The sequence below is a fragment of the Lepidochelys kempii genome, chromosome 15 (assembly GCF_965140285.1).
Source record: "Lepidochelys kempii isolate rLepKem1 chromosome 15, rLepKem1.hap1, whole genome shotgun sequence".
Taxonomy (NCBI): Eukaryota; Metazoa; Chordata; order Testudines; family Cheloniidae; genus Lepidochelys; species Lepidochelys kempii.
In genome coordinates this window covers 12,225,670-12,486,108 of record NC_136394.1, presented here as the reverse complement: position 1 = coordinate 12,486,108, position 260,439 = coordinate 12,225,670, and the positions used below count along the sequence as shown (strand labels likewise).

Here is a 260,439-nt window from a genome sequence, read left to right as displayed (position 1 = left end):
CTCTGGCCGCGCACACTCCCAGGCCCCGCCGGGCACGGGCGGCAGGGCTGCGGCTTGTCCCTCGCCAGCTCCGTCGCTAGCCCATGGCTCCGGAGAGCCCGGCGCCCCTGCGAGTAGCCTCCCGGCGCCGCCGCCGCCGCTCCCGGCTGCCCATCTCGCCAGCCCAGGCTCTGGCGGCTGCTCTGTAAACCGCACTCGCAGCCGTTGCAGGAAGGGGAGGGGACGCTGCGATTGACAATCCAGGAGGGCCTCTTAAAGGGGAAGCGCTGTTTGACTGCGGGCGGAGGCTCAAACCTACCAGGGTCAGTCCCTGCGGGACAGGGGAAGGCTCCTAGGCCGGGAGAACCTTTCATTGTAGTAATACACCAGCAGCATTCCGCCTCGGGAGCTCAGCTGGGGCTGCCCCATGTGGCACATGCAAACAAACACACACACAACCTCATCCCCACAGATGCACACACCCGCAAACTTGCTCAGATATGGACACACACAGAGAAGCTGGTACTACTCACATCTACATTTGAGCACACACAAATATGTATACATTCATAGCTGTGTATCATGACCTACACATTCACCTGCGTGCTCAAACCTAGGAAGTATACATGCCCACACAGCTCCACATCCGCTCTTGTGCACACATATACACTCTTGTGCTCAGACCAGCACTCCAAATACCCACATATAACACACTCAGACCTGTAATAGACCTTCATAGGAACATGCTGACAGGCCAATATCCTTCACAAATTCAAAACATGATCTGTATAGGAATAAGGGCAAGGAGTTCCCAATACTCCACTAAATGATAAGCAGGACACTTGTGATGGATCTGCAAACTAGTGGCCAGAAACTAGCATGGTCTTCATGGATTAGTGGAATCCTGTTGCTAGACTCATGTTTTAGTTCTGCAAAATTACAAAAGCCAAAGCTCCCGGGTGGGATGCTCAATCCTCAACTCTGAAACAAGGATGGCCAGTAGCTAGAGTAGGAGTTTGGGAGCTGGATTCTATTCCTAGCTCTGCAACTGATTCATACATCCTTGGACAAGTCCCTTATCTTCTTGCTGTCTCAGTTTAACCATCTGTAATATGATGACAATATTTACTTGCATCACACCACTGAGTATTCTATTTTAACCAGGTACTTATGAATTCATCACTATCTAAGCATCTTACAAAATATACATAAATCCAACTGGACAGTCCTAGAATTCACTCTTCTCTCCCCTTTTTCATGAATAAGAGGGTTTTTTTAAAAAAATATATAATGTTAGATTTTGTTTAATGTTTGATACAAGGCTTGTTGCAGGACTGCTATATAGCTTTATATATGTGTGTATGTGTGTAAATACTTAAAAGATAAAGTAGCAGTAGAAGGGATCACGACTATGTAGAACAGTTCCTCCAGTTTGTAGGACCAACGAAACTTCTTATGACTTCTGCTGGTAGCTCTTTACATCAGCTTTTAATAAGGTTCCATAAAGTATCAGACAATTCATTATATTAAATTTGTTCACTAAATTAATTCAATTCATTAATATTTGTAAAGTGCTTTGAGGTCCTAGGAGAAAAAAACACTGCTGTCCACAAAGTTAGCTAAGATTAGCCTTTTATACTTCTGATGTTGTTCAATAGCCCACAAAACCTTTTCACGCATCAAAAATGCATTCTGCAACTGGCTAATAGTGCCTTCAGCTTTGCATTGTTCTTTCTTTTGCTGTTTATTGCAGAGCTTTTACTTTCCCCCTTCCTTCATAAAAATGCCTACCTCAACTAGTACCCAGGCTTCTAACACATATGGGACAGAGATTGATCAAGGGTTACGGATTCATTGACATTACATTTGAAAAAAAAATCCATATAATGACATTTATGTAAACAGCAGTTTTTATAAGGCCATATGCATAACATTATAAATTACTAATCAATAATTTATATGTTTAAATATACAGTTTGGATCTAACTTGTCATTTGAATTCACATGCTGATTTAAGATTACTCAAGTCTCAGTTTCCCTTGCTCTTTATTTCTCACAAAGATGTTGTGTGATAGCCTAAAGTGCATGGGAATCAGGCAGGTAAGGTTTCCATGCCCTTTCTCCCCTCTCCTGTGTATCCAACAGAGTGAGAAAACACAAGAATTCTGATGAGTATTGAAGCCAGAGGCTGAATTTCTGTATGACTCATTCAATTTTAATTAGTATTGGAATTAAACAACTCAGTCTCCATACCTATTGCGGTCTCTGTGTCTGCATCAGGAATTTGGAGGAGCATGAGAAGTAGCTGCTGGACTTCTGAGCAACCCCCAAACACTTTATTTACTCAGAATAGTACCATTCTAAAGACACACAAAACTTTGTAAAGGCAAAGTTATGATGGCAGGCATATAGCAGTGGTCTGAGTGCACATTACTTTTCAAGTACAAAACTGTTATGATTTTGTGGCTATGACTAGCAGTTAGAGCAGCCAGCATGCCCCCTCTAGTGGCACAGAAAATAAACTACAACATGGCTTCTCTACTTCAAGCAAGAACAACCATAACTGACCCTGAGGCACCCTCTTGTGGGCAAAAGCCAGTCACTTTTCCTAACAAACTGTAGCCCTCCCACAGCCGCAGCACTCTCTTCTCACCAAGGGCCTGATCCTGAAACAAAAATCAATGTGCGTTTAATATAAGTGAGACTGGGACCCTAACAGCAGAGTCCTTTTCAAGGAGTTTTTAAACGCAGTCTATCATTTGCCTGTGATCGATGAAAAATGTTTTCTAACAGTGTGTGACTTCTGCACAAGAGCTGGAAAGAGAGAGGACTCCCACTCAGGATCCTGCCAATGAATATTTCTGTATTTCCTGGAATGAGTCAAAGCCTGAGAGGAGACAGAATGGGAATAGACTTATTCACCTATCTCGAATGAACGTGTAGCACAGAAAGGAGAATAGCCTGCACTGGGTTGTGGTGCACATCTGAAATGGACTCTGATCTCAACCCACTAAAGGAATGAGCAGGGTGACTGAGATATTATTTTTCCCTCTTCTCTCATCCATCTATCCTCATGGTTTCTGTTCTGCCCAGGATGTTATTACACTCAGCTTTCCCTTATCTTTCCCATATCTGGCATGGGAGTAGTTGGGCAGACAGAATGGTGACCAGAACAATGTATTCTAACAGATGCATGTCAGTTATTAGTAATAAAGCACTGAATGGATATACAGCACATTACAAGAGGAAAACTGCACTCAAGTCAGTCCTCAAACAATTTATAATCTAAGAGCACAAATTAGCAGAAATCTGACACACAGCAGTAGCACCTCTCTCATGTGACTCACCAAGTGATCCATGTCACACTCACTCAAAGATTAAAGCCTCTTTCCTAACTTCCTACCCCAGAAAAGAGAAAGACATGAAGGCAAAGGACTATAATGTGGTTGTAGCCCCTCTGGGAAACTTGAAGTAAGTCCCATATTTGTTCCCTAGCTCCCAGACCTGCAGAGACTGGGAGTGTCATGAGGGCAGCACACTCAGCCCCTGCTTGAGGGAATGCCTCCAACAACTGCTCCTGATGAACTACCAGGAGGAGAGGTTAGTGTAGCAAGGACCCTGGGATGCAGGGGAGTAAGAACTGAAGGGATCCAGGGTTCTGAGAGGGACATGAAGAACCCTCCTGTTTGTAGGGCTAAAGAGAAATGAAGGAGAAAACTGATAAGACCTGGGATGAAGAAGATGAGGGGAGAAACAGGTGATGAAGAAGGTAAACAAAGAGCTAGAAAAAGTAGGAAGCACTGCCTGCAGAAAAGCCAGTGAGATTCTGACCCTGCAGTTCTCATGCAAGAGACAACTGATGATTATACTGGGAACAATGCACCTGTAGGGACAGCAGGCTTGAATCTTGTAGGTGCTGAGAAATAACAGGAGAGATGTGAATCACATGACCTACTGGCAATAAGAAAACTGACCTTCATATATTCACTCACATGGCAAAACTGATACTAAAAAATAAAATCAATTGCTCTTCTAACAGCTCCTGGCCTTAACCTGAAAGCCCACAACAATATCACTTGCCACAGGGCTGTTTGCTAAATGGCCTGTGATCAACTATCTACTGCTTTGACTAAAAGACATACATACTCATTGTTTAAAACAGGCAATCAGCGCGTTAAGTTCAATTTATTGAGAAAAAAAGAAGCATCACATTTGTATTTGTTCTGAGAAAAATTACTACACCAGCACCTTAGCTTTGTCTTCAGATGGCCCCCAATCACCACCCTTCTCCACACTCTCTGCAACAAAAATCCCCAAAGGAGACAGGCATTGTTGCCAAATGTACTGTGGGGGATTCACCAGCTAGTTCCAGAGTTAATATATCTAGGAATGCTACAGACAGCCACATTCAGAACTGATACAGTTGTCCTCTTTCCTGACATATTACTCACTATATAAAAGCCTTCTTCAAAGCAACTAGGCTTTTTGTTAGAATTAAACACACACAACTAAAATCTAGGCCAGAGACATGAACATCTGCCCAAGAAATTACAAATGAACAGTGGTGTTTACTTTTCAGAGAGTTGGAACCCTTTCCTTGTGTTCCCCTGTCTAAGTAATTCATCAATAGTAACATGATCAGAGTTTCATTTTTACAGAATCAATTATTAATAGTGGGCTCTGTGCTCTGGAAATCTCAATGGGGTTTTCAAGGCAGGCCTTGCAGCATCCATCAATGACTAGGATGGATTAGGCTCTTTCCGAAGGCTATTTATTGTCCTGCTGTTATAAGTGTGATTCTTGGAGGTAGAAGAGACATAAAATGGTAGTGACAACAAGTTACTGTGTCATTTCTGTTACTAGAAAACAAAAGGCAGTTTTCTTCCAAGTTCAGTATTTCCAATACATAGAAAAGGGAAGGGAGGAGCCCTCTGGAACCAAATCTCACTTTCCCTTGAGGCCAAGGTACTGTGTGGTTTTAAAGGACCCGTACTCTTCACAGACATAAGGTGGGAAAGCTGCCCATTTGATTTTCAGAGCAATATCATAGCATTGCTGAAGAGACTGTATCCACGAGTTTTTTGCACAAAAGTCTAACAATAATAAAAGCAACACTTGCAGGGCAATTTAAAAAATATTCTTCTTCCCAGCTTTGTCACTGACTCACTGTGTGACTGTGGGCAAGTCACTTAAGGCCTGATTTTAGAACCATTTTTAGAGGCGCAGTTTTCTGTCTATAACAAGTTATGCCCACACCTCAGCACCAACAGTGAATTGCCAGGACAAAGCATGACTGAACCCGGGATATAAAATTTTGGGGCCCAAATTATTTCAGGCACTATGCCCACAAAAATAGGGGCCTAGTTTGAAAATCAGGCCTGTTATCCTTGTGAGCTTCAGTTTACACCTCTGTAAAATGACGCTAATACTACTCACCTACAATATAGTACCTCAAAAGGGGGCTTACGTGACAATTCATTTATGCTTGCAAAGCATGTTGGTTGCTTCTGCTGAAAGACATCATATTATATACATATATGGTATCCTCCAGTACAGTAAGCCACCCCTTCTACTCACCCATCCAGTAGTGATTCAAACCCAGTAATCACAAAGAAGTTAGATATGCTGTCCACTGAATGGAATGAGCATGGTTTAAGGGAGCATCTATTCGTCATCCTCATGAAACAGTTTTGAGAGATAAACAACTACACAGAATATCATAAGGTCAAAACATTACATATTTGGATCGATAACTCTACACAGGCACACATATTCACCTCCTCCACCAAATGGTACACTCATTTTCTGTGCCAACAGGACTCGCATGGTTGCTAATGACAGCCTTGTCTGAAGAGGAAAGGAAGAGAGAAGTTGCTAAGAGAAGTTGCATACATACAATTCCATGAGACTGTTCTAATTTACGCTGTGAGCAAAACAGAAGATGGGAAATACAAAGGCAGCTTTAAGCCATATTTCTCCTCACTTTCCGCCCATCCCTATCTAAATGCAGGAATGGAATAACTGAGAATCAGGCCCATTGTGTCTGATTATTTTTTATATTATTAAGGTCTTTCTGTTATTTTCCTTGGTATGTTTTGAGGCATTGGGCTCCAATTAGATTGTTACATTCAGCACCCTGTTTACTGATGCATGTGTAGTGACTACATGATGGGGTTAATAATTAATAACTGTCCTAGGGTCTTCTGCTTTCTTTCCGTCCAAACCATTGTACTATGAGTATACTGTACATTATGGGAAACATTCTGCTCTCACTTATGCTGGTGTAAATTCAGAGTGATTCCATTGGCCCTAGGGCTTTGTGGACATCAAATTATTGGTGAACAAGATTTCTGGAATGGTGGACTGATGCCTTGGTTTGATTCTTGAGGGCGATTCGTTAATTGACTCAGAATGTTTATAGTAGTTTTTTATGGCTCTGAGTTTTCCTGGTTTCGTGTAGGTGAAAGTTTTACAATACATCTTTTATGTTTGGAGGAATACTGCCTATTAGGTACCTTAGGCTGAATGTTACAAATCAGTGAGAGATTGCCTTGTTTAAATTCCTTCTTCCTCTCTAAAATTTGTTCCAGTAAAGAAGAGTGTAAGAATAATGTAGTGTGTTCTATATGAAGTTTAAGTCCATTTCTTTATGTCAATGTATGACCATAGATATCAGCTAGTTCCTTTCAACATACTCTTGGGTGTTATTTCTTGATGTTTGCCTTGTACTTTTGCTGTATATGCTGAAGTTCAATAAGCAAAACCAATCTGATCAGAGATTTATAAACAATAATCATGCATGGTAAAAGCGGTCTCACAAATACTGATCCAGCAGGTATGTAATACAGTTATTTCTGACAATACTGTGCCATTTAAATCAGCAGGGACAACTAACAAGGTTTAAACAGGAGTCCCTACGGCACCAAGTCGGGGCTGCCCACACTGCAGAAAACTCTCCAGCACAGAGTTGCTTTACTCTATTTCCCAATGCCTCTGATTTTCATACAATCTGTTCCATGTTACATGGGTCTTGTTTTAACACATGATCATCCTAGCTCCTAAAGAATCAAACTTATAGGGGTAGGGCAGAAAGGTATTTAACTCTTGGAAAAACAGAGGAAACCAGGGAAAGTGCATGACCTGACAAGCTCACCAGGATGTGGCAATCATGTAGAGAGTGCTCGTTCTGCAACAGCCACTCAGTTAAGAGACCTGCACACAGCAAGCACGTTAGGGTTTCTGTATTGGAAAATTCTCACTCTCTCTTTCTATGTAGAAAGAGTGCAAGTACACATAAACACACACCATTTTGGTAAAAGTAATATGAAAATAAGGACAAAAATCCTTCCTTTTCAGTGTTGCTTCAATTCAGCTATGGAGCAAGCTGCTCCTAGCATCAAGGGACTGGAACACTTTTTCCAGCCAGGGTAGTCAAACCAATTATATGCCCAGCCACAATATAGCATCTAACCTTACCAGCTAACAGTTGTCTAGCATGGAGAGGGGTGACGAAGTTCATTACTTCGGCTGTAACATGCTTCAAAAAACCGTGTCCTATCTATATTATGAACAAAAAGAGACATTAGAATATGTCACTTATAATAGCTGTGACTGGTTAGACTTGTAGCGTAGACGGGATCTATGAAAAACAAGTGGAGGGGAAAGGGTATACCCACTTCCTCTTGCAATTACAGAATACATGGAATCGGATTCTCCTGTGCCTTGCACTTTCTGTTGCCATTCACACATGCACAAAGAGTGAAAAATTATAATATTCTGGTTATATATAAAGAGCTGGTACTATTTTACACAGATGCACATGCTTATATAAAGCATAAGGCCGAGAAGAATCAAGCCTTTGGAATGTTAAGCAGAGATGGAATTAAACTAGAAATTTCAGATCTGGACTTCCACAAAGTTTTGGAATATTTGGATCCTGGGTTCTGGTTTTGCCCACCTGAAATGTCAAAGGCAGAAACACAGTGACACTAGATCAATAAAAAAATCATTATCAGAATTTTGCTACAACCTCATAAACTTCCTTTCCTATCAGTGTTTATATGTTCTCCTTTACTATACCTATTACATAATTTCACAGCTTTCTCCATTCAATGGAATCTCCCTTTTTGATTTTTACCCTGAAGTTGTATCCATAGGACCAGATTCTGATGGCAGGAGGAAAGATCTGCCACCCATTCTACAGAGAAGTAAAGGGGAGCAGGATTAAGGTCTTCTTTCAGCAGACTTGATATGCTTTTAAAAAAATTATAAAAGCAAAATGTAAAAACTGTCTCAGACCCTAACTCATTAAACAGGAAAAGAACAATTACTTACTTGTAACTGTTGTTCTTAGAGATGTGGATGCAGAAATGTAGTCAATTCGGGGGTGAGGGTGGGTACGTGTGCGCGCTCAGCATGCTGGAGCCAGATATGTTTTCCGCAGCAATACCTGTTGAAGTGATGCACATTCCCTGCGCCTCCTTATGACCCCACCTGAGGCTATATAAGGGTGATGCTGTCCCCATCTACCTCAGCTCCTTTGTACCAGCCAGTGGCCTAAAATTCTGATACAGAGGAGATGACAGGTTGGTCATGGAATACACATCTGTACCCACATCTCTAAGAACAAACAGTTATAATACAGGTAAATAACTGTTCTTTCTTATTCGAGTGGATGCAGATGTGTATTCCCTTCAGGTGACTCACAAGCAGTATCATAGATGGCAGGGCTTGAACTCTATTTGAACAGTGACCTTGCCAAAGTTTGCATCTTCCCTTGAAGCTCTTGCGATCGCATAGTGACAAGTGAATGTATGTATGTATGTATGAATGTATGCATGCACATATATATGTAGGACCAGGCAGCAGCCTTCTGAGTGTCCAGAAAAGGTATATCATTGAGAGAAGCTACAGACATCACTTAAGCTTTGAGTTGGACAAAGAGACGTTAAGGAGGTGGAATACTAGCCATATCATAAACAGTGGTAATAGCAGTGATCCATCTACAGACTGTCTGGGTCAAGACCACTTGGCCCTTCATCCTATCCTCGTAAGAAACAAAATGTCAAGGAGAACATCTAAACAATTACCTCTGTCTATGAAAAAGGCCAATGGCCATCTTACATCCAAGGTATGTAAAACACCTTTCTTCCCAACTGACATGCAGGTTTGGAAAGAACACAGGACTTAGATATAGCGTCTTATTAAGGTGGAATGTTGACACTACTTTAGTTAAAAACTTTGGGTGAGCCATTTTGTCCTTAAAAAGTGAGTGTACGGAGGGCCTACCACTAATACTTGCAGCTTGCCAGCTCTCCTCACAGATGTGATGGCGATAAGGAAGGCCATCTTGCAGGACAAATGTGCCCAGGAGCAAATAGCCAAATTCTTCCCATGAGAGTGGCTAACATTGTGTTCAGGTGAACTGATGCTTTTACAGGTGGAAACAGACAAGTCATTTACTTGAGAAACTTTGTAGCCATAGGATTGGAAAACACTATTCTCCCCTGAGTGGCAGAAATAGCTGCCAGGTGAACCTTCACTGAACTTAAGAAAGGGCCAGAACATTTGTCCTGGACACTCATCCTTATTGACTGAATCCCTTGAGCAGAAGTCAAAAGTGAAGAACACTTCCACTTAGCTAAATAGGTGGATCTAGGTGATTGTTTCCTTCTGTTACGTAAACTCTCCTGGAACGTGATGAAGCCTCTCTTCCTGGGGGTATGTGCATATCCCTTGGGCCCCCATGAACCACCCAGGTGAGCATCCCAGCCTAATGTAGAAGTGTCAATTATAATTGTCCTAGTTGGAAGGGGACAAGAAAAGGGATTCCCCACACATACAATGTCCTGGTCCATTCACTACTCCACAGAGTGTAAGACTACAAGAGAAACTTGGACTAACTTTTCCAGATGCCTGCTTGGTTGGTAAATCAACTTTAGCCGTGTTTGTATGTAAAGGATGAAAATGCAGTCTGGAATGCATGGTCACGTACATACATGGAGCCATGTGACGTACCAATGTGTGACATGCTCTGGCCATACTGGACAGGTGAGACCTGAGGGACACACAAAGATTGTAAATGGTCAGAAACCTCTCAAGAAAAAAAGGCCCTCGCTACCATAGAGTCAAGCAAAGCCCCAATGAATGTCAGCCTCTTCCTGGGCACTAATGTGGACTTCTCTTTGTTCTGCATGAGCCCTAGCCAGTTAAAGAGATGGAGAATGAATTGGAGCTGACTGAGGACTTCACAAAGTGATATGCCCTGGATGAGGCAATCATCTAGTAAGGGAAGATATGTATCCCAATCCTTCTCAAGAATGCTGACACTTCTGCTATGCATTTCATAAACACATGAGGAGCTGACAATAGGCCAAAGGGAAGAACTGTGTATTGATAGTGTCTCCTCACTACCATAAATCTGAGAAACTTCCTATGACTTGGTATCACTGTGATGTGGAAGCAAGCACTGCAAAGATTGAGGGCAGCAAACAAATTGTTCCAATCCTGAGGGGGAGGATAGATGTCAGGGAAACGATGTAGAATCTCATGTATTTAGTGAACTTGTTGAGACTGTAAAAGTTCAAAATGGGCCTTAAACAACACTTGGACTTGGGAATTAGAAAATGGCCAAATAAAACTCCTTTCCTTGAAACTGTATAGGAATTTCTTCCACAGCCCTTACAGCAAGCAGTATCTGGACCTTTTGAAGGAGCAGAGGCTTGTGAGTTGGGTCCCTGAAAACGGATGGGGAAGGGGGAATGGAAAGGAATTGGATTGACTATCCCAGTCTCAAGGTACTTAGTACCCACTTGTCTGTCATTATCCAGAAAGCAAGATAGTTTGCTCCCAAATGGAGAGACAATAGTGTGTGGATTGTGAATAATTAGGTTGCTGTCCTCATTGGAAAAGTGAAAAGGCAGATTTTGCTTGCAGATGTCTGAGAATGGGCTTGCTGGTTGGAGTCTGAGCTAGTGGACCTTCTTCTCTGAGGTCTATGCGTACTTTTCAGCATGTCATCTTGCCTAGTAGAAAGGATTTCTATAGTACTGCTAGGAGTACTGGGTATGCTGGGAGTTGTGTACGTCTTTTCTTGGACACTGGGACATAAACTCTTAAGAAGCAGAGGGTTGCTTAGAAGTCTTTTAAAATGAGTGCAATATTTCACCAATTTTATCTGAAAATAGAAAATGCCCAAAGGGAAGGTCTTCTATACTGTTGTATGTTGCAGGCTATCCCAGAGTTATATAGTCACGAAACTCTTCACATTATCATCATTGCCGAGGCCACAGTCTTTGAGGAACCATCTGCAACATCCAAGGCAGACTGAAGAGATGTCTTTGTGACCAGATGGCCCTCTGCCAAAAAGGCTTTGAACTCTTCCTTGGAGTCCTCGGAGAGTTTATCTGTAAATTTTGATAAGGCTCCCAGGTACGAAAATCATACTTAAGTAACAGCACCTGCCGATTAGCTATTTGCATTTGGAGAGATAACTTAGAATAAATCTTTCTGCCCCAGGCCATCATTCTTTTCAGTTCTCTTTCTTTGGGTGCTGACTTGAACCTTTCTTGCCTTGACTTCTCATTGGCAGCCAAAACTACCAGGGAATTTGGAGACAGATGAGAGTAAAAGACACTTGAACCCCTGGGCAAGCACACCATCGCATCTGTGAGTGCATTTGGCTGTGGAAGCCAGCAAAGCAGGTGTATTCCATAACACTTTCGCTGGCTCTAAAAGTGCCTCATTTACTGGGAGGGCTACCCTTCTTGAGATTGCAGCTTGAAGAATGTCCAATAGCTTGTAGGTATTCTCCTGTAAATAACTTGGAATATATACCAAGTGCAGAGGCCATTCTTCTAAGCACATCCTGACAGGATTAAAAATGCTCTGGGACTGGCAAGAGTGAGCCTGGGGAGGGAGAGGATAAATTGACCAGAGCTGAAGTAGCCTCCTGAGACAGAGCTCGTTCCTCCAACATGGCTCATCTTATTGAGCTGGTTGTTCAGAGGGGAGAGCTTCTAGTTGCTCTTCCAGTGCACAAGGCCCTGATGTGGATGGTTCCAGGGACTTTCTCCTAAAACAGGCTGAAGATCAAGATCTGGAGGATCTAGGAGCCATCCAAGCATTCTATATTGTCACAAGTGGGATGTGTGCAGTCTGACCTAGTGGTTGGAGAGCGAGTTAAGGAGGCAGGCAGGGTCAGGTTACCAGGAGATCAGAGTCAGGCAGTAGGAGCAGGTAGCACAAGGGAAGCAGTCCTAAGCAGGGAAAACCCAACTGCATGGACAACTTCCTCTTCCTGTGTTTTGTTTAAACACAAGCAGAGAAAAAAATCAGGACTCCCATTGTTCCACCTATCAGATCCCAGGACTGGAGTTCTCTGTTGGAATTCAGCTTCTGGTTCTGGCAACTGTTAGCAGGTCACTGGGTGGCAGGTCAGAACTTCCTGGTTCCTAAGAGTCCTGTAGACCAGGGTTTGAGATGTGCGACCCCTGACACATATAAGCCAACAGGTCATTGGAGGTCAAAATGTCTCAGGCCACACTGGCCTCTCCTTGTTATTGGAATGGTACTGATTCCAGTTCCAAGGGTCCCCCTCTTAAGGTGACCTAGATGGTTTACTAGACTTTGCATGCCTTGGTGGGGATGGAGAGGAGCTAGACAAGTCTGACCTAGATAGGCCTTCTGAATAATCAGTCAGCATACCAGTGCCCAACCAAGTGGGGCTATTGGATGGCCCAATCTGTCCAACTCCCAGCAGGGGGAGGTAAGTTTGGTACCAGTGGTGATACTGCAGTCAGTACCATAAATTTATCTCGGGACATAGAAGGTCTTGTTTCTAAGTCCAGTACCAAAACAGGCTCCAGAGGAGGTGATGCGTAGCCTGATGTCTACACCCAAACCCAAAACTGAGGTTGCAGTCAGTGCCAACACTAAAGAACATCCAAGAGCTGATGTAGAGGACACCCAGGCACCAGATGGTGCAGATGAGACTGTCTTAGACTGTCCCCTTAACCAGTACCAGTGCTGATGCTGACAGCATTCTCTGCTCCAGTGCCAAAGAGGTTGATGGTCCAGAATAGCCAGAGGTAATACCAGCCCCACGGACTCCTGGATCAATGGCAAACCAGGGATAGATAGGCAGAGCAGGTCATTCACCACCCCAAGTGTCTGTGAAGTTGTAAGGATTGAAATAGGTGGCGCTGAGACAGCATCCACCAGTACCAGACTTGATGGCTGCTGAGAGGACAGATCCAGAGTCGATGGTATGGTACCAGGAGTTGCTCGCCTAGCTACTGGGGAAACATGGGCTTACAGCCCTGCCCTACTCTAGGTGCCCTGTGAAACTCTGTGTTACACCAATCCCCTATTTGCGGTGGAAGAGGAGCCTCTCTTGGAGCTCGAGTGGCTCTTATTAGTCTTATGGGTCTGTGTGCAAGGAACCCAGAGAGAGAAAGACTGACCTCTCCTTCTCCTTGGAAAGGAGTCCAAGCCCAAGAGCCTGTCTGAAGTCTTTACCATAGTAGTGACTGACTGCATACAGCGCAATCTGGCAGGGCACAAATGCAGAGGCAGACCTCATGGCCTATGCTAGGAGATGCTGCATAAGGTGCAGATCCTGGAAATCTGAGTGTGTTTCTTGAAGGAGTGGCAAATGCTACACTTCTCCTTGATATGTCCTTCACCAAGACACAACACACATAGGGCTTGTCTTCACTAGGGGCTAAATTGGTGCTGCTGCGATTGATGCAGTGGCATCGATTTAGTGGGTCTGGTGAAGACACAATAAGTGGACGGGAGAGTGCTCTCCTGTCGACTTCAGTGCTCCACCTCAACGAGAGGCAGAAGCTCTGCTGAAAACTACATCGACTTAATATATGTAAGTTACATAACTTAAGATGCGTAACTTACGTCAACTTAACCCCCCCTAATGTAGACAAGGCCTATGTGTGTGTGTGTGGGGGTCATTATTAGGAAGAGATGCCCCACGTGAAGGGCAGTGCTTGAAGCCCAGAGAGTGCTCCATGCCATTCTAGAAATAAAAAATGTACAGAAAAACCTATCTAAAGGGTGCTAACTGATAACTTCATTAAATCTGTAAATAGCTAAGAGCTAACTATGTAGCAGAAAAAAAAGCATGAGGGGAGAACCACATGGGAAGTTGCGACTCAGGCCATGAGTGATAAGAAGGGACTGAGGGGGGTCAGGGTGGCATCAGCCTCATATAGCCTTGGGAGGAGCCATGAGGAGGCTCAGGGCATGTCTGTCGCTCTGATGAGTACTACTCCAGCACACTGATCACACACACACACCTGAGTGGAATTCTGGTCTGCATCCATTCGAAGAAGAATATGTATAGACTTAAAAATTACAAAGGATCGACAGATATCCTGAAACCAGATATCCTGACCCCAGATACAAGAGGAATATTTCTCTCACTACTATCATGGTAAACTAGGTATGCTTAAGTGCAAGTCAGCATAATTTTGTACAAGGATTTTGTGTTTAAAAGATAAAATAGATCAAATGCACCACAATAATCAGCACTGCCATGGGTTTTCTGCTCCCACAAGAATGGGGCCAGGACTTCACTGTCCAAGATTCTAGAGTTCTGGTAGCTACCAAGAACACAAAACAAGTACAGAACATTGTTTACAGGTCCTCCTGGTAGCAGGAGGAAAAGTTGGGTTGAGTCCATCCCCTTAAGTAAAGGCAGCTTGCCATCACACAAGCAGTCTCCCCCTTGCACAGGGAAGGTTTATGTACCATTGTGCTGCCTGCACAAGGTGAGCACAAAGCAAGGGGTAGAAGAGAGATCATCTGTCTGAAGGCAAGTTGCTTGAATCATTTTCAGCTCCTCCATTCTTTCCTGAGATAAACTGACTTTCAATCTCTCAACTGGAAGCTACTTGAGAGCTTTCCCTGCTGCAGGTGTACGCACATGCAGATGGAGGTGTGATGCTTGCAGAAATGACTGGCAGCTAGCAGCAGTTCAGGCTGGCTTGGCTGTTGCTTTCTGGAGTCTCAAGTGAATTTCCTTCTATTTCTGTAATGAGGAAACCAAAGGAAACCATAATTAATCCATGTAGAATCACCTTCCTGTAATAAAGATGACAGCGACCAGATTCAGCCTTCAGTAACACTTGTGCAACCACACATAAGAACCAAGAAAGACAAAAAATTAGGTCAGAGGTTGCGCTGGTATAAATGAGGCAGAATTTGGCCCTCAAGAAACATCCGCACTTCCCCAAACTTTTAAGTGATTGAAGTGTACAGGGAAAGTGAAGTTGAACGTACTGATGAGGTTTCCTGCCCCGATCTGGACCATGCGACCATTGCTCTTCTCCAGCTCCTTCAGCATAGACTGTTCAAAGGCCAAAGCAGCAACTCGAGAAAAAAACTCCTTTACATTTTCCCCTGGGAAACAGGAGAGAAACACCATGTTTTACAAACCCACAGCTAAGCAAGATCAAATATACAAATATGAACACAAACCACGGGTCAAACTGGAGAGAAAAGTGATAGTGTGCCACCCTAAAAGTGCTCCCCACAAAGTGAAAGTATACTCTGGATCCCCACCACCCCATGGTGACGCTTTCTCATTTCCCTCCTTCAACCACACATACAAATACATTTTTGATGAGCAGCAGTAGAGGAAAGTTGTGGTGCAATATAGCTTCCTATGGCCCCAATTTGAGCACTGATACACACACACTCAAGCACTTGTGCACCATCGTTTATGAATAAACCTAGACAATGCATAAAAATACAATGCACATTTCTGCAACCATGACTGTACAAATGCACATACATACAGCCATACAGAACCATTTCGAAACACACATCCTCAAACACATATATAGCCTCATGTGCACATGACCAACTGGTGTGCACATAATCAGGGGAACTTGATACCCTCTTTCCCAGCAAATGGCACTGGCCACACTCAACCAGTCTCCAATGCAGTGACTAACCTGTTTTTGCTGAGACAGACCAGTATTCAGCCTTCATCTCATTGGCAAAGCGAATGGCATCCAGTTCTGTCCGCTCACATGCGGCACCTGACTAAGAAAAACAGCAGGGAATCACTTTGTCTGTAACATAAAGCAGGCACAATACTCCCAGAATATATCTGGGGTAACAGTAACACAAAGATGCTACCAGTCCCTACATTGTGAGGCTTTCACAGGGGTCAGTCCTTTCTTTTCCTGGCCTTGCCTTAGAGCTTGTACACCAGGACGTCCCATATATCAAGACAGAACTAGTGAAAGAAAACAGCTAGATAGATATTTGACAGGGGAAATCACATAGGACTTCTTTTTAAATATAATTCTCCCCCTGTATTCCACAGCAGTGAAGCATCAGATAGCAGAAGTGAACCATTAACAATATGGTAGTCTAGAGAGCTATCAGATGCTACCTTCAGGTGGTTATTATTATTATCATAGCAATGAGGAGCCCTACTCAAGGACCAGGACCCCATTGTGTTAGATGCTATACAAACACAGAATAGAAAAGATAGTCTCTAAATAATTCTAAGCAGAAAATTACAGGAGCCACCAACAATAGGGCATTAATAATTGTGAAGGTCCTTTCTCCTTTCTCTTCCTCCTCCATCTGTCTCATGTTGCTCTCCTAATTTCACTCCTCTTTCTAACCCTTTTGTTTTTACTGTTTTCTCCCCCGCCCTGACTTTTTTTGCTCTCTTGCTAGTCTTTTTTCCCTCTTAATCTGCTTTTCTGTTATTGCCTTCTTTTTCTTTCCCTTCTATTTTTATTTTATTTATTTTTAATTTCTTGTACCTTTATTTTCATTTTAAAAGACTTTTTCCTCTCTTAATTTGCTCTCTATGGTCAACGGGCTACAGATAGAAATTGACTAGTATTGTATAATCCCAAAGCCCAGTCCTGCAAAGTGCTTAATTTAAACATGTGAGTAACCCCAATAAAGTCAATGGAACTACTCAAATGTCTAAAGTTAAGTATTTGCATAAGCAGCAGCGGGATCAAGACCCAAGTCAGTTTCCCATTGCCACTGGCTACATGTATTAAGAGCTTCTCACTGCTTCAGCCACTATTCACTGGCTGACAATTACCCAAAGTGCATCTGGGAGAGTGACAGATGATCAGCAAGCACCTCAAGAGTATTAATAGGTGGGGAGTCTAATAATCAGCCTATTGTACCTGCTGACAACTTTCCAGTTTTAATCCAATATTCTCCTGCCACACAAGACAAAGTCCTACATGCCTCCAAACAGAATTTCTTCTTACTTCCAGTTCCACCTGAGCCCAGCTCGTGTCCCCTGACCTCTCAAACCTGTTTAACTTTTTCTGCTACCTACCCTATCTGCCCTGATACACGCCAGAAGATTCTAAGAGCTTCTCATGTTGTAACTGACAGGAGCAAAGCCTTCTGCGGTGCATTAGCGCTCCTTCAGACAGCCAAGGAACTGATGGAAAATAAGTGGGCTAAGGAGCTTTAGGGATATGAATAGCATTGCAGGCAGCAACTGAAAGAAAATATAGCTAAACAGCAGGAAAAGGGTGTTTACTTTTGAATCTTTGAATTTTGACAGGGTGGTGGCTAATGAAGGAGATAAACTCAAGTCTGAAGAGGCCAACTGCTCCCTCCTCCTTTTGCAAATGACCCCCTCAAAGAAGCAGGGGGTGGGGACATAACTGAGCTTTTAAATCCGTTGTCTACAAAGCAGTCTTTAGGGGTGTTACCATGGCACTGAATCTTCTCAGGTCTTAAAACTTTGCTGTGTGTGATTTCAGGTGTGTTTGGTAAAGCTGTGCCTCCATCAGAACAGGGAGTGATTTGGGGACCTCCAGCACTCTAGACAATGTTTACTCTCTTCCATTCTGTGAGGCTTACTGCTCCAGGTCTACATGACCCCTCTTTGCTTTGGAGTTAATACAGTTTGTTTCTCAAGATCTTTGCAGCAGCTACCACAGATTGTGGGGACTCAGTACCTGGACTTAACTTCAAATGGAAATTCGCTGGAGTGGGTTAGGAGAGACATATTTTATGAACCGCTTTTGTACTACTTACCACTAAATCTTTCTTTGTTCCAACCAGAAAGATGAAGCTGGACCCTGGCTCATTCTCCCTCAATGCATCCTCTAGCCACTGCCTGAAACACAGAACGGAAGGAGTAAGATGTAATGAGAGAGGAAGAAAGAGGGCAAAGAGGAGTGAAAGAAATAGAGGTATATGGGGGAAAGGGAAAGAGACAAAGAAACCAACAACAAAGAGAATGAGAGAAGAGGAAGATGCCGATGTGTCATGTGCCTTTCCCACTAGAGAATAAATGGCTTGAAAGCTCCTCTGGATACACGCTTACCATCTTGTGAAAGTAGTTCTTGTTTCAGCCAACCTTGCCCACTTTAGAATGTAAGTCCAACAATGATCAGAGCCCCTAGAGAAGGAATGCAAAAGTGCCACAGTATTCACCCACAGCAAGGGATGTAGCCAAAGTAATGGTGACACTGCACAGAGATAAGGAATAAGATGCAAGAACAGGAAGAGAGAGTGAGAAGCAGAGATAGAATGAAAAAGATGAATGATGAAGTAGAGAAGAAGAAAGAGAGTGAAGGAAAGCGAGAGAAACTCCCACTGGGGCAAGAATCTAATGGAAGAGATCACTCTGAAGCTGTGCCTGATTCTTATCTCGCACCAGTTTTACACCTGTGAAATGCCATTGACTTAGGTGGAGTGATCTTTGAGTTATCAATGTAAGAGAAAGAAAAATTAGGCCCACAGACTTCAACCTTCTTCTACCAAGCAGAGACACTATTTAATAAAATGATATTTGTACACGCTGCAGACACTGCAGTACTTATGACTGATCTGTGCAAGGTAGTCTCTCCAGTATCCCATTCCCTCCTTTACAGCCCACATTCTGCTTTAAATCTAAGTACCAGAATCTTTTCTATCAGAATCATCACTACAGACAGTACTGGAGTAAGAAAAAGCTAGTTGGTAAGTAGAAAGCCTAGGAAATGAGTAACATTTGAGACACTAAATTATTCAGACACATTGGCTAAATCCACCCTTCATTTTTCTGGCTTAGTAAGATACCTACACATAAAATCAGGCCCAGTGAATTTTAATTCCCAGTTCAGTTTTATGCTGGAGACCTTTTACTAAAATCTCAAAGACTTGGCCAGGAACTTACTTCGTGTGATCCAAAGTCTGGATATCAGCCAGATCAAACACTGTTATAATAACTGCAATAAAAACAGCACAGAAAAAATGATTAAATGAGACAGTGGATTAGAAATCTTACGGATTCAATTCAGTTCCTGAAGCATACAGTGAGAGCACAGTTCATTTGATCCTGACTGTGAAGTGCTTTCTGACTTACTCACCCTCTGCTCCTCTGTAGTAAGCAGATGCAATGCACTTGAACTTTTCCTGACCTGCTGTGTCCCATCTGTGCAGAAGGAAAAGAGAAATTTCAGGTCAATCAAACCCAGTGCAACCTGAGCAAACACACTAATGAAGCAATAGACTGGTACAAGTTGGAGAAGAATGTGATACCAGAGAAGCTTACCATCTGGAATATGTTACCCATTAAGTACTGTTAGACATCCTGTAAAATGTAAAGCACCATTATTTTAATGAAGGCATTTTAACCCTGTATTTGCTATTCTCAGAACAGACATGATTTAGCCTTGGGGAAGCCATTTAGGCCCAGATCCACAAAGGGTCTTAGGTGTTGCAATGCTGAGCATCACAGCATCTAACTTTTAGGTGTGCAGAAAATCACAGTAACACCATTATGAGCCACAAAGCCTGAGTTAGACGCCTAGACTCCCTGTACTCTCTCTGACTCAGTGACTATTTAAGTCTATCTATCCATAGTGAAAAAGTCACTGGCGGAAGAGACAGAGAGATTGGTTCTGTAGCCCAGTGATTAAGGCAACAACTGAAGGAGGTGGGAGACTCAGGCTTCAATCCCCCTCCTCCAATTACTCTTTAATTATTTATCCAAACTAGAACAGCTTCAGCAGGAGAGACTGAAGTAGCCTCAAAGCTCAGTGGCTAGAGCACTCTCCTGAGAGGTGGGAGACCCCCCCCCCACGCACCATTCAAATCCTTTCTCGCACTCCAGCAGAGTCCCAGGCACGTGTACTAACCATTGGGCTAACAATTATAAGGTGGAAAGCACTACTTCCTCCTCCAGCAAAATTCTGAATGGGACCCAATACAGTAGATGGTCTCGGACCAAGCCTGGCGGATTGGGCCCTGCACATGATTTAGGCAGACAAACACCTATCTTCCCCGGTTTGTAGATTAATCTGGGGTTTAGACAGGAGATAGGCATCCAGATACTTAGAATGAGGTAGAAGTGTGCATGCCCAGAGGCAGAAACTTAGGTGCTGAGGGAGCTTTCACCCAGAAAACTTTAGAGCCAAGTGAATTTAGGCATCTACAGGATTTGGAAAGAGTTTTGTGGATCACAGTGGAACCAAAACTGGCATCTGAAGATGAAATTTAAGCACCTAAGTCTGCGGTTTGTGGATCTGGGCCTTAGTGCTTGATCCTACGCCACTGAGAGCTTTGCCACTGACTTCAATGGGTACAGGAGCAAAGCCTGAATCTCATAAAACCAAATTCTGTATTCATTTACATCCATGTACTCCCACTGAAGGCAACAGAGTGGAATAGATGTAGCCAAGGATATAATTTGCTGCTCAGGGCTTAATTCAATCTTACAGGAAGACTGAGTAAAAAGAAAGAACCCAACTAAAAAATCAGACGTGGTATCTAAGGAGAGTGTGGGTGGTACAATTATAAAGCTTTCAAAGACAAGGAACCCAACAGTTTGAGGTTTATACTAAAATCCTGAAATTCTTCAGTGCCCAAGGACAGCAGGTGTTTCTCACACTGCACAATGTTGTATGGAATATAAACCAGAGGTTTTGATACCATTAAAGCCTGTAGCAATTCAAGTTCTGTTCAAACTGTAGGCATGTAAGAAAGAAAACAGCTGGTACTATAAGGTTCCAACTTACATCTGGAGATTATATGGCACTCCAGCTATTTCAAACCGCTCAATTTCAAAATCTACTCCAATGGTTGCCTTGTAGTCTCGATCAAAAATATCTTTACAAAACCTGCAATGAAAAAGGTATTAGGAGAAAGCTAATAGCATGGTGTTTTTTAAATTTTATATCATGCCTCAGTATTGTGCAAGGTGTGTTATATAGGGAGGAGTTGAATAACTGTGGAGCAGAAGTTCAGTCACATTGTATTTCAAAAATATTTACCAAATCAATGAGAAACAAATTGATAATGAAGAGAGTAGTTACTCTGAGTAAGGATGAAGTAAATGAAACATAAAGGGAAAACTATAGTGGGCTTCTCTAAGGGACTGTCTACACTGAAGCGGAGAGCGAGCCTCCCAGCCCGGGTAGACACACTTGTACTAACAGGCCTTGAGCTAGCATGCTAAGAATAGTAGTGTGGATGTCGTGGTCCCAGCAGAGACTTGGGCTAGCTACCCAAGCTCAGATCCAGACGGTTAGGTGGACTTGAGAACCTGTGTTGCCTCCCAAGCCGCAATGTCCACACTGCTATTTTTAGCATGCTAGCTCAAGCCCCACTCTTAGGGAGTCTGTCTATCTGTGCTGGGATGCGTGCTCCCAATTGTAATGCAGACATACCCTAACAGACCCCCAGGACTGGAGAAAATCAGAATAAACTATTTCTTGACTATCAAAGAAATTAAAACCACAGAATACTTCATTTATAAGGGATATCTGATAGGTGGCAAATATAGATGAATATGGATCACATTAAGTAGAGAAAAATGAATTATCCAAAAGGATGAGAAACCATCCAGAATCTACTTCTTACCAATATTTAGGAACTGACTGAAATTGTGAGGATAGTAAGGAAGCTATCGTGATAACAAGCTATTTAAATTCCATATCCTGATACTGTCATCACACCATGAAGTATAGAACTGGCCTGAGGATTCTGGGAAGTATCAGTGAAATTAATGCTTCAGGGTCCTCATGCTTAACTGACTCAGTTTATACACAAAGGTGTGAGAGGAATCTCTGGGCTCCCAACAATCTCCTGCAGAAGTAGAAGTGGCCTGAGCTGCTTCTATTGGGGTCAGTGAATAGGCAAGATCTTTTAAAAATGTTTTAAGGAACAATTCTCCAAACAAGACTGAGAATCTGAGGGCCACTCCAGCCTTCCAAAGGAAATGTTGAAAGCCCCATATCTTGGGATCATTTAAAACGAGACTGGTCAAAATATCTGAGAATATACCATAGAGGGAATAATCCTGCACGGCCAAAAAGGACTGATCAAGGTGCTAACAGGGATTTTCTATGATGCTGTAGTGAATTTTAGTGCCTATAATTGTAGGTTTTCTGGTTTTCCTTCAGTTTAATGCCCAAAAACCATCTTTAGACAGACAATGTGGGGCACTGTGATCAGCAGAGGGGTGAATAGAAATACTTAATATTTTTATTACTGATTTAATAGAAAACTGAAAGTCCTTACTACAATGAGGCAATCATCCTGAAAACATAGATGGTAAAGGAAGAGAGTCCAGCATGCAGAGAAATTGGTATACATTTAAACAGAAAACCCAATCTGCTGAGATATACTGTACCTGTTGATGAGGCTGGTTTTCCCAACATAGAGGTCTCCAACCACAACCACTTTGGATATTTTCAGCCTGTAACAAATATTTTGTTATTGTTCAGTAATACTAGGGCAGGTCTACACTACAGCCTAAGTCAATATAACTTACGTCACTCAGGGGAGTGAAAAAGCACCCCTCCCCTGAGTGACGCAAGTTTGGTGCTGTTCACACCGGCACTATGTCAGTGGGAGATGCTCTCCTGCCAACATAGCTTCTGCTTCTTGCCGAGGTGGAGTAATTATGCCAACAGGAAAGCACTCCCTCATCGGCATAGCACGTCTTCACCAGACACGCTGCAGTTGTGCTAATGTAGCTCTGTAGTGTAGACTTGCCCTTAGTTTCAATATTCTTACCATGTAATGGTGACTTAGGCTCCTATCCAGTAAGTTGTAATGCACAGGCAGAGTAGTATGCTTTCGCAGAATGTGTGCAGCTGCAAGAGTCCGCCCTAGCTTAATCAACTGCAGTATCGGAGCCTGAATTTGCAATTACTAAAGGAGGAGAAGGGAGGACCCTGAATTTGCAATTGCAAAAAGAACTGGATACTGTGAGCGGAGATAAATACTGTGTTTCTTACACTGTACAGTTTTTCTTAAATTGTAAATTCTTTGGGGCAGAGACTCTCTCCTACTAAGAATGCTTGTACTGTATGTTTATGTGTGTGTCCAGGTGTGAGCATCTGCACTAGGGTGACCAGACATCCCAATAAAAGCAGGACTGTCCCGATTTTTAGTTATTTGTCCCGCGTCCCGACCGATGCACGGTCGGGACCCCATTTGTCCCGATATTACGGCTTTGGCTGCTCCGGCGGGTTTTTTGTTTTGCTTTGGCAACTCAGCTCCGGCCGCTTTTTTTTGTTTGTTTGTTTCTCCCATGTCTCCCAATATTTTGTCCGTTTCATCTGGTCACCCTAATTTGCACATAACGGCATATAAGAATCTGTGTATTTGTGAGCATTTGGAAATGTGCGGCCTCAATCCTGCTGCCACTAAAATCAACAGCAAGACTCATTGACTCAAATGGCACAGTATCGGGTCCTATGGACCTGAACAAGAAAATAGCTTATAATGACTAATCTACTGTGAGATTTATCTCTGGAGAAAACACATCATTTAGTGCCAAAAGATTTCCTGACTATTTGGAATAGTATTAATCTGAGGCTGGCTTCAAATAATCCTCTTTGCTCTGGATCCTCCCACAGGAAGCAGCGGATGGGCTTTAAGTTACTCAAGTTGTACTCTTAATACTGTAATTTTGTATGTCTTTAAGGAGCTGCAGGTGGGTGGGTAACTGTGACTGATTTCAATGAACTAACCTCTGAATGATAATTTAGTGTCTCCTGTGTGTATGCTACAGTAATAGCTTAGTAGATTTAATAGTTTTATACTGAATTTTTAAAAGAGAAACAAATCTTTTATTTAACAATCTATCAGGTTATATCACGGCTCCATGAAATTCTGATCCCTGATTATTAACTGCTGATGATATGATACTTGATGAAATCAGCTCCATTAAAGGCAAAAGGAATCAAAAGAAGAATATAACTGTTTGAATATGTGACTTCCATTAACTCCTAGTAGAACAAAATACTCTGGGGCTCACACACTGATGGAACATGAACAGAGACTTAATATATGGTCCACCGGTCACTGAATTGCTCACACTATTTTGCTGCATGCGAGGAGAAATATTCCACATAACTAAAAATAATAAGAAAGGAAAATAACAGCTGTTCATGACAAGTAATGCTCTTGTTTTGTATATATTGGGTCAAACCATCAGCTGTCTGCCAAGAAGCAGCATAAGAATGGTCCGATCTAGTGACCATTGAAAAGAGAGGGCTTTAATTTTATTAAGGAGCCAAAATAAAAATCCTTTTAGCCATTCACTGGGGCCAGATTAAATGAAAGGGGAGTTACTATAATTCTTGTAAAAGCAATAATGTCTGGGTTACAGATGAGAAGAATATTTCTGTTCAGTAAATAGTATTTTGCCAGCATGCTGAAGATTCAGAAAATGGCCCTGGGGTACCTGCAACAGATGTACAGCAAAGAAAAACTAGCAATACAGGGCCATAGTATGCCCTTATATCCTCCGTTTTTAAGCAAGACTTCCCAATAAGATGAATGAGGAGTTCTGCTTAAAGATGGATATAGCTCAATAAAATTAACAAGTTTTGTCTTTAAGAGTAGTAAACTACATTCTGAGTACTCAGAATACAGTTAGCTTCCCTTAGAGAGAGAGATTTTCACACTGGAGCAACCCCCCCCCAAAAGGGAATATTTATATCATTGACATACTTTGCCAGTAACCTTCTCAATTTTATTTTTAAACTATTTATTGTAGTTGAATAGGGATGATCTCCCTCACAGCTCAACTCTCTGCCTTGACTCAGCAATGAAATCATAAGGCTGAGTTTGTGAAATTTAACTTTACAATTTAACTGAAGGAACGAGTAAAAGGAAAGCCTGCTCTGGGAGAGATGACATTTCAAAAAAACAATTCAAGAAGCATTATGAAAGGCAAAAGAAGAAAATTGATTTGCATTTCTCAGCACAATATATTATTCTTCTCCAGAATAATGCTCCAGCTTTAAGGAGAAAGTATAAAATGTCTGTTTTCCTGAAAGAAATAGTTTTGAAGGGTTACGGCCAGATTCCTAGGTAACTCCATTGACTGAAAATGGAGCCACCCCACATTTACACCAGCGTAAATGAAAACAGAATTTGGCCCAAAGATTTGTATTAATTACTGGTTTTCTATACTCAATCAGTATTGGTGTCAACTGAGAGGAGGACAGCAAGGCTACATCTACCCTATTCCCTACTGCTAGTTTTGAACTTGGTTGTCCTGCTGGTGTAGACAGGACACTGCTGGTGTAGACAGGACAGACTTCCACACCCATTTAAAAATCACGGTTGACCCTTTGGACTTGGATGACCCTGACCGTGGTTGACCCAAGTTGTTGAACTTGGCTGACCCTGTCTACATCAGTAGGAAAAACAACTTCAGCACCAGTTTGTGGGAAGCAGAAGGAACTCCATTGGACAACTATTGTCAAATATGACTGAGAATTCTAGTACAGACACAGCTTAAAATACATGGGGGCAGGGGAGAAGTGAGGCTAACACACTAAGGAAAGTATACATAAGAACTTAAAATAATTTTTAAAATGTAAAGACCAGTTTATTACAGAGACTCACCCAACTGTCCCAGTATTGTGTTGCTGACAGGCACTCCTGACCAGTGCATGGAAGTGATCTTTGAACTGGAGACAGGCCTCTGGTGTGTACCACTGCAGATAATACAGAGCAGTCACTTGGATGTATTGTGGGATGATGTCTAACATATTAATTTGTTCCCATTTGGCTGGACTCCTTACAAGATGATGAATTTGAAGCCCTCATCAAGGACAGGTATGGGAGAAAGATTCCCTGGATTAACAGGCAGTGAGGCTACACAGTATGTGGGTCTGTCTACACATGAAAATTAATCTGGAATAAAACAGGGTATGAATTTAAAGTGGATTTACTATTCCAGATTAAAAGCACCCACACATGGAGTTAATCAGGAATAACTTCCCAAGTAGACCAGCAGCTTCCCCTTCAGACAACAAAAGTATCGTCTCCATCACTTATTTTATCACTTTTTTGAGTGTAAGCCTCCTTCATCATGTAAATCCCTAGATAAACTCCACAGTACACAAGATATCTCTGTGTTTTTTGTCTGGCGTTAAAGATTCAGGAACTTTAATTTCCTCCATAAAATGAAAAAAATTCACAGTTGTGGTCATGCTATCCATCAGGTCATTCTTACTACACTGTCTTTTATACCTCATCTTGTGCAGGGAGCTCTTTCTGTTATGACTGATTTCTAATAAAGCAGGCTTGATTTCCCTTCCCTTCCCACTCCCACAACCCTCCCAATAAGTCCCTGCTATTTCTTAAATTCAGTCATAGTATCACGAATTTAAATGTCCCTAGCCTCTGTTTCCCAGTAGCTGGGAATGGGCAACAGGGGATGGATCACTTATTACCTGTTCTGTTCATTCCCCCTGAAGTATCTGGCATTGGCCACTGTCGGAACACAGGATACAGGGCTAGATGGACCACTGGTCTGACCCAGTATGGCTGGTCTTTTATTCTTATGGTTATTGTACCCTGCTCTGACTGTTGCATGATTTAGGCAGTGGTTGTTACCCTTGTATCCTGCAAGATTTTACAGGTGTGCAGGCTAAGGCTAATAACACCTCTTTCGCTAGAGGGAATTATGCAAGTGCAAACATTTCAAATGGAATATTTTAAAAAGTGTATTTCCCTCCATGCTTGCATAATTTATTAAAACAATTGAGCTGACTCTGACCAAATTAAAAACAAAATCTTTGGGCTGAGATCAAGCATGAACTATTTCAGGCACAGCCCAAAAGGACTGTGTTTAAAGAACTTTTGAGCAACTGAAAAAAAGAACATGAGAAAGAAAACTCCATCAAATCCTATAACCCCCACTCGATCTATTTTCCTTTTTTGCCTATTAAATCCCAGCCACATTTTTCATCTTTCCCAAAATACTGTAACAACTCCTTAACTGTGGCAATTATCTGTGTCAGTTGAAAGAACAGGTGGGAATTACAGACAAGGCTTTTGTGTCAAGATGTATGTCCATTTTTGGTTGAAGGAAGGGATCAAGGTTGGTAATTGAGATACCAGCCTTGGAAGGGAACGGAGAAATGATGGTCCCTCTGAAATGCTGAGAAATTATTAAAATTTCTGCATTTAAAAAAAGCAAAAAATAATTGTATGTAAATGGGGGGAAAAAACTCCTCGGTGGGTGGGGAAGGCACTACTTAGCCTGCCAGGTGCCAAGCTGTATGGGCACAGGAAGGAGGAGCTGCTTACCTTGGGGAAGTGGGAGATTATTCTGTCCCTACTCACTGGAGGAATCAAATGCATTAGGCTGGACTTCATCCTCCAAATCCAGTCTGTCTCTGTTAGACATGAAACCTGTAAAGGAGATAAACAATCATCTCAGCAGACCCCAAACATGAATGAAAAAAGGAAATGACCATTCCTTATGGATACTGCATCTTTGTTTTCCTGGTACAAAACCAGGCAGTTGGCAGCCCACTGCTTGTAGATCTTTGATTTCACTTTGTAATAAATGCCCCATTTCTTAGCTAAAAGGAACTCTTTCACTATGTTGCTGTAACAGCAATGAGTGGCTTTCTGAGGTTACAATGCAGCCAAGTCTCATTTCAGTAAGATGGAAGAGACTCCCTCACTCAGGGATTAATTTTACAGACAAGTGTTTATAGTTTCTCCATCGGATAAATAATTTTGTAAGGTGTTGAAACACCACATTTAAAAATCTTTCTCATAATTATTTGAAATCTCCCTCATGCCCCTTCCCAATGCATGTTACATTATAAATCCTACATGACATCATTTCATCCAATTGGTTGGAGGCGGAAGGATCATGAAGTTGCCACTTTTCCTGATACTGAACAAAACTGTCATCCAAAAGCAGCTCAGACAGAATTAAGTCAATACACAACGTGACTTGGAAGAAGGGTAATGTTCATATGAATCATGCATATATTAAGAAATCCCAGTCACCCCAGCCACCTAGAGACGTATTCCAAACACATCCGTTTAGCTACACAATGTAGCTTTGGGGAATGCAGGGAAAAGTCCTTTATTAGAGTAATTATCTGCTACCAGAATTTACAATAAAGACATTTCCAATAAGAAAACTGATCATGTAGCAAAGTAGGACTCACCATGCAGCAGCTGATGCAGCAGGTTCTCAGCTACACGAGCAGCTCCGCCTGCTACTGCGTGACCATAGCAACTGGTTTGAAACATTCCACCCCGCCGCCCCCCCCATCTGACGGTGGAGCTGGAATAAAGAGTAACTAACTACATAGGGATACTGCAGATCTCTCTAACAAGGAGCAGTTTTAAAGGGCTGAACTGGTTACTTATGGATGTGGGTAGTCAGATGCTATTGGTTAGTAAGCACAATGGGCCTCTGATTCTGCATTAAGGAGATAGTGCCACTGAATTCAGTGGGTGGTGGGCCTGAGTAAAGACTTGCAGGATCAGCCCCTTAGATAAGGGCCTGGAGGGCTGGGAAACTAGCAATAAAGTAATATTAAGGATACTAACGATGGAACCCCTGAGAGAATGTGATGAAACCCATGAGGAATTTTCAGAATTTCAGCTAAATGGATTTCAGCTCAACTTCAGAATCAGGCTGCACAGTTCACCAGCAAACTGTTTTAAAGAGTCCTTTATACAAAGAATTGTTTGTTCTATCAAGCCGTTAATTGATCTCACCTCCTAACATCCTGGGAGCAAGAGACAGGCCCTGAGGAATCAAATGCAGATCTGCACGGTAGGAGCACTCTCCAACCTATTTATTAGTACACAATGCATACCGTCCTTCCCTCTATTCCAGGCTTATGGATTAATTCTAATCTTGTATAATGAAGGATTTTGCCATCTCTTTCAATGAGATTTAAAAATCGTGAATAAAAGAAATCTCTCACATTCTATTTCTCAGTCCTGGAGTCCAGCCTGGAAGTCCTGGAGCAAAGTCTTGAGGGGCAATCCCACTTGGATCAGTACCTTACAAAATGACACATGAATGTACAATGAAAGATTGAGAAACTACAATGATTTTTTCAGACTATACACAATGAATATTACACAGCTGAATTCCTAATCTGCTACCTAGAACCAGTGCTTTTGTTCTCTATTGTGTGCAGTTACTTTTAAATATTTTTAGTCATTCATGTGAACATAAGCATATTGCAAAAACAAACAAGACCCCAGGGTTTGCTGTCAATAGATCATCCAGAGAAGCTGGAATGTTATCAATTCTACAACCCCTGGACTAAATCCAGCTTGTTTTACTTATGTGAATAGTCCTAGGAAAGTAAATTAGCTTACCTGTGTGTGTACAAGGTGAGATCAATTTACCAAGGATCATGGGGGATTCTCCATCACTGGCAATTTTTAAATCAAGAATGGTTGTTTTTCCAAAAGATCTATTCTAGGAATTATTTGGGGGAAAGTTCTATGGCCTGTGTTATACAAGAGGGTCAGACTACATGATCACAATGGTCCCTTCTAGCCTTGGAATCTATAAAGGATTTAGCCCTTTACGTATAAAACCCCTTTGTGGCTAATGGGGATAGATTTTAGCTAGTTTTCACATTTTAAATTAATAATTTAAAATCACAACAAAAACCTTATTGCCTGGGTGACAGCCTCACCATGTAAGCTGCTTCCTTAACCTCCCCCTATTCTGTTCTAGAACATCCTAGGCATGTAAATAATTGCCCTGTGTACACAGGCTGAGTCACTGCTTGTCTCCTAGAGCCCTTTCACAAAAGGAACTATAAAAATCAATACCACTCTCAATGAATCCAAAGTGCAACAGAGACCAAGGTAACCAATTTAAATAAACAGGTTGTCTTTGTTGGTACCCAGTATATTTACTTTGCTCATGCTTCAGTCCCACTCCCCCAGCAAGTAAATCAATAAACTGTACTGTACAATGAGGGAGCATGGATAATGATATAAGAAATACAACTCTGTCAAAGAACACTGAGGAAAATAAGAAAACTTTAAAGCTGACTATGACCAGAGGTCTGTATTAAGGCCCAGATCATTTCCTCTGCCTACGGGGTTGCAGGGGACCTGGTCATAGAGAAAAAAAAGGGACACACTGCCTTCATGGCATCATCCCGCATTTCCATCAGTGCTAGAAACACCTTTATCAGTATTCTATGTAAAATAGACTCTATGGATAGAGAGGGAATTTGGGTCTGGCAGGCCAGCTACTCTCCATCTTTCTCTCCAACATCCTTCAGAAAACTAGAATAAATTAATGCTGCCCCTCTTACTCCTGAAGGAGTGTACAAAGCTAATGGCCTCTGGAGAAGCCCAGGACAGCAAGGTTCCTGCCAAAGGACCAAGGAAGTAGGAGAGAAGGCAGAGTGGAGGCACGGGTCCTTTGTAGGGATGGCCTGGTTTCCTGTGGATATTGGGAGGTCTGCAGGTTATTCAGGACACCCTCTTCCCATTCTGCAAAGGGAAGAGCCCACATCCCAATGGAAGTGTACACTCAATGAGTTTCTAACCCACAATATGGGACTAGCTGGTTTACTGGATAATTTGCTCCCAAATTCTGAGATTAAGAAAAGAAGTATGTTTTCTTGAAAACCATTTTAACAGTAACAAAGTTTGCCACTGTGGATTTCAATGACAAGCCAGCATCTATTCCTTTGTCTGATGTTAATTCTACTGATCTGACTGACCCATACTATTGTCTTTGTAAAATCCTGTCTAAGAACTCTGATTATTATAGCTGTTGCACAACCATAATGAAAATTAGTTCATGGGCATGAATATTTAACTGCTTTGTGAAGAGTGGGGAAGTAACCTTTTTTGTAGCACAAGCTGCACAAACAGTTGATTTTCCCTGATGCCAGAACATGTCACAGTCGCCTGCGTGAGAACCCAGAGCTCCCTGAGAGTGAGGTAATCAGCATTGCAGTGACATATGCTTCCTGCCTACCAAGCTATCAAATTTTAAACTTACACATAAAGCTATGTCATAAACATTAATGGGCTGATACTTAAAAACAGAGGCAAGTCTCAAGACCACTTACGTGGATGCGTAAGGGTCTACCAAGCGGAAACAATGTACAGAAGAAATAATCCTCATATAATCTAGATGTCACATCTGTGGTGGGTCTCCGGAAAGTAATGTGGAGGAAGAAATGTGGGCATGGTCCAGAAATGAGGGTATGACTAGTAGATCTATGCATAAGGTAAAGCCATATGGCCAAAACCCTGCATAGGTGGAGAACAGCAGCCAAAGCAGTGTATGTCTAATGGAAAGCATAATTTTATATTTACTTTCAATTGTTTTAAAATGTTTTTGTTTTTAAATCAATCTTATTCTAGAGTGATTAACTAGCATTCCCACATAATTGTGCCCTTTTCAGTCTCTAACTTATAGGCTCCAACTCTCAGCTATTTTAAAACAGTAGTTGGATCTTTTTCAAGCATTTGGCTGCACCAAAGTTTTTTTCTGAGCTACGTGTTTTATTTCTGTGACAAAAGTATCAGGAGGGATGCTGACAAACCAGTGCATCAAAATAATGATTACTACGTATCTTAGGTGTTTGCCCAGCATCACATGGCGTGGTTTTCATAAGGTCCCGAGGCCACTGATACAGCTATTTCACACCTTCAGGGATTCAAAGTCCCCTAGAAGCATAGGTTTGATGTGAAATATGGCTCCCGCCCCCCCCCTTTTTTAAATATGCCTGAAATTTCCTTCTCTCTTAAAAGGCTGCATGGTGAGAAACCATTTCACTAATTGTTTTAGGTGCAAAAGCTTTAACATAAATAAATTAAATATATACTTTTCAATTAAAAGGCAAGAGACCCTATTCTGCTCCAATTGAAGTCAATAACAAAGCTATAATTAATTTAAATGGGAGAAGAAGGAGCAGGTCATAAATCTTACTTACTATTCACAAGACGTGTCCCGTTGATTTCAGTAGAACTACCAGTATGAGGAAGGCAAACACAGGACTGTGCCAGTCTCTATGAAGCATGGGGATTTAGTATGATGTAAGCATTGTTAAATCAAATAATCTTACACAAGTTCTTTTGTTATGCATATTTGATCTGAGACAATATCCACTTTTACATCTTCACATACAGAGGGATTAAAATGTCTTCAACCATCTGCTGAGCCTTCTTTTTTATTGTTCTTTTTATTAGGAAATCACAGAATCTTGAGCTTGTTTGTGCCCTTGTGATACCAATTTTAATGCAGATCAGTCCTTTCACCCTGTAAGAGTAGAACTCTAAATCAAATAACATGAACCAGGCTAGATACTCTTATCTTGGCTTTCTTGAACCGAGAACACGAAGCTATTAGATTGTTGTTTTCATGTTCAAAGCACTTCACAAAAATATACCCATCTACTGTAATATTTACAGCAGTTCTGTGGGGTATGCAAATATTAATCCACTTTAAAAATGGAGAAACTGAGACAGCAGCTAAATGACTTTCCAAGGCTATAGAAAGAATTAGAGGCAGAGCTAAGATTAGGATTCAGGAGTGCCTGTCACCCAGTCCCACTATTAAATTACTAAACAATGCCTCTCTCTTGGTCAATATTAGTATAATTTGAAATATTTTGTTTTCTACAGAAATAATAGTCTGCAAATAGGTCCATTAAAAAGTGTTGCCTTATTATAAATCAAGATTTTTTTTATATATTTTGGTCTTTAACATTCCGGCATATTTTCCCCAAAATAACAACAATATTCTGCATTTATATATCACCTTTCATTTGAGGACCTCATAGCACTTTATAAAGTTGAATATTATTATCCTAATTTTGCAGACCAGGAAATTGAATCAAGAAGTTAATTGATTTGCCCAAAGTCATGCAGCAAGAGAGTGAGTGGCACCCAGAAATATAACCAACAGCTTATATAGTTCTTTAAGCCTGCAGGAGACACTTGGATAATAGTCATGCTGCATATATGGTCAGAAAACAGGGATCTGCATACCATACAGCTATTGAGAAATAATCTTACAGTAATTATGGAAACCCAAACTCCTCAGCTAGAGTGCAGAAAGAGGCATAAAAGAGCCATAAGCATACAGTTATAGGTCAGTCACTGTGCAATATCCCTGCATTCTGACTGTCTGAAATCATTCAAGTTCAATATTATTACCTACAAATAATAGGTACAGGTAAATAATGCACCTCCTTCTCTTTATTACCAGGCTAAATAAAATTATTTTGTATTGACTTCCCCAAACCTCCTTCTTTTTTCTCCTCTGTCTCTTCTCCCATCTTTGGGCCTGATTCTTGAATCTTTATACAGGCTACACTCCCATTTTCCTCAGAGTGAACCTTGGTGCTGGCCTTTCTCCACAAATGATTTAATTATATCCTCATATACATTGGGATACTGTGTACATCTGCCCCTGATTATATATGTATAATCACAGATAGGCCAAATTCTGGCCTCAGTGACACCCCATGCAGCCTCGGTGATGTCAGCGGGTTGCAGGGAGTCTAGCTGTGGGCAAGATTTGGCCCAGGGACCCTGGGCAGGGTGTATAAAAGGAGTGACCAGCAGGCCAACAATCCTAGTGGAGGGCCTCTCCATGGCTCTCATTTGAAGAAGGCAGATTTCAAACACTGATAAGGGAGGGTTCAAATGACCCACGCAAACGCATACAGGTGCGCCCTCCCCCCCATGGGGCAGGTTGGGGGCGTCTCCACTTTCCCCAGGGATTTATAAACACTCTCCTCACCGGGGATCACATACTCCCCCCGCATAGGAAGGCGAGATTATCAGCGGGCCCCCCATTATCCGGCCCTAAAGAGAGGGGGGCTCACCCCTCCTAAGAAGAGTCTCTCTCCCCGTCCCGCCCAGGAGGGACATCGCCTCCCCAGCTCGATAGTTCGGTCACTTCTCTCCTCAGTGCCCTCCCCAACGCTAATAACGGCCCCAGTTTCCTATTCACCAACTACGTCACTGGCGCTGGCCCAGCTTAGCAGCAAGCGGAGAATGCCTTAGCTGCGCTGTTTGCGCAGGCCGGTAGCCTGCAGTGGCAGGCCCCGCAGTTACCTATTCACAGAACCGGGCGCACACAGAGAGCGTCTCCGCTGCTTAGCAACCGGCGCCGGCCCGGGCCCCAGTGAGCTGGGCGAGGCGCGGCGCAGGGGGTCGAGGAGCGGGGCCCGGCGGGGTACCCACTTGGCTCCGTTCGGATTGGGATTTTTTTAAACAGGACAGACCCTTACGAGGTGTTGTTTTTAAACTTCAGACCAAACCAACGGCTTCGGGGAGTGCCCTGAAAACGACCCTGTTCCCGTAATTCGGTCAGAGGGGCGGTTTTTAACGTTTCTGGAGGGCGGGAAAAAGCCCCCTTACCCCAGCTACCCCACTGTAAACCTGCCCCGGGGGGAGGGGTTTCCTTTCGTTTTTTGGCTTTACACCAGTCAGACCCAAACTATCCAGCCGAGACAGCGCAGCAGAATTCGACAGAGACAGAAATAAACGAGGGGGGGGGCGCGTCCTCCCCCCGGCCCCCCATCATCCTCTGTCCTAGACTCGTCACCGTTTGACTCCTTCCCAGAGTAGCTCTGCTTGGGGCTGGGAGCTTAGTGCGACTTGAAAGCAGGAGCTCCTGCTTCCTCGGGTACTTTAGCCACCCCCTCTGGGAGAGTGATTTTTGGGGTGTCTTTAGCGAACAGAGGGAATCCATTCCTTCGTACCTAAGGATGGCACATGCTCGTATCTCAGCCAAACTGCCCCCCGACATTGACCCCACTAAAGCCCCTATTGCTTTTGGGGAGAGGGCCCTACCTAAACTGAATGAGGAGTTAAAGTCCCCTGAGCTGCTGACCCGGCAGAGGGCACTGATGGCCCTATGTGACCTGGTGCATGACCCAGAGAATGTTTACCAAGCAATAAAACTAGGTAAGTGATCTCTGATGCCACAGATTTCCAGAATACCTGGCCCTGGGAAAGGGGACAAGTGGTTTTGTTTCTTTCTTTGGGATGTACAAAAGCCCTGTAAAGGTTTTCATTTTATTCCTGCTTGTTTTTTACCTCAGAAATACAAGGAACATCATGCCTCACATGCCCTGGTTTAGCAAATGTTTTTAAAAAGTTGTAAATAGTCCAAGAGAAAAAGACTTTCCCTATCCGTTAATTAGATTTTATGTGCATGGGATTTCTGCTACTTAATGCTACCAGTTCTCCTGTAGTAAATAAGCCTTCCAGGAGACAAAAAGTAAGGGAGACCTGACTTTTAATATGTAAAAAATGTAAGCCACCCCCCCCCAATGGCTGGGGGAAGAAAAACCTTTCAGACTAGCATACAGGAAGAAAACAGGGCACAAACCCACTTTTTTTTAGTTGTAGGTTATCTTTAACTTTCTTCCTACATTGTGTCTGAGGGTGGAACTGTTGTTCTCGGAGTCCCCGAGCATTCAGGCTGTTCTGCGCAGTTGGACACTTACGCCCACGTGCAGATCTACTGACTTCATTGGGGCTTTGCACAGGGATAGAGTCCACTCATGGAAAACCACCCACGTAGATCAGATAGTGCTGACATTTACATCCATGTGGAGTCCTGTTGACCTCATTGGCATTCTGCACAGTTGTAACAGTCCAAACCATCAGTTCACATTGCAGGATCAGGGTCTACTCTGATGAACCTTTAAATAATATGGAATAAAATATTTGTCAGGCTTACAAAACTATGAATATTATAACAGTCATCTGCATTGTATCTTAGCACCTCTGTTTTCCCCAGATTTGGATCAATATTTTCCTTTAGTGTGGGCAGGTGGGGGGAGGGATAGCTCAGTGGTTTGAGCATTGGCCTGCTAAACCCAGGGTTGTGAGTTCAATCCTTGAGGGGGCCATTTAGGGATGTGGGGCAAAAATTGGGGATTGGCTAAATGACAGCAGGGGGTTGGACTAGATGACCTCCTGAGGTCCCTTCCAACCCTGATATTCTGTGATTCAGGTTAAATGAGCTTCTGCTGCAAATGGTCATATAAAAAAACCTCCACAAACAAACCCCAACTCAGCTCTGGCACAGCTCCATTGAATTCAGTCTCCTATGCATTTTTTTGGCACTTCGGGTGCTGCATACCTACAGCTAGTTTAACTTAAACTAAAGAAGGAATTTGCCTCAGCTCTGCCACCATTCTAATCTCCATGCCCCATTGCAATCCTTGAAGTCCTTCCTCTGCTGATATTTCCTCTAGCCAGGAATACTGGTCATCCCATTAGGAATCTGTCAGGTTATTTTTTAATCCGAACTACAGTAGCAAAGGTAATAATAAAAGGAGTACTCCTTTTCTTTTTGCGAATACAGACTAACACGACTGCTACTCTGAAAAAGGTAATAATGTGAGACTCATATTCTGCCCTTGCTACCAGGTGTACCACTTGTCTTCCACCCCCAGCCAATAATGGCTTAGTAAATGTATGGCCAAGTAAGGAAATCAAGTTCATTTCTTCTTCACATAACTTCTGCTTGGGGCTACCCTTGAAAAAAGTCCAAAAATTTTAGGCTCCAGTCCTACAAACATGTATGTTCTTAGTCACATGAGTAGCTCCATTGACTTTAGTGCAGTGCTGGTTGGGCACCCAGCTCGGAAGGCTGCGCCACCGCTAGCAACAGTGCAGAAGTAATGGTGGCATCATGGGCAGTGCGTGAACCACCGGCCCTGCCCCTTCTACACCCTCCCACCCCCCGGTGGCTGCCGGCTCTGGAGTGCGGGGCGATGTGGCCCCAGCCCCAGAGTGCCGGGAGGATGGGCAATGCAGCCCCAGCCCTGGGACCACTGCACAGGGGGAGCCGCGGAGCATGGGCCTGGCTGTTTGGAGACGCACGGCCTCCCCAGCCTATATGATACCTGCCGCCCATTGGTGGAATGGTATTGGAGAGGGGTGCGGGGAGGGCTCAGTCATCACAGCCTGAAATATTTTCAAAGGGGGTCCAGCAAAAAAGTTTGAGAATGCCTGCCTTAGTGGGTTTACTCTTAGCTTAAAAGCTTAGAGTTAAGCAAATGCATAAGTATTTGCAGGATTAGGGCCTTAGCTAGTGCAGAACACAGCAGCCTAATTACTTATGGCCCCACCAGTGCCCACTGAAGTTAACAAAAATCTTTCCATTGTCTTCACTGTGTTTTGAATCATGCCCTTAGTGATGCTAGCTGTGTTAAGCATATTACAGCTATAACTCATACACTACAGTTGTGAAATTTCAACACTGGGAGATTCGTGGCATGGCATTTTTGGTGGTAAATCTTCAACTCTGGAAGTCACTTTCTTTCTTGATGTGTTAGTGCCAGAGTTTGACCCAATCATTGCAATTTTAATAAACTAACCCTGAAGTAAAGAAATGTTAAAAAAAAAATCTATTCTGTTTTTTAGGATTCCTGGATAATCTGAAATATTTGCTTCTTGACGAAGATAGCACTGTTCGAGAAAAAACAACCGAAGTCCTTTATATAATGGCTACTCATAATGTTGGCAGGTAAGTATATTCCCCAGAGTTTACTGGATGGTATTGGAGAGTGGAGATGGTAGCTAAAGTTTAAGTGAAGAATACTCAGCAGCAGTTTCCAAGTTTCATCAAGATTGCTGGAATGATTTAGATTTAGAACAGAATGTCAGTGAGATTATTACACATTGGTAGGATTTATGAGTTTTGTTTTGCCTAATTAAATCTCCCATAAACCCAGCTTTCTGGTTTTAGGGATGGCTTTATAGAAAATGGAGTCATTCCTGCCCTGTCCCAGCTCTTGAATGATCCAGTGGATATCTGTCGGAGAAACATGCACCGGGCGTTTGAAATAATGGCAGAGTTACCGGCTGGTAGGATTTTTTTTTTTTTATTCAAAGTATTTCTTTCAGAAGGATACATAAAGTGCTCTGGCATCTTAATCTTTCCAGGTCTATTTAAGTATGCATTTCAAATGATTAAATACTTAAGGAGGCGAAAGCAGATAGTTGAATGTACCTTATTCCAAAATAATTTACAGCTTAAATTTTTTCAGTTTCCTTAAAATTCCATTAATGAGAAATAACTTTAAGTAAAGAAAATAAGATCAGCAAAAATAAGTAGTGTCTTATTTTTGTAATTTATCATTGAGTTACATCTGAAGACTTTAAAAGAATGTCTTGCTGCTTTTGAGTGAGGGACAATTATACTGCACGATGATCTGTTCTCACTTTTTAAATTGTTTGCAGGTTTTGTAATAGCAGTGTCAATTCTTACTTTTAAAAGATAAAAGGCTCACTCAGTTCACAGGTCATGTTGAAACAAGGTTCTATTGTAATGTGTCAGAAAAGCAATGTATGTTTTTTTCTTTTGGGTTTGATCTTGCAAACTCTTACTCACAAGGCATATTCCATTGACTTGAGTGAGACTGCTTGCATGTGTAAGGCTACTCTCTTGAATAAGAATTTGCAGGATTTCAGCCCTCAGATTTGGATTTCAGGAATTCCCATGAATGATATTGCATTAAAGAGGCTGCTTATTCTCTCTCTTAATTTTAGGGGGCTGACTTTGGCTACTATTCCAGCCCCCATACTCTACTCTGGCAGCTCATAGGGGCTACACAGGAGCTGCAAGAGGCTTGGGGCAAATTTCTCCAGTGCAAGGGTAATGCAGATCCTGTGTAAATATCCCTCACCTCACCCTACTCGCAAGCTCTGGTGTAGGGGGCATATCAGTGGCAGAAGGAGCACGCCAATAACATCAAGTGCTCCAGGGGTTCTGGGCTACTGTGCCTAGGCTATGGGCTGCTGTTTCAGCCCTCTAGCAGCCTAGAATTCATAGGGTGCAAAAATAACAAAACTGCATCTTTGCCCCCCACCAATCTTGTTGGGCTGCATCTCTCAGGAAGTGGAGTACAGCATTTAGCCCTAGGAGTTCAATCATAAGAATTTGTCTCTGACTTGAAATAATAGTGGGATAATTCATTATACTTTTTAAATGTTTTCTTTAGTCTAACTACATACATTTTTAGTTTTCTGTCTTCTTTTTGCCTTAAGGGTTTGGCCCTGATTTTTGATCCTTTTGTCCACATTTTTTAAAAATACTGATTTGTGTCAGAGTTCAGAAGTACAATAGTATCTACAGGAAATATCCATTTAAAATCCATTATATTAAGACAAAGGAAAACATACCAAATTTCAAGTGGAAGACTTCCATCATAGTAGTGGTGCTTAAAAGGCATTGAGAGAATGTTTAAAAAAAATTGCTGAGTGAGCATGCTTGAATTATAGAAGAGAACTTTTATGTGAATGCAGCCCGTTGTGAAGTTTGAAGTGAATAAATCAGTTAATAGCAGAGCAATCCAGTGGAAAACAAAACAACCAACAACTTTTATGTGATCACCATTAAGGTGTAGTAGATCACCTATCTATCAGATAAAAGGATTTTCTAGTAGAATTTAAAATTTTTTTTGCATTATTTTGTTCTATTAGTCATCCTGTAGACTTTCAAATCTAATGAGAAGGTGGCTTGCAACGTGACTCTTTAGTATGTCCTGATCTATCAGGGTACTTATTCATTCAGCTCTGTAGTCAAGATGATAAATAGCATTTTGTGGCACTTGTGAGAGAAGAAAATGTCGCAGGAAGAAAATATGCCAGTTGGTTCACAGCAGAATTATATGTTTAAAGAGTTGCTGTCAAGGCTAGCAGGCTTAAAATTAGACATATCACTGTGTATGTATTTTCAAGCATCTGTTTGAATATCACACTGTCCCTTTGCTTTTCCTTGACTGACTGTTCTTCAGTGTTGACAGTGTGTTGAAATGTTAAAGGCAAGCAGGATTCTTGGTATATCCTTTTCAGAGCAGAACAGTTTAACATACAAATAGTCGCAGATAGCAACGTAAACAGACCTTAACATGAAATAAATTACATTACACTCACATAACCCCCTTAACATTGCCAGAGTGATATAAAGGGGCTTTAGTGTATAAGAAAAAAAATCACACCTTTCATGTGTCATTTTTTTAACCATGCTGCCAGGAATTTCTTGCAGAACATAATGGCAGTATGCCATATATTATAAATCCAATGTATTCTCTGGCACGCCCGGAGCTACTAATACTGAATTTATTGCAGGATCATCCATTAGAGATGTTTGAATGTAAAAAGTACTGCAGCCTTAATTTTAGGGAACTATTCATGAATATTTTTGGCGAAGATTTCAGTGGCTACCAGAAGACATGTCTGACCCCTAACTGCTGTCAAAAACCTTATTGGAGCTCGTGGGCGTGAGTGCCAACTTTCATTCAGGATAAACATAAGCAGCACATAAGCTTCTTTTTGGAGTAAGATAGCTGAAACAATAGCTTCCACGGAAAACACAAACCACATACAACACCAGTCAGAAACTGAGCTGTGTGGGTGGAATAGTTTTATTGGGATCTGATTGCAAATGCATGGGGCTGTGGATCAGAAGAAGCTGTAGGGAGGCAGAAAGCAACAAGATAGGCACAGTAAACATGGTCCTGAGATAAAGTAAAGAAAGAGAGAGCCTTTTGGCAGAGTGATGGGTTGAAAGAGTCTTGGAGTATTGAGCTTGGAAACAGTCTCTTGTTTGCTTTCTGCTGTGTTCAGGGAAACAGGACCTTGTGTACGTTCTTTGTAAATAGAGGTATTTCTTTGATACAATCCTGTTTAACTAATTTCTCTTGCTAATGGAAACAACTCTCAAGACCACAAATATTGGCTAACAGCATGGGTCAAAGGGGGTAATACATAGTTCAAGTACCTTTTTGCAAAATAAAGTCAAGACATGGGACTTCTTACTCTGTGTATTTGTTTAGTATCAGGAAGTGTTTCTATCTGGATTTTGGTTTGTAGAGAAAATGTTCTATAAAGTAATTAATTTTGCAGGACAGGTGAATGCTGCTGTCTGACTTCAGGTAAAACACTTAGATCCTGATCCTGGAATGAGATCTTTTTGGATTCAAAGGTTCACCTACATGGAGCTCACTGCAGGGTTGAGACCTTAGTTTGTTCTGATCAGTAGTTAATGGAAATGGGTGACACTGTTGAAGAACAGTCTTATTTTACCAGCCTTAGATACCGATCCTGAATAGAAATACAAGTCCAAAGTTTTGTGATTTTGCATACCTCAAATTTTGGGAGCCAAACTGGAGAAATCTTAAAGGATCCTGATTTTCTCTAGAGTGAGTGCTGAGCACCTCTTTTGTGACTTAATTTTTTTTATAAAAGACAACGTGAAAAATACAAAAAGGTGGATGACTTGTAGTTTGTATATGTTTCCAAGAACCATACGCTTCATGGGATCCCCAAAAGACTTATGCAGTTTTACAACTCAAAGCTGCAAGACCAGACAGTACAAAACTAGACAATACTACAAATACATAGTTACAGTGGGGGGTTATAGTAATCAAATAGGCAAAAATGTATACAAATAGGAAAAACAGGGGACCAAAGAGGGATAGAAAAGGAGGTGGTGTTTGAAGGAATGGAAGTGTGTTCTTCTTTGAGCAGTCTAAATATTTTTAATCTAAATATATCTAGAAATGCAGTCAAAATTTCTTTGAATCCATATAACTGATCTTTACAGCGATAGGCTATTCTTTCTTTGGCTGTTAACTCAGATTGGTCTATCTATCACTGCTCTATTCTGGGCATAAGCCTACATTTCTGTAAAATCATGTACTTGGTGCTCAGCATTTTCTGAAAATCAGGGCCTTTCAAAGTGTCTCAAGCAGCACCCCGAAAAACGGATGCACCCAAAAATCATTAGTCACTTTTGAAAATCCATCTACGGCATATTCTCTGTGTATATTTTACCGTCAAACATTTGCACAACCTCTTGTTATCATTTTGCTATCAAACTGTGACACATAAAGCACATGCCAGGTAAAGTTATTTCATTAGTAAACCTGAGGGTTACCAACATTGTATTTAAAAAATAAGGGACAAATTTTGAAATCTGTATTTCAAAAATTAGCACCCCTGCCTCACCTCTCCTCCCCACCCCTCCAAATATTATCATCATCAATAATAAGCAGTACTCACCTACATTTGCCAGGGCTATTTCTTGCTGCTTTTTGCAGCACTTAGCAACTCCCAATCTTGTAATACAGAGATGAAAAAAAAAAAAGGGATGTCCCTTGTAATAGTGCACTGTTGGCAATCCTAGTAAACACTCATTGTGGCATACATGATCTAAGCCTTGTATACTTGGAGACCACCCTGACTTAAATTCTCCAGGAAAAGCTCCTGAATTCTGTAGCACTTCAGTATGACAGACTAGAGATTCTGTGGCATCTTCAGATGATTTTTTTTTAATGGAAGATTTTAGTGAATTAAATATGAAGGTGAACGAAGGCTGGAAATAAATAATACAATCAGGATAGTATCCCTTGATAATAAATTCAGTTTATGCTGTCTAAATTTTCAGTGTAATGCAGAACTTTGCATTGAAAATGTATAACTGCATTGTAGAAGTTGTTGGGGGAAGCAGGAATTTTGGCAGTTAATGAAGGAATAATTCTTTTGGCAGCAGCAAGGTGTGGGAGGCAGTTTGGGATTGTAGGATAAACACTTTAGGTGTATATTTGTGCTGAAATCAGTGATACAGCTAATAGTTGACATTTAAATTGTAATCATTAAGCTTTTGAATTAACACTCCATTGATATATGTGGGCCAGATCACAACTCCCATTCAAAGTCTATGGAGTTTGAGGGCACTCAGTACCCCAAAGGACCAGACCTAGCATGTAAAGTACTTCTCTTGTAGCCACTGTAGGCTTTTAACAGGGAAGATCACTGTTTACTTATGAGTATTTTAGTGAGAAAATGCTCTATTTCCTAATATTTTAAGGCCCAGTCTCAGGATGTGCAGAGTACCCTTAACTTTGATTAACTTCAGTGAGCAGTGAGGATGCTTCCTGTCTTTAAAGATCAAACCATTACTCTCACATTTCTGAAGCTGTGTGATTGCATGGATCTGTTGACTGGTGCTTCTTCAGGTTTTATATTTAGTTTATAATTCAAAGTTATTAATGAATTACCTGTATGATTTAGCTGTATCTGTCACACAGCTTTTTTTGTTCAGTGTTTAATCAGATGTGTGTGACAAAAACAGTTGATGAAATATCTCAAGCTGTAGTTTTCATTTTATTCTTCAAGTTTTACAAAGACAAATGATACAGCAGTAGCATCTACTTCCAAAATAATTATTTTTCCAGGAGCACTATCACTGCAAAACAAAACTATTTTTTCTTTCACATGAATTTCTAGAGACAGACTTTTTTGAGGGTTACAGAAAAAGCAGACAGCTTTGGATTTCATTAGAACATCTGAATCTATCTAGCAATGTAATGCAGTAGTAAGCAAAATTGGCTCTTGGTGGTGCCAAAGCCTAAAACATTACTACTCAAAAATTCCACATAAAACAAAATGTGCTGTTAGTGTGTGTCATAGTGATATCTAGACCATTATTGCTAGTGGCTAATAAGCAGATAACAAAAATCAAATATTCCATACATTTTTGACTAGTGTGACGGGGCAAGGCCAGATGGCTATAGAAAAGTAGAGGGAGATAGATATATTAGCTCAAGGCTAAACAAATCCCTGGTACCAGGTTAAGTGAAATGGAAGCTGCTCCAGGTCAATTAAGACACCTGGGGCCAATTAACTTTCCAGAAGGCAGGGAGAAGGCTGGGTTGATTGGGACACCTGAAGCCAATCAGGGGCTGGCTGAAACTAGTTAAAAGCCTCCCAGTCAGTCAGGTGGGTGTGCATGTCAGGAGCTGTGGGAGGAAGTTGTGCTGTTGGAGAGACTGAGTAGTACACACCATATCAGGCACAAGGAAGGAGGCCCTGAGGTAAGGGTGAAGTGGAGCTTGAGGAAGTGAGGGCTGCTGTGGGGGAAGTAGCCCAGGGAATTGTACATGTCATGTTTCTAAAAGGTCAGCTACCATAGCTGATACTATTAGGGTGCCTGGGCTAGAGCCTGGAGTAGAGGGTGGGCCCGGGCTCCCCTCCCCCCCCGCACCTTTGCCCCCTGATTAATCACTGAGACTGGGAGACAACAGAGACTGTGCAAGGAAGGATAACTTCTCCTCACCTCCCTTGCTGGCTTATGATGAAAATGGCTCAGTAGACTATGACCCTTGTCTCTAGAGAAAGAAGGGTTACGTGGAGGATCACAGTGAGCCTCTGAGGCTAGCGAAATCCGCCAGGAAACGCGGGACCCACGGAGGCAAGGACAGAGCTTTGTCACGACTGGTGTTAAAAGTGGGATTTCGTTCACAGCGTGGCAGAAGAAAGAGGTTTAAAAAAAAAAGCGCACTGGGGTTTTGGATTTTATTTATTTATTTATTTAGGTTCTTGTTTGTTTGCTTTGTACCACAATGGAGGAGGTGGTAAGAGCTCTGGTACAAGCCACTGCAGCCCAGCAGGAGGCCACCCGGGTTCAGGCAATGGCACAACAGGAGTCTATGCGGCTACAGCAGGAAACCAATCAATTATTGATGAGCCAGACGACGCAAGATCGTGCCCTGTTGAGGGAGGTGGTGAACCAGCTGAAGATCCTCACCACCCAGGCCCGTGGGTCTGACAGTATGCGAACCCTGAGGGCCACTGGTTGTCTGCCAAAGATGACGTCAGGAGATGACGTAGAGGCATATCTCCTCTCATTCGAAAGGACTGCTCAGCGTGAGGCGTCGCCCCAGGAGCACTGGGCCAGCATTCTCGCCCCTTTTTTGTGTGGAGAGGCCCAGAAGGCCTACTTTGACTTGCCTGCCACGGATGCCACTGACTATACCCATCTGAAGGCAGAGATCCTAGCACGATCAGGGGTAAAGGCAGCGGTAAGGGCCCAGAGGTTCCATGAGTGGAAATACTAGGAGAACAAACCCCCGAGGTCCCAGCTATTCAACCTCATACACCTCGCACAGAAGTGGTTACAGCCCGAGGTGTACAGGCCGGAGGAGATTTTTGAGATCCTGGTCATCGACCATTGCATGCGGGGACTGCCGCCAGATCTCCGCAAATGGGTAGGTCAGAACGATCTGTCCACGTACAATGAGATGATCACACTGGTAGAAAGATGGATGACAGCCAGGGAACTGACCCGACTACCCAAGGAAAGCCACTTTTGAAGCAAGCACCCGACCCCAACCCTGGAAGCTTGGGCAGCCAAACCCCTGGGGAGTCCTAGGTGGAAGAAGGGGGGTGAAAACCAGCAGGGACCCCAGAAGGAAGGGATTGGCCTGAGTGGGGGGAACCCCGGGACTAAACCCCCTAACACCCAGGATAGGGGAGTGATTAAAAGCAATTATAGATGTTATGCATGTGGGGAGTGGGGACACATAGCAGCACTGTCCCAGCACCGAGGAGCCTATGCAATGTAACTTGGGGGATTGGGAGGTCCCATGCTCCCTTATCCACCTCCTGGGGGTCGCATTAGCCCCGCATAATTACACCAGGCCAGTGAGGATAAATGGAACAGAGACTACAGTGCTTGTGGACTCTGGGAGTGCTATCACCCTCATATCGGGTAAGCTGGTAAAAAATAGTCAGCTACTACAAGCCAAACGCGTAGCAGTGATGTGCGTGCATGGGGCCATGAGCCATTACCCCACCATCCCAGTGGAGATAGAGGTTCAGGGAAACCCCACTGAGGTGGCCGTGGGCGTAGTTCCTAAACTTCCATATCCTGTAGTCATTGGCAGGGACTATCCAGGGTTTGATAATTTACTGCCCCTGGAGAGGCTGGAGGGAGGTGGGAACTCTGAGGACAGCGACTCGTCACCGGGTGAATGTCAACCCCCGATGTTCGCTGAGATTTCTCAGGATCTGTTCTCAGCCACCCGAAAGACCCGGAAGACAGAAAAAGAGAGGAAGGCTGCAAAGGCCCTGGGAACCTGGATCCTGACCCAGGGCCAGAAGACCTCCCTAATAGGCAGGTGGACGCGAGCAGCCAACAGAGAAACTTCCACCACAGAAGGTGAGCCAGAAGCTGCCCCCAGCCATAACGGTGGCGAGCCATTGGAAGAAGCAGAAGCCGGCCCCTGGGAGCTTGGGCAGGTTAGTCCCAGGAGAGAGACTTTTGGGCGGGACCAGGCGGAAGACCCCAGATATGATAACACCAGGAAAGAGGTGGCCGAGATCGATGGGATACCCGTGGATGGGAAGGTCCGGGGTTCCGGACCTTACTTTATAGTGAAGAAAGATCTCCTGTACCGCGTGGTGCAAATGCAGGAGCAAGAGATACAACAACTTCTGGTGCCACGAAAACATCAAAAAGCCATATTGAGTCTCGCCCACAGTCACCTGTTTGGAGGACACCTGGGGTAGAGAAAACCCAGGCACGGATCCTGTGGAGGTTCTTCTGGCCAGGAGTACATGAAGATGTCCGGCGATACTGCACCTCTTGTCCGGAGTGTCAGTTACATACCCCTTGCCCGTACTTGCGGGCTCCTTTGATACCTCTTCCAATAATAGAGGTTCCTTTCAAACGGATAGCCATGGATCTGGTAGGGCCCCAAGAGAAGACAGCTTGGGGCCACCAACATGTGCTTGTGGTACTGGACTATGCAACCCGGTACCCGGAAGCTGTTCACCTGCGCAACACAGCTTGCAAGACAATAGCTAAGGAGCTAGTACAGATCTTTGCCCGGGTTGGGCTACCCAAGGAGATATTGACTGATCAAGAGACACCTTTCATGTCCAAGTTGATGAAAGATCTCTGTTCATTGCTCCATGTACAAGCCCTACGGACCTCTGTATACCACCCGCAAACAGATGGCCTCGTGGAAAGGTTCAATAGGACCCTCAAGGCCATGATCAGGAAAGTGGTGAGCTGGGATGGGAAAGATTGGGATACCCTATTGCCTTACCTCATGTTCGCCATCCGGGAGGTTCCGCAAGCCTCCACGGGTTTCTCTCCATTCAAACTACTATATGGGCGCCACCCTCGGGGCATATTGGGTATAGCCAGAGAAGCCTGGGAAGAGGAGCCAAATCCCAGAAGGAACATAGTTGAGCATGTAATGCAGATGAGAGATCGGATAGCCCAAGTTACACCCATTGTACAGGAGCACTTGGAGAGAGCACAGGAGACCCAACGACCCCATTATAACCATCAAGCTTCAACGGTTCCAACCAGGGGATCGGGTGATGGTACTGGTGCCCACAGCAGAAAGTAAGCTGTTGGCCCAGCGGCAGGGACCCTACAAAATAATTGAAGCCATGGGACAGCTGAACTATAAGGTGCGGCAGCCAGGCCGCTGGAAATCAGAGCAAATTTACCACATCAATCTTCTAAAACCTTGGCACGATCGAGAGGCATGCTTAGTCATGCAGGAGACCGTTCCCCAGGAGGATAACTTACATGAGCAAGTGAGGATATCATCTGATTTGACGCCCAGCCAAAAGATCGAGGCAGCCGACATGATTAATCGCAACCAAGATGTGTTCTCTACAAAACCAGGGCGGATGACTGAGACCTATCACCATATCCGCACGATCCCTGGAGCCAAGATAACATTGAGACCCTACCGAATCCCAGCAGCCAAAAGAGAAGAAATCAAGGCCGAAGTAAAAAAAATGTTAGAATTAGGGGTTATTGAAGAATCTTACAGTCAGTGGTCCAGTCCAATTGTTCTAGTGCCTAAACCTGACGGTACCATGAGATTCTGTAATAACTTTCGCTGACTGAATGAAATATCCCAGTTTGATGCATACCCCATACCACGCATCGACGAACTGGTTGACCGACTGGGTAGTGCCCGATTCTTAACTACACTGGATCTTACAAAAGTGTACTGGCAGATTCCTCTGACCAAAGAAGCTAAAGAAAAGACAGCATTCTCCACCCCGGATGGGCTATTCCAGTACACTGTGCTCCCTTTTGGGCTACATGGGTCCCCAGCCACATTCCAGTGCCTCATGGATAAGCTGCTGCAGCTGCATACCTAGATGATCTCATCATTTATACGGCAGACTGGGGAACCCACTTGGACAAAGTTGAGGCAGTACTGCGCAACTTAAGGCGGGCTGACCTCACTGCTAATCCCGCTAAATGCGCCATAGGGCTAGCAGAGGCTAGGTACCTGGGATATATTGTGGGAAGGGGCATATTGAAGCCCCAAACGAATAAGCTAGAGGCAATTCAAAACCGGCCCCAGCCGACCAGAAAGAAGCAGGTCCGTGCGTTCCTAGGTGTGGTAGGCTACTACTGACTGTTTATTCCCCACTTCGCCACTAGGGCAAGTCCCCTAACAGACCTGGTGAAGGCCTGAGGTCCAGACATGGTAAAGTGGACCAATGCAGCAGAGGGGGCATTTACAGACCTCCGGACGGCCCTCTGTAATGACCCCGTACTCATAGCCCTGGACTTTAACAGGGAATTTATTTTACAAACAGACGCTTCCGAGGTGGGGTTGGGAGCAGTTCTGTCGCAAATGGTGGGAGAAGAGGAACACCCGATCCTCTACCTAAGCAGAAAGCTTCTCCCAAGAGAACAGAAATACACAGTAGTCAAGAGAGAATGCTTTGCTGTCAAATGGGCTATGGAGACACTGCATTATTACCTCTTAGGCCGGCGATTTACTCTTGTGATGGACCATGCACCCCTCCAGTGTAATAAGGAAAAGAATGCAAGGGTCACCAGGTGGTTCTTATCCCTCCAATCCTTCCAGTTCCGCATACGGCACAGGGCTGGATGCCACCATGGCAACGCTGATGGTCTGTCATGAGCATACTGCCTGGCGTCCCAAGTTGCCCAACTCTATGGTGTTGGGGGGGGTGGATATGTGATGGGGCAAGGCCACATGGCTAAAGAAAAGTAGTGGGAGATAGATATATTAGCTCAAGGCTAAACAAATCCCTGGTACCAGGTTAAATCAAATGGAAGCTGCTCCAGGTCAATTAAGACACCTGGGGCCAATTAAGAACTTTCCAGAAGGCAGGGAGAAGGCTAGGTTGATTGGGACACCTGAAGCAAATCAGGGGCTGGCTGAAACTAGTTAAAAGCCTCTCAGTCAGTCAGGTGGGTGAGCATGTCAGGAGCTGTGGGAGGAAGTTGCGCTGTTGGAGAGGCTGAGTAGTACACACCATATCAGGCACAAGGAAGGAGGCCCTGAGGTAAGAGTGAAGTGGAGCTTGAGGAAGTGAGGGCTGCTGTGGGGGAAGTAGCCCAGGGAATTGTACATGTCATGTTTCTAAAAGGTCAGCTACCATAGCTGATACTATTAGGGTGCCTGGGCTGGAGCCTGGAGTAGAGGGTGGGCCCAGGCTCCCCCCCGCACCTTTGCCCCCTGATTAATCACTGAGACTGGGAGACAACAGAGACTGTGCAAGGAAGGATAACTTCTCCTCACCTCCCTTGCTGGCTTATGATGAAAATGGCTCAGTAGACTATGACCCTTGTCTCTAGAGAAAGAAGGGTTACGTGGAGGGTCACAGTGAGCCTCTGAGGCTAGCGAAATCTGCCAGGAAACGCAGGACCCACGGAGGCAAGGACAGAGCTTTGTCACATTAGTTACATTGAAAAATACTGGAGTTCTCAAAAGAGCAGGTGTGAAAATAAGATAGAGAAGCTACAGCCATATTTTATATGGGGAGAATAATAGCTATCTGTAATGGGATACACTCACCTCACGCAAGCACCCTTTGGTCAAGTGTGCGCGTGCCTGCAGTTTTTTCTCCGCTCACAGTACCCCCTGTCAGCTGCTGCGCTTGTCAGACAGGTCTTCAGTGACTCAGCCCTCCAGCCAAGTCACACACAGTCCATGTGCAAAACAAACTAATCCCTTCCACTGTACAGTCCAAAATGTCCTGCAGCTCTCCCTGGGCTCAGTCTTCTAACAGTCCAACAGGGCCTGTAGCATCAACCTAAGGGACCTCCCTGGGCTGAGGCCCTTAATTAGTCCAACAGGGGCCTATATCAGTACCCCCTCAGGTGGTGCATCTTCCTGTAGCCCTTCCTAGTCTCAGTCTTTAAGCAGTCCAACAGGGCCCATTACGGTACCCTCGATTGGTCCAGCTAGTTTGCAAGGTTCCTACGCAGGTACGGAGCAGCACCCAGAGGGCTTCTTCCCTGGGGACACCTTGCCTCTACTTGAGTCCTCAGTGACCCCAGCCTTCCTGCTGAGCCACCCCTCTTGGGCTCAGTTCACTGACCACAGCTCCCCGCTGAGTCAGTCCCAGTGCAACCGCCTTCTCTGGGCTGCCACAGTTCTAATTCCCTTCCTTAGGATGTATCCACTTCCCCCCAGTGCTGATGGGGGGAGGATCTGGTCCCATCCATTGCTCCAGGCCCCAGCCCAGGGACCCTATAGGTAGCAGCCACATGCTGCATCCCTTTACTAATTGCTGCTCTACATTTCCCTGGGCCACTTCCCCATAGCCCATCTTAGTTGAGTCCCAGCAGCCAGCATCTCCTTCCTCTTTCCTCCAGTCCCTGCCAATAACTAACTGCTTAGTTCCAGCAGCCCCCCAGAAGCTATTCTTATACCCCCCCAGTCCCTACCAACAACTGATCTGTCCAGCCCTTTCAGCCACTGCAGCCAGCCAGGAGCACCTTTCACTCTCCCATTCTGTGCCAGCAGACTGAACTCAGTCTGGCCCAGCAGCAGCTTTTACACAGGACTGCTGGGCCCTGACTGGCTGCTCCCTGCAGCCTCTTTTCTGATTGGCTGCATCCCATGCAGTCACTCTAGGGAGCTTAGAGGACCCTCTCCACTACCCTTTTCTGGGGTAGGGTGTGGCAAGACATCCACCAGGGGGCCTGAGGGCCTAGTCCACCCCGTCACACTATCTAAACTGTGAAATCTTTTCTCATTAGATTTTCTCAAATAGATTCTTTGAACATTTGTTACCTTTTTTTCTACAGAAAGACTCACAACAGTTAATATTGAGGAAACAACAGATTTACATAGTTGTGAAAATTACTTAGTTAGGCAGTAAGAAAAGGCCACAAGTACTCCTTTTCTTTTTGCGAATACAGACTAACACGGCTGTTACTCTGAAACCTGTTAGTTAGGCAGTAAACATACTTGCACAAAATTGTCATGTGCCCTCATTGCAAATTCAGTTGAAAGGAGGAGGCAGAATTGCCTTATCAGGGACCAAATCGCAGAGGTCTTTTTTTTAAAAAAAAAAAAGTTTGTGTTACTGTTGTATGTTGTTAGTATTTTGAACACTTCCACTCATTTCTGTTACACTTGGTCCAATCATGCTATGTATCACTTTGGGCCAAATTCTGCTCATTTTACATGTGCGAGTAAAGTCAAACTGACTGCAATGGGACTATTTGCATGTGTGAGAAAAGCTGAATTTGACATACATTTTTCAAGCAAAAAGTTGCTGTCTCCAGCACTGTCTTCTTATGGTTTGTTTGAACCATACCCCTCTAACTGAACTCTAATCTTTCTGTTAGAAACTCCATTTCTTTTGCTGTGGAGTGCCTCAAAATTTTTACTTTCATCTCCTAGCTAACTCTTAACTTCTTGCTATTAAATGTTTCAAAGACTAATGTTATTCTGGGTAAAGAGCTCTTGGCTGAGATTAAGACAGGGTCTTTGCTATCTTCTGCTGGTCTAAATATTGGTATATGACTCCTAAGGCAGAAAGTTTGTTGTGAGGAGGTTGTGGTGATAGAAAGTGGCTGCAACCTTTGTCTATCAGGAGGACTTGGGGGGCTACTGCAATGCAAAAATGGGTGGCAGTCTCCAGGAATGGTGACTGGTCAGGGTGGCTGGGGGATGCAGTGAGTTGGCACGTTACTTGAGAAGCCTCAGGTGGCAGAGCCCTGATAGCAATTTGAAGCTGTCTTTGCCTAGCAGAAACCTTGAGGGAACTGTAACATCACCTCCCTGAAATCTCCCACGGCCCATGGAGGTATGAGGAATACCTTCCTGCAAACAACTTGAATGAATCTAGCCCTTTGATGTCCCATGTCTCCAACTCTGCTATCATTCTCCCTAACCCTTAAAACATTGGAATTTTCCATTTGGTGAGCCAAATAAATCTTTAGACAGATACGTATATAGACCCACTGTCTCCGTAGTTCAAAAACCAGTCAGAGAACACTTCAATCTCTCTGGTCACTCGATTACAGACCTAAAAGTGGCAATTCTTCAACAAAAAAACTTCAAAAACAGACTCCAACGAGAGACTGATGAATTGGAATTAATTTGCAAACTGGATACAATTAATTTGGGCTTGAATAGAGACTGGGAGTGGATGTGTCATTACACAAAGTAAAACTATTCCCCCCCCGCCCCCCACTGTTCCTCAGACGTTCTTGTCAACTGCTGGAAATGGCCCACCTTGATTATCACTACAAAAGGTTTTCTCCCTCCCCCCCACCCCGCTCTCCTGGTGGTAATAGCTCATCTTAAGTGATCACTCTCCTTACAGTGTGTATGGTAACACCCATTGTTTCATGTTCTCTGTGTATATAAAAATCTCCCCACTGTATTTTCCACTGAATGCATCCGATGAAGTGAGCTGTAGCTCACGAAAGCTTATGCTGAAATAAATTGGTTAGTCTGTAAGGTGCCACAAGTACTCCTTTTCTTTTTGCGAATACAGACTAACACAGCTGCTACTCTGAAACCTGTCTCAGTAGGGTTAACTCAGGTGTTAGTTCTACATCTTAATCTTGCCTGATGTCAGCTTTGACCCTGAACTTACTTTTGTCTCCCATAACTCCCTTATCTATAAATAAGCCTGTCCATTACCTCTTCTGGAACATTGCAAGAATTTGTCCTTATCTTGACCCTGTTCTCTGCTGAAATCCTTATTCATGCTTCTATCACTTCACATCTTGACTATTGCATTTCTGTCTTTTATAGTTTTCCTGAATCACTACCTTATAAACTTCAAGGAGTCCAGAATGCCATGCCATGACTGCTTTCTTCCTTCAGGAAATGAGACTATATCAACCCCATCATTTCTCACCTTCACTGGCTTCCTATCCATATCTGAATCCAATTAAAAAGTGACTTGCTGGTTTTCAAAACTCCATGTGAACTCATTCCACGCTGTTTCTCTGACCTGATAGCCCCCCATTCCCCTGCTTACTCATCTGCCTTTCCAGTGTTATCCTCATCTCTGTTCCTTCATCTTGACTCATCACATTTGACGTTTGCTTGACCTATCAATCTGAAACTTTCTTTTTCTCTCCAAGTTACAGAGACACTCTGCTTTTAGCACTTTCTGGTGCATTATTATGAAGTCTTCTCAATTTCTTACCAGTAAGTGGCAGTATGTGATTAATCTTGCAGGTGCTGGTGAATGTTAAATAGTTCCTGTAGAATTCTTTTTTTCTGTGCATATTATTAAGGTACTTACATCTGATACTCCAGAAGAAGCCTTTTACTTTCCTCAGGATAGTGAGTCTGGATTCTTAAAAATGTAGTAGTATAAGTAGAAAAAGTATACAGAATTTTGCATATTTTTGCTTTCACGGTATATTAATGGGATATAGATGCCACATATTGTTTGGAATTTGGATACAAGTATACTGAAATATATGTGGAGATGTATGAGGTTTTTTTATACTTACCAGTATATATTTAGGGGTAGATTTTCAAACATATTAGGCAACCTACTCTCATTGACTTTCATTGGGAGTGGGGCATCTAATTGCTCTTTCTGCCTTTGAACATCTTCCCTTTAACATATACCCCGGACAAAAACTTAGTTAAGATTATTTTAATGTTGAGAGTACATATCAATAATTTAGGATTAAATACATTCTTCTTCAAGGGCCTCCATGCATTACTATTTCTGGGATATGATACTCCTGGAGTTGAACTGCAGAACTACTGTGAAAAGCCATGACTATTGGGAATGACAGAGATCTCATGACAAGGTGACTTCTTCACCCTATTCTGTATAAGGGAGTACATCCCCTGCCAAAACAGAGAGCAAATGGAATTCATCTTCATGTCCACAGATGAGACCTTCCCTTAGCCTAGTTTAATAAATAATAATTTAGGATAGTTTAGTGAGGATATCCCTTTCCTTGTCCTGGGAGACTTTGGCCCCTTACCGGGACCATGTCAGACCCAGAGCCCCATAAGTGTTTTCAGAAGGTGCATCCTGTGCCCATCAATTGTACTGGAGACCAACGCGCAACTCTAGTGTCTTGTATGTCTGGGCAAGACCCTCTCAATAAAGCAATGTTTTGCTGTGCCCTCACTTCTCATGGTGCAAGGGAGAAACACGTGGGGCTCCAGGCTCATCTAGCTTCTTGATGCCTGCATCCTGATACTCCAGTGGGCCCATTCAGGGAATTAAAACCAGACTCTGTGTTGAGGTCCTCTGACACATGACCCCAGGCTCACTTTGCTTCTCTGGCCATCTTCTATTATGGGTTCAAGACTGGAATATCCTATGCCTTATGCTGGGAGTGAAGCTCTCATCCAGCACCAGTTAAATCAAAAGCAGCACTGAAGACCAAACCACCACTGCCTGTAAAGGCCTCAATAGCCTTGATGCTGATGCAGGAAGCACCCACCTAAGTGTTTACCTTCACCTGGCACCACTGACCTTGGGATATTGGACTTCTTTCGTTGCCTCAAATCCAGGCGGCATGGAATGATATCATGCAGGGCCCTCTTGTGTTACGCTTGTGGCTCTACATAGAGGACTCCATGAAGGCCATTTTGGAAGGCCACTTTGGTGGCAGTGCTCATACTCCTTTTGGTACCAATGCCCTCAACCAGAGCCTATTCTTCATCTGGTGCCAGTACAACCTTCCTTACTGGCACCAGATTCCTTACATATGCAGGGGGATCTGCCTATATTTGAGGAATGGAATGAGGCTTCAGAGAAACCATACAAGTTACCTTTGGAGGAAAGTACAGAGCTCCACAGCAGAAAAACAGAGTAGTGATTCATCTGTTTATCATCCTGATGATCAAAGATATTTTCAGGAGCAAATGGAACAACTGCAAATACTCTCCAACTGCAAACAAGGGTCAAAGCACTGGAAAAATCTAATTCCCTATTTGACATATCTCAAATGCAGACCATGGAGAATTTGGCTCTGCCTCTTAGCTCTGGCTATCCCAATCCAGGTAAGGATATCTGTCTATTTCCCCTTTCTTCTCTTCTCTTACCCAGTTGTGGTCTCCTGTGTCAGTTGAAGGACATACAAAATTCTCCAACTAACATCATGGTGATGCCTGCAGCACAAGAGAGAGTCGGGGCAACAAAATGTTTCATTCGACTTCTTCTGACAGAGAGGAACATAAACTAAGTGCATTTGGCAGCTCTTAGTCAATAAGCCTTCAGATGGTCAACTATCAGGCAATTGTCTCACTACAGTTTGTTTTCTGGGATGCCAGGATCCCTGTATTTGTATTCTCTTCTGTAAAAAACAGAGGATGTAGTCATATCATATGATGATGATAACTCTCTTTCCATTCCATTAGTATCTCAGGCGTATGTTAATCAGCAGCTACTGAAGACAGACATTTTAAAATCAGCAGGTCCAGATAACTTGCATCCAAGAGTTTTAAAAGAGCAGGCTGAGTTGGTTGCTGGACTGTTAATACTGGCTTTCAATAAACCTTGGAACACTGGGGAAATTCTAGAAGACTGGAAGAAAGCTAATGTGCCAGCTTTTACAAAGGGCAAACTGGATGACCCAGGTAATTTTAAGTTTGTCAGTCTGACATCAATCCTGGGCATGATGATGCAGGCCTCTGTTAATAAAGAATAAAAGAGGATAATATAATTAAAGCCAATCAACATGGGGTTATGAAAAATAGATATAGTCAAACGTGATATCTTTTTGATGGGCATACAAGTTTGTTTGCAAGTTTATTAAAGATAATAGTGTTACGTAATGTACTTAGACTTCTGTAAGCCATTTGACATGGTACTACATCGCATTTTGATTAAACAACTTGAACAAGTAAAAATAGTGTGGCACAGATTAAATGGATTAAAAGATGATTAACTGACAAGTATCAAAATGTAAATGGAGAATCATCACCGAGTGGAGGGTGTTTATAGTGGAGTCCTGCACAGATCAGTTCTTGGCCCTACACTATTAACATATTTATCAATGACCTGGAAAAAAACATAAAGTCATCATTGATAAAGTTTGTAGATAACACAAAAATTGGGGAAATGGTAAATAATGAAGAGGACAGGTCACTGATACAGAGCGATCTGGATCACTTGGTATGCTGGGTGCAAGCAAACAATATGTGTTTTAATACAGCTAAATGTAAATGTATATGTCTAGGAACAAATAATGTAGGCCATACTTACAGGATGCAGGGGGCTCCATTCTGGGAAGCAGTGACTCTGAAAAAGATTTGGGGGTCAGGGTAGATATGAGCTGAACATGGGCTCAAAGTGTGATGCTCTGGCCAAAAGGACTAAGGCAATCCTTGGCTGCATAAACAGAGGATTCTTGAGTCAGAGAGGAGAGATTATTTTACCTCTGTATTTGACACTGGTGCGACTGCTGCTGGAATACCGTGCCCAGTTCTGGTGTCCATAATTCAAGAAGGATGTTGATAAATTGGAGAGGGTTCAGGGAAGAGCCATGAGAATGATTAAAGGATTAGAAAATATGCCTTATAGTGACAGACTCACGGACTTAGTCTATTTAACTTAACAAAGAGAAGGATAAGGGATGACTTAATTACAGTCTATAAGAATCTACATGGGGAACAAATATTTAATAATGGTCTCTTTGAATCGTATAACACGATCCAATGGCTGGAAGTTGAAAGTAGACAAATTCAAACTGGAAATGAGGCATACATTTTTGACAGTGAGTGTAATCACCAAGTTTCCAAGAGTTGTGATGGATTCTTTATCACTGGCAATTTTAAAATCCAGATTGGAAGTTTTTAAAAAAGATTCACTCTAGGAATTATTTTGCGAAGTTCTATGGCCTGTACTATACAAACAAGAGGATCACAGTGGTCCCTTCTGGCATTAGAATGTATGACTCTCAGATTCCTTGCCAGAGGAACAGAAGAAAGCAGGCAAGACTCTGGTCGCCAAAGGTCATTGTGATGGGTTCCCTCCGATGTCCCACTTAGAACTTGGATACCATTGAGCCTGCCTGTTCCACCAGCCTGGGTTCCCCTTACTCTGTGCTGCTGTGACAGGCTCTCAAGCCCCCTTCCAGCACACACACAGGTAGAGACACACCCAGTTGCAGTTATATTCACACAGATGCTGAGATCAGCTCTGCATGGAAGAGCTCAGCTAAGGAATTGCCCAGCACACAAGTGCACACCTCCTCTGGAGTGTAAACCCAAAATTGTATCGTCTTGCACTGCACAGTGAACTATATAGCATAAGATCATAAAATTCTCCCTCAGTGTGGAGAGAGATATGCAACAGCTTTCTGCTCCAAGTAGGAGTTCCACACTGGTTTTAGAGACAAACCAAGACAAGTTTATTAACTACAAAAGATAGATGTTCAGTGATTATAAGTGATAGCAAACAGATCAAAACAGATTACCTTAGTAATTAAACAAAAACCGCAAACTGAGCTTAACACAACAGATAGGTAGGATATGAATTAGCAAATTCTCACCCTGAGTGATAAACAGGCTAGCAGATTCTTAAGCACAAGTTGCCTTGGCTTTCCCAGGTTTTCATACACAGGCTAAAAATCCTTCCAGCCTGGAACCATCAATCACTTCCCACAGTTCAGTCTTTGTTCCTCAGGTGTTTCCAGGTGTGTTGTTATAGGGAGAGTGAGGTGCCCCCATGATGTCATTTTCCCCCTTTTATATCCTCTCCCCACTTGCGGGAAAGCTCTTTTGCTGTGTCCTGGGTCAAACAGTTCCCATTGTGTAGTGCTATCTCTGAGAGGTTTCTATTGTACACAGTTCCTGGAGTAATCCTTGTGCTTGTGTGCATTTCCTCAATAAGCCATTAACATTGTTTGGTCCTTTTACTGTCCTACCTGAAAGGCTGGTTGTGGGTGTTCTCAACTTCAGGTCATGTTTCAGCACCACATACATAGCCACACTTCAGAACTTCACATACATCAATAGCATATACAATCCAATGAGATATTACTGTCTAGCAGATGAAGACTTTTAGAATGACACCTCACAAGGCATACTTTGTATAAGAGTATCCTAATTACATGACAGTGGTGAATATTGGGGTGTCAGGGTGTCACAGTTGTATGCTTGCTGACACTCTCTAAGAGCAGCATATAATGCCTCAGACACCAGTGCAAGGCCAATGGCTTCTGGAGTGGCTCTTAGGAGGTACTCCTGGCTTAGATCCTCCAGTCTCACATTTGACTATCATGGAAAATTTAAAACATTTCATCTGGGGGCAATGGCCTTTTAAGCATAAAAAAGGAGGTGACCCTGAAGAAGATCAAAGGTCACTAAGGCCGCTGCCCACTTCCTGGAACTAACACAGTCCTCTTACTCAGCTGAGAGGAGGTTCTCCTACCTGTCACTCCACTTGCAGAAACAGACTTCCTTAACACCAAGGGATGTAGTCCCAGAGGTGGTAGAATCCTCTTCCTAAACCTACTCCTGCAAACAACCTCAGCATTATAAGAGCATGATTCCTCATTGCATGTTCTCATAGCCCTTAGCAGCAGCCCCCAAACATCTATTTTGATATAACTGAGTGCTATACACTGATTTGCATCTCTGATGGGGTACACAAACCCCACAGGGGACCACAAGGGGTTAAGGAGCTGCTCTTAGCTCAACCAGCTCCATCTGGCCACACCTGCAAGACATGCACAGTCTGGAGAAGGAGTTTAAAAGAGAAGCTGAACAGCTCACTTGTGAGCAGACCAGGGAAGAGAGCAAACTTCAACCCTCAGCTCCTGAGAAAGGGCTGACTGAAGACAGGAACTTCCCTGACAACCACTGCCTGAAAGTCCCTCCCTGAGGGAAGGGAAGGCCTGACCCTGATACACCCCGAGAGAGAGTCATTCCCCTCTCTCTGTTACTAACTCAGTTTATTTGTGTTAATTCCCTTTGCTTTTTGTTTATGGATTATACCAAAAGGAGAGGGACTTTGAAGTGACCTGGCCGGAGAGCAGCCTGCAACAACAGACCCCAGTGGAGAGAGATCTGCCACAACACACCCTGCCCCAAGGAGATGCCAGTAATGAACCGATCCTTTTACAGCACCACATCTCATGTCCATCCTCCCTCATCTGCTCCCTTTGGACTTTATCTCTCCTCTCATAGAATCTGATACAAGATTACTTCCAACAGTGGTTACTAGACATCATCAGCGACAGATATTCCATCCTGTTCTGCATCAGGCCACCTCGCCATCTCTCTCTCATCCTCCTTAAGGACCCATTTCAAGAGAAAGTCCTGCTGGGAAAAGTGGATTCCCTCCTCAGGAAAGGAAAAATAGAAGAGGATCTGTAGGAACACAGTGAAGGAATTTATTTTTGCTATTTCCTGGTCTGTAAGAAGAGCAATAGTTTGAGATACATCCGAAACCTCAAACATCAACAGGTACATAAGAACATTCAAGTTCAGGACACTTAATCTAAGGGACATTATCCATTCCTTATCTTGGGGAAATTGGTATGCAGCTCTCAACTTTCACGTGGCAAACAAACAGAGTCTGGATATTCTGTGTTGTGACAGGACACTACCACTTCAAAGTCCTTCCTTTTGGCTTGTCCACTTCTTGTATGTCTTCACTAAGTGCCTTGTGGTGGTGGCCCTTTCTTATAAAAACATTAAATTATTTTAGGCACCACTTGAGCTGGACTGGCTTATCAGTCTGCCACCATCTCTTTTTAGAAACAATTCCAGTTATAATACTTTCCCAACTCTCAAAAGTGTCTCTTCCATCCCATCCTTCAACAGCTAAAGAAATAATAATCTACATAATCCATGGATAATCGGTGTTGAAGGGGAAAAAAATTCTTTTTGAAGCCAGTGTTGCTGCATGGAGTGCCAAAGCTGAAGGAGGACAGATGGCACCCTCATTTCAACAGATGAAACATCTATTCTGTGAATGTCATCTTTGCTAGGGTGAAGTGGAATCCCAGGTGTATTACTGGACTTGTCCTTCCACATAGTAGTGTACTGCATCACTGATGAACAAGAAGACTGAGGAAACAGATGCATATTTAATTGAATGATTTATCAACATCCAGGAAAAGACTGACTCCACCATGTCTGAAAAACCAAGAAAGGTAAAAAATTGTGAAACAGGAAAGAGGAGGACAGGTGGATTATGGGAAAAATATAACCTAACCCAGAACATTATTTTTTCCTTAGATATGATAAAAGTGCATTGCAGATGAATTGCTCACATTGGCTATATTCAAAAATCAGGAGTATAATCTAAAAGTAAGAATGAAGAGTTATTTTCAGCAAAGCTAATTCACACAAAGGGATGAATCCATTAAATAAATTAGGTGGAATTTGGGGTCAAGGAGCTGTTTTCGCAATCTTTATGTCAAATGTTTGAGTTGGCTGAAGATGTGAATGGAATACAGTCTGGAGGGTAAAGCAAAGGACTAGGACTTGGGGACTTTGGTTCAACTCCAGTCCCTGGGATAGGCTTCCTGTGTTGTCTTTGACAAGTCACTCAGCCACATCTTTGTGCCTCAGGTTTGTTATTTATATGTTGGGGATAATAAAATTACTCTACTCCATCTGCGTGCTAAGCTGAATTAATTAAAGTTTGTAAAGAGCCTTGAACTCTTCAAATAGAAGACACCACAGAAGTTATTCAGAACACAAAGAACAAATATTATTGTGCTTTCATGAACAGAGATCGTCTCTGAATCACAGGATTTAACAGCAAAAAGCAGCTATTTAAGAAACAAGTACTGAATATATGGAAAGAAAGATGATTTAAACTTAAGTGTAAAACTGCATTCCTCCTTTCCTTCTCTTTACCCTCTTCTGGGGCTGAGTAAGCTATTTAAGTGAACTGCAGTGCTTCACCTTTTCTCTTCTCCCCTGAGACTAGTTGTACTGTTGCAGTTGTAAGGGGACTGTTGCCCCCTTACTAACATTCAGTGAGGGTGTTTTAGTTGCTAGCTCCCAGTACTAAAAAGGGGGAAGGGTCGATGGGGAATCAGGACCCTGAGACTGACAGCCCCCAGGAACAATGGGGAGAGGCCAATGCTCCAGGTCAGTCTGAATGACAGGGCGGGCAGGCTAATCAGGGAGTCAGGAGGCCAGGGAAGTCCCATCCTCTTCTGTGTGAGCTGGAATTGTCTGGCTCAGACAGAGTGGGGCCGAACTAAGGAGAAAGCAGGGGCCAAAGCTAAGCTGGGGAGCAGAGCTGTGCCAGATCCAGAGGGACCAGAAAAGCAGCCCAGAGAGAGCAGACCCTGTCCTGGGAGTAGAGCTGCAACCCAAAAGCTAGAGGCACAGCTCAGAGAGAGCAGACTTGCCCTGGGAGCAGAGCTGCAGAAACCAGAGCCAGAGGGGCCAGAAAAGCAGCCCACGAAGCAGGTCAGTGTTGGGAGCAGAGTCACAGAAGCAGCCTGCAGAGCAGACCTGTCCTGGGAGCAGAGTTGTAGCAACCAGAGGCAGAGGGGTCAAAGAAGCAGCCCAAGGGAGCTGGAGGCAGAGCAGCAGCAGTGCTGAGACAGAGTGGTGGAACTGGGGCTGGAGCAGTCCGGAGCTGGGTGCGGTGAGGAGCTGGGGAAAGCGAGGTGGACCCTGGGCAGCGGGCCCAGCACAGAGAGACGCCTCAGCCAAGAGGCTCTGCAGGCCAGGCTTGGATTGTAACCCTGACAGGGCAGGGGTGACATTGGGAAGAAGGGTCCTACCACTTAGAGCCTGAGAGCGTTTGACCACCACCAGAGCAAGTGTCCAACCCACAGCATCCCTGCAGCACAGTCAGGGCCTGAGGAGGCAGCCTGGGACTTACAAGGAACAGACTGTGAACTGCCCTGACATTCCAGAGACACTGTTTGTGAAGTTCCCTGCCACAGCGCAGGTTGATGTGTCCTTTAACCTTTCCCATTTTTCCTTATTCTTTTTAAAATTGTTGATTAAATAACTTGCATTTGCTTTGAATTGTATGTAATGGTCAGTGGGTCAGAGAAGTGCCCAGTGCAGAGAGAGTACCCCGGATTGCGGACACCCTAGCCCCTGTGACCACAGCAGGGTTGGGGGTTGAGCCCCCCAGGAATCCTGGGCCCAGCCTTGTTGGGGTTACGAGGACTCTGCCAGACAGGAGAGTGGAATGGGAGTCCTCAAGGGCAGGGAGGCCACTGGGTAAAGGAAGTGGGAGCGAGGACTCAGATCCTTTCGCTAGCCCACTTCACCGGTGTAGTGCAGAAGCCAGGAAAGTTCCCCACCATAGCAGGACTATTCCCCCGCTTACACAGTGAGTGAGATAGATGTAACCAGTGCCCTACGGCTGAGCATTTCCACTGCCTGTGGTGCTGCTGTTCAAGGACCTGCCCAATTAAAAGATTTTTTTTTTAAATTAAGGAAACTTTTCTCGCAAGTTTCTTTTGTCCTTGCTTACATTGCCTGGCAGTCATTACCATTTCCAGATATCTGTTCTGCTGCAGTTAAGAGCATTGCTTACTTCTGATTCCTCTGGCCATTTCTTGTCAACCTGGAATGGCCATAAGAAGTAATATGGAGGCTAGTGCTGAAATGAAATGGTCACACTGTCAGTCAGTACAACATATAACTCAAAAGGAAGCATAAACCCATTTTACAACTTTATTTTCCCAGTTCAAATTACTGATGATAGCAGATTATGATATGGAGGGAAATCTAGACTGCAATGCAGTCCCAGTATGGGACAAATAAATGCCTTCATAGGGGCTAGTACAGAGGTGGGCAAACTACGGCCCGCGGGCCACGTCCAGCCCGCAAGACTGTCCTGCCGGGCCCTTGAGCTCCCGGCCAGAGAGGCTGTACCGTCTCCTCCGCAGCCTCAGCTCACCATGCCGCTGGCGCTCTGGGTGGCGGGGCTGTGAGCTCCTGCCGGGCAGCACAGCTGGCAGACATGCTGCTCTAAGCCGCATGGTAAGAGGACGGGGGGGTTGGATAAGGGGCAAGAGGTCCCAGGGGGCAGTTGGATGGGGCAGAGGTTCTGGGGGAGGGCGGTCAGGAGACGGGGAACGGGGGGGGTTGGATAGGTGTGGGAGTCCCAGGGGGCCTGTCGGGGCGGGGCTGTGGATAGGGTCGGGACAGACAGGGAGCAGGGGGGGTTGGATAGGGGGCGGGGTCCTGGGTGGGGGTGGTCAGGGGACAAGGAGCAGAGGGGGTTCGATGGGTCGGAGGTTCTGAGGGGGGCAGTCAGGGGCGGGAAGTGGGAGCAGGCGGATAGGGAGCGGGGGCCAGCCTGTTTGGGGAGGCACAGCCTTCCCTACCTGGCCCTCCATACAGTTTTGGAACCCCGATGTGGCCCTCAGGCCAAAAAGTTTGCCCACCCCTGGGCAAGTACTTTCACCAGTGGACTAAGTCTAGAACAGTGATACTGACAGTCATTAATGTGTTTCCTGCGGCTCTTTGCAGTACATGATATTAAAATACTGTGTGATTTAATTATTAACCAATCTAAGTTATTAACTAGTCAAGATGCTTTTTCTATGTTATTAACCAACTGAAGTTGATAAAATAATACCTGATTAATCATTTTGCTGTAAGTATATAATAAATATAACTATAAACTAAATATTTTCCCTGTCATACTGTTTAAATATGAATATATAGTACTATAGTAAATGAAACAATGAATTCATACTACTGTGGCTCTTTTAGGTAACATTGATCACTAATTTTGTTCCTGAACCACTGAGGTCTGGGTATCACTAATTTAGAGGATCTTGCACTTATGCATTATAATATTATCAAACATTGGCATTTATAGTTGATAGGAACCATAACAAGTCAGCACCTTGAATACTTGAGAGGGATTTTCTCATAATTGATTTAGGGCAGTGCTGAGTGCTTTTGAAAATCCCACTGTTAGTTTATAACTTGAGACAGTGATGCCCATATACCAGGGGTAGCCAAACTTGCTGAGCCTCTGAGCCACATACAATAATCTTCATAACCTCCAGGGCTGGGCATGCCTGCCGATGCTCAGGACTGCCCCAAGCCCCACCACCCCACTGCAGAGCAGAAGCCATGAGCTCCCCCCTGCCAGTCTGGTAGGCAGAGAATGGGGGGCATGGTGGGCTCTGCGAGCTGCACTTTAATTGTAAAAGAGCCACATGTGGCTCGTGAGCCACAGTTTGGCCACCCCTGCCATATGCCATTTGACTACTTTTGTACCCTCCCAGTGCTGTTGAAAAATATTTGCTCTGAACTCAGACCATTGCCTTTGAATGTACTGTAGTCCATATAGCAATCTCAAATTCCTATTAGACTGTGCCGCCATGTTGCTTAAAGAAATCCTAGCCAACCAGCAGACCAAATTTTGTGATGAATCCTGGTTCTGTGCAATCTGAGGCACGTTGCTCATACGCTAAGATGAAGCCTGAATTTAGATGTTTCTGACTCCCTTAAAAGAGAGTAGGTTCTTAAATAAGAGATGGGAAAGGTGTGACTTTGGATGCACACATGGTGACATGTATAGAGGCAAATCAAAGGGCTTCAAATTCCCCCAAGCACTTAGAATAAGAAAGGAGTGCACAGTGAAATTATTATTTCCACAGCTGATCTTAAATGTGATAAACAAGGCTGAAACATTGCAAGTCAAACCAGACTTTACCTCTAAGGATGTTCTTTATCTAAGATCTTTCCAGCAACTAATCTTTCCAATAACTTTAATGATTAGAGAAAGGAAGAAGGAAAAGCTCCATACTAGAGCTGCAGCAGCTGTCGTGCCTTCAGGTCACATTATTGGTTTGTATTGCTTGTCTGGACAGCAGTACAGCTAGATTATGTTGCTCTTTTTGCCCTGGGCTCCAAGCATTGAATCCTTCACAGCTAAAAACTCTTTTATCTTTGAGTGAGCACATGGTAGATTGGGCCAATGTATCTAGGAAGTTTTTCCTCTCTAACACTGGACTGTTTACCTTTGTGAGTTATGGAAATCAATTACTACTATTTCACTCTTGTGGCTGTTTTGCCTGAAAACAGTTTAGCAGGTGGGAGTTAGCATCAGAACCTTTGTCCGTTCATTTATATGCTCATCAATTCATACCAAAAGAGTGACAGCAAAACCTTAATGACAATCTCTGCAGTACTAAGGTAGAATAATGTTACTCATGGGGAATGTGTGGCAGCCAGGTGTGCCACTTTCTTGATACAAGAGGGCATGAAGTTGGAGATAATGTTTTGCATTAGAGTGCAGCCTAGGTGAAGGTGTGGTATATATTGCTTTTTGGTAACTGTTGGAAGTAGAAGTGAATGTTTTGTAAAATGTAAGAGTATGTTATTGACACCATTGTAGATTATTTGAATGTGACAATGAATTCTGAAGACTTCCCTTAACTTCTTCCTTCCATATTTTTATGGTTTTCGGTGAGTGGCGTGTGCCTTGTTATCTTTGTTTGTGTTATTGTAGATGGATGAGATTTCCAAAGAGCCTAAGGGCAAATTTTTGAAATTTTCAATGGGACTTTTGTGACTAAATCACCTGGGCTTCATTGAAAAATCCTTCATATATGGCCAGCATTTTGAAAAATGGATGCTCTTAAATCCATATTGAGATCCCTAAATAAATGGCCTGATTTTCAAACGTATTAGGCAACCAGCAGTACCTGTTGATATTAGTGAGAATTGCTGAGAGCTCGGCACTTTTGAAAAATCAGGCCACTTCTTCAGGCCCCTAAGTATGAATTTAGAAGCCTAATTTTAGGCATGAATTTTTAAAAATCTTGGCTATATACATACCTATATATAGACATATATTGCTGAACATGAGGCTTGTGAAAGCACCACCTAGAGCCAGGCAATGCAGGTGGGTGTCATGGAAGTTTCCTCCACAGAGCTCCATCTCAATCTTGAACTGCAGTACCCCTCTTAGAGTTACTACTGGCCCTTTTCTGAGGAATCCTATTGAATTTTGTGGTGGTTTTGTCAGAGGAAAAAACATCCTCTCTGAAGTAATTTGAGGCTTTAGATACAATTTTTGCTGTACACTAAGATTATCCTTAATCTTGGTGGATGAACTGTGAAAAGAGGTTTGTAGCAAATGAACAAAATTCTGCAGTCTGGCAAAAAGATTTAGAAACATCATTCAATTGTGCAAACTATTAAATTGTAATATCAATAAATGAACACACTGTGGACCAGTTCAGTATCATTCTGATTATTTATTTTCTTAATGTGGACAACCTTTAACTTTGATGGTATAATTAACTTTTTTTCTTTTAAATTTCTTAGAGCCCTTGGCTGAGAATTCTCACACTAATCTTGGTACATGTGGGGAACAAAGGAAGAGAGGAGATTTTCCATAGTGTGTGTGAATGTGCTTTACAATTCTTGAATGTATATTTACACATTGACTTTACACTGAAGTCTGTAAGAAGTCTTTTCTATGGAAGGGGGTGGGGGGTAAAGAATCAAATGACCAGAGATTTAGGCCCATTTGATCCATGTGAGATTTTCCAGTATAGTCCCACAGAGCTCGTCTGACATTCAAATATGCCATAATTTCGCTGAAACAGTACTATATCCAGTAGTATTTCTGTACGAGATGAAACCTGGAACTAAGGAATGCATCTCTTCTGTTTCTTTAATTTCACTAAACTGCAAATAATTTAAATTATTAAATTCAAATATCAAGACATTTAGTTATTGTTCATATCGCTCATCTGTTAACCTTCTAATAATACATCACATTTTTTAAATAAAAAACAACAAAAAAGACTTTAAAGGCTATATAATACACAGTTTCATTGGCTCCAGCTCCCTGGGAAGGTTTTTACGATATCACTGTATTTCCCAGAATTTCTTTGGAGCAATGGAGCAGAATGTCCATTGGCAACTTTCACACTCAGCAATCCAGACACTAAAACGATAGTTTAAAAAATTACCTTGTGATTTTTTAAATTTTTTTGATTGTGTCTGTGTTTAAAAAAAAGAACACAGCTTTTTTTGACTTTCAGGGTTTTTTTTTTTGTTTGTTTTTTTGTGAAACACCACAAGACTTGGCAAAAAAAGATGTAAAGAAGACTCTTGATGTATAAAATTCCTCACTGGTAGAAGAAACACTGACCTTGATTTGGCCTAGTTTTAATTAGTTATTTCATTCATCTACTCTTGCTGCATATTTTGAAGCTTTGAAGAAAGGGCTAAAGGTCAGGCTAGAAATCATAGAACAGTTCTGTACCAACAATTCCTTTAACAGGAAAGGTGTCCATGACATAATGAAGCAGAGCAGAAGTGTGTAAATAGTATATGCTGCGAGTTGTGTGCATCTCTTTACATGATGTGTGTGTATATACTGTGTGTGTGTGTGTGTGTGTGACAGTATGGTGGATACGTTTTCCTTCTGTACAGCTGTAAGGAAGACTCTACTGAAATTCTCCTGTTCTGTTGCCTTTAGATTGGAACTAGCTCTTCTCCTAGAAAAAAAAACTGCAAGGCAGGCCCATTTCCCATTCAACAGCTCTGCATCTTCCTCGCAGTAAAATGGATTTTAGGACAGTTGGATGAAGTATTATTTCTTACACAGAATATGGTAGCTCTGCCATCTGAGGAAAATGAAATGAAACAAACAGAATGAGCCAGCGGTGACTGTGGTGATAACATTTCCACATAGTTACACCTCAACTTTTTTTTGGAGCCTTTGCACCCTGCAAAACATGTATTTTTGAAAAAAAATGTTTGTGGCGGGGATAAGAGGGATGTGTGGGGGCTGTGAACATAATTCAGCTTTCCCCCTTCCTCTCCTTGGGCTTCAAGTACTACCCCATTGTTTCCGCCACAAATGGAGGTGGTAAGACCCTTTTGTGTCACCTCAGGAAAACAGACTGAGGCCCATAGATTTTTAGCAGAGGCCAATATATTTGAGATTGTTCTGAATGATGACATCTGTCACCGCATCAAAGACAAATTGGATATTACTGGTATCAGTGGCACAGGTGAAGTGCGAATAAATCTCCTTGGTCTCCTTGTTGCGATTCAAGTCCTCAAATTGGCGTTGGATGTAGACTGCTGCCTCCTCGTAAGTGTTTTGGCCCTTGTACTCAGGAAAGCAGACTGTTAGCGGGATGCGTCGGATTTTTTCTGCCAGAAGATCTTTCTTATTCAGAAAGAGGATGAGGGAAGTGTTGATAAACCAGTTGTTGTTGCAAATGGAGTCAAAGAGACGCAGACTCTCTGCCATCCGACTCTGCAAGGAAGGAACCAACAATGTCAGCAACAGTTTGTGAACAAAACTATATAAAATACATAGAAATACATAATCACAGCTGTTAGTGAACAACTCCCTTTTGTTTAGAATGTTCTTATCTGTTTCTCATTCCTGCTTCCTGTCTGACTGTACATCTTACCTTAGGATGAATTTTCAGGAACCTTAATTCACTTAAGTTGACATATTACAGTTCACTATAGATTACAGCTTCATTTAGTTTGATTTAATTTTTTTTAATAATCGGTAACTGTGAGGCAAAGTCAGACTGAAGTTTTTAAGAACAGCTGCTGTAGTACTTCACTGTTTTCCACAATCAGGCTAGCATTGCAAACACATTTTTTGGGCTGCAATGACCAACAAGCACATAATTTTACAAAAATAGAAGAGTAGGTTTATGGCCAGAATAAAGCAGTGGAATTCACACCTGTCTGAGTTAGCAGCCAAAGAAAGAATAGCTTATTGTTGTAAGGATAAATTATATGAATCCAAAGAAATTTGGACACTGTTTCTAGATATATTTGAATAAAAAATGTTGAAATGGCTCAAAGAATGCCAGACCTCCATTCCGCCAAACCTCTTCTCTTTCCCCCTTTCCACCTGGTCCATTCCTCCCTTCCTCTTCCTATTTATGTATGTCTTCACCGGTTTTGTTACAGGTATCCCCAACCTAACATGTTATATCTATGTAGTATTGTCTCGTCTTGAAGCTTTGACAAGTTGTATATATAAATTATGCAATTTTACTTCATTTTTGAATTGATCCCTTTTTCTCCTGTATTTCCTTTCCCATTTAATAATAGTAACTTTGGAAAGATATATATGAAAAAGTATATTTTCCTCCAGATGGCCAAATCCATTCTCAGACAGAAGGGGCAACTCAAAATGAAGACAGAATTTGGCTAAAAGGGTTTAGTAGACACCTCTGATCTTCCACTTGCCACTCTAAACTAATAACTACCATTGACAACACGTTGAAGTGACTGACAGGAACCGTTTATTTTGGAAATACCAATTGAGTCATCATCATCAGCGATCCCTCGATTCAAGGATGATCTCTACCACAGATTTACTATGGGTCCTGAGATGTCTCAGGAGTCCGATCCTGGAACCACAGATCCACCCGCAGTAAGTATAGACATTTCCTGGCAGGCCAGATGCCTGCTGGGAAAAAGTTCTTTCTTTTTCCTTCCTTTTCAGCTTTGAGGGCAAGGTGCTTTTCCTCAAAGCGAGCTACTGCCTGATGGAGGATGTGGCACACTGGGGTCAGTTGATGGCTTGTTCCTCCCACCTTGTGATGTCCATCCACATCAGTTTTCTTGAAATACGCTTTCAGTGTGCCTTTGTAGCGTTTCCTCTGACTACCACGGGATCTCTGAGCATGGGTGAGCTGAGACTAGAGGACTTGTTTTGGGAGGCGAAAGTCTAGCATCCACACACAATGTTCAGTCCAGTGGAGTTGCTGAATGAAGATCATTGCTTCAATGCTGGTGACACTGACTTCAGTGAGGAGGCTGGCGTTAGTGCAGCGATCTTTCCATTTGATGCGAAGGATCTTCCGGAGGCATCAGTGGCGCTGGAACACTTTTACTAGTGGGGGTGCTAAAAGCCAGCCCCATTACCCCTGTCCATCCACCCCCGCAAGCTGGGTCCAGGAGCAGGGCCATGTCTACAGGAGGGGGGAACCCAGACAGAGGTAAGGGGGCCAAGGTTGGGGGTGGGTGCAGGGCCAGCAGCTGGGACCCCACATGTGGGGCCGGGAGCAGAGCCCGAGGTGCAGGGTGGAAGCTGGGAACTTGTGTGCAGAGCCGGGGTGTAGCCCCCGGCATGAGGGTAGCAGCCAGAACCCCATGTTGGGAGCCAGAAGCAGAGCCCCAGGCATGGGGCTGGGACCCCACATGTGGGCCTGGGAGCAGAGCCCCATGTAAAATATGGGGGTGCTGCAGCACTCCCCATACCCGTAGTTCCTGCACCTATGGGAGGCATCGTTGGTGGTACCTCTCCAGACTCTTGAAGTGCTGTCGATAGGTCACCCAGGTTTTGCATCCATAAAGGAATGTTTGAATAATAGTTGTCTTACAGACCTGGATCTTGGTGTCCTGCCACAGGTCATGGTCTGTGAAAACGCATCAGAGCAATTTTGCAAAGGAAGCACTTGCGCACTAGATCCTGTGCTGGATCTCACTGTCAATTTTTGCATTTTGAGAAAGTTGGCTACCGAGGTAGCAAAAGTGCTCGACTGTCTCCAAAGTCTGTCCCTCGATAGTGATTTGTGGTGGGTCATGTGCAAGGCATGAAGAAGGCTGACAGAGCACTTTAGTGTTCTCAGTATTGACTGAGAGTCCTAGGCTTTGGTAAGCTTGTGCAAAAAAATACAGTGTGGACTGAAGATCATTCTCAGTGTGTGCGAGGATAGCAGAGTCATCAGCATACTGAAGATCAGTAATGGACACCTTGAGGACTTTAGGCTTCGAGCGGAGATGTCAAAGATTAAAAAGCCGTCCATCCATTCTGTATTGAATGTCAACTCCACTGGGGACGCAGTCTTTAACTAGCACTAAAATGACTGCTAAATAGATGGGAGAACAGGGTTGGGGTAATAATGCATCCTTGCTTAACCCCAGTTTTGATGATGAAAGGGTCAGTCTCAAGGCCATGACAGAGAACAGTGGCATTCATCTGATCATGGAGAAGCCTTAGGACCTTAATAAATTTTGGAGGGCAGCCAAATCTGGCCAGCACCTTCCATAGGGCTTCGCGATTGACTGAGTCGAAGGCCTTTGTCAAATCAATGAAGGCCATGTACAGGCCCTGATTTTGCTCCCGAGACTTTTCCTGGATTTGGCTGGCAATGAAGATCATGACAGTTGTCCCGTCAGTTGGTCTAAAATTGCACTGAGATTCTGACAATATTTTCTCAGCAAGGGAAGTAATTGGTTTAAGAGGATACAGGCAAACATTTTCCCTGCTGTAGATAGCCAGGCAATGCCTCAATAATTTCCACACTCCGACTTATCTCCTTTCTTAAAGATTGTAACAATGTTGGCATTTCTCAAGTCTTCTGGAATCTTCTCATTATACCAGATATGAAGAAAAAGTTTGTGGAGCTTACTTACCAGTTCTTTACCTTCAAACTTATAGACTTCAGCTGGCATGCCAGCTGCTGCTTTATTGTTCTTGGTTTGCATAATGGCTTGTGTTGCTTCTTCCAGGACAAGGAGGTCAGCAAGAGATTGTCTTTCATGTCGTTGAGGTATAGATTCAATAGTGGCATCAGAGACAGTTGACTCATGGTTCAAGAGTAACTCAAAATGCTCCTTCCATCTGGCTTTGGACGTCCTTAAAATATGTCAACCCATCTTGGGCTCAGAGTGGTGTGGGACTACGGGAGCGGGGACCATAAATGGTCCTTACTGCCGGAAAAAAGCTCCTTATGTCATGTTTATCAGCAAAAAGCTCAATCTCCTTGGCTTTTTCTCACTACCATTTATTTTTGATGTCATAGATTTTCCTTTGGGCTTCAGCCTTGAGTTGCTTGTATGACTCTTTCTTCTGCTGGTGTAATATGTCATTTTGCCATAGCAATGAGCTTTTCTTTTCTGGTCGAGCAGACCCTGAATCTCAGCATCATTCTCATCAAATCAATCTTGGTGATGGTGGGTGACATAGCCAATGAACTCAGCATATGCCAAGAGAATGGCAGTCTTTAATCCTTTCTAGAAATTTTCATTATCATCATCAACTGTAGGCATAGCACTGAACCTCTCTTGGAGACACTGTTGAATTTTCTCCCAAGTCACTATATCTTCAAGGGACTTGATGTTGAATTTGTTTTGTACTGTTTTTGCCTGCTTGCAATGCCATGAGGCGATCTGGAAATTCATGGTAGATCTAACAAGGCAATGGTCTGTCCATCAGTCATCGGTTCCATGCATGGCCCTCATGATGAGGACATCCTTCCGATCTCCAGAAGGTGCCAATGCCTGGGGCAAGGGTGTCTCCAGGTTGTCTTATACGTCTCACTTTGTCTGAAGAGGATGTTTGTGATGACCAGGCCATGTTCTACATATTTGCTCAGGAGGAGGATGCCATTGGAGTTGGCCTTTCCTACTCCTTCTTTTCCGATAGAGCCATTCCAGAGATCCGATTCATGCCTGACTCTAGCGTCAAAATCTCCGAGGAGCATGATCTTGTCCTCCTTGGGAATGTTGGTCAAGACTCTGTCAAGATCTGTATAGAATTGTTCCTTGATATCCCTGACAGCATCGAGTGTTGGGGCATATGCACTGATGACAGCAGTAGACTGGTTATTGCTGAACTTAAGATGAAGAATCATATGACATTCATTGATTCCTACAGGAAATTCTGTAAACTGACTGACAAACTTATTCCTAATTGCAAAACTGACACCATGAATGCGCCTGCCCCTTTGCAGATTTCCCTTTCCAGAAAAAGGTGTAGCTTCCACCTTCTTCTCTCAGTTGATCTTCATCTGGGCACCTTGTCTCACTAAGGGGAGCGACGTTGATGTTATATCTTGCAAGCTCCCTGGCAACGTTAGCAGTTCTTTTTTCCAGTCATGCATTATATTTGTTATACATCAGGGTGCGAACATTGCATCTAGCAAAAGTCACTGTCTTTTTATAGCTTTGACAGCAGGCAGAGTGATCCCACTGGACGCGGTAATCCAGCCAGGATTGGGTGAGACAGCCTAGGTTTTGGGCACCTTTTCTAGCCCTCTCCCCATGTGGGGTGAGCAGAGGGAATCCTAAAGAGGACTGCTCAATTGTGATAGTAGCTGCCAAATTGCACCCCGTCTCAGTCCAGGTGCCAGACGACCATATAACTACCACCACCTACATGCAGATTCGTGGCTAGGGAGTGCCAGATTCACTAATCCTGTCCCTATCACCACTAGTCTGTTGCCACACAACTTGGAAGGCTGGAAAGATATTATTTCCCACTGGTGAAGCCTGCACATGATTTCTTTTAACATGGGGAAGCTGGTGCGCTTACAGCAACCACACAATCACGACAAGTTGGAGGTCTGGGGCAGGGAAAGTCTGCAACAATTGGAGATCTCCAATTTGCTGCAGCCTTCATCCGCTTTCACAGCTGTTAAGATCTGAAGATCCTTTTCCACCTGATCCGCTGTTGAGGACTTGAGGGATTGGACCATGCTTTGTCTGGACCTCCCCTCAGACCTGTTTGCCTTGGGAGACCCTACCAGGAGCATGAAGCTCCCAACAGCATAGTTCTCCGATCATTGGAACAGGCAAGCCCCTTCAGCACAAGAAGGTAACAGTCCCCGAAGAGGACCTAAGAAAACTAACGTTGGATTGAAACATCTGTTAGAAATTGTGGGCCATATTTTACCCTTCTTCTGCACACTGTTCTCCCACATATTGTTGCTTTGAAAAATAAAGGCTGTTTATATGGGGACATCATAGAAAATTAATATGAATTAACTAAAGATCTGTATTTTAAGTGGATTAGTTAAACCGCATTAAACTGTGGTGTGAAAACCCTCATTCCGAATTAAAGTTGCCTTAATTTGATTTAGTTTAATTAACTTTGGTTTAATTAACTTACAGGGGTTTAACTAATCCACATGGGGATGTCCCCCTGTAGATAAATGGCAGATGGAGCTGTCCATGGTGCCAATTGCTATTGGAAAGTTGTGTGCCAGAAAGGACCTTCTCCTTTGTAACATACGTTTTTTTGTGCAGAGAAGAAAATTGTTCTAGCAGCTGTCAATATTTCAACTAAATATTGTCCAAAAAGAAGACAGAAAGAAGTCTCACGCTTACAGATATTTACACTAAAGGACATTTCTTTCCAACACGTTGCAGATTAGGTACTAATTCCTGTAAAAAGTTTTATTGGGATTTCAATCTCAAAACTTTAGTCGGCTCTTTTGGTCTTAAAAGTTCAATGTTTTTTATTCAACATCAAAAGCCTTCAGACTCCAACCATTATGTGTGTACCACCACCACACTTGATAGTGACACACCATTAAATTTCACATAGTGAGACTCTCAGTGAAAAAATATTGTCTAAAACTGTTTGCTGAGATTTCAAAATCATAAGATCAGACAAGAATTTATAAAAGATTTCAAGTTTACAGTCAAGGTCTCTTTATATGTGTTGAGGAATTTTAAATAATTTTAGAGTTGAAGTGGGCATCACAAATCTTCAAGCATTTGCCCACCTCTGATATTTTCAGTGTTCTCTTTTTAGAAGACAAGAGCATCTTTTAACAAAGTCATTGTGGTATTGTACAGGCCATCCTTCCCACTTAGAGCTGGTAAAGAAGCACCATCAATTAATCTTAACATATCACCAAGGAGTCATTCCAATCTTTTTCTTATTTTTGAATACTCTTTACTGATATTTCTTAATAGAAATAATGACAGAGCAAAGAAAGAAAATGGATACACAAAGGCAGAGGTGTTTTTCCAGCCATATAATATCATGATAATAATAGAAGAGATAGATAAGAATTGGATACAGGAATCCGCACTAGAATCCCCACATATGACAATATTTCTCAACTAACCCAGTAACTTAATTTCAGTCAATACTAGATTAGTCATGTATAATCCTCCCGAAAAAAATCCAATCCTTAGATATCCCAAAAATCCTTCTTCCTCCCTCAAGTTTAAAATAGAAAATCCTCATATCATTAAAAGGGAAGATGAAGAAGTACAATTCAAAACCCCATTTTACAAGATCTCAAATTATTGTAATTTAGATAAGAAAGTGCTTTGTGTTAAGACTTGAAAACATCCCAAGAATCCTCAGTATTTTGTATCTTATTAGACTTATAACTGCTGTGAAATGTTCAAGAAAGTGTAGACAGAGCCACAGCAATATGTGATTTCATTCTGAACAACTGGAAAGGTGTTAAGTATTACCTTTCGGAGCAGTTCACTGTATATGTACCCACGACCTGTGTAAAGTGAACTGAAGTCAATAACTCTCAGTAGCAGTTCTATTTATTTAAGCAGTGATATGTTCCTATCCAAATCTTATGCCCAATTTACGACCAGATCTTTGTGTCAAGATGTGGTTAATAAATTGGCTACAAAGAAGGAAACATCTTGGTGACATTTTCCAACCCCAGGAATAGTTTGGGTTTGGCAGGTAGGGGATATTTTTGTCCAAAGTCCCTTAAAGAACTCTGCCTCCAGATAGTCAAATTCCAAGGCTGAGTGTCGTATCATACTTTTGTCCAGAGCGTTTAGTTGGTAGCCCTTGTAAGGGTGGATCTGGTGTAAAAATATGCTAGAATGGATTGGAGAAGACAGGACATGTTGTGTGTATTCTTAGTGGCAATCACTGTGTATGTATGTGTGAGAGGGGAGGATGCCTCAAGTGTCTTCTCATTGTCTCCCTTGGCTACCAGAATTTTATTCTCTAGTGATGTCACACACAAGTTGAGGGGCAGGGAGTAGTAATAGGAGGTCTCTGGTAGTGATGGAGCAGAGAAAGTCTGAGAGTTTCTTCCACAGGAGAGGGGAGATGTCTTCTGCCGCGCTCCTCTGCTGGTGATTACAGGTATTCACAACAGGAGGCAGCTGAACAGATCTGAGAACTTGTTCCTCAAAGATGTGAATCAAAGTGTTCTACTATGCTTCATTGGCTAGCATGATAGGAAAATTATTCCAAGACTGGGATAATGCTTGCCAAATGTATCTTGTCTTAAATTAGGGCTTCTGCTTTATTTGCCCTGGTACAACCCCACTGAAGCAAAAATTATTGCAGCATTGCCAAGTGCCTCTAAAAATGGTCTCTATTTCTTAGCAAACTGTCATTATTTAAATTCTGTACCATCTAAAATTTATTTACTGCAGTTCAGTTCACTGGGTGTTAAAAGTGTCCCCGTTGTTCCCTTCAAATGTTTCTATCAGAAGCACTGGCATTTGGACATCTTTCATCTTCCTGGTGAGGCATGGGCTGATAAGCAGCCCAGAAAAAAATACTTTGTCCACCAATCAGGGGTAATGCACACATCTTTGGTTGCTAGAGAGGCAAGTGCAGATTCCTCATCATAAAGTACATGCTCTTCATCCAGAGCATGAGGCATCTGGATCCTAATTAGTGCCATACTACAATTGCAGTGTCTTGAAAATGACAAGGGTTCTGTGTTTCCACTATCTCCTAAGAACTGTTTTTGAGCTCACAGAATATGCTTTGAGTTTTTTCAGTTTCAGGCTTGCCTCAGTTGTAGTGCTCTGACTGAGATCTGGGTTGTTGGGTACAGCTGATGAGGAGTGTTTTATTTAGGATGCTACAGCTGGAAATAAAATGATAGACAAAAAAAATTGCACAGGAGGAGAGACTGGAAAATAATTTAGGAGTTTAGTTTAGGACTCCCCTTTTTTCCTCTTTATCTGAGAAAAATGGCTATGGCAAGTAAAAGAAATGAAAAATGAGTGGCAGCAAAACAGACACAAAAAGGCAGCCAGAAAAAGAACTGAAATAAAAAGAACAGATGAAGGATGAAGAAACTGAGAAGATGGGGAAAAAAGGAGTGACAAATGTTAAAAAAAAAAAAAACAACCCAGAAAATGAAGCAGCAAATGAGAAAAAGCAGTTAGAGGAAAATGAGAGAAAGTGGGTAAAAATCCCTTACAACTACAGGAGTTAAACATTTTATAATAAAGTCAAATAGAAACCCATCAGGTTTGGAAGCATACTGTATTTCCACGGTATTTGAACAAGAAAATATTCCACATTCCATTTGAAAGCAGAATTTATTTTTTATCTCCTTGTGTTTTCTGAGATAAAGAAAAAAAGCCACTAGCCACACTAAAATATCATCAATTTTTATGTAATCTCTCTCCAGCATGGGGAGCTGGAGTAGTTTGGGTATATACACACAAATAGCCATACTTGTCTTATTGAACAGGATCAAAGAACACCTAAATGCATACTTATATGCAAGTGCCTGATGTCCAGGTCTAGAGTGGATGTGTAAACACAAGATGCTAGTTTGATGTAATCTTGGCTACAGGGTGGCTAATTTGTTTCTTGAACATTTACAATATGGTTAGATAGTCAGGATTAAAACAGGCTCTGAACTCTTAATGAAACTCCAAATATTCATAATACAAATATATGATATGTGGAGCTAGTCATAAAACTGTAGTTCAGATACCTCATACTCCCGTTCTCCTCTATAGATTGGGCTCATGGATATGATACCTCACATGACGCACCACAATCGTCTTTCCCAGTGAGGAAAGGCAATACATCCTGGGAGTTCCTTGGTCACAATTCAGCATGGGAGAGGGAATCCAACTGAGGAGCCTGCCCATGGAGAAGAACAGGGACATGAGGCAACCATACTGCAACTCTCATGAAACACTGCAGCAGCATCTCTAAGTTAAAATATTTTGGTTTTTGGTTAAAATATTTCAATTTTGATTTTAAGATAAAATCAAAATTTTCCTAAGGAAAGCAGACACTTTTTACAAAAATGTTTAGCGAGGCCTAACCGTATGAATTTTGAGAAATGTATACTGTGATGGCCATACCTGTTCAACATCAGCTAATATTCCAAGCCAATAAAGTCTTTTCCACATTCTGCAAGCTCAGAGCTGTTTATGTGACAGTTTCATTACTTTGCACTGTAGAGGAGGGATAGAATGTGAGCCTGCTTAAAACTCATTCTTAAATCCACTGGAACACTGACACAAATTAAGTTAATCATATTTGGATTTGAGATCCTCCAGCCATATATATGTTCCTGTGACATGTGTCTTAGTAGGAAACAGAAAAGTGACAATTTACTATGGAAAATGGTTGCAGAATATGAGTGAGGCTAAGTGGTATCATGCTAATCCACATTGAATACAAAAGATACAATAGCTAAACATGATGATCTTAATCCTCAAATCAAATGGATTTTTGCCATCTTTATGCTCCCCTGATTTGGGAACCAGTTGGAGCCCCTGGAGCAATTTAGGATCATAAGAGCTGTAGCCTAAATTTTGGTATTTTTAATCTAATATTTTCAGTAATAGCTTGAAGTTATGGGACTACTGTTTTAGAAAAAAAATATTCCTGGTCTAATTGGTGGCTGTGCTGTATTACATCAGTGGACATCCTTTAGCCTATAGAGCTCATATGCCAATAAATAGAGTCTCTCATAAGTTTCTGAGCAGCTTCAAAAGTAGTTATCAGACTGTAGGTTCACTTTCAACATATTTTAGCAAGCTAACGGACATTTCTGAGAATTAGTTAATCTCTCAGTTGTAGAATGTACTTAGTGAAATAAACAAAACTAAGTAAAAAAACATTGGGAAGTGGAAGGTTAACCACCACCTGGGTTCTCATGAGGGAAACAATGCAAAATTCATAGAAAAGCATTAAAATACATAATCTTTTAATCCCATCTGCTTTATCTCACGCATCCACTCAGTGACTAGAGGAATTAGATTAAAAACAAATCTATAAACACACCAGTGAAATGCAGAACTAAATGTAAAAGCTCTCTTGGGTTCTAACATAACCAAGGATCAATAAAATCAAGGTCTTTACACAACATGTTCTGTGTTAGCACATTTGGAAAGAGGACTCACTAATGAGAGTAGTTCGGATTCAAAATACAATTGTAGTTTTCCTATACCAACCACGGACACAAAATAGTGGAAATACTACACATATGCAAAACAGTCCTTAGTAGAATCTCTCACAAATGTCTAGACATTAATCAGAGTAATTTTTCTGCCTAAAAATCATCTCTTGGGCCAGCAAATATTATCCCTCTGGATCCATGAACTGTTCCACAAAAACAAATGGTAAAGCCTTACTAAATAAATCACCATAGCATATTTCTTGGAGGTAAATTTGGCCAGAACAACTTGGTAAACTGATCTCCTTTATAGTTTTGCTTCAACCTGAAACAAATGAGTCTCCTACAAGAAAATTATTTGCATAAGCAGATTTCTAACGTGTGTCAAGAATCTTAGTGGAGCTCTGAAGCCTTGCTGCAGAATCACACTTCCACATCTGGGTACAAAAAACACATACACCCTGAATGAAAAATCTAGATTTTATAATAATTTTTTACACTTACTTAAATAGCACTTTCTATCTATGATTATGAAAATGTTTTATAAACATTGATTTGGTAAGCCTCAAAACAACTCAGTGAAATTGTTAAGTATTACAGATTATTCATTACAGATGTGTGAAATGAAGTTCAGGGTTGAAATGACTTGCCCACAGTCAAACAATTCTGTGGTAGAGCCAGGAATAGAATTGAAGCATAAGTTCAGCATTGTCATGACATCTTGATCAGATTGTGAGAAATAAAATCTTATTACTTTGGAGTTTAACTTTGAATTTGGCTTTGAACGTTCTCTGTGAAGTTGAATATTATGGATCCGATTCATCACTGCACTGATTATGTAGGTGCATCTCAGCTAATTTCATGGAGCTCTACTGGTGTAAAACTAGACCAACACAGTAGCAAATCTATATTTAAAATTCTTTAATGATGATTTTTAGATTTCTGGTCTTCATTTTTCTTTGGAACTAAAAAACTGAGTCCATTCATGGATAAATCTCTGCTTAGTATAGTAAGTTAAACTTTAAATAATTGTTGCAGAGATTTTATAGGATGTGGAAATTTCATCTCCAGGAAAACCATAAAATGAAGATTGATAACTTGCATTGCTCCCATGATGTCATTGTTTTTCATTGAAAAGGTCATTTCTTTATGTGCCAGTTCTACTTCAGAAGGTATTGGCAACTACCCACTTCTCAACATGTGTGATTTGCTGCTATTTACTTTTGTCTTTGTGTTGCACTTCTCTGCCCTGTGCCAAATCATGAGTTGTATTTTTCATCACACTTACCCACAAAACAACCACCAGATTTCCTGAAACAATCACATAGTGATTGTTTGAACATCTGTGGTACATCTTAAAAGGAAACCTTGAGGCATGTCTCCTGTGGAATTGATCTAGTGAATAGGTCTCTGAATAAATTTCAAATGTGTACACTAATATTATGTTAGATAATCACATAATATGAAATTCATTCCTCCTAGTGCAATACCACAGACAGTTCTGCAAGGGTTGGGAGAATAGCATTCACCTTTCAAACCATGAAAAGTTGCAGAGCTGCAACTAATCTTCTAACCTATTGTTAAAATACTGACCATACCCTTTGTGTGTTTTACACCACTGTAATCATGAATATGAGGATACTGGAGTTTCTTCCACGTTTTCACCTTCAGCATCCCCTTCCACATTTGCCGGGTCAGAACTGGCACAGAGACTCCCTATGCAGTACTCATGGGGTGCAGAGGATCTCTTGTGTTCCTGTATCCCTGGCATGCCAACACACCAGGGGCTTAAGTATAATGGAAGGCCTTTTGTAAATCCCTATTACAGTGGTTGAATTTAACCTTAAAAAAGAGTAAAAGTAAATGAAACAAGTATGAAGTTTAAAATTGGTTAAACTTATAACCTGTACAAGAGCTTCAATGTTAAGCTTCTCTATAGAGATGCAGATATTCAAAGGGCTGTACTTTAGGATTCATTTGCCAGTGTCTTGCAGTCAGATGTATCTGTCTGACCTTGAATATTTCTAATTGACTTCTTCATTTCACTAATTTTTGTAATCTATTTGTACAATTCAATATAGTTTGTGTCATTTTCACTTTTCCTTCACATAAAATGAGTTTGCAATATTGGCATGTTAAATTAAGAAAAGCAATCATGTCCCATTACGAATACATTTTTTTTCAAATCAATATTCTCTGCTCAAGAGATTGCACATGCTTTGATATAATGTCTTTAATTAGTTCACATACCAAATTTAATTAAAATTAGGCAGAATGATCTGAATAGGGCATGAGACAGCAGAAGGGTGCAGAGTAAGTAACTAGGCATGATTAATGTGGCAGTGTTAGGGTGCGGTTCCAAATTCCCCTTCTTTGTTGCCCTTGCCCTCATTTTGTATCACACGCAGACCCTGGGTAATTTAATAATTTGTGCTAACATTCTTTCACCATGAAGTTGTTGATTTCTGAAGAGAGGAAGAGTATGTCTGCGAGATGGTAAGCAGTTTTGCACATTGTGATTGGCTTACTAATTAAGAGTACAGGCAGTTGGTTTAGTATATTGTCTTAACTTGGATTTATTTTCTTCAGACTGGAAAAAAACAGTTATTGGAAGGATCTGGTGTAGAGTTTGGAGCTAGGCTTTTGCTACTAGCATTTCCCGATTGTCCCAAAGGGCACAGTAAATCAATCTGTGTTTACAACTGGATTTTCTCAAACAATTCATAGAACAGTTTCTTTCAAAGAGCCTAGACTCACCCCCAAGAACTAAAAGTTCTTCCACAGTCAGAAGCATTATGGTTTCTTCCGAACCTACTGATTTCCCTGCTGATGACCATGTTTGTTGCCCTCATTGATTTTCTGATCTTTTAGCAGAAGATAAGAATAAATGAATAAAAAGCAAATTAACTAATGGACACTTCGGAAGGTTATTTTCTTCCTGGGAGGTGTTTTAATTGCACTCCCCAGAGCCTAAAGAAGCTTTACCTCTTCCTTTACAACATGCTGTGTTGCTCAGGGCAGGAGCTTCTCTTGTGTTTCCTGTGCAGGGAGATGTAATGTCCCAAAGAATAGTGCAATCACCTTGGAAGAACCAGGTCGAATGCCCAAGCATCAATGTAATTCAATCTCTTGTACTCACACTGCACTCCATCTTGTGTGCAATTTGTTAGCAAGTATGCTCTATTGCATTAGGAACTTCATTTGGCTCCTCGAGTGAGTGTAACAGAATCCTGTCTTTCTGAGAATCTGTTCTCAACAAGAGGGCAACTGAATTCATTATGCTGATGAGACCTCCGTGAAAACTTCTAAATTAATAATTTATTCACGCCCTTGTGACGAAGTAGGAATTTTCTGTGGTATTTTTATGAAACCTGTGTGTGCCTCAGTTTCCCCCATATGCTGCATTGTTACAATGAGGTGGAAAAGGACTGTGTGCTCTCAGGGCAGGCTAAGAGACACAGATATGAGTGTAACCTAGCTGTCTAGGCATTAGTCCCTGTAGCAATGGAGCATCTGAGAAGACAATGGCAAATCCAGTCACCAGGACATTGACACCTACCAACCACCCACAGGGAAGATTTCACCACCTCTCATCAGGCCTACATTAGAAAATTAGGTCGATATAACTATGTTGTTCAGAGGTGTGAAAGAGCCACATCCCTAAACAATGAGTTAAACTGACCTAACCCCTGGTGTAGACAGCACTAAATTGACGGGAGAATTCTCCTGTCAACCTAGCTACTGCCTCCTGGGGAGGTGGATTACCTACATTGAAAAGAGAAGCCCTGCTGTTGCATAGGTAGTGTTTTCACTGAAGCACTAGAACATTGCAGCTGCACTGTTTTAAGTTTAGACAAGCCTAGAGCAACAATCCTCAGCTGGAGAACAGAGGACTGGAGAGGTGTGAGATATGAGTTGGCTGCTGGAGGGAGTTGGGGCTCTTACCTGGAGTCAGACCAAAGAGGTCAGATGGAGAGATAGGCTGAGCTTGAACAAAGGGGTTCACTAGAGCTTGGCTGGGCTCTGGGCTAACCAGATTGGACTATGCTTTAACCTTTAGTTCTGTATGCTACCCTAAGGGCTTCCTGTGCTGTATTCCAGCTGACTAATGAACCCAACTCTTTTGACAATGCTGTTTGGGGTCACTACAAATGCTTGGTGAGCTGCATTAATCCCTGAAGAGCATACATGTCTCCTTCAGCAGTCTGTCTCAGTTGGGCTCTCTGAACGTGGTATGGAACGTGGAGATCATAGTATGAAGCAGGAATCCTGAAAACCCAGAGGTCCAGTCTAAGGAGGCAGTGAAGCCATGTGGCTTACGCTGGAGGAAGAGTGAGACCCGTATGGGATCTGACACTCCTAGAGACTGTTCCAAAGATGAGGGCATAGCACCAGTCCTGTGGCTCTGTGACAGTACTTTTCCGCATTTCTGGATTATCTCTGAACAGTCTCTTGTTTTTACAAATTTTATTTTATTGCTATTTATAACCATGACATGGTTTTGTGCAAATCATTTTCAGTTTATGGATTGCACACAAATTGTTTGGTGCAAGTATTCTTTAATTGCTATTTGCATTGTGCAATTGATCATCTAAGGCATGTGATTTTGTTTCTGTTCTATGATTGGATCATCTAACCTTTTATAAACAAAAGCTGTGCCTTTAGAAATCATTGTGACTTTGATTATCTGCATGAAGAGATCAGAACATTTTAGGGCAAGAGAGACAGCAGTAGATAAGCTGAGTCTTGGAATATTAGAACATTTAAAAGTCTTTCCCTGGCTTTTATCACACAAGAAAACATTTTATTTAATTGCCTGCACAGATCCCAGATGTAAAAGTACTTATGTTCTTTCCTATCTGAGGGAGAGAGAAAAAAATATTTGCTGTTTAATTGATTTTACATTCAGTTTTCTTTTGTGATACAAAGTGGCATATTTTGGACATGTGCACAATGCTATTTGAAAAGAATGCAGTCACCTCTCTTTCTGTCTGTCTTGATTAACTGCCAGAATGCCAGGTCTCTGGCTGGGGCAGTTTGGAAAGCAGCTAAATATATCGTCGCATCTAGAACATACTTTTTTATACATCTGTCAAGTATATGTATTGAATCCACTGGTCTCTATATCATCACATAACAGGACAAACCATTCACCACAGTCATATAGGGAACTGGATTCAGTGTCCCTGCACAGTACTCTTTACAGGACTAGCAGAATCCAGTATAACATCAAGTGGAAAGAAAAGAGCCACACACCCTTCGGAGGTGAAGCTGCCACCAACAAGATACAGAGGGACAAAGGCCAACAACATGCCCTCAATGTGATTCGAACACAAAACCTTCTGCTCTGAAGTCAGACATACATCAAGTGCATGAGCAGGCACAACATTCCTTGTAGCAAAAATAGCTGAAGCATATTCAGCAGACGTGGTACTGCTCCTACATGTGCTCTCACAATGCCAGCAGCCACATGCCCTTTGAATGTTCTCTGTGTTTGAAGTCCTTTGTAGTCATAACAGTTGATCATCATAAATTATTGCCCTGAACCTGATATGTCAGTATGCTAGTGACCGCTCTGCTGCCATTCTTGGTGGGTTGCCTGGTTGCACATCACTTCTGTACCTACTCCTCATTTTATTTATTTTTAATTTTTCCATCTGTTTCTTTGAAGTAGTTCCACTCTTTCCTTCTCTTTTCTATTTCCAACCCACAAAAAGTTCACCATTTCAGAACAGGAACAGGAACATTTCCATTGCAAATACTCTTGCAGATATTAATTCTTACTATCCTATGCAATGCTTTTCCTTCCTACGAACACTGTATATACCAAGTCACTCACCTGAATGTTCCTGAATAAGTGCATAAAAGATTAAGAATACCAATGAAGGGTATCAACAGATTTTATTTGTAAGAATATTTGCAAATAGAGCTGTGGTGAATAGTGGACTTTTCAGTTAGCTGGTAATTCTGCGAAGAAAAAAATGTTTCGCATCAAACCAAAACTGAAAATTTTGGCAAATCAAAAAGTAAAAAAACCAAACAATTTTCTAGATTGAACAGCCTTCCAAGGGGCAAAGACTGAGCTTGATAAATTTATGGAGGGGATGCTATGAGATTGCATACAATGGCATATGGGCCATCCATGATTGCTATTTAGCAAATATCTTTAATGGCTGGAAATGGGACACTAGAGGGGAAGGGCTTTGAGTTACTACAGTGAATTCTTTTCCAGGTGTTTGACTGGTGGGTTATGTCCACATGCTCAGGGTCTAACCGATCACCATATTGGGGGTTGGGAAGGAATTTGCCCCCAGGTCAGATTGGCAGAGACCCTGAGGGTTTTTCGGCTTCATGACACTGGGGCATGAGTCACTTGCGGGTCTGAACTACAGTAAATGGTACTGTCTGTGTAATTTGAAGTCTCTAATTCAAGATTTGAGGACTTCCGTAATTTAGCCAGAGTTTATGGGTCTACTAGAGGCATAGGTACATGAAGTTCTATGGCCTGCAATGTACAGGAGGTCAGACTAGATGATTATGATAGTCCCTTCTGGCCTTAAAGTCTATAAGTCTATGAAATGGTTTCCATGTAAGAAACACAAAGGAGTTGGAAGTAAGGAAATCTCATCGCCCTGTCCATCAGTGGTACTCAGGTCATTTGTATCTGGAAATATAAGAATTGCCATATTGGATCAAACCAACTCCAGTGTTCTGTATCTGTCAGTGGCCAGTATAAGATGCTTCCGAAAAAAAAAAAAAGCAAACAACATTGTAGTGGACAATAATGTAATAACTTCCCCATTAGGTAAATTTCTTCCTAACTCCATCAGCTCTTGGGTGTTGACTTATGCGCTGAAGAATGAGGATTAATATTTCTTCTACTTTTTTCCCATCTAATGTAAGTGTGAATGTTCTCATTAGTCATATAAATATCTAATCCTTTTTTAATCCTACTGAACTAATGGCCTCAATGGTATCTGATGGCAATGAGTTCAATAGCTTAATTGTGTTAAATGTTCCTTTGTATCAATTTCACTGAATGTCATCTTGTTCTTGAATTGTGAGAAAGGGTAAATAGGAGGGGCTGATGGAGGAAGGATGGTCCAATGGTTAGAATGCTAGCTTATGACTCATGAAATGTGGGTTCAGTTCCCTTCTCTCCCCATACACTCTGTATGACCTTGGGTAAGTCATTTAGTCTTTCTCTGGCTCATTTCCCTATCTGTAAAATGGAAATAAGAGAACTTCCCTACCTCAAAGTTCTGTTGTGAGGATATAAAGAATGTGGGGTGCTGAAATACTTCAGTAATGGGGGCCATACCAGTACCTTAGATAGATTTGCCTTCCCTATGCCATTCGTTAGTGTGTACACCTTCATCTTGTTCTCTTATTTGTCATCTCTTTCTAAACTTAATCTTAAATCTTTGTGGCCTTTCTTCATATAGTAGTTCCCGCCCAATGGGAGCTGCAGAGCTGGTGCTTGGGGCAGGGGAGCGCACGGAGCCCCTTGGCTCCCCCTACATCTAAGAGCTGGAGGCGGGGACATGCCGCTGCTTCCAGGAGGGAGGGAGCCTGCCTTAGCCCCGCTGTGCTGCTGACCAGACTTTTAACAGCCTGGTCAGTGGTGCTGACTGGAGCCGGCAGGGTCCCTTTTCAACCAGGTGTTCCGGTCAAAAACTGGACACCTGGCACCCTACTGGGGACTAGAACCCAGGTCTGCAGAGCTTGGGGTGGCTGGTATTCCCACAGTGTCACTGGAAGGCCCTGCAGACACACACCCAGAAAGCACTGTGGAGAACAGGCACCCCAGGAAGTACCACCCATGAGACCCAGAATGACAGTACCCTGCGGTCCTCTGATTGGCCAAGTGCCCCTACTTAACCCCAAGTAGTTGTCTTGGCAACTGCACAGATCATGACCTGTTACTGTGTTGGACTTTGCCTTGTCTCCTCATCTCTGGTCTCTGACTCCAGCCTGACTTGCACCCTGATTCCTCCCTCTTGATTCTAAACTGATACTACCTGTGACTTCTGGTCTCTGACTCCAGCCTGACCATGACTCTGACTCTTGTTTACAGAATCTGGACTTGCAATTCCTTTAACTCTGGCTCGGCAACTTCCATCCCTGGTGGGCAGACCTCAGCCCAACCGCGACCATTAGACAAGACTGCCTATGCCCTTGGCCCCTTACAGTGTCAAATGGAGAATTGCCTGAGACATTTCTGGGGCACTGCTTTTGTCCATCTGTACAACAGGACATTTCCACATTGTCCTGAACAATGTGAAACCCAAAACAAGGGATGTCAACTTCAACCATCACAGTTACCCAGTTAGGCACCACCTTGTTGGGTGTGGTTTCTGCTGAGCAGATGTTCATATCAAAGGTATACAGATATAAAAGTGATGTGGTTAAAGAAGCTCAATTCATTTGTTTACATTGAACTCATTTTATCCAGATTTCAGAGTAGCAGCCGTGTTAGTCTGTATTCACAAAAAGAAAAGTCGTACTTGTGGCACCTTAGAGACTAACAAATTTATTTGAGCATAAGCTTTCGTGAGCTACAGCTCACTTCATCGGATGCATTCAGTGGAAAATACAGTGGGGAGAGTTATATATATAGAGAACATGAAACAATGGGTGTTACCATACACACTGTAACGAGAGTGATCACTTAAGGTGAGCTATTACCCCAACCTGGGATATTCTGTCTACTACCCAAGATCCATAAACCTGGAAATCCTGGATGCCCCATCATCTCAGGCATTGGCACCCTGACAGCAAGATTGTCTGGCTTTGTACTCCTCAGGCCCTACGCTACCAGCACTCCCAGGTACCTTCGAGACACCACTGACTTCCTGAGGAAACTACAATGTGTGTGCTCACATTCTCCACTTTTCCCCTTTCCTCATTTTCCCTTATACTCTCCTTCTACCCCATATCATGATTTCCAGTTTTCTTCCCCATGTCCAGGGCTCTGTGTGATCCCCAAGTCCTCCCATGCCAAGGGCTCTGTGTGCCTCCCTTTCCCACATCCAGGGTTCCATGTTCTCTCCCTCGTGTCAGGGGCTGTATGTATGCCCCCCATTCCCTCCTTCCTCCTGTACCAGGGTCCCCCAATCTTCTCCCATCAGGGGTTTTATGTGTCCCCCCCTCCCGAAAGTCCCTTTTTCAGGGTATCCCAATCCCCACCCCTCCCAGCCAGAGGCTCTGTGTGCCTACCCTTTCCCCACTTCTATTATTTCTCTTTCTGTCTGGGAGATCAGTCATTCAGGGTGTCAGCATGTTAAACTCTATTGGAAGAATGAGCAGGTGTATTGTTATGCTGGAAGGTGTTAATTGGTGTTATCAATCAGTTCTTTGATCTATAGACAATTGCAGAGGTGCTTGAAGTGTGACTGTGTTAAACAGATGGCAAAGGCTCTGGGTGTTCCCCATTTTCTCCCCTTCTGCATTTTCAGTTTCTCCCAAATCAGGGGAGAAATGCTCATCAATGCCTAGAGCATTTCCTGAAATTTTGCAATTAATCAGATGCAATGTTCAAAATTTCTCACTTTACAGCCAGAGAAATGTCATCTAGGTGAGTGGGTGAGGTAATATCTTTTATTGGACCAGTTTCTGTTGGTGAGAGAGACAAGCCGAGCTTCTCTCGGCTTCTCTCTCTCTCACCAACAAAAGCGGTTCAATAAAAGATATTACCTCACCCACTTTGTCTCTCTAACATCCTGGGACCGACAGGGCTACAACAATGCACACATCTAGCTGAGTGTAAGGCTTGCTCAGCCAAAAATTTTCAAATAATCTTCAAAAGACATACAGTAGCAAGTGATGGACAATGCCCATACAAAACAAATCCTCTGTTACTCTCTTTTCTCACATACTAACAGCCAGAAAATGGAAAAAGGGAGATTTTGGTCCTACCTTGTAAATTGTATCTGAAGAAGTGGGGTTTTTACCCACGAAAGCTTATGCTCCAATAAATCCGTTAGTCTTTAAGGTGCCACCAGACTCCTTGTTGTTTTTGTGGATACAGACTAACACGGCTACCCCCGATACTTGTAAATTGTGTTTCTTTGAAGAATACCTGTTTGCAGTCTGTGCTATGCCTAGCAGTACCACAAAATTAAGTCCAGTTGGACTTAATGAGGTAGACCTAGGGAGCACCTATTGCCACAGTCCTGGCACTGGCCCAAGGACTCTACATCCAAAGGCCTCATCTATGGTTGCACAGACATCAGCTCTGTAATGTTGAGTATATATGCAGACTGACTTCTTGATATCAGGTTGGCACATTTCTTCCACTGAGAAATATTCTCTTTCTGCTCAGGCTATGACTGGCAAGTGTCAGAAATAATGAGTCACAAAAAAAATTGCTTTCCTTTAACAATGAACAAGAAACTAACTATTAATTGAAGCGAAGGGAAAAATAGACCCCTGCAGCCCTCTGTGTAGACACTTCAAATGCAGAGGTGGTGTGCAAAATGCGATTTATTTTTCCACCCCTTGCATGTGTTCTGCCTTTAGCCTTTGTGCCTCCCACATGGAGCAGACCACCTACTTTGTCTCTCTTTATGCAAATGTGCTTGGTCTTGTCAGGTCTCCCTTCCCTCTCTGGGATAGTGAGGTTCCCACTGTGTGAGAGAGGGAGAAGGTGCATAATGGGAAATTTTCAAAAATGACTAAGTGACTTAGGAGTGCAAATACCATTAAAAGTCACACTCCAAACACATTCTACAGTGACTGAAGTGATGTGCTTGCTGCTTGGATCTCACCACTGTTGCCATTGCTGCATGAACTTCTGCCCAATTGTGAAGCTCAAGAATGTAAATGAGTGAGGGCTGCTGGAAGAAGGTGCTGCTATATATGGGCATGCACATACATATACCCTATTTATTTATCCATCTACACACAAACACCTGCCCATATGCATGAAGACACACACTCACTATATATGCGTACATCATGCCCCCTATCTTATCTATATAGGTTCTGTGGATACTGTGCCCATCACCATGGTTTTATAAAAATAGTTTACAAATGTATTAAAGTGAACACAGGAAGATCTGTCTCATTACCCTTTCTCAATTCTATATTAGGTTTTTGTGTTTTTGTTTTAAAATATTTTATTTTGGTGGTGCTATTGGGGAAAGGCTAAGTTGGAGAAGTGGTCAATGAAATTTTGAATGAGCGGTGGTTCATGAGACACATATGTGGGGCCCACACCATGAAAAATTTGAGAACTCCTAGTACAGCGTTGTGCTCATCTATACCAAGGAGTCAGAGTTCTACAGAGGGAATGATAGGCCTTAATACTTTGCAGCTTGGAAGCAGATGGTTGTCAAAGTGGAGGCTATTTTCTGGCAAGACAACATAATGTGTGATAATTAAGGCGGGGACTACTTGCACCTCCATAGGGCTTCAAAATATATGAAGCTTGTTACCTGTAATCATAGAATCACAGAAGATTAGGGTTGGAAGAGATCTCACTAGTGTGCAACAGAATCTGTTTGGAATTTTAGTCTGAGTTAGGCATAGACTGGGTAATGAAAAGGTAAACATTACATTGTGCTTAATTCCTCTAATGAGACAAAGTTTTCTTCCATTTTTTTCTAGACAGATAGGGAGAAATACAAAATGGCACTTAGCCACTGATAACGTTCACATTAATACATACCTTCCCTTATGAAGGATATGGCCAGATGATTCCCCAACATCCACTGCACATATAGTCAATGATGCTTTACAACTGAGAGAGAGACCCTGCCTTGTCATTCTGTGACATCTAATCTTTTCCCTTCTCAATTCTGCTAGTCTAGCCACCCACATGGGACATTCTAAAAGAGAAATAGCACTATCCGAGTCTAATCTCTTTTGTTTACTCGATTCTCCCCTATGGAACAAATCACATCAGAGGAACAGGTGAAATTGTATAGGAGTTTAGGAGTTGCCATACTGGATGAGACCCATAATCCATCTTGTCTAGTATCCCATCTCCAACAGTGTCCAGCACCAGATTTTTCAGAGAAAAGTGCAAGAAACTCCACAATAGGCAGATGTGGGATAAATTGTCCCCCATAAAGGTCTCACATTAAACCCTAATAGTTAGAGACTGGCTTAAATCCTGAAGCATGAGCTTTTATCCCCCTTCCAATACTCTGTTATCATTAACTGTTACAACTAGATAATCATGTTAATCTTTTGAGTCATGCTGAGTTCTTGGCTTCAACAACATCCTGTGACAAATTCCACAGTCTAATTATGTATTTTGTGAAGAGTATTTCTTTTTATCAGTTTTGAATTTGTCACCTTTTAATTTCTTTGAATGTTCCCATGTTCTTATGTTATGAAACAGGGAAAATAGAAGTTCCTGATCTACCTTCTTTATTTTATATACTTTTATCCTGTCCCCTCTTATTTGTCTCTTTTCTATGGTAAACAAACTCACTTCATGCTTTTCATAATACTCAAGCAATTTTGGAGTCTTAGACTCAAGCCAACTATTTTACCTGAATACATATGAAACAGTTCAACAGAGCCAAACTCAGATACATTCCTGAACCTACCTCCTACCCAGGATATTCATCATCTCCAACTCCAGTAGTCACCAGGTTTTGTGAAACAATAGTAATGGCATAATTTTGTTTTACCTAAAGTGGGCGTCCACCATTGCTGATGATTAATTCCTTGAGCAAGTAGCAAGCAGGCATTGAATATATGTATATGTAAAGGGTTTTTCTAATATGTTTGTAGTATATAGAATTGAGATGTATTTCTTTAAATAGTTTGAGAGTCCTCTAGTGTCTGTGTTTTAGAAACTAGTGAGAGCAATAGTATATATATATGTAACTAGACCTTGGATGCTGTGTATATATAATAAACGCAGTTGTTGGGAACCCCACAGCTCTCATGTGGCTTCTTTATATTATTACTGTTGTGTAAAGGACAAAAAACAACACTGGTATCTAACTATTACTTTGTCATCACAGAGAAAAATCAAACTGCTGAATGTTTTCCTATATAGAAGCTATATGAAGAACAAGACGAATTTATTCAATAGTCCTTAAACCTGAGAAAAATAATTCTTTCATTATGCAAAGGGAGCTTTACTCTGTACTTTCTCTGGGCCTGTCTACACTATAAACTTAAGTCAACCTATGTTAGGTCAACTTACAGCCACCACAGTAATTACCGTGATGATTCATGTCCACAACACACCCTTTCTTCTGTCACTGGTACGCATTCTCACCAGAAGTGCTTCCACAGACTTAAGAGGGGTAGTGTGGGGGGCTGAGAGCCAGGAACGGGGCTGCTGCACCAGGCTTCTCATGTCCCTGCTCCCAGCCGGGAACTGGGCAACTGCACCGGGCTTCTCAGTTCCCCACTCCCAGCTGGAAAAGGAGCAGCCTCACTGGGCTTCTCCACTGCTCGCTCCAAACAGGGCAGCCTCACCGGGCTTCTCCACTCCCCACCAAGAATGGGGCAGCTGCACCAGGCTTCTGGGCTCCCTGCCAGGAACGGGGCAGCTATACTAGACACCAGGTGCAGATCTCCCCATCAGAAGCCCGGCTGCCCCCACAGGCTCTCGGCTCCAAGCACGGCAGCAATTGAAAGTGATCTGGCAAGATTGGTCAGTTTCAATTACATTATTTATTCATTTGCTGTGGAAAAAGGCAAGAAAAGCACCATTATAAGTTAAAAATCTTTAAATAAATTTTATGGAAACATCTTTTATCCTTTAGCTTTTTTACTGCATTCTTTATTATCACAGACTATTAGTTCTCTCTCTGCTTATAGTTAGTTTGTACTTCAATCTTGTATTCATCATCTCTTTGCTTGTATTCATCAGTTGAATTTATTTATTTCTGGAGATACTGGTACTTTATCTACACAGATGTTACAGACATTTTGGGGGCTCCAGTACATTATTTCCTCTTTCCCTGGTCTTGTCAACCCTGATGCACCAGAATTATGCTGAAACAAAAAATGAATAATTGTTCTGCTGTAACAGCAGTTATAGATGAAAGTGCCATACATGACAACTATCTTTTTCTCTGATGGCACTAGGACCCATATGGTGTCCTCTCCAGCCTCGCTATATGGGCTTGGAAAAGTAAGAAATTCCAGGGAGGAGCAGCTCTGAGGCCTAAGAAACTATCCAGAAGGAGAAAATGTAAGGAGCAGCCTTAGCAGGTATTGCAGCACATGTCAAACACTGCTGTCATCACACTCCTTTCTATAGTTTTCACTCTGGATGTTCTCTCTGACTGTTTGCTCAACCTCCACTGCTTCCCTCTCCCTAAGTCTCTTCATTTTAGCCTCTCTCCAGCTGTCCTCCACCTTTCCCTCCCTCCTTCCTTCCTATCCTGCCCTTATCCCCCTTATCTCTTTCCCTTCTAAATATGTCCCCTCTCCCTTTCTTTGTCTTTCCTTTGAGCCATTCCCCAAACAAGATGCCACCCACAGATGCGTGAAGAGAAAATTGTGGAACATGACATTAGCAAACCATCATTCTCCTTGTATGTTATATATCTCTTTCCCCCTGCCTTGTGTCCGTCTCATCTATTTTGACTGTAAACTCTTCAAGGAAGGACTATTATGCTATGTTTATACACTGCCTAGCAAAATGGAAGTCCATTTTTGGTGGGCCCCAAGGCCATACCAGAGTGCTAGAGGAGCCAACTAGGGGGGGAGCTTTTCTTGACCTGCTGCTCACAAACCGGGAAGAATTAGTGGGGGAAGCAAAAGTGGATGGGAATCTGGGAGGCAGTGACCATGAGTTGGTTGAGTTCAGGATCCTGACACAGGGAAGAAAGGTAAGCAGCAGGATACGGACCCTGGACTTCAGGAAAGCAGACTTCGACTCCCTCAGGGAACAGATGGGTAGGATCCCCTGGGGGACTAACATGAAGGGGAAAGGAGTCCAGGAGAGCTGGCTGTTGAGGTTACAGGGACAAACCATCCCGATGTGTTGAAAGAATAGTAAATATGGCAGGCGACCAGCTTGGTTTAACGGTGAAATCCTAGCGGATCTTAAACATAAAAAAGAAGCTTACAAGAAGTGGAAGGTTGGACATATGACCAGGGAAGAGTATAAAAATATTGCTCAGGCATGTAGGAATGAAATCAGGAGGGCCAAATCGCACCTGGAGCTGCAGCTAGCGAGTGATGTCAAGAGTAACAAGAAGGGTTTCTTCAGGTATGTTGGCAACAAGAAGAAAGCCAAGGAAAGTGTGGGCCCCTTAATGAATGAGGGAGGCAACCTAGTGACAGAGGATGTGGAAAAAGCTAATGTACTCAATGCTTTTTTTGCCTCTGTCTTCACGAACAAGGTCAGCTCCCAGACTGCTGCGCTGGCAATCACAACATGGGGAATAGATGGCCAGCCCTCTGTGGAGAAAGAGGTGGTTAGGGACTATTTAGAAAAGCTGGACGTGCACAAGTCCATGGGGCCAGACGAGTTGCATCCGACAGTGCTAAAGGAATTGGCGGCTGTGATTCCAGAGCCATTGGCCATTATCTTTGAAAACTCGTGGCGAACAGGGGAAGTCCCAGATGACTGGAAAAAGGCTAATGTAATGCCAATCTTTAAAAAAGGGAAGAAGGAGGATTCTAGGAACTACAGGCCAGTCAGCCTCACCTCAGTCCCCGGAAAAATCATGGAGCAGGTTCTCAAAGAATCAATCCTGAAGCACTTACATGAGAGGAAAGTGATCAGGAACAGTCAGCATGGATTCACCAAGGGAAGGTCATGCCTGACTAATCTAATCCCCTTCTATGATGAGATTACTGGTTCTGTGGATGAAGGGAAAGCAGTGGATGTATTGTTTCTTGACTTTAGCAAAGCTTTTGACACAGTCTCCCACAGTATTCTTGTCAGCAAGTTAAAGAAGTGTGGGCTGAATGAATGCACTATAAGGTGGGTAGAAAGTTGGCTAGATTGTCGGGCTCAATGGATAGTGATCAATGGCTCCATGTCTAGTTGGCAGCCGGTGTCAAGTGGAGTGCCCCAGGGGTCGGTCCTGGGGCCAGTTTTGTTCAATATCTTCATAAATGATCTGGAGGATGCTGTGGATTGCACTCTCAGCAAATTTGCGGATGATACTAAACTGGGAGGAGTGGTAGATACGCTGGAGGGCAGGGATAGGATACAGAGGGACCTAGACAAATTGGAGGATTGGGCCAAAAGAAATCTGATGAGGTTCAATAAGGATAAGTGCAGGGTCCTGCACTTTAGGACGGAAGAACCCAATGCACAGCTACAGACTAGGGACCGAATGGCTAGGCAGCAGTTCTGCGGAAAAGGACCTAGGGGTGACAGTGGACGAGAAGCTGGATATGAGTCAGCAGTGTGCCCTTGTTGCCAAGAAGGCCAATGGCATTTTGGGATGTATAAGTAGGGGCATAGCGAGCAGATCGAGGGACGTGATCGTCCCCCTCTATTTGACATTGGTGAGGCCTCATCTGGAGTACTGTGTCCAGTTTTGGGCCCCACACTACAAGAAGGATGTGGATAAATTGGAGAGAGTCCAGCGAAGGGCAACAAAAATGATTAGGGGTCTGGAACACATGAGTTATGAGGAGAGGCTGAGGGAACTGGGATTGTTTAGTCTGCGGAAGAGAAGAATGAGGGGGGATTTGATAGCTGCTTTCAACTACCTGAGAGGTGGTTCCAAAGAGGATGGTTCTAGACTATTCTCAGTGGTAGAAGAGGACAGGACAAGGAGTAATGGTCTCAAGTTGCAGTGGGGGAGGTTTAGGTTGGATATTAGGAAAAACTTTTTCACTAGGAGGGTGGTGAAACACTGGAATGCGTTACCTAGGGAGATGGTAGAATCTCCTTCCTTAGAAGTTTTTAAGGTCAGGCTTGACAAAGCCCTGGCTGGGATGATTTAATTGGGGATTGGTCCTGCTTTGAGCAGGGGGTTGGACTAGATGACCTCCTGAGGTCCCTTCCAACCCTGATATTCTATGATTCTATGAATACAAATAATAATAAAAATAATGTGAAGTGAGGACTGGAGATAGAAAAACTATTGAAGATTAAACAGCACATAAAAAGATTGCAGCACCATATATGTTCATGTATACAGAGAAAAACCTGCTGAAGACGCACTGTGGACCCTCATGGCATATCTTCTCCAACTCTGTTACCAGGACTACCTCTGTTTTGGAGATGTGATCAGCTCACAAACGTTTTTGCTATTAGCAGTTTCTGGTGTGTTCTCTTTACTTTCTTAGAGCAAGTTAATGTGATGCTACTTTTTTTTTGTTTCTTCAGTGTTTCTGTAATGTATCAATGACACAGCTAACGGCGTCAGGGTAGCTGTCCCCTTCTGCCTGGCTCCTGGCCATGCCTGCGTTTCAGCAGTGTGCTGGCCTTGTACTGGTGACATTGGCTTGGCTGTCTTACCACATTGCTTCCCTTGTTGGGGGAATCCTGCTTTAGGTATTTGTAACCTGTGCAGCAAAAGGTTTTGTGAGCTTTCTTTTTATTGTAATGTTTCTTCTCCCTGGGAGGGAAATTCACTTCTGTGCAAAGTGTCAGCACAACATGCTCAACACACATGACATTTTACATGGCTTCACAGGCAATGTGGCTAATAGATGTAGCTGGCCTCTCTTGAGAAACTGAAACTTGATTTCCATTGACCCCAGTGGCTACATAGTAAGCTGATGGCTGAATCTGCAACTGAGTCTTCAGTAGTATGCATACAGTTTCAAAAGGATTCCTTATATTTTCTCTAGCCAATCCAGGAAGAATCAGCCTAGTGTAAGGAGAAAAGGAGTACTTGTGGCACCTTAGAGACTAACCAATTTATTTGAGCATAAGCTTTCGTGAGCTGCAGCTCACTTCTGTAGCTCACGAAAGCTTATGCTCAAATAAATTGGTTAGTCTCTAAGGTGCCACAAGTATTCCTTTTCTTTTTGCGAATACAGACTAACACGGCTGTTACTCTGAAACCTAGTGTAAGGGTAATCCCTCTGATGACATAGAGCCATTTTAGGTGCTCTTCATTGGTAAAGCAGTGAAAAGACGATGTGGTCAAAGGAAAGGCCACTCTCGATGGGGAGATCGAGCCCACTGCCAGAGACAGTGCAGAAATGAAGATGGTATATCCTCACTTCTGCGCTGCAGCAGCCCCGGAACTGGGTTCGGAGCTTCCACTGCCCGTAGCTTCTGCTGGGGCTTGTGTTGCCTGGGCTCAGGGTGCCCATTTTTCCAAGGGGCCCCCAAATTGGATGCGGCCCCTGGACACTGGCTCTGTGGGCCTATGTTAATCCACCACTGGCTGGAACTAGCAGTTGGGAGTCACTGGCTGGGGCTCTCCCAGCAACATGGGGGAGATTGAACCCACCTCCACCTTTGGGAACCTCCTCCCACTGCAGGAAGCTCCATGGCTGCTGCTTCAGAGCCCAGCTCAGAAGGCAGCACAGAAATGAGGGTGGCAATCCTGTGATCCCCCTACAACAGCTTTGCAACCCCCCAAGATCTCCTTTTGGGTTGGGACCCTCATAGCTACAACACTGTGAAATTTCAGATGTAAACATCTGAAATCTTGAATTTGACCAATTTTAAAACCCTCTGGTTGTGAAATTGACCAAAATGGACTGTGAATTTGGTAGGGCCCTAAACATGACACAGAGGGATAGGCCGTGCAAAGAGCTTCACCAGGATATGAAAGTGCAAAGAAAGGCTTTTAGTCACCCTTGCATAACACCTCCTAAAATATATTCTGTGCCTTTTTGACATACTATTTGGGCAGTAGTTTACATCATAAGAAACAATTTTATTATTGCAGTTTTGTTAAAATACGCATATTTTGAATGTATGTTTTTTCTTTACAGGATGCATATTGGTGTCTATCACTAAGGTAGCTGGGTGCCTTCCTTGAATAAAAGCAACCAATAAAATATAACCATCTATAACAGAACATCCTGTTTCTTAACAAGAATCAGGTTTCAGAGTAACAGCCGTGTTAGTCTGTATTCGCAAAAATAAAAGGAGTACTTGTGGCACCTTAAAGACTAACCAATTTATTTGAGCATAAGCTTTCGTGAGCTACAGCTCACTTCATCGGATGCATACTGTGGAAAGTACAGAAGATCTTTTTATACACACAAACCATGAAAAAATGGGTGTTTACCACTACAAAAGGTTTTCTCTCCCCCCACCCCACTCTCCTGCTGGTAATAGCTTATCTAAAGTGATCACTCTCCTTACAATGTGTATGATAATCAAGGTGGGTCATTTCCAGCACAAATCCAGGGTTTAACAAGAACGTCTGTGGGAGGGGGGTAGGAAAAAACAAGGGGAAATAGGCTTGAATAGAGACTGGGAGTGGCTAAGTCATTATGCAAGGTAACCTAAGTTAATTGTATCCAATTTGCAAATGAATTCCAATTCAACAGTCTCTCGCTGGAGTCTGGTTTTGAAGTTTTTCTCTTGTAATATCGCAACTTTCATGTCTGTAATCGCGTGATCAGTTACTCACGGCTCAGAACAGAGTGTAGACTCCCTCCTCAGGCCCTACGCTACCAGCAGTCCCAGCTACCTTAGAGACACCACTGACTTCCTGAGGAAACTACAATCCATCGGTGATCTTCCTGATAACACCATCCTGGCCACTATGGATGTAGAAGCCCTCTACATCAACATTCCACACAAAGATGGACTACAAACCGTCAAGAACACTATCCCCGATAATGTCACGGCTAACCTGGTGGCTGAACTTTGTGACTTTGTCCTTATCCATGACTATTTTACATTTGGGGACAATGTATACCTTCAGATCAGCAGCACTGCTATGGGTACTAGGGGAAGGGGAGAAGGGATCGTCTTGTGATAAATGAGCAGAAGAGTCTGTGCCCACTAGAACACATTCTCCTCCAGAGCCTAGAATGGAACCCTTGACTTTTGAGTGTCACCATTCCTCTCCTCTCGGCCATCTGTGAAATCCTATGGAAAGTGTCTCATCCCTTCTAGTGCTGGTCCACACAGAGGATGACAACTAACTTAGTCTCTAAGGTGCCACAAGGACTCCTAGTTATTTTTCCTGATACAGACTAACACAGCTACCACTCTGAAAACTAACTAATGCTATCAGTTACTCTGTTAGCTCAAGTAGCAGAGGTCTGGGCAGTGGATCTAAAGGTTCCAACCCAGCTGATAAAACATGATGGAATTTGTTGTTTTCAACAGGCATTTTAAAAAAAACCTAATACATTACACACCAAAACTATATAAAAGGAAATTAAGTTGCAAAATCAAGCCCTCAAAAGTTAGGAAATGCCAAAATTAAGGTTTAATGTGTAGTCAACTGAGTTATAATTCAGTATAACTATAAGAACTGAATGCCTTTTAGTAGTGTATTAACATGACTAACATCTGTCAGGTGTGGGTCATTCTTTCTTAACCTCTTCTCTGGGGGGAAATTGTGTGTGCAGTGTAGTGTCTTAGTTTGGGTTTGTGTTGGAGTTTGTTTTAAATGTGCATGATGTCATGTGTTTATATTAGAAAAGGCAAGTTTGAAGAAGTATTTCAATTTGGAGTGGAAGTTTTGTGATGGTTCTAAGTTCCTGTAGGGGTTTGTTCCAAAGTCTTGGTCCAGCACCCAAGAAAACTGTGTCTCCTGCACAGCTCAGCTTTACTGTTATGGTAGAAAGTTCCATTTTGCCTGAGAAGCAGAGCTGTCAATCACTGTCTTCAACCCAGAGCTTTAGACCTTTTAAATATGCTGATCACTGACCACTGAACATCTTGAAAATAAGGACCAGGACTTCGAATTTGACTTGATATTTTACAGCAGGGGTAGTCAATAGGCGGAGTGAGGGCCAAATATGGCCTGCCAGACACTTCTGAATGGACCCCAAAATCTTTTTATTTACTTATTGTTATCATTATTGTTGGATTTTTTTTATTATTTTCTCTGGGATATGGACCTTGACTATACCTGGACAAAGAAATCTGGATCTTGACAAAAAATAACTATCCTGTTCTGTAGGAAGCCAGTGTAAAGAGCAAAGCACAGATCCGATTTGCTCACAGTAGCCCATGTTTCTGTGATGTGCTGCAGAGTACTGTACTAGTTGGACTTTCCTAAGGGCTGATGGTTTTATGCCCAGATATATTACATTGCTGTAGTCCTGACAGGAGGTGACAAAGGCATGTATAATTGAGGCCAAGTCCACCAGCCAACTGGAGATGTCTGAAAGGGTTACTCATAGATGCTTCTACATAAGAATTTAGTGTCAGTAAGAAATCTAGGAGCACTCCTAAACTACGGATCAACGGAGACTGCATCATGGCTGCAAACCCTTCGAAGTGCTTTCCTCTGTCTGCCAGCATAACCTCTGTCTTGCTTGGGTTCATCTTCAACCAGCTGTTATTCATCCATGAGCTGGTTTTGTCCAAGCACTGGGCTATCTTTGTGGTAGTGGTCTGGTGGTAGTGAAAGATAGGTAGATTAGCATATTGTTGACATTTGATTCCATGTCATCTTACCAGTTCATCTAGTGGTTGCATGTAGATGTTGAATAGGACTGGAGAAAGAACTGGTCTTTGTGGGACTTCACAAAGTGAGGGGTCTAGCAGCAGAGATGGAGTTTCCCATCACTACTCTTGTGATTCATCCCTCCAGGAAGGACTTAAACCATTTTATTGCATTCCCCTGGACCATTACTACCTTTCTCAGATAGGACAGCAGTATCTCATGATCAACAGTGTCAAATACTGCAGTGAGCAGGGCCAGCCCACAACATTTTGGCACCTGAGGCGGGGAGCTCAAATGAAGCCCCCATGCCCCCTTGCTTGGGTCAAAACTTTGAAAGGTCTCAATTCTGCCTTCTTCCTGTTCTACTCGTCTCATGGTACTGCTCTGCTACCTACCCCAATAAAGGAGAATTAACAACTTAAAATGCCTTGTTCAAAAATTTCAAGTAACACCTAACTTTCAAATGCCTGAACAGCAAATGTAACTTTTCTTGTCTGCATAGTAAACACTGGCATTTTTATCTGTTTGGATAATCAAAGTGGTGCTTTCCATGCCTTCTTGGTTGCAAAGATGTGAACTGCTTCCTGAAGGTCCACAGTCTGGGCCAGCTCATGCTCTATTGAGATGGTTGCAAGGCCGACCAGACTCTCCTGTGTCATTGTGGAGCGTAGATGTGTTTTTATTAACTTCAGCTTGGAGAAGCTGCATTCTCCACTGGCAACTGTTACAGGAAGTGTTAGAAGTATGCGCAGAGCAACAAAAGCATTTGGAAAAAGGGTGGTCATCTTATTTGTGCACATATATTCCAGAACAGCCTTTGGAGTTGATCCTGCTGAAATGTATCTTGAAAGGGCTTTCAGTTCATCACCTAAATCACTCGCATCAATATTGCACATGTCATGATGTGTCAACACTGTCTCTAGTGCCCTGCATTGCTGGTGTAGGTCTTCTTCAGGTATGGTGAGGAGTTTTGGAATATCATACAACATGCCAAATATACTGCTGTGTTCCTTGAGCCGCATGAAACGTTCTTCAACTGACTTTTGTATTCCACAATCTAGCACCTGGTTAAAGAATTCAACTTTGAATTGTTGTTTGGGGTCTCTTATGGGATTATCCCGTGCCTTGTAATCAAAATGTCGTCTTCTTTGGTGACTCTTGTATTCTTGAATGGGTGAGAAAATAGCTTCAGTGTGAAGTTCCTCTGCCAACTTCTGTGCACTCTTCCGAATGTTTTCAAATCCCTCATCTGACCAGTAAGACTTTGCTTTGTCCAGTTGTTCCATTGCTCCAGATACATCAAGGTCAACACCTTGGAGTCTCTTGCTTACAACATTTATTTCAAATAGTAAGCCACACAGAAATTTGAAGTTATGTATGTTTCTGGTGATTCCATTTCCCTCTGCCACTGTTCTCCCACAAACAGTTCCTGTCATAGCATTATCCTCCATAATGGCAACTATGGCATCATCTATTTTCCCAATTTGGTGTTTGATAGCTTTATCGCCTCCACTCGCCTTTCCCATCGTGTGGCACTCAGTGGTTTCAGTGTCAGAGAGGATGTTCCCAGATGTTGCTTCAAAATTTGCAGTTGATGCAGAGAAAAATACATCGATGCTTTGAATTACATTAAAAAATTCAGCAGCCTCACTAGAAGCTGATGCTGCATCACTGACCACCAAGTTCAATGAAAGAGAACTGCATGGGACAAAAAAAGCTCGAGGGTTTAACTCTCGGATCCGTGTCTGCACTCCTCTGTTCTTTCCTCTGATGTTGGCACCATTATCATAGCCCTGACCTCTCATGTCAGCTATCGCAATTCCCGTATCTTCCAGCTTTTTAAGAAGCACATTTGTCATACCAGCTCCTGTAGTATCATCAATGTCAATAAATTCTAGAAAATGCTCTCTGACAGTCACCACTGCAGGGACATTTTCACTAGGTTCTGTTGTTGTTACAAAACGCACCATTAAAGTAATTTGTTCCATATGGCTGATGTCAGGTGTGCAGTCCAGAATAATGGAGTAATATCTTGCTGACTTCAGATCTGCCACAATCTTCTGTTTGACTTTTGTTGCCAGTAACTGTATGATCTCATTTTGAATTGTTTTTCCAAGGTAGTGGTGTGTGTACATTTCTTGGGTGGTGACCCTTCTTAGATGCTCCTGGAGTACAGCATCAAACTCAGCCATCAGCTCCACAATTTTAAGGAAGTTTCCATTGTTTGGCACCTACAGCTGATCTGAAGTGCCACGCAGTGCTTGGTTTTGGGTAGCAAGCATTCTCACAATGGCAATGAGCCTTTTCAGAACATTTTGCCAGTAAGGGGACTCAGAGGCAATCTTCTCTTGATGCTGATCATCTATGGTGGCCTTTAACCTTAGTCTCATCTCAAGTTCTTTCCGCCTATGGCATGCTGTCTGGTGATTTGCTGCCTTCTCATGGCATGCCAGATTTCTAGCCAGATTTTTCCAGTCCTTTGTACCTGTAAAACCCAATGTGGGTGGAACATTAGACTGGAAGAGTTTGCAACAAAAACAGTATGCAGCATTCTGGGTTTTTGAGTACATAAGCCATGGGCTCTCTACTTTGTCGCCATTGGGGATTTCACGCCAGTAATGTGTTGGATGGAAACTTCTATTTTCATTGTCTTTGGGGAACATTTGGGAAACTTTGGGGAAGCTTTTCACTTGCTGTGGTCCATGCAGTACAAGGAAGTCCCTCAGGCTACTGCTCAAGTGGGTCCACAGTCCTGGATCATCTAGACTGAAGGAACTAAACTCAGCAGCAGCTGTTTCTTGTGCCTCTACCACACTTCTTCTCTGAGCTATACTTTTCTTCAGGAATGTGCTTGGTTACAGCCATTTGAGATGGAGATATGGATGCTGCAGTAGCTTCCAGGTCACCTGCACTCTAACTGGAAGATCGGGCATCTCCTCACCACTCACATCCTCACTGGGGCCGGAAGGCTCACCGTGAACATTTGTGTCTATGTATCTCAGGAGTGCTCCTTCCTGCTTTGATAGAAAAGCTTCCTTTGCTTGCTTGCTTTTTCTGAATGCTGCCCCAGAGGAGTGTTTTCTTCTTTCATTCATGACTGTTGTTCTGTGCCAGCTATAGTGGCTCTCAACACTCAATTGAAGGGGACAAATAAGCAGGCTGGTAGCAGGGCCTGAGTGAGGGAAGATATCAGTGTCTTAAGGGCTTAACTGGTTCCTACTACTTCAGTTGACTACCTGTTCTCCTCAAGTGGGTTCAGGGAAGCAGCAGGAAACAGGAAACTCCCTGAGAAGTTGGTTTTAGAGAGGTACATAAGAGGCTCCTCCTCCTCTCTCTCCCTGAAGCTCCTGCTGCTTTCTGTTATTCCCTCTCAACTTTTCTCCTACCTGCCTGTTATGTCTCTTGTGCCTTCCTTCCTCCAGCACAGCAGTCCACCATCTCTGTGCATCTAGAGCAGAGAGAATACATATGCACCAGCAGCAGACACAATTTTCTACACTCTGGGTCCTAGTGGCCACCCTCCACCCCAGTCTGACACCTGAGGTGGCCTCCTCAGTTCGCCTCATGGTAAGGCCAGCCCTGGCAGTGAGGTCCAGAAAGATGAGAATGGATGTCAGTCTACCATACACTGTTAGGAGGAGATCATCCATCAGTACTACTAGAACTGTCTCCATACCAAGAGCTGGCCTAAATTCAGATTGTGCCAGGTCTAGGATATTAACTTAAATTAGATGAACTTGTGTGGCAACTTTCTTTATAAGCTAGCTCAGGAATGGAAGTTTTGATACTGTTAGTATATCTGTGATGACTGGCTGTGATCTTGGGTCTTTGTAATAAAAGATACGTTCTTGCAAGATGCTGAGAGCACCCAATTCCCACTGAATTTTTTACCTAGTTGAAAAGGGTTAGATTGTTGGCCTTGATTTGGCACAAAAGGTTTGAAAAACTGGGGTCCATTCTTAAGGGACCATTCTTGCCAGCTGTTTGGCTGTTCTAAGGTGTGCCTGGGCCAAACTAGGCTCTGGCCAGCTCCAGCATTTGGGAGTGGTAGGGTTGGTAGGGTTGGCAGATAGATGCCTTAGAATACAGTGGCTTCAAAAATATTATTTTTCCTACAAAAAACTTCAATGAAAATGATGGAAAAAATGTTGATTTTTTGGTCTAAATTTTCAGTGGAATTTTTTGACTTTTCATAAAAAATCTTCAGTTTGGGGGGCTTGTTGGTTTTCTTACAAAAATCAAAAATTATGCAGACATTTCCACAAAATATTTTCATTTAATCAAAAACTAATTTTCCATTGAAAAAAGTTTCTAAAAAATATTTTTATTTTCTTTTTTTGTAATCTGCTTACAGCATGTATTATAATAAGTACAAATGAAAACTGAGACCTGGAGAAACCAGGATGAGTCCTAAGGTTCAGAATGTTGTTCACTAGCGTGATTCTGAGCCAAATTCTGCGTACAATTACATCTATGTAAATCTTGAGTAACACCAGTGACATCTTGAGTAACACCAGTGATATCAGTGGAGTGACTCCTAATTTACATTGGTGTTACTGTAAGCAAAATTGTAATCTTTGGCCTTTTACTGCCCTCCCAGCTATCCCACTGATTCTAAAGTGGGACAGACAGCAAGAGCATAGCTGATGATTGCACTTCTGCAACAAGCCAGGGAGAAGAGAGGCAGTTTTCCAGGATCCACCATTTTCCCCCTTTTTACTCTTCTGCCCACACCCTCAAAGAACAGATACCATGGCAACCCTCCCTTAAGCTGAAAAGGACTGGATGTGATTCCATTTAAAAACCAACAATGCTACCTGAAAGTCAACCAGAATAGACGACTGGTGCCTCCAAGCTAAAGGGGAGGACACATAACCACCCCAGGTATCTCCCCTGCCCAGTGACCCCTCCCGTCCTGGGCCCAGCCTGGGGCCACAGTGCTCATTTGCCCCATAACCTCATCCGTACAGAACACAATGCCATCACAATGCCACAGTCTCAGAAACAACTCTGACATCATAATCAAAAAGACTGACAAAGGAGGTGCTGTCGTCATCATGAATAGGTTGGAATATGAACAAGAGGCTGCTAGGCAGCTCTCCAACACCACTTTCTACAAGCCATTACCCTCTGACCCCACTGAGGGTTACCAAAAAAAAAACCCTACACCATCTACTCAAGAAACTCCCTGAAAAAGCACAAGAACAAATCTGCACAGACACATCCCTAGAACCCAGACCAGGGTATTCTATCTGCTACCCAAGATCCATAAACCTAGAAATCCTGGATGCCCCATCATCTCAGGCATTGGCATCCTGACAGCAGGACTGTCTGACTATGTAGACTCCCTCCTACACTACCAACACTCCCAGCTATCTTCGAGACACCACTGACTTCCTGAGGAAACTACAATCCATCGGTGATCTTCCTGAAAACACCATCCTAGCCACTATGGATGTAGAAGCCCTCTACACCAACATTCCACACAAAGATGGACTACTATCAGGAACAGTATCCCCGATATTGTCACGGCAAACATGGTGGCTGAACTTTGTGACTTTGTCCTCACCCATAACTATTTCACATTTGGGGACAATGTATACCTTCAAATCAGCGGCACTGCTATGGGTACCCGCATGGCCCCACAGTATGCCAACATTTTTATGGCTGACTTAGAACAACGCTTCCTCAGCTCTCGTCCCCTAATGCCCCTACTCTACTTGCACTACATTGATGACATCTTCATCATCTGGACCCATGGAAAAGAAGCCCTTGAGGAATTCCACTATGACTTCAACAATTTCCATCCCACCATCAACCTCAGCTTGGACCAGTCCACACAAGAGATCCACTTCCTGGACGCTACGGTGCTAATAAGCGATGGTCACATAACCACCACCCTATACCGGAAACCTACTGACCGCTATACTTACCTACATGCCTCCAGCTTTCATCCAGACCACACCACACGATCCATTATCTACAGCCAAGCTCTACGATACAACCGCATTTGCTCCAACCCCTCAGACAGAGACAAACACCTACAAGATCTCTATCAAGCATTCTTACAACTACAATACCCAACTGCGGAAGTGAAGAAACAGATTGATAGAGCCAGAAGAGTTCCCAGAAGTCACTTACTACAGGACAGGCTCAACAAAGAAAATAACAGAACGCCACTAGACGTCTGCTTCAGCCCCCAACTAAAACCTCTTCAACGCATCATCAAGGATCTACTACCTATCCTGAAGGATGACCCATCACTCTCATAGATCTTGGGAGACAGGCCAGTCCTTGCTTACAGACAGCCCCCCAACCTGAAGCAAATACTCACCAGCAACCACATACCACACAGCAGAACCACTAACCCAGGAACCTATCCTTGCAACAAAGCCTGTTGCCAGCTGTGTCCACATATCTATTCAGGGGACACCATCATAGGGCCTAATCACATCAGCCACACTATCAGAGGCTCGTTCACCTGCACATCTACCAATGTGATATATGCCATCATGTGCCAGCAGTGCCCCTCTGCCATGTACATTGGTCAAACTGGACAGTCTCTACGTAAAAGAATAAATGGACACAAATCAGACGTCAAGAATTATCACATTCATAAACCAGTCGGAGGACACTTCAATCTCTCTGGTCACGTGATTACAGACATGAAAGTTGCGATATTACAAGAGAAAAACTTCAAAACCAGACTCCAGCGAGAGTCCATAGTTCGTTTGTTTTTAAATCTTCACAATCATTTAAAATAGTAAACTGTGCTCCCCAAGAAGCTGAGTATCGGACCTTGGAATTCCTGTGCTGACCTTCCAGTTATTGGCACCCATCCAAATCTCTGAACACCAGTCAAAGAGGGATGTTGAGAGAAGAGTTGCCTTTTGCTGGGATTTGGAGACCCTGAAGGAAGGTTTTAATTGGATCATTGAGGCCGAACCAGTTGTAACTGGAACAAAGGTTACCACTGTTCCTTCTCTTCAGTAGTATCACAGTAAACTACAGTGAAAAAGCCTATTCTAGAACAAAAGAAAGGTAAATGATTAAGCTGTCACTTTGCTCTTTCACTGCATATGTTCACTGTGGGAAAAAAATCCTGAGGCTATTTTTGCTGTTGTGTGACATCATGATAAGAGTGTTCTCAGAGCTTTATGCAACTGCAGTTCTTGTGGGAGGACTGGCTGCCTTCTCCTTTTATCACATCTTTGAAGATATTTTAAGCAGAATGCTTGCAGAGCTTGGTTCAGTTCAAGTTCTTACAGGAACAATGGCTATCTTCTCCCTTTATCCCATCTATGATACATGGTAAAAGTAAAAAGAAAAGGTATACTTGTGGCACCTTAGAGACTAACAAATTTATTATCATTATACTATAACAAGAGTGATCAAGGTGAGCTATTACCAGCAGGAGAGTGGGGGGGGAGGGGGAAGACACCTTTTGTAGTGATAATCAAGATGGGCCATTTCCAGCAGTTGACAAGAACATGTGAGGAACAGTGTGGAGTGGGGGGGAGGAGGGAAATAACCATGGGGAAATAGTTTTACTTTGTGTGATGACACATCCACTCCCAATCTTTATTCAAGCCTAAGTTAATTGTATCCAATTTGCAAATGAATTCCAATTCAACAGTCTCTCGCTGGAGTCTGGTTTTGAAGTTTTTCTCTTGTAATATCGCAACTTTCATGTCTGTAATCACGTGACCAGAGAGATTGAAGTGTCCTCCGACTGGTTTATGAATGTGATAATTCTTGACGTCTGATTTGTGTCCATTTATTCTTTTACGTAGAGACTGTCCAGTTTGACCAATGTACATGGCAGAGGGGCACTGCTGGCACATGATGGCATATATCACATTGGTAGATGTGCAGGTGAACGAGCCTCTGATAGTGTGGCTGATGTGATTAGGCCCTATGATGGTGTCCCCTGAATAGATATGTGGACACAGCTGGCAACAGGCTTTGTTGCAAGGATAGGTTCCTGGGTTAGTGGTTCTGCTGTGTGGTATGTGGTTGCTGGTGAGTATTTGCTTCAGGTTGGGGGGCTGTCTGTAAGCAAGGACTGGCCTGTCTCCCAAGATCTATGAGAGTGATGGGTCATCCTTCAGGATAGGTAGTAGATCCTTGATGATGCGTTGAAGAGGTTTTAGTTGGGGGCTGAAGCAGACGTCTAGTGGCGTTCTGTTATTTTCTTTGTTGAGCCTGTCCTGTAGTAAGTGACTTCTGGGAACTCTTCTGGCTCTATCAATCTGTTTCTTCACTTCCGCAGTTGGGTATTGTAGTTGTAAGAATGCTTGATAGAGATCTTGTAGGTGTTTGTCTCTGTCTGAGGGGTTGGAGCAAATGCGGTTGTATCGTAGAGCTTGGCTGTAGATAATGGATCGTGTGGTGTGGTCTGGATGAAAGCTGGAGGCATGTAGGTAAGTATAGCGGTCAGTAGGTTTCCGGTATAGGGTGGTGGTTATGTGACCATCGCTTATTAGCACCGTAGCGTCCAGGAAGTGGATCTCTTGTGTGGACTGGTCCAAGCTGAGGTTGATGGTGGGATGGAAATTGTTGAAGTCATAGTGGAATTCCTCAAGGGCTTCTTTTCCATGGGTCCAGATGATGAAGATGTCATCAATGTAGTGCAAGTAGAGTAGGGGCATTAGGGGACGAGAGCTGAGGAAGCGTTGTTCTAAGTCAGCCATAAAAATGTTGGCATACTGTGGGGCCATGCGGGTACCCATAGCAGTGCCGCTGATTTGAAGGTATACATTGTCCCCAAATGTGAAATAGTTATGGGTGAGGACAAAGTCACAAAGTTCAGCCACCATGTTTGCCGTGACAATATCGGGGATACTGTTCCTGATAGTAGTCCATCTTTGTGTGGAATGTTGGTGTAGAGGGCTTCTACATCCATAGTGGCTAGGATGGTGTTTTCAGGAAGATCACCGATGGATTGTAGTTTCCTCAGGAAGTCAGTGGTGTCTCGAAGATAGCTGGGAGTGTTGGTAGTGTAGGAGGGAGTCTACATAGTCAGACAGTCCTGCTGTCAGGATGCCAATGCCTGAGATGATGGGGCATCCAGGATTTCTAGGTTTATGGATCTTGGGTAGCAGATAGAATACCCTGGTCTGGGTTCTAGGGATGTGTCTGTGCAGATTTGTTCTTGTGCTTTTTCAGGGAGTTTCTTGAGTAGATGGTGTAGGGTTTTTTTTTTGGTAACCCTCAGTGGGGTCAGAGGGTAATGGCTTGTAGAAAGTGGTGTTGGAGAGCTGCCTAGCAGCCTCTTGTTCATATTCCAACCTATTCATGATGACGACAGCACCTCCTTTGTCAGTCTTTTTGATTATGATGTCAGAGTTGTTTCTGAGACTGTGGCATTGTGATGGCATTGTGTTCTGTACGGATGAGGTTATGGGGCAAATGAGCACTGTGGCCCCAGGCTGGGCCCAGGACGGGAGGGGTCACTGGGCAGGGGAGATACCTGGGGTGGTTATGTGTCCTCCCCTTTAGCTTGGAGGCACCAGTCGTCTATTCTGGTTGACTTTCAGGTAGCATTGTTGGTTTTTAAATGGAATCACATCCAGTCCTTTTCAGCTTAAGGGAGGGTTGCCATGGTATCTGTTCTTTGAGGGTGTGGGCAGAAGAGTAAAAAGGGGGAAAATGGTGGATCCTGGAAAACTGCCTCTCTTCTCCCTGGCTTGTTGCAGAAGTGCAATCATCAGCTATGCTCTTGCTGTCTGTCCCACTTTAGAATCAGTGGGATAGCTGGGAGGGCAGTAAAAGGCCAAAGATTACAATTTTGCTTACAGTAACACCAATGTAAATTAGGAGTCACTCCACTGATATCACTGGTGTTACTCAAGATGTCACTGGTGTTACTCAAGATTTACATAGATGTAATTGTACGCAGAATTTGGCTCAGAATCACGCTAGTGAACAACATTCTGAACCTTAGGACTCATCCTGGTTTCTCCAGGTCTCAGTTTTCATTTGTACTTATTATAATACATGCTGTAAGCAGATTACAAAAAAAGAAAATAAAAATATTTTTTAGAAACTTTTTTCAATGGAAAATTAGTTTTTGATTAAATGAAAATATTTTGTGGAAATGTCTGCATAATTTTTGATTTTTGTAAGAAAACCAACAAGCCCCCCAAACTGAAGATTTTTTATGAAAAGTCAAAAAATTCCACTGAAAATTTAGACCAAAAAATCAACATTTTTTCCATCATTTTCATTGAAGTTTTTTGTAGGAAAAATAATATTTTTGAAGCCACTGTATTCTAAGGCATCTATCTGCCAACCCTACCAACCCTACCACTCCCAAATGCTGGAGCTGGCCAGAGCCTAGTTTGGCCCAGGCACACCTTAGAACAGCCAAACAGCTGGCAAGAATGGTCCCTTAAGAATGGACCCCAGTTTTTCAAACCTTTTGTGCCAAATCAAGGCCAACAATCTAACCCTTTTCAACTAGGTAAAAAATTCAGTGGGAATTGGGTGCTCTCAGCATCTTGCAAGAACGTATCTTTTATTACAAAGACCCAAGATCACAGCCAGTCATCACAGATATACTAACAGTATCAAAACTTCCATTCCTGAGCTAGCTTATAAAGAAAGTTGCCACACAAGTTCATCTAATTTAAGTTAATATCCTAGACCTGGCACAATCTGAATTTAGGCCAGCTCTTGGTATGGAGACAGTTCTAGTAGTACTGATGGATGATCTCCTCCTAACAGTGTATGGTAGACTGACATCCATTCTCATCTTTCTGGACCTCACTGCCAGGGCTGGCCTTACCATGAGGCGAACTGAGGAGGCCACCTCAGGTGTCAGACTGGGGTGGAGGGTGGCCACTAGGACCCAGAGTGTAGAAAATTGTGTCTGCTGCTGGTGCATATGTATTCTCTCTGCTCTAGATGCACAGAGATGGTGGACTGCTGTGCTGGAGGAAGGAAGGCACAAGAGACATAACAGGCAGGTAGGAGAAAAGTTGAGAGGGAATAACAGAAAGCAGCAGGAGCTTCAGGGAGAGAGAGGAGGAGGAGCCTCTTATGTACCTCTCTAAAACCAACTTCTCAGGGAGTTTCCTGTTTCCTGCTGCTTCCCTGAACCCACTTGAGGAGAACAGGTAGTCAACTGAAGTAGTAGGAACCAGTTAAGCCCTTAAGACACTGATATCTTCCCTCACTCAGGCCCTGCTACCAGCCTGCTTATTTGTCCCCTTCAATTGAGTGTTGAGAGCCACTATAGCTGGCACAGAACAACAGTCATGAATGAAAGAAGAAAACACTCCTCTGGGGCAGCATTCAGAAAAAGCAAGCAAGCAAAGGAAGCTTTTCTATCAAAGCAGGAAGGAGCACTCCTGAGATACATAGACACAAATGTTCACGGTGAGCCTTCCGGCCCCAGTGAGGATGTGAGTGGTGAGGAGATGCCCGATCTTCCAGTTAGAGTGCAGGTGACCTGGAAGCTACTGCAGCATCCATATCTCCATCTCAAATGGCTGTAACCAAGCACATTCCTGAAGAAAAGTATAGCTCAGAGAAGAAGTGTGGTAGAGGCACAAGAAACAGCTGCTGCTGAGTTTAGTTCCTTCAGTCTAGATGATCCAGGACTGTGGACCCACTTGAGCAGTAGCCTGAGGGACTTCCTTGTACTGCATGGACCACAGCAAGTGAAAAGCTTCCCCAAAGTTTCCCAAATGTTCCCCAAAGACAATGAAAATAGAAGTTTCCATCCAACACATTACTGGCGTGAAATCCCCAATGGCGACAAAGTAGAGAGCCCATGGCTTATGTACTCAAAAACCCAGAATGCTGCATACTGTTTTTGTTGCAAACTCTTCCAGTCTAATGTTCCACCCACATTGGGTTTTACAGGTACAAAGGACTGGAAAAATCTGGCTAGAAATCTGGCATGCCATGAGAAGGCAGCAAATCACCAGACAGCATGCCATAGGCGGAAAGAACTTGAGATGAGACTAAGGTTAAAGGCCACCATAGATGATCAGCATCAAGAGAAGATTGCCTCTGAGTCCCCTTACTGGCAAAATGTTCTGAAAAGGCTCATTGCCATTGTGAGAATGCTTGCTACCCAAAACCAAGCACTGCGTGGCACTTCAGATCAGCTGTAGGTGCCAAACAATGGAAACTTCCTTAAAATTGTGGAGCTGATGGCTGAGTTTGATGCTGTACTCCAGGAGCATCTAAGAAGGGTCACCACCCAAGAAATGTACACACACCACTACCTTGGAAAAACAATTCAAAATGAGATCATACAGTTACTGGCAACAAAAGTCAAACAGAAGATTGTGGCAGATCTGAAGTCAGCAAGATATTACTCCATTATTCTGGACTGCACACCTGACATCAGCCATATGGAACAAATTACTTTAATGGTGCGTTTTGTAACAACAACAGAACCTAGTGAAAATGTCCCTGCAGTGGTGACTGTCAGAGAGCATTTTCTAGAATTTATTGACATTGATGATACTACAGGAGCTGGTATGACAAATGTGCTTCTTAAAAAGCTGGAAGATACGGGAATTGCGATAGCTGACATGAGAGGTCAGGGCTATGATAATGGTGCCAACATCAGAGGAAAGAACAGAGGAGTGCAGACACGGATCCGAGAGTTAAACCCTCGAGCTTTTTTTGTCCCATGCAGTTCTCTTTCATTGAACTTGGTGGTCAGTGATGCAGCATCAGCTTCTAGTGAGGCTGCTGAATTTTTTAATGTAATTCAAAGCATCGATGTATTTTTCTCTGCATCAACTGCAAATTTTGAAGCAACATCTGGGAACATCCTCTCTGACACTGAAACCACTGAGTGCCACACGATGGGAAAGGCGAGTGGAGGCGATAAAGCTATCAAACACCAAATTGGGAAAATAGATGATGCCATAGTTGCCATTATGGAGGATAATGCTATGACAGGAACTGTTTGTGGGAGAACAGTGGCAGAGGGAAATGGAATCACCAGAAACATACATAACTTCAAATTTCTGTGTGGCTTACTATTTGAAATAAATGTTGTAAGCAAGAGACTCCAAGGTGTTGACCTTGATGTATCTGGAGCAATGGAACAACTGGACAAAGCAAAGTCTTACTGGTCAGATGAGGGATTTGAAAACATTCGGAAGAGTGCACAGAAGTTGGCAGAGGAACTTCACACTGAAGCTATTTTCTCACCCATTCAAGAATACAAGAGTCACCAAAGAAGACGACATTTTGATTACAAGGCACGGGATAATCCCATAAGAGACCCCAAACAACAATTCAAAGTTGAATTCTTTAACCAGGTGCTAGATTGTGGAATACAAAAGTCAGTTGAAGAACGTTTCATGCGGCTCAAGGAACACAGCAGTATATTTGGCATGTTGTATGATATTCCAAAACTCCTCACCATACCTGAAGAAGACCTACACCAGCAATGCAGGGCACTAGAGACAGTGTTGACACATCATGACATGTGCAATATTGATGCGAGTGATTTAGGTGATGAACTGAAAGCCCTTTCAAGATACATTTCAGCAGGATCAACTCCAAAGGCTGTTCTGGAATATATGTGCACAAATAAGATGACCACCCTTTTTCCAAATGCTTTTGTTGCTCTGCGCATACTTCTAACACTTCCTGTAACAGTTGCCAGTGGAGAATGCAGCTTCTCCAAGCTGAAGTTAATAAAAACACATCTACGCTCCACAATGACACAGGAGAGTCTGGTCGGCCTTGCAACCATCTCAATAGAGCATGAGCTGGCCCAGACTGTGGACCTTCAGGAAGCAGTTCACATCTTTGCAACCAAGAAGGCATGGAAAGCACCACTTTGATTATCCAAACAGATAAAAATGCCAGTGTTTACTATGCAGACAAGAAAAGTTACATTTGCTGTTCAGGCATTTGAAAGTTAGGTGTTACTTGAAATTTTTGAACAAGGCATTTTAAGTTGTTAATTCTCCTTTATTGGGGTAGGTAGCAGAGCAGTACCATGAGACGAGTAGAACAGGAAGAAGGCAGAATTGAGACCTTTCAAAGTTTTGACCCAAGCAAGGGGGCATGGGGGCTTCATTTGAGCTCCCCGCCTCAGGTGCCAAAATGTTGTGGGCTGGCCCTGCTCACTGCAGTATTTGACACTGTTGATCATGAGATACTGCTGTCCTATCTGAGAAAGGTAGTAATGGTCCAGGGGAATGCAATAAAATGGTTTAAGTCCTTCCTGGAGGGATGAATCACAAGAGTAGTGATGGGAAACTCCATCTCTGCTGCTAGACCCCTCACTTTGTGAAGTCCCACAAAGACCAGTTCTTTCTCCAGTCCTATTCAACATCTACATGCAACCACTAGATGAACTGGTAAGATGACATGGAATCAAATGTCAACAATATGCTAATCTACCTATCTTTCACTACCACCAGACCACTACCACAAAGATAGCCCAGTGCTTGGACAAAACCAGCTCATGGATGAATAACAGCTGGTTGAAGATGAACCCAAGCAAGACAGAGGTTATGCTGGCAGACAGAGGAAAGCACTTCGAAGGGTTTGCAGCCATGATGCAGTCTCCGTTGATCCGTAGTTTAGGAGTGCTCCTAGATTTCTTACTGACACTAAATTCTTATGTAGAAGCATCTATGAGTAACCCTTTCAGACATCTCCAGTTGGCTGGTGGACTTGGCCTCAATTATACATGCCTTTGTCACCTCCTGTCAGGACTACAGCAATGTAATATATCTGGGCATAAAACCATCAGCCCTTAGGAAAGTCCAACTAGTACAGTACTCTGCAGCACATCACAGAAACATGGGCTACTGTGAGCAAATCGGATCTGTGCTTTGCTCTTTACACTGGCTTCCTACAGAACAGGATAGTTATTTTTTGTCAAGATCCAGATTTCTTTGTCCAGGTATAGTCAAGGTCCATATCCCAGAGAAAATAATAAAAAAAATCCAACAATAATGATAACAAGTAAATAAAAAGATTTTGGGGTCCATTCAGAAGTGTCTGGCAGGCCATATTTGGCCCTCACTCCGCCTATTGACTACCCCTGCTGTAAAATATCAAGTCAAATTCGAAGTCCTGGTCCTTATTTTCAAGATGTTCAGTGGTCAGTGATCAGCATATTTAAAAGGTCTAAAGCTCTGGGTTGAAGACAGTGATTGACAGCTCTGCTTCTCAGGCAAAATGGAACTTTCTACCATAACAGTAAAGCTGAGCTGTGCAGGAGACACAGTTTTCTTGGGTGCTGGACCAAGACTTTGGAACAAACCCCTACAGGAACTTAGAACCATCACAAAACTTCCACTCCAAATTGAAATACTTCTTCAAACTTGCCTTTTCTAATATAAACACATGACATCATGCACATTTAAAACAAACTCCAACACAAACCCAAACTAAGACACTACACTGCACACACAATTTCCCCCCAGAGAAGAGGTTAAGAAAGAATGACCCACACCTGACAGATGTTAGTCATGTTAATACACTACTAAAAGGCATTCAGTTCTTATAGTTATACTGAATTATAACTCAGTTGACTACACATTAAACCTTAATTTTGGCATTTCCTAACTTTTGAGGGCTTGATTTTGCAACTTAATTTCCTTTTATATAGTTTTGGTGTGTAATGTATTAGGTTTTTTTTAAAATGCCTGTTGAAAACAACAAATTCCATCATGTTTTATCAGCTGGGTTGGAACCTTTAGATCCACTGCCCAGACCTCTGCTACTTGAGCTAACAGAGTAACTGATAGCATTAGTTAGTTTTCAGAGTGGTAGCTGTGTTAGTCTGTATCAGGAAAAATAACTAGGAGTCCTTGTGGCACCTTAGAGACTAAGTTAGTTGTCATCCTCTGTGTGGACCAGCACTAGAAGGGATGAGACACTTTCCATAGGATTTCACAGATGGCCGAGAGGAGAGGAATGGTGACACTCAAAAGTCAAGGGTTCCATTCTAGGCTCTGGAGGAGAATGTGTTCTAGTGGGCACAGACTCTTCTGCTCATTTATCACAAGACGATCCCTTCTCCCCTTCCCCTAGTACCCATAGCAGTGCTGCTGATCTGAAGGTATACATTGTCCCCAAATGTAAAATAGTCATGGATAAGGACAAAGTCACAAAGTTCAGCCACCAGGTTAGCCGTGACATTATCGGGGATAGTGTTCTTGACGGTTTGTAGTCCATCTTTGTGTGGAATGTTGATGTAGAGGGCTTCTACATCCATAGTGGCCAGGATGGTGTTATCAGGAAGATCACCGATGGATTGTAGTTTCCTCAGGAAGTCAGTGGTGTCTCTAAGGTAGCTGGGACTGCTGGTAGCGTAGGGCCTGAGGAGGGAGTCTACACTCTGTTCTGAGCCGTGAGTAACTGATCACGCGATTACAGACATGAAAGTTGCGATATTACAAGAGAAAAACTTCAAAACCAGACTCCAGCGAGAGACTGTTGAATTGGAATTCATTTGCAAATTGGATACAATTAACTTAGGTTACCTTGCATAATGACTTAGCCACTCCCAGTCTCTATTCAAGCCTATTTCCCCTTGTTTTTTCCTACCCCCCTCCCACAGACGTTCTTGTTAAACCCTGGATTTGTGCTGGAAATGACCCACCTTGATTATCATACACATTGTAAGGAGAGTGATCACTTTAGATAAGCTATTACCAGCAGGAGAGTGGGGTGGGGGGAGAGAAAACCTTTTGTAGTGGTAAACACCCATTTTTTCATGGTTTGTGTGTATAAAAAGATCTTCTGTACTTTCCACAGTATGCATCCGATGAAGTGAGCTGTAGCTCACGAAAGCTTATGCTCAAATAAATTGGTTAGTCTTTAAGGTGCCACAAGTACTCCTTTTATTTTTGCGAATACAGACTAACACGGCTGTTACTCTGAAACCTGATTCTTGTTAAGAAACAGGATGTTCTGTTATAGATGGTTATATTTTATTGGTTGCTTTTATTCAAGGAAGGCACCCAGCTACCTTAGTGATAGACACCAATATGCATCCTGTAAAGAAAAAACATACATTCAAAATATGCGTATTTTAACAAAACTGCAATAATAAAATTGTTTCTTATGATGTAAACTACTGCCCAAATAGTATGTCAAAAAGGCACAGAATATATTTTAGGAGGTGTTATGCAAGGGTGACTAAAAGCCTTTCTTTGCACTTTCATATCCTGGTGAAGCTCTTTGCACGGCCTATCCCTCTGTGTCATGTTTAGGGCCCTACCAAATTCACAGTCCATTTTGGTCAATTTCACAACCAGAGGGTTTTAAAATTGGTCAAATTCAAGATTTCAGATGTTTACATCTGAAATTTCACAGTGTTGTAGCTATGAGGGTCCCAACCCAAAAGGAGATCTTGGGGGGTTGCAAAGCTGTTGTAGGGGGATCACAGGATTGCCACCCTCATTTCTGTGCTGCCTTCTGAGCTGGGCTCTGAAGCAGCAGCCATGGAGCTTCCTGCAGTGGGAGGAGGTTCCCAAAGGTGGAGGTGGGTTCAATCTCCCCCATGTTGCTGGGAGAGCCCCAGCCAGTGACTCCCAACTGCTAGTTCCAGCCAGTGGTGGATTAACATAGGCCCACAGAGCCAGTGTCCAGGGGCCGCATCCAATTTGGGGGCCCCTTGGAAAAATGGGCACCCTGAGCCCAGGCAACACAAGCCCCAGCAGAAGCTACGGGCAGTGGAAGCTCCGAACCCAGTTCCGGGGCTGCTGCAGCGCAGAAGTGAGGATATACCATCTTCATTTCTGCACTGTCTCTGGCAGTGGGCTCGATCTCCCCATCGAGAGTGGCCTTTCCTTTGACCACATCGTCTTTTCACTGCTTTACCAATGAAGAGCACCTAAAATGGCTCTATGTCATCAGAGGGATTACCCTTACACTAGGTTTCAGAGTAACAGCCGTGTTAGTCTGTATTCGCAAAAAGAAAAGGAATACTTGTGGCACCTTAGAGACTAACCAATTTATTTGAGCATAAGCTTTCGTGAGCTACAGAAGTGAGCTGCAGCTCACGAAAGCTTATGCTCAAATAAATTGGTTAGTCTCTAAGGTGCCACAAGTACTCCTTTTCTCCTTACACTAGGCTGATTCTTCCTGGATTGGCTAGAGAAAATATAAGGAATCCTTTTGAAACTGTATGCATACTACTGAAGACTCAGTTGCAGATTCAGCCATCAGCTTACTATGTAGCCACTGGGGTCAATGGAAATCAAGTTTCAGTTTCTCAAGAGAGGCCAGCTACATCTATTAGCCACATTGCCTGTGAAGCCATGTAAAATGTCATGTGTGTTGAGCATGTTGTGCTGACACTTTGCACAGAAGTGAATTTCCCTCCCAGGGAGAAGAAACATTACAATAAAAAGAAAGCTCACAAAACCTTTTGCTGCACAGGTTACAAATACCTAAAGCAGGATTCCCCCAACAAGGGAAGCAATGTGGTAAGACAGCCAAGCCAATGTCACCAGTACAAGGCCAGCACACTGCTGAAACGCAGGCATGGCCAGGAGCCAGGCAGAAGGGGACAGCTACCCTGACGCCGTTAGCTGTGTCATTGATACATTACAGAAACACTGAAGAAACAAAAAAAAAGTAGCATCACATTAACTTGCTCTAAGAAAGTAAAGAGAACACACCAGAAACTGCTAATAGCAAAAACGTTTGTGAGCTGATCACATCTCCAAAACAGAGGTAGTCCTGGTAACAGAGTTGGAGAAGATATGCCATGAGGGTCCACAGTGCGTCTTCAGCAGGTTTTTCTCTGTATACATGAACATATATGGTGCTGCAATCTTTTTATGTGCTGTTTAATCTTCAATAGTTTTTCTATCTCCAGTCCTCACTTCACATTATTTTTATTATTATTTGTATTCATAGAATCATAGAATATCAGGGTTGGAAGGGACCTCAGGAGGTCATCTAGTCCAACCCCCTGCTCAAAGCAGGACCAATCCCCAATTAAATCATCCCAGCCAGGGCTTTGTCAAGCCTGACCTTAAAAACTTCTAAGGAAGGAGATTCTACCATCTCCCTAGGTAATGCATTCCAGTGTTTCACCACCCTCCTAGTGAAAAAGTTTTTCCTAATATCCAACCTAAACCTCCCCCACTGCAACTTGAGACCATTACTCCTTGTCCTGTCCTCTTCTACCACTGAGAATAGTCTAGAACCATCCTCTTTGGAACCACCTCTCAGGTAGTTGAAAGCAGCTATCAAATCCCCCCTCATTCTTCTCTTCCGCAGACTAAACAATCCCAGTTCCCTCAGCCTCTCCTCATAACTCATGTGTTCCAGACCCCTAATCATTTTTGTTGCCCTTCGCTGGACTCTCTCCAATTTATCCACATCCTTCTTGTAGTGTGGGGCCCAAAACTGGACACAGTACTCCAGATGAGGCCTCACCAATGTCAAATAGAGGGGGACAATCACGTCCCTCGATCTGCTCGCTATGCCCCTACTTATACATCCCAAAATGCCATTGGCCTTCTTGGCAACAAGGGCACACTGCTGACTCATATCCAGCTTCTCGTCCACTGTCACCCCTAGGTCCTTTTCCGCAGAACTGCTGCCTAGCCATTCGGTCCCTAGTCTGTAGCTGTGCATTGGGTTCTTCCGTCCTAAAGTGCAGGACCCTGCACTTATCCTTATTGAACCTCATCAGATTTCTTTTGGCCCAATCCTCCAATTTGTCTAGGTCCCTCTGTATCCTATCCCTGCCCTCCAGCGTATCTACCACTCCTCCCAGTTTAGTATCATCCGCAAATTTGCTGAGAGTGCAATCCACAGCATCCTCCAGATCATTTATGAAGATATTGAACAAAACTGGCCCCAGGACCGACCCCTGGGGCACTGCACTTGACACCGGCTGCCAACTAGACATGGAGCCATTGATCACTATCCATTGAGCCCGACAATCTAGCCAACTTTCTACCCACCTTATAGTGCATTCATTCAGCCCACACTTCTTTAACTTGCTGACAAGAATACTGTGGGAGACTGTGTCAAAAGCTTTGCTAAAGTCAAGAAACAATACATCCACTGCTTTCCCTTCATCCACAGAACCAGTAATCTCATCATAGAAGGGGATTAGATTAGTCAGGCATGACCTTCCCTTGGTGAATCCATGCTGACTGTTCCTGATCACTTTCCTCTCATGTAAGTGCTTCAGGATTGATTCTTTGAGGACCTGCTCCATGATTTTTCCGGGGACTGAGGTGAGGCTGACTGGCCTGTAGTTCCTAGAATCCTCCTTCTTCCCTTTTTTAAAGATTGGCATTACATTAGCCTTTTTCCAGTCATCTGGGACTTCCCCTGTTCGCCACGAGTTTTCAAAGATAATGGCCAATGGCTCTGGAATCACAGCCGCCAATTCCTTTAGCACTGTCGGATGCAACTCGTCTGGCCCCATGGACTTGTGCACGTCCAGCTTTTCTAAATAGTCCCTAACCACCTCTTTCTCCACAGAGGGCTGGCCATCTATTCCCCATGTTGTGATTGCCAGCGCAGCAGTCTGGGAGCTGACCTTGTTCGTGAAGACAGAGGCAAAAAAAGCATTGAGTACATTAGCTTTTTCCACATCCTCTGTCACTAGGTTGCCTCCCTCATTCATTAAGGGGCCCACACTTTCCTTGGCTTTCTTCTTGTTGCCAACATACCTGAAGAAACCCTTCTTGTTACTCTTGACATCACTCGCTAGCTGCAGCTCCAGGTGCGATTTGGCCCTCCTGATTTCATTCCTACATGCCTCCTTTTCTCTGGAGGAGAATGTGTTCTAGTGGGCACAGACTCTTCTGCTCATTTATCACAAGACGATCCCTTCTCCCCTTCCCCTCCAACCTGTCCCATACCAGACCTTGTCCCTCGCTGAGCATGGCAGAAAGAATGAATCATTGGTGTTACCTATTATTTCAGTTTCAACTCTTTGCTAGCTTTGCATTTTTGAAATTATTTTTCACTCATGACTTTTTAGGGTAGTGGAGATAATGCCTCTGGCCTGACCATAACCTCAAATGTCTCAAAATACCTGCAGATCTGCTGAATGACTGATTAGGTATATCTATGGATCTGTGCATTTTCTTAGCCTGAAGTTACTGGAATGGGGAGGTTCTTTGTTTGCATAAAAGTTACTAATCGGAGCCTGTCTGGTGATGCCAGTGACCCCAGAAATTGAGTGCCCCATTCAGATTTGCCAAAAAGCTCCTGAGGGGAGTTCCACTGGGAAGGAACCAGCCAGTGCCCCATCTTCAGAAACTGAAAAAAGGAAGAAGCCTTACTGCTGGCTTGCTTGGCTTCTGGCTTATTTGCCCGTGATCATTGATTGCTCATACCAGTCACAGACCAAATCTCAAGGGCCACATCCCAGCCAGCATACAATGTCAGGAAGAATTAAACACCAACAGCAGTTACTGCCTGCATTGCAGGTGCAGTTATTTATGTATTTATTTTACCAAATATGGTAAATCCTCATAAATTTTTAAGAAATTCAACAAATCTGCAAGTTTTATTAAAGAGGAAGAATAACTTAAAGCTTCTGGGTGTTTCTTCTGAGTGTATATATTTTTATTTGTTTGCCTTTTGTGACATTCATGCAATCTCCTAGATGTACAACATCTGTGTTACTCCTGCTTGATTTTTCTATGACTATTCCCACTGGTCCAGTACTCAACTTTTTTGGGGCTGTCTCACTAGAGCTCTTACTGCCCCTGGCTCGTGAAAAGGAGAGAGTGAAAAAAGATTTTTGAGTCATGGATGATTTTTTTTTCCTCAGGGTTTCTCAACAATCAACTTCAACGTAGGTCCCTAACTGAGATGTCTAAAATTACTGGCCCTGATGAGTCAAGCCAGCATATTTTTAGTAAGGATGAAATACTGGTATACTGCAGCTTTGTTTTTTAGCATTGAGTCAGGTGGTGTCTTGTCACCTTAATGTAACGTGCATCTTTTACACAAGTTCAGTAACAGCAGTTGTAGAAGGAAGATGGCTGATGTTGAATGGAATTTATAGGATTTTTAATTTGTGTATATGGTATTTACATAGTAATTAGTTTTCTGAGTAGAACTCTTAAAAAAAACTGTTGCAATTTGTGGGACCATTCAAAAAAGCTGACTGACTTTTTTAGGCACTGTTTTGTTTTTCTTCTTTAAGAGGTTAGCTTTTCCCCAAACCATGGCAGTATCAAACACCACAGGTTGAAGTGGCTGATTTTCTGAAAGCTGCTATAGAATTTAGGATCTGCCACATTACTAAAGCTTGTTATACATTCATATTTTTTTAATTAATGACAAAAAGCTGGCTACATGCTTTTCCCCTATAACCTTTCGAGATTTACCGATCTGTGGAAGAGTAATTTAGCTAATTAGCTCTAGGCTGTGTAAATACAGGATAAAGCCCTGATACTGCAAACACTGATGCACATGCATAATATTATGCACATAAGAAGTCCAGTTGAGCTCAATAAAACTATTTCCACGTGTGCAGTTACAGACGTGTGTTTGCAGGATCAGGGCCTTTCTGTAGGCATAAGGTTTGAAATGTATTAAGTAATCCTATCTTCTCCTCAGTTTTATGAGTTTTGTCAAGAGATTATAATACATCCCACCTCCAATGTATTTGAAGCCAGCCTGAGTATTAGATATTCGTGAACTGCTGTACAAAAGACTCAAAAGACTGATTTGTTTCATTCTGCAGTGAGCTGCATTGTTAATCCTAACTCTGTTGTTACTGCTGTATGCCACATTTCATTGTATTTCATTTTTCTTTTCATCCTCTCTCACTACTCCTAGTGTGTCTTCCTGGGAGCACCTGTTAAGTCTACCAAGATAACATGTTATTAATACTTTTAGGCCACATCTACACTTAAAAGGGTTTGTGGGTATAGATATACTAGTAGAGCTATACTGGCAAACCCCTCCTAGTGGGGATGCAGTTTATGCTGACAAAGTTATTTTGCCAGTATAGCTTAAACCAGTCCTCTGACCAGATTAAGATAATGCGATTATTTTTGCTAGTATAACTGAATCTACATTAGGTCTTTTGCCAGCATATGTATGTTGGTTATGGGTGTGGGTTTTTTTACACTAATAACTGACATAACTTTCCAGATAAAGCTTCCTAGTATAGACAAGGCCCTAGAATTACTATTCTTCAGGAAGTTCCCTTAGTGTGTTTTTGCAGCATCACTGCCTCGAACAGATGTTGGAAATGATGCTTCTGGTAGGGCAGCTTTCATACATGGCTAAATTTACAGACAGGCCTCATTGCATGAAGCACCTCTTCCAAAGGGATAAACTCTAGCTCCCCAAGTTCCTGGGAGCGTTAACACCCTTACAAAAATAGAAACAGTATTGAATACATAGATCACATCAGTGCCACAAGGAGAGGAATCAGTATCTTTGCTCCTAAATTCCCTTTTATTCCAAACTGGCAAGAGGCTGTTTTCATACTTCTAATCCCTGTGGTTTTTTTCTGTGCCATGGTATTTTCGCTTCATACCTCTAACCTTCAGAGTACTTTCTTTCTCACATTGGGAAGGGACACTCTACACTATTCTTCTAAACTTCAGGAGTTCCCTCTCTCACACATTGGAAAGTAGTAATTTTTATACTACCTCTAATCCCTAAAATTTACTCTGCTCTTCTCTGGAACATTGGGGAACTATTTCAAAATCCTTCCTCAAATAATTCCTTCTGCCCCTCACTGGGAAAAATATTTCCATATGTCTAACAACAACATGACTTTTTCCCGTCTCAAACTGTAAAGAAGGTGTGTGTCTACACCCTTTGGCCTCAATTTTTGTTCTTTTCTTTGTTTGATCTGGAAAGGATATTCATTATATAGACAACGCTTGAGTATGATATTCTGAAATTTCCCTCCCCTAAAACTACTGGAATATATGGGATTCTGTGGATTTCTGGATATACTATATCTGAACCACATCACTGCATTATTATAGTTTGTCTTAGAATATGCCTCACTAGTAGTCCCAGATCACACAAAATTTTGATACAGCTGTAAGTCGGCAGCAACAGAGTCCAACAAGGCTGCTGGACTCTGCCAGGCTAAATGACCCATACTGCTGCTGCACCTTGGGGTGGCGAGAAGGCAATGGGCCACTCTAGATGCCTTGAGGTAGTAAAAAGATGACCACGGGATTCCTTTGGAAAATCACCCTATTGCTTGTGATGGTGGAAAGTTGTACTATAACAAAATCAAAGGTAAAATCATGAGATAAATATTGGTCATAGAGAAGGAGAGACTGTTGAAGTGGGGAGAGGAGTAGGGTGATATTGGGGGAGATATGGAAGAGAACCCTCCAAAAAAGCAGATAATCTTGGGGATGAATATCTAAACTGAACCAATTCCAAACCTTCAGAGGTTCACCCACTTAGGGTGACCAGATGTCCCGATTTTATAGGGACAGTCCTGATTTTGGGGGCTTTTTCTTATATGGACTCCTATTACCCCCCACCCCATCCCGATTTTTCACACTTGCCCTCTGGTCACCCCACACCCACTACAAGTAATGATGCAATAGTCTTTGTAGCCCATCTGAGGTCTTTTTCAACAATATCTTTTTTAGTGCTGTCTCTGCAAAATGAGAGCCTTCTGGTGAAGGAGTTCTTAATTAATGGCTCATTGACTGAATCAAGAAAGAGCCATTCAGAGAAAGAGTCGGACCAGAGGAAAAAAGGGTACTACTAACCAGATCACTAGCTACTGCAATCTTGAAGTGAATTTAGTAATTTACCTGGCTATTTGTCACTTGTCCATCTCACTGTCTTATAAAAATAAATTAGAGATCTACTGAATCATTAGAACAGGGCTGTTTGTTTTTCTGCTTTTCTTTTTCCATCTTTGGGTTTACAGATGTTGACAAATGTTCAAAGCACTTATTTCCTGCAGTGTGCCAAATTCATTCCTGGTGTAACTAAATTGAAGTTCATAGAGTTACACCAGGGATTAATTTGTCCCAGTGACTCCTGAATTTATCCTTGTAGGGAGAGAGAGCAAGATGCTTTCTCCTCTATCCTGTGCATTCGAATGCTGTCATTCTGACTGACTTCCTCTGCAGGTTTCCATGGAAATAGCAGAGAAGTGTGCGTATATGCTTGGTGTTAAAATATTCACAGAGAGGGAGAAAGAGATAAAGAAATGATTTATATGGCAGATGCTGTACTGCTGAGGCAGACACATAGAGTCAGGAATAAAACTGCTTGCTATATGTAAATGTTCACATGCCCATGTGCACATACCCTGTTGAGAAAAGGAGAAGGAGTTTCACAGAGGGAAAATGCCTGGTTACTCTGAAAATGAGATCTGTAGTGCCTGAAATAGGAGATATCCTAGAACAATAAAGAAATCACCACCAAGTTTCTCCCATTAAAATTACTAATGTCTCTCAAGGGAGTGGGGATGATTTTAGACATGCAGCAAAGATGAATAAATACTACACTAATGGTCACAACATTTACTACAAGATCTTACATAACTATCGTACTATTATGTTTCTAGAGTCAGAAATTTATAGGTTCTCTTAGCAGCCAATATATCACAGGTATAAAACAAAATAAAAGCTGCCCTATTTATAGGAAAAACCTCTCCCTTTATAGTATCCTTGACTGCACTCACTTGTTTCTCTTTGCATACTGAAATCTATACAGGGTCATCTTACTAAGACTAGAGACTTACTAAGGCTTGTATCTTGTGTGTAATTGTGGAGACTAGTTTCATTGAAAAACACATTATCAATATTCAATGTTTTCTACTCTGCACTAGGTACAAATAACAATCATTCTTATTCCTTAAAGAGAAATAAACACATTTTACTCAAGTCATTTCCTATATAGACTCTTTAGCAAGTTCAGAATTTGAACTGTTATCCCAACGGAAAAATGCCCAAAGCTAATATAGGACACCTGTTCACATTGGTCTCCTCATTATTTCCAACATCCATCTACTAGATCAGATGACTGTACCCAGTGTGAAAGGAGATTACACATCACTAACGAAACACAAAGAGAACTATTCTTTGTCATGAAACTAGGACTAATTTAGGATTCATATACTCCAAAACCTAAAGTAAGGGTTGTGTATAAACAGTCACATGACCAACTAAAGATAACCTTTTCACTAATTCAGAGAAAACTATGTGGCCTTTCACTTACATTTTTTCACAATAGTGATCCTTCTTCATATTTCTTGTTTTTTTGGGATATTTTACATTGGTGATGAGTCTTTCATTTATTATGTACCTTGGTGCAGGTATGTGTGTGTGTTACATAAAATGCAATCAAGTCTTAAACACAACAATAGCTAAGACTGCCTTAGAGTATAATGGAAAAATTGTACAAGGCTAGGTCATGAAATCAATTCAAGATTGGGGGGCAGTTTGTAATCCTTAAGGGACATTTACCCACCTCTTAATATTTCCTACTTTGTAAATCCCTCCTCAACTGGAACCAGTTGGGTTTCAGAATTTCTCGCAGCATCCTCACAGTCAGTGGTCTTTCCAGCACGAAGTTGCAGTATCAATAGTCTCAATAAATTTTGTATAAACAACTGTTCTGAAACTGTAGCCATAAAAAAGCTTTACTGCAAGTCAGATATTTTTTCTGATCACTGATTGCCATTCTACTGCTCCCAACCCAATATTCAGTAGAGAGTCAGTATATAAAATAGATATTTTGTTGCCTAACTTTGGGATTTTGATGCCAAAATTAGGTATCCTAGTATGAAAAATAGATCTTTGGCTTCCATCTGGCCTAAAAGTGATGGGTTAGCAGACATGTCCATCTCCAGTTTACACTTATTCTCCTCTGATGGTTACTGAATGGTTTTGAATCTCTTTATGCTGTAATTTAGAAGTTTAATGAGTATCTGAGTAATTGCTGTAAATACCAATCCAATGTCAGAAACCATTATCTTTTTAATCCCATGTTTAACATCCTGATTTTCCTCCTAAATGCTCAAAACTTTGCTTCTGTTACTTCATATGACACTGATTGCTGCAAAGCCTTAAAATAAACTTGAACTAGCATTGCTAATAAAAGGGTGGAAAGGGGTTTTTGTGATGAGAGCACTGTAAGAGAAGAATAGGTAATGTACACGAGGTCAGAAAGATGCATTCTCAAGAGTTTGAAATGTGATTAAGGCCAGCTGCTTTTGTCAAAAGGAAGTGAATGGTGAAATACAATTTTTATCAGAAGATCTTATACCTGTGAATAAATTCACCTCATTTCTTGAATTTAATTTGACTGGGAATAATTACAAATATCATCTGCCACTGGGTAAAGACTGAGTAGAGCTGGGCAAGAACTGCAGAAATGTCTCCATGTTTCAGCAAACTCAAAATTCAAATCCCATCAGTCTTCCTTCAAGAAGATTCCGGACCTCCCAGATTTTACCAAGAAAGTGCAAATGAAATTAGAGGGCAAAAAATCTGGCTTCATGTTATATAATAGCATGAAATGTGTCCTCCCACAGCTTATAGCAATCAGCAGATCTATTTCTTTATCTAGTTATTGAGAACTTTTGAAAAAAAACACACATAAGGCTCCTTGTTTTGTTTTTTTCCTAATACAAATGCATCGTCATAGACTACTTATCTGTTAGGTCCTCAGTTGGGCACTAAACCTACTTCTCACCTATGCCTGTCTAAGACACAATAGTATTCTAAAAAAATAGTGTAAGGGAGCACCGTGTGCCTACATGTGGGAAGACATATTCCATGTTTCACTCTTCACTGTGGATTTACGTGGCAACCATGGAAAATTTCAGCTTCATCTCTTTTCTACTTGAACTAGAGCAAAGGACTTAACTTGCCTTAGTCCTGGAATGGGAGAACTTGGTGTTGGGTTTCCAGGTAGAATTCTGCTATGGCTGCCCTATGGGTAAAGCACTATTGTAGAAGAGGAAACCAGGAAGAATGGGACTACCAAAACCTATGTCTTCAGCAGCAGGAAGTTTATCCAGTGTGATATACCCACCTGATCCCAATAGAAGACCCCCTCTTGGTACTCTACAGGAAAGCAAATATCCCCCAAGTATCTTCCAATATGTCCCAAGGAAATATTTTCTCAATTTTAAATCTGGTAACCAATTTAATATTATGCATATAAACAGAAATCACCATATTTAAGCACCTAATACCCTTTGATATACCACAGTTGTCCAGTTTTTCTTGAATCCTACTAAGATGGCTTCTATCTGGCTGACACAGGGCATGGTTGCCAATAGGGCCTCTTGATGGTCAAGTGTTGCACTGCAGCTACTCCCTGCCTCAATTTCCCTCCCTAAGGTGAGTTTCCATGGCTCTCCATAGTTCTGGAGATGTCTCTTAACCCTCCAGCCAAGTCACAAACCAAGAAGTCCAAACTAAAAAGTCCCCCCCCTCCCCCCCCAAAAAACCGGTTCTTCTGCCCTTTGGCGCTTTTCTTCATCCCACCCTTTCACTGTATTCCATCCTCCTTTTTTGGCTATCTTTGAGAGGCTCTTTCTCTGCTCTGGGCTAGAATACTGGCCCAGGCTGGTTGCCCTGGAGTAACCTTTCCCCTGTAGACCCTGGCTCAGGGCTTTCCACAGGAGCCTACTCACTCCCTGTAGTTCCAACTGCCAGACTAATCTCTCTCAGCACTCTTTTATAAGGACCACGTGTCCATTAAGCTATCACCTGGCCCTCCTTAGGCCCACCCTCTCACGTTGAGAAGCATCTAATTAATTATGGCACAGGTGTGTCTTGCCCCATGTCCCCAGGGGAGAGATTCCAAATGTTATTTACCCTCTAGAGAAAAAAATCTTTTCACTTTGTATTTGGCCTACACACACACACAAAAAAAGCATCCCTGTGTTCTTCTGGCACCTTAGCAGCACTTCTAATTTCAGCCCATTGTTTCAGCTAGAGGATTTCCACTCTCAGCGAAATCTTTTAACAGAATTACCCTCAGACAGTTGACCCCTTTCTTCCCACTAATAGTAGTTCTGCTATTGCCTAACTTCGCTTCATTGCTAACGGATAATTAAATGGTATTCTCTATGTATAATACACATCCTCCTCTTCTACCCTTCATGTTTCTACGATATAACTCATCGTGCTGCATCACTAGTCAGATATAAGTGCCAGTCCTCCAGGCTGTGAAGTCTGTACTCAAGGTCATAATACTTCCTGATTATTTGAATCCAGCCATGGCTTCTTGGATTATCTGACCCCTCTGTGTTCTCAAGAGCTTCAGATAACCAGGGTTCGCTTCTGCTATAATTATGTCATGTATTCTGTGTTCAAACTTTACATATTCAGCTTATTTTATCAGTGTATTTACAGCCAGATTTTCAGAGATGCCACACACTCATAGTGCCCATTGACTTGACTAAGAGTTGTGGGTGCTCAGTACATCTGAAAACCAGGCCCATAGTTTATGGTGGTACTGAGAATGTAACTTTTAGTATGGTGCATGTATAGTGTACATCACCTTGCATCCATAATTTTTCATACTAAGTTAATAATTGGACAGATTTGCTGTTATAGTTATAGCCTGTGGAATAAGGGATTTCTGCAATAAAAACTACATAGCAAATATTTGTTCAAAAGCAGCCTGGTCAAATGAGGAAGGCGAAATCATTTTGTTGCTAAGGTTTGGGCTAGAACTCAGAAGATCCTGGTTCAGTTCCTGGCTCTGCTACAGACTTCTGGTATGATCTTGGGCCAATTACTTAACCTCTGTGTGTTGCACTCTCCCACCTCTTAAATGAGCATGATAATACTTGGTACTTCAGAGGAGTATTGTGAGGATAAATCCATAAATACGTGGGAGGTTCTCAGATATTTAGTTGTTACTGAAAATAATCAGTGACTATCTCAATGAATAGTTTCAATTATGAGCCTTAAATGCATTTTTGTAGGGGTGGGAGGGATGGGAACAAAGGTATGTCATGAAGACAGAATAAATTAACATTGCTGTGGAATATAGGGGTGCTTGCATATGGGACTGTTATACTATGGAGTACATAATCCCACAGCGGTGGTAATGGAAACAACAGAAGCAGACATACAGGTATGAGACTCACAATTGAACAGATAATGAGTATCTGAATGCTGTAAAATGTTTCAAAACACCTTTTTAAATACCTCAACCTGACTGACATGGTCACTGTTTCTGGATAACAATTGCCAGCTGAGTTTCTATCATTGGTTTCTCTAACCTGTTAGCTTTCAGGTCACTTATGAACTCTGTCATTCATCTGCCTGATTAATGTATTCCGTTGTGTACCCCTAATTGAAATACACTCCCTAAACATGTCTGCAAGTCCATTTTATTCTACTAAAACCCATCCTCAGTGATAACATTTCTCCTGACCCAGAGGATGCCATGGTTTCCTAAGAACATAAAACTCTTCTCTTGCAGTATTGTCTTAGTCATATATTGAAGCCACTGATCTACTTCTGCTCAGTTTCATCATATTCCTAACTTGTGCCATGGGTGGAATTTCTGGGAGACCTTGCTGATTACTTTATTACACAGGTCCTGAAATAGATGGTGTGGAACCTCTGGTTTCACTCTTCCTACATCATTGCTGTCAATGTGCACTAGAACCTCTGAATTCTTTCCATATTAAACAGCAAATGACTAATACCAACATCTGAGTGTCCTGGGCTCAGAGCAAAAATGATCTCAATGCTGATTCGTTCCTGGACCAGCTCTCTGCTTTTTGACCCTCTGTGACAAGGTGCTGGGCGAAGGGTTGCAGATTCAGCCCTCTGTCATGCCTGCTCCTTGTTAGGGGAACAAATTAGAGCAGACTGGAGGTAGCCTGGCCCTAATTGGGGAGGTGGAGACAGCTGCTACCTAATTAGCCTGCGCCTGCATAAAAGCCTCAGGGGAAGGAAGCCAGGGGAGAGCAGGAGGAAAGGGAAAAGGCAGGGAATGGAAGCAGGGAGGTAGCACTCCACTCCACTCCACTCCACTCCTTCCCTTCCCTTCCCTTCCGCAGATGGTGAAGGGTTGTACATGGTGAAACGGTAGTGGGAACAAGCCGGAGAATAAAGTGCACCAGTGGTTATTAAACCTAGGTCTCCAAGTGACTTTGTGAACGTAGCAGACAGAGAAGCCAAGAGAGGCCTGCTGCACTCTGCTACATCCTCCTTCTGCAATACATTATTACTCCTGAGGGCATTCTGCACCAAAAAAATTAAAATTCAGTACCAAAAAATTAAAAATTCTGCAAATTTTATTTGTCAAATAAACATGGAGGTTCCAGCATGGCAGTGAGGAGCACAGGCCACTGGCTGCACAGAGGTGTGGGTTGAGAGGGTTCTGAGTGGGGCAATCTGGGTGCAGGAGGCTCAGTGGGGGATCTGGGTGAGGGCAGGATCTGGATGCACAGGAGCTTGTTGGGGGGGTTCTGGGTGCAACAGTAATGGGACTCTGCAGGGGGGTCCAGGTGAAGGTGGTTGGGGTTCAGCGGGGGGTATCTGGGTGTGGGGGGATAGAGCTCAGCAGGGGGGTCTGGGTGTGGGGAGCTCAGTATGGGGGTCCAGATATTGGGGGAGTGGGGCTCAGTGTGGTGGGGATCCAGGTGCAGCTGGTTGGGGCTTGGTAGGGTGGGGATCCGGGTATAGGTGGCTCATAAGAATGGTCCAGGTGCAGGGGGAGTGTGGCTCATCGGGGGAGTTCTGGGTGGGAGAGGCTCAGTGGGAGGGTCTGGGTATGAGGAGGTCTGGATGCATGGGTGTTGGGTAGATGGGGGAGCAGCTCCCTGTACAGTGATCCCTCCCCCTGTAGCTGAGGAGCAATGGGTGCAGGAAGCGCCCCGGGGTGGGGGGGACAGTTTGCAGAACTTCCTACAGCCGGGGGAGAAATCTGGGGGTGGGTCTGACACAGCCCTGGATGCCTTTCAGGGGAAGAGGAAGTCCCATCCTTCCCAATCCAGCCAGGACTAGCAGCTGAGCCCAGTGCAGAGTAGGAGCCACCAGCTGAGTCTTCCCCAGTCCTGCCCCACAGTGATTTACCTCTCTGCCCGCTGCCCTGGGCACCCAAAACATACTGCGAGGAGGGTCGTATGACTGCCCTTGTGACTTCCCGTTGCTTCCCTGTCATAAAGTCATTTTTCTGCAGGGAAGCAAAGAAATCTGCGGGGGACATAAATTCTGCACTTGTGCAGTGGCACAGAATTCCCCCAGGAGTAAATACATGCTATTTGTTTCTGCTTCATCCCTCCCTTATTTTCAATGCTTAACACAGCATTCCATTCACCATTTTCCAACATAGTAATGAGCAAGGAATTTATAGGTCTACATCTTCTGGCAAATGAGCTTAGACCATTTGGCATTCAGCCACAATTCATCTTGCTCAGCTATTGTTCACTGACCTCTAGGCATTTGAGCTCTTTTAAGATCTCATTGTAACAAACATGTTCTGCAACAACACACAATTACTGAATAAATCACTCGTGCACACTGTGGGGTTGTGACTAGAACTCTGGTTCTTCATCCCCAACAATCATCTAAGATAACAGTGAACACCTTTTGCTGGTATTATTTGTCCTTTGTCCTCTTAATGGAGACAACATCACTCATTCATACACACAAAGCCGAGTCCACTCTCAAAAATCACACACACACACAAAAATCCTAATCAGAAAATAGCAACCAGCAAGCGTCTAAACAGTAACTCTCAGAAGCTAAGTCAAATATTAGCATAGAATGCATCAGATAACTCACTATCCATTCAGACTATTTGGATGACCAAAAATTGTGAACCTATTAAAGAGAGTCCACTGGACAGTGAAATGGGCAGAACATAGCTCTTACAAAAAATCCAATTTTTTTTCACTCAAACAAAAGATATTTTAAAATGTTCATCATGATAGCAGGAAGCTTATTTTTTTAAAAAGTCTGCCTTTGATAGAGACATCCTGCTGTGATTCAATATGACAATCACTTGACCCAAATACACCACTGACCAAGTTTTTGATGTCCCCGTAAATAGTTTTTGCTAACCTAATTTTAATTTACATGCTTTCTTGGTGTTACATGCAAGGAGAAAATGATTAACAGTGGTAATTTATTTATATATATATGCATGCAGGATCAAGTTTGGGACTACAGGCAAACATACCAACAAGGGGTTAGACTGGATAATGACCACTGTTAAAATTATACACACACATACACACACAATAGTAAAATCACCCTGACTGGTTAATAATTAATGACACAGTGTTTTAATATCATGTTCTGCAAAGAGTCACAGGAAACACATTAAAGAGCCACTTGGAGCTTGTAAGCCTCAGTCTGAGTATCACTGTCCTAATGTATGGTGTTAATGTAATACTGTTCAACATAAATGACACACAGTGGGGAAATAATGCGTACTAAGGCTTCTAGGCACTGCAGTGTTAAGATTATAGTGTTCAGAGTAACAGCCGTGTTAGTCTGTATTCGCAAAAAGAAAAGGAGTACTTGTGGCACCTTAGAGACTAACCAATTTATTTGAGCATGAGCTTTCATGAGCTACAGCTCACTTCATCGGATGCATACCGTGGAAACTGCAGCAGACTTTATATACATACAGAGATCATAAAACAATACCTCCTCCCACCCCACTGTTCTGCTGGTAATAGCTTATCTAAAGTGATCATCAAGTTGGGCCATTTCCAGCACAAATCCAGTCACTTTGGATGAGCTATTACCAGCAGGATAGTGAGTTTGTGTGTGTGTTTTTTGGAGAGGGGTGAGGGGGTGAGAGAACCTGGATTTGTGCAGGAAATGGCCCACCTTGATTATCATGCACGTTGTGTAGAGAGTTGTCACTTTGGATGGGCTATTACCAGCAGGAGAGTGAGTTTGTGTGTGTGTGGGGGGGGGGGTGGAGGGTGAGAAAACCTGGATTTGTAAAATAAAAGAAAGCTCATATTTTCCTCAAGCTTCACTGTATTTTGTTTTTGTAGTTTGGTTAAGCAGTCAAATAGATAGCTTTACAACTCCAACTTAAACTAGCAATGGTCAAGAACCTGGAATATACCTCACCAGATAAAGATATATTTTGTGGACTGTGTCTATTAATTGGAGCCATTAATTCAAGTTCCATAGGAACCTAAATAAAATCGAAATTATTGGTATTTGACACAACAGAGCATTGTAGAGCCTTTTTTGTATTATAAAAAGCTGATCCAGTACTCAACGCCAAGGGCTGACAAAACATCTGGAACCTAGATGCCCCCAAAACATCTGGAACCTAGATGCCCCAGGAAGCCATCTGTAGCTTCCTCGCTCAGTAGTGTTTACTTCAGCCATTTTTAATGCATGGTGGAATAAAAAATTTAAATCTCACAGTTCGATAGGCAGAATGTATAAATTTCTGCAGAAGTGAGTACATAAAGAATACTTAAATGAACAGATGTTATCACAGTTTTACAATAATCAGGATTTATCTAATCACAGATTTTGGCAAGCAAGAACTTCAGTAGGTTTTCATGGTAATTTGTTATTGCAGAACAAAGCCTCATGTGTTCTTTGTACTCAGAAGGTGGAGGTCTTGGGCGCAGCTGATATTTTAGCTCTTTTCCAGGTGGCCTCTGCTTCATTCAGATTTGTGAGATCAGAGAATCATAGGGTTAGGAGGGACCGCAAGGATTGTCTAGTCTAACCCCCGACCAAGGTGTAGGATTTGTTGTGTCTAAACCATCCAAGACAGATGGCTATCCAGCCTCCCTTTGAAAATCTCCAGTGAAGAAGCTTCCACAACTTCCTGAGGCAATCTGTTCCATTGTCCTACTGTTCTTACAGTTAGGAAATTTTTTTCTGAGATTTAGTCTAAATCTGCTGTGCTGTAGTTTGAACTGCCTCTTGTCATACCTTCTGTGGCAAAAGAGAACAACTTTTCTCCATCTTTTTATGGCAGCCTTTCAAGTATCTGAAGACCACTATCATATCCCCCTTAATCTCCTCTTTTCCAAACTAAACATACCCAGTTCCTTCAGCCTTTGCTCATATGACTTGCATTCCATCCCTTTGATCATCTTTGTCGCTCACCTCTGGATCCTTTCCAGTTTCTCTACATCCTTTCTATATATTGGTGACCAAAACTAAACCCAGTACTCCAGCTGAGGCCTAACCAGTGCCAAGTAGACTGGTACTATCACCTCCAGTGACTTGCATGCTACGCCTCTGTTAATGTAACCTAAAATTGCATTTGCTTTTTTTGAACCAGCATCACATTGCTGACTCATGTTGAGGTTGTGATCCACTACAACTCCCAGATCCTTCCCAGCAGTGCTGCTGCCAAGCCAGTTTTCCCCCATTCTGTATTTGTTCATTTGGTTTTTCTTCTCTAAGTGTAACACTTTACATTTGTCTTTGTTAAATTTCATTTTGCTGTCTATAGCCCAGTTCTCCAATTTATCAAAATCCCTCTGAATTTTAGCTCTATCTCCAAAATATTGCAACCTCCCAGTTTTGTGTCATCTTCAAACTTGATCAGTAAGCTCTCTATACTTATATCCAGGTCATTAATAAAGATATTAAACAAGACTGAACCAAGAAGAGATCCCTGTGCAACCCCACTTGAGACCTCCCTCCAATCAGATATCATTCCATTAATAGTTGCTCTTTGTTTGTAGCTGTTTAACCAATTATGTATCCACTTAATGGTAGTTCTGTCGGGCCCGTATTTCTCCAGCTTACTTATCAGAATGTCATGTGGGACTATGTCAAAAGCCTTGCTGAAGTCCAGGTATATTATGTCCACCGCATTTCCCCTATCCACCAAATCAGTTACCCTGTTAAAAATGGAAATCAAGCTGGTTTGGCATGCTTTGTTCTTGGTAAATCCATGCTGGCTGCTCATGATTACCCCTTCATCCTCCAGGTATTTGCAAATTGAATATTTTATATATTACTCTAGTATCTTCCCAGGTATTGAAGTCAAGCTGACTGTTCTATAGTTTCCCGGCTCCTCCTTTTCCCCCCTTTTAAAGATGGACACTACATTAGCCCTTCTCCAGTCTTCCAGGACCTCTCCTGTCATCCATGAGTTTGTAAATATTATTGCCAGTGGCTCCAAGTTTTCTTCTGCTAATTCCTTCAGTATCCTTGGGTGAATAGCTTCTGGCCCCGCTGATTTGAATTCATTCAAATTAGTCAGAAGATCTCTGATATATTCTTTACTTATCCCAATCTGCATTCCCTTCCTCTTTATCGTCTATGGTATCTTCACTAGTCTTCCGGTCACATGTTATTTTTTGTAAGAAGATTGAAGCAAAGTAGGAATTGAGCAGCTCTGCCTTCCTATCATCTTCTGTTATCAGCTCAGCTTCTCCATTGAGCAGTGGACCCACACTGTCCTTGATCTTTCTTTTTTGTCTGACATATTTGAGAACCACTTCTTGTTGTCTCTAACATTTCTTGCAAGCTGAAACTCATTCTTTGCCTTGGCTTTCCTGATTTTGTCCCTACACTCTGATTTTGTCCCATGTATACTTCCTTGGTGACATTCTCCTCCTTCCATTTCCTGTATGTATCCCTTTTGGTTTTTAGATAGCTAAAATGCTCCTTGTGCAGCCACATTAGCCTCTGTGATTCTTCTCATCTTTCCTCTGCATCAGAATAGCTTGGTGTTGAGCCTCTAGTATTACATATTGTTGGAACTGCCAGCCCCCTTTGACTCCTTTTCTTCCTAATTGGGACCTTGCCTACTAACTATGTCTCTGAGTTGGTTGAAATCTGCCTTTTTGAAGTCTAGTCCTTGTTTTGCTGTTCTCATGTCCTCCTTTCCATAAGATCTTGAATTCAATCAAATCATGATTATGTCCTCCCAGAGATGTGCCCTCTGCTGTTGATGAACTTTAGGAACCTTCTAGAAAAGCAATTTGACATTTATGAATGTCCCCTTATGGCACTTTGGTTCAGAGATGAGGTTTACAAGAAACCATGGAGTGATTTCCTTCCTTCCATAACTAGCAGTTGCTGTAGGGACCTTCACTCCAAGTCCAAGAAGCTTTTTCTTGGTTTTTAAGCAAAAATACCCTGTCAATCTGTTTTTCTACTTTAAAGACATTTTAAGCAATTTAGTTAGGCAATTTTAAGTAGTTTTTTGCAGCATTGCATAATCTCGATTCTCAGACTAACTCCAGCTTTGTTCTGAGATGTCTAATCCAAAAGATTAGAAGAAAGACCAGGTTTAAGCTGTGTGTTTCTTGCCCCTTGGTCTTCTTGGAGTTGGATGAAAATACTCGCTCCCTGATGTGCCTTGAGGAAGGCTGTTTAATAGATTGTTGTTCACCATGCCAGGCTTTTACACTTCAGGCCCAAAAGGACAGGCACACTAAATTAGTGATAAGATTGCATTGATGGCCAGTCTCCATAATGTTTCCAGTGTAGAAATCTATAGGGTTGCCACACAGTTTGAGTCACATAACTACATACAAATTCTACTCTCTTGACTTGGCATCTACATCTGAAGCTCACTTTGCAAAGGCTGTTCTGCAGTTTTCATTTAATCAGAACTAAGCCTCTTTTCTTCGGGGCTGCATTCCTTGTTAGGCTCCCAAGAGTGGGAGTATGCAGAAGCCATGTCAAAGAGGAAAGACAGGTTGCTTATCAGGAACTGATTCCTTGAAAGCTTCCTCTGCTTTTTCATACTACCTGCCCACCTTTGCTTCTTTCTTGGAGTTGTACTATCTTAAACACTGTCGGGTTTTGAAGAAAGAGTTGCGTTAGCTAGGTCAAGTATGACCCCTTACAACCTCAACCCCAATTGCTTGGTGCTGCAAGAGAACATTCATCTCGTCCTTATGGGCACTGCTTTTCTAAACATTTCCCAGAGCACAGCAGCAGAGGCAATGTTTTCAAAGGATCACTTATTGGTGAGTAACCTATTTGTGAGCTTCATCACCTCTATCACTCCCCTTTCCCTCCTATCACTCACGTAATAATTTCATCTACTTGTCATTTTAATCTCTTTATTAAAGAACTGCTTGTATAATGATTGTGAATCAAGCTGCAATTGAAATCAAGAATCAGGCTGAAACTCTGGATGGATAGCTGACCCACTCTTGTCATTGAACACTGATGATTAACCAACACAGCAGAGAATTTCAGGAGGATATTGTGGAGAGGTCTGTGTTCTACTCTGCTAATTTTGGGGGCTTTGTTTTGTCTTTTTAAAAATAACTGGCCTGCCTCCTGAATGAACTATGACAGGTGTAGGCTGATACAGAGTAGTTGCTGAAGAATACAGCTTGTGTTGTGACCGCACAGTTTCGAAGTGTGAGTATTCAGTCGCCTACAGTTTCTCTCCTTCCTCTGCTAGTATACACAAGGTGTAATTACCCTCAGGGTAGTAATAGCTCCAATCCTAGCTGCATTTTAAAACAGCAAGAGCTGTTTAAACGAGGTAACAAGCTGAAGGTAAAAATATAATTTAAGCACAACTGAATTTTTAAATCTGACAAACAGTCTGGATAATTATTTCACCCTGTATACTACAATTTATGTCCTTTTCCCCATTACTTTGCAACATGTTCTCTTTTAACATTGTACAGAGATACACTTACCAATTATCCTATTTCCAAATAAGCCTAGAAATAAACATAATTCTTGTATTTCGTTGTTTCATTCAGAATCAATATTAAAATTTGCCATTGAAATAGCCTGCAGTAGGTCTGTTTGACATGTTTCTCAGATTTTTTTTTTTTTTTTGAGTCAGGGGAGCTGCCGTTTTGATTTTCTACTTCACCTTAACCCTTTGAAAGTGCAATCCACCCTCATAATATGTAGCATTCCACTGCCAAATATATGATACGCCCCACCACAAAGAATGCAGAAGTTCTCCAGCCACAACCCACAGCCAAATCCTTTCTTATCACCTGCCCTTGAAACAATGCTGGATTAACACCTAGGCTTTAGGGCTAGGATAAAGAATGACTCTCCTGCCTTTGACATAATTTAGGGTAATATTGTGGTTATGCACTTCATTTCGCATCAGTTGGTGGCTGTTTACAAACTGTAGTGTAATATGAGTAGTGCACAAAATAGTCACATTACTATATATTATATAATAAGATTCATATATAGAATTGGACTTAGGGATGTAAAATATTAACCAATTAACTGGTAAGCATCAGTCTTCGCAGTTAACCCTCCTTAACCGTTGGACCGGCCGGCCCCGGCAGTCCTGCGCCAGCCAGCCCGTCAACCCCAGCTGGCCAGCCCTTTAATCAGTTAGCTGTTTAAACAAAATATTTTTAATTGTTTAAATGGTTAACATTTAAAATTGTATTTACATGACTAATTAGAATCTGCTCAGTGGTATGCTTATACAGTAGGGGAATGAGTTCAGTACAGAAGCAAACAGATAGCAAAGAGCACAATAGGGATCTCTCCCCTTCTCTCTCATCCATGCACAAAAAAGGATTTCTTCATAGCAGTCAAAACAACACTAGGTGAGCAGGTTTCAGAGTAACAGCCGTGTTAGTCTGTATTCGCAAAAAGAAAAGGAGTACTTGTGGCACCTTAGAGACTAACCAATTTATTTGAGCATGAGCTTTCGTGAGCTACAGCTCACTTCATCGGATGCATACCGTGGAAACTCAGCAGACTTTATATACACACAGAGAATATGAAACAATACCTCCTCCGATCCCACTGTCCTGCTGGTAATAGCTTATCTAAAGTGATCATCAAGTTGGGCCATTTCCAGCACAAATCCAGGTTTTCTCACCCTCCACCCCCCCACACAAATTCACTCTCCTGCTGGTGATAGCCCATCCAAAGTGACAACTCTCTACACAATGTGCATGATAATCAAGTTGGGCCATTTCCTGCACAAATCCAGGTTCTCTTACCCCCTCACCCCCCTCCCAAAAACCACACACACAAACTCACTATCCTGCTGGTAATAGCTCATCCAAAGTGACCACTCTCCCTACAATGTGCATGATAATCAAGGTGGGCCATTTCCAGCACAAATCCAGGTTTTCTCACCCCCCCACCCCCATACACACACAAACTCACTCTCCTGCTGGTAATAGCTCATCCAAACTGACCACTCTCAAAGTTTAAATCCAAGTTAAACCAGAACATCGGGGGGGGGGGATTTGGAAAAAACAAGGGGAAATAGGCTACCTTGCATAATGACTTAGCCACTCCCAGTCTCTATTTAAGCCTAAATTAATAGTATCCAATTTGCAAATGAATTCCAATTCAGCAGTTTCTCGCTGGAGTCTGGATTTGAAGTTATTTTGTTTTAAGATAGCGACCTTCATGTCTGTGATTGCGTGACCAGAGAGATTGAAGTGTTCTCCGACTGGTTTATGAATGTTATAATTCTTGACATCTGATTTGTGTCCATTTATTCTTTTACGTAGAGACTGTCCAGTTTGCCCAATGTACATGGCAGAGGGGCATTGCTGGCACATGATGGCATAGACTCATAGATATTAAGGTCAGAAGGGACCATTATGATCATCTAGTCCGACCTCCTGCACAATGCAGGCCACCGAATCTCACCCACCCACTCCTGGAATAAATCTCTCACCTATGTCTGAGCTATTGAAGTCCTCAAATCCTGGTTTAAAGACTTCAAGGTGCAGAGAATCCTCCAGCAAGTGACCCGTGCCCCATGCTGAAGCAATCACATTGGTAGATGTGCAGGTGAACGAGCCTCTGATAGTGCGGCTGATGTTATTAGGCCCTGTGATGGTGTCCCCTGAATAGATATGTGGGCACAGTTGGCAACGGGGTTTGTTGCAAGGTTAGGTTCCTGGGTTAGTGGTTCTGTTGTGTGGTATGTGGTTGTTGGTGAGTATTTGCTTCAGGTTGCGGGGCTGTCTGTAGGCAAGGACTGGCCTGTCTCCCAAGATTTGTGAGAGTGTTGGGTCATCCTCCATGTCAGCCCTCCACTGCTCCAAGAGGGTGTGTTAAACAAGGGACATGTCAATTTTCCTGCCCACAATCATTGATACTGGGATTGTCAGCACATGCTGAGAGGTACACACTTTTCAGAACAGCAGTAAAGTGCACCTGGCACAGTCTTTCAGGTCCACACTATGGCATCTTGCTGTGGCCAGCCAAGATTCCTGGATCTTCTCTTAGTGTCCCAGCTCTCTTTTGCAATCCAGTCAAAGCAGGATTTGAACTTTATCAGTATGTAATACCACCTATTGATAAGCCTGGGGCACTTTCCAGTATTAAGCTGCGATACACAGACAGGCAAAGCCTAAAAAGAATTTTCTTTGTTATATTTCTTTCTCCATCTTTATCTGTATTATTTAAATGTAATTTAGAGCATTTAATTTCCATGTTGGAGTGTAAGCCTTTCTCCACTAAATCAGTGTTAAACAACAATTTACAATAAATTATCAAAGCCTTATTTTTTAAAAGGATAGGACAATTTTAATGTCAATATTTTCATTTTCTATTTCCAGGAAAACAACAAACATTTGCACAATACTTAATATGTTGTCAGTTAATGTGAGAGTTAGTAGTTTTAACTTTGTAATAGCGTCCTAAACTCATGCTGACATTCTTGTAAGCAAAGCAGCACTTATCCTTGGCCAAAATCTTTTAATAACATTGTTTAATAACAGTTTAATCATAACTTTAAATTCTTATTTTAAAAATATTCTGATAAAATAAATCCTTCCCTTGAAAAGGAACAGGAATCCTTCCATTGCAAAGGCAAACAACTACCCCGTCTACCTCCCACAAGAAAAAAAACTCCAGGAATCCAAAGTGTTTAATTAAAATTAAAAAATCCCGCCAGAGTCCTATCTAGAAATTTAATGTTTGTTTCGCTTATTGCAAAAGTCTGATACTAGATCCAAATTAAATTAAAAGTTTGGGATCCCTAAAGCAAACAAAAGTAGTTTAATTCTTTTAAACTCTTTTAGTAAAATAAATGTTATAATATCAGCCTTAAAACCTTAAACACATCTTTAACCTGATGCAATTTGAAACAGGTAATGTATTGAGTTTGTGATCTACTTTTTTGTTGTTCTATACAATGTAACTATTTAATTTAATTTATCCAGTTTCGAGAGAACTGAATGCTGAGCGTCACTCTCTAATACAATAAATGAACATGTAACTTAGAACTTAACTTAGGTTTGTTAATTACAAAATTAGGTCCCATCCCTGTACTGAACACTGCATAGGTAGTATCAGGGCCCTTATGGGAGAAGGGAACATAGTAGGTGTAATATCCAGATTTTGTAAAGTATCTGACAGTAAAAATTAGAAAGATTAAAGAGTAAAAGCAGGCAACGTATTAAACCTCACTGATAAAATATTTACAGTGTAGAATTTTCATTTGTCTTAAATTTTCCAAGAGACTGAGGTAATTTTTAAAAAGTCTTAAAATTTTTAAGAGTATGAAAGCATAGCACATATGACATGAGTAATTTAGTCACTTTCAGACATACAATGCAAAAGTCAGAATTGTCAAGTACATTACATTATCCTGCCCTTAAAATTTAAATCCATTAAAAATGCCATGTATTTCCCCAAACCTAAAAAGTAATAGTTATATTTCAACCCAAATAATTTGTTTCAGGATACATGTGGGGTTTTTTTGGGGTAATTTATAATTGCCCTCTTGATTTATAGCAGTGTTTCTCAACCTTTTAGATACCAGAGACTGTCTTGCTGCCTTCCTAAACTGTGTCAGGGAAATCTCAGGGACCGGCCATCAGTGCACAGAATGGTCGCTGAGAAACACGGATTTATAGTACCCTTGCTGTCAGACTGAAGCTGCTCTCGTGAATGAAATGACCAGTGTATTTTTCAGTAGCATAGCCAGTTATTCCACATTTTGTACCTGTACATTTGATTTTTCCTTCCGAAGTGAGGTACTTTGCACTTGTCTTTATTGAATTTCATCTTGTTAATTTCAGACCAATTCTCCAATTTGTCAACGTCCTTTTGAATTCTAATTCTGTCCCGCAAAGTACTTGCAACCCTGCCCAGCTTTGTGTCATCCATAAATATTATAAGCATAATTATGGGTTTAATTTGCAGTAAGGGAGATTTAAGTTAAATACTAGAAAAAATTTCTAACTATACAGATGATCAAGAACTGAAATAAGCTTCCAAGGAAAGTTGTGAAATCCCCATCATTGGAGATTTTTAATAACAGATTAGATAAATATCTGTCAAGGATGGTCTAAATATACTTGGCCCTGTCTCAGCACAGTGGGTTGGATTAGATGACATCTCGAGGTCCCTTCCAGCCCTGCATTTGTATGATGCTATGAATTTAAATCAAAAGGCACTGTTAGGAAGAACATGAAGGAGTTAAAAAAGTGGTCAGAGGTTAGAGACCTCTGGGTAAACAACTTGAAGGGAGTTAAGAGAACAATGGCTCGGCCATTTCTTGGGAAGACACTATTTCTAGGTACCAGCCAAAAATTACCGCAGTTGGTTTGCCAAGACTGAGAGCCTAAGATCAAAAGGACATTAAACAGTTAAAAATATCTCTCAATGGAGGGAGGGAGGAATGTTCAGTCATCAGAGGGATGTTCACAGAGAGCAGATAGACAGAGCCCCATGGGATGGGTTGAGGTAGCAAGGCTTGCTTTAGCTTTGAGGGAAATTATAAGATGTAGGAAAAACCCAGGTGTGTAGGCCTTTCGTTTTTTTAAAACACTTTTCTCTGATTGTTATGTGCCTTTGGATGAAAGAACAATGAGTATTTTGAAGAAGCTGTTCTGCATCACTTCAATCTGCTGCTGGTCACAGGCTTCCTGAGGGAAATTTCTTGTAGGTGCCAAGTAAAGTTGAGTCTGTTGAATTATCACGGCTGGTAAACAGGGGGACTGCCATAAAGAGAGCCGTAAGAGTGGTTGAACTGAGGGTTCTACTCTTGAGAGGACAGAAGGAAGCAAAGATTGTGAGAGGGATGTACTCGAGGGGGACTGCAGTGAGATCAAAAGTACTGCTCTCCCTGTAACTGAAAACGGTATTATCACAGTTCCCAGCATACCTTTCTCTCTCTCACTTCCTCCAAAAATTATTTAGTCATTACACAAGTTGAATAATTTTTAAATTCTTCTAATTTAAGAGTGGTTTTGGATCAATATCTATCACCAAAGTTCCCTTAAAAATGTTAGCAACTGGCAGCCAAAATATTTTCAGAATAAACTACTTGTTAATGTACAGTTAAATTGTTGAGAATTAGCATAATTTCTACTCAGCACCTGAAACAGGTGCTAGGTGTTTCATGGAAAGAATTACATAACAGCAAAATGTCATAAAAACTACAAAGATTAAAAGTATCATTGTTCTAAAGATATTTTGGTTTTGTGCAAGATAATAAAATCTGTTTAATATTTTAAGTGGACAGTGAATTATCAATATTATTTCTACCAGTCTGATCTTTGTAGGCTTGGTTCCCTGACATGCTATGGTCTTTTGAGGGTGTTTTGGGTGCTCCCAGTTTCTGTGGCTTTTGAAAAGCATTGTAACGTTATATGAAGAGATCTAGGTCCATTTCCAAACAAGAACATAATGGAGAGACAGAAAGTCTTTGAAAAATGAATGACTCTAGGATTTAGTAAATCCTTTAGGAGGCAGTTTGTGTAATAGTGAGGAAGATGTAATAAAAAAGCATTTGTGAGACTGATTTCAGAATCAATGATTATGAGTATGCACTGGAACTTTCAGTTTCCTGTAAGGAGAAAGGATTCTTGGTGAAGGCTGGAAGGGAGGAATATAATTACCGTAAAGGTTTCTGTTTTAGCTTGAATCAGTATTTTTCAGTAAAACCCTGAATGAAAGGAGTTTCCCATCAAAACAATTATTCAAAAGATTATCATCACCAAAACCACCATTGACCAACAATGACAACTACATTCCACTGAAACTATGGATTGTCAGCAACAAGGGAGAGACTCAAGAGTATAGGGGACAGAAATCTCTTGGCAGCTGTCTTACAGCAGTGAAACTTACTCTTGAACACATCAGAATGTCCATGGATCTTATTACCTTCAGCACAAAATCCAAAACTAATTTATTTGACTTAACTTTGCCACAATAAATAAATTACTTTTTAAAAAATTATGTAGAGAAGGATGGGGAAAATAACATACTTAAAATGTTTTTAAATGTGTATGGTGCTCAGGTATCACAGTGGTTAGCATAGTTTTTAAAACTTTGATTATCTCATTATCATGGTCTGGTAAACCAGTGTTAGAAATCCACCTCAGGGATGAACTCCTGACCCCACTGAAGTCAATGGCAAATTTCTACTGATTTCAGTGGGCTAGGATTTCACTCCAGATCTGTATCTTCACTCCTGTTTGGCAAGTCATGGAATGCTTAGTAGAGTACCTCTGCATAGGGCATCGTCTCATTACTACAGTTTGGCTCGTTCACCTTTGGTAGTGATTAGAATCCATCTCTGCCAAATCTCATAGTCCTGATGTTATAGATAAGATAATAATTCAGCACCACAATTATTAAAACAATTTTCCTGAGTGAGACTGGCTTTCATGACTTTTGATGAGCATAACTAGTCTGTGTCTGACATGATTTCTTAGGAGTGTTCTGCTTGTTTTTCTTGATGAGTCTTTATCTTAGATTCATCCATCCATACCCTCTGACATTAGAGTGCTTCTGATAACAGACTCCGTTTTTGGTACCATAATATGGTGATATGTCTCAAATGAAAGTGAAATGCGGTATTTAACAATATGCATGATGTAAAATATGTCTTGAACTTTCATGTTGAATAAATGCATAATGATTAGTGATAAAAGAGAATTAGAAAAGATGGTAAATTAAACTGAATTTTATAGCTCTAATTAAGTGAAATAATCCTTAAAAGATTTTCTTAAGGTTATACCGGTTTGTTTTTTTAAATGTCACGCAGAAGTCCCTAACCGGGCTGCTACAGTAAGTTATTGAGTGGCTTTTTACGCTAATCTGTTTTAAAGAAGCAAATTAGTTCCATTTTTAGCTATAAGCTCTATTTAGCTACAAATCAAGCAGTGTAGAGGGATGGGGCGGTACAGAGAGCTCACAGTAGAAAAGTCCCCGAAGGCACCATTTTACAACCTCATTTTATGTTGTTCCTTATGGATAGATGGGTAGTTGGGAAGAGGGTGTGGGGGAAGAGGAACAGGATGGCTAACAATTCACAAAGCTCTGCTAACTGAAGGCAACATCCGCTCTCCTTAAACAGTGAACAAGCAAATTGATTTGGCTTATGTTGTATAAGATGTATTATCCCTGTTCTATATTTCTTCAGAGACCAGTTAATATGATAGACCACCTTTGTCATCCAGAACTTGTTATTAGACAAGAGCAGCAATACCAGGGAGAAATGGCTATTACAGCAGGACAAACACTTGTGATTTCAGTTTGAGTTTAGCCTGAACTTCTCATGTTGTCCAGTTCATATGAATTTGTAAACCACCAAAAGAGCTCTTATTTGAATGAATGAGAGATTTTTCTTAAATTCTGTACATAAATGCTAGGAGCATCCAAAGCAATTATGTGATGATGTAGTAGATGATATAGAACACATTAGTGACACTTGATGTGATGATTTTCACAACTGGAAAAGTGGAATATCAATTATAAATGGGTATAATCTTTGAAGGATAGATATTAAGGAAGTAGGAGGTTGGAGATGAGTGATAATTATTTCAAATGTATTTATAATGCCAGAGAGCTATAATCCATCAGCAAAGAGTGTGATGGTAAAATTATTTTCATAAGGTTACAAAGAATGAAAACGAAGAAACAGTAATGGTAATCTTATACAGATTACCAAAACTGAAGGAGAGCAAGAATGATAGATGACCAAATTGGAACCGCAAGGACCAATTACTTCCATATCTTTTGACTAATAAATTCAAACATATATTATCAGCTCCTCAGTTACACAGACACAGAAATTAACTTTGTGAATCAGAAAGTAAAAGCTCCAAACTAAAAGTTGCCAATAATTTACTTATTAATGAAGGAATATGCAAGATTAATAAAGAAGATAAAACCAAACACAATTAACTACTTCCCCACATACAGAATGTCTGCAATGAACACAGAAATAAAAAGCACTACATTTCAGGGCAGCAAAGTACAGGGAATTAATATATGGGGCCTGGTTCTACTCACATCAAAGTCAATGGTAAAATTTCCAACATCTCTCTCTGCTCTACTGCTATGAGAATTCACACTACTGGGATTCAAATTGGTATTGAAAAGGCAGTAGTGTAAAAAGGAGTCAGCACTGCTAGGTCCACAGACATCCAGGGCTGATATTATCAGGGCACTGCTTCATGAAGGTTCCCATAACTGGAATCCCAGCTGACTTTTTCATTCCATATTTTCTTTTTATTTATATGGCTAATGAACTTTTTACTATTGGTTTTAATTTCCTTTGCAAGGTCCAGGTCTGCTTGGCTTTTGGCAGTTCTCACTTTAGCTCTAAACTTTCTGACCTCTAAGAGGTAGCTATTCTTGCCGATCCACCCCTTCTTCCATTCCCTATAGGCTTTTGGCTTTCTCTTAATAACTTGTTTGAGATGCCTGTTCATCTAGTTGGGTCTGCAACCATTCTCTATTAATTTTTCCTCCTTGCTTGGGATGCAGGTTCCAGATACCTTAAGTTAAAGGTATAGAAACTAATTCCAAGCCTTCTCCACATTCAGATCCTTGAGTTCTGCAGCCTAGTCAACTTCCCCAAATAATTCTCTTAACTTTTTTAAGTTTGCCCTTTTGAAAACAAGGACCCTAGTTGCAGATCTATTTTTGTTTATCTTTACATTTAGTTTAAACTGAATTAACTCATGATAACTCAAACCAAGGTTGTCCTCTACAAACAGGTCTTCTGTGAGGTCCTGCTACTTCCAAATACTAAATCTAAAATGGCATCACCTCTTATTAGTTCATTGACTGTTAGGTGAAGAAATCTGTCAGCTATCACATCCAGAAATATCTGGGCCCTGCCATTTTTAGTAGCACTTGTCCACCAATCTATATCTGATAAATAAAAAACTCCCATAATCACACAATTCCCAATAGCATTTATTTCATTAAAAATATTAAAAAGGTCTCTATCCATATCCAAATCAGAGACTTGGTGGTCTGTAGCAGACCCCAAGCACTATTCCAGTACAGCCTCTTACCATTCTTCCCCAAAGTGATTTTGACCCAAACAGATTCAGTTTTATCTGTTCTATCACTTCTAATTTCTTTACAGTCTACCTCATCATTAGTATACAATGATACTCCACCATGTTTACCTTTATTTCTGTTTTTCCTGAACAGCACATACCCTTCAATACCTGTATTCCAGTCATGACGACTATTCCACCATGTTTCCATTATCTCTCTGATAGCTGATTTAACTTCCTGCACCAGTAGTTCTAGTACCTGCATTTTGTTACCCAGGCTCCTTGCATTGGTGTTCAGACATCTTAGTTGTGTCTACTTGGCTTCTCCCAGATTCCTTGCAAAATTAAATACAGTCATTTTGCTGACAGAATTGCCTATCTGACTGTTACTGTCATTAGTACTGGTGCAATCTTTCCTCTTGTTGTCCATTCTCCTACCCTCTGTGGTTCCTTTTCTCTTTTATTTGATTTACCTCCCACTCAATATCAGAATCCGGCATGAAGATTACATGAGCAACTCCCAACTGTGTCCCCCAAATTCCTAGTTTGAAACTCTTTTAATCAGTTGTTCCAGTCTTCATCCCAGAAATCTATTTTCCTCCCTACTCAGATGAAGTCATCCCATCAGAACAATCCTGTCTATGAATGCCTCTCAGTGGTTGAACATCCCAAAGCTCTCCTCATAACACCATTGCCTGAGCCATCATCTGTTGATCCCCATAATCTTGTCTCACCTTCACCCTCCTCCTCTAGGGACAGGTAGAATTCCACTGAAGATCAACTGAGCTTTCATTTCTTTAAGCATCTTCCCCAGCTGGAGTAGTCTTCCTTGTTGCATCCCAGTGATAATCTAGCAGTAACATTTGTTCTGACATGCAGACAATTAGTGGATTCTTTCTCATGCTGGTTAGGATTTTCTTCAGCCTCAGGTCCACCTCCTGCATCTTTACTCCCAGCAGACAACACACATTTCTGTTCTCTGGATCTGCTCTGGTTACAAGCCTATGTGTTCTTTTTAGTACGGAGTCTCAATTAGGTAGACCTGCCTCTTCCTGATGTTCAGGTGATTCCTATGCCACCCCCCTTCTGTTCTTTCGGATGAAGTGAGCTGTAGCTCACAAAAGCTTATGCTTATGCTCAAATAAATTTGTTAGTCTCTAAGGTGCCAGAAGGCCTCCTTTTCTTTTTGCGGATACAGACTAACACAGCTGCTACTCTGAAACATGTCACTCAGTAGTGACTCTTGCAGCCAATTTAGGAATGATGCCATTGTGCTGTCAAAGGAGTCCTGACTTGTCTTCCACAGTTAGGAGGATAGTAGCTCTGATGTGGAGCCTTGAAGGTGGAAAATGTTAAAGAGGGAAAATAGTGAGCCCTGAGGTCTCTGTAGGGATCACAAAAGATTCCATGTGGGGAAAAGTGTTTTGATATGCATGAAGAATAGCTGGCTTTCTTATATAAATGCATTGTTTCTGGGGGTTTTGAAGATCACAGGGGCCTAATCTGATTACAATATAGCATTCTGTATATTTTCATGTAATGAATTTAAAATAAAGATAATCACTAGAAAGAGTTACAAATATAAAATATGAAGTCAAAATGCTTTGTTTCTCCTTGCCTCTTTAACTGAAAAAACAACCTGGTATGAACCAAATTCTCAATGTGAAATTTGTGCTGCAAGTAAATTTTAACAGCCCAAAGAATAAGGTTTAGAATGTAAACACTGACAGTTCTGCAGAAGTTAAATAAAAGAATGGAAGAAATAAGAGAAAACAATCACAAAACTTCTGGAGAATAATGGAATCCGATTTTTTTTTTAAAGAATAGATTTTGTTGGACATTTCTGTTGATTCATTGGTTTGACAGAACTGCAAAAATAGCAGAGGAAGAGAAAGTGGCCAGTGCAACATATTTGAATTTTAGTAAAATATTTGATAAAGTGTCTCAAACTGTACTCTCAAAATTACTTAATATTGGTTTTGATAGGAACTCTGAAAATAGACAAAGTGGCTGAAAGACCAAATAAAAGGGGAGTGCTAAATACAAATCATCAACTTTAGAAGAAGCATCTAGCCAGATACCACAGGGATCTGTTGTATGTCCAGGCTTATTTAATATCTTAATTAATTATAGAAAAGAGAGTACATACCATCTAAATGAAATTCACAGATACTACATAGGAACAAATTTTAAACACCAGTGAGAATACAGAAAAAATACCAAAGGATTAAAATTAATTAAAACTTTGTGCCAGATTCAAGTCTCATTTGCACCATTGTAAATCTAGAATAATTCCATTTAAGTCAGTGAAGTTACTCTGGATTTACATTGGTGTAATTGAAACCAGGATCTCACCTTGAGCCTTGGACTGAAAATAATAAAATGAAATCAGGTTATGAAACTCCAAATTATTGCATCTGGACGGAACATTTTCAATTTGAAGGAGAAATAGAGAAAGAAGTAATGTTCAGAGGGGGTCTGGTCTAACCTTTGAACCTATCTATGCAGGAACATAGTCTTTTTGTCTATACTCATACTTACAATCAGGCAGTTTTAAAATACTAATATGCTTGTGCTGTTAGTCCCAATGTTTCCCAAGATAGAGCCAGTTTTGTTGAGGGAATCAATTGGCCGCTTTTCACTCATGCTGGCCAATTCATATGGGATGCTCTCATGATATAACCAAACAAATGGATAAAGTATTGCCAACCTCAGGAGATCAAAAATCATGACCCAGACCCTCAAAAATCATGAGATTGACACAGACATTCATGAGATTTTCTTTAAGTCAAATTATGTTTTTTAGTTTGTCTTTTGACCTACCCTATATTAATCTACTACTGTGTGAGAGAGAATTTCACGGTGAGAAGTCAGCCTTAAATGCACACAAAAATGGACACCTCTCCCTGGCTGTTCAGATAGATATTTCACTTACCCTCTCCTCACCTCTGAGACAGAGGAACTGCCTTCCATTTTCTATTGTAGTCATGAACAAGCAGCAACATTTCTCTCCTTCCTGCTGCCCAAGGACACCTCTACCTGGAACCCAGCAGCACTATTTCCCCGACTCCCCTCCCAGCCTGCCGCCAGCTGCCCTGGGACCTTCTTTCTGCTGTTGAGCCATACATGAAGGCAGGGCTTAGTGGTAGGGCAGGACTGTGTCAGGAGGCTCTCGCACACAGCTCTGCCTATGTGCCCAACCCTGAAAATCATGGCATCAGAGTAACTTCTTGAGTCATCACAACAGCTGCTCCTGCGGGCTCCAAAATTCTGTTATTCATGATCAGTTGACAAGAGTGGGAATACTGGAATACTTCCTTCCTCTGGCTGCTCAAAGGGAACTCCTTTTACCCACCACTACACCCAAGCTGGGGGAGCCACCATTTTATCCTCTGTCTCCCACCTCCATCAGCCTCCTTCCTGCCCCCACATCCCTCCTGTACTCCATTCCCCTGCAACCTCTAAATCTGCCTCCTGCTCCCCCTGCTTTTTCCTATCTATTGTTCACAGTGTCTCTGCTGCTTCTCACACTTCCTGTGTCCTGCTCGCCCACAACCCATAGAGTGGCAGCCATTTAACATTTAGCTTCAATCTAACTGTAAACAGTGAGACATAGCAACCAACTTTATTAAGGGCAGCCTCTCTTCCATATGCACATAGACTGTAGGGAAATGGCAGCCATCTTGCTGACTTCAGCCCCATTGACAGTAATAGAAGGTGGCCGCTTTGAATACAGGAAAATTTTTTGTGCTGACAGCCTTTCATAATGTTTTCATGAGTCAGGTAAAAACCCCGAATCACTAGAGTTGCAATAAAATCATGAGAGTTGGCAATACTGTGGATATTCTGTTGAAAGCAGCTGCAGAGACACACCCATTCCTTTAGCAGTGAAGGTATTAACTATAGTAACCTTGCATTCTTCTTCTTCTCATCCCAATGCATCTTTTCAGACACAGGGAACAGTACAGCATTGCCATTCATTCCTATCCTTCCTTGCTTTGTTTGTTCTTCCATTAAACCTGTTCTGGTCATGTCCCTGTGTACAACATCCCACTATCTAGTTAACTGTTGGGCTCTGGGACCGATTGACCTTGGTTGCATTTGCATTATTTTTAGGGCTGTCAAGTGATTAAAAAAAATTAATCGCTATGAATCACACTGTTAAACAATAGAATACCTTTTATTTAAATATTTTTGGATGTTTTCGACATTTTCAAATATATTGATTTCAATTACAGCACAGAGTACAAAGTGTACAGTGCTCATTTTATATTTATTTTGATTACAAGTATTTGCACTGTAAGAAAACATAAGAAATAATATTTTTCAATTAACCTAATACAAGTACTGTAGTGTAATCTCTTTATCGTGAAAGTTGAACTTACAAATGTAGAATTATGTACAAAAAAATGCATTCAAAAAATAAAACAATGTAAAATTTTAAAGCTTGCAAGTCCACTGAGTCCCACTTCTTGTTCAGCCAATCTCTCAGACAAACAAGTTTGTTTACATTTGCAGGAGATAATGCTGCCTGCTTCTTGTTTACAATGTCACCTGAAAGTGAGAACAAGCATTCTCATGGCACTGTTGTAGCTGCCGTCGCAAGGTATTTATGTATCAGATGAGCTAAAGATTCATGCTTCAACCACCATTCCAGGGGACATGCACCCATGCTGATGACGGGTTCTGCTCTATAACAATCCAAAGCAGTGCAGACTGACGCATCTTCATTGTCATTATCTGAGTCAGATGCCACCAGCAGAAGGTTGATTTTCTTTTTTGGTGGTTCAGGTTCTGTAATTTCCACATCGGAGTGTGGCTCTTTTAAGACTTCTGAAAGCATGCTCCACACCTAGTCCCTTTTGGAAGGCACTTCAGATTCTTAAACCTTGTGTTGAGTGCTGTCGCTATCTTTAGAAATCTCACATTGGTATTTTCTTTGCATTTTGTGAAATCTGCAGTGATAGAGTTCTTAAAATGAACGACATATGCTGGTTCATCATCAGAGACTGCTATAACATGAAATATATGGCAGAATGCGGGTAAAACAGAGCAGGGGACATACAATTCTCCTCCAAGGAGTTCAGTCACAAATTTAATTAACACATTTTTTTTAAACTTGCGTCATCAGCATGGAAGCATGTCCTCTGGAATGGTGGCCAAAGCAGTAAGGGTCATACAAATGTTTAGCATATCTGCCATTTAAATACCTTGCAGTGCCAGCTACAAAACTGCCATGCAAATGCCTGTTCTCACTTTCTGGTGACATTGTAAATAATAAGAGGGCAGCATTATCTCCTGTAAATGTAAACAAACATTTGATGAACAAATAGGAGGACTGAGTGGACCTGTAGGCTCTGAAGTTTTACATTGTTTTTGTTTTTTTTTACAGCAGTTATGTAACAAAAAAATCTACATTTGTAAATTGCACTTTCACGACAAACAGATTGCACTATAGTACTTCTATGAGGTGAACTGAAAAATACTATTTCTTTTGTTTATCCTTTTTACAGTGCAAATATTTGTAATAAAAATAATATATACTTTGATTTCAATTGCAACACAGAATACAATATATATGAAAATGTAGAAAAGTATCCAAAATATTTAATAAATTTCAATTGGTAGTCTATTGTTTAACAGTGCAATTAAAACTGCAATTAATCATGATTATTTTTTTTAATCATGATTAATTTTTTTGAGTTAATCTCATGAATTAACTGTGATTAATCGACAGCCCTAATTATTTTCTTTGGTATCCTATCATCTGTTTATCTTCTATGATATCCCTCCATCATAATATTTTCAGTTGCAGCCAATCCTGTATCCTGACTTCACATTCTACTCCCCTTCTAACTTAATTTGTCTTAAAATCATTCCACTTTACAATTGCCATCTTCTGAATAATTCTCATTTCTTCTGCCTCCAGCCTCATGATGTCTGTTTCATTTAATGCAGCTGCTTCCAGACCATAAGTAACATTGTTAGTACACTGGTTTGATAAATTTTTGGTTCAGTACCAAATGGTTTTTACTAATCCATAATTTCATCAACTTCTGTACAGAACTTGTAGCCAAAGGACATAATCTTTTAACCTCATCCTTGATGGAACCATGGGCACTGACCAAGCTTCCCAGGTACACCTAAGATTTTACTTGTTCTATGACTTCATCACTGTGACATTTCAACACTATCTGTTGTCCCTTTTCCAAGATGAAACCACTTTGTCTTCTTGGCATTTATTGTAAATCCACGTTGACTATACCATTTTTCATTAACTCAAACATATCAACCACTTGTACAATGTCACCTACATAAGCTAAGGAGATTAACTCCAAGTGTCATCTTGTATGCTGTCCTCATGGATCTACTCTTAACTTATCAAGATCAATTTTTGCCTTGCATGGTCAGTCTTACTTCTGACATTTCCTAACTTTTGATCCTTGACTTTGCAACCTTAAACTTCTTGTATTTTTTTGTATGAAATAGGTAGGTAATTGAATATCATCAGTGTAAAAGGTCATAGACAGGGTTAACAATAAAACCAAGAGGAAGAATCATAGAATCATAGGACTGGAAGGGACCTCACGAGATCATCTAGTCCAGACTCCTGCACTCATGGCAGGACTAAGTATTATCTATACCATCCTTGACAGGTGTTTTTGTCTAACCTGCCCTTAAAAATCTCCAATGATTGAGATTCCACAACCTCCCTAGGCAATTTATTCCTAGAGATATTTAGACAGGAGTAGAGGGTCAAGAATTGAACCCAGTAGTACTTTGTAGAAGAGGGGTGTTAACGCAGAGGAAATGCCAGTCCCAGAAAAAGGGAAAGAATGGTTAGATAAGTTCAAGTGAGTCCATGACAGGAAGGAAACAGACACGTGTAGCTAAGACGAATATGTGACATTGCACCCCATAATGCTTTATAGAAATATGCTTATGAGTGTAAATATGACATAACTGGAATAGGTTTTAAGATAGATATGCCATGTAACATATCTTTGCAAAGGTTATGTTCTACTGCATATATTCATCCTATTTGTATGCATGTATCATTTTTATATCTGAAGTTATGAGTGTTGGCTCTATGCTTGTATTTAAAGCGTTTGCTGTAGAAAGCACCTAAGGCAGATTTGGTCAACATAGTGTGAAGGGGTTATTCAAGTAATTGGGAGTACTTGGCTAACAATGGACCTTGATAGATGCCAATCCACATCTGAGCTTTCCTGGGAACGTTCGGGCTAACTTGTGTGCAATGGCGTCGGCCTGTAGAGAACTGAGTCATGCATAGACATGTGACTTGTACATGTAACTCCAAAACTCCATCTTGTAGCTGTGATTCTACACAGGGGGAGAGAGGGGTTTCCACCCACGAGAGAGACTATATAAGCCCCTGGAAACCCCTCCATTTTGTCTTCAGCTGGCTCAAAAAATAGCCTCTCCATCCAAAAAAGATGCCTGAAAGAAACTGGAACAAAGGACAGTAACTACAGGGGAGTGAGTGATTGCTGGACCCAGACTAGGAGGAAGTCTAGTCTGTAAAAGAAGCTTATTGGAACATCTCTGAGTGTGAGATTTACCTGCATTTATTTCTTATTGTAGTAGGCTTAGACTTGCGTGTTTTTGTTTTATTTTGCTTGGTAATTTGCTTTGTTCTGTCTGTCATTACTTGGAACCACTTAAATCCTACTTTTTATATTTAATAAAATCACTTTTTACTTATTAATTTACCCAGAGCTGTGCATATCTCTCTATCAGTGTTACAGAGGGTGAACAATTTATGAGTTTACCCTGTATAAGCTTTATACAGAGTAAAACAGATTTATTTGGGGTTTGGATCCCATTGGGAACTGGGTATCTGGGTGTTGGAGACAGGAGCACTTCTTAAGCTGTTTTCAGTTAAACCTGCAGCTTTTCAGGGATGTGGTTCAGACCCGTGTTTGTAGCAGGCTAGTGTGTCTGGCACAACCAGGAAAGGTGCTGAAGTCCCAAGCTGCCAGGGCAAACAGGCTCAGAGGTAGTCCCAGCACATCAGGTGGCAGTTCCCAAGGGGGTTTCTGTGACCCAACCTGTCACAGAATGAATAGATGGAGTGGTCTACATTGTCAAAGTCTGTACTGAGATCAAGGAGAATGAGGAGAGATAAGATGTTATCCACAGAAATGAGGTAAGATTGCTGACTTTACATAAAAGAGAGACATCTGTCCTATTGGAAGAGCAAAACAGAGATGAAAGTTTCTGGATAAAATGTTAAACTGTTATGTGTAAGGTGATGGTAGAGATGAGAGAAGGCTACTTGCTTAAATACTGTGCTAGGAAAGTTTAGGTTAGCGATGAGGTGGTCGTTAGAAAATGTCACAAGTGCATAAATAATTATTAAAATTATATTAGTTGCTAAATTTAAGGGTTTGTGAGGCAGTGCATACATATAGTACTAGGAAAGTGCTGCAGTTAGGAAAGAAATGGAGAAGCTTTAAAATAGGTTTGTTCTTCAAAAATATTTATATAGCTTTCTTTTTTTAGATCCAGCACAGGAATAGGTTTTCCAAAGATCTAGATCTGACTATCAGATGGCTGTGAGCAGCTCTTTAGCCAACTTTTGTCCAAATTTTACTTTTTTTAAAAAGTAAAAATTCATGTTCTTATTAAGTGAGCCATTTCTATTTTTTCACATTTTATTACATTCCTCTAAAAACACATCTATCTGCTCAAAACTAATATTTAGGTGTTAATTATTTCTTCTCTCTTTTCCCCTTAATTGTCTCTCTTCTGTCTTTGGCCCTGTCTGAACTATAGCTTCAAACCAAACTTGTTATAATAATTTTTGAAAATGGTTAAGCACATATCTGCTTAGCAGTGTCAAGTATTCACACTACTGAATCCTGTTATGGATAATGGTGCTAGTGCATCCATGTTGAACAAGGTTCAGAAATACCATGAATAGGTGTGAAAATGGGGATGAGTTAAAATACACACTTCTCCAGGGTGACACCACATCCACTAGGTAGAAGAAAATAGGAGTTCACCCCGGGATCCCAACCTCAGACAGGGAAAAAATGAATCCTCTGCTCAGGGATCCCCATGGCATTAGCAGCAGCTGTTTGAAAACTATTTAAAATGTGGTTATAAGCTCCAGGGTTAACGGGACTTGAGATGCAGTGCAGTTGTAGTCGCGTCAGTCCCAGGATATTAGAGAGACAAGGTAAGTAAGGTCATACCTTTTATTGGACTTGAGATGTGCCGTTGAAATCTTTACCACTCACCTTGTAAATATAAATGGACACCTAATGCTTTTGGATTTCACAAGTGATTTTTTGTCAGCTTTGTCAGAAAATTTTTTTCTTGTCCACTAACAAATTTAATAAAAATGTCTCACATTTTTCCAAGTTTGGAAATTTGATTTTCACTAACTCAGATAGGGTAACCTCAGTGAATTGTTCCCTGACAAAAATATTTTTAAGCACACACGTATTGTAAATTTCAAATGCACTTTCCTCCTCTTCCCCCTCCCCCCCGCAGTGCAATAACACCTCAGAAATGTGTACACTTTTACTTGACAGATTACTGGCATTTTTAACAAAATACAGGCTACTCCCTGGATGAAAATTAACTGTGTATATTTAAAGAGCTATTTAACCAAATTAAGGTGAGGCAAACTATATTTTAAAATCTAACCTTATAGCACTAAAATGGTCTCTGAGCCAAACTCATAATTTCTGTTTTCTCTAAGTATGGGAAATATTTTTGTGTTTGGACTACAGATATTTTTTAAATTAATGTGTACTGATGTTGACTGCTGGAAGAGCTCATGGACTCCGTAAACTAACCACATTGGTCAATAATGGTCCAATAGAGCCATGTGGTTTTTAAAAGTTTACTTTCAACTCTGCATATTGTATGATGGACTGTGCCACTGAAAGTTGTTTTCCTGCTGTTCTACCGTGGGTGACCAGGTGTCCGGTTTTTGACCAGAACACCCGATTCAAAAGGGACCCTGGCAGCTCTGATCAGCACTGCCGACTGGGCCGTTAAAAATCCAGTTGGTGGTGCTGTGGCGCTAAGGCAGGCTAGTCCCTACCTGTCCTGGCTCACACCACACTGCGCCTGGGAAGCGGCCAGCAGGTCTGGGTCCTAGGCGGAGGGGCCAGGAGGCTCCACGTGCTGCTCTCGCCTACAGGGGTCTTGGTTGGCTCCTTAACGGTGTGATTCCCCATCCAATACATGCTGCCTGTTCTACTGAACAAGTGATGAATGTTTTTTGCAAATGTGCTGTTGATTTAGTGTTTTATCCAAACTGTATACATTTTATGGCCAAAGGAAACATCAACAAATATCCTGTAAAATTTGACAATAAATCTGTATGTGGGTGCAAACTCTTGTATATATGCGTGTGAATTAGTACATTAGCTGCAGTTATTCATTTTACAGGCATCGATGTCTGTGGGCATAAGTGTGTGTTCCTGCATGTATAGTACTGTAAATGGGAGTGCTCTTAAGTTTTCTGGGCATGTTTTTGGAAGCCCCTCAGAATAGTGAGTTTATTAGTCAATTCTTTGGTTTGCAAAATTAAGTATAATATAGGAACAGGGTCTCATCCTGCTAACATACTTGATACTATTGGATGGAACGTGATAGTTTTACTGGTGCATAAAATAGCTGTTTCACCATAAATTTCGTAATACACATTTTTGAGAATTTGGTAGTTACTTCAGTGAGTTTTCCAGCTTGCCTATATGTTTGATACATGTACAAAGCATTCTGGTAATATTCTATATTGTTTTCTGACAAATGTTGCAATCGCTGTAAGAGAGTATAAAAACCTGATTCCTGCTGTTCTCATGCTCCCCAAACTCTGGACATTCAATGTCTGCAAGATCAGACTGCCTTCTCTTGATTTTTCCTTAACTACTTTTGTTCTGTAAATACAGATGCTGACTTGCAGGATCTAATGCATAGTTAGATATATGAAAACAAAAAGAAATAAATTAAGTTCTTGTCATACTGGAGTAAACTTCAAAAAAGATATATTTTCTCTAACAAGAAAAATACTTGGCCAGTATTTTTATGTGTTCTCTTGATATTTAAGAATATATTTATGGGGGGAGGAAGAGAATCTTTGGATTCAATCTCATTTTCCTTTTAGAACTACCTTCTCCATCCTATTGATTCTCAAGCCCATTCCTCCTTGACCTGCATAATAGCCTTCGAAGCCCATTAGTGTTGCTGCAAGCAGCAGTCAGAAGTAATATTTTGGAAGTGACATGATCTGCTTTCCTCCCTCAGCAGCTGAACTAACTTATCATGTTTCTAACTCCTGCCAGCCTGGAAGGCTTAGAATCCAAAGTTGGATTCCTTTGTGACAATTAATAGTAGTTATTTAACAAGGGCAGTCTTCCTTGAAGCCTAATCTCTTCTTCAGCGTGATCCTTCAGTGAAATCAGTCTTACGTTTTTCACATTGCAATTTGCTGCTAGAAGTTATTTTGTTGTAAATTCAGCATTATGCCCTGATTCTCATTTACACTTAATGCCACCTTACACCATCCTAGAGGTGTAAAAGAGCCCTATAGCGAATGTAAAAATAATTCACTCCCGTTCTCCTCTTGACCTGCTGCTTACAAATAGGGAAGAATTGGTAGGGGAAGTAGAAGTGGGTGGCAACCTGGGCAGCAGTGACCATGATATGGTTGCGTTCAGGATCCCCAGAAAAGGAAGAAAGGAGAGTAGCAAAATATGGAGCCTGGATTTCAGAAAAGCAGACTTTGACTCCCTTAGGGAACTGATGGACAGGATCCCCTAGGAGGCTAATATGAGGGAGAAAGGAATCCAGGAAAGCTGGCTGTATTTTAAAGAAGCCTTATTGAGGGAGCAGGAACAAACCATCCCGATGTGCAGAAAGAATAGCAAATATGGCGGGAAACCAGCTTGGCTTAACAGTGAAATCTCTGGTGAGCTTAAACACAAAAAGGAAGCACACAGGAAGTGGAAATTGGGACAGATGACTAGGGGGGAATATAAAAATATTGCTCGAGCATGTAGAGGTGTAATCAGGAAGGCCAAAACACAACTGGAGTTGCAGCTAGCAAGGGATGTGAAGGGTAACAAGAAGGGTTTCTATAGGTACGTTAGCAACAAGAAAAAGGTCAGGGAAAGTGTGGGACCCATAATGAATGGGAGGCAACCTAGTGACAGATGATGTGGAAGTACTCAGTGCTTTTTTTGCCTCAGTCTTCACAGACAAGGTCAGCTCCCACACTGCTGTCCTGGGCAACACAGTATGGGGAGGAGGTGAGCAGCCTTCAGTAGTGAAAGAACAGGTTAAGGACTATTTAGAAAAGCTGGACATGCACAAGTCCATGCGTCCAGATCTAATGCATCTGAGGGTGTTGAGGGAATTGGCTGATGTGATTGCAGAGCCATTAGCTATTATCTTTGAAAACTTGTGGCGATCAGGAGAGGTCTCGGACAATTGGAAAAAGGCAAATATAGTACCCATCTTTTTAAAAGAGAAGAAGGAGAACCCGGGGAACTACAGGCTTGTCAGCCTCACCTCAGTCCCTGGAAAAATCATGGAGCAGGTCCTCAAGGAAACCATTTTGAAGCACTTGAAGGAGAAGAAGATGATCAGGAAGAGTCAACATGGATTCACCCAGGGCAAATCATGCCTGACCAACTTGATTGCTTTCTATGATGAGATAAGTGGCTCTGTGGATATGGAGAAAGCAGTGGACATGATACATCTTGACTTTAGCAAAGCTTTTGATACAGTCTCCCACAGTATTCTTGCCAGCAAGTTAAAAAAGTATGGATTGGATGAATGGACTATAAGGTGGACAGAAAGCTTGTTAGATTATTGGGCTCAACAAATAGTGATCAACGACTCGATGTCTAGTTGGCAGCTGGTATCAAGCAGAGTACCCCAGGGGTCAGTTTTGTTCAACATCTTTATTAATGATCTGGATGATGGGATGGATTGCACCCTCAGCAAGTTCGCAGATGACACCAAGCTGCGGGGAGAGTAGATACACTGGAGGGTAGGGATGGGGTCCAGAGTGACCTACACAAATTGGGGTATTGGGCCAAAAGAAATCTGATGAGGTTCAACTAGGACAAGTGCAGAGTCCTGCATTTAGGACGGAAGAATCCCATGCACCGCTACAGGCTGGGGACTGGCTGGCTAAGCAGAAGTTCTGCAGAAAAGGACCTGGGAATTACAGTGGATGAGAAGCTGGATATGAGTCAGCAGTGTGCCCTTGTTGCCAAAAAGGCTAATGGCATATTGGGCTGCATTAATAGGAACATCTCTAGTAGATCAAGGGAAGTGATTATTCCCCTCTATTCAGCACTGGTAAGGCCACATCTGGAGTACTGCGTCCAGTTTTGGGCCCCCCACTACAGAAAGGATGTGGACAAATTGGAGAGAGTCCAGCGGAGGGCAACAAAAATGATCAGGAGGCTGGGGCACATAACTTACGAGGAGAGGCTGAGGGAACTGGGCTTGTTTAATCTGCAGAAGAGAAGTGTGAGGGGGCATTTGATAGCAGCCTTCAACTACCTGAAGGGCAGTTCCAAAGAGGATGGAGCTAGGCTGTTCTCAGTGGTGGCAGATGACAGAACAAGGAGCAATGGTCTCAAGTTGCAGTGGGGGAGGTCTAGGTTGGATATTAGGAAACAGTATTTCACTAGGAGGGTGGTGAAGCACTGGAATGAGTTATCTAGGGAGGTGGTGGAATCTCCATTCTTAGTTTTTAAGGCCCGGCTTGACAAAGCCCTGACTGGAATGATTTAGTTGGGGATTGGTCCTGCTTTGAGCAGGAGGTTGGACTAGATGACCTCCTGAGGTGTTTTCCAACCCTAATCTTCTATGATTCTATGATTTTAAGGCACCCCTTACAATGCCAGAGTGTCTTTATTATAAATGAGATTGTCATTCTACAGTTTTAGGAAGCAGTGAATGAACAAAGCTCTTATTTAAAACACAGACAGCATTATTAATAGCAAACATTTAAAAAACCTATTAAATTCCCATGGACAGTAAAATGGTTGTTGGGTGTATGTGTAGGTCCAAAATATTAGATAGCCTTTCCCAGTATAAAAACTTGTTCAGAGATTTTTTTTTAAATGGCTGATATACTGCCCTCTGTACTACTGATGTGTCTCTACATGTCCACAGCAGAATATATACATAGGGATCTATGACATAGAAGATTATCTGTTAGTTCATAAAGTCTAAGCCTTCAAAATGGCAAGCACATTGACCTTACTAAGACACCATCCCCCACACTAAATATGCAGAAATAAGTGGTCAAAACTGTCTAACTCTGCCTTTCAATGGTGGATTTTGTTACATGGAATTAATGCGGATTTCAATGAGATGAAATGGGGGTAAAACAAACAAATATATAACCCCATAAAGCTGAAGGAGAAAGAACACTCACATGAAAAAATCCCCTCTGATTGTTCATGCTTTCACCATGCAGAGAAGGGTACATAATGCTGTTATTTCATAATGGAAAGCAATAAAAATCAATTCATTCTTATCTTCTCAAACTTTGAAAATACAGTACTTCATGTGAGGGGAAAGGATACACCATCAGTAGCTATCTAAAGTAGTTCCTTGTTATTTGTAATATGACATCTATTTCTCACTGTTAATATTTCATTGTGGGTTTTTATTGTGGGTTGGAGTAGGAAAATAGTCAATCATTCTCATCCATTCAGGAAATCGGAATTAGTAATCCATAAAGGGTGGTCTGTGTATTTAGGCTTTTTTTTAAAACCAGATGATCTAAACAGAAGCTTGGAATGAATAAAAACCGTTGCTGACATAAAAGTTATTGTGATGTAACAAGTTCAGCATGAGGGCTTCAGGATCAAGAAGGAAGAGAAGATTGGCAGGGAGAAAAGATTCCCGTATGTCAACACAACAAACTTTGGTATTAGCAAGTAACGTAGGAAGAAGTATGAAGATGTCTGATGGATAAGTGGTTTTATATTTTTAGTCTGGAATATTTGGTAACTTTCTTGCAGCATCAAAGTTCCTCTAAGATTACTGTCCTAAAGGACACAAGAGAATTACAGTATTGGGAGAAGTAGATCATAACCAGCAGACAACTGATACTCCATAACCTAATGATGTTTAAAATATCAATCTTTCATGTTAATTTTCACAGACATTTTTAAACAGATCTTGAGAGTTGAGTTATTTTAAGATAATTCCATGCCAGGGAGAGCAGTACATGAAATTTCCCCCTCAGAAAAGGTAACATTAGAATGCTTTATGGACTTGCTGTGTTTCATTGCTTGACAATTGCAGGAACCATCTTAAAGTAAGCATTTTAGATGTACTAATAAATGTACTGGAGATAGGGAACTTATTTTATATTTTTGGCACCTAAACTGGGTATCCAAATATTTTATGTGAGCACTCAAAATTGCACGTATGTGCATAAAAGAGGCCACTATATATATATAAAGGTTCCTTAGTTTGAACATTGAGTCCTAAATGTTTAAGAAGTGAATGAAAAAGAAAAACCTGTCCACAAACAGGAATAAACCAACAATGTTCATGGAAAAAAAGAATGGAAGCTAACTCTAGAAACAGATGTCCAGCCTTCACTGATTGTGAACCCTCCTGTAATCAATTTGGACATACTATCCAATGAAGGTTTTGCCTCCTTGCAAATAGTTGTCAGAACTGATGCTGATATCAGCTCATTTCCCCAGTCAGAATTACTGTTTCTCCGAGCTAGTATAGCATCACACACAATGACATGATTGTTCTAGCCAGTGTATCAATGATGGATCAACTATGATACCTAAATCTGTCTGCCTAGCTGTTCGAGTTATCATAAAAATTAAACAGCAATGTATATATATGCTGGTATACAGCTTATAACAAAATATTGTTTAATTGTTATCTAAAATGTATCATGCATCTTCTCCATCTTTACATAACAAGTGTGTTATTTTATAAATACAACTGCCTCTATAGGCCAACAGCATCTCTCCAGACAGGGTGTTTCTATGGACACCAGTGTGGGCTCTACTTCCTACTACACTTACTCGTTGCCAAGAAAACCAAACTCCCAATGGGAATCATATAATGAAGGTCGGGAAGGTGGACAGCCACAAAAATACTTGTAAAGTATTACTAGCCCAGAAACCACATGACAGTAGCAAAATAGAATGATGGTGAACAGAGAAAGATGACTTGCCATTCTGCCACTAAAGAGACATGGTATAAAAGGATTTGGTTACACAGTTAGTACCACTTATCACTGGGATTACTTTATATTCAATAGCTGCCTACATTAGAGTTTTTCCACACACCAGAAGTGCCATGGCAATCTGGAGAAAATCTGCAATACAAACTTAAATGTAAATATGGGAATTTCACATTACAGCAAAAATGATCACAAGATCCCTCCTGATTCTTAATAGCATGAATAAACCTGGCAAATCATTTGGAACTGTGGCAATGTAGACATTGGGGTTAAAGGAACTGAGATCAGCTGGTTCCATTTTCGCAAGAGTTTTTGTTGGGCTTATTTGCGATGGAGTCATAGGAAGACATAATTTACTGGTGAGCCACTTTGGATTATGATTGCATTTCTAACAGCATAATCTGGGGAGTTCAGTGAGACGACATAACCTGGAGGCTTTTCACCAGCAGGTTTTTTCTTCCTAGCCAAAGTCTTTTTCTAGCAAAGATTTTGTTTCACATGTTGAAACCAAAGGAAGTTTTTCTTCAGAACCAGTCAGAAAAGTTGGGGATGTGGAAATTTACGTAAACCAATTAAATCTCCTAAAGGGCTTGCTATTTGTATTTGGCTATTCCTCCATTTATTTGAGAATCTGAATAAAATGCGGGAAATAAATGCCTTTATTTGGGTGCAATGTTTGTGAGAGTTTTGCAGTCAGATCCTGTTTTTGTGTTACAGATTATTGTTGTGGGAAAAAATACTTCTGCACAACCTGGTCTCAAGTCTTAGAATTACCTAATTTCCTTTTATTCAATTAATTTTGCCACTTTCTGTCTATAAATTATCCATAAACTAACAGCAATTTTCTCAAATTTATTGCTCAAAAATAATTCTCTAAATAATGTCTTAGTCTGTAGAATGTCAGCTGGTAGCTCATTTTTAGTATTTAATGTTCTGGAATACTAGGAATATTCTGGAATACTAGGTCAAATTTCAGTTTAAGTGCACATTCCTGCCAGTAAATTTATTTTCTTGAAAAGTGAGCACACAAGAGGTTTAAATAGTCAAAGCAATCTTTTAAAAACAGTAAATGAAAGTTTGTGGAAAATATTTTGCAGTCTTTGCTCAGACCTAAGTGTCACTGCACCTAGGCAGCTTTGCTGTACTTCTGAAACTTTTGCTTTAACTACATTTAACGGGAGGAACATCTGCAAGAAACTGGATTAAGCAAAACAAACAAACAAAACCCACATACCTCACAGAGAAGTGTTATAGTATTTACAATAAGAAGAGATTTTAGCAGCTTCTTTAATGTACCAATAATTATAGTAGGTTTCACATCATGATATTTAACCCACCTCCTTACCTGTTACATGAGGAGTGGAGGGAGTGGATTTACAGCCCTATAATCTAACATTTAGACCACGCCTAGAAGAAGAACAATGTTATCCTACTGCCAGACCTTCCATTAGAATCTTGTCTGCTTAATAGAGTGGCTTTCCACCAAAAAATTGAAATAAGGTTCTTGGAAAGTGCTGCTGCAAGAGTCTTGTTTGTTTTTTGTTAAATAAAAGGTCTGGCTGGAATGGCACCAGATAAATAACTGAAATAGATTAGAGAGACAAGTCTTAAACAGTCTGAAGTACTGTCATCAACTTGTCTTCATTCAGTGACGTAATGAATATGATGTGCTACAATTTTCAAGAAGCTGTTACAGATTTTTAAAAACCTTGCTGCAGTTATTCCAGGAATTCCCAACCGTAGAGGTCTTGACTATGTGTTATGCATCATTAAGCATGATAGCCCTTGACTGCCACAAATCTTAGCAGAATACTTAACTGATCAATGCTAAGGACGATTGGGCCCAGTGCAAAGCAGTGAGATAGTTAAAGTCTGAAAGGTTCCACTCTCCAGGTAAGTGGTATGGAGCTCTTTAGGGGAGTGGGAAGCACATGAAAAGTAGTTCCTCACCCTGCAAGAAATCCTATCTGGCGCCTAACACTTCCACTTCACCTCACAGAGCCCATGAAAGCTATGTTCTTCCCCCCATAAATTTAGAAGGAAAGGCATCTTCAACCAGAAGAATACATTGTCTCCCCAGGTTTAAAGATCTATTTCTGAGTTAGTTGTCAGATTAGACCACAGGATTCATTCATTCGCTCAGGATGTTACGTATTTAAGGAGGAATTTAGCTCCCTGACCTTGCTGGGATGTTAAGGAGACACTCCCCCTTTCAACTTTATTTCCCAGCACTTGGCTGCTCTGTGTCACAGCCATGGGAAGGGGATGGATTTAGTAGGTGCTACTTGCCACTTCATCGTGGAGTCCCAGGCACCCAGAGTTCATTTTGGCATCCGGGAAGCCCAGCAACATCACACAGCTATTAGTAGCTTCACATCATGAATTCACATAGGGCCTGGATTTGATCCCGTTTATGTATGTATGAGCAGATACACAGAAAGCACATTATCATGAATTCTTACCAGGATATTCTCTGGCAAAGCTCAGACATAACAAACACACTACATACAGAAGAAAACAATAAAATGACTGAACTAGCTATGACAATTAATGCGGTTAGTGGAGTATTTCCATAACGAGCAGATCCCGTAACAGTCTGCCAAAAACAGATCATTAGAGTGGTAGAAAGGATTTCTTAAGTGACTTACTGTAATACAAACACTGAGAATGTACATAACCATCGCAATTAGAGTCTAAATACTGTATACAAAACATATTCTTGGGATCCCCCTTCACTGAAGTACTGTTTCTTCTGTGAAAGAACAATGCACACAGCATTCTGGGGTGCTCCAGAGGCTGCCTTGCCTCAGGAAAGTTCCACCAAGGTGAAACAACTGAAGATGTCTGAGGGGGATGATAGGAAGTGGGTGCACCTTTGGGTAAACAGTAAATTAGTTGTCTCCAGACAGTGATTTTCTGGGGGTGGATTTTAGTTCCTCCTGATGGTCAGTTGTTTTTAAACTGGAATATGGGCAAGTAGGGAGCTGTAGGAATCTTTAGATATTTCTACCAACACATCTGATTGTTTCTTAAGCATCATGTCCATTTATGGGGTTACAATAGCAAAAAATATGTAAAATGTCCAAATAGTACCTAAAAAGGTCAAGTTAAGCAGTCTGAAAGCGATAGCAAACACATGCATACACACACTCACATATACAACTATTTCCATAGTTACAGTATCTGTGTGCTAAGCAAACTGAAGACTAGTATTAGTATTACAAGGAGAATTCAGGACCAATAGTTATTTATTGGACAATAAGTAGACTGGTTGCATAACAAAAGTAGCCATAAAGCAGACTTCTAATGACAGTTTCCATGCCACTTAAAGGGCACTCACTGTCAACTTGATTGTTTGGAAACTGACTAATTTTAAAAATCCCAGTTTCTGATCGCACCCTTTAAAATTTTATCTTTTTATAAAACATTTCTTTTAAATGTTTTAAAGGCTTTTTCTGCTCACGCTGATCTTTATAAGCAAGAACAAAACTGACGCTACAGGGGAAATCAAAACTGACTACGCACAAAATGCTGTCAAATGCATAAAATAGATTGAAATGGAGAAAATTATTTTCGCTAACTTTTCAATTATAGTAATTTTAAGTGTTATTTGTCACTGTAGTAGGTACAGTATTTCCCATCTGAAATGTGATTTTCTAGTTGACTGTGTCCCTTTATAAAAGGAAGCCATAACTGCCCAAAGACCTCTCCCAGATTTTTACTGACTTTTGGAGTAATGCTTAGCCCAATAGGTCCGAAGCTTCTGCCTTAGACACAAACTCATTTTGCACTACTGTGCCACATGAGGAAGTCCTATTGATAGCACTGAAGAAACAAAGCCAATGGAGAAAGGCTACGTGCTGCTAGGAAACATAGTTGCCACGTTGTGAGTGCAGAAAAAATACTACTAGATTCCATGTATGCTCTTTTGGACAGGTGTCTTTTTGTTACCTGTGTAGGACAGTGGGGCTTGGGCCTCTAGACACGACTGAACTACAAATAATAATAAGCCAAAACATAGAAGAAACCCAGAAGTACTCACCGTTTGGTTATCCTCATACAGCTTCAAGTCATATCCACTCAGCTCCACGCAGAAAATTATTGCTGTAACCCCTTCAAAGCAGTGGATCCATTTTTTGCGCTCAGACCTCTGTCCACCCACATCCACCATTTTGAAAGTCAGCTCTTTGAAGGTAAATTTATTTTCCACAATCCCTGTGGTCATGTCCCGAGAACGCAGAATATCTTCCACTGTAGGGATATAGTCCAGTGCCGCAATCCTTTCTAGGTCATTCAAATAGTATGCAGCATTATCCTCTAGGTGGTACTCATTGGATCGGCAGAAGCACTCCTGCACACCAGGGTCTGCCCAGAGCCGTTTCATGACTCCCAGAAGCTCAGGAGTAATCTCTCCTTTGCTTTCAGCTGGGCCTGTCAGGGCAAAAAGCTGCACGGCATCATAGGCCCTGTCAGGATTGTGGAACTCTATCTTAAGGGTGGCTAGAGCACGAATGATGCGTGTGAGGGAGTCAATGGCATTATAGATAATCAGAGGTTTGTATTCCTTGCAAGCCTCCAAGTTAAAGCCACCACTGTGAATGATTTTCATTTGCTTGACAATAGTACTCTTGCCAGAGTTGCTTGTACCCAGCAGTAGGAGCTTGATCTCACGTCGTTGTCGTTGACTCTCAGAGCGCAGGTGGCGGTCAATCCTCCGGGACCGCCGCGCTGCCTCTTTCTCCTCAGAGCTTTGCCTACATCCCATGGTATAGCAGACAGTAACAGAAGAGGAGAACTGGAGATTCTCTCTCTCTCTCTCTCTGAGCAAGAGCTGCAATATCTTTCAATTCTCGTGCCAGGTGCACCCTGTGGGAAAAAAATCAGTATCCAATACCTGATGGGCCAATAGGCCTGTACCAACTAGTTCAGTCCCAGCAGGGGCGCAAACAAATGTAGAAATGCAACCACAGACAGATAGTCTCCTCAGTAGATCTCATGGCACTCCCCTTTCCTGTGAATAAACAGTGGCACATTCCTGTTAATGAAAGGACACTTCCCTATTCCATAGTGTGCCTGGATCAGTCAAATATTCTTTTCTCTTCTGCATAATTATTTTGCTCTCTTCTGTCCAAAGGTAAGGAGCTGCACCTTCATATGCTCCGCTTTAGCCCCAGTTGTCTTTTAATTGTATTTTCTGGTTGCTGTGGTGATGCTGCTAGTTACAGCTGAAGGTCTGGTATGGTTTTGTTGTATTTGTTTTGTTTCTCCCCCCGCCCCCACTTCTTTAGGCTGATCCAGTTCAGATCTGTGAATCTGGGCTCTCCACCTGTCAAACAGTGAGAGAAAAGAAATTAATACAACTGGGGGACTTTGCTTCCTTCTGCAGAACATTCACATTTTCTCTGCTTCTGACACTTCTGAACATTGTATTACCCCAAATAAAATCCCGATGGAAAATGTGTAAAGAAAAGCAATAAAAATATTTTAGAAAATCTGTACCCTGAGCAACAGTAAATCAAATCCCTTTTCTCTCCCGCCTTCTGTGTTTTTATTACCCAAATCCACGTGAAAACAAACAGTGCTGAGCTCTGTCCCAATTCTCTCTCAGCAAGAGCTGATGGCAGCCCTTTTCCTGCACAGCCCTGTTCTGACCGGTTTCCCAAAGTAGAGTGCATGAGAGATTCACAGCTACTTTCCCCCCCCTCATTTATATTTATATTGTTGTCTGGCACTAAAATGTGTGTACACATGTCCTCCTGACTCTTCTTTCATCTTTTCTGTCCATTTTGTTTGCATTGAACATTTTTGTAAATAAATGATGAAATGAAAGGTGGGGATTAGGTTTGCATGAGGGTTTTGTGAAAGGGTTTATCTGAAGAGGCACAATTATTGATCTTCGCAGGAAACTGTGACAAGATGTACCAGCCTTGCAGTCCTACTACACTCCGCCTCAGGGAAAGAGCTGCAAAGGTAGGCCCTCCAGGTCTGTCTAGAGAGGCAGAACAGAAGCAGCCAATCAGAGCCTGGCAGACTCAGATAAAAGGAGCTAAAGGGGCTCAGCAAGTCAGTTCCTGGCTAGGGTTGGAGAGGTAAGGGAAGGTGCTCCTCTTTGGCATAGGAGCTTGACTGATTGCATTTGCTCAAGCTGGGAGAGAAAGGACATGAGAACTTCAACCCTAAGGTAAGGGGTGAAGATAAAGGGCCAGGTGGGAAAAGGCCCAGGGAAATAGCTGTAACTAAATGAAAGGAACTGTATATGGCTGTTCTTTATAGGGCCCCTGGGTTGGAAACTGGAGTAGTGGGCTTGCCTGGGTTTCCCCACCAGCCACTGATGAAGTGGCCTAAGCTTTGAGAAGGCTTGTTTAGAAGCCTGAGTGCAGGACTGAATTTAAAGGATCCAGAACCAGGGCTGACGACCCTAGTGAGGGCAGACCATTTATTGACCACTTTGCTACCCTGGAAGGGGTTCATTGTTGACTGTAACACCCAGTCTAATGGGTGAGCCACTGAAGACCTCCAAGTGAGGCTGATAACCTACAGGGTGCCAGCAGCAGGAAGAGGTCTGCAGTACCATACGCAGCAGTGGGAGGGACTCAAGAGGTGTGTCCCCGGTACAGAAACATTAACAAATTCTTTCTTCCCCTTAGGAAACAATATTTTGTAGGGTATGATGCCTGTCCCCAGCTTAATTGATACAGTGATATATTAGTCAAACAGATCATTCTATTTTAACTCCCCTGTTTCTGGTTTTATCACAGTAAAACTAGGGTGCCATTAATATACAAGGTGGATGTTTTGTACTCTGAATATGTAGAAAATATCTTCTAAAGAGCCTTTTATGAGAGAGAAAAGTATGACAGTTCATGCAGTTCTTACTGACCTTCATATACTGGTAGTTGTGATACTCTGGAAAGTAGACCAAGGGTAAAATTTTAAAAAATGCCAAAGTCCCATTTTTAAAAGTGACTTAGGAGATCAAGTGTCATTGTTTTTCAATGAGACAGACTCCTAAGAGCCTGAGGCACTCTTGAAAATGGAACTTAGGTGCTTTTGAAAATATTATCCTGAATGAATCTCCTGGCATTTCAATCTAGACAGGAACAGGCACTAGAAAATGCATTAAAGGGAACAATTCAGTCTACCGGGGGGGGTGGGGGGTGAACTTTTTCTAACAGGGCTTTTCCATTTCTAGTTCCTATGAGCTAGATTCAACTTTTAATGAGCCCTGAAAACAGACTGTGACTCCGTCACTGTTCCTTCCCTGCGGCCCCATGGGCTTGAGGAAAGTAATTTACAGCATGAAGCTTACCTTCTCTCTGTTCTTGCCAGTTCTGCTGGCTAGCACTTTGGATGCGGAGGGTGGAGCCAAGGCTCTGCCTACTCTTCATCCACTGGCTTGGGAGGGAAGTGCCAGGTTCACAGCCCCTATTCTCCCTCTGCCACACTGGAGCCATGATGTGAGGACCAACTGCACAGCTGTGCAGTAGATTGATGTCTCACTGCCATATGAGTACTTTAGTCAGGGGCACAATCTGGTCTACATTTATGACTTTTTAAAGCCAATCTTTCATCTTTCTTAAAAAAAAAGTTGATCAGTGCAGCAGTTCTTTTATGTTACAGTATTTCTTTGAATGGCCCTGTGAAATTTGCTATTTGCACATTTCAGTTTTGTTGGCAGAATTCATCAGCAAGGGACTTAATGAGATCTACCCTCCCCAATCAGGTGTCATTGCAGCAGAGGGTAACTATAACAGAGGATAATTTTAACTATTAAGAAAACAATCTAAATTGAGATACAGTATCAGGGAGCAAACTGCCCTCATTTATACCCATGCAACCTGCCAATGAAGTCAACTTCCAGTTGACAGAGGTTGCATCAGTATTAAATGGAGGCAATTGAGTCCAGTTTTTATTTCATAGTACTTTATGTGTAAATGGGAAACAACCCTTTTCCTTTCCTTGGAACACTCATCCCTAAATGGTGGGAGGATGAACTGCTATTTCTAGGATTTCATCCCTCAGTGAGGTGATGAAACAAGTTTGGTGATCTCACCTCCTCCGCTTAGCAGCACACACTTCTATTTTAGTGCTATATTTACTTTAAACCTTTATAACAACGGACTCTGAGCAACATGTGTGTATCAATTTTAGTTTCTGTCATGCGGTTGTCATCACTTGACAAACTTGAAGCATGTTGCAAATATATCTTGCTCTGCGCTGAGCCCTTAGGTATAGATTGTGTCCGCATTGGGGGCCTTAGCCTCCATTATTCTAAATCACTGGGGCCTGCAATTACGCAAGAGTGCCTTGACGTTATGCAGGTTCATGTACTGCAAAAGCTTGATTCACAGCACAGGTTCTATGACATCTATATGAAATCATTCCAAAAGGGCTGAAGTGTATGCATACAGAAATGCAAACCCAGTAGCAGCAAAAATCATTGTTAACTCATCCAACATGCAGTTAAAGGGTTTATTTAAGGGTGGCCAAAGTCCACAAACAGCAACTGTGCCCTCTCTTTGCTGAGCCTGTCCATGCTCTTAACTTGGTGTGTAGGCTTTGCTACAGTTGAGGCCTCTGCTACTTATTTCCCAAGTTTATTATTTGTGGACTGTGTCTTTATCCTTACTCCGAGTCTGAGTCAGGTATCAGAGTGGTAGCATGTTAGTCTGTATCAGCAAAAAAAACGAGGAGTACTTGTGGCACCTTAGAGACTAACACATGTATTTGGGCATAAGCTTTCGTGGGCTAGAACCCACTTCATCGGATGCATGCAGTGGAAAATACAGTGTTACACCCATTTTTTCATGTTCTCTGTGTATATACATCTTCCTACTGTATTTTCCACTGCATGCATCCGATGAAGTGGGTTTTAGCCCATGAAAGCTTATGCCCAAATAAATGTATTAGTCTCTAAGATGCCACAAGTACTCCTCGTTTTTTTTTTGAGTCAGGTATGGATTTAAAGCATAGACTTCAGAGCTGTGGGGGCCTCCCAGGGTACATGGAAATTAGGGTTGTCTCTTGGCTGGTTTTTGACTTGCCTTGCTAGTTTTTCTACTTTCTTGATGGTTGCCAGTTGAGAGATGTAATTTACCTTTTTTTTTTTTTTTTTTTTTTTTTTTTTTTTTTTTGCTGCACGTGTGACCACACATGAGATCTGGCAACCAGTGGCCACACATGTTATGGCTGGTGGGGTGCACCGCACCCGGCACTGGGTCCCATTCCATGAGCACAGTGTGCCACATGCTAGGCCCTCACCTGTCAGCTGCCAAAACTACAGCAGCTCCACTCTGCACCGAGGAGCAGGTGAGAAGCAGGACAAACCTGTCACCTGTGGGCAAGGTTTGCCAGTGGGGGGGGTAAGGAGCAGGATGGGGAAGGAAGGGATCCTGGGAGTGGATGGGACAGGGGACTCCCGCAAGGGGGTAGGTGCTCATGGGCTGGGTGGGTCAGGTTGCTGATGAGGGTACCAGAAAAAGAAAGAAGAGGGCCAGGGAGGAGGCGGGGGGAAAGCAAATCTATCTCCCCCACTTTAAATGGTACTTCACAACTTCTGATTTAAGGAAGACTTCAGACTGAACCACTGTAGACACTGAAAAAATCATGGTCCCCAGAAAGTGTCAGAGGCGTCCCTATGGATCAGAGTTGGCATTAACAGGAGAGCTGTACTGAGGAGAGTTTCAGACTATTACCTACAACAATCTGCTCTGCAAGTAAAAACAATCTACACTTCTGTAGCCAAAGTTGGCGTTCTCACTACAGAAAATTCACAGAAGAAGTTGTTGTAGATCTGGGCCAAACAGACTGTGCTTCAAAGTCCCATTCATTCCTGACTGTTGCTGTTTCAGATTCCCAGCCGCTATTGTTAACATGTATATTTTTGAAAGAGCTGCTCGTACACCTGTTCTAACAAGGGTTTTCATAACATTGGCTACACCTTTTCATATCACCACATCGCCTTTTCTTCCTTGTTGCTATTTAAATCCCTGACCTCTCTCCTCCTTTCATTTATGTGCTCTAGCACCCACCCATACATGCCAATTCCCACCTTTAGATGTGCTAGATAATTTTACTATTGCTGGTCTCTTCATGAACCAGTTTCAGAATGAAGCTCCCCTTGTCATGCACCCTCTCCTTTTCCCCCAAGTAGCACTTCTCCATGGTTTAAAAAAAAAAATGGGAGCATGAACAGAACATATAGGCATATCATGTAAGCCTCAAATGCATTCAGGACTTAAAATCTGTATATTATACAGGCTTCATAAAGTAAAGAGACTTCAGTAGTTGAAATATTTCAAGTGTATACCACACATTTTAAAATAATAAAGACTTTTGAATCTAGTGAAGGTGAAATAATCCCAGAGAATTCATTTCAGGGCCTGTTAGTTGTGCGTGTCAAAGTTAAAATACATATTGTACACAAAGACACTAGCAGAAGACCAAATTGCCCTCTGCATCACTAACGGCACTCTATCAAGCCTGCTGAAAAAGAGCGCCAATATCAGCTGTTGGTATTTACCTTGTTTTTCTTTACTACTTCCCTTGTCTCTTGGGTATTCAGTTGGCATGTAATGAAGTCATGAAGTACAAGTAATGTATCAGCATAAAATGAAAACATGACACAGTATATGATAGAGTGGTAATTACCAAAACCTTGCTCACCGTGGCATAGCCAAACACACTACTTTAAGAAAACCCTCCACTAAAATGTGGAGCTGTACTTTCTTCACAGAAATAGCTTTGTCCTAGTGCTGCATTTGAGACAAAATTGAGGTATGATATCTAGATTTCTGTTTGGCCATGTGAATCAGTACTTCGGGCCAGAGTGGAAGAGTGATGTGACGACATTAAAAATATGGCGAAATTCTGCTCTGTTATATTGGTTTAAATCTGGAGTTAGCTCCAGTAACCTGACTCTGAGCATAAATACTCTGGCGTACCTGGAGGCAGGATTTGTTCCACTTTTTCTGTAGAGTCCCTTTAATGGAGGATTCCATTATTTATTAACCATATTGCCTTAACTTAAAGGGTTTTTTCTTTCTATGCTTCCTGCTAATGGTGTTGCCATTTCAGATGCTGTTTGCACAGACTTTTCCCCCCTCAATCTATGCCTGTTGTAGCAACATATAAATTGCCATACTGGATCAGACCAGTGGGTTGCTGTCATCCAGCATGCTGTCTCTGGCAGTGGCCAGTACCAGATGTTTTCAGAGGAAGGTGAACAATCCTGCAGTAGACAGATGTAAGATAAGCTGTTGCACAGATTAGGTCTCTTATTCTGATCTCAAATACTTACAGGCTGCCTTAAACCCAGAAGGCTTAATATCCTTTCCAAAATTTGTACCAGTAGTTATGAAGTCTGGATATAATAGGTATCTATATAAATATACAATCCCTTTTGGAACATTAAGTTATTGGCGTCAACTTCCTGTGGCAGAGAGTTCCACAGTTTGTTTATACGTTGTGTAAAAAACACTTCATTTTATCAGTTTTGAATTTCTCACCTTTTAACTTCATTGACTGTTTCCTTGTTCTGTCTTAGCCTTGGTCTACTCTAGGTGTTGAGGTCGAATTTAGCAGCGTTAAATCGATTTAACCCTGCACCCATCCACACGACAGAGCCCTTTTTTTCGACTTAAAGGGCTCTTAAAATCTATTTCTTTACTCCACCCCCGACAAGGGGATTAGTGCTGAAATCAGCCTTGCCGGGTCGAATTTGGGGTAGTGTGGACGCAATTAGACGGTATTGGCCTCCCGGAGCTATCCCAGAGTGTTCCATTGTGACTGCTCTGGACAGCACTATCAACTCAGATGCACTGGCCAGGTAGACAGGAAAAGGCCTGCGAACTTTTGAATCTCATTTCCTGTTTGGCCAGCGTGGCAAGCTGCAGGTGAGTGCAGAGCTCATCAGCAGAGGTGACCATCATGGACTCCCAGAATCACAAAAGAGCTCCAGCATGGACCAAACGGGAGGTACGGGATCTGATCGCTGTATGGGGAGAGGAATCCGTGCTATCAGAACTCCATTCCAGTTTTCGAAATGCCAAAGCATTTGTCAAAATCTCCCAGGGCATGAAGGACAGAGGCCATAACAGGGACCTGAAGCAGTGCCGCGTGAAACTTAAGGAGCTGAGGCAAGCCTACCAGAAAACCAGAGAGGCAAACAGCCGCTCCGGGTCAGAGGCCCAAACATGCCGCTTCTATGATGAGCTTCATCCCATTTTAGGGGGTTCAGCCACCACTACCCCAACCGTGTGCTTTGACTCCGTCAATGGAGATGGAGGCAACATGGAAGCAGGTTTGGGGACAAAGAAGATGAGGAGGAGGAGATTGTAGATAGCTCACAGTAAACAAGTGAAAAAACTGGTTTTCCCGACAGCCAGGAACTGTTTCTCACCCTGGACCTGGAGCCAGTACCCCCCAAACCCACCCAAGGCTGCCTCCCGGACCCGCCAGGCGGAGAAGGGACCTCTTGGTGAGTGTACCTTTTAAAATAGTATACATGGTTTAAAAGCAAGCATGTTTAATGATTAATTTGCCCTGGCATTCGCGGCCAGTACAGCTACTGGAAAAGTCTGTTAACATGTCTGGGGAAGGAGCGGAAATCCTCCAGGGACGTCTCCATAAAGCTCTCCTGGAAGTACTCCCAAAGCCTTTGCAAAAGGTTTTTGGGGAGGGCAGCCTTATTCCGTCCACCATGTAGGACACTTTACCACGCCAGGCCAGTAACACGTAGTCAGGAATCATTGCAGCGTTTGTTTGCTGGCGTTCAAACAACATCCGATCTTTATCTCTGTGTTATCCTCAGAAGAGTGATCATTCATGGTCACCTGGTTGAAATAGGGTGCTTTTCTGAAAGGGACATTCAGAAGTGCCCGTTCCTGCTGGGCTGTTTGCCTGTGGCTGAACAGAAATGTTCCCCGCTGTTAGCCACGTGGTGCAGGGAGGCAAAATGCGACCTTGGAACGAAAGAACATGTGCCATGTATGTAATGTTAACAGCAAGGTTTACTGTGAAAGAGTGTACCCATTGTTCTATAAAATGTGTCATTTTAAATACCACTGTCCCTTTTTTCCTCCACCAGCTGCATGTGTTTCAAGGATCACAGGATCTTCTCCTTCCCAGAGGCTAGTGAAGATTAGAAGGCAAAAAAAATGCCCTCGCAATGAAATGTTCTCTGACCTCATGCTGTCCTCCCACACTGACAGAGCACAGACGAATGCATGGAGGCAGACAATGTCAGAGTGCAGGAAAGCACAAAATTAATACGAGTAAGTGGCGGGCTGAATGCGGATGATACTAAACTGGGAGGAGTGGTAGATACGCTGGAGGGGAGGGATAGGATACAGAAGGACCTAGACCAATTGGAAGATTGGGCCAAAAGGAATCTGATGAGGTTCAATAAGGATAAGTGCAGGGTCCTGCACTTAGGACGGAAGAACCCAATGCACAGCTACAGACTAGGGACCGAATGGCTAGGCAGCAGTTCTGCGGAAAAGGACCTAGGGGTGACAGTGGACGAGAAGCTGGATATGAGTCAGCAGTGTGCCCTTGTTGCCAAGAAGGCCAATGGCATTTTGGGATGTATAAGTAGGGGCATAGCGAGCAGATCGAGGGACGTGATCGTTCCCCTCTATTCGACATTGGTGAGGCCTCATCTGGAGTACTGTGTCCAGTTTTGGGCCCCACACTTCAAGAAGGATGTGGATAAATTGGAGAGAGTCCAGCGAAGGGCAACAAAAATGATTAGGGGACTGGAACACATGACTTATGAGGAGAGGCTGAGGGAGCTGGGATTGTTTAGCCTGCAGAAGAGAAGAATGAGGGGGGATTTGATAGCTGCTTTCAACTACCTGAAAGGGGGTTCCAAAGAGGATGGCTCTAGACTGTTCTCAATGGTAGCAGATGACAGAACGAGGAGTAATGGTCTCAAGTTGCAGTGGGGGAGGTTTAGATTGGATATTAGGAAAAACTTTTTCACTAAGAGGGTGGTGAAACACTGGAATGCATTACCTAGGGAGGTGGTAGAATCTCCTTCCTTAGAGGTTTTTAAGGTCAGGCTTGACAAAGCCCTGGCTGGGATGATTTAACTGGGAATTGGTCCTGCTTTGAGCAGGGGGTTGGACTAGATGACCTTCTGGGGTCCCTTCCAACCCTGATATTCTATGATTCTATGAAGCTGATAGGTGGTGGCAGTGTGATGAGAGGAGGCAGGATTCAATGCTGAGGCTGCTGGAGGATCAAACTAATATGCTCCAGCGTATGGTTGAGCTGCAGGAAAGGCAGCTGGAGCACAGACCGCTGCTACAGCCCCTGTGTAACCAACCACCCTCCTCCCCAAGTTCCATAGCCTACTCACTCAGACACCCAAGAACACGGTGGGGGGGGGGCCTCCGGCCACCCAGCCACTCCACCCCAGAGGATTGCCCAAGCAACAGAAGGCTGGCATTCAGTAAGTTTTAAAGTGCTGTGTGGCCATGTCCTTCCCTCCTTCACCACCCCTCCTGGGCTACCTTGGCAGTTATCCCCCTATTTGTGTCATGAATTAATAAAGAATGCATGAATGTGAAGCAACAATGACTTTATTGCCTCTGCAAGCGGTGATTGAAGGGGGGAGGGGAGGGTGGTTAGCTTACAGGGAAGTAGAGTGAACCAAGGGTGGGAGGGTTTCATCAAGGAGAAACAAACAGAACTTTCACACCATAGCCTGGCCAGTCATGAAACTGGTTTTCAAAGCTTCTCTGATGCGCACCGTGCCCTCCTGTGCTCTTCTAACTGCCCTCGTGTCTAGCTGCGCATAACCAGCAGCCAGGCGATTTGCCTCAACCTCCCACCCCACCATAAACATCTTCCCCCTTACTCTCACAGATATTGTGGAGCGTACAGCAACCAGTAATAACAGTGGGAATACTGGTTTCGCTGAGGTCTAACCGAGTCAGTAAACTGCGCCAGTGTGCTTTTAAATGTCCAAATGCACATTCTACCGCCATTCTGCACTTGCTCAGCCAGTAGTTGAACAGCTCCTGACTACTGTCCAGGCTGCCTGAGTATGGCTTCATGAGCCATGGCATTAAGGGGTAGGCTGGGTCCCCAAGGCTAACTGTAGCCATTTCAACATCCCCAATGGTTATTTTCTGGTCTGGGAATAAAGTCCCTTCCTGCAGCTTTTGAAACAGACCAGAGTTCCTGAAGATGCGAGCGTCATGTACCTTTCCCGGCCATCCCACGTTGATGTTGCTGAAATGTCTCTTGTGATCCACCAGTGCTTGCAGCACTATTGAAAAGTACCCCTTGTGGTTTATGTACTCGCCAGCTTGGTGCTCCGATGCCAAGATAGGGATATGGGTTCCGTCTATGGCCCCACCACAGTTAGCGAATCCCATTGCAGCAAAGCCATCCACTATGACCTGCGCATTTCCCTGGGTCACTGCCCTTGATATCAGCAGATCTTTGATTGCGTTGGCTACTTGCATCACAGCAGCTCCCACTGTAGATTTGCCCACTCCAAATTGATTCCCCACTGACTGATAGCTGTCTGGCATTGCAAGCTTCCACAGGGCTATTGCCACTCGCTTCTCAATTGTGAGGGCTGCTCTCATCTTCGTATTCTGGCGCTTCAGGGCAGGGGAAAGCAAGTCACAAAGTTACATGAAAGTGCCCTTACGCATGCAAAACTGGTTTTCAAACTGGGAATTGTCCCAGACCCGCAACACTATGCGGTCCCACCAGTCTGTGCTTGTTTCCCGGGCCCAGAATCGGTGTTCCACGGCATGAACCTGCCCCATTAGCACCATGATGCCCACATTACCAGGGCCCGTGCTTTGAGAGAAGTCTGTGTCCATGTCCTCACTCTTGTCACCGCGCTGGCATCGCCTACTCACCCGGTTTCGCTTTGGCAGGTTCTGGTGCTGCATATACTGCTGGATAATGCGTGTGGTGTTTAATGAGCTCCTAATTCCCAAAGTGATCTGAGTGGGGCTCCATGCTTGCCGAGATATGGCGTCTGCACTGAAAAAAGGTGCGGAACGATTGTCTGCTGTTGCTCTGACGGAGGGAGGGACGACTGATGACATGGCTTATAGGGTTGGCTTACAAGGAATTAAAATCAACAAAGGGGGTGGCTTTACATCAAGGAGAAACAAAAACAACTGTCACACAGAATAGCCCCTCAAGGACTGAACTCAAAACCCTGGGTTTAAGCAGGCCAATGCTCAACCCACTGAGCTATCTCTCCTCCCGGTATTCCAGGCAGGACTGAATCTCCATTAAACTTCTCAAGATGCCCCTGACAGACCTCACCAAAACTATTGTCGGCTATTGATTTCATTGAGGGAGGGAGGGGGGAGCAAATGAATACAAAACAAATCTGGTCTATATCTTGTTTTGATCTACTCCATCTATCTTTTACATCTTTGGCTGGCAGCAGACGGTGCAGTAGGACTGCTAGCCATCCTCATCTCCTGGCTGCTTGGCAGAAGACGGTGCAATAGGACTGCTAGCCATCCTCATCTCCTGACTGCTCAGCAGAAGATGGTGCGATAGGACTGCCGGCAGGACTAAAGAGAATGACCTGGTCGAGTCACTCCTATTTCAGTCCCTGCGCACATGTCTGCCCAGGCGCTCCTGACCAACCTTACCGAGGCGGCCAAGAGCACCTAGAACATGATGACGATGGTTATCAGGCCTGTTGCACCGTCTGCTGCCACAATGCAATGAGCTGCTGCTGTGTAGCAATGCAGTACCGCGTCTGCCAGCCCCCAGGAGACGTACGGTGACAGTGAGCTGAGCAGGCTCCATGCTTGCCGTGGTATGGCATCTGCACAGGTAATCCAGGAAAAAAGGCAAGAAACAATTGTCTGCCGTTGCTTTCACGGAGGGAGGGAGGGCCTGACGACATGTACCCAGAACCACCCATGACAATGTTTTTGCCCCATTAGGCATTGGGATCTCAACCCAGAATTCCAATGGGCGGCGGAGACTGCGGGAACTGTGGGATAGCTACCCACAGTGCAGCGCTCCAGAAGTCGACACTAGCCTCGGTACTGTGGAAGCACTCCGCTGAGTTAATGCACTTAGCGCATTTTGTGTGGGGACACACACAATCAACTATATAAAAGCGATTTCTAAAAGAATGACTTCTATAAATTCGACCTAATTTCGTAGTGTAGACATACCCTTAGATACTCACATCTATTTCTCTGTGCAGCCAACATGAGAAGTATATTAGGAGCTGCTTCATTTATATTTATTTTCCTCCTTATAGCAAACCACAGTTAAAGTCCTCCTCCTCTGCCCTAACACTCTTATTTGAGTAATTTTTTATGTTCTACAAGTTTTAGAGGGAGTCTGACATATCTAGAACATTCACAACTAACCTAGTAATTCAGGTTTTCTGTGAATGTTTACTATGAATTTCCTTTAACCCTGTTCAATTCCTCTGTTTGCTTTCTGTCAGCATTTGAGAGGTCAAGTTTTGCTGGCATGAATGTTCAGGGACAGTAAATTTCAAAGTCATGTGCCTGGCCTGATTGTTGCAGAAATGAATCAACTTCCTACAAGCTAGTGTTTGTACCAGCAGAAGTACTTTTGTACCCATCCAACCAGGGAACAGAATCATGTGAATTTTCTGACCACTGATGATTAAGCAGAAAAGAAGAGGGTAAAGCCATTGGAAAAAATTGTGAATTATTCATTCAAATTCTACTTCTAATTCAGATTGTTGTCATCTAGCATGGTAACTAAAGCTGTGTTAAACTGTTGTTACAAAAGCAGGAGGTCAGACTAGACGATCATAATGGTCCCTTCTGACCTTAAAGTCTATGATTCTAAGCAAGGGTCTCTGAAGTTCACATACAAATCTGAAACTCCAAGTGAAACTAAAACGGCTGTCAATCCCCATGGACTGAATCTACCAATTTATGTTCCTAAAAATGGGAACTATACAACTTGTGAGTTTCACATCATCCCACTAATAGCTTTTTTCATTAGACTGCATGATACAGCAATTGTGATAGGGATGTTCAGGCTAAATTAAAAATGAGATAGCATTTGGAATTTTAGTTTGGAACTCAAATATTCATTTAAGTGGAAATGTGTATTGTAAACCTGTCTGGGAAATATTCTAGGTATATACTAAATAGCTTGTGCCATCCCATTCTACTCCACAAATGCTGGCAGAGCCAGATTCTCAGACATGTATGGCCCCTTTGCAACATTCAGGTAATGTAAAGGGGCTCTAATTTGCATGTAAATCACCAGCAGAGAATTCTCCTGGTTTAGAGGAACTCCCTGGATAGTGCACTTGTGCCACTGCCTGCACAAGTAACACCAGTAACAATTTACTGCTCTAGGTGTGGCAGATCATCTGAGTCAGAGGCAGGGCCGGCTCTAGGTTTTTTGCCACCCCAAGCAAAAAATTTGCTGTCCCAAGCTCCAAGAGCACAACTACCCAAGCAAAAAAAAAAAAAAAAAAAGGTGGCCGGAATGCCGCTCCTGGAATTCTGCTACCCCAAGCTCATGCTTGCTTTCCTGGTGCCTAGAGCCAGTCCTGCTCAGAGGACAAAGAGCACTTTCTATAGGAGGCTTCTGTACTCTAGTTCATTTCTTTGAAACGGGTTAATGCTCATCTTGAGAAAGTACTGCAAACATTACCAGCCATGCCTTTGCAACGAAGTAGGGCTCCCATTTTAAATACAAGTATCTACATCTTATGGCAAAAATGTACTTCAAGTTTGTTAAAAATATTGTAAAAATGTGTAAATATGTAACTTTCCCAATAATAAATTTAAATGCAAGAAGGATGGGTCTATAAAATACCAAATGATATATAAAGTTGCATGGTTGGGGTAAATCTATTCTTTATTTTGAAATAGTAGTTTCCTTTCAAATTAGCCCAGGAGTAGTGAATGTATGGTAAGAGAAACCTAAACAAGAAAGGACAACATTCTTGAGATCCGACTACCGCAGCAACTTGTTCAGTCACACTATGCCACTAGTCCTCAGTCAGTCAATGCACACAAGTGACAGTGCTGCTGGCACTAGGCAGATGACAACTTCTGGGAACTTTTTCAGCAACTCTCTGCTTGGTGAACAGAGGCATGAAAAAGAGTCACGTTCAGGAAAATAATTGTTTTACAACAGTTTACAGATTCTGTAGGGCATTTCTACTTACACTCTTTTACCACATGACCATCAATTATTCATTCATACCATGGGCTTGCGTATGCGAGCAAATGCAGTACATGCTCATCTATTAGGATGTTTAGCACAGAAGAGGAGGTGCTTCCTCATAATTGTAGGAAAGATCTTCAATACATACTACACCTTGTGTTTATGAAAGCAAACTTGACAGTGATGGATTTTTATGTAAATTGTTAGTTTTTAAATTTTATTTGTATGTAATTAATTTTTAATTAGGCCATTACCATAATGGCTAACCTCCTGTGTATTAAATAATAGAAACAAAATGAAGTGATATCACTGCTTTCCTGTTTTACAAGGCACTAATATAAATGCTGAGTAGATAGTTTATTACAGTAAGGAAATCCAATCATGGCCAAAGAAAACAAAGACAACAATACTATTTATGTTGTAAATAGTACTGGTTCAGCACCCTCAGATGCGCAACCTGTAAATCAACTAAAGTGAACCAAATTTACATATGTGCATTTCTCCAGTAATAAACAATTGATAACTGAAAATTTTCCATATTGTAAAAGATGCCTCCCCTGTAGAGTTATAGATGCAAGCACAAAGTCAAACTTGTTTAGGGAAAAATGGATGTCTGGCCAAATAAATACACTAGTACATACCACCCTCACCCAGTAGCATATCAAACATACTGCAACCTTAACAATAGTGTGCATATCCAGTCACTGTAGTGAGAATAACTTGGCTGCTATATAAACCTGCACATAGGCTCAGTCTCTCCATAGTGGTTGTTTACATGAATAATGCTGATGCCTGCATTTCTTGTGATATTTGTATATATGTGAGGATTAACTTGGGAGCCTTGCAAGTTCTGGATCTGATCCTTCCTTTGTCTGTTCTGCATTCTCATTTTATTAAGAATCCAACAGCTGTTGCCCTCATGCATTTAAGTTCAATGGCATCGAACTAGCTGGACTGAGAAGTGCATCTGTTGACCAAGCTCACTCTACCATCCTGCCGGGGCAGAGGTGAACCCTCTTTCAACAGTTTTACTTTTCTCTTGGAATAAACTTAATCTGGCCTTTAATGCAAAATTAATAAACCATGGGTTTTTAAATCAGATTTGGGTTTTTTTTTTAATACTCATTAAGGGCCTGATCCAACTTCCAATGCTATCAATGGAAGTCTTTTCATTTACTTTCGTGGAAGTGGGATAGGGCCCATATAAAGGACTGCCACCTCCCTACACCATGCCAGGATTCTTTATATATGTTGGCCAAAAGAATATTACATAACTGATGTCTAAACTCATGTCTCTGCCTTCTACTGACAGTTGAGGCTATTCAGACTGTACAGAAATCTGATGTTACATTAGTCATTTTAGTATGATTAAAAGAACTAGCTCTTTTATCATAAAATAAGATTACCATGTCCCTGGGTTCTGAGACAAGGATCCACTTAATAGAATTAACACCATAAAAGTTCATTAGTTGGGGTGGGGAGCGCACATTATACGTAAATAAAATTATTATTTTATTATACAGATGTTCGGCCGCATTTTGCATTGACTTTCATGTTATAGTCTACCGAACCCCATTTAAGAGAGTGGAAATATCTAATGCTAGCATGGTACTCTATTCATGCTTCTTGAGCCAGTTATCAGAGCAGTCATTACTACTGCTATTTGTCTAGCACTGGCATCCTGTCTCTGCTTGTCTACTGTGAAGTTCTGCAGCTACGATCTCCCTCCTCCTCTTGGCTGTGGGAGCAGGAAACTGTTCCATCCCCAGATTTGTCTAAGGCTTCCTAGCAATGGAGGGCTACTCCACACACCCTCCTCTGAACTGGCTATTTAAAAACAATCCTTTTCTTCAACGGGACTCGAACAAGTAGTGTCTCTTGTTGCAGTAAGTGCCATCACTTTGCCGTGTTAATGCCCTAGTTGAGAATAGTACCTGTCCAAAAGACCTTACCTGGAGAAGCAGCGAGTGAAGGATGTAGGAAGCAGGAGTGATAATACCAGTGATAGCTGCTCTCACAGTCAAGTTAGAGAACATGCTGTGAGGTGCTAGTAGCAGGCAGTGTAGCCAGCACAGTACGCTGGGTTATAGACTTCACACTTATAAAAGAGACTAACATTAATGTTGCATTAAGCTTAGACAAATGGAGGGTACAATCAAAGTTACTTCATTGACTTCAATGGGAGTTGAGGGTGTTCAGTACTCCACAGGACCAGGAATTAAGTATGCCATAATCAATGGACTGAATTTTTGTAGGACCATAAAAGTCAATCAAGTTACACCAGCATAAAAGCTAGCGTAAGGACCAACGTTTGTACAGCAATATTAACCATCGTGGCCAACAGCCCTGATCTATCTAGAATAGTCCCAGGTTTTCAAACCCATCCCTGGAAACTGCTATCTTGGCCAATGTTCTGGGACTGTGTGCCAGCAGAAGAAACCTCCTCTGAGCTGCTCTTCTCCTAGTAACAGATCACAGGCCCTGATTCCTTGCCTGCTTCTCCTTTCACACTGTTTGTTTTCACACGGTTAGACAAACACCTGTCAGGAATGGTCTAGATAATATTTAGTCCTGCCACGAGTGCAGAGGACTGAACTAGATGACCTCTCAAGTTCCCTTCCAGTCCTACGATTCTAAGACAAGCCCTTGTTGTCTGCAGCCTGAACCCCAGCCAGCTGTCAGGGAGTAGGAAGCACCATCTAGGTGGAAAGTGAAGAAGCACAAGTGGGGGACGAGGATGAAGAATGTGGAGGAGTGAATTCTATTGAAGGAGATTAGGCAATGTCAGAGATAAGACTTCAAAGAGTGAGAGTATAGCTTGGAGTAAACACCCTGTTCAGGAAATTACCCTGATGGTGAGTGAAATAAATCCAGAACTGTGGATCAGATGAGGTGGCTAGTGAGAGAAAGTGAATAGCCACTCATCCAGTCTAGATTCTGCACAGTATTTCATTTATTCTGAGCTAAAAAGATTCCAATCACAATAAAAATAATAAAATAATTTGTGCAACATTGTTTTAGAAAGTCCTCAACTCCTTCTGCCAACATTCTTTCAACTTCTCAAATTCTAACAGAAAATGAAGAAAAAAAGATGAAGAAAAACTAGAGGGGAAAAAAATACCAAACAAGGGTGTTTATTGTTCAGTTAATGAAAATTAATTGGAGACTGGAACATGGAGTTAGGAACAGGCTTGGGGATTGACTGAGATTCCTAGATTCCATTCTGTACATTCTGAGATTGGATGAGAAGCCAAGGGAGGGAGACTGGAACTGGGAGCCAGTGGGGGGTGAGGTGGGGTATAGAGAGATCAGATGAGGAATAAGGATGGGGGGGACAAGGAATGCCAAAGCAAGGAGGAGACTGGGGCTAAGGGTGGAAGGGGGAGAGACTGGGAGGCAGGGCTGATAACCTGGCTTATTAAGGTTGCCCAACAGTTACGATTATAAGACCTTTCTTCAGTTAGTTATAACCATTTGAAATTTCACCCATTTGGACTGAAATTTTCCATGATAGACGTCTGCCTCAGGCTGAATTTTTTGGAATATTTCAGTCAAAACAGTTGAACTGCTTCTGAGAATGAGGCTAGAGAAAAGTACTTGTTTTGCCCATGTTAAAAAAATTCTTGGGAGTATTTCTTTGAAATCCTCTACCACTTACGTGTTCTGAAGCAGGGACTTGACATTTGGCAGGTAGTGACCTTTGTGCTGGGGGTGTGCCTTTTGCCATTCCCCGAAATATGAAAGTTTAAGATATAAGCCTTTAAAAATTATGGTTTGTACATGCTCACTAGAGACTACTTCTTTTAGCTGCTAAAATCTCCAAAGAGTCTGTCTTCTTTGAGCACGCTCAAGCTTCTCTCAGTGCCTAGTGCTGACCAGACTGCATATGTGCGAACTCAAAAGAGCAACTGAGTATCACAGAACCTGTGTGTGACTCACCTGCTCATGTGCCATTCCCACAAAGCCACTGAACATGCTCCTACCCAAGGCTGCAAGGGCTCAGAAAAACCTTCCCAATAATTGTTACTCTGGATTGAGGAAGAGCCAGGCACTAAAAGTGAGAGCAAGGACCCATTCTCTCCTGTGCTCTCACTAACACACTTGCTGGCACCTGGGCAGCATGGAGGAGGAAGACATCTGATATAAATGCAGAAGATACAAAAGCTATACAGGGAGGTGAGAAAGGGTAGATTGGGACAAGGAGATCAGTGAGACGGCGTTGCAGGGGAGAAGAGAAACTTGAACTGGTTAGGTAAGGAGGCTGGGAAGACTGGAACTGGGATAGCTGGTGTGAGAAACAGGATGACAGGGAGCCAGTTGGCAGGGGAGTGGTGAATATTCTGAGATCAATTGAGGAGCTGAAGCAATAGGGAGACTGGGACTGGCTGGGCAAAGAGACTGAAATATGGAGTAATGGAGGGGTTTGGGTGACTGACTAAGATTGGATGAGAAGCCCAGGGAGGGAGACTGGGACTGGAAGCCGATGAGGTGGAGGGTAGAAAGATGAGAAGCAAGGAGGGGGGAACAGGGACTGCTGAGGCAAGGAGACCGGTGGTCAGATGGCGATCCCAGAGGGAGAGACTAGCACTGGATGAATGAGACTGGGATGAGAATCGTGAGGCGTGAAGACTGGGACTGGGGCAATGAGGATGGGGTGGCAAAAAAGACACTGGTTGGAAGGGACAGGGTAGAAGTGATCAAAGCTAGGGAGAAGAGGCAGAAGAGTGTGCCCACTAGACCCCACTCCCTCTCCAGAGCCTAGAATGGAACCCATGATTCCTGAATGTCACTATTCCTGTGCTGTCAGCAAATGTCTGTGAAACCCAGTGACTATGTGTCTCATCTCCCACTGGTGCTGGTCTACATGAAGGATGGCAACCTGCTATCACTTACTCATTTAGCTCAAGTGACAGGTCTGTGTGGTTCCAACTCTGCTGGTTAACCATGTGGGTGTCACTGTGAAGACACATGATGGAATTTGTCTTTTCAGTTTGCTTTTTTAAAAAGTTAGCAAACTACACATACATTTAAATTAAAAGAACATTATTACTGCTGGAATGTCAAGTACTCAAAAGTTGTGCGTACGCATTACGATACAATCTTTAATTATATGATCACAGACTACTTTTTCCATAGGATCTTTGCCTCATTCAGTGCACATCATGGAGCTGCTGTGGGGATGAATTAGTAAGAGAGGCTGTTGTCTATGCGATTCCAGCCTCCTTTACTGCAGAAGTTGGAAAGTGTGTAGTGAATGAGGCAGGAGACTGCTGGAAGAGAAAGGGTGGTGGTCCCATATTTAAGAGACAATTGAATGCTGCCTTGGAGAACTGGATTATATCCCTTCCTCTGCCACAGAGATCTTTTGTGATGCTAAGCAACTTGCTTAAACAAAACTTTTCACAGGTGGTCACTAATTATGTGTTCCTTGTTTTCTGGGTGCCCTATTTGTGATCTAGCAGCCTGATGTGAAGAAGTGTTGAGAACTCACCACTGCAACTGAAGTTAATGGGAGCTGTTCATGAATATAATATACAGGGTGCTATATAAAACTAAGCATGCTGAAAAATCAAGTCCCAGGCATCTCAAATTGGGCACTCAAAATTAGCGGATACTTAGATCTTAATCTCTGAGTGACTGAACTAGATATTAGTAAAATTGGAATAATATCCACCCTTCACATCACAGGATTTTCAAGATAAATTAACAGTTGGGTAGCACTCTGATACTATAGCGATGAAAGCCATGGAAAAGCCCACGAAGAAATTAGTAATTAGTAGGGTTTGAATAATGTGCAGTAGGTAAGGCCAAGGACTGCACACTGAACAAGGAGGATAAAACAAAATATTAAATAGCTGTTTATCAATTGAGTGCAGTCCATCCTGTGCACTGAATGAGGCAGGAATTCTGTAGAAAAAATAATATGATCATGTAATTAAAGACTCTCACAATACATACAAAGGGGTCAAATTAAGGTTGCACAGGCAACCTTAATTCTGTAATTTCCTAGCTTTTGGGTGTATGACTTTGCAATGTTAATAATGTTCTTTTACCCTAGTTTGTGTGTAATTATAATACAAATATTATCCCATTGACAACAGACACTCTCAATGTGATAAACTACTTGCCCTTTACTCTTGTAGTTTTTCCACTTGGAAATCAAATTGTTCCCAAGACAGACAGTAGGACAAGATATTACTGAATTAAAATATAAATATGATGTATTTTGGGGGCCCCAGATACATTAGTGATCATCAAACCAGTAAGGTGAGCTCCTTGTTACCAATGGTGGTGTCTCGACTGCTTGGCCAGCTCACTAGCAGCTGCTTTTTAGTTTTATTTTTACAGAAATGGCTGGGAGGAGGCCCATTAATTTCCTTTTTTCTAATTGTGATTATTATTACAGGACTTCATAGATCTGTGGCCTAAAACCTTGGCTCAGTCTATAAAGTTGCCAGATGGGCACATGCAGGCAGGAGAAAGGAGGGAGACTGGAAGGGCAATATTGGAGTGAGTATGAAGAGTATGTTGAACAAAGTTTTAGAAGGCACAGGCCCATGTGTACAGTGTGTGCACATGCACAGACATTGGTTCATACATTTACTGTAACTGTTCCAACACATTAATAAATGCCTCTGCAAATTGGGTATTTAGACATGTTTGTGCACACATCAGTAGTAATAGTGCATGAAAAGAGAGATGGACATGTGGGCACTCAGAACTCTACCTCCCCTTTTAAAAACTTTTGATCAGTAATTTAAAAATATAGGAATTTTAATGGTGGAATGGTTCAGTGAATTGCTGTTGCATGTTTATTTAGGTCATGATATGATCTAGACATGACTGACAGGTTTCCTGAAGTGAGATTTTACTAATCTGTTTTATATTCATAGTGTCTGTGTTTGGGAAACACCTAACATAGTTTAGGCAGTATCAAAATATAAATATTAGTTGTCAGTGGTGTCCACAGGCTAAGATGTGCACCACAGCAGACCAGGTTTCAATAATTTTTCATTCAATTCTATGAACGTGCACAGGAAGCATGCCATATTAATTCCAGGCCTATCTTCATGAGACCAGATTACAATCTTTAGTTAATGGAGTTTCTCAGGATTTATGCCAGCGGAACGGAGATCAAAATCTGGACCGTTTTAGAGCCTGAGGTAGAACTGCTAGCTGAACTGAGGTTTTAGCTACACCAATCCCAGACTCTTCTAGCAGGAGCTGCTCTGGAAAATGGTGATGACTACTGGCTATGAGGCATTAACACTTCACTCCCACTATGTCTCAGCAGGAGCTCCTGTATGGGAATGGTGTAATTCCTGCCCTGTTTAGTAACTCTAGACCAGAGGTGGGCAAACTACGGCCCATGGGCCACGTCCAGCCCACGGAACCCTGAGCTCCTGGCCCGGGAGGCTAGCCCCCAGCCTGTCCCCCGCAGCCTCAGCTCACTGTGCCACCAGCAAAATATTCTGGCCAGCAGCGCAGCTGCAGAGCCATGGCCCGACCCGGTGCTCTGTGCTGCGCAGGCGGCATGGTTGGCTCCATTGGCTGCCTGTCCTGGTGCTCTGGGCGGCGCAGCTATAGCGCTGCCAGCCACCGGTGCTCCAGGCAGCGCGGTAAGGGGGCGGGGAGGGTTGGCTAGAGGGCAGGGGAGTTTGGGGTAGGGAATCAGGGAGCAGGGGTGTGGATAGGGGTCGGGGCGGTCAGAGGGCAGGGAACAGGGGGGGGTTGAACGGGGGCAGGGGTCCCCAGGGGGCAGTCAGGAAGGAGAGTAGGGTTAGATGGGGCGACGGGAGGCAGTCGGGGCAGGAGTTCCGGTGGCAGTCAGGGGACAGGGAGTGGGTGGATGGGGCAAGAGTCCTGGGGGGGCTGTTAGGGGACAGGGGGGGTTGGATGGGGCAGGAGTCCCGGGGGGGCCATCAGGGGGCAAGAAGCAGGGGGGACTGGATAGGGGGCAGGGGCCGGGCCACACCTGGCTGTTTGGGGAGGCACAGGCTCCCCTAACCAGCCCTCCATACCATTTCGGAAACCCGATGTGGCCCTCAGGCCAAAAAGTTTGCCTGCCCCTGCTCTAGACAAACACACTTACACATTTTCACACAATCAAAATAGTGTCAACACAATCACCACAGCCAGCATGCAATCCCAGTTGCTTCCTGAACTGAGATAAAACAGGCCAAATTCTGGTCTGAGATGCATAGATGTAAATCCAGATAAACACCACTGACTTCGGTTAGAGTTACTTTGCTTCATAATGCTATAACTAAGACCAAAATCTATCCACAGTTGCTCTAGATATGACTTTTATCCTTTCATAGAGGATGAAAAGATACAAGAATATTACAACAGATATCTAACAGGTGTGTGGAGAGGCCTGGCTGATAGACAAGGAATGATACAAACTACACACACAGAAACTGCCTTAGGGATGTACAAACATCATACTCAGTGAAAGATGGAGCAAAACAATGAAAAAAGGCAGTGCCCTGTCAATATGACAACAGCAGTGTTCTGTCAGCCTCAGAGGAATAGAAGTTTCACCCTGCTGCAGGCTATGACTTCTTTGGTTAAATTTTCCTTATTATTATTTATTATGTATATTACCATAGTTCCTATGAGCCCTGATCATGGACCAGCACCCCACTGTGGTAGGCACTGTACAGAGAGAGAACAAAAAGATGGGCCTTGCCCCAAAGATCTTATAAATCTAAGTATAAGACATCAGAAAAAAGATAGAGACAGATGGGGGAGTACAAGGAATCAGTGATACAATATTGGTCAGTACATTAGGCAGTATCAGCAGATCCACAGTCTAACATTGTCAAGTTTTTGGTAGACATCACAGCAAATGAGAATTTTGAGGAGGGACTTGGAGGATAATGAAGTAGCTTTGTGGATGTTTATTGGGAGCTCCTCCCAAGCATGAGGGGCAGCACGGAAGAAAGCACAAAAGTACTTGTTTGCAAATGTAACAAGTGAGAGATGGAGGCTGGTATCACTGGCCAACCAGAGAAAGAAGTGATTTTGATACTGACTGAGAGATGATAGGTAGGTTAGGATAGGCTGTGAAGAGACTTGAAAGGAAGGACAAGCAGCTTGTGTTTGATGCAATAGAGAAGGAGGAGCTAATGGCGGGATGCAAAGAGGGATGATATGGTCAAAGCGACTGGGTGGGAGAATGATCTTTGCAGAAGCATTCTGGATGGATATGACTGAGGCAAGATTGCATTTGTCAAGGCCAGAGAAACCAAGATGTGAAATGATGAGAGTCTGGATGAGCGTTTTCATTGTATGGATGGATAGGAAAGGCCATATCTTAGAGGTGTTATGCAAACAGAATCTGTAAGATTTAGTCATAGCCTGGATGTGAGGATCTAGAGAGAGCTGAGTTTAAGATGACATCCACGTTATTGGCCTGAGTGACAGGCAGGATGTTGGTGTTATACCTCAGTAACTGAGAAAGGGGGTGGGGGGATTTGGGAGGAAAGATTAAGAGCTCCCTAACTATGAGCTTGATCTGACAGCTGGACATCCATGAGATGATGTCAGAGACACGCAGAAATTTTAGTTTAGACAGAGGGTGACTGACCTGGAGTACAATAGATCTGATTCATCAGCATAGAGATGGTTGTTGAATTTATGTTGGAGAATGAGATTTCCCAGAAATAAGGTATAAAAGGGAGAAGAGAAGGGAACTAAGGATAGAGCCCTTCTGAACCCCCACAGAAAGTTGCGGGGGGAGGGGGGGACCTCTGAGAGACACACTGAAGGAGCAATTAGAGAAGGAAGAGGAGAACCAGGAGAGGAGAGTCACAGAAACCAAGAGGACAAGATTTCAAGAAGAGCAAGATCAGCTGTGTCAAAGGTGGCTGAATGGTCAAGGAGAATGAGGGTGGAGTACTTGTTCTGAGCTCTAGTTAGGAAGAGGTTATAAGAGACTTTGAGAATGGTTTCAGTGGAATTCAAGGGGTTGAAGAAAGCCAGACTGGAAAACATCTAGCCTGGAATTGGAAGGGGAAATTCCAGACAATGATTGTAGACAGCCTGTTCAATAAGCTTAGAGATGAAGGGTTGATGAAGCTGTAGTTTGAGATACAAGTGGGGTCAAGAATGGATTTTTTAAGATAAGAGAGACTAAGGATTGTGAGGAGAAAGAGAGATGAAGAACAGCAAGGGAGGGGATGAGAGTGAACGTGAGGGATATCAGGGAATGGGGTGGGGTCTCTGGAGAAAGTGGAGGAGTTAGAGGATGATAGCAATTGAGAAACTTCTCCATCTGTGATAATGAAGTAGAGAATTGTAGGAGGTGAAGGGAAGGCAAGCCAAGGGATGGCAAAGGTCACATCATATTTTGTCATATTTTCTCTTGGATTAAATCTGTAAGACCCTGTGCAGAGAAAATAATGGAAACAGGAGTGGGGAGAGTTTGTGGAATGAGTCAAAGGTGATGAAGAGGCAACCAGGATTGCAGGCATAGGATTTAGTTGAGTTGAAGAAGTATAATTATTTAGTTAGGAAGATGGCAGAACTAAAGGAAGAGAGAACAAATTTGTAGTGGAGGAACCAGCCTGGTCATGAATCTGCTAGAGATGCTCTACAGCGTGAAAGCAGGAGTGGAGGAAGTGGATGTTGGGGGTGAGCCAGGGCTAGGAGTTGGCAGGGTGGACCTTGCAGTGGGAGAGAGGAACAAAAGAGTTAAGGGTGGACGAGAGTGAAGCACGGAGAGAATCAACAGCCCAATCAGTGGAAGAGAGAGCTGAGAGCAGACAACAATTCACTGCTGCTGATGGAGTGGAAGTCACAGAAAGGCCAAGTGACATGGCATTGGTATGTATATTGAGAGATTTTTCAGAAAGAGACTAGATGGTGCCCAGAGAGAGGGATCAGCGAGAGGGCAGTGCCTGGTGAAGACCAACTTAAATGAATGGCCTTTTGATGAGTCGGAGAGTTGAACCAGGCCTGCAAGTCAAATTACCAGGTGATAGCAAGGAAATGTGCAACAAAGGGGTCGAATGGATCTTCAATGCAGAAGTTGAAGTCACCAAGGATGAGTGTGAGAGACTGTGCGATGAGGAAGAGAGATCCAAAATGAGAAAGAAAGGCTCATGAAAGCAACATTGAGAGGGAGAGAAGAGTGAGATGCAGTGCTATTCGAAAGAAGAAAAGAAGTGGGAAGAGTGAGGCAATGGAAGCTGCAAGAATGGAAGAGGAGAAGCCCAACATTCCCACCATGGGTTGATCCAGGGTAGGATGTGTGAGAGAAGGAGAGGCCTCCATAAGAGAGGGCAACTGCAGATGCAGTGTCAGATGAAAGGACTCAGGTCTCTGTTAGAGTCAGGAACTGGAAAGAAAAGATATGGAGAGGCCGTGGACGGTTGTGATATTTTTACAAATATAGCAGGCATTCCAGAGACACCAAGAAAAGGGGGGAGGAATGGGGATGAGGTTAGGAACAGTGGCACAAGAGGGGTGGTGGTGGGGCTGGAGGGAAGGCCAGGGTTGGGGTAAATATCACCAGAGGTGAGAAGGAGGATGTGGAAGTGGAAACCTAGATTTCCACTGGCAGAAGAGGAGGCAATCAGGGTGGAGAGCAGGTAAAGCTGGTGGGAACTACAGAGGGGTGAGTAATCAGGAAGGGGAGATGGAGCCAGTGGGAGGAAGGGAGGAGCAAGGAGGAGGAGGGTGGCTGGTAAGATGCAAAAGAGGGGTGTGATAAGAGCCATGAGCAAGTGGCAGCTGGACAAGATTACTATGGACCAAACTGAAGTTGCTATTTAACAAGGGCTAAATTTGGCCCCTAGTCTGCATATAGAAACAATCATCTGAATGCTGTCTTAGAAAGGAGCTGTGGATCACTTAAGTTCAGCCTTAAGGATTCAAATTAGGCAATGATTTTATACTCACTGAGGGAAATGGAGAAAGTGGAAGAAGCAGTAGGCTGCAGCCCAGAGCTAAAACGCAAGGGGCTAACCAGAATTCGGAGTATACTCTAAAAGGTGACTCAAGGGAGAGGCCATCCATGGTATGACGCGCAGCAGTTTACAGCGGCAGCAGCTTACAGCTACAGCCTATGCCTTGTCTAATTTTCTGTTTCTCTACTGGGATCCTGAAATACTGACAACCTTAAAACCTTACAGCATGCTGTAGCATCAGCAGGTATATATTTCAGTCCTAGATGGTTACCTTTCTTCTTTCTTGATCCTGTCTAACGATTGTTCCAGTGCGTCTGTTTCACTGAAAAAACAATCACTGTCTCCATTTCATTTTAAGAAAGAATCTTAACTGGAAAAAGAGCTGGGTGCTTCACTTGGAAGACATGGCTCAACTCAAGAACAAGAGACTTTTGGGGGCTTTAGAAATAATCTCCTCTCTTTGTTTTGCAGTTTACAGGATTTTCTTTCTCCTTAAGATCAGATACTTTGAAGAGCTTTAACACCATTACTTTTATTGATTTTTAAAGGGACCTTATAGACTCAATTGGCCATTATCCTTGTCAAGAAATGAAACCTTTACCAGCTAATGATAATTAAGAAACTAATATAAGATCCCCTTTTTCTGTGGCAACCCTCAAAGATCTAATATTATATACTATGCATTGTTTTTAATATTCCAGCCTTGTACTACAAAGCTTTATTATCTTTCAATAGACTAGATGAAGCCAAATATGTGTTTGCACTTACTGTTGCCAGATTTGTAATCCGTTGCTATGTCCTCTCTACATCATCTGACCTGCACTAAAAGTTGTTTATTCAAGATGCTTCCTTAGAAATAAAATGTGAGCAACTTTTAATTGTTGCTTGAATGTGGTCAGATTTCTTCAAATGTGGGTTCCAGTACTTCTCCTTTTGTATAAACATACATGGGAGTTGAATTACTGTTGCTATGAATCTCAACCTTTAAAGATATCCCTCTACCTTTGCAGTTCCATATCTGGGCTTAAAGAAATCTTGCTGCCCTGTGAACCTGTCATAAATATAAAGGGAAGGGTAACCACCTTTCTGTATACAGAGCTATAAAATCCCTCCTGGCCAGAGGCAATATCCTGTTACCTGTAAAGCATTAAGAAGCTCAGCTAACCTGGCTGGCACCTAACCCAAAGGACCAATAAGGGGACAAGATACTTTCAAATCTTGGGGGGAGGGGAAGGTTTTTGTTTGTGCTCTTTGTTTACATGGTTGTTCTCTCTTGAGACTGAGAGAGGCCAGACAGAAAACCATCTTCTCCAACCCATCCTAATCCAAGTCTCCAATATTGCAACCAGTATAGGTAAGCCAGGCAAGGCGGATTAGTTTATCTTTTGTTTTATGTGAATTTTCCCTGTGTTAAGAGAGAGGTTTATTCCTGTTTTCTGTAACTTTAAGGTTTTGCCCAGAGGGGGATCCTCTGTGTTTGGAATCTGAATACCCTGTAAAGTATTTTCCATCCTGATTTTACAGAGATGATTTTTACCTTTCTTTTTTTTTTTTTAAATAAAATCCTTCTTTTAAGAACCTGACTGATTTTTCCATTGTTCCAAGATCCAGGGGTTTGGGTCTCTGATGATTTTGTAACAAATTGGTTAGGATATTATTCTCAAGCCTCCCCAGGAAAGGGTGTGTGTAGGGCTTGGGGGGATATTTTGGGGGAAGACGTCTCCAAGTGGTCTCTTTCCCTGTTCTTTGTTTAAAGTGCTTGGTGGTGGCAGCATACTTTTCAAGGACAAGGCAAAGTTTGTACCTTGGGGAAGTTTTTAACCTAAGCTGGTAAGAATAAGCTTAGGAGGTCTTTCATGCGGGTCCCCACATCTGTACCCTAGAGTTCAGAGTGGGGAAGGAACCCTGACAGAACCCATGTAAACATGCTGAGTCCCTACCCCATCCACAACATAGCACACAGACCCTGAGTTAGTGTCCAGACTCATTCACTTCCAGGATTTTGGCAATAATGGTAACTCAAAAACACCACCATACAGTTTAATTTTCCTCCCTCAGCTTGGCTGCCCCTAGGATTTCCCATCAGGCCCTCCTCTAGCCCAGTCTTCTAGGGCTAGTTCCACAAAAGGATTTTGGTGCTTAACTGCCACTTTAAGCACCTAAGTCCAACATTTAGGTGCCACAGAGATCCTCAAACATCCCAACTACACTGCTATTAGGTATTCTGGCATTGGGAGAGGGTCTATATCTTTATTTGTGAAGGGGTTGACCTGTTAGGTATCTAATTCCAAGGGAATGTTCACGCTTGAGAATCTCAAATGGAATTAGGCACCTAGCTACCTTTGAGAGGCAAGGCTTAGGCCACAGTCCTCTTCTCAGCATTTCTTCTAGCAACTTTAGGGAGCTACCCAATCAGCTTGTTGGCTTCTTTTAATCCCTTTCTTGGGCACCTGACTCTCCCCAGTCATTATATGGGGAGCCTGGATACCTAACTCAAGGCTGTAGATTCCACTGGGCAGCAGGGCACCTAAAAGGTATTGCAATGCTCAGCATTGCTATGCTGAAGTCCCTTTGTGGATCTAGTTCCTTCCCTTCAGAGGGACACGCCCAACTTCCTTATACCTCTGTTGGAATTAATTAGCCACACCTGCCACAGTGAATCAGAAGAATTTCAGAGGCTTTATGTAGGCTTCCAACAACTGCTAACTAGGTGGGTCTACAGAGGAGCTTTGCTATCCTGTTGCACTACACATACTGCATATATTAGGGAACACTGAAGCAATTTATGTCTCTTACATCCAACTAAGTTTTTGTTTTAAGCAAATTTAGCATGGCTGGAAAGTGCTGGCTTGATAGTCCTAGGGACCAAAGGCCTAATTTATCCACAGAAAAAGCACAGTACAAGCTTTCCTGATACTACCACCAGTGCATATTCAACACCAGTCCTAAAGAGAACCATGTCTACACACAAGGTTAGTTTTTATTCTCATTCAGTCTTAGTCTCTACAGAGACATCAAAAAACAAAGGTTCCAGTTGGTACTAACTGTGATGGTCCTTTTTTCCTTTAACATGGACACTAAGAACAAAATGAGACCACAAAACTTATTTTATATAAGGTCAAACAACCTACAGAGGATAACAACTTTGGGGAGTGGGGGAATGGTCAAATGGAAATAAAGTACTGAAAATATGACAGGTAACCTTTATGTGATTCCCAGCCAAATTCTGCATACTTAAAATATTCAGATAATTTGATATTTCAGATATGCAGCTGCACTTTTGAGAACTTATTCTGAACCAAGCATTAGTAGTGGGGGGAGGGAGTGAAACTAGAGAAGTGGAAGCCTATGATACATATAATGAAGTAGTATTCTGGGGCCACAGCATTCATAGTTTCTCATGAACAATGCAAACACTGGCATCATTGTCAGAGATGTTCTGGGCCAGATCCATCTGCCATTAATGGAAGTCAGTGGGAATTTTTCCATTTACTTTAATGTGAGTTGGATTGACCCCTATGTTTTGTTTTGAATGAGATAAAGATAAAGTGAATGCTTTGCATCCACAATACTGTATGTGGAATACTTATTAAAACTAGCAGATAATTCCTTTCTATTGGTGGAGATCTGATCATGTGAAGGGAAAGTTTGGATCTCTTTCCTCCAGCCAGATTTGCAGTGCAATGAGAGAGGGTTCAATAACCAAAGCATTTAGTAAGTGAGTCACAGCAAAACAGCACTTTTATCTGGTGATTTCTGTGGCTGTTCAGTTTCACATCTACTTTATTAGTTCCACATTACTGTATAGTTGTCATCTTATTATACTATTTGTACATGTCACAGCAGAGGTGGACAAACTATGGCTGAGGGCCACATCCAGCCCACGGGACCCTCCTGCCCGGCCGGCTAGCCCCCGGCCCTTCTCCTGTTGTCCCCCCTCCCTCGCAGCCTCACCTCACCGTGCCACCAGTGCAATGCTCTGGGAGGCGACCTCCTGGGGCAGTGCAGCTGCAGAGCCCAGCCTGACCCAGTGCTCTGAGCTGTGCTGTGCATGGCTGGCTCCAGCCAGGTGGCACGGCGGTAGCGCCGCCAGCCATCAGTGCTCCAGGCAGCGCGGTATGGGGGCAGGGAGTGGGGGAGTTGGATAGAGGGCAGGGGAGTTTGGGGGCGGGTGTGTGGATAGGGGTTGAGGCGGTCAGAGGGTGCGGAACATGGGGGTTGAATGGGAGCAGTCAGGAAGGAGGGGGTGTTGAATGGGGCAGTCAGGGGCAGGGGTTCCGGAGGCAGTCAGGGGAGAAAGGGTGGTGGATTGGGCAGGGGTCCCGGGGGGAAAGTCGGGAAGGAGAGGAGGGGTTGGATGGGGCAGTCAGGGGCGAGGGGTCCAGAGGCAGTCAGGGAACAGGGGGCATGGATGGGGCAGAGGTCCCGGGGGGCCATCAGGGGGCGAGAAGCCGGGGGGGGGGTCAGAGAGGGGGCAGGGGCCGGGCCATGCCCGGCTGTTTGGGGAGACATAGCCTCCCCTAACCAGCCCTCCATACAATTTTGGAAACCTGATGTGGCCCTCAGGCCAAAAAGTTTGCCCTTCCCTGTGTTACAGCATTGTTAGATCATCACTGTTGATGTTATTTTATAGATTATTAGTTTCCAGCTACAGCTAAATGCTACTACATGGATGTTGTTGGTGTTGCATTATGTATAGATGTCTCTTCATAGGCTTAAACAGTACTGCATGTATAGAAGACAAATTTTACTATGCAGGTTCTGTTTTTACTGTATTGTGGCAATGCAGGAAATTGGTTAGTATGGCTTTGTGTGTTCATAGAATCATAGAATATCAGGTTTGGAAAGGACCTCAGGAGGTCATCTAGTCCAACCCCCTGCTCAAACCAGGACCAATCCCCAATTTTTGCCCCAGATTCCTAAATGGCCCCCTCAAGGATTGAACTCACAACCCTGAGTTTAGCAGGCCAATGCTCAAACCAGTGAGCTATCAGATTATTTCAGTGTGGTTCATGGAAGTTACTAAATGGATTACTTCAGGTTCATGCTCTCTGTAGATTTTACTGTAGGGGTTTTGTCACTGTTAAAACATACGTATCCTAGGTAGAATATATCTGTACAGATTTGTTAATATTGAGCTGCGTGAAGATTTGTCTCTGTTGGTTGGGTCAGGTCTGTTATCAATCTCGATGTATGTGAAGTCCTATCTGTCCATATCTTCATCTAGGTATTTATATCATGTATGAGCACTGAGAGTTTTGTTAATAACAGGCTGTGTGGACGTTACCTTACAAGCATGAGCAGTGGCCTACTCTGTATAATATTTACAATACAGGTTATTTCAGTATTCAGTCATGTATGCAGTAGACTGGTTCTGTTACTAGTAGAGATGGGCCAGAATCAAAATCCATAGATCTGGAAAATACTCAAACTGGAGGTACTGAAAATCCAGATGTGAATTTTTGTGCTTGATCACATCCCCAGTTACTTTTGAGTTGTATGTGGTTGTAATTCTCCTGGTTTTGTCACATTTTGTCACAGTGCTGGTGTAATGCACTGAAATAAATAGAGAAACAGGGTCTTAAAACTTATGTAACAGACTGAAGATTATGGCCCTCAGAATGGCAGAAAAATCACACAAACTGCTAGCAGGATTTTCCTTGGATTAATTCAGTACGACAGTATGTCAGTAACTGGTGTGACAAGGGTTTCCAGTGGGATACAAGACGACAACTGTTCCAGAGGTACACCAGACAACCTTTCAGCCATCTGTGTAGGAAAGGTCATCCTACTGGGAGAGGAAGACTATTTCACAGTACACTTCCATCTCATCCTAGTGCCCAGTCCTTCCAGGACTTTCAGCTTATTAACAACCATGATTATTCGAATGCTCAGCCCCATCCCACTGTCATTACTTCTCAATTTTACACCAGTTCAATCTAATCTTCGTCCACCGCAGTCTCCACCATTCTTGATTCCTTTTTACCCCTTTCTCCCATCACTTAAATCCTATCAGCCAGCCCCCAGCTCTGGCTCACCCCCAACATCCATTTCTACAGCACATAGCTGTGAAAAGTCCCATGATTATGCTGATTTTTCTCCACTACAATTTCCTACTTTCCTCCTTCAGTTCTGCCATGTCCCTGCAAGCAGCACCCTCACTGAATCCATCACCTGCACCCCAGTTCCGTTTTTGTCACCTCCACAACTCAGTTCTTAAACCTTCCTGCCCCTCTCTCTGTGCAAGATCTCCCTGCATCTTTTCAGAGTTAATATTGACAAAATCTACCCAGACCCTTTCATCTCGCATCTCAACTAGTGTAACCTCTTCTCGGATTTATCCAATTGTTCTCACCATTTTGTCTCTACTCATTCACTGATCTTATTTAGCTAGTATGCAGTGTTATTCTATTCTTGTTGGAATGGTCCCAGGATGATAGAGAGGCAAGGTGGGCAAGGTAATATCTTTTATTAGATCAACTTCTGTTGGTGAGAGAGAGAAGTTTTGAGCTACACAGAGTTCTTCTTCAGGTGTGGGATGTCTCTCACCAACAGAAGTTGGTCGAATAAAAGATATTACTTCACCCACCTTGTCTCTTTATTTAGATAGTAGGCTTTTGTGACCAGTGTACATCTCCATCTGTGTTTGAGAAGTACAGTATTAGCTTATGACACTATAGACAGGTAAGGTTCTTTTTGGAGCCATTGTAAATGCACTATTAAAATGACACACAGAGCTGAAAAGGTCACCTTTAACAGTAAACCATAGGTTCCCATATTAGTTGGTGCTTTTACACATCACATAGGCTCTGAAGGCAGGAGCTGATAACTTAATATTTCACATCCCTTCTACTTGCCAAAAGAAGGTGCAGCTGCTGTCACTGTAGGGAAAAAGAACAGGAGGATTTGTGGCACCTTAGAGACTAACAAATTTATTGGAGCATAAGTTTTCGTGAGCTACAGCTCACTTCATCGGATACATACAGTGGAAAATATAGTGGGGAGATTTTATATACACAGAGAACATGAAACAATGGGTGTTACCATACAGACTGTAACAAGAGTGATCAGGAAAGGTGAGCTGTTACCAGCAGGAGAGTGTGTGTGTGGGGGGAACCTTTTGTAGTGATAATCAAGGTGGGCTATTTCCAGCACTTTACAAGAACAGTAGGAGGGGAAATAAACAAGGGGAAATAATTTTACTTTGTGTAATGACACATCCACTCCCAGTCTCTATTCAAGCCTAAGTTAATTGTATCCAGTTTGCAAATTAATTCCAATTCAGCAGTATCTCATTGGAGTCTGTTTTTGAAGTTTTTTTGTTGAAGAATTGCCTCTTTTAGATCTGTAATCGAGTGACCAAAGAGATTGTAGTGTTCTCCAACTGGTTTTTGAATGTTATAATTCTTGATGTCTGATTTGTGTCCATTTATTCTTTTACGTAGAGACTGTCCAGTTTGACCAGTGTACATGGTAGAGGGGCATTGCTGGCACATATCACATTGGTAGATGCACAGGTGAACGAGCCTCTGATAGTGTGGCTGATGTGATTAGGCCCTATGATGGTGGATACAATTAACTTAGGCTTGAATAAAGACTGGGAGTGGATGTGTCATTACACAAATCATCAATCTCAATAAGGGCAGAATCATCAATCTCAATACCATAGAGCATATGGAACTTGGAGAAAATGACAGAGAGGAATGGAAGAGAGTGGTTTCCTCCCTGTGTGGCAATATTGGCGCAGGAAGGATGTAATGTAATGTAAATTTGAATGAGCCCCACTGGAGGGAAGAGTAGGAGCTATCTGTGCCAGCTCTATGCCTGTTGAGGACTCCATCACACTGGTGGAAGCCTTGAGTGGTTTCTTCTCCCTTTATGCCACATGACTTGCACAGAGATAGTGGAACAGCAGAGCAAATCTGCCTAGAAGTATTCATTGTGGCCCTTGACCTTTCTGAAATGTGTTCAGACTCAAGCTGAGAAGGTGGGATATCATTATCCAGATATGTGCATACTCACTTTTTTGACTTTGACATTTACTAGAAAGAAACTCCATCTATGGCGCATACAGGATTTCCATAAGGAGAATTTATTAGGATAAGGCCTCCATTCTGAAAGATACTGAGCACCTGTAACTGCCTCTGAAATAAGTGGAGTTACATGTGCTCAGAACCTCTTAGGATCAGGCCTTAAGCCAGGAAGTAAAATCTTGGTCTCTTTCAGGGCTGGCCTTATATACTGTAAACTGGTGCATTAAGTAAAAATGCAATTTGGCTCTGATCACTCCAAAATATTTTACATTGGCAGCAGGAGGTATCTCATTATCCGGTTTAAGGTCTCTCAAGATTTTTTTTTTTTTAAATAAAGAGGTACAAAGCCTTAGGAATGAATCTTATCTCCATCTCATTTTCTGAGTTCTCCTTTTAATCCATCTTGTCCTGAAACTGCTTTGTACTCTTCCAATTGTTTTCTGATGACCTCTACTTTCCTGGAGCGTTGCAAGCTTGGTAGTTCCAATACTAGAGTTGAGCAAATAATCCACAGCAGATAATTGTATCTGATATGAACGTCATAACTAAGCAGCACTGAACTACTCATAGCCTTTTTTAAAAGAAATATATTTTAAAAAATACTATATCAGTAGTATCAATGATGATTGAAAGAACAGAAGCATATACAAAGGAAACAATATGATTCAAATGCTCTTAATATAACTGTCAAGTATAAGTCATCTAAACTTCTCAGATAAAGAGCATCATTAAAAAAGAACTAAGATAAAATCCACACTGCACTAGCATATAATTTTTCATTGGTAAATAAGAACAGTACTGCCACATATTGACAACATTCCAGCTGGCCTCTCTCTCACTCTCTCTCTCTCTCTTTGTTTTTAAACAAAAATGTCTGAAAACAGTTTACAGTTTTCTTGAATCTATTTTTTTTATTACAAATCTCTTTATTTTCCAGATGACTTTTGTGAATAATTCTTGGTTGGGTAGCTTGATTATGAATAGTTTATTCAAAGATATTTGATATTCAGAATTTGAGCTGTATTGATTAGCTTTGACTGGACATAGATCAGGGGTGGGCAAACTTTTTGGCCTGAGGGCCACATCAAGTTTCCAAAATTGTATGGTGCAAGCTTTTTGAGAATGTGGTGGTGAGGCAATTCTGGAAACATTTGAGCTCCTTAGATCTCTTTGAACTTTCAATCATACTTTTAGCCTGAGTATGGTATGGAGACTTCACTGGGTTTGTTGGTTGAAGATCAAGGTCGAAAATAAGGTTTCCGTGGTGATTCCTGTATATGTTAGTGGCCTTTGATACTAATGATCAAAAGGTTTGACTTAACTATGGAGGGGTTTATACTTGAGCAGTTCTTGTTCTTGCTTTCAGAGAGATCTTAGAGGGTGACACAGGGTAATTGCTCATCCATCTTGCATGTGCTTTCTTGGGTAATTTTGTACAGTTCTAGTCAGTCAATCCTTCCTGTCCAGCAAGTGTGGCAGACTGCTGGGGGGATGCTGAGGTGATTTAGGCTGTAGTACTAGTATGCTTCCCTTTTGAATTGAAACCAGGTGAGTTCCATGTCTTTATTTTCTCAGTATCAGGTTGAGAGTCTGTCGGCTGAGGCTCTTTCCAAAGAGGATAGAGGAAATAATTCCTGGTGGGGGAATTATTCATAGAGTTTGTTAGAGAAGACCATGATTACCCAATGGCTGAGGGGTTCTCCCACCCTTTGTCAATGAGGAAGGTGCACAATTTAAAGAGTCTGGAGTTCCAGCTGACTGTGGTGGCCAACTTGCTTTTTTAAATGTGTTTTTGTTGCAACAGATGTTACTTTTTCTTTCTGATACAATTCTTGTAAAAGTGATCCTGTCCCCTTTTATGTTCCCCAGGCAAGGTTACTGTAATGCATTTTACATGGGCCTTTGGTATCTTTGAAGAGTCTTCAGAAGGTTCAACTTGTGGAGGGGCGTGGCTGCTTTCTTTCTTCAGTGTTAGCCCAATGAGCTAAAGATTGCCTAGATTCCCCATTTTACAGTTCAGCATGGATCTTTAAAGCCCTATATGGTTTGATTCCTAAATACTTGAAACAAAGCTATTTTCTCCTGTGCTTCCTGTGCACAGCTGAACTGATGAGCTGTTGATAATTGTGCCTACATTTGAATGTCTGATAACAGGAGGCAGTTTATTTTCAGTGGATGACCTTTGCCTTTGGAATTCACTTTCCCCTCATGGTATGGCAAAGCTCAAGTCTGTTGAACTTCAGATCAACATGGACAGTCCACTCTTTACTCAGACTTCTGTCTGAGGAAACAGATGATGGAGCATGTTATTTGGATAGATTGATTTTAAAATGTCTTTACTTGGCATGGATTGGCTAAATGTGTATTTTTAAAAGAATTTCTATGCAAGTACCTAGGGCAAGTCAAAAAGTCAAAAATGCATGCTGGACCCAATTCTTGGGACCAGCTAAGCTGTGCTAAGTGCAAGATCCAAGAGGGGCAATGGTGGGCTTACATCACCTTTGTGGATCTTGGATTCTGAAGCCATCTGAGGGTTGGTTCGGCCCCCAGTTTGACTCAAAGTAATCTTGATCTATGATTAGCAAGTTTTTAAGCATATAAACACTTAGTAAAGCAAATTTTAAGTTTGCTTTTGGTGAACACTTGCAGCAAGAAAGCAGTCCAGGAAGAGAAATAATACTATAATCAACCAATAGCTCAAATCTAAAGAAGACTAGTCTTAGAATTTTAAACATCATATTAAAAGTCATTGAATAACAAATTAAAATAAACTGATCTGTTGTGGACACTTGAAAAAGCAACAAAATGTACCCAAGAAACTATTAATGACTGTGAGAATGTACTATTGCCTGGGTATTAAGAAAGGGAACAAAACATAATAGGCACTTACCAGCAGGAAGAGAGAAAGCTACAGTTACAAAATGGTTACTATAGCACTGCAGCTGCTTGGCTCAGCCAAATTTAAAGGGCCAGCCACAGAAAGAATGCTGGGAAAAAATTCCAATAAGAGAGCAGCCATGGCCAATGAAGATTTCATGTAGGACTAGGAAGTCACCAAAGTGATATGGACTGCTTTAGTTTTGTAGCTGTTGCATAACACTTATAAATTATTCACTCAGCTCTATTAACCACTCAGCACGTAGTTGAATTAGAGGGCGGCTAGTAGTGTTATCTGCATTATTTGATTTACAGACTTATAAAGTCTGGTGTCTTTATTTATATAGAGCAGTTCTTAATTCTATTTTTATAGAGTTCTGGTTTCATAAGCCTTCTTCTATCATAGCACAACCACAGTGGAAGTTAGCCACTGAACTTATTTTCTTTTCTTTTTGTTTTTAAAACACCAAGACAGAAATATCACTTTATTCCATGTATAAATGTATTGTGGGTGTTAAAAATCATTTTATTAATATAGTCTGACCATTTTGATTTTATGCCTTAATCAAGTGTCAAAGGGAAGGAAAGGTGGTGGTTTGGGTTTTTTATTTGTTGTTTATTTTAACAACATAACACAAATAATACTTCTGTGTGCTACAGGTCCTCTCAGCTAAACCCTGAGTATTCACAGATAAACACCCATTCTGAAGAATAAGGCTCTATCTGTGCTATAAAGGACAGCTTTATTTTTGTAACCAGATTGTCACACTCTCATCTGACCTGGTTACAACAAACATAGCTGAGTTAGTTTTTCACAACACAACTATGTCAAGTGCATTTGTGTATCAACACCTATAATGCTGCCTGTTTCTGTCAGTGCATTTTTGGAAAATGCAAGCAGTTATTTCACATTGCCTCAACAGAGAACTGAAGTCCTAGAGGACATGCACACAGACCAGCACCAGTAACACGTGAGGAATGAACTCTTGAAGGTTGCTCAGAGAACTAGGGGAAAGGACTGGCTAACTGGTCTATTCAGGGCTGGTTAATGAGTCCCACCTACATAATAAAATAACATTGTTAGGATTGGGTTACAGGAAAAAAGTTATGTGCCAGCCTAAGCAACTAACAAGACCATGATTAGCTGAAATGGGTAGTTACTGTGCATTAACTGTGTGTGTGACTATAAATCATGTTGAGAAGCAATTATATCACTAACTAGTTACAATGTTGATTAAACATTATAGTGTAGATGAGACTGAATTCAGCTAGTGCTGAGCCACATGCCTTGCACTGTTCTATGGACCTACTGCAATCCCCCCACCATACTAGCTAGTTCAGGGTACCTGTCTCATGGACATGGCCAGGTCTGTTTAGTGATTTAAGAAATAGCTATGAATTTTCTGATTACAGGTATTTTTATTTGATCATCATAACATAATCATGGTCAGCAAACCTCCATCATGGTTAATGCCTGCAGTGACAAACTGAGATGGTCCCGATATGTGGGGGCAAATTTTCAGCCAACCTGATACTGTCCCCAATGTTGTATGCCTATTTTTGAAACATGTAAAAACATGTAAATGTTAGTTCATCCACCATTTCAGCCATGCAGAGAAAACAAACATGCCTCTATTTTTGTGGGCACAGTCAGTTGCATGTTCAAAAATACATGTTTAGAATTTGAGACCATTTCTGAACATTTGTCCTTCAGTGTTTCTCTGTTGGCTAATATGATCCTTAACAATTTGGCTGGCTCTAGTCACAGCAAGACCATCTCTAGAAATGGCTTCTCTCTCTTCTTCCTCAGTCTTTGCTATTTGCATGTGAGCCAGGAGTCAAGGGGAAAATAATCCATGGGATGGAATGGGTTTGAGGTCCTGGAGAAATAGGGGCAGGATTGAGCAGTAATGTTTGTAGGACTGGACTGTATACTGTTAAATATATTTTGAGAGTTTTAATAATATGAATAATCTATGTCCACTTGGGATATGGGACTGCAGAGAGATTTGAGTATCTGATGAGCCACTGAAAATAATTATGTGATTGATCTTTACGACTTGAAGTGATGTCTTGGAAGACTATTCCTTTCTGAAATCATGCCATTAATTCTGTAGGCTGTGATTTAAAAAATTATTCTCTGGTGGGAAATGTTTAAAGTCTAAAGAAAATGGAAAATGATGGCCCAGATTAATAGACAGCACTTTCCCACCCTACTTCACCAACGCTCTTCAGCCTTAAATAAAAATGACAATTGAGAAAGCTGAGTTCTTTCACTGTATTTTTTTTTATTTCAGGGGCTAAATTCTGCTTTCAATTACATTAGTGTAAATTTGGAGTAACTCAAATAACTAATTGGGGATATTCCAGATGTACACCAGAGTAAACGAGAGCAGAATCTGGTCCTCTCATATCATAGGCTATGTAACTCTACCCTAGACTGAGTTTCCAGAGACCAGTTGGAATGAGAAGGAATTTCAGACTCTTTGCTCATTGAGTCCAGGTTTCCCCACTGGAGTCATCTTAACTTTATGACAGCTGAAATTTGGACTTCTTAGTCACTGTTCTTTGACTCTGGAAAGATTATTTGATAACGTGAATTTTGAGTATGGATTATAAAGTATAGGCCAAATTTTGCTCTTGGGTATCCTGAAGTAAATGCAGAGTAACTCTGTTAAGGGCAATGGATTTACTCTGGATTTTCACTGGTGTTACGGACAGCAACATTTGGTCCTATATTATTCAATATAGGACAACTCATCCCACGAGTTAGGATCTTCCTTGTTCCTGAATGTGGTGTTAGTACTGATTTGAATCTGAAGTTATCTGGTCTAAAGAGAGTTACTGAATATGCCATACTATCAGGAAATATACAGTTTAAAATAAACTTATCTCTGACTTTATTCTTACAAAAATGTGTTAATTACCATTTTATCATGCTGTTACTGGTGCAAGTGGGTAGTGTCAACCTTTACAGTGTTTATGGAAGGCCAATTATTTAGCAATAACACAGCATATTTCACAGCAACTACAATGCAATTTCTGATTTCTGATAGGTTACATAGTAGAGTTGATGATGTTGTATAGAGTGATGGAATTTGCCATTGTGTCAGTGACCTTGTTGAAATCTGCCACTACATTGTTCAGCATTATTGTTCCTAGAGGGTTTAGGAGAAATTGATTAGCAAACATAGTGGATATGTGCACATTCCTACTGAGTCTGCTCCTGCTCCCATTAAAATCTGTGACAAAACTTTAATTCTTCTGAGAACAGGTTCACGTCTTTAAGCTGAGACAATGGGCCAAATTGTGCTCTCACTGACCCTGTTGTCAATCTGGAGAAGCCCTTTAGAAGTCAGTGGTGTTACTGCTATGTACACCAAAGTAACAGAGTATAATTTGGACCAAGGATTCTAATCAGATTAAAACGAAGTGATAAGATTCCTCCATACTGCTTCATTGTTGCACTTCAGTCTGTACGTGGTGAGATCATTATCTGCTGAAGGTAGAGGGGAATTCATTCTCTGGGCCATATCCTCAGCTGGTGTAAATTCATGTAGCTCCACTGAAGTTTAGAGAGCTGTGCTGAATTACACCAGTTGAGGATCTGATCCCTTGTATTTGTCTCTTGAGTTTTCCCACACACCTAACATGATTATCACTCTAACCTTCACCTCAACACACACTCCGTAAGATGGAGGGCCAGGTTCCATCTTCTGTTTCTGTCTATAAATTGTTGATCAATTTTATCTTCTTACTGTTAACAGCAAAAAACCATTCACATGTAAACTGACCCGAAACAAGGTACACACTTCCATTTCAGACTTTCAGAGCCACCTGAAAGTAATTTTTAAACACTTCTGTCATGTCTAAATTCAAACCCAAGTCCTATAGATGAAATGCCAACTGTACTGGAAGCTTATTTTCTCTGATTCTGTATTAATTACTTCAGAAGAGTCTCAGTTCAGTTCATCACTGATCACTGAAGCAAGAATGTATTCCACAAACTGGGGTGCTCTGAAGCATTCTTTAGGTAATATGTAAGAGTTGATTCATCTTTTTAAGGTCCACCTCTCAGATATGAGAGAGGTCTTCCCAGCTTCCACAGAAGTTCTTTGGTTTCCCCTCCATACATGCACATACACAAAGAATAGGGACTCTTCTGCGAAAAAACAAGATCCAATGCATTGGTACTGGGGGATGTCAAAGGCTTTAATTTTAAATGTGCTGCACACCCAAAAGCTCCTCTACTTGATTGTACACATCCCCTGCTCTCTTGTAGAAAGCAACCCCATCCTTCCTTGTATTTGGGCCCATCCTGTGATAGTGTCCTCCATCCAAGGGCAGAGATCAATCCCTTTTGGGTGACAGTTTCCCAACCAAATCAGTCAGTAGTGAGCCATGTTAATGGCATGAAGCATTGTCTCCTGCAGAAAGCTGAAAGTATCCCTTCTATTACCAGATATATGCACTACTAAAGAAAAGTCAATACACCTACACAAACAGAAGATTTTATCTATCACTTGGATATAAAATACTTAAATTCATAAGGTTAAAAAAACTTCCTTAAACAACAAAATACAAACTAGTTTTTACTTCTTGTTAACACATATAAGTATTCACATTGGCAGGGGTTTCTAACTGACCTACTGCTATAACCTTTACAGTGAAATTGATTTTTGTCTGTCACCCTAAGGGTGTGACCCACAATGGCGCGAATTATGGAGTCAATGTTAAGAACAGATTGTGGTGACAGGAGTGTCAGTGACAGCATATTAATGAATACTGAGTGAAAAGCATTGAATTTTTCACAAATCTTGCAGAGGCAAAACGTAATAAAGATAGGTCAGTAGCCCTTAGAATTAGTACTGCGAAAGCACATATTAAACAGTTTGTACAAAGCAATGGCCACAAACAGAAGAATTCTATTACCAGAAACAAAACTGGCATGTATTTCCCTGCAGGTATTCAGAGCTGTAGTTTCCTGGGCTATCTTTCCATGTTTGAATAACTTATTAAAATGTAGATACACACGTATCTAAAAACTCATGGTTCAGAACTGCAGATGGGAACCGTGCACAAGTACAGATTAATATAATAAAACCTCTCCACGCCTTCACATGCATGAACACACAATGAGATAATGCGCCCCAGCTCCACAGAGCTGCTCCTCACAGCCAGGCATGCTTAGGATTTAGCAAGATGTGCCATTTATAGGGAGAAGCTATCCTAAGAATCCAACAGCTAGGTGCCTTTTCTAATTAATGTTATGCTATCTGCATCCCTCTAGGATGAAGTGGTCTTGTGCAGGGGAATGTGAGGGGATGGAGGGAGGAAGGATGGCTTCCAGCAGGGACAATCTGGCTAATTACCTTTCTGAAATATTAGCTGAGCACAATGGACCTTAGTATGGATCAGGTATTGGATATTTGTGGATTAGAATCCAGAATAGTAAAGGAGATGATGACTTTATTCTGTGAAAAAGAGAGCAGGCTGAACCAGCAGCTGACACAAGGCCAGTATCCCTTGGGAAGGTCATTTTCACTGTGTCAGCAGCCTTCCCCCCCCCACTTACTAATTTTTTCTCTACACAGTAAAACATTTCTCCCTCACAGTGACATTCAGCTGTGCCTTCAGACAGCAAAACCTTCCTCTATTGTTTCAAAATCACAGCTTTCCCTCCTCCCTTCTACAAATTCCTTCCTATTCAGAAAACAGAGGAGAGAGTTATGCTAATCCTTAATCTGATTTAAGAGAGCCAGAGAGAAATGCCGAGCATTTCACTTACCTCCTCACGGCCAGGCAAGCACCTACCTCCACCTCTTCAATTCATCAGTGTCAACGTTCCCATCCACGAGAAGAGCTTCCCTGTCTCTCCTGTGGCCCTTTTTCACATCAGTGTCTAGGATTCACAGGGAGAAGCTGGACAGCAGCTGCAGAGGCATTAGACCAAAAGCCCATGTGAGGCAGAAAATTTGCTTTTTTCCATTTTCTTCCTTTTAAAAAAATAAAAACGAAGCACTTGTCTGTGTCCTGTGGTCCCCTGGTGTGAGACAGGGAGGTGTTTAATGATCACACAGAGAAGACAGCGCAGGGGGAGCTTTTGGTTGGCTGTAGTGGGAGGAGTCAGGTAGAGAGCTTGTTTCCAAGTCAACAGAAGGTGGGGGTACAGCTATCGTTACACTGAAAGGAGGACCACACTGTAGAGCACAGCTGTCTGAGTCTGAGGTGCTGGCTAACTTGCAGAGGCATTGTACTTCGGGATTGGCTAGTTTGGAAACAGAGCCTGGATTGTCACACGCGTTCTCCAATGAAATAGCAGGGAATGTGCTGCTGCTTAGGGAGGGGAAAGGCAGTGCTGGAACCGTGCTCACTGCAGTGCTTCGCTTTCTCTTGCTCTTTCCCTGTCAGCTAGGTGGGTCTCCTTGTATAAGGAGCTATGTTGCTAAATAGTTTTCTTGCCTTCGCTGCTATATTACACACACATTATATAACACACATGCACATATACACACTGTACTGCATACTCTACCTATACACACACACACACATTCATTTTACTCTTCCATTTTTCCTGCAGTTGTACAGATTTCCCTCATGTCTGTCCCAGTCTAGATGAGTGTTGATTATTTTTTAAAAATAATTGCACTGTTTATTTCTTTCTAAGGCAGTGATGCTGTTGTACTAGCCACCATCTACATACATTTTAGAACAACAGTTCTCTTGAGGGAGAACATAAGTGTATGAGGGCATAGATTTATTTTTGTGTTTCTGTTGCAGTTTTTCCTTCTCGCTCACTCTCTACTTAGCACATATTTTCTTCTCTTTGTTTTTCCTTTTTCCTTTGACATTTTCTCATTCTTTGTCCCTTTCACAGCTATAGATTTGGGTGACCATTGCACTATTTTGCACAGTGTCCAATATCAACATCTTACAAGCTTCAATTTACCTGTGAAATAAAGCATTCCATTACTGTGTTAATGCCTTCATTAGCTTACTTATTATTTTCCTTGTTTGTTGATGAGATTTTCCTTTTAATTCTTTCAAGCTAATCAGAAACTTCTCAAACTGTATATGAGTAGCCTCTAAAAATGTGTGATCCTCCTGTCCTGATTGACTAAGGCCATTTCTTAGCCATATTTCATCACGTGGGCATCTCCACTGGAGGTAGCAATGGTGGAAGCTGCAGTGGAGATTGGCCTTGAGTGTTTTTGGGTTTTTTTTACCAACAAGTAGGGCTAGACTACAAGGTGGTAAAAGCACCCCTGAGTCCTGTCTACATTACCAATCCTCCAATTTGTCTACAGAGGGACCTAGACAAATTGGAGGATTGGGCCAAAAGAAATCTGATGAGGTTCAATAAGGATAAGTGCAGGGTCCTGCACTTAGGACGGAAGAACCCAATGCACAGCTACAGACTAGGGACCAAATGGCTAGGCAGCAGTTCTGCGGAAAAGGACCTAGGGGTGACAGTGGACGAGAAGCTGGATATGAGTCAGCAGTGTGCCCTTGTTGCCAAGAAGGCCAATGGCATTTTGGGATGTATAAGTAGGGGCATAGCGAGCAGATCGAGGGACGTGATCGTCCCCCTCTATTCGACATTGGTGAGGCCTCATCTGGAGTACTGTGTCCAGTTTTGGGCCCCACACTACAAGAAGGATGTGGATAAATTGGAGAGAGTCCAGCGAAGGGCAACAAGAATGATTAGGGGTCTGGAACACATGAGTTATGAGGAGAGGCTGAGGGAACTGGGATTGTTTAGTCTGCGGAAGAGAAGAATGAGGGGGGATTTGATAGCTGCTTTCAACTATCTGAGAGGTAGTTCCAGAGAGGATGGTTCTAGACTATTCTCAGTGGTGGAAGAGGACAGGACAAGGAGTAATGGTCTCAAGTTGCAGTGGGGGAAGTTTAGGTTGGATATTAGGAAAAACTTTTTCACTAGGAGGGTGGTGAATCACTGGAATGCGTTGCCTAGGGAGGTGGTGGAATCTCCTTCCTTAGAAGTTTTTAAGGTCAGGCTTGACAAAGCCCTGGCTGGGATGATTTAATTGGGTATGGGTCCTGCTTTTGAGCAGGGGGTTGGACTAGATGACCTCCTGAGGTCCCTTCCAACCCTGATATTCTATGATTCTACCACTTCCACTGTTGTTATTGCTGGTTGAGCTGCAGCACTGATTGAGTTTTCAAGTACAGATACAGCCTAAAAGCGTGCTCTCACATCCAACACATAAATAAAAGCCCAGCATTGAATCTCAGAGTAAAAGGAAGATTTCCCCCCAAGCTTTAGGCATTTTCTTCTTAGGCACTGTCTACATTAGAAAAGGTTTGCCAGTACAGCTATACCAGCAAACTCTTTTCGTGTAGCTGCAACTTATACTAGCAAAAACGTGCTTTTGCCAATAGAGCTTATACCAATTCACCACACAGAATAAGTTCTATTGTCAAAATCACCTTTTCCCCTGTATAATTGCATTTACATTACAGCTTTTACTGGCACAAAAATGTAAAATATATTCAAGCCCCAACCAACATTATTATACCAGCAAAAGTTTTAAGTGTAGACCCACTAAATGTTCTGGGAGACTGTTGCTAGAAATTCTAAATATGCAAATACATTCCAAGGTGCATATGCATTAAGAGACAATGACCAGTTTTGAAATCCTACTAGAAATAATGTTTTGCTTTTAATTTTCAGTGTGCCTTTTCCTTCCCATTGCACATGAGACCATCTCAACTACACTGCTAAAGGAATGCAGTCACAGAATAGTTTCCATATATGTGAAAGGACAGTATGTGGATAAAAGAATCATAACAAGTTTTGCAGGTTAATCTGCTGTTCCATAAAGAACAAGTACTGTAGTTACAAAAGAAGCTGACATTACATTCTACTGTACCTTCAGAATAGTACTTTACATTTGAAAAACAGCACCAATACATGGATAATGAATTTTAGAAGTGAAGCTGTTCTGAGAATGAGGCAAATCAGTGGTGTGGCAACTCTCTTTGGTGACACAATTTTTAGTTTTGTTGTGGCAGTTCAACACTATGGAGACAATTCAAATCTTCTTGATCAACGGCACAGACAAAACCCATGTTTCCATACAAACTCATACAGGCAAAAAGGGTTTCAGTATCCCTATACTGAACACAAGCATATCTTTCCCTCCATTTCATCTCCACATCCTCCTGCAGACAAGAAGTCTCCACATCTTACTGCAAACAGCAAGTCTTCAGTATGGCATTTCTTTTTTGAATTGATTGTAACATTGGCACTCCAACTCCCACAATAATTGTAAGGAAAATATATGGCAGACGAGCCTGTGAGGCTGGCAAATGACTCTTATAGGAGATTAAATGCCAAAGTAAATCTGGGGTGTTTGATAACCAGAAAAGCCATTTATTGTTAATAGATTTCAATGCTGTAACTGTTGTTCTGATTATATGCCCAAATAACCCCATCCCCACAAAATCCACAGCACATGTTGAAAAAGAATATGTATAGCTTTCATGTCTTGAGATTGTTGGACAATTCTATGGTGCTGTCATCTTCTTAGGAATTCCATAAATGTCACTTTGTGAGGTGAGTCTTGATGAATAATTTTTTGAGAGAGTAGTTTGGTTAGGGTGATGTGTCTGGACCCTTTCTTCCCCTAATGCCTCTCTGTAGGGCAGACCAGGATTTTACCCATATTTTCAATAAGAATTTTTATGTCAATCTGAAGGAGATAATGTTTACCTAGCAAGATGTCATGAAATCCTTTTCTTGTAAAATACCCAATATACAGTATAGCTGGATCCATGGTTGCCCAAGTATTTGTTCATCTTTACATTGCCAATCACTCACTAAAGCTGAATCCTTGCTTGTTTACTGGCATTTTGGGGAGGGGTAGGTTTGTTTCTCAGACCAATCAAAACTCTTAAAGTTATACAGAATTCATACATGTTTAGTTTCAGTGTAAATTCTCATAAAAATAGGAATATGTTAGAAGAAGCTGCAAAATCCAGTAGGGTTTCTTTCTAATTTATTTCACTGAGGTTTATTATATGTGAATAACAATATCACAACATACACACATAGTTTTTGTAGAAAAAAGCAATTCAAAGACCAGAGGTATCCCTCAATTTCCCTTCTTTGTACTGCAAAATTTAATTATAATGGTTTCATTTCATTCAACTTTCTATCTAGCACCCTCTTTTTAAGGAGTAATTTTAGATTGGGGTTAATTATACATAGAAAGACCTGTGATTCACTTTTTAGCACATGAAGAATTTAACAGAATATTTAGAGAAGATTACAAGTAGCTGTATTCTTATTTTTAATTTTTCTCATGTGGAGTTATTTGAAATAGCATCAGATACAGATGACTGGATTCTGATATTTATAACTTTCAGCGATACAGCTTCTTTGATACCAATGGCTTCAAGAAGAGGAAAGAAATAATGAATGCACTTTCCTGAAGGTGAACTTGTGGCACCTTAGAGGCTAACACATTTTTTTGAGCATAAGCTTTCGTGAGCTACAGCTCACTTCATCAGATGCATTCAGTGGAAAATACAGTGGGGAGATTTATATACACAGAGAACATGAAACAATGGGTGTTACCATACACACTGTAACAAGAGTGATCAGGTAAGGTGAGCTATTGCCAGCAGGAGAGCGGGGTGGGGGGGATCTTTTGTAGTGATAATCAAGGTGGGCCATTTCCAGCACTTTACAAGAACAGTAGGAGGGGAAATAAACAAGGGGAAATAGTTTTACTTTGTGTAATGACACAGCCACTCCCAGTCTTTATTCAAACCTAATTTGAAATTCTAAGTTAGTTGTATCCAGTTTGCAAATTAATTCCAATTCAGCAGTCTCTCGTTGAAGTCTGTTTTTGAAGTTTTTTTGTTGAAGAATTGCCACTTTTAGATCTGTAATTGAGTGACCAAAGAGATTGAAGTGTTCTCCGACTGGTTTTTGAATGTTATAATTCTTGATGTCTGATTTGTGTCCATTTATTCTTTTACGTAGAGACTGTCCAGTCTGGTCAATGTACATGGCAGGGGGGCATTGCTGGCACATCATGGCATATATCACATTGGTAGATGTGCAGGTGAATGAGCCTCTGATAGTGTGGCTGATGTGATTAGGCCCTATGATGGTGTCCCCTGAATAGATATGTGGACACAGTTGGCAACGGGCTTAGTTGCAAGGATAGGTTCCTGGGTTAGTGTTTTTGTTGTGTGGTGTGTGGTTGCTGGTGAGTATTTGCTTCAGGTTGGGGGGCTGTCTGTAAGCAAGGACTGGCCTGTTTCTCAAGATCTATGAGAGTGATGGGTCGTCCTTCAGGCTAGGTTGTAGATCCTTGATGATGCGTTGGAGAGGTTTTAGTTGGGGGCTGAAGGTGACGGCTAGTGGCGTTCTGTTATTTTCTTTGTTGGGCCTGTCCTGTAGTAGGTAACTTCTGGGTACTCTTCTGGCTCTGTCAATCTGTTTCTTCACTTCAGCAGTTGTAAGAACGCTTGACAGAGATCTTGTAGGTGTTTGTCTCTGTCTGAGGGGTTGGAGCAAATGTGGTTGTATCGTAAAGCTTGGCTGTAGACAATGGATCCTGTGGTGAAGTCTGGATGAAAGCTGGAGGCATGTAGGTAAGTATAGAGGTCAGTAGGTTTTCGGTATAGGGTGGTGTTTATGTGACCATTGCTTATTAGCACCGTAATGTCCAGGAAGTGGATCTCTTGTGTGGACTGGTCCAGGCTGAGGTTGATGGTGGGATGGAAATTGTTGAAATCATGGTGGAATTCCTCAAGGGCTTCTTTTCCATGGGTCCAGATGATGAAGATGTCTTTAATGTAGCACAAGTAGAGTAGGGGCGTTAGAACAACTCTTCCTTAGCTCTTGTCCCCTAAGTCAGCCATAAAAATGTTGGCATATTGTGCGGCCATGTGGATACCCATAGCAGTGTCGCTGATTTGGAGGTATACATTGTCCCCAAATGTGAAATAGTTCCTGAAGGTGGTATCAGCTTGGGCTCAAAAAAGTGAGAGCCCAGTGGATCTCAGCACTGTTAGGGTGAAATTCTGGCCCCAGTCAGGCTTTCACATTTAGGCCCTAATCCTGCATCATTAAAGTAAATGGGAGCTTTGCAGAAGATCAAGCCCTTGGGGTATGTCTGCACTATGAGCTGGGGGGTGAGTCCCCTGCTCACGTACACATACTTACACTGCCAATACCCATGCTACTGTGGCTTCACTGCTATTTATACTCACATTAGCTCAAGGAGAGCTAAAGAGAGTATGTGTACAGGAGCAAGGGACCCACACCCCTAGCTCCTAGTGTGGACATAACCCTAGTCTCCCTGTCAGGTTTGATAGTGAAAGACACTTTTGAGGATTTAAACCTCAATGTCTCATTTGATACTGCTAATATTACCAGTAGGCTAAATGGGATGTCCTTTCTATTTTTGTATCTTGAAAGACTAGAAAAATCTAAGAATCAGGTGTCCCATAAACAAAATGTTTTTCAAGAAAGTTATTCCTCTGAACTGAGTGCATCTGCAGATCAGTTCTTACTATGTAGGAGTTTTTCCTTCATATTTTTGTTATAGTCCTATTATATCTGTCACTCCCAGTTATTGGGTCAAATGCAGAATCAGCATTTACCACAGAAGCCACGTCTACAGTAACAAGCACTGAATCCAGCAGCCGGCGGACAGCTGCCTAAGGGCTGGCCTAGAGACCTGGAAGATATGCTAGTTTTAGCTGTGCAGTTAACATTACATAGCAGTTTTCACTTATCATAAACCTTAACTCTTACAGAGTCTCAGAAAAAATAACCGAACAGGGATTGTATAAAATAAGACAAAAGTATAATTCCTTGTAAAGCATCCAGCCTTCAAAATTACAGCACCATTAGGGAGCTACTGCTTTATGGAAATATTTTGGAAAACAATGTAAAAAAATAAATAAATCTTGTTTGTTGGGTTGTACTGAACGGCTGTAGTTTTCTCTTAGTTTTGTCTTCATGCATTTGTCCTTATTAGTAAAAAACAGTCTGTCACAAGATAGCAATAATTGATCATCATGAAAAACTGTAAAATGTATTTTTGGTTTTCAAACAAATCAGAGGTTTTATATTTAAAAAGTACACAAAGTGACCCTGAATCTTCAGCTGTTGCAAGTACACACACAAACAGAACAACACCCAAACTAGACCTAGCTCGTGTTTCTGAGAAATAAATACACGATCAGAAAAGTGAGTATTTGACAAACTGTCATTTATGACCAATAAGAAAATAAAGTATATCTCCCATTAGTTCCTGAGAGACAAAGCAGAAACAGTAGTAAACTTAACTCTCAAAAGAATGCTTTTTTTTTTTTCAAATAAGCAATCACAGAAAAAGTAATACATCAGATTTCACAAAGTTCAGTTCTATTTGTATTATTTTCAGGTGTTAGTGCCATAGGCAGGAAGCAATTATAGAATACAGCCATCATATGAGTAGCCAGCACTAGGATATTCCCAACCAGTATCTGAGCCATTAGAATAGGAGTTCAGTAATGAAGAAAGAAAACTGAAATATTCAGCCATTGGATTTCTCTTCATTGTGCTGTGGACAGAAGTCATGGCTTAGCTCTTGTGCTGTACGAGCAGGCTGACTTCAGACTCTAGAAGATGTAAGATTTTTGTCTTTAGTTCATTTTCAGTTGTGCAGGAAACAGCATGCCATCAATATCTTCGGCTTTGTATTTCAGGGTTCAGATTGGGAAGAGGGTTTTTGCCCCTAACAAGGATATCTTTGTTTGGTTCTAATAACCTTACAGGTGGGCTGCAAAATAGAGCTCTCTCTTATAGACTTCTGACTAGACCTTTGGAACATGAACATAAAATGCCCCTCTATTTGGCATTGGTGAGGCCTCATCTGGAGTACTGTGTTCAGTTTTGGAGCCCATGCTACAAGACGGATGTGGAAAAATTGGAAAGAGTCCAGCAGAGGGCAACAAAAATTATTAGGGGCCTGGAGCACATAATTTATGAGGAGAAGCTGAGGGAACTGGGATTATTTAGTCTGCAGAAGAGAAGAATGAGGGGGGATTTGATAGCTGCTTTCAACTACCTGAAAAGGGGTTCCAAAGAGGATGGATTTAGACTGTTCTCAGGGGGAGCAGATGACAGAACAAGGAGTAATGGCCTCAAGTTGCAATGGGGGAGGTTTAGGTTGCATATTAGGAAAAACTTTTTCACTAAGTGAGTGGTGAAGCACTTGAATGGGTTACCTAGGGAGGAGGTGGAATCTCCTTCCTTAGAGGTTTTTAAGGTCAGGCTTGAAAAAGCCCTGGCTGGGATGATTTAGTTGGGGATTGGTCCTCCTTTGAGCAGGGGGTTGGACTAGATGACCTCCTGAGGTCCCTTCCAACCCTGATATTCTATGAAGGGAGAATGTGTCCAGAAAATTCATCCCATGCTTTACTCTAAATCCAATGCATGTTGGCACACACCTTGGTAGCTTAGCCAGTGCAGTGCAGATACCCATGCAATACAGACTTGATCAAGAACGTTCAGTTATATACTTCACTATAGAGTCTCAGGGCCTGAATCTCCACTACCCTGCACATTTTATAGTCATTTACACATGTGCAAACTAAGTGCCAAGTGGCTGTACAACATTACCACACGTGCACGTGGAGATATCTGATTTGGTAGAACTTTATACCAATTTTACACAAACATCAAGATACTTATCTACTTCATAAAGTGTTTTGAGATTTATGGATGAAAACTACTATGTAAGAAGGAAAGGAGTACTTGTGGCACCTTAGAGACTAACAAATTTATTTGAGCATAAGCTGTAGCTCACAAAAGCTTCTGCTCAAATAAATTTGTTAGTCTCTAAGGTGCCACAAGTACTCGTTTTCTTTTTGCGGATACAGACTAACATGGCTGCTACTCTGAAACCTGTCACTATGTAAGTGTTAGGTATTGTTATTAGGTTAATATTATTATTACTACATAAAGTGCAAGATAGTAGAGCAACAAGCACTGTCAGCTCAAACTTGTCAGTTGTAGAAAAGGAATAAGTTTCAGGACTTACCAGTCCAATTTTTGTGATTTGATGATACATAGCAAGAAAGGAGAGAAAACACTTTTAAAAGACCCATGCAAATCACAGAGGGAACTGACTATACATGGAAACCAGTGAAACAGACAACACAATCTGCTGCCAAGTATACACAGCAAACAAACTGATTTATAAAAAAAACCTTTTTCTTCTAATCTTTCTGCTATTGTAGATTTAGGAGTTGCTTATAACAACAACAGTACATTTTAAAAGCTCCAGAAAGAAGTGTGATTTTAGAGTTGCTTGTGTCCTTTTAAGAGGACAGTTCCTGGAATCTCTTATAATTCAGGTATTGTTTGTTTTCCCTTCCCAGTTAAGGCCCCAATTCTGCAAAGACCTTTGCAGGTGCTTAACTTTAAACATATGAGTAGTCCCAGTGAAGTCAATGGGATTTCTTGTGCTTTAAGTTAATAATGTGTATTTTTGCAGGCTCTGAGTCTAATACTTTAAGGTGTTACCCGGGGTTCTTTCAACCCAAAGTCTCCCTGTACAAAGGCAGATTAAATAGGAGGTCCTTTTTATTTTTAATCTTGAAAGTTTAGAAGACTAATGGGAATGCTGTAGCATTGTACTCTTTTTACTAAAATTACTGAAAACAACCACCTGTTTTCATTGTTCAGCTGTCCTGGTGTTAGCACCAATGGGAGCTGTAGTGTAGAAAAGGATCCAGTGGCTACTGGTAGATGTACCATTTGCTAGTTCAGCAGATCTGGCCATAGGAGCCTTGTCCATGTTAAAGTTCTAAATCCACACTTCTGGGTGCTCCTGGTTCAGTTATCCTCTAGATGCTTGGAGAGTTTTTCTCTACATATTGATTACATATCTTTCCTAGGGATCAAAAAAAAAAAAAAGTGTGTGTGGGGAGGGGGGCATAACTTAATTGTTGTAAAGCCAACTGTAAAAATAACCAGAAAATATTTATAGTAAAATGATAAAACTTGCTGTGCTGTGGCTTTAAAATCCTCCCTTACTTGCAGGGTGAATGCCATTGAAAAACACTGAATTCCAGTAGCAAAGACACCCCTCAAAAGAGGTGGAAGTTTAAGGGGCAAGGACTATACCTTACAGCAGTTTTGAAATTCTGATTTATAATTTTTTCAAATGGAAAATCAGTTTTTTCAATCTTTGGACACAAACCTGCTCCTACTGAATTTAATGGGAGTAATCAGGTCTCTCCTGCATCATCAACCTGGGCCCTTGCAACAGAGGATCATTAAGGCTGCAGCTCTCACAGAGAAACAACAACTTCTTTCCCTAAATGGCGATAATGCAATGACAACAGGGAGTTTAGAATATGCTTAGAAAATTCTTTTAGAAAAGAATATTCCCATTTATCCAAATGAGATTTTATAATATACTAAATAATAATAATATGTAGCTCTTGCATAGCACTTTTCATTAGTAGATCTCAAATTACTTTACAAAGGAGGTCAGTATCATTATCCCCATTTTACAAATGAGGAAACTAAGGCACAGGGATGTGATGTGACTTGCTCATGGTCACCCAGCTAATCAGCGGCAGAACTGTGAATAGAACCCACATCTCTTGACTTGCAAAATAGTAGTCTAACCAACAGGCTGGAGGCCCAAATCCTTAAAGGGATTCAGGTGTTGCTAACTCCCAAAGGTTCCCAAATACCTTTGAAGATGTGGGTCACACTGCCTAGAGTGATAAACAGAGTTTGATTGTTCGCCCAGATCTCAGCATAGTGAGCCTTTTGTGTGTGGATCCCCACTTCTTCATGGAAGGGGGTCAGAAGTCAGCCTGTACCACAAATGCTCTATATGCATGAATAGGGAGGACTCTTGGGTTCTGTTTCCAAGTGAGGTCTAATGGTTAGAGCAGGGGGGCTGGCATTCACAACTCCTGGGGGTCTAATCCCAACTCTGCCACTGACTTACATTCTCATCTTGAGCAAGTCTGGCCCCTATGCTGTGCCTCAGTTTTCCCAATTATAAAATGGGGTGTAGTACCTTGCCCTTTCTCAAAGGGTGTCATCCACTAGGGAAGTCTTTGCATTCCTGTATGTGCACTGAGCAGCATCTGCAGGGTTAAGGAGCTGTGTCTTTACAATGGATTTAATTTGTGGGTTTTATTTCTTGCCCCAGTCCCTGGAGTTATATTAATACAAAATAAAACAAATGCAAACAGGAACTGGGGTCCTTGGGCTCTGAATACACATGATCCTTCCCCTAACCCCACAAATTCTTGGCCTTACCTTTTGTGCAAAGCCCCTGCCCAATAGGGAAGGGAACCCTTGGTTCCAGAAACAGCTGCCTGTGGGGATTCCCTGGCAGGCCGCTAAACTGGAACAGTGTACGAGTCAGCTGGGAGGCAGAGTGGCTTGAAGCCAGTGTGAAGGATGGCACTGTACCTCTGGCAGTTTCCTGAGATTAATGAGGCTTAGGGGCCACACTCTCTGCTTCTTCCATGAGAGGGATAAACCTGACCAAACAGAAGACTTTGGAGGAAACTCTACAAAGAGAACAGGGTTTTCCTCCTGCTCCTTGGGATTTTCCATTCCCCTGGGACTGCTCCACATTATTTGTAAGTTGACTGTGTCCAATCACACCACTTTATGCAAGTCTACTAAAATACAATATCCTCTTCCCAAAACTGGAGCAGAGTGACTGGAAATGAATCCCTAAGGGAGAGCTGCTCACACTAGAGCTCTGTTCTGCATGCTGATCTCCAGGCACTACTGCATAAGCTGCTTTAAGGTAAAAGATGGGGAGGAGGATTATCTGTGTTTCAGAGCTCTTTATCTATTTCATGCACATCATCTAGGGGCCAGGCACAGGTTGAATTTTTTTGGTACAGCTTGCGCAAATACAACAGAGTCTGTGGGCCTGATTCTTCATTGCCTTCACCTTGTATAATCAAAACGGATAGCAAATGCTACCACATCAGAAAGACAGTGTTTTATTCCCACTTTGCATCCTTTCTGCCTCTCTACTGCCCATCACACAAAGAACAGGACAGGAGAGAACTAGGCCCCTTATCACAACAGACAGCCTCAGTTGAAAGGCAGAAAGACGTCTCTAGAATATGCAGTACCCACCTGTCTTGTTTTAGAGAGTGATAGTGATCCAAAACCAACGTTTCGCTCAAACATTTGACTCCCCCAAATTTCACATGGAGTTTCCAGTTTTCCCTAGATTCTAAGCAAATCTGGACTGAAACCAAGTGAAACTCCTTGGTTTCATACAAAATCAGGGAATTTCACCACCCTTTTTTTCAGGGGCCGCTGTCTCCCACCAAACTCAGCCTGCTTCCCAAGTTGTCTTTTGTTATCTACTTATGTAGAGTGGGTATTTGGCTTTTTACTTCATCCTTGCTTAATATGTGAAGGGGAGGGCTGGCTGGCATCCTCTGTCATTCCAGAGCTTCACAGGGCATCTGCGTTGTCTCCCTTTCCTTCCTCTACCTCTTTGGGAAATGACCTCGGGTGTTTGAGCAATCTGGCACCTTCTCATTTAGTTACAGAGCTAGAGAGTGCTCCTCCTGTCTTTGATTCTCATGGACCCTAAGTCTGAGATGCACCCAGTATGCACTGAGGCTATAGGAAATCCCAAGAATTTAACCTGACTTGTTTCATTATGAAAAATTCACACAACCATTGGCAGAAACCACTGGAAACAATTCCCCTGGGATAGGAAACATCTGTTCTTAGAAGCACTGAGAACTGAAAATACCTTGAGAGGGAGAGAGATTCAGGAAAAACAATGTATTGAGGCATGTCATGGAGCACATACACCCCATCACTCCTGGGGAGTGGGGTAAGGGCATGTAGCTCCACAGTTGAATCGATATGGCTGCCCTTTGCCTCAAAGAGATGTGGCCTAATGGACAGAATCAATTGGACTCCCCTCCACTGCAGGGAAGTGTGTCCCAATGGCCAGAGTTAATAGTGGAGGTTTGGTGGGCCACCCCACAAAGTGGGGATGGCCTGGGTAGGGGGACCCAGGCCCCCCCTGCTCCACCAGGTCCCAGCACAGGGGCCTGGTGGTGGTGAATGGGTTTGCCACCCGGTTGGCGGGGAATCCGCCTGAAACACGCTGATGTTTCGGGGACACTGGCTAGTCCCTCTACAGATGGCCTTTGGGATGGGGGAGTGGGGCAACAGGGTGGCCCGCCAAAAAGGGTGTTGTGAGCTGGCCCAGCCCAGTGCTCCACTTGCGCATTGTGGCCAAGCATCCGCAGCACTGGTTCCTCTCCCCCCCCCGCTCCCCAGCGGGCCCAGGGCTGCCTTCTCCCCCCCACCCCGCTCTTCTCCGCCAGCTGAGCGCTCTGGCCGTTACTGGGCTGGAGAGGAGCCCTCAGCCACTGCAGCTCCGCTCTGGCCCCATCTCCTCCCCCAGAGGCTCTTACCGCTTGATGGTGTGAGCAGGGGAGGAGGGAGAGGCTTGGCGGCAGGCCCAGGGGTTTCTGGCTGCCGCAGACAGCTGGGCTCCCCCATGGCATGGCCCCTGCCTCTTCCCTGGGCTCTCAGGCCCCTGCTGGGCCTGGGGCAGTGCTGGTGGGAGGGTGCTGCGCATGCAGCTCTCTCCCCGCCCTGTGTGCCCGCCTTAGCCCCGCCATTATTGGAAAGCCCCGCCATTATTGGAATGCGGAGGCCGGGGAGCGTGCAGGTCCTGAACCATGCTGGACAGGAGGTGCACCAGCACACAGTGGACGGACACCCCGGCCTGTGGGTGCTCCTTGCTCCAGGTAAGTCCCCTCAGTGCAGGCCCCACAGAGTAACTGGAGTCCCTTTGCCCCATCCCCCCACCAGCACCCCTGGGAGAGACCCAGTGCGCCCATCCCCCCACCAGAGGCCCTGGGGGAGACTAGACCCCCTAAAAGTTTCCCCTGCCCCATCCCCCCCACCAGTGCCTCTGGTCTAGGGAGGGATGTGGGTCTGGTTCAGTTCAGGAAGTTTGGCCTGGTCTTTTGGGAGCACAGCTGGTCCTGATCCTAGTCTCTGTGCCTCTCTGCCTTGGGGTGGAGGGGAAGGACTAGCAACAGTAGTATGAATAATGACACTGTAAATAAAATGTGTTCAAGCTTTTCAGATTTTTTATGTTTAAAAAACTATTTACAGTGTTTTAATTCACCCCAATTTCATACAAAATTTTAATTCAAGGCCTGGTAGTTCATATCAGAAATGTGAAGGGTGAGATAGTGTGATGGTTCCCTTTTAGTGGGAGCAGCACATGGCTGGCGTTTTGGCCAGCTGTGGCTTTTGTTCGCGGTTTTTACCCACACACACTCTCTCACACAGTTTCCCTCACACAGTCCCCGCAACGTGCACGCCAGGGCTCCTGCATCCAGGTCACTTTCCCCACCTGGGCTGGGCTGGGCTGAGGCACCAGCAGCTGCTGCTCTCGCACCCTCTCCTTATGCAGCCCAGGCTGGGAAAGTGACCTTGACACATGGAGCCCTGATGTTGCTCCTCCCCTCACAGCCCCTTGGGGTGTGCAGGGCAGAGGAGCAGCAGTCCCTGGGGAGCAAGTAGCAATGCCAGCTGCTTCATGCATCCAGGTCAGTTTCCTCACATTGGTGCAGGAGGGAGATGCAGGAGTTAGGAGTGAAGGGGGTGCAGGGACTAGGGGCACAAGCCTTTGGGGTGAAGGGAGCATGGGGAGCCCATGAGGGCCAGGGGCACCACACCCACAGGGGCCAGGAGCACCAAAATGCAAGTTCACCCAGGGTACCATTTTCCCTAAGACCAGCCCTGAGTCCCTCCCTGGGTTACGTCCTACTGTGATTCCTGTAGTTGAAGTCTGGGCATCTTCGGAGACCCTGGGCTCTTCGGGCGGCGCTGCTCCTAGCGACCACAATCTCCCTGGGGCGTCTGCAGGTGTCTGGGCACCTGTCTGGGTCTCGGTATCACCTGCGCCCATGGAGTTGGCAAGGTGCATCCTCCCTCCTCTGCAGTCAGCCCTGACTGAGCTGGGCTGCTTCTTTTTATACTGTAGCAGCAGTTGGAGCATGCCCAGCAGGGACAAAGGGACGTGGCTTCCACTGCCAAAAGTGCTGCCTTAACTCCTTCCTCTCTGATGCTTTGTTGTAGAAATGTCAGCAGATATTTCAGGCTTCCGCAAAGAGATCCTCAGGTCCACCAGAAGATTTCACAAGCCAGTCAAAAAACTAAATGCTACCCTGTAAGGGTAATCCTAAATCTTTGGAATTAGCAATGAAGCATAAAGAAAAAGGGGCATACTTGCCTAAAATAGTTTGCATTTTCTCCTGTCTCAAAGACAATTTTTCACTTGTAAAACTACCTTTCTCTTGACTGTATTTTAATTCCCTTATTCATGCTGAGTAGTTCCTTATCTGTCAAGTAGCCCCACTGAAGTAACTGGGAGTACTCATGGAGTAAAGTAGTACTCAGCTTGTATGAGTCCAGCAGCACATGGCCTTCTGTAAATCCCCCATCTCTGTTATCAACAGCATGAGAAGCTCTTTTTTCTGACAAAAATAGAATTAGGGCAGAATTTTAGAAATCATGCTGATATTGCAAAATTCACACACACTTTACAAAAATCAAAGAATTAACTAAAGTATTACACTTACCTAAATTTCAATAAGTAATCTAATTAATTGTTTGCACAAAAAAGAAAGGAAAAAACAGCGTTCACAGCAAAAAAATCTGGAAAATGAAAACTTGTAAGTACACATTTCTAGGAAGGAGCCCAAGTGAAGTGCTCTTAATTCCTCTGGCCCTTAAAGTAGCTGGATTTAAAAGTTGAAAGCCACTTTTGTTAGTGTGAAGCACTACCACTGCTCTCAGCAGTGAGTTTTCCCAGTGTCCAAGAAGGTGTTTGAACATGGAGTGTGTTTATTCTTTGTTGGGAGAGAAATGTGTGTGTGCTCTCTTTTTCTCTCTGCCAAATTCTGACCTCAGATATATGCATGCAATTCCTGTTGAAGTCAATGTGAGTTGTTCATGTATATCCCAGAAATGTGGTCCATTTTTGCTTTGTTGATTTATTTTGCTATTTCTAAGAGTGGAGCTGCTTGTTGGCTCCTTTTCAAGCTACCTAAGTAATCTTAGTTGTACACTAATGCCAACAACTGTTCACAGCATGGAGAAAACAACACTCCCCTCTTGTGTGCCTGCCCTTTAAAGGAGACTGGAAACCTCACCATTTCTAGCACAGTTTGGATTGGAAACACTGGGAGAAAAGCCAGAATAGCCCTTTTCATGGGATTTCTGCTATATCCAGCAGGTACAGAGATGTGGAGATTTTTCTTCTTTTTTTTGTTTTGTTTTTAAGATAGAAAAATCTTTTCAAACTTCAGAAATTCATGTTTTGTTTGGACGAAGAATGGCGAGAGTCAGTTCATATTTTATCCAAAACGTTCCGCTATCTCTTGTTTAAATGAAATTTACAAATGAAAAGCCTGATTGTAAAAACATTGTTTAAAAACAATTAACATTTATAAACCACTCTTTCCCGATGCTTAGATAACTTAAGCTGCTCAACACATTTTTATGAAACTTAATTTAAAAAAAAAACCCACCAAATTTCTGCATTAAGACCAAACGTAAGACATTTCAGACTGAAAGGTAGTGTTTCAAGAAAGTTGTCTGAAAATGGAGATATAGAGCCAAAATGCCATCTCTACCTGTAAGTGTAGATGAAAATGAATAGTTATACTAGCTTTGCATTCTTATGCCATATAAAGAGAGAGAGAGAGAGAATCTTGAGAGGCAGAGTAGTCTAGTGGATGGTGCAGTGGGCTGAGCATCAAGAGCCCTGGGATCATTTTCATACCCTTTCACTGACCTCTATCTCTCTATACTTATATTTATATTTCCCCTCCCCTCCTTTGTCCGTCTTCTCCATTTAGTCTGTAATCTTGTTGAAGCCGAGACTGGCTCTTATGCATTTGTACAATGCCTAGTACAATGGAACTATGATCTCATTTGAATCCTCTAGGCATGACTGAGATAGAAAATAAAATACATGTATATAGTTACAGAGCCTGTGTATCTCAAATATGGATGATTATTTTATTTGTTTTAGTGTATCCCTTGGCTGCAATTGAATGATTTTTTCTCTTTTTAAATATTGGGCTGTCCATCCTTAAATCGGAGCTTAAAATAATTGTTTAGGGTGCCAAGGTAGTCTCTAACTTCTTGGCCTTACTGTCAGAGAAGTGAAAAGTCAACTTCTATATGCAGGAGTCAGTTTTAGGACTTTTCATAAATATAATAAGGTAAATGGTTTAAATGAGAATATCCTACATGCAATATCAAAGCCTGTTTAGAAGAAGAACACAGGGAATAGAACAAATAATGAAAAAACAATGCAGCCAAACTCAGAGAGCTATATCGTGGACTTAGACAGTCAATGGAAAATGCAGAGCAGCATTTGATAAATTATTAGATCTGGTAGAGGCTTATTGTAGTAACAGTTAATGATTGTCTGGGCCCTCGATCTACACGCACAAGTATTTAGGCAAGTATAAAATCCACTTTTAACTGAAGAGACCCGAATCAATGCAAATTCTCTTATGAACATGTTCACTTTGTTATATGCATTGAATTATCTTTCCTTTCTGTAAACAAGTTAAATCATGCCAGGTGTTTGTGGAAGCAATGATGTCATCAGAGCCTTTTATGGCAGGGTGTTTTATGAGTCACTTTGCTCTTACTCCATATTTGTATGTCTCCCTTACTGCTCAGAGGAGCAACGAGGGATTTGTAATCTGTCACATCTGAAACTTGATTGTAGCACATGGCTGGAGCACAGATCCTGAGCATTAGTTATCATCTGAATGCTTTAATTCACTGTATATCATTTGAACTCAGCTCTTCAGAGCAAGCAATACAAATGTCAGATGTGTTTCCTGCCTTCATGTTGTTTTTTAGAAAGATCTTCACAGTGGAGGGAGTTCATAAACACGTGAGGATCACATTCCAGTTAGTAAGTGAATTATCCCAGACAAGAACCTGTGGCCAAACAACATTTTCTTCTGAACAAAATAAATTAAATTATTTTGCATACACTACAAGATGTTTCCTAATTTATGATCATCCAATATATACAGTTGAAGCCAAGATCTCAGAAGAAGAGATTAGACTTTATATGGATGGTGAACATTCAGAATTAAATGAGACAGGATGAAAATTTGTATCATAAAAGATAAAATACTCATGCTTCAGGGCATGAGCCAACCACTAACTGACAGGGCTGGGAAGAAACAGATGTTCCATAATTTTTCACAACAGAGTTTTTTAGTGCCCTTCCCTGAAGCATCTGGTACTGACCACTGTCAGTGATAGGATGCTGAATTTGATGGACCATTTGTGTGATCTAGTGTGTAATTCCTATGTAAAAATGTAATCCAGGATCTATTTTTTTAATTTGGAAACCCTGAAGTGTATTCCTTTCTGCCTGTCTGAGAACATTCAGACAAAAGATTATTTTTGTTCTCTGAGTATTCTTGTAGACACTGACTTTCTTTCTAAGACAACTTTACTGTAAACAGAGCACAGATTTGGATCTGCATTTAAAAGAGAATTAGTTTGACATTTCAAGGGATGTCTATAGAATGTCTCTCTTCAGTAAGAAGACTGAACATAGTTAGCTAGATGTTGGAAGTAGTGCACACAGGTGGGCTCTTTTTCACTTTTGGTGGGCCTATCCACTGCTTCAAACACCCTGGAAGGAAATATTAGTCTAGTTCAAGCATACTGCTATCCTTTATCTACTCATTGACATATCTTTTGGGGGAGAGTGGAGGGCCCTGCATTCTCAATCTTAAAATTACATTAGCTACTATGGGACTTTCAAACTGTGTTTTATAGACCACCAGTGGTCAATTCTTTCCAGTGGTCCAATGAATGAAACATTTTGAGAACGATACAGTGGTGGATCAGGGTGTTGTGATGAGAGGAGCACAGAGAGGATCACTCCTTTACAAATTGGCCTGCAGAAAGGAAATACTGGAGAAGCACTGAGCTACTGCATGCATTTAATCTATGCTGCTAGTCACACAATTGCCCTAAAAATAGGTTGCTCCTAATCTAGAATGCTGGTGATGTCAGAAGCATGATGTTGCAGTTACAGGTAAGGCTTACTGACTCTACATGACACAAAAAAGAGGTGCTGCTAAGTCTGAGACCTATTACTGATGCATTTTTGTGCTTCCAGCAGCTAGTGACCTTCCGTGTTGGACTTTCTCAGCTACTATGTGCTGGACAGTTTACAAGACGTATCCGATCCGGTTCTGTTTCCTCTTTTAGTTTTCTGTCCTTCACTACAATGAGATGCTCTGTTGAGGACTGCAAGTAAATATCTAGAAATCGCAACTCAATGCTTCATATTAACAAATGACATGTAATATAGAAATCTGTGCTGAGATAAAGCCAGTTTCTTTAACTTAACTACAGTGTTCCACACTGTACAATATTTACTAGAGCTTTTCAAATGTTTGCTTCTCATTAAAAAGGACATTTTTAAAGTGGCTTTGATTTTAAAAATGACATTTGTAATCAATAATGTAGTGTAATTGCTTAGGGAATTAAAAATACTGTTATTTGTAAATGTTTATTATGTCCCCTGCAAAATTTCATAAAACACTTAAAACTTTGTCCTACAGCCTGATTGAGAGAACACAATAAAATGGCAACACCACTTTGAGTCTATTTTTTTAAAAAATGACAGGAAAGGAGACAATGGGACTAGCCAGAGGGCTGTGAGAAGGAGAAGATGAGTGCGGAAATAAGAAGAAAAAGTGGCCCAAGGGAAAATGCAAGTTCTCAGAGGACAATGGATCAATACTGAAGTTAACTATGCAATTCCAATGACAGCAAGTTACATTTTGTAACACTTCTTTCACATAGTCTTAGATGTCCCTGTGACGTGCCCAGGCTACAGTCCGGACTAATGAGTGGCTTGTGTCAACCCTGCCTTCTAACCTGGGGTGCCCTTTACAGTCCTTTGCTGCTGTAACCTCCAGTCTGGACTGCACACAAACAGTCTCTGGCAGGCAAGTCATGCCCAGCTAGCTCTGCGAGTGTTGCAGCCAGCCAGCCACACCTTGGCTCTTACCAGCATTGGTTATGCTGCAGGGTGACTCCAACACACTCACGGTCTTAGATTTCCCCCAGAAATGTATGCCTGGTATTGCCCAGACCTCTGCTGAACAATAAAAATTCATATAAAGTCTGCATTTCTTTAACAAAATAATACACATACACTTTGTTACCCCAAATGGAGTTTCCCAAACATTTCAGTTTAAACACACTGGATTAGATATAACAATAGAACGAGTTTATCAACTACAAAGAGAGAGAAGATTATAACAATAGTGTGTAGGGTGTGGACACAGGAGTACATTCTGTTACAAACCTTAAGTGTTACTATTCACTGCTCCAAATGTATCTGGTAGACTGGACAAATCACAGCACTACTGCTGCACAAAGTAAGTTACCTTTGAAGTGCCAGTATTTCAGTGGAAAGTTAAGAGTTCAAGGGATGCCACTGCATTTGTCAGCAGCATAGAAGCTGCAGGAGCTGCCAGCTCACCCTCCCCATCCATTGTTTGTACAGTCAGGTGTAAGGAATTCACTTCTTTCACTTTAAGATTGCTCTAATTTGCAAGCATCACCCCTACAAATGTTCACTAATTATTTCTCTTTCCTTTTCTTTTCACTTCTCTAGTCCCCTGATCTTTTCTGGTATAACTTGGTCTCCTAAGGGGAAAAAAAAGAAATTTCAGTCTGGATTTTTCAGTCTTCTGTAAACCAGTCTCTTTTCTGCTGACACTAGCATCGCTTGACTTCAGTGAAGCCTTTGGGATGGAGAAGCAGCCCATCTTCCTAGATCATATTCTTAACTGTGCAGTTTTCTTTAGTACCTTCTCATCATGGTAGCAGTCCTGTCAAGCTGCTCTGTCTTGGAGCAGAGACTGAACCTCCATCACGGAACACTTGACATAGCAGATGAATATTAGTAGTGAAAAGAGCCAAAGTACTTGCACAAAAGTAAATAAGTAAAATGAAATATTTTTAAAAAACCCGTCTAAACAGAAATTGTGGAACTAGCTGTGATTCCTCAACTCAAGAAGTCATTACTTCTTGTTACAGTCCAGCCAGCAGCCTCTTTCTACAGACTGTAGGTTCTTTTAGGAGAGACCTTGTGTTCCTACTTTGTTTGTCAAGCTCCAAGCCCACTATTTGGACTATATAAGATGCTCTGTGCAACCCCAGCCAACTCACTGTAACAGAAGGAGACAAGATGGTGGGTGTGACACATATTTTGCACTCAGAGCCTCAATAGCAAGGGCCTCCACCAATGGCGAGCCATGAAGAGGAAAAAGTGCAGTTGATTAAAGATGACTGAGTCAAAGAAGATCAATAAACATTAACTGGCAGACACAAACTCAAAAGTCAATGAAAATGGGGCAAACAGTCAAATAGATCAATGCCATATGAAGAGACGAGAAGTGCAGGATGCAAACACAGAGACATGGGACATTAATTTTGATATGTAGCAAAAGACATATGTAAGGTTGCAGGTAGAGTAATGCTACTGGAGATAGCAAAAGCGCTAGGCTAGTACTCAAGAAGGAAGGCATGAGAGAGAGACGGAAACAGGAGAGAAAAGATGATGGGATAGCACGAGGCAGAAAGAGATGCATGGCAAATATTTGGCAGAAAGGAATTAAGAAGAGTTGATGAATGGACAAACACAAACAGAAAACAGGCATGAGAGGAAAAGCATTAAGAGAAAAGTAATAACAGACAGAAGGAAAATGAAAGTGACTGATTGCTTGTCATGGCTTATATCAGAGCTGAGTGTGCTATATGAGAAGCATGTTTGTCTTATGAAATGTTAATGCCTAGATTGTGACCCTTACCTGAGGAACAGCAGTATGATTGTGGATGAAAACTACACACAGGGCCTGGAAGCAGGAGGAATGTAGAGCTTTTAACTTCCGTTCCTCACTATATTTATTTTTACATTTTGCATTCAGCATGCCATCTGATCAGGGAAGACTAAGTCTGCGGAAGAGAAGAATGAGGGGGGATTTGATAGCTGCTTTCAACTACCTGAAAGGGGGTTCCAAAGAAGATGGATCTAGACTGTTCTCAGTGGGAGCAGATGACAGAATGAGGAGTAATGGTCTCAAGTTGCAGAGGGGGAGGTTTAGGTTGCATATTAGGAAAAACTTTTTCACTAGGAGGGTGGTGAAACACTGAAATGCGTTACCTAGGGAGGTGGTGGAATCTCCTTCCTTAGAAGTTTTTAAGGTCAGGCTTGACAAAGCCCTGGCTGGGATGATTTAGTTGGGGATTGGTCTTCCTTTGAGCAGGGGGTTGAACTAGATGCCCTCCTGAGGTCCCTTCCAACCCTGATATTTTATGATTCTATCTGCTTGCAGGTCAAAACCTCCTCTGACATTGAAACCCCCAATTTTGCACATAGTTATTTGCATGGCAGACCTACATTTGCAAATATTAGGAAGTTTTTGGCTATCCTACTCTCATGTGCCAGTGGGCTTATGGGGAGATTTTTCTCATGAACAACTAAGGGGGCAGTTTTAAAGGCTGTTTTTTGAAAGTTTGTCTCTTACTACACAACTTACTTCAAAAGACCTTCAAAACATGTGCAGGCAGATTTTTGGGATCAGACCGGTGAGAGAAATATGTAGGTCAGCCCCCACAGGTTATATTTTAGGCTGCTCTCAGTTATTCCTGCAGGATCAGTTCTCTCGGGACCAAGCTGCCAGCCAGGAGATCTTGGCACACAAAGCACTCCGTGCTATATCCCCACTGTTCTCCAGCCCACCCCCAACACAGCTCTATGGCAAAGGAGCCAAAAGTCAGTGAGAGTCAGCGATACAGACTTTATTCCTTCATGAAGAGAATCTCTAACTGGCCCATTAGAGAAGCCAGTCATCCCTTTTGTTCCATCATTGGGCCAGAATCTGGTCATGAGTTTCTTTCTCCTCGTGCCGGAAAAAGAGAGAGAAAATAGGTTAAAGAAAGGAAAATGCAAATCATGCTTAATTACAATATCATGCCTTGGCAACATGACACCCCACTGCAGTCACACTGATCTATGGCATTATGGAAGACATGTATATGCTCTCCCCACATCACTGTCCTGTCACAATACACAATTCCAAGCTTAAAACATCACTTATTTGTAGCCTTCAACATAATTTTTATGATTCCAATTTTCATTTTTTCCAACTTAATCATTTTTGTATTCCTACAGCAACTGGCTTCCAAATGTAGCAAAGGTAGCAAAAGCTTTAACAACATCACTGTCACGGCTTCTTCTGCATTAGGAGAGTAAAGTCCAGTAAGTAATGACATATGAAATTACTCAATGTCAGCAAAACCTCAGAAGTAGAGTAGAGGTTATTCTGTTCTATACATTGATAAAGGGCCATATTCTTAGGCTTGACTGTGAACTCAAGGAGTTTTTCCCATGGGTTAACAAAAGGTCATTGAAATCCTTTTCTAGCTGTACTTGCGGGAAAGATCCCTTTATCCCTGAATAAGGAGACAGCCTTTTTGCTTCTCATACTTCCTTATCCAACTACATATGAATCACTTCAAATGGAGCCACTTTTCTCTTAGCAACCAAAGAACTGTCTTAGCAACCAGACGCTGAGGATTTTGTTTCCACATAGTTACTGGTGGACAATGGGTTCTCTTCTGCTTGCTAGTTTTCCATGGCAATGCTGTTAGTAATGTTGGCTTAGTATTATCTAAGAAACAGAACACTTAAGAGTCAGCCACTCAGCCCTCACAGAGAACTGGCTTGCTGGGCAGATCACAGCTGTGCTGTAGCCCAGTAAGATTCTCCTCTCTAGGACGTAGCGAAGTGCTGACGGCTGGGAAGCTCAAAGCCCCGTTTCTACCAGTATAAATTTTTGCAAGGAATGGTGTAAGGGAGCACACAGCTATTCCACTTTTGTAATCTCTCAGCAGGAGTTATTATAGGGAAAAATATTGCACTTGTGGATATGGGAAACATCAGAGCAACTGTAACTTGAGCCTCACCTGGGTTGAAATCATTGTAGGAACAGCCATGAGCTGTGGCAGTAGATAATTTGTTGCCTCTTAGCAAATGACGCTGGAGAGAATAAGGTTGAAGGGAATGACTCTGCAAGAAAATACATTTGAGAAAACTATAAACTGCTTACAGTTTGCAAACAGGTGAAATTTGCCAAATAAATCCTGGGGAAATGTTGGAGGAGTGCTGGTACGGTGCCCACAGTTACAACAGTCTCCATCTCTCAACACCACACTATTGTAGGGACAGAAATAGCTGGGTACATTTTGATCATGGTAGCAAATTTCAAAATGTTGATTGAAACATTAAATGGCTTAGCACTTTCAGTCCAAGTTTCCTTTCTGTCTCCACCTGCAGGTGCTGTTGGCATAGTGGAAAGCAATTTGATTTCTTCACTTGTTCTTAAACTGAAAACTGAAATGGATGAAATCCAAGAGTTGATACTGGACACGCTCTCTGGCTGCCTATGTGTAGAGGCTTTTGAAGCTCTAGCAACAGGCGCTGTTCCCATTCTGAAGGAAAAGCTCACTCATCCATCAGTGGCCATCAGGAGCAAAGCTGCCCGTGCCCTTTTGGGAATTAGGTAACGGAAAGAAAGAACTATGCACATGGGTTGTTCCAAGACAATATTTATCTACTGATTGAGTCCCATGCACTAGTTTGCAGTTGTACCACCTTACACTTTAAACTTGTCTCATCTCACATTGCAGCGTAACATCAGGCTAGATGTATACATGGACTTAGCTGCTCTGGTGTTGGCGATTCAGTAGATGGCACACTTTCCCCTCCACCCCCCACACCTGCCGCCTATGTTAGCAGTGAGCTAATGCCCCTGCATGGTGCTAAGCAGTGCAGCACTGCTGGAAGTACCATTTTGTATAAGAGACAGTGTAGAACCAAAATCCTGATAATTTATGATCACAAAATCGATCCCATAATAACTTTTTGCAAGAGGAGGAATGTTAAAATAAACTAAATTATTTTTTGCCTACCTAAATTTTCATTTGGATACAGCATTCTTCATTTCCTGTTATAAACTTTGTCGTATTTCTTACTATGTACTGTTAAATAGTTGCTGTATTTCATCCTAGAGTAGCTGTATTTCAATGGATAAAACATCCCTGTGTATACTTTGTATATCAGTTCGTTAAGTTGGTAAAGCATTTCACAATCCTTGGAGTAAAATATACAATATAAATGCAATATAAATGTTGTTAATAGAACACTGCAGTATGGTGAAGGATAACACAGTTGGTCACTATGATGTAATACAGTTCAATATAATAATCCTCCATGGAAATGGCATCATTGTTTTTGAAAACTACCATGCTAAGTTCAGCCCAAACAGATGCTGAACAGGGAGCTACAATATGGCAGATCTTCTTAAACAAATGAGATCTGTGCACTGAGGATCATACTGTGGCTCTTCATTTAAGACTTAAATTCATCATCCACAGAGTACACCAATAAGAGTTTTTAGTGAATCAAACCCAAGAGTTCAACTACAAGCCTGCATCAAGGCAAGGACCTTGTATTTTATGTTATTTGTACGGTGACCAGACAGCAAGTGTGAAAAATCGGGACGGGGGTGGGAGGTTATTGGAGCCTATATAAGAAAAAGACCCAAAAATCGGGCCTGTCCCTAGAAAATCGGGACGTCTGGTCACCCTAGTTATTTGTGAGGCACCGCATTTAAGATTTAGAATATTAGACAATATGAACACTTGGTTTCTGGCTTTTAAAGGCAAATGGCTGTGGAAATACTAGGCACTCAACCCCAGTGCTCACTGCTCGTATCACCAAAATACCTCAATGAGTATTGAGGTATTATATAGAATCATAGGACCGGAAGGGACCTCAAGAGGTCATCTACTCCAGTGCCCTGCATTCATGGCAGGACTAAATATTATCTAGACTATCCCTGACAGGTGTTTGTCTAATCTGCTCTTAAAAATCTCCAATGACAGAGATTCTTCAACCTCCCAAGGCAATTTATTTCGGTGCTTAACCACCCTGACAGTTAGGAAGCTTTTCCTAATGTCAGCCTTAACAGCCCTTTTTGCAATATAAGCTCATTCCTTCTTGTCCTATCCTCAGAGGTTAAGGAGAATTTTTTCCCCTCCTCCTTTTAACAACCTTTTATGTACTTAAACTGTTATGGCCCCCCGCCCACCTCAGTCTTCTCTTCTCCAGACCCAGTGTTTTCAATCTCCCCTCAAAGGTCATGTTTTCTAGACCTGTAATAATTTTTGTTGCTCTTCTCTGGACTTTCTCCAATTTGTCCACATCTTTCCTGAAATGTGGCACCCAGAATTGGACACAATACTCCAGTTGAGGCCTAATCAGTCTAGAGTAGAGCTGAAGCATTACTTCTCGTGTCTTGCTTATAACATTCCTGATAATACATCCCAGAATGATGTCTGCTTTTTTTTTCCCAGTAGCGTAACACTGTTCACTCATATTTAGCTTGTGATCCACTATGACCCCCAGATCCCTGTCCACAGTACTCCATCCTAGGCAGTCATTTCCCATTTTGTATGTGTGCAACTGATTATTCCTTCCTAAGTGGAGTACTTTGCATTTATCTTTATTGAATTTCATCCTATTTACTTCAGACCATTTCTTGAGAACATTTTGAATTTTAATCCTAACCGACAAGCACTTGCAACCCCGTCCGCAAACTTTATAAATGTATCTCTATGCCAGGGGTCTCAAAGTCCCAGTCCATGGGTCACATGTGGCACGAGAACCTCCCCACTGCAGCCCGCAGAAACTTTTTAAAAAGTTCTTTCATCCAGCCCTCATGGCTGCTGGCGGGGTCAGGGGACAGAAGGGGAGCGGACTGGAGAGATTTACATGCCCCTACCCCAACGTTACTCCATCCTGCTGCTCCTGGGACCCTCCCAGGGGTTGCATTTGGCAATGTGTCGTTCACCTCAGTCAGCTCCGCTCTCTGCGAGCGGTTCCCTATCCCTGCTGTTGCTGGCAGAGCCACAGAGGACAGACCCACGCAGCCACACTGCCTGCTACAAGCGCCGCCCCCCCATAGCTCCCAATTGGCTGGGGGAGAGGGACAGAGATACCATTACTAGTTGTTGGGCAGAGTCATCCATGCAGGCAGTGTCACTAGTCGCCGGTCAGAGTCAGCCGGGGCAGCACATGAGGCCAAGGGAGTGAGGAAAAAGGGTGGGAAACGGGCTGGGAGGTGGTGTGAACACCATCTTCAGTGACATTATTGGCCTGCTCAGAGGATTTGAGGACTGGTACTGGCCCTAAGGTAAATTGACTTTGAGACCCCTGCTCTGTGCCATTCTCTAAATCACTGATGAAGATACTGAACAGAACTGGACCCAGAACAGATCCTTGAGGGAACCCACTTGATATGCCCTTGTAGCTTGACTGTGAACCACTGATAACTACTCTCTGGGAGCAGTTTTCCAACCAGTTATGCATCCATCTAAAAGTAGCTCCATCTAGGTTGCATTTCCCTAGTTTGTTTATGAGAAGGTCACGCGAGACAGTATTAAAAGCTTCACTAACATCAAGATATACCACGTCTACTGCTTCCCCCCTATCCACAAGGCTTGTTACCCTGTCAAAGAAAGCTATCAGGTTGGTTTGACACAATTTGTTCTTGACAAATCCATGCTGACTGTTACTTATCACCTTATCTTCTAGATATTTGCAAATTGCTTAATTATTTGCTCCATGATCTTTCCGGGCACAGAAGTTAACCTGACTAGTCTATAATTCCCCAGGTTGTCCTTATTTCCCTTTTTATAGATTGGCACTATATTTGCCCTTTTCCAGTCTTCTGGAATCTTTCCCATCTTCCATGACTGTTCAAAGATAATTGCTAATGGCTCAGATATCCCCTCAGTCAACTCCTTGAGTATTCTAGGATGCATTTCATCAGGCCCTGGTGACTTATTTTAGCCTCTGATCCTACTCATTTTCACTGGCATTTACTACGTTAGATGTCCAGTCACTACCAACCTTTTTGGTAATAACTGAAACAAAAAAAGTCATTTAACACTTCTGCCATTTCCACATTTTCTGTTATTGTTCCCTCCCCCAATTGCGTAACGGGACTATTTTGTCCTTGGTCTTCCTTTTGCTTCTAATATATTTGTAGAATGTTTTCTTGTTACCCTTTACCTCTCTAGCTAGTTTAATCTTATTTTGTGCCTTGGCCTTCCTAATTTTGTCCCTACATACTTGTGTAATTTGTTTATATTCATCCTTTGTAATTTGACCTAATTTTCACTTTATGTCGGACTCTTTTTTGAGTTTCAGATCATTGAAGATTTCCTGGTTAAGCCAGGGTGGTCTTTTGCCATACTTCCTATCTCTCCTATGCATTGAGCATGTAGTTTCAACACTAACCACTCTGCCACGAACTGACCTCTCCCCTGTCCAGTTTGTAGCTCTAGCATGGGTGTTTAAAGTGCCCTCTAACATTCAGAATAATTTGGCTCCAAACAGAACAGAAGAGAATTCTGCATCAGCATTCTTGTTATGAAATGAAGGGGGGGCATGGTAGGTGACTGTAGTCAGTTGTACATGTACAACTCACATGACTGGAGTACTGTCATGGGATGGATATAAACTGTTCAGGAAGCACAGGCAGGGCAGAAAAGGTGGGGGAGTAGCACTGTATGTAAGGGAGCAGTATGGCTGCTCAGAGCTCCGGTATGAAACTGCAGAAAAACCTGAGTGTCTCTGGATTAAGTTTAGAAGCGTGAGCAACAAGGGTGATGTAGTGGTGGGAGTCTGCTATAGACCACCGGACCAGGGGGATGAGGTGGATGAGGCTTTCTTCCGGCAACTCACAGAAGTTACTAGATTGCAGGCCCTGGTTCTTATGGGACACTTCAATCACCCTGATATCTGCTGGGAGAGCAATACAGCGATGCACAGTCAATCCAGGAAGTTTTTGGAAAGGGTAGGGGACAATTTCCTGGTGCAAGTGCTGGAGGAACCAGCTAGGGGCAGAGCTCTTCTTGACCTGCTGCTCACAAACCGGGAAGAATTAGTAGGGGAAGCAAAAGTGGATGGGAACCTGGGAGGCAGTGACCATGAGATGGTTGAGTTCAGGATCCTGACACAGGGAAGAAAGGAGAGCAGCAGAATACGGACCCTGGACTTCAGAAAAGCAGACTTTGACAACCTCGGGGAACTGATGGACCCCCTGGGAGAATAACATGAGGGGGAAAGGAGTCTAGGAGAGCTGGCTGTATTTTAAAGAATCCTTATTGAGGTTGCAGGGACAAACCATCCCGATGTGTAGAAAGAATAGTAAATATGGCAGGCAACCAGCTTGGCTTAACAGTGAAATCCTTGCTGATCTTAAACACAAAAAAGAAGCTTACAAGAAGTGGAAGATTGGACAAATGACCAGGGAAGAGTATAAAAATATTGCTCTGGCATGCAGGAGTGAAATCAGGAAGGCCAAATCATACCTGGAGTTACAGCTAGCAAGAGATATTAAGAGTAACAGGAAGGGTTTCTTCAGGTATGTTAGCAACAAGAAGAAAGTCAAGGAAAGTGTGGGCCCCTTACTGAATGAGGGAGGCAACCTAGTGACAGAGGCTGTGGAAAAAAACGAATGTACTTAATGCTTATTTTGCCTCTGTCTTCACGAACAAGGTCAGCTCCCAGACTGCTGCACTGGGCAGCACAGCATGGGGAGAAGGTGACCAGCCCTCTGTGAAGAAAGAAGTGCTTCGGGACAATTTAGAAAAGCTGGACAAGCACAAGTCCATGGGGCCGGATGTGCTGCGTCCGAGAGTGCTAAAGGAGTTGGTGGATGTGATTGCAGAGCCATTGGCCATTATCTTCGAAAACTCATGGCAATCGGGGGAGGTCCCGGATGACTGGGAAAAAGGCTAATGTAGTGCCCATCTTTAAAAAAAAAAGGAGGATCCTGGAAACTACAGGCCAGTCAGCTTCACCTCAGTCCCTGGAAAAATCATGGAGCAGGTCCTAAAGGAATCAATTCTGAAGCACTTAGAGGAGAAGAAAGTGATCAGGAACAGTCAGCATGGATTCACCAAGGGCAAGTCATGCCTGACTAATCTAATTGCCTTCTATGATGAGATAACTGGCTCTGTGGATGAGGGGAAAGCAGTGGATGTGTTTTTCCTTGACTTTAGCAAAGCTTTTGACACGGTGTCCCACAGTATTCTTGCCAGCAAGTTAAAGAAGTATGGGCTGGATGAATGGACTATAAGGTGGATAGAAAGGTGGATAGATTGTCGGGCTCAACGGGTAGTGATCAATGGCTCCATGTCTAGTTGGCAGCCGGTATCAAGTGGAGTGCCCCAAGGGTCGGTCCTCGGGCCGGTTTTGTTCAATATCTTCATTCACGATCTGGAGGATGGTGTGGATTGCACCCTCAGCAAGTTTTCAGATGACACTAAACTGGGAGGAGAGGTAGATACACTGGAGGGTAGGGATAGGATACAGAGGTCCCTAGACAAATTAGAGGATTGGGCCAAAAGAAATCTGATGAAGTTCAACAAGGACAAGTGCAGAGTCCTGCACTTAGGAGGGAAGAACCCAATGCACCGCTACAGACTAGTGACCGAATGGCTAGGCAGCAGTTCTGCAGAAAAGGACCTAGGTGTTACAGTGCACGAGAAGCTGGATATGAGTCACCAGTGTGCCGTTGTTGCCAAGAAGGCCAATGGTATTTTGGGCTGTATAAGTAGGGGCATTGCCAGCAGATTGAGGGACATGATCATTCCCCTCTATTCGACATTGGTGAAGCCTCATCTGGAGTACTGTGTCCAGTTTTGGGGCCCACACTACAAGAAGGATGTGGAAAAATTGGAAAACGTCTAGCGGAGGGCAACAAAAATGACTAGGGGACTGGAACACATGACTTATGAGAAGAGGCTGAGGGAACTGGGATTGTTTAGTTTGCGGAAGAGAAGAATGAGGGGGGATTCGATAGCTGCTTTCAACTACCTGAAAGGGGGTTCCAAAGAGGATGGATCTAGACTGTTCTCAGTGGGAGCAGATGACAGAACGAGGAATAATGGTCTCAAGTTGCAGTCGTGGAGGTTTAGGTTGGATATTAGGAAAAACCTTTTCACTAGGAGTGTGTTGAAGCACTGGAATGCGTTACCTAGGGAGGTGGTGGAATCTCCTTCCTTAGAAGTTTTTAAGGTCAGGCTTGACAAAGCCCTGGCTGGGATGATTTAGTTGGGGATTGGTCCTGCTTTGAGCAGGGGGTTGGACTTGATGACCTCCTGAGGTCCCTTCCAACCCTGATATTCTGTGATTCTATGATTGTTGACATAGGTTCAAGAAAGCACTTTAACCTTCTCTCTTCCTCAGTGTCCCTCTGGAAGGAAAAAATGTTGTGTGGGATGAAGAGGTTATCCCAGTGCTGGTCAGCCTGTTGGAGGATTCAGATCCCGAGGTCCAAGCCAATGCAGCAGGAGCACTGATGAATGCCACCATTACGACCCAAGGTGAGAGAAGCAGCTCCTGCTGGGATACTTCCTGTAAAGCAGAGAATTCTTCGTTCAGCTATCAGACTAGTGCCATTTGATCAGCTGACAGTTTTATTTCATAACTTTCCAAGATAAATTTAAAAAAATCTAGGTTCAGATAATGCTAAAGTTGTTGCAGAAACTAGTAAAAACAGGACATTTCATTAGGTCTGTCCCTCAGCTACTTTTTTCACCCATAGTGTCTAGGTATTGCAATATAGTTGGTTTGATCTACCTCCACTGGCTCAGGGAAATGTATGTCAGATCTACTTGTGCCTGGGGAAGATTCACTCTGGCAGAGGGCAAGTAATGGTTATAACGCCACCCTCCCTCAAAGATGCTATTAGGAGGAAGCCTTAAGTTCAGGTCAGAGTCCCACAACCAGCAACTGCCCTGGGAATGCTTTGAACCTGCAATCCTTAGCTGAGAGCAGGAGTGCCTACGTTTTCCATTACTTTCCTGTAGTTTTGTGTGTGCTTAAAAGGTACCGTTTCCCCCAACAACCGGGGGGGGAGTGGGAATTGGAGAAGTGCATAAGTTCTCATCAAAGTCAGATACATGACTTTGAAAACACGAATGGGTAACTTTTCAGTGTGCTGAATGTGTAATTGGACATACAAGAATCCTTAATAACAGTAATTGTGTTTCAATCCTCTGCCTACCATTGCAAATGGTCCCCTTGCTCTGGAAGATAATACAGGAGTGGATCTAAGTATTTACTTAGACGGTCTTAGAAAAGAAAAGAATGTAGGGTGTTCCTGAAGACATTTGCCCTGAGACATTTTTTCTTATCGTTTGATGTCTCTTGAGATCGAAGTGATTCTTTTCAAAGTAAAATAAATAAAATGTGGAAAGTAGGGGGAGTTAACTAAAGTAGTGGGATTGCTCTCTTAAGAATAAAAAATTGAGGTTTATTGTGGTCTCTAATAGAGATGGGCTGAACCAAAACCCACAACTCTCAGCACTACCAAACACTGAAGTGTTCAAAATCTAGAACCAGAGCTGGAGATAGAGCTAGATCTCTTTGTAGTGTGTGGTCACGGCTGTTTATTAACAGGTTCAGGCTTGTTAAGTGGTTATTTGATTATAGTCAATAACAAATTTTAAGTCTAATTATTTCTTGCTCAGGGAAATTTGCAGCTCTTAATGCAGATGCCATTCCACCTTTACTGAAGCTGGTCAATGATGAAACCAGCAAAGTACGCTTGAATGCAATCAAAGCCCTAACCATACTGTCTGAGGCACCTGAGGGTCGCAAGACACTACTGAATCATGTGGACCTCTTTCGAGGGCAGTTGAATGACTCCAGCGAGGCTGTAAGCAGAGCAGCAAAAATTGCCATCAAAGTCATCGAATGGAAACCTTAAACCCAGGGCATCATGAAGCAATAAAATAGCAGCAAAACCCCTGCACATTGTGTGACAGACTTTTTCTCAAATGTTCTGTATTAAATCCCTACCTGTTTTAGCACATCAAGAGTTTTACTTCACCTACAACTGCTCCTCAGTATTTCTGCCCATAGAAATCTATAGGGAACAGTGTGGTCTTGGGGTTAGAATAGGGAACAGGGAGTCCCTGAAATATTTACTTTATTACTCCAGTATGGCCATTCTGTGTAACTATCTTTTACCTATGATAAGTGAAGGTACTATAGCTGGGGGTTACATCCCACACTGTACCTTCTCTGTCCTTCTTCAAGGCACCAAACTGTATGGCAAGTAAATGTTGCAGTCCCTCAGATTCTAGAACTTTAAAACCCACTCAGGGGTTCATTTTTCCTAGAGCTCAGTAACATTTTGTAAAGGAGTCAAACCACTCATGCCCTCTCATTGAGCTCCTTGGCATAAGCCAAAGGGAATCAACCTATCTTGGAGCATCCTAACATTCCCTGAAAGAGATGTCACATCTTCAGAGCCCCCTAGCATCTTCTGCAGGGGCTGCCCAATCCTGGAGCTCTTTGATTGTTTATGCTTCTGCAGGTGATTTTTCTGTGACATCTCTTGAGTGGAGACTACCATCCACTATGGTACTATGTATCTTCTGAAGGCTCCATGTCTTTCAGGATCTCCATGATGTTCTTTGATGAAGCCTAACCCCTTCTTAATAGTTCAGTCCATTTTCTGAAGGGGCGAGGAAGGCCGGTTACATAGATACACCTAACTGGACATTATTCAGCTAATAAAGCCCGACTTTTCAGTGCAAACATCACAGATAGTCCATAGTCCAATGGTATCGTCCATAAGCAGACTTTCCATCTGTAAGAGGGCATCGACAGTCCTGACAAAGCCCAGGACACTGGGCAGTTCACCCCATGTGGGCCCTCGATACACTCTCCTGGAAGACGTGGCTATCTATGCAGCTCCAGAGTCCATAGTTTTTGTGGCACCAACACTGTTGTGGAAGGTCCCCACTCCATTGATGCAATATTTGCCAGTACCAGGGCCTTGCTGGGAACTGGAGGCTCAGCCTCCATCTCTTTCCTATCCACCTCTGACAGAAACAGGTCCCATCAGCCCCAGTGATGGAACACAAGGACAAATCTATTGGACAAATATGAGTCAGTACTGTCACTCCCTTCAGCTAGCCGACAGAGGTCTATCAGTCATGACATGGCTTCCAGATCAACTCCATTTCCCTGCCTTGTCAAGAGTAATTCTAGACCAGGGACCAGTGGTACCGAGCATGGGGATCACCTCTCTTCCACTATGATCCACCACAGTGGATTTAATCAAGCTCCTGGGATCCATGCTTCCGGGCATCTGAGTATGAGGATCCTGAGTTCCTCACCCAGCAAAGTAGTAATCTCCATGGGAACAGCTGATGGAGGAGGATCAACCAGCACCACCTGCTCTCCAGACAAGGCAGTATCACCAGTCTCTCCCTCGCGTCCAGATGATTGTAACCAGTAGCAGGCCTTCTCAGGAGAATTGCAGCACTCTCCAGACTCCTCTGGAGGAGGTCCAGAATGAAACCCTTAAGCTCCTAGACATATTTCAGGCTACAGCTCTTTTTAAAATGGCACTCATGATTAATGAGGCTATCATGGAATCTCCCAGTGTAGTCTGGCATATGTCTGCATCCGAGCCCCCAGCCCCAAAGCAGGCTGAGAAGCATTTCTTCTCTCCTCCCCCACCCCAGGGGAGTGGAATTTTTCCCTCCTTAACCCCAATTCCCTGGTGATGCACACAGTTACAGAACCAAGTCGGCTATACCAGCCCAAGTCCACTCTCCCGGATAGAGATACCATGCAACTAGACATCTTTGGAAGGAAGCTGTTTTTCTTGGCTAGCTTAGCATTCCGGATAGCAAACTAACATGCTTTAATGTCCAAATATGACTTTTTACATTACAATAAGCTATCAGAATTTGTGAACAAGCTCCCTCAAGAATGTGGACCTCAGTTCCAGGACATCCTGGATGAAAGAAAGCTAGATGCACAAACTTCCCTCCAAGTGCCCCTCGATGTGGCTGACAGCGGCACACTCTAGGGCTACTTCGATAGTCATGAGAAGAGATTCATGGCTACAGGCCTCTAGTTTCCCCAAAGAGATCCAAACCACAATTGAGAACCTCCTATTTAAGACTACCAACTTATTTAGTGACAAGACTGACGAGTCGCTACATACCCTCAGAGACACTTGTGCTACCCTCTGCTCTTAAGGTATTTTTACTCTGACACCCAGGAGAAAGTATTCTAGGATTCCTCCACCTCATCATCATTCATTGCCTCCATCCTTTTTCCATCAGAGGACAGATGCAATGGAGTAGACACCCAGCACCACTGCCCTCCTAAATTCTCTCTAAGCTTTGTGGCAGTGTGGCTGCACAGCAGGCTATCAAGTGCCACGCACTTCAGGTGCCCCTCTCCCCACTGCTCCGCTGCTCCTGCCCTCTGCCTTGGAGCCGCTCCTGGGAGCCTCCTGCTTACTGTGCGGAGCTATGGGGGGGTGCTGATGTCAGGGTGTCCTCTCTCCCCCTGCCCCTGTACCCCATCTCTGCAGATGAGGGGGACGTGACAGGGCTCAGGAGTGGGATGAGGGAGCTTGCTGGTGGCTGCTGCTGTATCTGTTTTGAGTGCCGATCTACTTAAAAGGGCAACATATTTAAAGGGGCAACGCATGTCTCTCTCACACATACAACAGTGTCTGTCTGTCTCTCTTTCTCACACACACACTGTCTTTCACACTCACCTCCTAACACATACTTGTATTGTTGTTGTTGCTGCTTCTTGATACTTCCTGCAATGCACATATATTCTCTGCAATTTTATTCTTTCAAAGTGCTGTTATTTGAGTTTTTTGACTGGTCTATGCATTTAATAATTTGTATTTCTCTCTTATACTTAAATTTAATTCTTTGAGTAGTGAGTTCTAAAATGCCTAACCTGTCCTGGTTGGAGTAATTATCCCTATGGTAACTTTTAAAAAATATATATTGTATCTAGGTTTTTTGTTTTTACTGGTGGCGCACAGCCGCACATTACCTCGATATTGGTACACAACAAAATTCATTCTGCACATTAATGGAAAAAATTAGAGGGAACATTGCTGCCCTCCACTTCTCAGTGTCATCCACCTCCTAGGAAGGTGTTTTGATGTGGTGCCCAAGACTCCACAGTCAGTCTCTAACACCTGCTACCATCCTCTTTGGGGGCCACCTAGCCCATTTTTTCTCCGATGTGGTGTACCATCACAACAAATGGATCCTGAATATTATATCAAAAGGCTATACTCTAGAATTGCTTCCCCCAAAAAAACCCCTCACCTTCCCATCCCTTTTCAGGGACTCCTCTCACAAGAGGATTCTCAAACAAGGGGCGGTCTCCCTTCTTCAGTTGGAGGCAAGAGTCCACCCAACAATCTCACGTAGGCAAAAGGCTTTTGCTCAAGGTACTTCTTCACTCCAGAAAAGAACAAATGTCAGAGACCCATTCTGGACCTTAGCAGTTGAATGTCTTTATATGACATAAACTTCAGAATGACCACCTTGGCCTCTATCATACCCTCCCTCACATCAGTTGACTGGTTTACAACCCTTGATTTGAAGGGGACACATTTTCATTTGGACTTCAGCACACTTACAAAAGGTCTCTGTGCTTTGCAATGGGCCAGAAGCACTTTCAATACAGGGTGCTCCCTTTTGGTCTCAGTGACCCCAATGGTATGTACAAAAGTTTTTGTGGTGGTGGCCACAGATAAGGGAGTTTGAGATTTCCTTACCTGAACAACTGGCTGCTCACAGGTTGGTCCTACCAAAAGATACAGGCAATTACCACAGCCACACTTCAATTCTTTCATTCCCTAGGATTTCAAGTCAATTTAGATAAGTCCATATTAACACCCTTGAAAAACATACAGTTCATTAGAGAAGACCTGAACTTTAGTCACAGCAAGGGCCTACTTACCTCTGGACTGATTCCTAGCCATGAAGGATCTCATCAGCCAGCTTCATCTCAGCCCTCCTCCTACAACCTGGTCTGCTTAGTTCTGTTAGGCCACATGATGGCGTTTTCCTGTGTCACTTCTGCCTCTGTGATGCCTTCGTATCTGGTTAAGGGCAGTCTATGCCCCAAGAAGGAACTCTCTAGACAAGAAGCTCTCTCTTCCTCAAGACATACTGACATTGCTCACATGGTGGGAAAAGAAAGGCAGTAGGTGTGGGGGTCCCTTTTGTTCCCGTACCACCTACAAAGACTCTTATTATAGATACCCCCATGCTAGTAGAGAGGCATCTCAATGGTCAGACAGCTTGAGGCTCCTGGTCCTCACAGGAATCCAGACTACATATCAACCTACTTAGGCTTTGAGCAGTTCTCAAAGCATGCAAGACATTCCTGCCCATCTGTCACACTATGCCCCATATTCTTCATAGAAATATTGTTATAATATGATTATAGCATATCTAAGATGTATTTTATGCAAGATGAGTCTTGTGGATATCATTGGAAAGGTTATGATTTACTAAATCTGATTATCCTATTTGTATGCATGTATCATTTTTTTTATCTAATGTTAGGAATATTGACTATACATCTGTACTACAAAAGTGTTTGCACCTGGGGAATGCCCACCAGACAGAATGCAATCAGTCTGGCTGACTAGCTGGGGACCAGTCAATGGACCATTAGGGAGAATAACAGATCTTTGAAAATGCTAATCTTCCACCTTCCTGGGATGCTACAAACAGCCTTTGACTCATGGCTGCTTTGACACTACAGGGTCATGTGATCATGTCACCTGGTACTGGACTTCATGATAGAATACCAGTATTTTTCCACTGGGAGGGATGGGGGGGGACCACACTGGAAAACAAAGGATTCCCGCCATATGTAAAACCTATTTAAGGCAGGGGAGTGACATAATCAGTGTTTGTTCTTCACTGAATCCCCGTCCAGGATGACTGCTGCGAACATCTAAGAAACAAAGACAAGGCGGGGTGGGAGAAGAGCTGATCCCAGGGTGGAAAGGTGTCTGGCCTGTGAAAGAAATACCTGGAGTTTTAAGCTGCAAGCAAGAGCAACTTGCCTGCAAGAACCTCTGTAATTTGTCTAAAAACAACATTTAGGGTGAGAAATTACTACTTGTAACTGTTTCTTTAGTATTAAGCTTAGCTTGCGTGTTTGTTTCATTTGCTGGGTAATCTGCTTTGATCTGTTTGCTAACCCTTATAATCACTTGAAATCTATTTTTTGTAGTTAATAAACTAGTTTTTGTTTTCTCTGAAACCAGTTTGTGGAATTCATACCTGGGGGGAAAAAGGCTGTGCATATCTTCCTCCACATTGAGGGAGGGAGCGAATTTTATGATCTTACACTGTACAGTTCTATGTGCAGCGCAAGATGATACAATTTTGGGTTTACACTCTAGAGGGGGGTCCACTTGAGTGCTGGACAATTCCCTACCTGAGTTTTCCCATGCAGAGCTGATTTCAGTGTTTCAGCTGATTTCTTTCTGCAGCTGGATGTCCCCCTACCTGTGTGTGTGCTGGCGGAGGCTTGAGGACCTGGATCAGCAGGACAGTGTAAGGGAGCCCAGGCTGGTGGAACAGGCGGGCTCAGTGGTACGTCAGGTGGCACCCCAGAAGGGGCGGGGGGAGGCGTAACCCATCACACCATCATTCTGTTCATACTTTTCCATGTCAGGTCAGTCAACATGACCACCATCTACTATATAATTAAGCAGGGAGTAGTGAGATTCCTGCTTTGTATGAAGACATAATCCACCTTTGGAACCAGTGCAGTGGATCACCCTCTCAGGTGTACACATCCCAGGGCTAATGAATTTATGGACAGACAGCCTCAGCAGGCATTTCTGCATGGATCACAAGTGGAAACTTCACCCAGCAATAGGGCATCCCATCTTGGGATTGTTTCAAGCCAGCACAACAAAAAGCGTCCAGTTTATTGTTCCCGGACTGCCAAAGGCCTCAACCCCAGAGGGGGCACATTCCAGGTACAATTGTCAAAACTGCGGATATGTGCCGTGTCTCCCATCCCTTCTGTTTCCTCAGGTACACAGGAAGATCAAACTTGACAGAGTGACAGTGATACACATAGCACCCTGGTGTCAAGGCAATTTTGGTTCACAACCATACAACTACTAGTCTTTTGCCCATGCATCCTCCTGCAGCCATTTCAGGGGCTATTGTCCCAGACTGAGAGCAGGGCAAGCCAACCCATAACTTTTGACAGTGTGACTTTTCAATGGATACTGAGCCTAGAGCAAGCCTGCTCTGAGGGAGTTCAAGCCATTCTCCAGAACAGCAGGAGAGCTACTTTGCGAAATGGAAACGATTCTCCTGTTGGTGCCTGTAGCACTGCTTATGTGCAGAGGCATCAGATATCACTCTTCTACTGCCATTTCTTCTCTCGCTAAAGACGTCTGGTTTGGCAGCTAATGGCATTTTCCACTCCCCAGTGAAAAGCTATTTTGTTTTTACTCACCCCATTAGTGCAAAGTTCCTAAAAGGCATCATAAGGACATTTTCTCCAGTTTTGAAACCAGTCCCTGCCGGGAACCTTAACCTTGTCCTTTCTGCCCTCATGGGACCACCTTTTGAACCTTTAGTTTCTTGTTCCCTCCTGCACCTGTCCTTCAAAGTTACCTTTCTGATGGCTATTACCTCTGCCAGAAGGATAGGGGAACTTGGACCCCTTAAGGCAGATCCACCTTATACTATTTTTCACGAGGACAAGGTTTCTTTACACCTACATCCTAAGTTCATATCTAAGGTGCCATCTGAGTTTTACCTTAACCAATCTGAATACCTCTGCTGTGACATCATGAAAGCCCCTCCTCCTCAAACTGTCAGGGCCCATTCTATGAAAGCTCAAGTTGTAGCTGTAGCTTCCTTACAGGGAATTCCCCTCTCAAAGACATGCAGAGCAGTCACTTGGAGTTCCCTACACATTCACCAGGCATGATGCTCTGGTCCAAGCTTTGGCCGCAGATGCCTCCTTTGCTCAGTGATCCCCCATTCTGTGGTACAGCATACTTCCTCGCACCTCCTCCTCAAGGAGCAATGCTTGGGAGTCACCCACAATAAATAACTCTAAAGACCATCACTTCAAGAAGAAAGGAAGATTACTCGTCTTAGAGTAGCTGCAGGTCTTTGCAGCTGTGTGGTCCCAACTGGTATTCACAACCCACCCTCCTTCCTCTCGCTGTAGTCGGAACTGGGGTGCAGTCAGTCCATGCTGCCCTTTATGCCCTCACATGGAAGTACAAGGAGGCACAGGACACAGGCATGGATCAAGAGACACTATTAAAGAATTTCCAGCCCTTAGCACCCAGAGCATGTGTGCACCTACAATGAACAGCCATAGGGACCACACATCTTAAAACTGCAATTACTATAAGGTGAGTAGCCTTCCTATTTTCCTGCAATAGGAGAAATTGATCCCTACAGGATCCATTCTCTCCCTCTTTTAGTATGAGTTCCTTTCCCTTCCTGATCTTAGCTGAACCAGCAGTAACCAATTTCCATTATAAGCAATTCCTTTAAACTTCCTGAACAGCCCTGTCTATACTTAGAAATTGCCCCATTACTGACAGTTGACAGAGACTTGATGAGACATGCATTCTGTAAAGATGCTGATAGCCATCTTGTCCAGATGCTAACAACAGCAGTCAACAATATAGCATTTTCCCACTTTAGACAGAACTTAAGATGAGAACATACCAAGAATGCAGGATAAGGATAGAGCTAAATCAATCTATCCCGTAAAAACACAGGTATTGCCATACCACTTTAAAACAATGGTTCATCTAAGTCAGTGGTACATACCAGATGCATCAGCAGAAGGTGTAAACCTTCATTGTGGACAATTATGCAGTAACTTCCCACAGGCAAATTTTCTGCCTAACCCCAGACAGTTAATGGTTGGCATATGCCCTGAAGCACAAAAGTTTTATATCCTTTACATATTTTAACCTAGTTAATTTACCTGTGGATATATATTATTTTCCTAATAGATGACTATTGATTTTTGTAATGCTACTAAACTCTTTACTATATATTTTATATATTCTGGGAGTGAGTTCCACAGGTTCGTTATGCGTTGTTTTTGTTACTCTTTCAGTACCCTATGGAACAATATTTTCCCAAGCACGAGTGGAAGGACTAGATGTTTGTAGGTCTCTGGAGATGATCTATCACTTGAGTGTAAAAAACTAACAAATAATCAAATCAATTAGTTTAATTTTTTTTCAATCTTTGAGGGGTTTTGTTGTGGCATCTTTTTTGAGAAAAAAATAAACACTGAAATTACTTTTATAAATGAATGGATGAAATAAACAGTGCGGTGAATTGAAGAGGATAATTTTCTACTTCGGAAGAAATTCCTCCCTGAATTTTCCTTGTACTAATTCACCACTTTTAAAAAAATCGTCCTATACACAGAATTGAAAACAACATAATATTTACATGAGCAGCTTTGAGTAAAACAGCTGCCAAGCAACACAAATATTGACTTATGGAAACAAAATTTGTGAACTCTGGACTCCATTGGTTCCTGTTTTAAAAGCTGAGGGATAGTTGTTAAAGAACAGGAGAGAGAGAGAGTTAAGAATCACCTTACTCACTACAGAACAGATGACTTACAATGGTTGGTGACTTGGTTTCAAGACGATTCATAGATTCATAGATATTTAGGTCAGAAGGGACCATTATGATCATCTAGTCTGACCTCCTGCACAATGCAGGCCACAGAATTTCACCCACCACTCCTAAAAAAGACCTCACACCTATATCTGTGCTATTGAAGTCCTCAAATTGTAGTTTGAAGACCTCAAGGAGCAGAGAATCCTCCAGCAAGTGACCCGTGCCCCATGCTACAGAGGAAGGCGAAGTGGAAGTGTTACATTACTAGATGAGAATGGTGATAAAAATGTCAGATCCCTACTCAGGAAACAAGAAGTCCATACTATATAGACCTGAGTCTTAGGCTCAGTTGCACCCCTTGGGTATGTGAATGCATCATGCTTCCCTCCCAAGTACCGCACTGGTACTATTACATCTGCCCGTTTAAAATGCATGCGTCATTTCAGTCACAACAATTTTTTTCTATACTGGCCTCATATTGTTGTGTACATATATTAATTAAAAACTAGTTTTAAAATGTTAAATTCCACATACAGTACAGCAGTGATCCTTTGTACGATCCTATTTGCATTATGAGGCTATGTTTGCCAGACTGCTGCCAGACTGTGCATAACAATAGATTAAACTCATTTGCTTTGGTAGAGCGCTGCTTGCTGCAGTATACTGCAAGTGTGAATTGCACAGATAAACATTTGCAGTAGCAAAGTGGAGCATGCTGCATAATGGTGAAAGTATTAAGCAATACATATGATACAAAGAATGCTACAGGAGAATGTATGCTAGTGCAGAAATAATCCCAATTATTGCAACACAATGCATCTACCCATTCTACTCTATCTAAGCCATAGTAATTCTTGAGCCCTTGTCACCTTGGTATCTAAGTGCATGGTATCTCATGCTGTAAAATACTGCAGAGGAGCAGTGTGTTGTGATGCACTGCATTGACACAGTGCAGAAAACTGTGGAATACCACAGGAGACAAAGGAACAAAATACAGGTTTACCTGCAGTATCAGAAAATTGCTTTAATGCCATCACTGTATCCCTGCCCCTCAAGAGCCTGAATTAGGAGGGACTTTTTAATTTTTCAGTTTAAATTTGTAGTGGCTCATACTGCCTCCCCCACAACTTCATGGTGATCCCTGCATCTCCCTGCTAAAAATCAGACCCTCAACCTCAGCTCGATATCTGAGAGTTCCCCTCCAGGATCTGATCCTCCTGTTCAATCTCATGAAGGGCTCTGGGACCCTCAGATAGGGCAAGAACAAACTAAATGGGTTAGATGGTCTTAACCAGGATTTGCCACATTCCTCAAAAAAATATTATAATGCAACCTTTCTACAATAGATGGCACAAAATAATCTCATTTCTTATGAGAGGAACTAACAGAGAAGGAAGAACCATAGCTATGCATGAATTATACAGCAGAACTTCCAATGTGTTGTGCACACAAGACCAACATTCCGGTGCCAAGAACATTCATCCATGTTACGGATTACCACCTAGTATGTCCTGTAGGTCAGTGTATTCCTAGCCCTTCCTGTAAAGTGGTGATCATGAAATGAAAGGACAGATATAGCAAGATTGCACTGGGGAATCAAGCCAAACAGGAACATATATATATGTAAGGAAGATTTCACACACAGAGAAGTAAAGGGATCTGCGGGTCATAGTGGACCACAAGCTAAATATGAGTCAACAGTGTAAGGCTGTTGCAAAAAAAGTGAATATCGTTTTGGGATGTATTAGCAGGAGTGGTGCAAGCAAGACATCAGAAGTAATTCTTCTACACTGATTAGGTCTCAGCTCGAATATTGTGTCCAGTTCTGGGTGCCACATTTCAGGAAGAATGTGGACAAATTACAGAGAAGAGCGACAAAAATGAATAAAGGTCTATAAAACTTGATCTATGAGGGAAGATTGAAAAAACTGGATTTGTTTAGTCTGGAAAAGAGAAGAGTGAGAGGGGACATAACAGTTTTCAAGTATGTAAAAGGTTGTTACAAGGAGGAGGAAGAAAAATTGTTTTTCTTAACCTCTGAGGATAGGAAAAGAAGCAATGGGCTTAAATTGCAGCGAGGGAGGGTTAGGTTGGACATTAGGAAAACTTCCTGTCAGGATGGTTAAGTACTGGAATAAATTGCCTAGGGAGGTTGTGGAATCTCCATCACTGGAGATATTTAAGAGAAGGTTAGACAAATACCTGTCAGGGATGGTCTAGATAATACTTAGTCCTGCCACAAGTGCAGGGCACTAGACTAGATGACTTCTCAAGATCCCTTCCAGTTCTATGATGCTATGAAATAAATGAAATGTTTACATATTGTCAGAAGGCCTAAAGTAAACTTCGAAGAGAAAGTCAATCATGTACAAAAACTATAGGTGAATGAAATTTAGCAGAGCATTTTCCTGAAGCTTAATTGTTTCTGAAACACTAGATTAGAATTTTACCTGTAGGGCTCTTAGTGCTTCTACTCTTCATCTGTTAGGCACGTTTAATTTAAGAATTTAACAATTAATCATTTTAATTAATACAAATCTATATTTCACATAAGTTTCTCTCTGTACAATTAACAAATTTAAGATTTCTCTTTTGAAGAACACAGTGCAATCTCAAAACAACAGCACTAGAGTTATTTAGGTCATCATAGCAACACTGATTTATAGGTGGAAAATATCCATAGCCAAATACAAGCATGCTAAGTTACTCGTATTTGTTACTTCTTAGTAAATGCCAACAATGTACTCAGCACAGACAGAGACATAAAATAAGACCGTCCCAGTCCTGAAAAGCTAACATTCGAATAGAAACAGAGACAACAGGATGGATGCACTGCGAAGCCTTGAGGCAGGAATAACTTAGAGGTCATTTGGATTTGTTAATATTCAATTTGGTTGAGTTCTTTGTGGTCATCTCCAGTGAGATGATGACAGTGACACTTACTTACCTGTCTCCAAATGGGCAGCCAAAAGTGCTGATCAAGTTTCTCTGCATAGCTTCCTTCTCTTCCTTGTTCAATTTTGGACTTATATTCTGGTTTAAGCACAGAACCGGTTATGTCTTGAAACATCCCTGCTCTTTGTCAGGTACATCTGTGTTAAATTCATGAGAGCACACAATAGAGGAACATGCAAAGTCCTAAAATGTGGTGCATGTGTAGAATCAAAACACTATCAATTAAGGACCTGACCCAGTTTTCACTGAAGCCAATGGAAAGACTCCCATTGAGTTCAATGGGTGGTAGATTGAGTCCCAAAACAATATCTTACAGTTACAGAGTACTCTGAAGTATCTTTACAACACATCTACATTTGAGTTAACAGCCCCTAATTTGTGGGCTTGACACTTATGTAAAAGAAGTCTGGGGGTTAGCGGCACAACAGCTGCATCAGCAAAATGTGGCTAATTGATGGTACGTACATTCACTGACTAATTAAAGACCACTGAATAGTCCCCACATTTAGTTACTGTAAGCCTTAGACTCCTTGTTCATTTCAGTTGATGCCACCGTTTTTCAATTGACTATACCAAGTGATATAATTGCAAAAGACTTAGTCACTCACAAATGCTAAAAATCCCTTTGAATTGCCTCATGCATATTATAAATACTTAAATTAACATGTCAGGAGCTGGCATCCTCATACCCTGTAATTTAGCCTGGTGTTTCTGAGGAAATGTGTTGGATACAGCAAGTCCTTGTTTTTAGCACTATGTTTTTATGCTCCCCAAAGTGTTGTTCTACATTGTGACGCCATCAGCATGTAGACAAACTCGTACATCGATAATAATTTATTTGTCTTTTTAGCTTGATGCCAACAGCGATTAAGACCCAGCTATAATTAATATGGTCATGGATCAATGAGATGAGTTCACTTACACATGCAGAGATCACATTTTCAGCTTAGCCAGCCATCACTGTCAGTTAATGAAGAAGGTTTTCTGATTACGAGAATGACAGATGAAGTGGTGCGGGCGGGTAACTATGCTCACTGGGAGTGGAATTCACCCCTATGTATAGGTCTTGTGTTGACCCTTTCCATGTGGAGGAATCTCATCCTGGAGGCACAAAGGTTTATATTGTTTTTCTCACCCTTATTTTCTGGAAGGATAAGGACCCGCCGACTGTATCTGCTCACGGATATGCTTACCATGTGTTCTTATATGCTGTTAAAATATGCTCATCTGGGGCAGGAATTAAAAGCCATTAAACACCAGTGTAAGTTTTAGAAGCTTTGGGAAACGGCAGCTTTTAATTCTATTTTTTGATGCTCCAAAGGAAAATTTTTCTCCCATCTTTTTGTGTGAAGAGTTGTAGGATCAGACTTATGTCAAAAGGAAAAGACATCAGCTGGCATTTTGTCTAAGGAGAAAGTAAAAACTAAGTGAGGACCTTCAATTTTGGTTCACTGTTAATTACTATAATATCTGTAAAAAGGAGAACGGTTTGTCGTACCCAAATGCAAAACCAGTACACTAAAACTCTGAACCTCAGACCCATGCTAGCAAGGGCAACTGCTTTTGCAGACTTCTCCCTCTATTGCCTTGCCTAGACATCAAGGTGTTGCTATTGATAAAAGATTTCCATAACTATTACAGTGGTCTGTTACAAAGACAATTTTGAATATCAACTCTCAGTTACTTGAGTTTCAGCCTCTTCTAATATAAGGACAGGCTGTGAGGGAGTTCAGTCTGTCCGAGCATCATTCTCTGTAGAGAACAGGTACACGTTCTACCTGTGTGAGTTTACATTTACTCCAGTTTGTGATTCTTCCAGTTAGAGTCAATCCATAGAACAGTGTAAGTGCTGCTGGCTGGGGGCACTCACAGCTACTCTAGCCTGAGCCTCTCACACTAAAGGGAATGGGGCGGGACTGGTGACTTCAGGAAAAACTCAGATGCTCTATCCCAGTCTCTCCCAGCAGGGGTCTCTTGCACTGAAGGTAAAAGTCTCTTGCACTGAAGTCACTGGAGAGAATATATGTGCACCCAAGGTGTTTCCATCCCAGATCTGCACTGGAATTGATCCTCTATACACATTTCACTGAACAATGGCATGAAGCCCTGTTGAATGCAGTTTTCATCATAATTCCTAGTGATCAGTTGTCCTCTGTTGTTACATCTGTTAGTGGTACGTTATTTTAACGTAAGCAGAATGAGAGCTATATAAATGCAGCTCCCTTCCCCTGCTGCTCTAGTTAGCTTCTATTACAGTTGTTTGTGTCTCATGCAGAACACAAAGAAAAACAGCTGGGCAGCCTACACTGCATTAGAAAAAAAAACCTCCTTCACTTGCCAGCAGCCTCTCTAGTTTACTCCATTATCCCACTACCTACTCATATCCTCATTGTCCCTCTTCAGCCTCCATATCCAGTGCAGCAGATTCATACCTCCCTCCAGTATCTGAATCAAACAAATTCAAGGTCTCGTCAGAGAAAACTACCAGTGTTCCAATACATCATTTACCCCATCTGTCAATCATCACCTCAATACAATACATTGCAATTTGTCATTACCCTTGTGCGTGGACCTCCAGTCAGTTTTTAATATGTGGAAGTGTTCCTAGCCAAACCAATTTGGAATGAATTTTGAGTCAGTCTGCGAACAGTTAGATACTTTATTAAATCTGAACGTATTACATCTACTACATTCACTTTGTGCCTTAAGATCTCAGGCCTGTGCGGTGCTGAGTGCTCTATACTCCCCATGGCCTTGGAGGCTAAGGCACTGGATTGGGATTTGGGAGATCAGGGTTCTGTTTCTAACTAAGCCACAGA

General features: G+C 42.4%; 3 protein-coding genes across 5 annotated transcripts; 1 reads left to right on the top strand and 2 right to left on the bottom strand.

The window, feature by feature from the left end:
* Positions 1-14,126: 14,126 nt before the first annotated feature.
* RAB36 (RAB36, member RAS oncogene family) lies at positions 14,127-32,494 on the bottom strand. Of its 2 annotated transcripts, XM_073313723.2 has the most exons (12): positions 32,199-32,494; positions 29,199-29,277; positions 27,547-27,651; positions 25,855-25,946; positions 22,619-22,684; positions 21,003-21,104; positions 19,353-19,417; positions 19,160-19,211; positions 18,034-18,115; positions 15,954-16,044; positions 15,277-15,396; positions 14,127-15,025 (listed from the first exon to the last, which is right to left on the bottom strand). In XM_073313723.2, the coding sequence occupies exons 3-12, from the start codon at positions 27,613-27,615 to the stop codon at positions 14,961-14,963; spliced, it is 804 nt and encodes a 267-aa protein (XP_073169824.1). In that variant the 5' UTR covers positions 27,616-27,651; positions 29,199-29,277; positions 32,199-32,494; the 3' UTR covers positions 14,127-14,960. The 2 variants fall into 2 exon arrangements, with proteins under 2 accessions (XP_073169824.1, XP_078705045.1); XM_078848919.1 differs by lacking the exons at positions 29,199-29,277; positions 32,199-32,494 and adding an exon at positions 28,428-28,478.
* Positions 32,495-34,843: 2,349 nt separating this feature from the next.
* RSPH14 (radial spoke head 14 homolog) lies at positions 34,844-246,647 on the top strand. Its single transcript, XM_073312560.1, has 6 exons — positions 34,844-35,184; positions 37,660-37,762; positions 37,985-38,103; positions 237,420-237,645; positions 244,407-244,543; positions 245,693-246,647. The coding sequence occupies exons 1-6, from the start codon at positions 34,986-34,988 to the stop codon at positions 245,929-245,931; spliced, it is 1,023 nt and encodes a 340-aa protein (XP_073168661.1). The 5' UTR covers positions 34,844-34,985; the 3' UTR covers positions 245,932-246,647.
* On the bottom strand, positions 66,471-213,128 carry GNAZ (G protein subunit alpha z). Of its 2 annotated transcripts, none has more exons than XM_073312842.2 (3): positions 212,720-213,128; positions 168,976-170,259; positions 66,471-68,514 (listed from the first exon to the last, which is right to left on the bottom strand). In XM_073312842.2, the coding sequence occupies exons 2-3, from the start codon at positions 169,696-169,698 to the stop codon at positions 68,170-68,172; spliced, it is 1,068 nt and encodes a 355-aa protein (XP_073168943.1). In that variant the 5' UTR covers positions 169,699-170,259; positions 212,720-213,128; the 3' UTR covers positions 66,471-68,169. The 2 variants fall into 2 exon arrangements, with proteins under 2 accessions (XP_073168943.1, XP_073168944.1); XM_073312843.2 differs by having other exon boundaries at positions 212,746-213,128.
* Positions 246,648-260,439: the final 13,792 nt, after the last annotated feature.

Excerpts from the sequence above, each read along its gene's own strand:
- RAB36 (XM_078848919.1), bottom strand. Across the intron at positions 19,212-19,352 it reads TTACTACAGAGGAGCAGAGG|TTATTATAACAGTGTTTGAT; the intron begins GTGAGTAAGTCA and ends TTTTTATTGCAG. Across the intron at positions 18,116-19,159 it reads CAGACTTTGGATCACACGAA|GCAGTGGCTAGAGGATGCAT; the intron begins GTAAGTTCCTGG and ends TCTGTGTTTCAG.
- RSPH14 (XM_073312560.1), top strand. The coding sequence starts at position 34,986 with ATGGCACATGCTCGTATCTCAGCCAAACTGCCCCCCGACATTGACCCC. Across the intron at positions 35,185-37,659 it reads TTACCAAGCAATAAAACTAG|GATTCCTGGATAATCTGAAA; the intron begins GTAAGTGATCTC and ends TCTGTTTTTTAG. Across the intron at positions 37,763-37,984 it reads GCTACTCATAATGTTGGCAG|GGATGGCTTTATAGAAAATG; the intron begins GTAAGTATATTC and ends TTCTGGTTTTAG.
- GNAZ (XM_073312842.2), bottom strand. The coding sequence starts at position 169,698 with ATGGGATGTAGGCAAAGCTCTGAGGAGAAAGAGGCAGCGCGGCGGTCC. Across the intron at positions 68,515-168,975 it reads TGTATGAGGATAACCAAACG|AGTCGGATGGCAGAGAGTCT; the intron begins GTGAGTACTTCT and ends CCTTCCTTGCAG.